The sequence below is a fragment of the Cygnus atratus genome, chromosome 11 (genome assembly GCF_013377495.2).
Source record: "Cygnus atratus isolate AKBS03 ecotype Queensland, Australia chromosome 11, CAtr_DNAZoo_HiC_assembly, whole genome shotgun sequence".
NCBI classification, from domain to species: Eukaryota; Metazoa; Chordata; class Aves; order Anseriformes; family Anatidae; genus Cygnus; species Cygnus atratus.
Genome location: NC_066372.1, coordinates 9,051,700 through 9,298,452, shown reverse-complemented (window position 1 = coordinate 9,298,452; position 246,753 = coordinate 9,051,700). Strand labels below are relative to the sequence as shown.

The window sequence follows — 246,753 nt, the reverse complement described above, 5'->3', positions numbered from 1 at the left end:
TAACCTCTGCTCCCCAGGACCAGAGAAGAAAGCATAAGGAAAAGCCAAAAGTCCCCCAGTCCCACTCTTAGGAAACAGCCCCCAAACCCACCCCCCACCTCCAAAAAAAAAACCAACCTAACCAAAAGAAAAAAAAGGAAAAAAAAAAAAAAGAACAGTCTGAATGAGTCAGAGTCTGGAGAATCCTCTCTGAGTGGAGACAATGAAATGCCTCAGAGGTGTGCGGCCAAAGAGCAGCTCTGCTTCCCCACTGAAAGCAAGCGGAGGTGGGACATCGTGGAGCAGAATCCATCCCAGGACATGCGCCTTCGCTGTCGCTCCCTCCCTCCCCGTGAAGATAACTCGAGCCGTGTGACATAAACTGGCATCCAGAGAGCGGGGGCCTCTCGCGAGCGGGAGCTCCTGCCTGTGGTCGTACAGCCTCGCCCAAGGGATGGGGCCATCCCTGCACCTGGGCTTCAAACAAGGAGAAAACCACAGATCGCTGCTGCGAGCTCGCTCCTGCTCCGCTCTGAGGACGGGCAGGCAGCCGACCGAGTGGTGCCGGGGGATTAAAAGGGACGAGACGAAGGTTGGGAATTGACGGGAAGGCAGCTGTCCCTCTGCGGAACACACCGGCGGGGGAGCAGCGCCACGGGGGCTGGAGGTGGGAGCGAAGGACCCTTCTCGGCTGGGCTCTGGCCGCGCAGCCTGGGCAGGAGCAGCCTGTGACTGCCTCGAGCGTGGGGAGCCGAGCGCCCCCGGCAGCCCTGCTCACCTGAAGAGCAGCGACCGGCCCCGCGCTCCTCCGTTCGCTCCGAGAGCAGGACAGCAGCGCAGCTGGCAGCCAGGGGTGCCTGCTGTCAGGCCTCTCGGGGAAGGATCGCCTGAAGGAACCGCCAGGAACTCACAGGCAGTAAAAGAGGAACCCAGGTCCATAAACAGGGACGTACTGCAGGCAGCCAGAGCTGTCCGTTTGCTGGGGGGCACGTGGTGCCTCACCAGTAACACTCCAGGAAACTGTTTTGGTTTTTTACAAGCTGAACCTCCGGAGTTTTAACCTGTTTTTCACTTCGATTGTAATGCAGCTACTGGCTTGGGTGCTTCCCACGCGGTTTGGTAACACCAGCAGCGATGTGCAGGTGGAAAACGAGAGGAACGAGTTATTTCGGTGCCTCTCACGACAGCTGAAGTGACGCAGCACCCACAGGGCTTAGTCTTGTAGCGAGGGCAGAATCAGCTGCGCTGTCTGCATCCAGCGAGCCCGGGAAAACATTCACAAAGCCACGGCCCGACCGAGCAGGCTGCATCCCTGCCACAAGACCAAGCTCTGCTTTGAGGAAGCACCTTCCTATGAGAGGCCGGGGAAATCCGTAGTGTTGGCAGGGCTGTCGCCTCCCAGCTGCGCTGCGCAGCTTTGCTACGGGCAAGGACAGATGACTGGGGATGGAGAAATCCAACAGGGCCTCTGGAGACAGCCTCCTGTCCAAGGTGAAGGACGGGTCCTCTAACTCAGCTGTCGCCCTTGCCCTCTGTTCCTACCTCTACCTGTCCTGTCGTGCGCATGTCCTGGGACAGTGGTGCTCAGCATGTCTCCTGGCTAGCCTAAAGGATGGGGAAGCCGCTGCTCCTTCGCTCAGCTTTGTTTTTTTTTTCTGTCTTTGGTGCTACAATTAAAAATAAAAAAAAAAAAATAAACACAACGTCAGCAAAACCACATATATATATATAAAAAATCAAGCGATAAGATATGCCAATACTTCCTGAAGAGGTTAAAAAAAAAAAAAACAACCCAAAACAAACAAACAAAAACCCCAACAACAAGTACATATCTGAGGTATTTCATCTGCTCAAAAAAACCTGACTCGGGCCCGGAGGATGGAAAGGACGTCACCAGGGCAGGAGGGATGGCGCTCGGATCTGACCTCCAGGCGGGGGAGGATGTGTGCGGGACGGCAGGAGGAGAGGGGACACAGCGAGGCCACGCGAGCAGGGGCTGAGCTCGCGGAGCCACCGGGTCTTGTGTCAAGGGGGGCAGAGGATCAAACCCAAGCGAAAACAAGTTCAGGCTGTCAGGGTAAATGTCAGCGGGATGAGTTCCCCAAGGGCAGAGAGACAAGGTCGAGGGCATTTACAACTTGGCTGAAAGCCTGAAAAAGGCAACGACAGTAGGGAACGGGCCAGCACCAGCCAGGAGAACGAAGCAGCTGAGCGAGCGGGGGTTTTCTGTGTCTGGGGGTCCTTCCCCTGCGGCCAAGACCTCCGAGAGGGGGGGAAGGAGGTTCACCAAGTCTCTCGGGACTCCACAAGCAAGGACCGTGGGCCCGAGGGGAGGACTGGAGCACGGCAGAGCCTGAAGAAAAGCGAGGAAGCTCGCCTGCTCGGCAGCTGCGAGCCCGGCAGGAGAGGGGCAAGGCAGCCTGCCGGCCGTTCGGATTGTCAACACACTGGGATGTTTTGTGGGAAGAGCCTGCGTGGCTGCTGCTTCGAGGAGAACCCCGCTTCCCTGCCCCGACCCCGGCTCCTTCCACCTGCCCTGGTGACGTCTCAGCCATCTCTCGACCCGCCGCTCCTAGAGACGATCCCTGATTGAAAAACGCCAGGGGTGCCCCCTCTCCATGTCCCGCCCCCCAGCGGGAACACGGCAAACCCCGGGGGGAGGAGGAGGAGGAGGAGGAGGAGGAGGAAGAAAACGGAAGAGAGAGGGAGGAAGAAAGGGGAGAAGGAAGGAAAAGGCTGGACAAACGGACGATGAAGAACAACTCGCTGGCGTGGAAAGGTTTCAGCATCATCATCTTGCCGTCGGCCAGCCGCAAAGCAGGTTCCTTGAGATGAGGTAACGTGTGCGACTCCTTCCCGGCTCGCTCCCCGCCGCGAGCAGAGAGGGAGAGCTGCCGGGGGCCAGTGTGAGACAGCGAGCGCGGCCGTCCGTCAGAGAGACCAGCTGGTGGAGGGCTCTGCGCCGGGCGTTCCCCGCGATGAGGTAGGGCTGGGAGAGCAGTGGGAGCTGCTGCTGCTGCTGCAGGAGCTCTGCGTGCTGGAGCCCGCGATGAGATGGACGACTGGCTTCTGGGCAAAGAGCACTCCTGCAAGGCACGGGGAGGGAAGAAGGGTTACGGGGTGACACAGCTCAGGAGGATATGGTAGAGAGCAACCCCAAAGGCTTCACCCTAACAGAAGGGGGCCCAGCGCAAGACCAGCAGGCTTCGAGGCAGATCAGAGCATCGGCGACGGCAAGGATATTAGCGGGGGTACTCTGGGACTTGCTCTGTCAGCCCCTGCCGTGGGATCTTTTGCTTACAGAAGACTGGAAGATCCCAAACGGCTTCAACACCTCTGGAGGGTGCAGCGCCAGGTCTCCCACTGGGGACTTTGTCACGTAAACGTGACCTGCACAAGTCAAATGGCTCGAGCTGAGTACAGGGACAGCAACAACTCTTGCTTCCCTACAGCATGTGAGGAGAAGCTGAGTTAAGCTCCTCCTGAATAGGAGAAGGGGCACAATGCTCCTTCCTGCTAGCACTTACTACAGAAGTTCCCTCTCAGGAGAAGCTGGATTTCTCACCAGGTTCCCTCTTCCCTGCCACAGCAAAATGCCACTTGTGGACTGCCAGCAAAATGCTTCCCCGGGGACAACTCAAGAGTAGAGATCACGGCAGAAACACGAATGCCATTACAGCAACAGCTCCTTGCACAAACAGAAAATCACCGAGAACCAGCATTCAGGAGCATCTGAGATTTAAAAAATAGTAACCACCACCACCTCCAAAAGGAAGGAGTATTCATCTTGACCAAAAAGAAAACAAATCAGCTCCTGCTGAGCTTTCTGAGCCGGGTGAGCTGTGTGCTGTGCTTCAGCAAACAGCCAGCCCCTGGCAGCATGCCACCCTCCGCACATCCCACTCAGCATCCCCACACGTCCCCGGAGAGCGGCTCCTCCTCACCAGCATAAATCGTGCCGTTAATCTCCACCGACATGTTGATGCTCCCAATGCCGTTAGGTGACAGATTCAGTGCTGCCGCCGCCGCCGAGTCCGGTTTATCTTCTGTCCAGAAAAGAAAAGACAAAGTTAGAGAGGAACTACACCATCTCTTGTGCTATCCAGAGCTGATCGGATACCTCCGCGGCCCTCCTTTTGGCTCTTCTCTGATGAGGAAAAAAACCACTGTCAGTCCTCTTACACAGGTGCCCAGGCGTGAACTGTATGTGGGCTGGGATCCCACTGAAGTCCCCGACTGGGGCCAAATGAACAACCCCTCCGCAGAAAAAGCCACCAGCACACGAGACATGTTTACATCGGCTGGATTGTGGCCGAGTTTGCAGCAGAGCTGGGGCGCAGGCAGAGCCTAGAGCCGCCCCCCGGGGTGGGGATTTCTCAGGGAGCTGCTGCCACTTGCGGTGTGCCGAGCTCAGGCTGCAGCAGCTCCAGCGGCCGCTGGAGGGGGACTGCCTGAAGCATGACAGGCTCAAACCCAGGACGAGCACGCTCGGCTGCCCCTAGTGCATGTGAAGTCTGTTTTCTCTGTCCCCTCCGCACGGACAGCCCTTTCTAAGGCATCCCGGGCAGTTGTGGAAGTGACAGTGCAGAGCAGGGATCCACTCTGCTCTGATGTCTAAGGGGAGCTGAACATCAAACCCTCCTGGATGCTTCTGAACCCTCCAACCGAAACAACCTGAGTGTGAGCCTGGGATTGCTCCTCCACGCTCATTAATTCGGCCTTAGTTTGCACAGTGCCACGGTTACCGGCCCCGCAGTGTTGGTTTCGGGGCATTGTGCTATTAAAACAGGGAGAGACGATGGAGACAGTCTGCCCAGGCTCTGGCACTGCACGCAAAGTGCGTGTTCGGAGCTCCCTTCCAGTCTGCTGGGACAGCGAGGCCACTGTCCCTGCGAAGAATGCAAAGGGCTTTGTTAACGTTTAACCCAAACGGTACTATCAAGCTAGAGCGAGCTCGTGCGGTGCTTTTCAACTGTGCCTCCCAAAGCGCTTTACAAAGCACAGCATTATTTTTATTTTGCAATTGGGAAAATTAGGGCCTGAAAGACAGCACAGACTTGCCCAGTCCCCTAAGGAAGGTGGGAATAGCATCACTGACTCCTGCTGAGGGCTCAGTCCTCTGCCTGTTACTGATCGTGGAGACTAAAACCGATCCTAGCCTTTTCATCTAGGAAGTTCAGCATGAAGAGGAAAAAAATGAAGTGAGACGAGGGAATGAACGTTACTTGATAAAACTTGTATTCCTCTTTACTCACTTTTTTTAACGTGAAAGTGAAGTTGACGTGGATGCGCAGCTGTCAGGACCTGCAATTTGAGGTCTTGATCCCATTTAACTGGGCAGCAAGAGCATATATATCTCTCGCAAAGTGTCTCCGGGAAGCATATCACTGCTAGCCTCAGAACAACTTTTCCCCTTCTTCTAAGCAGTGCCAAACCTGCCCAGCCTTGCGCCTACATGCAAATGGACGCTTAATAGGGCTCCGAGACCTTCAATTTGAATGGATCAAAAGGTTCAGAGGAAACAGCTGTTGGGACTGAACCTTCTGAGCCTTTGCCGTCCAGCAAAGCGCAGCCCCAGGACAGGCAGGGAGCCGTGGCGTTTATCAGCTTTTGAAGCCACTCCGCAACAGTATTGATTCTGACAACGTGACCTTTACGGGGTGACTCCCCTTGCACAAAGCATTTCAGGAGGGCATTTCCCTGGCCATGAATACTGCTTCCCCCTGACCTCCTAACCCAGCCCTGCCAGGAGTTCTCTGCCTGCAGGGCTGCAGCAGATGCTGGCAGGAACCACCTGACTCGCTAAAAGCTCTGGGATGTGTAGGGCCCCCTGCAGATACACAGGTCTTTGTAGCCTCCTCATCACACCTGCCAAGGGGATTCCTAAAAGCCGGGCATCTCTCTCCCCTAACTGCCACCTGTACAGAGAGAGCTGTCACCTCCAGGATCAATTAATAGGGTTCCCGACGAGAAAAGGACAGGAATTCACTCCCTGCAGCACAACCCTGGATGAGGGCAGGGCTGGGGAAAGTACGCTCTACTTGAGGGGCTGAGCACCTGGCACAGGACCAGGCTGCCCCTCCAAAAGTCATCTTAGTGACCGGATAAGCTTCCTGAACACGCTTAGGGTGGATCTGCTTCCAGGCTGGGCTATGCATCATCAAAAAAAGAATAAGAAGTGCAGCCGTAAACTCTAACAAAACATTTCTCTGCTTTAGCTCGGCAGTTCCCCTGCTCCGTTTTAGTAACTTTGTGACACTGACCTCCGCCCAGTGCCCAGAGATGACCAAGAGGTGTTTGACACCCTGGACTGGGAGCGGCAGCCTGCAAAGACCCTTCGTGTGCCTAGAGGCGCATCTTACCCTTGCCATTGATTTTGATTTTCATGGGGATCTGCCGCGCCATGCTGAAGAGGTTGCGCTGCAGAGCCTGCTGGACGAGCCGCTGCTCCTCCTCCGTCATCCGCGAGACCTTCTTCTCCGGCGGCTCCCCGGACTCCAGCCGCTCCCTCAGCTGCTCCAGGGTGGCTGTTCTCGCCGCCACCGTTGCCTGCTGGCTAGCCAAGGTCACCGGCACAGCGATGCGATTTGGCATAGACACAGTCAAGGGCACACCGTCACCTAGAGAAGGACAGAGTCACTTAGTCTCTCCCGCAGCCCTTCCTAAAGCAGGCACACAAAGGCTCGGCTGCAGGCAGAATATTCCGCGTATCCTCACCCACCCAAGCCCCGTTACTCTCAAATCCAACTTAGTCTGGGGGGGCAAAACGGCAACTAACTGAAATAATCGCGTTTCTCTGCCCGTAACGCAGCCACCCTCTGCGGCGGGCGCAAAGCCGACCTTTTCTGACAGCTGCTGCTGGAGACACGCGAGGATTGCTGGTCCCGCTGCCGGGCGCGACGCCGATGATCGGGAAGCGGATCTTTGGGGGAGACAGGAGGGAAGGAGGCCCCGTGGCGGTGGGCGAGTAGCTGAACAAGGAGGAGCTGTAGCTGGGCCGCCTGCCTTCCCGCCTGTTGCCGTCGATCGCAGCCTGAAGCTCGGCAGGAGAGCTGAGGGACTTCTTCTCGCATTCGTAGGCGTACAGGTACTTCATATACCTGGGAGAAGGGCGAGCACAGGGAGACTCAGGCAGGTTTCTCGACAGAGCATGAAATGACAGGCTGCAGCACCCACTGCGTCGTCCAGGCAGACTTTCAGACTGAGGTGCCCTGCAGATTTGGAGTCTTTGCATCTCACGACCGCTGCTGTGCTTGGTGTCATAAGTGTTATGGAGTTTGGGTGTGAGGCACAGCTCTCATGAAGAAAGCACATGGCTGCATACCACTGCAGCTAAAGTTTTAACAAATAAGATCTCGAACCGTAACACTTACCAGCAAGGAGGGTGATCTAGGAGTTACCTTGTCCAGTTTGTACCGGGCAGCACCAAACCTATCGCTTTTGCTGAATTCTGCCACACAAATTTGCAGCAAGCAGTCTGTTTGTACCAAAGGCTGGAGGAACAGCACGGAGCTTCCCTCCCTGGGACTCCACAGCTCTAAGAACTAAGAGCTAACAGCTCTTTAGAGAGTTACCAGCTCTAAGAACTGAGTTTCATTTTTACAGGGGTGCGCATTCCCAGAGTCCAGCCTCGCATGCTCTAGTCGCCGGACAAAAGCGCTGCTTTGCCTTGCTGCTTAAACTCTGCAGTAGGTTTAATTTACCAGCCTTCTCTGCTTATTCTGCTTTTTCTTCCTTTTGGCTTGCCTACTCAACGTGAGGTACTACAGGCCAGAAAAGCAATCCTCACGGCAGGCAGGCGCTAAATGCAGGTGTCCACAGCTTAGCAGTGACGACATGAAATGATCGAGTTTATACTTGGTGACTATATATCAGCAGCCCCCCTGCCCGCTCATGGTGCCAAGTGGGACAGAGCAAGAGACCCTCCTTGCCCCGAGGAGTTCAAGTCCCAGGGAACAAGGTGATGGTGTGTTAGTGCTGGGATTGTAGGGAGGGAAGGGGAGAACGTTCCGGAAGGATCGCTGCTCAGCAAAACAAGAGAAGGGATAGAAAGGGAAAACGGCAAGCTGTGGGCGAGAGAGGAGGGATAAATAAAGCAATTCATCAGCTCCTCCCTAGCCACAGAATAGGATTTAGTCTCATTTTTAACACCTCAGTCCCTATTTTGCACTCCCCAGTCCCTGCTCTGTTCCTATCCATGCTTTTAGGCTCTCCAGACTCACTGGGTTCGAAGCGTGAACGCGGCACTGGTGATGGAGGTGGGCAGATTAAGGCCTTTGGTGATCTCCCGCCAGATCTTCTTGTTGATGATTTCCACCAGCCCTCCTTTCTCGGTCACCAGTTTGTACAGCATGTAGAGGTCCAGGATCTGCTTTGCCATGATGGGGATCCGATTGATGGGAGTTCCTGCAGGGAAACAGCAGGGAAGGAAACATGGAGGGCGCGAGAAAATGAGGCCGAGAAGGCTGGCGGGTTGGGGCTATCGATCTTCTTTCTAATAGGAAAGTCAGGCAACTCTATTTGTAGCCTGACTTGAGGCCCCTCTACGGGCGAGTAAATGAGCCAGAGAAGTGTAGCTACATGGCACGTCCTTTTCACGAAAAATCCTTTCCTGTAGGCAAAAGCAATTATCAGACAAATAATAACCTGCAGCTAAGAGCAACTTCTCAAATAGGAGAGGGGAAGTGGGGACTATTCAATCCTAGGGGCGAGGGAGCAGCACAGAGGAATCATTTTTTATGAGCACCCAGGGCAATCTCAGATAAAATCTGGATTGCTTGTGCTCAGGAAGGGGCCGAGCAGCCTGGCAGCTCGAGCTGCTCATGCACTGGGACTCTGCTCCCTCGCTCCCCAGGATTTGCTCGGGAAGAGCAAACAAAAAGGGGATGTGACACTCGGCAGCATCTCCCTCCTCCACGCACATGTACCTCCATCGTCCCTCACAAGCAGGCGCTTAGCTCTGGATTCTGCTCTTACAAAGCATTTCCATCCTCCCATGAGCTCCCAAATGACGCCCCGCTGCGGGTACGTGTCCCTCGGTGGCAAACGCCACCTGGGAGCAGCAATTTGTTGCACGGTGGGGATGGTGCAGGTGAAAAACCGAAGGGTGTAACGGGGCATCGGCGACCGCAGGCACTGACTGCATCCCCCTCGTTTTTAACCCGACAGTGCCCTTTTGGCTGCACCTTTCAGCCCTTCAGGGTCTGAAAAGGTCAAACCGATGAGATTTAGGCAAGGAGAGGAAAGGGGAAAAAGATGCTGATGCAGCAACCCTTTCATTTTGCATAGGAAATACTGTCCTGGATCAAAGAGCGGTCCATCGGAGGTCAGTATCCTGTCGACCACAATGCCCAGCACCAGCCGTTACAGGAAAGCCGGCGAAACGCCGTAATGGACAATTATGGGATACCCAACCCACAGGGGAGGCTCCTGCCACTGCTCATCAGCCAGCGAGCCGGTTAATGCCCCGGAGCAGAGCAGTTTATGGCCCTTATAAATGGGTTTTATTCTGGTTAGTGAAAAGGAGCTCAGCGAGCTCTGCAGATGTCCTCATTATACATGTAAGTGTAATTTTTTTCCCCTTTCTTTTTGAAGCCTATTACGCATTAGCTCACAGCACCAATTCCCACAGGTTAACGAGATGCTGGATAAAAGCAGCAAACTTCTTCGGCTTTGAAAGGGTGGCCTTCAATTTCACCCAGTCACCAACCCTTAAACGTAAAGAGCAACCCGATCGGGCTCAGCCCACATGCCCCATTACTTTAGATCTTTCATATCCTTTTTTCCTTGCCTAAACAGCCCCTTCCCTGGCCACAAAGCTGCCATTCCCAAGCTGTCATCCACCAACTGCATCAGATCCTCTTCCTGCATTTCCCATGCGACAGCTCCCCGCGGGAGCAGAGGCGGTTCCCGATTGTTGGATGCCTTCTGGCTCCAGCCAGAGCCGGTCCCCTCCCGAAACGTCAGCCTGTGTGGACGCAACCCTCGCTTCGCTTCGCTTTCTCCCCCGGCACCATCTTGTCTTGGCGCGTCACGAGGAGGATGAGGAGCGCGGCAGTGGCGTCGTTTCGGGCTGGGAGCAATCATGTTACCAGCCCCAAGTTATCATCCATCAGCTGAGCTGCAGCAACCAGAGTCACACCCAGCCCGCTCCGAATGCAGAAGCATGGAAATGTTTGTCTCAAAGGACCCCAGAAAGAGCTAGGACTAGCTCTTCCCACCCCCACAACCTCCCTTCAGCAGCAGTTTGGCGTTTGTGCCCCAGCAGCGAGGGAAGGCAGAACATCCTAACAAGGGAAATCACCAAGAAAACGATTTGGGGCAAAGCCTGGGCGCTGCCAGGGCAGGGTTGAGACCCTTTCCTCCAGCAACCCCGCCACCACCCACTCGTCCCCAATCCCATTTAGAGAAGGGCATTAGCTGGTCCAGGAGGGACTTTCATCCGGAGACCAGATGGGGAGTGAAAGGGGTCACGTGTAAGGCTCCTCAAGCCGACAACATGGAAGCAAAATAAAATACCTACTTTTTAAAATACTCCATTTATCCTCATCAGTTTTAGCTTTTTCTAGACCTCCCCACCTCAGCGTCTGAAAATGTAAATTTATCCAAAAGCTCCCGTGATAAACGTTACCTACAGGGGTGGGAAATAAGGGCTTCCACCTATTTCCAGAGAGCCTGCTCACAGCTGGAGTGGGACCAGCACTCAGAGCTGACCTCTCGTCCTCACGTTACCACCCCTTTGACACCCACCCTTCCTGGAGTTTTCTTTTAAACAGGACCCACGGTCTGAAGCGCCCCAGAATTTAACCAGCAGCTTTTAAGCCAAGCTAAAACCTATCTATTTTTTTTCTTCTTTAGTTTCTTTGAGCAGGCTGAAGAATTTTACAGCAGGGACACGGCTTCCATCCTCTCATGCTCATGCACAGAGACGCACTCATTTTCCTTTTGAGCTTTCCCTTAGGTGGAGACCACTCCACGGAACACCCTCGGGCACGGGATGAGTGAGCCGAGCGCAATTTGCGTCCCGCACCCCGTGAATTCACTGTATTCCTCACCGCCTCGGCCCATTTTGTAGGAACTGCCTGCAAGTGGAGCTGGGAAACCAGGGCGAGCTGCTCGTGGAGCCCCCTCCTCCCCCAGCCCAGCTCCGAGGCGATAAAGTCTTTATTGGAAACCCCCAGCGCTCCAACAGGAAGGGCTGAAAAACGAGTGCCATGGGACGGCTGGATGCTGAAGGCAAGCGGATCCTTTCACAGGCGGCTGCGAGGCTTGTCAGGGGCCGTGATGGATTACTGTCATCTGGCAGCATCAGGATTAATGATCTGGAGGTCAGAGGGGAGAATTCCAGAGGGAAAGGTCAGCAGCCGGGGGCACAGCGTAAGACTTGTTGCCTTTTGATGGCAAACTCATTTTACTGTACTTTCAAGCTTGGGTTTTGCCGGCTCAGAAATGCTCTACGTACCACGCCTGCAAAGAGCCGGAAGCCTTGCTCAGCTCCAGAAGAGGCTGGGGAAGACGAGCGGCTCCTCTCCTCAGAGTTTTCCTGGTAAACAACTTGCTTTCCTTTAAGCAAAACCCCAGCGAAGCAAGCGTGGGCCATCCCTGCAAGGCAGCAGCCAGGGCGGGGGGACACGGAGTCTGCGCCCCCTGGAAAAAGGGGGTGTGTGGTTGATATGCATGGGAGACCTCAGGAAGAGAAGCTTTAGGACAAGCATAAATGTTCCCCCTTTCTGCTGTGTTAACCGCTGGGCTCCAAGCAGGGGACAGAGCAAAGAGCCAAGAGTGGGAACACAGCCCCAGGGCAAGAGGCTGCTGACTCCGGCCAACCTGCCTCCCCCTGTGCTTACCAAAGGGACTGTGAACAGGACAAAAAGCCCCAAAACAGCACTGGAAGGAAAAGGAATCAGCCCGCAGCCCATACCATAGTGGCTGGGTTTTCTGAAGGGAAAGACAGCTGCAGCTACAATTCAGATTTCTGGAATAAAGAGGTTCCCTGGAGGAAGCCTGACTGTAGCTATAAACATCTCTGTCCTTCAAGGGAAAACAGCAGCCCCTTCTGCCAAGCTGTTTCACCCCCTTCAAAAGCTGCTTCTGTTTCAGGCAGACACAACAGAAGCCTAAAGGGCTTATATGGAGAGGCTTGAATGTCCCCTATGTCGGAGAGGCTGACGGGGAAGCTGATGTTCGCTCTTTAAGAGGAGACGGAGGAAGATGTGAGCCCCAGATAATGTCTGAATGACTGTTCTGACATCTTTTGGCAACAAAACATTATCTGAGGAAGGGGTGCTGAGCACTCAGCACACGCAGGCTCTGCTCCCCTCTGACGACAGCCAGCACCCAGCGCTGGGGCTCAGCCTCCCCTTTTGTTCAACGGGACCCTATTTCGGACCAAAGTCTTCCTCACCCACCCAGGCACGCTGCCCAAGGTGGTTTTTTTCCGTGCTCTTCATCCTGACATAGCCAGGCTTCAGATTTATACCAAGATCTGAAGAGGCAGACTGATGTTAAACAAAGACAACTGCCCCCCTAAGACTGTAACAGGATCACGGAAGATGAGTTCCCTCCGGTTCGCAGGGATTTCCTCGGCTTTACGAGCCCTCCGTGACAGAGATCCCCTGCCAAGAGACTCACTCCTCTCCTCGGGCTGAGCAAAACCCACTGCAGGGAGTTCCCCATCATCAAGCAGCCTAAGCCACGACTTGTCCTGCATGCAAGAGACAAAGAGCAGTTAATTATACCCAGCCTGAAGCAGTGTTTTTTTCAATCGCCTCCCAGTGTTGTTTTTTTTTCCTACCCAATTTACTTTCAGAAGTGTCCATTTTTAGGTAAAGAACAAAGGAGGCACGACTCTCATACGCTTATCCCGCAGAACAACATTTGAAGTGTGATACAGCACATTTTGGAGTGAAGAAGTGCACGGGCAGAGAGGGGGCACATAGGTGTTACCCTGCACGGGTAGGGGAAGAGCTGCTCCTTCCCGTCTCCAGCAAGCACTCCGAAGGAACAAGAAACACCAGACGGCCAAAAGGAAGAGGCTTTCCTTTTAGTCTGCAGTGATTTACAATAATAGAATAGTTTTGAACCCAAGCTTGAAGAAATCTTCGTGTTTCTTCAGGAGACAGAATAATTACTTGGTGTAAAATCCATTTTGACAGAAACCCAGCCCCGCAGGGAGCATTCAGCCACCCCAGTTCCTCTCTCTGCCTGAAGGTTTTCGTTCTTGCTTTGAGCCCATCCTAACGGTGAAGTCAGCGTTAAAATAAAAGGAAAGGTACACACAGAAGGGAAACAAGCTCTCCTGCTTCCTCGCTGCCCGTGCCCCGGCTGATCTGATCTCTCCCCGCATTCATGGCATTTCCACAGCGGGCATTCGCGCCTCCCAATGGGAATGTCACCACCTGATCCGCGAGCCTGCAGACCATTAGACACTCCTCTCAAAGCGGGAGCCAGGCTCGAGGGCAATTAATCACCCTCTATTTGACAGGAGGCCCGCTTCTTATCGGCACCCCTCAAAACCCCATCAGTTTCGGCTTCCCTCGGCAGTAAGCGAGGCTGACAGCAGCCCCTTATCAGATTTCGGCTGCTGAACCGGAGGCAGCCTAACTGGCATCCAGCGACACTGGCCGAGGCTCCAGCCACGTTAACCTCGCCTCGCGGGGTGCTCCTCCGTCCCCCAAACCGAGACCCCACGGAGATGGGTGCTCTCGCGCCGAGCTCGACCCCGGCCCAGCTGTTCGGCTGCTCCTGGCCCAGCTGGGCCCAATATCCTCGCTGTAACAGATTTCTTCCCCAGATGTGGGACAGCCGTGGTGGTGGGGGGGTTCCAGGCGTACGACCTTTGAACTGAGCGGACAAACCTCTCTAGGCAAAGGTGAGTTCCAAATACAGGAGGAAATGCAGAGAAATGGGGGCAGCTGGGGAGAATAAAGGGGGGTCAGGCTGCACCAAGTTAAAAATCGGAGCATCTTCATGCCAAACAGTTCCACCTTCCATCCAGCTGGGTATCTGTGGGGTCATCTCTTCAGTGCTGAGCTACCTCCGCTGGTCAAGTGCTTGAGTTCATCAATCACTTGGAAAACACGCCGTCAAATTTAGGGGAGAGGCTAAAACACCCGTAACAAAGTACCCATGTACAGAAGAGCTCTGGGAGTCCAAGATTTGAGCCCCAGACACCAGTTTTTTGGGGAAATGTGTTACAGTTTGACATCTCAATCTTCAGGGGAAGGGAGGAACGACACCTTTGACTCCGTCACTCAACTCTGCATGCCCAGGAGTGCCTGGGACTCAGGGATCCCCAACCGGCAATCCCTACAGCAGCCTGGGATCAGATTAATAAGCTACAGAAAGATTCACGCAAAGCTAATCACATCAAATTATTTCTTCTATCCTGTCCAATACAGGATAAAACATTCAAGCTGCTCAGGCATTCATGCTGGCTAAACTTAAAACAAATCTGTAATCCACGTAAACTCCTGATGCTATTTCCCATTTACAACCGCATCTTCCACTAAGAGTTCTCCATGGAGCTAAAGCAACATTTAAATATTTCAGCTGCTAAAAACCCATGGATGTCCATCACTGGAAGTGAGAAATTACTTATGCTGGGTATTTTCCCAGAAAAGATTTTGTAGATCTTTCCAAAGGGAAACTTGGAGGCCTTTTCCCGAACAGGGAGAAAGCTCTCACGTCTCCACCTGTGGAATGATTGCTTAGTACATAAAAAAAAAGCAGAAGGAGGGGAAAATTTGCTGCTGATGGGAAAGAACCTGCTTTTTTACAACTTGGAAGTTATCCCAAATTTGGCCCAGGTAAACTCCCCCAAAATAACTTCCATGTCTGGTGGAGACGTTTAGTCACTTGCAAGGCATTCCCTGCAACAGTCTTCTGGATGCTACTGAGGAGTTTAAACGGGAACATCGGTTCTCCCTAGAACTCGAGGAAGTAAAGGCTTTTTAAGCAGGGTGAGGCAGGCAGAGACATAGCCGTGCACAAACTGGGGGGTGTAACGGGGACAGGAACTTCGCCTGGTTGCTTTGGACCATCCAGACCAGAGCTTTGCTGAGGACTGGCTCAGGCAGGAGATGCTGCAGCTGGGCTTGGTGCAGGGCCTCGAGTGAGAATTTTCCACTGCAGAACACCGGCTGCTATTTGGGGAAGCATTTGCTGCGGCTCAGCATTAGGCAGCCAGCACGAACAGAGGATGCTGAGAATTTATGTCTATTGATGTCTCATTTACAGAGCTGCACTGCTTAATTCAGATTCAGAATATCTCCAGAGGATGAAAAGAAGAAAGTGGCAAAATTGAATCACTGGGACGGAGAGTATTCCCTGGACAAACATTTCATAAACACCACTTGGCCTAAAGATAAAAGAACCCATCAGTAAATGCTTTTGTCAATACCCTGGATTTGTTGCATTTCCACATCTAAAATGTGCAGAGCATACAACAGCAGGAAAACATTAAAACCACGCGGTCAGGCTGACAAAGCCCCTTCTATGTATATACACATAAAAAACCAGAATGGTCAAGCCATCTGGGAAAACCAAGGTCACGCAGAAACCTTGAACAAAATTAGTAGAGCTGTACAATCGGAGACGTTTTATGAGCTCTTCACAAAGGCGGTACTTAAAATGAACAAAACAGCTTCCCTTGAAAGGGAGCCTTTCCTAATACGCCATAGCACGCAGTTAGATCTCTTCCCCATCAAACCTTTTCTCAAGAGGAGTTTCTTGCACGAACGCTGCTGATACCAGGGGATGGAAGTCCTGCTGCTCCAGCTCTGTCTTGGCCAGTGCCAGTGGAACGTGCTCAGCTCGGTTATAGCTTGGCTGCTACGAGGAAGAATCACACCACTGACAGTCCTTCACTGTTAGGGGACAGAACAGGCTAGCTGTGCTGCCCAGAACACACTACAGGGTTAATATCTATGTTTTTCTGCTATTTGTCTTACCTATGCCTTTTATCCCACAAAGACGGAGCCAAAATTTAGCTTCAGGGTATGGCCCCAGGGTAAGAAAGGTCTGAAAAGTGGAAGGTGCACGGAAGATGAAGTGCTCGTCTCGAGCACTGAGACCTGAGCACATCAACTCGCCCACCTGGCTGCTCGGTGTTTGTGTTATTGAACCCGCTGCAGCACAAACCATGAGCACGCCTCCTGGAGGGCTGCGATACGGAAGAAAGGACTTTCAGAGTCACCACAAACATTTACCGCGCCAAGGAATCCACACCCAAAGCATGAGAAGCTAATTTTGCACAGGTTCACGACACGTCCCTCACCACAGACGTTCCTGGAGTTAATGCCTGCGTTAATGTTTCAGCCTTGGCACTCAAAAACCCTCTTTCCCAGTTCATTTTGGATACACGAGTGCTGCAAAATGATCAGCGATGCAGGAGGAGGAACTCAGCGGGAGGAAAGAACCTTTGGTTTGAGCTGAGAAAGGGAGTGGGGATGCAGCAACCCAGCGTGGTCTCCGTGGAGCTGCAGCAGGTTGGCCGTGGTGCGGGACGGGTCCCGAGGGAGCCGTGCACCGAGCCCTGGTGTCCCCTCCTCGCCCCATCTGCCCCTTCAATCACCGCCAGGGTGGGGCCCATTCACCGAACCCCACACGGGGCATAAAAAGCCCAACAAAGGAAGAGTTACAGCCTCCCTCTCATCTCCCCCTTCCATCATTATTGCCACCGAAGGGCCATTTTATCGCTTGCAGCTGTGGTCGTTCAGTGACAACCTGCTGTGCTCAGAGGCAGATGAGACCTGCACATTTGATCTGCATTAAGCCTGTTTCATGGCTTCACATTTCTAGGTACATTCCAAACAGCAGCACCAACAGCCAAATCTTTTCATCCCTCCTCTTACTCAGGAGCTTCTGAAATCTGCATTTATCTTTCGCATCAGGCTTTTCCATTCAGCATCAGCTAGCAGCCTGTGCCTTCCACCAGCCCCAAGCAAGGGCCAGCACTCCAGATGCTCCCGGATGGCAGCAAAATCCCCATCTTTACACCAGCAGTGTTTATTAGCAGGGCTGCCTTCCATTCCCTTCAGACACAACGTGCAAATGAAGCAGCTCTTCACACCTAGAAGCTAAGAAACACAGCACTTGGCTCTCAGGTGCAATGAGGCCTCAGCTTTACCCAGCTTTGGAGGACCCTTTCAGAGCAAGGCAGCTGCTCAGCCTCGTTTGTTTGAGGTTGCTTTTTAGGGATGTAAAGTGAGAGGAGCAGAAGTTGAAGTCCGAATGGTACCCTGTGATAATTTTGCTGTAGAAGCCCCCAGATTTTGGGACACACCAGAATATGGCACGCGGTGGGCAAGTCCATCTGCTCGCTACAAAAACACAGTCCAGCTGCAGAGGGCAGTGGGGAGAGGAGTCGTGGCAAATAAATGCATAATACAGCCCCTGAGAGGGGGGCAAAAGATTTACTTCGCAGTAAGGCACAGCAGCTCCGATCAGAGCCAGAAGGTGCCTCTCACTTCAATGTATACCTCTCGATTTTCATATCAACCCAAAGAAACTCAACTCCTCCTTCCTGTTGCTTTTGGGGGTGGCCAGAACACAAAATAAGCCCAAAACTGCCTCGCTCCCTGTGATCTAGCCAGTTTCCCCAAGCAGGGCCAAATATTTCCAGACCCTCTGGTGGAAAGCTGGCAGCTCACTACGCCTCTCCCCCATGGGTGGTGGGGCTCTTCGATTTCATTTCCAGCCTTCTCGCGAGCGAGAAAACAAGGGAGCCTCCAGAAAACAAATACACTTGGAAATGCCCAGATGATTAAAAGCTAAACTCCTACAGCAGCCAGCTGGTGACCAGCTCAGCCCCTGCACCAGGAAGGTGTCAATTATAAATAATTAAAAGGTAATAGGAAGGAGACACTAAAGTATTAAGCAGATTTCTCCCTGGGTATCTGGAGGTTTCTATTGCTGCCAATCACACCCTTCAGATTGTCTTGGATGTCAGTCATCCCAGCCCTTGCATCAATATGCGAGCTCAGGTTAACATTTGCAAGTCAACTAATTAAGCCTGGTTACGCTTCCGCACATGAAAGCCAAAAATAACAGCAACACCCAGCTCCAGTTTTTAACTGACTTGGAAGTGAAACCTCAAGCTTCTGGATTAAAATTTACCAGGTCAGCTGTTAGCTCCAGCCACGCCAGGGAGAAAGACAGGGAGAGGAAGAGGACTTGAAATAATTGTGCCTGGATTTCCCATTTTGAATAGCCGAACGGGTCTAGTGGTCTAGTCACGCACAGAAGGGGACGCATCCCAGAGATTCAGGGCTCAAATACCAACTGGAAAGGAGACTCCAGCTCCAATCCTGCAACCAGGTAATCTTCAAACAGACGAGACTGATCCTGCGTCTTTACACCCTATGAGATTCTCAGGGCACAATACTGCTGGTGGTGCTGAGGCTGCCCCCCTCCAAACGCACACCAGCTGGCTTGTTTGGTCCAGCACGCTGCTGTGCCACAAGGGAGCAAAGGGCCCCTTTTATGTCTGCTCTTCACACTTACCTTCACAACTCAGCAGACTTTTTGGAAACAATCAAAAGGCCCATTGCACAATTTAGTGCTTTTTGTCAGAAGAAATCTCTGTTAGACAAGTCAGACTGGCCTGGCATGCTTGGAGAGGTAAAGGAAAAGAACACCACAAAGGATTTACCAGAAACACTCAGAGGCAGGTGACTAATCAGCTCTCTCCACGGACACGTCCACCAAGGTCAGCGCTAACAAAGCATCGTGTAGGAAGTCCCAGACGTGAAAGCCCCTAGCTGAACTCCTGGCAAGGCTCAGCGCCGTCCCTTCGCACTGGCAGTGCCACAGCCGTTCAGTGCCTTGACACACATACTCAGAGCCCCTGGGCGTTTCAACCAACAGAAGGTTCTGAACCATCAATAAAGTTTGAAATGAAACCATGACATGAAACAGTACCGTTGATTTCAGCTTCACGTCCTTTGTTTTACATGAAACCACACATTTGTACTTTTTATTTTATAATACTTTGTAACGAGGGAACTCAACTTTGATATCTAGGGGCTGGAAAGACTCAGGGTATCTCAGCTGAGCTGCTTCACACATGCAGCACCATGCCTGTAACCAGGAGAGACACAAGCTGCTGACACCGCAGGAAGGAATGTGAGAACTGTTTTGAACTGTTTGCTCCCGCACTGTTACACGGGGTTACTACGTGGAAAGCTGACATGTTGTGAATCTAAAGGAAAACCTGGCTTTATCTATTTTTCCAGGCCCCAGATTGTGAACTCTGTACAGCGTGTGACGGCATTCACACTTGGCTTCCACATGCCACCGAAGCAGAACACGAGACGTGTGATCGTGCCACCTGAGCAGCTTATTCTGAAGGGGAGACCAGAAAATCCCCAGCGGTACTCAGCCTCGTTTCAAAAATCCTCGGGGAACCAGGTCGCTCAGGCTCTTGATGCATGGACACTTTCAGTACTAGGTAGGAGCGAGGGAAGAGAAATACCGTCTGTGACATTAGGTTACAGGGCACAAGAGTTCTTTCCTGCTGGGCTCCTTATTTCCCAAGGTAAATATCTCGAGACTTACCCCTGCCCTTCCATCTGATCTGCAAGTTCAAGGGCTGGATTTGTTCTTTCAAATGCAGGAGGGAAGAATTCAGCCTGCCGGGGCAACCCCCCAGTCCCGTTTTCCCTTAACAAGTTCAAACAAAAGCTCACTCACCCCTCTTCTGCATGAAGATGAAGAGGTCATCCAGGAACTCTTTCCGTTCAGGGTCGCTATCCAGTTCATAAAGCTGGAAGGGGAAAATAAAAATAAAGGCACAGTCCACAAGGAAACAGATAAAGTAACAATATTAGCCTGCTCCAGCAGATCATCTGCGGTTTGTACTGGGGGAAAGAAAGGCAGCTGCAGGCAAGGAGGCAAAATGAGGATGGACTCCTGAGCTCTTCAGTGGACAGTGATAGTTTGAGGACCCTCTTTATGGCTTGTTGCCTTGCTGAGCCCCTCAGTAACCTGTCCAGGGGCAGTGCACACTGGCACCTGGAAGGGAACAGGATTCAACTCGGGTAGCGGAAGCACTGCTGCGAGCAGGGTTTGAAACCAGCTGAAAGCAAAGGGGAGAGAAAATATGAGAAGCTGGGAAGAGCTGAGACAACCAAAAGGAACGCAACAGTGGTTAGGGCAGATTAGCGGTCCGTACCTTTGGGGCACCGTGCGGGAATCTTCTCTGCAGCTTCTCCTAGCCTCACGATTCCCTTCTTTGGGGATTGTCACTTAAGTGACAAACCAAGTCCCTTGGAAGGGGGAGGTGAAAGGATAGAGCTTTCCTGTAACTAATGCCTGGCAGGACAGGCTGCTCTGAAATAAGCCCGAAAGCCTTGATAGGAACAATCAGCCTGGAAACTCTTTGTTGCTGAAATCATTTTACCAAAAGGCTTCAAAATCCAATCAGTTCCATAGGAAGCTTACTCCAAAGGAGAGGTACGGCACGCGGCTGTTAGCTGCTGATTTTCCAGAAGGGACAGGTGCAAGTATCGCCTCTTGCACAGAAAATCTAATTTTCACCTGTCAAGAACCCTGTGAGGCCACAACGTGACAGGGCTGCACTCAGTACCGCCGAGATAGGGGAGGGTATGGAACAAGACAGGAGACAACGCTGCATGTAAAGCAGATTTTAATTCCTTCTTGCTTGCATTGAGGAAGACTTGCATAACTCCATGCAACTTTTTGCTGGTTGTAGCTACTCTTGTGAAACAGATCGACAGAAAAGCAAAAGATTCACTGGGAGAAAAATGTCGTTCAGAGCCCCTATAGGTGCTGCTAGCTGCTCAGTACTCATCCAGCCCAAAAGAAGAGGGGCTTTGGGGTGCTCTTCCTGTGCAGCTCTGTGCTTGCTCACACACTGAGCCCTGGGAGGAAAACACGCCGCTGTATTTGCAGAGCAATTAGCTGCACCCTTTCAGAAAGGCAGCTCGGTTCAAAATGAATTCCTCTAGCTGATGTGACACGTTGCTGCCACTTCCAGATCTATTACCACAGTGTGAAAGGGGTTCCAGAAACAAAACACTCTTCTCCCAGCCAGAGAAAGTATTGCCTAAGCGTGAGAAGGCTGCTTACGAAGGCTCAGCTCCAGCTCCATTCCAGAGACCGCAGGCAAACTAGCCAAGTCTGCAGGCTGGTAGCCAGAGGGCTGCAGGACAGAGCAGTTTTCTCACAGGTTAACTACAAAACAGTGAGGGCTCAGTAGTCGTCTTCTGCCACAGCTCAGGGGAAGAAAACCCCAAAGTCAGTCCCTCCCCCCAGATCCCCGTGACCGCACTGACCTTGGCAAAGTCTCGTGAAATTTCTCTTCCTCGGCAGCCGTCGCCTTCATCGCTCCAGGTCACGTTGCCGTTCTAGGGGGAGAGGGAGGAACGAGAGGCTGAAATAGGTGCCAGGGAAAGGCTTTGGGGACAGCTCCAGAAAGCTTGCAAACGCGCATTTATGGGCACAATACCAAAGAAAGGCAGGTAATGGCTTAGAGCAAAGAAACTAGAAAAAGCTTTTGACCAGCGTACATGCTAAAAGCCCCCGGTGGAAGGTGGGGGTGCTACCCAGCCATCCCCCGCTCACACAGGGCTCTCCTTCCTGTCCTTTTAGCCAGAAGAAGGAACTGCTCCCTGCCACACCTGGAAATGCCCTTCTGGCCTCCCCTGGCTTGCCTGCAAAGCCAAAACCCGAGTATGCCAAAGAGAAAGAGGGAGATGATACAAGGGGAATGCTCCTCTCCACCCCAGCACCTCTACTTCTGAAAGTTGCCGAATCTGGCTGTTCCACAGAGAAACGGAAACCCAGCTTTGCTGGATAAAGATTCATTCTTCTTAGGCATTAAAAGGATTACTCTCGTTAGGCTTGTTGTGCTCGGTGACTCAGCATCATCCCGCAACCAGCACCAGGGCTGGAAACCAGCAGAGGCAGCCCCTGGCTGTACGGCAGGACTGAGAACAGCAGAACGATCCTGCAAGCTCTGAGCATCTTTAAACCACACACTTTACATAGGAAGCGCTCCAGAGCCCCTCGAGGATAGAGCCCAGCCAGCTCCACCTGGCAAAGCGCCTCAGCCCACCCTCTGCCCCCACAAACACGCAGCAGGCAGAAGAGAGCTGAAGAAAGCAAGAGGCCCCGACAGGAAAATGCGCGTGAATTAGAGCGGCGGTCCAATATCTGAAACCTCCGAGTCATCTGGTTGTGACACGTCCATTGAATTAGAAAGATGAATAGCTCTTGTCAAGGCCAGCCAAAGCCACATTTCCCCCTTTAAAAACCACTGCAGTGAGCTGCCCTAATGCCTGCTGATTTAGTTTGAGCCAGTAATTCCTGCTGGAAAGTCAATTATCCGGCGAGTCCCATCAACTGAGAGATATTTAATGGGGGATTATTGCCACTTCTGTTATGTCAGCTGTTTATTACAGCAGATCAATTCCCAGCCCTCGCTAGGAAGAGATCTGAAGACCGGTTTTGTTCGCAGGAGGATTCAGCTGGGTGTCTTTTGCTAGCAGAGATTAAAAACAGGGGTGTTTTGTTTTTTTTTCTTTGCCAATTATGATAACATCCAGCTGCTCCTAAAACCCCACTGACTTAACTCAGATCGACAAACCTGGGCGAATAGTCAGAGCAGGAAACAAGCAGCCTCTTCTGAGGGCAGCAGTTATTTTGCATCCCTGAATTTACCCAATCCAAGGCAAAATGGCTTTCAGAGGGTTGAGCTGCCTTCTTCCCAAGCTTGTGCTTGGCTATAAATCCACGGGGCAAACCTGCTCACGGTATTAGAGCCTAAAGCGGGTGCTCCAGAAGCCAAACACTCGTTTTCATCGGGAACTCAGGTCATGCTGAGAGCTTATCCCACTACATTTGAGGACGAGAGAAGAGAAGGGAGCTTCGAGAAGACACTTCTCCACCGCCAGCGGGTTTGAACTTGATAAAATTTTGGCACAACTTTCCATGGGATTACAGACTCTTCAGGAGCTATTTTGTTGTCTTCTTTGAAGAAAAGGTCGTTAGAATAAGGCACAAGGTGAAGGGTCGATGCACAAAGTAAGCAGAACGTATGCACCTCCATCGGGAGGTGCTTGGGAGCACAGATGTAGTTCTCCCCCCACCCTAGCTAGTGAAAAGGAGCTTAAAGCTGGCCGTGTTTTGCCATATGTCCAGAAAACTGGCTGTCACCTGGCATGACATGGAGCGATCCGAGGTGAGGGACTGCGGGTGGCATTAGCAGCTGAGGACGAGCATCTTCGGTCCTCCCACCTGCAGCACGTGTGACTGTGCCGGGCAAAACCCTGCAGCCAGCGGGTTAGAAGCACTTTACCTCGGGTCATACTGCTTTTATTACAGGCTGGAAATGGTTCCTGGCGGTGGTTGGAACAGCGACCTGAGCACAACTGGAGCAGGTCAACCCGTGAAAAGCTGCCTGAAGGTGCCGCGGGTGCTGCACTCGGAGCCTAAAATACATTTTGCACAGCCACAGAGCCCGGAGGAAGCGTGGGTATCAAACTTCCTCTCCGTTCCTCCTAGGAAAACAAAGTTGCCCTGTGCTGAGAAGCCTTCTGTACGAGCAGCAGGAACCTGAGAAATCAATATATCCTCACAAGTCATTAAAAGACCTTTGTATAAGTCAGGCAGTAGGAGCAGGAAGGAAAAAACACTGCGCGGAGAGGCAGCTTGCTCTCCGGGGAGAGCCCTGCCTCTCCCTCCACCGCGCGGCGTCGAGGGAATTTGTGGTGCTTGACAAACAGCCGTTCCCACTGCTCCCAGTCACCACGGGCACGGGTTTATCCCGAGTTCCTTGCAGAAAAAGGCAGGAGGAGCAGCCCGGCGCTGCTCGGGCAGGGAGCATCCCGTGCCCAGGCACACCTCGGGGGCCACCGGAGCGCTCCCCAAGAGGCTGCAGCCCTGCCTTCAGCAGCAATTATATCCGCAGCTATTTTAGGATTACTCCCCAACCACCTGGAATATCTTATTAGAGGGAAGCTCAGATGTCCAGAGCAATTTTGGTTTCCAATCCCGTGTTCAAAAGCCAGAGTTAACCCCTTCCTCCAACGCAAGCGTTACCCAGCAGACGGAGAGGAGAGCGACAAACACCCTCCTGCTTCGTCCCGTTCACCCTTTTGAGAACAAAAACCTAACAAAGAAGCAGCCTGAACCTGCCTGCAGGACATCCATCCCTCAGATGCTGCAACAAGACACCGTGCTCTGTAAAAGCAAAACATTAAGGGACAAAATCTTAAGGAAATACTAAGGGGCAGAGAAAAACAGCTCAGCTGGTCTACCAAGGTTTTACCACACTACAAAACTATTCAAAAGGTAAACTCTAACGTGCTGAACACGAGAAAGAAAAGAAAACCTCATGGCCTGAAATTCAGAAATCAATCTGCAGACCTGCAGCCTTGACGCAGATTTCAGGCCAGAAATCTGCCGAAATATCCACGCAGGGCCCCGGCAAAGTGTTGTGGTGGAAAAGCAAGCCCCTCCCTCACCCCCTGGGTTAACCGAAAGCAGCGAGTCAATGAAAAGGTACAGGGGCAGCAATTTCAGGATTATCAGGGAATCCACAGAAATTCCTTTTGTGGGTAGAGTTAAGCCTTAGGAAGTGAAACAGATGCTATTATAAAGCAAACTGTTGTAGTACTAAACACTGATAAGATCAGGACTACTGCCCTGAGCTGCAAGTTCTCAAGCACGGAGCACGGAGTTATAATTACTGCGGACACAGCCCGCCTGGTAAAGCCCTGCTGGAATTGGAATAAACCCTTCCCACTCCGCCTAATAACAGAGCTCAATTCAGGATCTCCAGCTTCAAAGCTCGTTGCTGAAAACATTTTAGAGATGTCAGGAATGGCGGGGAGGATGGGAAAGGAAAGGGAAGAAAGGACCCGAGTTAACAGATTAATTACCCGTTTTTATAAAGTTTCTTTTGTGCTCCCTCAACCTAGCGATTGCAGCCCCGACACAATTACTTGCAAAACAGGAATCTATTTCCTCACCCGAAAGGAAAAGTCGGACTCTTTGTGAATGGCTCCTATTCACAAACACTCGGAGGAGTTAACCGCAACCTAAGTGACAAGGAGGCTCGCTCGGCGTTAACACGGCTATGGGAAGAGAAATTCTCACTGCCACCCGGGAGGTTCTCAGATCCACCCTGAAGTGAGAAAACAGAAGCAGAAGAATGCAACACGTTCGAGCTTTTGCCACCTGCCATCTCCGCTGTCAGCTAAATATCTACAAATTGGCACCGAGGAAGACAAGCTGCGACCGTTCCTGAAGATAAATTTAGTGCCTGAATGAATCCTAAAATGAGCCGCATCTTCCCCAGGATACAAACGAGCTCCTTACCCCGTGGCTCTGCTGCCAGACACAGCCCAGCTGCTGCTACGTAGCGTAGCCCTGATGAATCCTGTGCACTTGTCCCATGAGATGAGGGTTTGGGGGAATGCCCTGGTTCCAGCCGTGTGTAGGCTGCAGCCTTGTCCCGGGCGGGCAGCAGCAGAGCGGGTACGGGATGCCCTCACCCGCCGATTTAGGCAACTCTGTACCTCTGCGAGCCTCTCCCCCTCGGGTGGCATCAGCAGCAGCTAACCGCGGGACTTCCAGCCAGGGAGAAGGCAGGCGGGCACGTGGGACTTCTTTTTCAAGGCTGGCTCCAGACAGACGCGTTCCCTGTTGATTCGCGCCCGCAGGTCCGCTTTCCTTTTGAGCACACTCACAGGCCTCGCGCTCTGCACTGCAGCACTGAAAGCCAGGGACATCTCCAGTCACTGGGAGCGTGCGCGCAACCACGCACACCGAGGGCTGGAAACCTGGCCCTTGTGGTCATTCTCACGAATGGTTTCTTGCTTCTCTCCCACGTGTTCTTTGGTTATTTTGGTGTCCTTTTTTAAACCGAGCTCCAGCCACTGACGTAGCACTTTGAGCTACGTACCCATACAAACCCCAGTTCAGTTGCTAAAGCAGAAGCAGGCTCTCCCAGGGACGAAGACTTTGCCAAAACAAACCCAAGCCACAAATTTCAGGAGAAGCAGCCATCGGCAACTTCAAACCCACAACCTGCTCCTGCAGAACAAAGCCGTCAATAAACGAGAAACCAGGTATCGGCCGTCACCTGTTCATGGGGAACCCTCCTTCCCCTACGACATTAAAAATGGTGACCCACGGGAATTAAAATCGAATCGGCCCTTGAATTGGGCCCTGGATCTCCAAAATAACCAGGAGACAAGAAACGAGCTGCCTGAGACGCTTTGTTCCTGGGACCTTCACCCCCTGCGGATTAATGAGTATCTCCTGAGCAATACCTGGATGCGCACAACACTCGAGGCACATACTTCAGGTTACGGAATCTCAGCCACTCGTTCCTAGAGCCTAGAGCAAAAGCCAAGTAATTATTTTAAGCTGACTTCTCTTAATAAACACCGTGACCTTTGTAAAAGTTTAGGTCAGGATTTTCAGGAGTGACTGGTGATTTCAGAGGCTCTAACGTGAGACAGCCCTAAAAAAAAACCAGACCAGGAGCTACGCTGAAATCAGATGCGTGCTTTGCCGAGAGTTACCTTGCTGCGTTTAGGAGGGCATGAAATATCAGCTGGTGCCTGGAAACCTTGCCTTTGTTTTTACATTCCACGAAGGAATGCACGAACTAACTGCCTGCTGTAGGAGCAGCCTTGCAAAAGGGCTCGTGCTGCACCAGCCCCGGGTGGAAAAAAGGAGCTTGGGCAGGCAGCAAAGAGACAGGAGCCGTGGTCCTGGCCCTCGTGCCCCGCTCTCCCCGGTAACCAAAACCGCTGCCAAGCAATGCGAGGGACCGCTGGACGAGAACCCACAGCTGCTAGGAGCAGCGTTTTCACCCGGGGAATTAAAAGCTGCTTTTTCTTCGGGGAGAGGCAGGCGTCCCCAGCGCCCCTCCGACGAGGGACGTGGGAGCGGCGACGGATTTGTGGGACGAGCTGAGCACACCCCCTGCTCCGCTGTCGGGCCCGCGGCTCCCCGACGAGCAAGTCCACTCCCTCGTCGTTTTGTGCTGACGGGATTCCCACCGGCCCTGGGTCAGAAGCTGAGCCAGCCCTTTCGTCCGCCGGCTTGTCGTACAGTTCTTTACTCGGCTGGCCGGCAGTGGACGGAGCCGGGCCTCACCTCACCGGGAGCCTCCCTCCACCTTTCTGCCACCTCCACGCCGCGTGCCTCCCGGGCAGCCTCAGCGTTCAAGAGGTGCTGTTCTGCAAGGACGTCGCTTTTGGGGCAACGACTCACACTCGAAGGAAGGAGCAGAAGTGACTTTCTGCCCTGCGCAAGCAGCAGCCATTACGCATACCACAAATACTCCCAGGCCAGACCTAGCTGGGAACAGCATAAGCTAACAGGTTACCAGCCTCCAGCCTCAACCGAGGCTTAAAAAAACAAGGGGAGGAATCGCTTGGAAAACCAGCCGCAGAACGCAGGCCCTTCTGCATCTCATCCAGATCTTCCTGCCGAAAATCAACCGTTTCAGACGAAGACAAAAGGAAAAGCCCGGCTCCTTTGAGGTACACACCTCAAATGAAGCACCTGAAGCGGGCTGCAGTTCAGAGCACACGATTACGGGGGCAGTTCGCAGCCGCAGGCACGTTTTTGTCCCCCTCTGCAGTCCCGGGAGCAAACCGCCCCCCTACCTGCGTACTCCCACCTCCTCGCAGCTCCCCGGCTCCGGTCCCGCAGTTAAATTTTTACTCCCTGGTATGCAGGCTCCGCTGGCGAATGCAAACAAGTTGATCTGCAATATTTACCCTACTCAAGGTGAATATACTTCACCTGCATCACGAATACGGTGAGCCTCGACGGGGCCTTTGGAGCGCGCCGCAGCACCCGAACAGCCCCGCTCACCTGCGGGACCGGGACGGGACGCCTTTTGGGGGCACGCCAGGCGCCCCTCCGGCCCAGCACTCCGCCTTCAGGGCCAGGAACAGATCGACTTGGGGGCAGCACGAGGGCCTGCCCGCTTCCTGCCATCCTCTCCCACCCCTCGAGCTGCCGCGGCGGGGCTGGTGCTCCTCCATAACCCATCACCCTGACGTCCACGAATTTCACCGACTCCTTTCTTTACCTGCTGTGCTGAAACGGATCCATTTGGCGCGGCAAAGATTAAGTTTTGCTTCCCAGAGCTCTGTGCACCTCGGCTTCCCCACCACACTGGCCTGGAATCAGGGTAGTTTAGGCGTCGCCCGGCACCCAAACGCTCGATTGCTGCAGAAGTGCCGCGGCACTGGGCCAAAGCAGCCGCGACAGCGCCGGTTCACGGTACGTCAGGCGGAAAACGCCTGGACGGCGCTGCTTTGCCACTCCGTGCCTGCTACGACCAGCTGCGGCACGCTTGGAGCTGCCTTCCCGAGCCGATTCGTTGCGATTCAGAGGCCTCTCACAAGACAGGCAAGAACTGCCACGAAGCACAGTGCCATCCTTGGTGGCACCCGCCACGCTAGGAGTGCCGACAGCTGAAGCCTCAGCCTATTTTTAAGGCTGAGCCCCTAAAACCAGAGTCCTGCGCAGCATTCTCCAGCCCGAAAGAGGAAGTTTTTGTCAGCCATTACAATCCAGCAAATTCTGAGGCAGATTCTGTAGCAGCTGTGCCCCGACTGACACAGCCACCCCCCACTTCCCTGCAGCAGCACAGATCAGCTCCGTGTCGGGGGCAGCTCTCCTGGGGAAGCCAGCACAGAGAAACCCCAGGGCAGGAGCCCGCAGCGGGCTCTGAGCGGGCTGGGAGAAGTAATAAGGCTTGTGGAGGTTGAACGGTTCCCCCTCAAACCACTGCCCATGAAAGTTTAAAGCAAATAATCTCGTGTGTGCGACCAGCAGCAAACTTTTCACCGTTTATCAGCCGCCGCCGAGCGGCTCGGGCCTTTTTACTCCATCGTGTTTGCAAGAGGGGAGGAGGGAAAGAAAACAGCTCTGGTTTTGTCTGTACAAGGTTTCTGAGCTCGGACAAAAAACGATCTGAAAACCTAACCCCGCTCGCACTCAGGCTAACACCTGTAGGACAGTTAAAGCCAACTCTTTATTTTATTCTTTTAATTCAAGCCACGCAGCCCTTCGGCCCCATTTCTAAACAGGTACAGACGCTGGAAACGTCCCCGAAAGGCCGTGCAGGCCAGCTCCGCACCAACACAGCCCACAGGCGCTGCACTGCCTGAAATCCCTGCTTGGAGCAAAAAGAATCACCGGTCCCCTGACATTTAGCGATGAAACCTGCACCCGCACAGCGAGCTGAGCTCCAGGTCTCTTTCTGAGAGACGAACCTGGAGGAGCGCCGCGGGGAAGCACAGCTCTGCTCGTGCCCAGCTCTCGCCCTCTTTCCAAAGCACCCCAGACAGCGGTGCTCGCAGCCGCGCTGCAGAACCCGGGCTGCCTGACCCGGCCCTGGGAGGGAGAAGGGACTGAGGGCAGCACTCACCTGCTTGAGCTGCTCGTCCAACCTCCAGCCCTGGCGCGCGGCCGGGGAGCCGCAGTAGGGCTGCTTAGTAGTGTCTTTACCCTGTTCTTCTCGGCCCTGCTGGCCCCGCTGGTGCCCCGCGGCCGGAGGAGGGTTGGAGGTAGAGGCCGCTCTTTGGTTGTGCTGCGCAGCTTTGGGAGCGTGGAAGTATTTCAGAGCGGAGCAGGACTCCTTTCCAGTCATATCGGCGCCATCCGCGAGATCTCCGCCTTCCTCCTCCTCCTCCTCCTCGTCTTCCTCCTCCTCCTCGTCCTCCTCCTCCTCTTCCGGCTCCGAATTCATGCTGCTCTCATCGAAAGCCCGCGCGGCCCCGGCCGGGCCTCTGCCCAGGGGACCCGCGGCGGAGCCGCCCGAAGCCCGGCCCGCGGTGGCTGCCAGCACGGCCTGCTGCACCGCCAGCTGCTGCGTGTAGAGCAGCTGGGCTTCCCGCAGCTGCCTCTGCTGCCGCTCCCTGGAATCCATCTGCAGAGGGCTTCGCTGCTTCTGCTGCTGCTTCTGCAGCTGCTCGACCACAGCCTCCAGCCTCATCCCGCACGGAGCATGGCTGGGAAAAGAGGGGGGCGGCTGGGGCTGCAGCGGGCAGGGTTCGAGGCCCGGCCTTGGGAGACGGGCGGGATCTGAAAGAGAGGCAAATATTTGGCCGTATGAATATAAAATGCTTTCATCTCTTCCCCAGGAAGAGGATAAATAGAGCGCAAAGCCAATACTCTTTCCTGTGCAGGAGACCGTGAAACAATCAGCTGCGTGTTTAACAGCCTCGGGCTCAAACTCGCGTTCGGTTTTCAGCCCGTTTAATTGTATTTGCAAGCCGAACACAGTTGCTATAACCTCGGCTCCGTGTGCCCCACGGACGGCAGCTGAAATGCCTTTGTCCGCTGGCCCAGGCGCTCGTTTTCGCCCGGAATCCTCCCGTGCCTGCTCAGCAATCGCTCCTGAAACACTGGGTTTAGCGTTTGGGGCTCGCTCCTTCCGAAAACACTGCCTTAAAAGGAGACGGCCGGGCCCTGATCCTCCCCATATTTCTATTAAGAAACGTGCAAGGCTTTATCGCGGGCCGCTCCTCTCTCGGGCCTTTAACGCTCTCGTTGTTTCGCTCCTTTCTTTACGCTTCGAACACCAAACACTATTTTCAGCCGCTGCTTTTTCCCCGACGCGAGGAAAGGCAGCCCGACACGCGCAGCAGGGCACGGGGCAGCTCCTGCCCTTCGGTTTTCCTGGGGCAAACGCCCTGGAAGCGTTACCACGTCCCCGTTCTGAGCCAGCAGCAGGCTCCTCTGGGGCAAAAACCCCCAGAAAAGACACGGAGCCGCGATCGCTGCGCCTCTGCTCGCCAACCTGCCTGCCCCGGACTTGGCGTCCCGCTGGCAGAGAGGGCCCCGCCAAGCTTTCCAACGCAAGGAGCCGCCGAGACAGGTCTCCCCCGCTGCCCTTCGGGGTGCGGCGGTAACAAAACGCTGCCTCTTGGGGGAAACAAAGGGCGGGCGAACCTCCGGCAAGCCGAGGCACCTCCCGGCCGCCTCCCACCCCGCTGTTTACCAGCGGGGCCGTGTGTCGGGCCCAGCAGAGCGCGGCGGCCCCGCAGCGGGCTGAGCTCCCAGGGCCCCGTTTGGGAACCGCCGCAGCCCGTCCTAAAGCAAACAGCCCGAGGGAGGCCGGCTGCCAGGGGCCCTCGAGGGAATCCGAGAGCTCTCGGAGGCTCGCGTGCGCTGGGATAAAGGTGGGAACGGGAACCGTAAAGGTGGGAACGGGAACCGTAAAGGAGGGAACGGGAAAATAAAGGAGGGAACGGGAAAATAAAGGAGGGAACGGGAAAATAAAGGAGGGAACGGGAAAATAAAGGAGGGAACGGGAAAATAAAGGAGGGAACGGGAAAATAAAGGAGGGAACAGGAAAATAAAGGAGGGAACGGGAAAATAAGTGGCCCGACGCCGGGGGCAGCTCACGGCGAGCTCCGCGCGGGGCCATGCGGGGTTTTGGGGAAACCCGGGCACGACGCTCGAGGGCCCCCCGAGGAGCCGGGCTCTGGGCGCCGAGCAGCAGCGGGAGAGGCGCCGTGGTCGGGCGCCGGCCTCGCGACATGTCGCGACAGCGGGAGGGAGGGCGGGCGGGCGGGCGACGGCAAGGGGGCCGGCGGGGCAGCGAGCCCGCTGCGGGCTTCAACGCCCGCTCTAGGGCCTGGCACGATCCCGGTGACCCCCCCGGTGACCGCCCCGGTTCCTCACGGCCCGTTCTGGGCGGATTTTGAGCGCTTTAACCCAAGGGGCCCTAGCGAAGCGTTCCTGCGCGGAACAAAGCTGGGCCTTCGGACAAGCCCAACACCCGGCCGGGCGGCGCCGGGCCCCCGGGGGCAGGGACGGGCTGCCCCGGCCGAGCTCCGAGACCACGGCGGGGGGGCTTCGGCCACAACCGACGCGCGGGGGGGGCTCAAACCCTCCCCCGGGGCTGCCTCAACCCCCCGGGGGCTGCCCCGACCCTCCCGGAGCCGCGGCCCCCCGGCTCCGGGCCTCCTCCCAGCCCCCGCTCGCCCCCTCCCCCGGTCCCCAGCCCCTCCCCGCCCGGTTCCCGGTGCCTCCCCCCCCGGTGCTGCCTCCCCCCGGCCCCCAGCCTCCCCCCGCCGTTTCCCCGGGCTCCCCGCGCGGCCACGCCGCCGTTACCTGCGCCTCGCCCCGGCCGTGCCGGCTCCGGGCCCGCCGCGCGCCGCCGCCGCCGCCGCCGCCTGGGCCCCGCCCGCCGCCGCCCCCCGAGCCCCGGGCCCGCCCCGCCTCAGCCCAACCGGAAACGGGCCGCGGGGAGGGGGCGGTGCCCGGCACCGGAAGCTCCCGCCTCGCTTCCGGGTGCGGCCCCGGCAACGGCGGCGCCCGGAAGGGGCGGGAGGGATGGCGAGGGAAAGGCGGGGCGGCCAATGGAACGGCGGGGAAGGAGCGGCTTCCGGTTCCGGGGCTATAAAAGGTGCGGCGCGGGGCGGGGCCGGGCAGTCGCAGGCGAGGAGGCGGCGGCGGCGCAGGCGGGGCGGTGGGCGCGGCGGTGGGCGCGGCGGTGCCGGCCTTTGTTCTGCGGTCCGAGGGGGCCCCTGGGATCCTGCGGGGGGCTGCGAGAGGGGGGAGCGCCGGGGGAGAAAGGGAGGAGGGGGCGGGCGCGGCCCCGAGGGGTTTGGGGGGAAAGGGGCGGCCCTGAGGGGTGTGCGGGGGGTGGGGAAGAGAAAGGCATCCCGGAGGGGTTTTGGGGGGAGGTGGGGGGGGGGCAGCCCTGAGGGGCTTTCCTTGGGGGGAGGGTTTGTCCCCCAGGGGTTTTTGGAGGGTAGGGGGAGAGGAGGACGTTCCTCGGGTCTTTGGGGAGGGGGAGGAGGGGCGTCCGGAGGGGTCTTTTTGGGGTGGGGTGGGGGGGGGGGGGGAGGGAGGGAGGGGTGCTTACTGAGGGGGTTCGGGGGGGAGGGAGAGGAGGGGGGTTCCCTGAGGGGTTTTCTGGGGGGGTGTCCATCAGGGGATTTGGAGTGGGGATGGGGAGAGAAATTTTCCTTGATTCTTTTTTTTTTTTTTTGAGGGAAAAGGGGGGGGGTGTCCCTGAGGCCCTTTTTTGGGAGGGGAAAGGAAAGGGGGAACACCCCTAAGGGGCTTTTGGGGTGGGGGAAGAAGAGGGTGTCCCTGGGGAGTTTTTTTTTGGGGGGGGGGGGGGGGGGGGGGCAGGGGGGTGTAGAGGTTGTGGGTGGCCTGACTCCTCAGGGTGTGCGTGCTGTGGGGGGTTAGGTCAGGGTTAGGTCACCCTGATGCCTTTTTGGCACCCCCAGGACACATCTTTGAGTCTCCTCAATGCCCCCTCTCATCTCCTGGCCCTTTCTAGTGCCCTGACCCCCTCTGGTCCCTCAGCACACGAGCGCAGGGCCCCACTGTCCCCCCACGAGGCGCTCTGTGACACCCCCCCCCCCCCCACTTGTCCCCCAGGCCCGGTCAGCATGGCAGACGAGGAGATCGCTGCCCTCGTGGTGGACAACGGCTCGGGCATGTGCAAGGCGGGCTTTGCGGGGGACGACGCTCCCCGGGCTGTGTTCCCCTCCATCGTGGGGCGCCCCCGGCACCAGGGCGTGATGGTGGGCATGGGGCAGAAGGACAGCTACGTGGGGGACGAGGCGCAGAGCAAGAGGGGCATCCTCACCCTGAAGTACCCCATCGAGCACGGCATCGTCACCAACTGGGACGACATGGAGAAGATCTGGCACCACACCTTCTACAACGAGCTGCGCGTGGCCCCGGAGGAGCACCCCGTGCTGCTCACCGAGGCGCCCCTCAACCCCAAGGCCAACCGGGAGAAGATGACGCAGATCATGTTTGAGACCTTCAACACCCCGGCCATGTACGTGGCCATCCAGGCCGTGCTGTCGCTGTACGCCTCCGGCCGTACCACCGGCATCGTGATGGACTCTGGGGACGGCGTCACCCACACGGTGCCCATCTACGAGGGCTACGCGCTGCCCCACGCCATCCTGCGCCTCGACCTGGCCGGCCGCGACCTCACGGACTACCTGATGAAGATCCTGACGGAGCGCGGCTACAGCTTCACCACCACGGCCGAGAGGGAGATCGTGCGGGACATCAAGGAGAAGCTGTGCTACGTCGCCCTGGACTTCGAGCAGGAGATGGCCACGGCCGCCTCGTCCTCCTCGCTGGAGAAGAGCTACGAGCTGCCCGACGGGCAGGTGATCACCATCGGCAACGAGCGGTTCCGCTGCCCCGAGGCCATCTTCCAGCCCTCCTTCCTGGGCATGGAGTCCTGCGGCATCCACGAGACCACCTTCAACTCCATCATGAAGTGCGACGTGGACATCCGCAAGGACCTGTACGCCAACACCGTGCTGTCGGGCGGCACCACCATGTACCCCGGCATCGCCGACAGGATGCAGAAGGAGATCACGGCCCTGGCGCCCAGCACCATGAAGATCAAGATCATCGCCCCGCCGGAGCGCAAGTACTCCGTCTGGATCGGCGGCTCCATCCTGGCCTCCCTGTCCACCTTCCAGCAGATGTGGATCAGCAAGCAGGAGTACGACGAGTCCGGCCCCTCCATCGTCCACCGCAAGTGCTTCTAGAGGGGCTGCTGGCAGCCACCCGGGGCGCCCCCAGCCCCTGCGGGAGGAGGCGTTGCGGGTCTTCGGGGGGCTCTCCCTTCGCTTCGGACCACTGTTGTTTGACTGTTCCTGTCCTAATCCGGTGAGGTACCGAGTAGTAACGAGCAGTACGCGTTTTAACCGCCCTGCCACGATTTGGCCAGTTTGTGACTAGAGGTTTTGTTTTGTTTTTAGCAGAGAAACAGCAGCAGCCCCTCAGGCTGAGGTTCTGGGGCTGGCGGCTCCTCCTCGTAGCTGCGCTGAGGCTCCGAAGGTAGAGGGAGGGTTGTTCACGTTTCCTGCGTAACGCTAATAGGATGACACTAAAGTAGGCTCGTCACCTTTAGGTTCGTCACAACCGACTTATTTGTAGGAAGACAAATAAACTTCTTAGTCTTAAAGCTGCGCAGCGGTATTTCTTGCCTGCTTTAGGGTGGGTCTGGGTCTCCTCGCTTCAGGCGCAGTGTAAGGCCGGGCTCTGCACTCAGACAACTCGGGGTGTGTGCCTCGGAGTCCGGACCTCCGGAAGCAGGATTTGGAGCGGTGCCGCGCGAAGCGCGCCGCGTCCCCGTGCGCGGCACCAGCCCTTTGAAGAACCCGTGGGAAGGCAAAGGTGGCTGGCGTGTGCGCGTGCGGCCGTTCTGCCCCGGCACGGTGCCTCGGCCCCTTTCGGAGCACGGGCGGCGCTTCCCGTCAGAAGAGCGGGGCGCGGAGGTGGAGCGCCGGAGGCTCCCGAAGCTCCTCGCCCGGGGAGGGCGGCTCCTGTCGCTCCGGGAGGGCCGAGCTGTCCCGCGGAGACGCCTCCCCCGGGGCGAGAGCCGGGCGCGGGGCGGCCCCGTTTACTTCGGCGCTGCTGAGGCGGGGGCGGCGCCTCCCCGTGGGCCCCCGGTCCCGCTGCCCTCCGGCCCTGCCGCCGGCCCCCCCCCAGCTCCGCGGGCGGCCGAGCCCCGCCGCTGAGCCCCCAGCCGGCCTCCCCTCCAGGCCGACCAATCAGCGCAGCCTCCCTCAGCGGACTACGCTTCCCAGGGCTCCCCGCGGCGGGGTGGTCGGGGCGTTTCCGCTTCCGGCGCGGTGTTGCCGGAAGAGAAGCGGCGGCGGCGGCGTGTGAGGGGAGCTCCGGGGTCCGCAGCGCCCGGCCGCGCCCCCCCCCCCCCCCCAGGCCCCCGGGGAGCTCCGGAGCGGTTCCGGCGCCGGTTGGCGGTCTCTTGGCGGTCTCGGCCCGCTGTTGCCGTCCCGCCGTCCCCCCCCCGCGGCGCCGGGCCCGCCCCATGGCGCTGCCCGAGTGGCACATCGCCGTGAAGCTGGCGGACCAGCCGCTGGCCCCCAAGTCCATCCTGCGCCTGCCCGAGACGGAGCTCGGCGAGTGCCCGCTGGGCGGCTGCAGCATCTCCTGCCTCAAGCAGCTCATCACCGGCAGGCTGCAGGAGTCCGTCCCCGACCCCGAGCTCATCGGTAGGTGCCGGGGGCCGGCGCTGGGCTGCAGCCTCCGCCGTGCCCCGGCGATGGGAGGGCCCGGGGCCGGAGGAGCCGGGCCGCTGGGCTTTGGCGTGACCGGGCGGGCGGCGCGGCGCTCCGAGGGCTTTCCGGAGCCTCTGCTGCGCGGCGGCTGCCCGAGCGCCCTGTGGTGGTGCCGGTGCGTTCGGCCTTTGCGGGGCTCGCAGCGCTCCTGCGGGGTCGGCGCGCTCCTTAGGGAGCCTTTTGGCAGAGCTTGCCAGTACCGGTGTGTCCGCAGGGGAGAGCTCGGCCCTTCTGAAGGAGGCAGCGAGGACACACCTGCGGATATCAGCTCCGAGTTGCTCTCGTTTTTCGTGTCGTGCTGAAGCAGCTCAGCGGGCAGGGCGATGTCCCCACCCACTTCTCGGTTCTTAAGGGCCCTGAGCCCTTTCCGAGCGTGTTGTAGGCGTTTGGCTTCCCGTGTTTTTCTCTCCCTCTAGATCTGATCTACTGCGGCCGTAAGCTGAGGGATGACCAGACGCTCGATTTTTACGGCATCCAGTCGGGCTCCACTGTTCACGTGCTGCGCAAGTCCTGGCCCGAGCCCGATCAGAAACCGGGTGAGGAGGAGGTGGTGTGTGAGGAACAGCTCGGCTCCTCTTGGGGATTTGCTTCTGGGAGGCTGGTGCAGGGTTTGGGGGCGGAACTGACCTGTTCGTGCGCTCCACCTCCCACAGCAGCAAATGGGGTAGAGTTAGGGGATGAATCATGTCACGGGCGAGCACCCCTTCCTTACGTGGCTGTGGCCAGATTTAGGGTGTTGCCAGAGAATGAGGAACGAAATGTCTCGTTACTCTAGGTCAAGGGAAAACAAGGCTCGCGTGTGCCTAACTGTAGAATAAATAGTGTTAGTTTAGGGCCGTTGCCTTAATACACTTCCTCCCGTGCATGTAGGAAGGTACATTTATATATTTTTGTGTGCCTGGAAGCTGCGAGTGCTATCTTTCCTCTCGCAGAGCCCGTGGATAAGGTGGCAGCGGTTCGGGAGTTCCGGGTCCTTCACACTGCCCTGCACAGCAGCCCTGCCTACAGAGATGCAGTGAGTGAGGCTGCACAGTTTGTCTGGGTGCCTTCTGTCTGCCTTCCTCGCTGAAGAAAGGCCCTGAGTGGAGCCTTGCCGCGTGCCGCTGCTGATCCCTTCTGATTGCTCTGGCAGGTCTTCAAAATGCTGGGGAACAAGGAGTCGCTGGATCAGATCATCGTAGCTACTCCTGGCCTCAGCAGCGACCCAGTTGCTTTGGGTGAGTCCAGATGTCAGCCAGAGGGTCTGAGGAGAGCCAGATAAAGATGGCTTCGGTATAAAACAAATGCTTTAAATTAAACACTAAAATAAGCTCTTAAGGGGTGGTTAACCCCTGACGTATGGGATGGGGTCGCAACTTCTCACAGCCAGCTGGGTGAGCTGGGTGCCAGGGTTGATCCTGCCGTAACGTATCGCTGTCTGCTGGAGCACAGCCTGTGGGTCTGCTGGGGAAGCCCCGTCCCGGGGGTGTGGCTGCGATTCAGCCTCTCTCTAGGAAGGCACAAAAGGTTTCGGAGAACAATAACAGAGCGTGTCAGAGGGTGTCTTTTTGTGACTCGCTTCCTGAAAACAATTCGTTTGTTTTCTTCCCATGATTTGACCGTCTCCTGCGGATTTTGTATCCTGTCTCGTACTGGTCACGCTTCCTGGTCCCTCCCAGGAGTGCTGCAGGACAAGGATCTCTTCTCAGTGTTTGCAGACCCCAACATGCTGGACACGTAAGCTGGCGCAGCGACTGGGCCGTGCCTTTGTTGTTTAGGCTGCTTCCCTCGGGGTGGGAGAGGGCGGTTCTGCTCCTGCCTGCCGGCACAGGAGCGCCAGGGCAGAGATTCGGGACAGGGCCCTTCACCCTCAGCAGCAGCAAAGAGGGAGCTGACGCTTCGATGTGCGCCTTCCTCCGCTGTTGATTTGAACTGCGGGGTGTTTAGTGGGAGCTGGGTCGTGCTCACCTCCGGACCCTGAGTTCGAATCCAGGTCTGGTTGCTCCCGGCAGAGCCGCTCCCAGGAGAGGGGTGTGTGCAGTGGGAGGGGCGCAGCGGGACCGAGAAGGCTTCTCCGGCTGTGGGGAGCGAGCCGGGGAGCATTTTGCTGCTGGGCAGCCGAAGTCGGCATCTGAGGTGGCGTTGGCTCAGCCGGCGGGGATGGCTCTGCCGCTCCCGCTTTAATTTCTTTGCTAGTTTCAAGCTGCTGCTTTCTTAGCTTCCTCGTGTACGTGATTCATTTTCCCACCCTCCCTGCAGGCTAATCCCAGCTCACCCTGCCCTGGTGAACGCCATCGTGCTGGTGCTGCACTCGGTGGCGGGCAGCACCCCGCTCCCGGCCCCGGAGACGTCCTCCCGGGGCATGTCCTCTGGCTCCTACCGCGACATGCCGGGTGCGTTCAGCCTGCGGCCACGCGCCTCCGCGGGCTTCATCTGCAGATAAATCCCTGCTGGGCTGACACGCAGCCTTCCCCGGGCTGGAGGCAAAAGAAGTTCGGGCTCCTGAGCGAGGAGCGGCGCGCGTTGTGGTTTGATAGGTTGTGTGGACAGGGGCACATCTCGTCCAGTGCGACCTCAGAGCCTCTCCTGGCCACACACGTATAGTCACTGTGGGTAGCAGAGTGCTGCGGGCTCTGTTTCGCACAAGTTAGGGGCTTAACCAGAGCCGCAGCTGGGGCTGAGCCTGGCTGTGTGGCCAAGGCCTCTGTGGGATTCTCAGGCGGTGCCCGGTTCCCGCCAGCACCTAGTGCTCTGCATCTGGTGGTTCTTCTTCCTGTTGCAGGTGGCTTTCTGTTTGAAGGTCTCTCTGATGACGAAGATGACTTTCACCAGGTAACTCGCAGGCCAGGTCAGGTGGGGCAGCTGTTTGGGGCGTGCTTTATGGATTTGACACGTAGCTCTTGAAGACTTTAGAGGTTTTCTCTCTTGTCTCGAGAACAGCATGAGTTCCTCTGCCTCACGGGGGCATTGTGAAGATAAATGTCTTGTTTTTAAGCTGATGGATGAAATATTAAAAGGCTTACAGCCAGCTTCAGCAGCTTTATAGTTGGGTTTGGAAAAAACCACGTCTGATTGCCAGGTGTGCTTCCTTTAAGAAGTTCCATGTTTGAATTTCGAATACGGTGGAGAAGAGATCCCTGGGAATAAGCACGCGAGCTAGGCCTTAGTGGGACACAGACACTGACGCCGGAGGCGCTTTTCTCTCCACACAGAGCACGAGATCGACGCCGTCCAGCAGCACTTCTGGTTCCCGCCCGGCTTCCCTCGGCTACTCCGGGGCTGCAGGGCCCCGGCCCATCACCCAGAGCGAGCTGGCGACCGCGCTGGCGCTGGCCAGCACGCCGGAGAGCAGCTCCCACACGCCTACCCCTGGCACCCAGGTACAGCAGCTGGGGGTGTCCTGCACCACAGAGCTGGCTCTCGTCTGAGAGCGAGCCCTGCTCGGGTCTGGGAGCCCTCTCGGTCTGGGGGAGCGCTCCCCTGACCCATGCACAACTCGTCTCCTCCTAGGGTCACTCCTCTGGGACCTCCCCGATGTCATCCAGCGTCCAGTCGGGGACACCCATCACCAACGACCTCTTCAGCCAGGCCTTGCAGCACGCCCTGCAGGCCTCGGGGCAGCCCAGCCTGCAGGTCGGTGTCTCAGCCCCCTCTTCTGGGGACCCGTGAAAGCTCCGCATGGCGTTGGGTGCTGCGGGGTGGAGGTGGTTCTTCCAGCTGCGTTCTGTGGCAGGACAGCGAGCTCGAGGGGGAGAAGAGCTTGGAGGAGGCGCAGCAGATCGATGTTAAAGGGCTGGGTGGAACGGGAGGGATGGGCTGGGGGATTTGGGGTGTGCTCAGCAAAATTTAGGACCTTCAAGACCTGTTTGCACGTTTAGCATTGCACTTGTGAGTCAGAGAGGTGGGAGAATCCAGCGTAGCAGAGGGGGCTGTGGTGAAGGCTGTCGTGTTACCGCTTGGACTCTCGCTCCTACCCTTAGCTTCTTTTGTTTCCTGTCCGTAGAGCCAGTGGCAACCCCAGCTGCAGCAGCTGCGAGACATGGGCATACACGACGATGAGCTAAGCCTCCGGGCCCTGCAGGCCACTGGAGGGGACATCCAGGCTGCCCTGGAGCTCATCTTTGCTGGCGGGGCTCCCTAGCTTTGGGCAGGAGAGGCTGGACCGGCGTGCGGCCCCGCGACGCTCCTCGCTCTGGGACGCGGCCCCACAGCTCTGCTCTGCGCCGGGGCTCGGAGCTGTTGGGGCGGCGGCTCCCGTCCTCGCCGGTGGGCTGTGCGACCCTGGCTGAGAGCACCGAGGCCGGTTCCTCCAGCTCCGCTGGTAACCTCTCTCCAGTCTCCCGCTTCTCCCCGTTCTGCCCACCAGAGGTGAGACCTCAGAGCCCTGCTCAGCGCGCGGAGGCAGCTCTCGTGTGCTGGGGACACGTGGCGCCTATGGTCCTGCGGTCTTAGTTCTGGCAACACATCCCCCTGCCTGCTGTTTGATTCCTGCCCGCCTGGCGCGCCTCGGTCGTGTCTTGTTCTGTCGTTGTGGTTCCCCTGCGCCTGACTGCATTAAAGGGACTGTATTCACCTGCCTCGTGTTTGGGTTGTGATCCGTCCCGGGGTGTGTTCCAGACCTGCCAGGCGGCGTGTGCTTGTTGCCTCGCGGGCGCTGGAGGATGGATCTGCCTGTTGTAGGACGGCTGTGTCAGCAGAGGGCACTCCTCCTGCAGAGCAGAATGCTACCTCTGGCCCTTCGTTATCAGGAGAACGTTGTGCTGGGCATGAAGCTTACCTGCCGGCCTTCCTCCTGTGAGTTAGGCCTCTAAAAACTAATTGTGCTACAGATGCTCTGAGAGAAGGTGCCACAAAGGGGCATCACGTCTCCTTTTCGGCACAAACCTAGCTGTTCTCAGCTCTCCGGTCATGGCTGGTACAGTCCTGCACGTTGGTGTGGTGCAGGAGTTCACGGCCACCGCCAGGTGACAGCAAGAACGTGACAAGCACGGAGGCAGAGGGTTGAGGCAGGTGCTGAAGAGTGCGCGGTGCTGCCTGGGAGAGACGCCTTGTTTCTGACAGCCCGGGTTACTCTGCTGGGCTGCAGCCGGTGTTTTCCAAAGTGGCTTCTAATCCTTGGTGCCCTGTTCGAGGTGCCCAGGACCTGCACTGCAAAGGCAATCAAACGATCTTGCCCGTAATTAGCTAATGGGAACGGAGAAGCTGGAGCCAGAGGCAGACCTGGCTTGGCCCTGGCTGTACCATCAAGGTTAATAAGGCATGAAAATGGGAGCTGGTCTGCCCCAAATGCTGCCATGTGGTGCTAGGGAGGCTGACGGCAGAAAACGATCCATTACCTTCCGGCCACCCGTGTGCCCCTCTGATTTCCAAGCGCTGTTATTGTTTGCTGATAGTGTCGGCTATCACCCGGCAATGCTGGATCATTCTCTCCAGGACAGCTTATCGACTGATAGATTTAATCCTGCCTAGGGGATTAAGCCTCCCAGGAGGGAGGGGCTGGCTTTGTTTTTCAGTATGCGGGAGATAAGATCTGATGGCTATCGTAGGGCCGGACCGGACGGCTTTCCTGACTCGATACACCCTTCCTGGATGCGGCTCTCACCACCTGCTTCGGGAACCCGCTCCAGATGACGGCCGTGACTCCACGTGTATGAGAACAGATTAATTGGTTCCCATCCCTGGTGCCTTCACGCTTTGCTTTGCTGGAATGGGTGGCATATGCCCAGCATCCTCCCTCCCTTTCCCGCTGTGAGATGAGCCCTGCTGTCAGCCCCGAATCCTCCGAGGCTAGCTGGGGATTAGCTGTATCGCAGATGTCGCGGCGGTGCTGGAGCTGGGTGTCCTGAACCCCCCAGACCCGTGCAGGACTTGCTCTGGGACCAGGGCTGGCTTGTTTGCTAGGCTGTGCCCTGTTAGTTCCCAGCTCAGACTGGGAACAGCTCGGGGCTGTTGGTGTCCCCACGTTTTTCCTTTATCTTCCCTTGCTATTATGATTTGATCTCTTGGACCGATGTTTTGTATAAAGTAGCTTTTTTCCGTTATATGGGCTGTTCCTGCTTTCCCCTGTGTTCCCAGGTAGCCGAGAATCGCCTGGAGGTTTTGCATAAAGAGGATTTCTTTCTATTTCTTTTGCAAATCATGTTACTTGGCTTGGAGTACCACATCAGACGCGTTCTCTGCCTGAAACGGCTATATAGCAGAGAACTTGGCACTGATGTCGTTCGCAACCCGACTGATGCGTGTGCTTCGCTTCCCTCATCTCGCCTGTCCCTGCCTAGAATAGAAATGTTCAGCAGCCAGGCAAATTTAGAGAGGCAGGGAGGGGAAGAGAGGCTCTGCCTGGGCCCTGCAGGGCTGCTGATGGAGGGGGAGGAAGGGAAACTTTGATGCGGGAGGCTCTTGGGAGAGGCGAGCGGGAGCTGCGAGTGCCTCATCGCCGACTCCCCGGCAGCCAGGTGAGCGCTGCCTCCCCGCCTGCTCCGATTGCCGAGCGCCTCCTGCCTCCCAGCCCCGAGATGAAAGCGGTGCTGCGTGCAGGGGAAGCTCAGCCTCGGCCCGGGGGGAGGCTGCAGGAGGCAGCTGGTTTGGATGCAGCGTGAGGTCTGTCTGAGCCTGTCCCGGCTCCTCCAGCTGCTGGAGCCCTACGCGGGGTATGAGGCAGAACTGGAAGCACCGGGAGATGCTGATACCTTGCTGAGAAAGCAGCTTTAGCGAGGCACCAACTTGCTGGAGCTCAACAGATTGTGCCCTTTGCGAGCGAGTTGCAACGAGCTGCCTCCCACCTGCCTGCTCCCTGCGGTCCTCCCTTGGTGTCCCTGCTCCTGCCCCAGCTCTCATCACAGCCTCAGCGCTCGGCTTAGCGGTGCAGCCGGTCCCGTCGGGGCTCAGCTTGTCCGTGTCCTGCCTGCCGCCTCCTCTCCCCGCACCCCGGCCGTCAGCCAGCGCCTGTGGCCTGAGCGTCTCAGCGGCTGTGCCGCGGGAGCAGATGGAAGGTGTTTGCTGAAAGCATTTGGCTGACCCTCCGGGAGGGGTGGAGGTCGGGCCGCAGTTCCCCGACGTAAGTGCTTTCATTAGGGACTTTCTGCTTCTGACATCAAAGAGAAATTTTTGGTTCGGTTCCCTCTCCACCTCGCAGTGGAACTGACGAGGGAAGCGGCAGCAGCGGGTGTTTTCAGCAGTGATGGCAGCAGCTGGTTGTACTCCTGTGTTTCGGTAATCTTGTTGTTTGTTGCGGTGTCTGGCCATCAATGCTGGCGTGTCACGGACACCTGCAGGGGCTGGCAGGTTGGCTGGGACGTAGACTCTTCACCAGATGAGCCCTTCTCTTCTGCTTTGGCCACCTTGATGGCTTTTTGCCCGTCGGCCTTGTTTCTTTTTGCCAAAGGCAGTCCTGGGCTGACCCTCTCCGTGAGGAACAAAGCGGTGTTGTGGGAGGGTGATTCTGCAGCAAGAAAGTAAAGCTGACGAAGCAGAATCTCCCAGGCTTCACATCCATGACGGCTTCTGCTGTACCGCAGCCTGTGACTGCCCACCTTCATCTTCCTGTGCTTTCACAATGACGCTGGAGCCTTCCCCTGTGTGAACTGAAAATAACCAGCAAGATCTCTACCAGGAGCAGACACTGACATTTAAGGTATTAAATGTTTGTGCAGTCTCTTAGGTGCGAGCATGCTTGGGTGGTTTGTTGGATCAGATCTTAAACCTCCAAAATTCCGAGCTCCTCATTTCGAGCTCCTCAGCCTTGGTTTCTGGCTTCATGTGACTGGGTTGAGAAAGATTTCCCCTCACCCTCCCATATGCCTCTGTGATATTTTGGAATGAATGTTTCTTCTGTGCTCCCCCAGCCAAACAGGCTCTGAGTGTCCCCTGCTTGCAGGACTCATACAGGGATATGCTGGTAAAGGAGCCCGATAACCAAACCCGTGCCTAGGGAAGGCAGCCAAGCACCTTAAAACAGCATCACCGCCTTGCCCAGCTTGGCCCACAAAAAAATGTGGGGTCGGATCTTGCCCAAACTGCTCCCAGAGCTCTTGTGTCCTTGGGAAACGCAGTGGTCTTAGGTTTGGGTTCACCGCTTGCCCCAGTCTCCTGACTTAGTGGTGCTGAGCCTTATTTAAATGCTGTGCTGGGAGGTGGAGGACTGACTGCCAGAATATCCCCGCTCGCCATGGGTGTCTGCTGAGCTGGGGAGCGCCATCCTCTGCTCCCCATATCCAGATGCAGTGTGGGGTGCACACCTTGGCCCCCCTGCTACACTGACGCGTCAACTGAGACCATCGCTGAAGGTGACATTCTCCAGCGCTGCTTTGCCCAGGATGCAGCATCTCGTGCAGGCTTTGCTAGGGAGGGAATAATCTTGGGCAGCCAGGCAGGAAACATCCACGTCGTGAACGGCAGCAGGAAACTTCTGTCAAAGCCCTTGCCTATGGGCTTGCTTTATTTGCAAAGGGCTTGGTGGTTTCCTGGCTGTTTTCAGCTTTGTTCTTGTGGGGAATGCTGAAGAATCGGGAAATACAGAGCTGTTTTTGGTTTCTCTTCTTGTTAGCTTTGTGCTGCTTGGTGAGCTCAACAGTCTCACCGAGGAGGTCAAGGCAAAGGGAAGAGGGGCGGCAGGAATTGCTGACTGCCATGAGCTATGGGACTTCCTTGGCAGTAACGAAATCTTGGTCTCGTTCTTCCTCAGGCAGGCTTTCCGGGAAAGAGATGATCGGAGTGCTGGTCAGGAGTCAGGTAAGAGTCAGGACGGGCGATATGGCCCAGCTGGCCCAGCAGCATGTGTCCTGTGAGTAGGTGGGACTCGGCCCCTTTCCTAGCACAAGACAACGTCCTCCTTCTTACGAATGGTAGGAGGGGACCTCTGTGGCTGTAATCATCCAAGCATCTTTTTAGGGAACTGTACTTGGTGCAGCTGAAGTCCCCGTGGTGCTTACTGGGAAACAGCACAGTAAAACATCTGAGTTTCAAAGGCCACTGGTTCTATTTTAGCTCGGTGGAAGCAGAAGTATGCTGAAAATGTCACACCATGAAATGTATTTCCTAATATTTACTTCTGTAATTATAAATATCCTAATTTATAGATCGAAAGGTTTACAAATAGCCTTCTCATGTCATGTGTGCAGTTCTAGTTCTGCTTTGGGAGGTCGCTCGTAATTAGATTACGGTAAACAACAAGTGAAGTTCAAAGGGAAGAAGATAAACATTCCCTGAGCCATCCTTTGAGGCCAAGGTGCTGACCGAGCTACTGGCTTTGAAATTGAAGCTTCCTGGCTCGTCTGTTTGAACTGAACCTGGAAACTTAAAAAACAAACAAAAACCTTAGTAGTAGTGATAATAATATAAAAAAGAATCCCTGTTAGGGGGAGCCCAGGGACTGGGGGGAGTGTTTCTGTCCACACGGTCTGTAGCTGACTTCTGGGTGTTCCAGGCTGTCAGCAAGCAGAACGGTTGTCCTGAAGTAATTTTGAGACATCTTTATCCCTTTCACTGAAACAAACATCCTCTTGATTTAAAAGCATGATCCGCTCGGTTCTGCAGGGCGCATTAGCTCAGGCATTGAGTTTGAGGGAGAAGCTGGAGAGCGATGGAATTCCTCTCCAGGGGTGATAAAAGCATCAAATGGGTTGTGCAGGAGCAGAGCCAGAATTCCCTGACTTCCTGCAATGCCAATAACACAAGTTGCAAAAAAAAACCACCCACTTGAGAGCAGATTGAGCAAAGAAAGGCCCACCTCTAGTAGATTTTCCAGCATTCACTGGTCCCAGGCTCAGAGGCTTTTAGAGCCAGAAATGGGGGTGTAAATAACTAACAGGCCCCGCTGAACTGTTCTTTTCTCTTTGAACGCAGAAGCTGGTAGCTCCCACGTCACCCTGCAGCAAGGAGTCCTGCAGTTTAGCCGCAGGTTGTGTGAAGATCTGACCCAAGAGGGCACTCAGCAAGTGGAAGGAGGAAATGAGGAGCAGCACAGGTAACTGCTTGCATGTCAGACTCAAGGTGGTGGTGCTGTGGCAGTGGTAAAGCTCTGAGGTTGGATTTTTGGGTGCCTGGAAACAACCTGGAATTGTTGTGGGCACTGAAGTGGCAACAGGTGTTAAGGGGAGCTGGGCACTTGAGAAGAAAATTGCCATTAAATCTGTAAAGGAGATACTGTTGCTAATGACAGCAGAGCTCTCTAATCCCTCAACAACGCTCAGCGTGCTACCTTGACATCCTGCAGAGCAGACTTCAAACCGTTTGCTTCTGTGTTAATTGGGTTGTTTGCCTACAGCCCAGTTCCAGGGAAGAGGAGGAGGCTGGCCGTCCTGTCCCCGGGGGATTCCTTATTGGGGTGCAGCTCCCTCTGATTAAATGTTTCAAAAATGCTTCCCAAAGGATCTTCGTTATGCATAATTTGATCATCCCGTGGATCCTGCCAGCTGGTGTCGGGCTGGGCAATCAGATGTCTGTTTATTCTTCCTCCACCTCATTTTCTTACTCTTCTCTTCCTTCCTTCCCAAAGGCTGTGACTTGGTCACTTAGGGCTTCCTCCAGTTGCTTTCCCAAATGAGCTGTGTGGGAACATTGTGGAGTTGTAACAGCCAGGAAGCAGGTGATGGGCACGCATCCTACGCAAGGCAGGGCAGATGGGAAGCAGGAAGGCAGGGGAGCTCTTCCCTTTGACAACCTTCGACAGGTCACAGGGAAAACAAGTCAAAAAGGTCGAGCTCACAGTGAGATCCTGAGCTGTTCCCACTCTCCTGCTGGAAGAGATGGTGGATCTGGAGAGAGAAACCAGAGCATCTGTGGTGCTGAGCCTTTGTGCGACCAGACAGGCTCTGAGTTTAGAGCCAAAGACAGTGCTGACTACCTTCTGCATCGTTTGGCCCAGGGTCCTCGAGCAGAGGCCAAGATAGGAAGGAGGATCGGGGGAGGTAGAACATCTCAGACATCTCTCAGTTCCTGGCAAGACAGAAATAAGTGCTTAAAAGTACTTGAACACCAGGTCCACTTAATATCCTTAAATTAGTTTTCTTTCCTGAGCAGCCTCCACATCCTGTGTGTCTGGCCAGCTTGTAAGAGACTCTCTTGGTGTTTTTTCCCCAGCAGTAGTTTGAAGTGACTTCTTGGGGGCCAGGTGATTTGCATTGATTCCCCAGAGAAAAACAGACTAAAACCCCAACCCATATTATGGCAGGGGCTGGGAGAGCAGATTGTGGAGCGGGAACCTTAACTTGTGGATAACTAAGAGGACTCTGGGGGTCTAATAGGGCTGATAAAGGGTTCTGCTAAGCTCGTGTATGGGGCGGTGGGTGCCAGACCCTTAGGACAGACCCTTTCAAAGCAGAAGTGGGAACTGGAATTGCTAAGGAGTCTGCTTGCCAAGTGCTGAAACACAGCCATTCCTGCAGGAGAGCACGACGCAATGCTGCCCTGAAATCCAGGCTCTTCCAGGAAGCAGAGGAGCGCAGTGTCCAAAAAAAAGAAATGCCAGGAGTTCCAGGTAAGCCAAACGGTCTGGCCTGCAGGGCCCTCGCAGGCAGACAGAGCTGGCATGCTGTGCAACGTTAATACATCAATATGCAGCTCTCGTGGTGGAATTGCAGCAGATCAATCTCACCAGACCAACTTGTTTGTTCTTTTTGTTTTAATTCCCTTCCAAATGGGAAGGACCGTGCACTGCGTCAAAACAGGCGATTCTCCCACTGTATTCGGCGTTGGTGCAGCCTCACCTTGAACATTGTGTGCAGTTCTGGGCTCCACGATAAAAAGGATGGAAGCATCCTTTTTAAAAGGACCGTCCTTCCAAGGTGGTCCTTGGAAGCATCCAGAGGAGGGCAACAGAACTGGTAAAAGGGCTGGGGTGTTGTCAGCCTTGGACAATGCCCTCACGAATCTGCTTCAACTTTTGGTTAGCCTGACATGTTCAGGCAGTTGGACCCGCTGCTCTCTGAAAGTCCCTTCCAGCTGAACTATTCGGAGTTCTATTAACTGTCTAAAACCACTTCTGAGGGGCATGCACGATCTTGGCAATCTGAGCAGGAGATGTGTATCTTGCTGTTTTGCTTGCTTTCCTGCTTCGTCAGCAGCTCGCTGAGCTGCTCGTCAACAGCACTGCTTGTTAAAGCGATGGGCATCGCGTTGGGACACATCTGCCAGACAAATGGCTGCCTTCTAGTGACAAGGCTGAGGTGTGCTTTGGGGTCATGTAGAGCTGAGTTACCTTGTGCCCGTTCCTGAGGCAGGACCTCTGCGTGCTGCTGGGTCAGTGAATAGTGTCGTGAAGCACTGGCCTGGGATGAGCCGCTGGGATTTCTTCAGCAAGGGGACCCGTGCTGCAGAAGGGAAAGCACCGAAGAAGGGACAAGCCGGCTAGGTTTGTGGCACTCTCCGAGGAGATAAGCATGAGACTGCTCCGCTGCAGGCTTCCCTTGGCAAGTCAAGGAGTAAATCTGTTAGAGAAAAGCTGCCCAGGGGCACATGGCTCCTCCTCTGGCTGATTTTAAAGCCCCGAGGGTGGCACGTGGGTTCTTCTCACCCCTTTGGTGACCCTTCCTAGGGCAGCAGATTACTGGGCTGTCATTCAGCATCATGGCAGAACGGAGAGCTGGGCGTATACCACCTGGTTCAGTCCAGCTTCAAGAGATGGAGGTGAGCTTGCATCAAAACAGTGTGCTGGAAAGGCCGAGGTGAGGGCTGCAGCTTTGGAAGGCGGTGGTTGAGGTTGTCCCACTGGTGACCACTGCGGCTGTCTGCAAGGAACGTGAGTTGGAGGGTGGTTTGTATGTTTTGAAATCAGAATGTGGCAGCTTATTGATAAATGATCCACTTTACTGCTTTTCCATCTCGATTTATGCAAGAAGTGCAAGTCCTGTAGGTCAGTGCCAAAAGAAACAGTGGAATTTCACTTTTTTCCTCTCAAATTCACTGCTTCTAAGTCTACTTGCTCCCAAAGGTGAAGTACAAGGGGTAAAACGTAGCAGCTCTGGTCTTCCAAGGCTCTGTAATGGTCATTTACACTTGTGTCCCGGCCTCATGGGGCATCAGCCCATCCTGCAGCAGGGTCTCTGTGCCAACACGTGCAGATTAGCAGTCCCAATCTCTTCCAGGGAGGGAGCGTGGAAACACATGCGTAAGCAGTGACCATCCCGGTGAATGTCCTCAGCCCTTTGTGCCACGTTCGGAAAGATGCTCCTCTGTTCTTTTCTGAAGCTGTCACAGCTGATGACAGCCAGAGATCGAGATACGCCTGTTAGCTTTCTGGAAGAGAAGGCACAGCAGAGAGAAGATCTCGCCTGAGTTTCATGGGGATAAGCAGGTCTACGAGCTTGGCTGCTCCTCCATCCAGCCTCAAGCATGCAGCGTTGCTCCGTGCTGCTTCGTACCTCTCTGCAGGGCAGCTCTGCCCTGGGGTGACTTATTGGTGGGTTATTTTCTCAACGCATGGCACAGCGTGAGGCTGCTCCCTTCAGCCTCCAGATCTCATCTGTATGCTGTAACGTCCTGTGCAGCGACTGGGTGTTTGTGCGTGTGAGTCAGGCTCACCCCAGCTGATCACAATCGTGCTGCTGCACCGGGGGTGCTTGCAGGGAGGAGGAGGAGGGATCCTAAAGAGAGCTGTAGCTCCTGGGGGGAGCAATAAATCATTGGGGTGAACGCTCGGTTTTAATGAGGCCTGTTGATTTAAAGAGAGATGTAATCAGCGTTTTGGGTGGGATGCTTGTGTGTGCTTACGTGTTCCACCACGTTTTCTTTCCTTTGCTGCGGGCTCCTTTGCTGGCGAGCTGACCCACAGAGATGGCTCGGCAGCTTTGTGTTTAACCACGTGTGATCTCCTGCAGCCCAGGGGCTGAGGACAAGCACCCGACTGTGCTGACTGCTGGGGCTGTCTGCTGTGTGTTGGAACTGGCCTGGCCTACCCCAAGACCTTTTTCCTGGGGATTTGTCAGCCTTCCCCTATCTCCGGGCGTGAAGCCCTGATAGTTAAGATCCAGCACAGTGATCCCACGTAACAGGAGCGTGCAGCAAGCTGTCTGCCGAGTTTCCTGCTCGGCGTGGGTGCTGCAGCATCAGCCTGAATCCAGGACCACAGCGTGGTCGTGCTCATGGGGTGGCTCAGCCGGTGGCACAGGAGATGGGGTGAACGTTTCCGAACTCGTGGGGGAGTTGGAAGCTGGATTTTATACACAGGAGCATTGTCTTTAGCTGTAGGTGGGGGGAAAAAACCCCTATAAGCTAGCCATGCAGGGTACCAAGCTTTGTTAGTCAGAGGCAAGGCAAAGGGCAAAGCAAAGGATTTACAGCTCTAATAAGGCAGAAACTCGCCCAGTTCATCTCTGATCAGAACCCCTCTGTGTCACCACGTGGTGACTTTGTTGAGAGTGGGAGTTGAACGCCAGTCTCTCGGCCCACCAACTGTGTCGGGCCGTGAAAGACAAAGCAGATAATGTATGCAACTTTAATAGGGTAGCCTAAATTTGGGGTAGGTACAACATGCCAACTCTCTGAGTTTATTAAGGAGCCAGCATGGGTTGTACGGCTTCGGCTGTTGGTTTATGAATGGTGCCCTGATGTTTCTTTTTCACTCCTGACTGTGCGAAAGAGCCTTAATGGATTACACATTTTTCAGCAAGCCTTCTCTGACCTTTACCGCAAGAAGGCAAGTGCGAAGGGGGGTTAGCACCTCTGGGGGCACCGGGGTGGGTAAAGAAATACCCGCTTCTGGGGCAGAGTGGGCAGTTGCTTCGATGCGAGCAGCAGTCAGAATGGTTCAAGGCTGGGAATCACCATGTCCAAAAGTGAAAAACGAGAGATGATCTGTGTGTTATCACGCTGTAATTACCCAAGCAGATATTTGGTTAAAGAAAGAGCTGAAACCCCATGCTTAGGCTTGGAGGGAAATTCCTGTGGGTCCTTAAAATTCACAAGCAGCTGGCTCGTTAATTTTTTTTGCTTCCTTCAAAATGCCCCCTCGCACTGCCACTGTTCATCTCCGTCAGGTGCAGAGCGGCCCTGGGTCTAGCTTCAATACGGACTTTGAAGAGCACAGCTGCATCTCTCAGCCCTGCGAGTTCCCCACGGGGCTCTCCTATTCTGGTCACGTCCGACCTTGCTTTCCTTGTGCGTAATTCCCTGCGCTTCTCATTAACAAACCTCGCAGCGCTCCACAAAGGCTGTCAGCCCTTGCTGGCCTCCTGATGGCGAGAGGAGGTCTGGCAGAGCAGAGTGACTTCCCAAAGGCCGCGCCTCAGCCCTGCGGCAGGCTCGTCCCACAAGGTGTGCTTGGCATCTCCTCCCTTCAGAGAAGGGGAGCGGAGCAGAAGTCAGGGCAGGGTCTTAGGGGAGGGAATATGTACTCACCACGGCTCGTAAGAGGATTTCATCCTCTCAGTCACTCCCACGCTCTCACCCATACACGCGTAAGCTCTGGGATGTGAGTTTGACTGGTTTAGCAAGGATCGCTGACACCAAGGGACACTGTCGTCGTGTCTCTGGTATTTGTGTCAGGAAGAATACCAGACTCGTGATGACAAATCTTAGGGTCATCTCGCGTGTTGTTAGGACTGATCCTTTGTTATTATCTTCTCATAGCGCTAGCAGCAAAAAGGCTGATGCGTGAGATCCGCTGCAGCCTTGCTGCATCCTCCCGCGGGTCGAGCAGGGCGCTCTGTCCGTGAGCTGTTCCTGCTGCGATGTCAGAGCGCGGCTGTCCGGGCTCCACGCGTCCCCTAAGTACGGGAGCAGCACCCTTTGTTAGCAGTGTTTGCACCCTCGGGGTCTGCTGTTGCTTCTTGTGCTTTCTCATACATGTATTTTCATTCTTACTTCGTTTATATCAACTTCAACGTTCCTGCTGTTAATGTTCCTGGTATGAGCCTCTTCGCTTTCTGAGTTTACTGCAGGCTGTGGGCCAGCTGCAGCTTTTTCAAGAGGGCGGTCGAAACCATCAGACTCCCACCTTTCCCTCCCAGAAGTGGGGCTGAAAGAAAGGAGGACCAAAAACTCCAGAAAAGCCTGAAGGTACCAGGGGCTGAGGATCCAGCACCAGCAAAGAGTCACTTAAAAAAAGAAATTGAAAGGGCTTGCTCAGTCCTATAGACCCCGCCTCCGCTGCCACTCATTGGTTCTTCTCTTCACTACCCACTCTATTGTATAAGGCAACCGATGCGGCTGTCAGCTTCACAAGCTCACGATCTCAGCTCGCCGAATCGCTAAAAATGGGCAGCAGGTCCCTGGTCGCCCTCCTCGTGGCCCTGTGTGCCTGCCGGCTGGGGGTGCGGGCGGCGGGGCGCTCCAAGGTGAACCCCAGGATCATCACAGCTCCCCAAGGTGAGTCCTGCCCGAGACGCAGCACCGGCGTGCGCAGCTGCCAGCTGCTCCCCGCACCGGCTTTTCCCCTCTTTGGAGGGCAGTCGGGCTTTTCTGAATTGCTTTTGTCTCTTCGGGGAGACTTCGGGCTCTCACTGAAACGCCTGTGATCTCTGGAGGGGCTTCTGGTGTCCTTGATAGCTTTTGGTGAATTTTTACAGCTGCCTTCCTGCCAGATCCTTTCCTTTTTGTATTCTAAAAGCGTTTTCCTACAAGCTGGATACGTTAAAGGCTGTCAAAAAGCCCACATCCTGAAAAGGGCAGAGTAAGCGTTTCCTCTAACTCACGGGGAGAAATGGAGAAGTGTATTTGTATGAAAGTTAAATTTCTAATTAATCCGACATGCTTACCCTGGTAGCTAGCCACACGTGAGTTCTGTAACTAAATATTTACAGAGGGTATCTATTCTCGGGGCAAATATGTCCAACAGCAGTGACACAGGAGGACGGGGCTATAATCTTACCAGAACTGAACAAAGAGCTGCTCTCAAGGAGGAGGCTTACGCGGAGAGCGCAGCCCGAGATCCATGCGTTGAAAAGAGCAGGCTAACGCTTGCTGGTTTTATCGTGTGTCTTCCCGGCTCCTTGAGGAATACCCTCCAGGGAGGCTTTAACAAAAGACCCCGTCTTGTCCCCGGCGGTTATGGTGTTTGTCTAACCCTGGGGCTGAGCTGAGCTGCAGATCTCGTGCTGCTCTGCAGTACAACAGCTCCTCTGTGCGCAGAGAACTTCAGAGGACGTGGATTTTCTGTGGTTTCTTCTGGACCATCTGTTATTCTTCTGCCGGGAGCTGCTTGGGCTCGTTTCTGCCTGGGATGAGGGGCCAGGAGCAGAGGGAAGGGCCGGGGGTGTGCGAGCAGAGGTGGCATCTAGCTGTCAAACCTCATGCTGGAAGGGAGAGTGGCTAAAGGTTGCCATTAGTAACGCCTCATTAATTTCATCCCCGGGTAAATGAAGCGGGTACAAAGAAATTGGTATGGTGGTGGGAGAGGAGCCGGAGGATGGGGTCACGCGTTTCTCGGTAGGAACTTCCCCTGCCCCGCTTAAGGGAAAGGAAAAGTTGCGTCGCTGTTGGGTGCTGGGGTTGGAAACGCCTGTCCTGGGGTAAAAGTGGGCTGGGGGGGGGGAGCGGGCTCGAGGGGTTGCCTTTCCACCTGTTCTGTGTGCCGCTCTTGGCGTGCACACGCGATACACTCATTTGGCCTTTCCGAGCATCTGTGTCAGATGGTGGCTTTCCTGACATTAAACGCAGCGAGGAGCTGGCGCCGAGGAACACCAAAGCCAATTAGCGCTGGGATGCTTCCCTCAAAAGGGATCAGCTTGTGCTTTTCTCTGTTTTTTTTTTTTTTTTTTTTTCTTTTTGTGAAAAAGCTAAACTGGGACACGATTTCAATTAGGGAGCTAGCAGGGGCAGCTGCGCGGCACGCTTGCTGAGAGTCACTCGTGGGTCTCGTGTAACGGATCGGGTTGTGCTCGGCGTCACCTCTGCCCTTTGGGTAGCGGGTCTGCCCGGGGTGAGGCTGGAACGTGGCCCGGGGCGGGAGGAGAAGTGGGACAGAGGGACGGCGGGGGTGTGATGGAGCCCTCTTCAACTTCCCTAGTGCTCCAAACCCAGTGAAAGGCAAGCGCAGCGCCGTTACGGTGAATAACCTGCAGGTCAGCACGCTGGCGGTGGGGCTGGTGCCGTTGTAGGGTTTGGTTTCCAGGTCGAGCCCCGGGACCAGGTGGAGCAGGGCAGCAGTCGGGCTCCTCGGGGCTCGCCCTGGCTGTTCGTGCTGGGGCTGGTGTGCTCCGAGCAGTGCAGTGCTGGCCTCAGCCCTGGGCTCTGCAGCAGCTGGCAGCTCTTTACGTAATTAAATTTCTTACACGCCACAGCCCAGCGCTAGCACCAGGTATGGCAGCTCCAAAGACACCCAGAGATGTCACAGCCCTGCAGGAGGATGGAGAAATTCCCTCCTGGCACTGGCCTGAGCCCAGCCCTCTCCAGGAGGGGAGGGTAAGTGTGCAGCATCCCTCCCCGGGCTGCTGCTCTGGGGGAGAGAAGGGAAGTGGCACTGGGAGAAGCTGCAGCTGCCCTTTCCTCTCTCAGCCCCTGCCCTGCCCCCCTTGTCGCCACCCTGCCAGGTTTGGGGAGACCCCTGGCCCTGCTTCAGGCAGCCAAAACCACTCTGCTGTTTCACCCCACGGTCCTTCGTTGTCTGAATGCCGTGGAGGAACTAGGTGAGGTGACATTGTGTGCTGTCAGCAGAAAAAAAAAGCTGCTGGCTTAGGTGGTACAACCCAGAGCTCCGCTCTGAAGACAAAGAAACGGAGTTGGCCTGCCTCGGTGTCGGGAACGGCTCGGCCTTAAGTGATTCTGCAGTCCTGGGGACTTGGACTTGCACCACTGGGTCGTGGCTGGAACAAAGTGTTCTACAGGTCTGCCTTTATCTCTCCTGGAGTGCACTGCACATAAACCCAGCCCCGAGGCTCAGACAGGGCGCCTGCTCTGCCTTTATTTTTCGCTCCTGACTCCGTAACGCAGTGCAGGATGGGGCGAGGAAGGGGCGTGTTTTCCCAAACAGCAGCATTTAGCCCCGAAGGCGGTGGGGAAGGAGCTCTGGAGCTCTGGCAGCAGCCCGCACAGGTGGCTGGCTCCCATGTAACGCTGGTTAAGCAGTTCTTTGAAAGCACTGAAAGTCTGGCTCTGCAGGATTTCTTCCTCTTAGGGAGAAGGCAGAGGAAAGGGCTGAGGTCAGCTCCCGACCAGGGGTCATGTCTAAAGTACTTAAGATCCCTTTTTCTGCTGGGGAGTTTGTCGCCTTCCCCTTCGCAGCTGACCCGGCACGCCTGGGCTGGGGTCTCTGGTGCCAAGTTCCCGATCCGCTGAGATCTGTGGGGTGGGAGCGAGTGGGGCCTTAGCAGCCTGGGCTGCTACAGAGGCAGGCGTATCGGGCGAGAACACGGTGCGCAAGGTTGTATTTCCTTCTGTTTGTCCGCCCTGTTTCCCTAACTAAACACCGGCCAGCTGGGCTTTGTTTGGAGAGGTGCACGCAGCTCCCACGCCGAGCTTCTGCGCGCCAGCCCCGATAGCGCTGCTATCCCGATCCCTCTGCAGAGACGCGGGCTGGGCAGAGCTCTCCGGGTGACAAAGCCTGAACGGAGCAGGGAGGTGGCACCCCAGGCTGGCTGGCTGCTGACCGGAAAGTCACCGAGCATTGGGAGAGCCGAGGAGCGCAGCGAGGAGCCCGAGGGCAGGGGCAGCCAGCTCCTCTCACCAGGGGGGTTTGCAGCACGGGAATCATTTTCAGCCACCGCCGCTCTTCAGACTGCCGTGTCCTGGCTTACCCCTGCGTGCGTAGACCTGAGACAAACTCGCAGCCCTTTCCTGGCTCCCTGCTGCAGTCACACCTTGGGGTAGGATGGAGGCTGACGGTTTGATTTTCCCCCGGTGATTGACAGACGAGGCTAACGGGGGTTTCAGGGCTGGAGGGGACCGGTTTAGAGCTGTTCTGTAGCTCGCAGGAGACAAACGGGTTTTGCAGGGCAAGGGGAAGACCGTACTCTTGACCCTTGGCTGCCTCATCCAAGTTGAGCAGGCTGGAGCCGGTTCAGGGGGAGTCAAATTAGAGTTCCTGGAAAAACCCCGCGCTGCCCCTAGTCCGGAGGCTTTGCCAAGCCTCAGCTCAGTGGGCTGGGAGGAACGCTGCCAGCAGCGAGTGCCCCTGCCTCCAGGAGCTCTTCCAAGAGCTCTTCATGCCTCCTTGTGCCTGGTGCTGCCTTCAGCTAGCGAAGGAAGGTAAGAGCTGATAGGGGACGGAGGTAAGAGGAGAGATGGCAGTGCCACCACCAGCTTCTGCTCCGTGGTGGCGCCGTTTTTGCAGGTGCCACGGTCCCAAGAGTGTGAAACATCTTGTGGGGTATTTCTACGCGAAGCTCTCGCAGCATCAACATTTCCAGGAGAAAGCTTCTCACTTTCCCAGCAGTGCTATTTTCTGCAGCCGGCTCGTTTTCACAGGGTGGGTGATGCTGGTATCATAAAATGTTGGTTGAAAATATTTTTTGCTCTGCGCAGATTGAAAAAAGACAAACAAACCAAACAAACTGAGCGAGTGAATCACAGCCACCTCCTGTTACAAGAGCGTGACACAAAAACAGCAGACATGGGCAAACTAATAAAAAAAACGACAAAAAAAGTTGTGGCTGCCTCGCTGCAATGCTCGGGGCTGGGCCAGAGCCAGATCCGCAGCGCTGTGCCAGCCCTCGGGCACGGCCCTGGGCAGAGCTGGGGAAAATGGGGCTGGGAACACTTTGTAGGTGATGTAGTCCAGCTCGGTGCCCTAAGGCAGGCCAAACTAAATATGAACTTCAATACACAATGCTTTTTAAAGAAGCAGAAGGGCTGGGATTGGAGCTGGAAGGAGGAAATTGTGCATTGTGCAGCTCTGTCCTGCTGAGCTGCAGCCTCTGGAGCGGAGCTATTCCTGGGTGCCCCAAAAATAGGACTTGTTCCTCCTGTTCCTCATCCTCCCGTTCTGCCTTGCCGTGCCAGCTCCACCCGGCGTGCCTGTGTCCGGTGTGTGCTGGGAGGCAGGAGGAATGCTGTAAGGCTTACAAACACCTCCTGCAATCTCCGTGAGTTTCAGAGCAGCTCCGGTGCGGAGCAAGGGGCTCCGTGCCCCTAATAAACCTCGTTCAACCCGTAGCAGAGCTCAGGTTCTCTACTGCTGTACCTACCCAGCCCCAAACCTGAACCCAGTTGTCTTGGCAGCCCCCAGCAGCTCTGACTCTGCTTAGTCTGGAGGGAATTGTTTGCCTGCGTTGGCTGCGGAGAGGAGCAGGTGCCACGGGCTCGAGGAGCCGTGGGAGTTTCCGTGGTGAACGCGGGGATGTTCGCAGGCAGACACAACAGCCGGGGGGTTGCTCACACTGGGAAAGGGTTGGAAGGGTTGGGAAGTCTGACCGGGGTTCGGATGCCTGGGCAGCTTTTGCAAGCTAGCAGTGGCTTGCTTTCCAAATCTGACTCATGCAGCCAAAGATGGGCAGGGAAGAGGGGATGTGGTGTGTGCTGGGGACAGCAGGAAGGGGATGCTTGAAGGTCTGCGTAGCCTTCCCTGCCCGAAGCCAGAAGGGAGGTAGGAAGCCTGCAGCAGGGATGCAGAGAGCACGGCAGGGCCCTTCTCTGCTGGCTCAAGTCCCTTTGCTACGTGTGTTACCTCATCTGCTTCGCGTAGGGAACTGGAACTTCGTCCTTGCTTCGGAGCCGCGCATCTCTCCCCGCTCCGTGAAGCTGGTGCCCCGCAGAGGCTGGGCAGGAGCAGCCCGTGCCCACCTCCTGGCCCCGGGGAAGGGGCTGGCAGCGGAGGGCTCGCAGCCCGAAGGATGCTCGGCTGCTGCAGGCTGTGCTGCCGTCGGCTGGGAGATGGCTGCCAGTTGGGGTAATAGGGAAAGCGGGGCTTGTGCACAGAGGTGCTCGCGGCAGTTTTGATCCTGGAAGGCTTTTTATGAGAAGCCACCCTCTGGAAGTTGATTTGCTTGCTAGGAGGGGCAGCCGCACTCTGCAGATAGCTCTCCTGCTAAAAACATCCTTTTGTCCTGGGTTTTCCAGGGGCCGTACGACGAAGCACCGTAATCACAGGCTGAGGCTCCCCCGGCTTCCAGCGGAACACGGCGCAGCTCGGGCCTGTTATTACGGAGAGCAGCTTTTGGAAGGGAACAAAACCTGGCTCTAAATTTAGCACCCCCAGTCGGTGGGGTGCAGCCTGCGGCTCGCTCGGGGCTGGCAGGGAAAACGTACCTGCGAGATGACAGCCCTGGCTACGAGCTGCCTCCTGGGGCACCTGGGAAATCAGATCTGCTCTGGACTCATCTTGCAGAGGCACGGTGCTGCATAATTTTGGGAGGGGGGACATGCAGAAGGGGCCAGGGCATGTTGGTAACGTGTTAGCGTGCCTCCTTCCTGCTGCCTGAGCGTAGAAAGCCCCGCAGTGCCTGTCATACAGTCATTTTGCGTTTAATTAGGAGAAACCTGCCTTTCCTGGAGTGCCAAACACTGGCTCGAGGCTTCAGAGGGCTGTGCGGTGCTGCCTGCGCTCGCAAAATCCCGGCTGATGGCAGGAGCTTTGAATTCAAGGCTCGTTTCTTCTGGCCGCAGGTTAGGGGGCTTTTCTTCTTTGTTGCTCGCTGAGGGGGCGTTCGGGACCGACGTCTGCTCCGGCTGCAGCTTGGCAGCCCCTTGCAGAGGAAATAAAGGCTGTGCAGCTCACAGAAAGGCTTTGGAGCAGGCGTGCCCGTGCCCAGCAGCTGCATTACCAAGCGGTGAGGTTTTTCTCTTTCTTCCTGCCCTGGCTCACCCCTGTGCTGAATAGCACTGCCAGGGCGCTCCAGAGCTTACCAGAAAGAGTGGAAATCATTAATCTGCCAGAACGCTTCGTGTCTTTGATGCCATTTTAAGAAAGCACGTTTGTCTGGCTTGGCTGTGCTCTCTGAGCTCGAGCCTTTCCCCCGCGTTAGCACAGCCCTTCCGGGCACGTCGGGCCGTGCAGGGGCTGAGAGCTTGAGCAGGAACAAAGCCCTCGATGACATATCCCCGATAACGCCAGCTGAATTGTTTCCTCTGCTCTGGAGCGTTTTGCTCTTGATGGCACGAACATCCCGCGATTGCAGGGGCTTCAGGAGCGGCCAGGGAGGAAGCCAAAGAGAAGGCAAGCAGCGGGGTTTGGTGGCAGCAGGGACCGTGGCTTGGCTCGGGGTGGCAAAGACCCTCTGCAGAGAGGCGGAAAGACGGCGGAGGTTTCTTGGCAGGTGATTAAACGGGGCTCGCCTCCAGGCTGTCTTGGGGGCGAGACAGCCTGAGAAATAGCAAGCAGCTGAACTCTGCCGCTCGCTTGCTGCAGACTTAAAAGAAGAAAGAGGAGCGAAACGCGTAAGGTGGGCAGGTGTGGTTTTGAGTACCGTGGGCTTCCCAGCTACACGTCTCCCCCCTGTGCTTTCACACCTCCTGTGGTGGCAACAGCAGCTTTCTGCAAGCGCCGTGACCCCTTTGTGCGTCCCCTCGATGCTCTTCTGCCTGCAGCAGGCTGCTTCTGCTGCCCGGTGCTGGGCTCGGTGCTTTTCCACATGAAGGGATGGTCACAGATGGAAAATAAAGAGAGCAGCCCCAGCACTCGCTCTCAGCTTGGGAGAGCTTTCAGTCCAGCTTTCAGGAACCAAACCACAGCAGTTCCTGCAGGATGGAGGGCACGGGAATGTTACCGTCAGGGCTTTTACAGCCCAGGCTGATGAGAAAGCACGTTGCTTCCATGGGGAAACCATTTACGCTGTCCTTTTGGACACACCCTTGTTTTTTAGGATGCAGGAAGTGCATCCCTGGGAATGCGGCTGCTGCAAGGCAGCGTGCTGACCCCACCTGGCCAGGACCCTTCCCTGGCCCACAAAGGCGCTGTCGTGCGGTCACGAAATGCTTCGGAGGTGACTGATGCCCCCAGAGGGGTTTGTCTGACCTGCTTTCCTGGTCCCTGCCCTTCCCAGAGCAGCCGGCCACAACCTCTTGGACTCCAGCTGTACTAGAATGTTTGTGTTGGTGTTTTTTCCTGCCCAGGGACGGGAGAGATGGAGGCAGGCTGGCCGCAGCCCTGCTGCGTAAGGCTCTCGTGGTGGGCAGGCGGGCAGCAGCTGCCAGGCGTGGGGCACGAGCGGGGCTCCCCCCATCACGGGGAGCTGCGTGGTCGCCGAGAGGGCTTGGAGGAGCAGGAAACACGTGCGTCTGCGTCTGTATCTTCAGCACAAGACATTTTTAGCGCACCGGCTGCCTTGTTTCCGCTGCTGCTGCCCCACGGCTCTGGAGTGGTTTGGCCCGTGCCGTGGGGGATTTGGGGGATGAGGCCGGGAGTGTCAGCATCCTAAAAACACCTCTGGGGAGAGGAGAGAGACCGGGAGGGGAAAGCAGGCAGCACAAAGCCCTTCCGAGATGCTCTGGAGGGAGGTGAGCTTGGAGGGGTCAGGGATAGGAGCCTCGAGGGCTGGCTCAGTTCTGCTCCTTTCAGTCTGGTCCCTTTGAGAAGTGACTGCTGTCACCTCCAGCCAGGGGGGAGCAGGGGATGCCAGGCCAGGTTTTACCCGAGCAGTGTGAAGGAAGTGGTTTTACCTCTTTCTCAGAAACCCCCCAGGCAAAAGCGTATCTCTTTGGCACCTCGAGATGGCTGGGGGCGCGTTGGAGACCTTGTGATTCACAGCCCTCCAATTCCTCTGGGGCAGGTCAGAACAAAACCCCCAGGGTGCCCCTCCTGGGTCATCTCATCTAGAGAAAAAGCATTTCTCTAAAACCAGTACTTTTTGCGGAAAAGTCCCAGAAAGGGCGATCCCAAGGGGAGGGCGAGACAGCTCTTGAAGCACCTCCCCGGCCCAGCCGGCTGTGATGACAGAGACTGGTTTCCTTGTGTCACGATCCCATGTGATTTCACGGAGCAAGGGAAACCTCATGGTGAAACTGGAAGCGTGGAGTGGTGTCGGGGCTGGGTGAGTAAGGCAGTGAGGCTGGGTTCTTCTCCCTGCCTTTAAAGGACAGCTGCCGACAGCCTGTGCCGTGCTGCCTATCGTGCATCCGGTGGCATTGAGCCTGGGTGGCCCCCATACTCCCCAGAGAGAGGCGATGAGCAGGACCTCACAACGCATTCCTGGATTTGCTCAGCCCTGACTCACGGCCGGGCTCCCGGCACAGGTGTAAGTGCTGGGCCCCTCTCTGCATTGCCCGGCCGTGAGTCAGCACCGAGAGGAGGCTTTTCGTCCTGTCTCTGAGCCAAGCTCAGCCCGCGCAGCGAAGATGGATCACTGCAGAGACGGTGACGTGCCACGGCAAAGGTCATAACCCCTTCCGTCAGCTCAGGAAGGAACACACAAAGCCGGGGGAACAAGGGGGAAAGGAAGGAGCCAGGAAAGGATCGGCGCTGTGATTCAGGCAGGACCTACAGGCAGCAGGGCAGGTGGCGGTGTCACCGGCGCCATGCCGGCAGTGTTGGGTGCGTGACGGTGTTGTCACAAGCCCTAGCGCTGCTTAGCAAAGGGGTTTGAAAACCCCTGTGTGCCCCTAAAGGGCTCAAATCCTCCTGTGGCTGCCTGGTTGGGAGCTTTTCCAGCCGGGGCTGCACAGATGCTCCCTGGTCCCCGTGGTGCAGAGCAAGGGCAGTCCCAGGGAGCAGGTGAATTCCCTGCTCTGCCTGATTTCCCCTCTTCGTTTATCCAGGCAGGGTCCCCAGCTGACAAGAGTTTTATCAGCAGTGAAGGATTTCTCTGGGACGTTGCTCTCGGCTGCATCAGCGCTGTGCCCGAGAGGCAGAAGGTCCCCATCTCTTTCTCTTTCTTTTTTTTTTCCTAATCTTTTTTTCAGTTCTTCATTTTAAAACGCTGGCGTCAGAGCGGATCCGAACAACCCCGTCCATTTTAGGGCAGCACCAGGGAATCGTTGCCCTACAAGGACTCGCCTGCTGCCCGTGACCCAGCCGAGCATCGGGGGGCCGTGGTGGGGCTGGCAGCGTTTCCCCTTCAGCCAGGAGGACAGCGGAGCTTGCAGCTGACTCAGCCCCCAAGCTGGGAATGGAGCTGCTCTGATGAATTTGTCTGTAACAAGCCCGCACTCCCACGCTGTTTCTCTGGCTGGAGCATCTGCAGACAACTGCTCTGGGGAGGGGGCTGCGAGCAGGCTTCTCCTGCGTCCAGAGCGCTGCCCAGGCTCTTGGCTCCTGGATCCGCAGCAAACCAGAGCCCTTTGGCTCGTCGTTAAAGCACTGATCCCCCAAGCCATGCCTGAGGAGGTCAGCCTGTGCCGTCCTGCGCCCCGTTAGAAGCAGAATTTATCTGTGTCACTCTGTTTAGGGTGGGCCTCCCTGCCCTTGTCTGCAGCATCTCTTGTCCTTCATCTCCTCCATTACCTCACCCTCCAGGCATCCTCCGAGATGCACTAGGCTCCCTCCCTCTCCCTCGTTTAATATTATTATTATTCTTCAATCTGCTGTGGCATTCCTCATCTCGCGGCAAAGCACAAAGCTGCTCTTTCTCCTATTCATCCCTCCGGCCCCGGGTTAGCATTTCAATTGACAATTGTGCCATTGATTTGTGTGCTGACAGTGGGGTTTGCATTAAATGCCAGGCGGAGAGACTCGACCGGGTTAGCAGGGCCCTGGAAATCTGCCCGCCCCATGTTTTCCGAAGCTTGGGGTCGTCCCCTTCTCTGGGGACATAGCCTGGGCACTGCGCCGTGCCCTCAGCCTTCAGATGCCCTCATCATCATCCCCGGCTCTCGGAGCTTTTTCTACCCCAAAACCATGGCACGGGACAGCAGGGCTGCTCCCACGGACCTGCTGGATGTGAAAGGGATCGAACCTCTTGCCAAAGCCCGGCTGTTGAAGGCAGAGCAGGGGCTGAAGGCCAGCTTCACAGGCCAGCCAGCACCCTGACCCGGAGGCAGGGGGACCCAGCACCCGCTCACGGAAACACCTTTAGAAGTCTCCCTTCCAGATCAGGGCAAATCAGAGCTGCAAACGCCCCTGGGCCCTGGCTAGCGGCGCTGTTTATTCTCAGCTCGGTGATTCAATGCAGTCCCCGGGGAGCAGCAGGATAAATAATGTGCTGGCGCCGACCAAATTATTGTTTTGGGCTTGTTTGTTTCTGGCTGCTTGAAGAGAAGTGTGTCCTTGCTAGGAAGCAGGTTGGCACAGCTCTTGGAGCCGACCGAACGGGGCTTGTGAAAGAGGAGCTGTTAGGAAAAAGCCCCAAAACGAAACCAAGGGTAGCACGATCGCAGTGCCAGGTGCGTGCAGGAGGGCGAGGTGGAGGGAGAAAAGTGGGGAATGGCCACAGATCGAGGGCTGGAGGCTTGAAAACAAGAGCAAAAGTGTGCTGAAGTCCAGCCAAACCTGCCCGTGGCGTGTTGGCCGTGGGTTGTGCTGGCTGGGGAAGCTTTCCTGCAAACGTCCCATGCGTTAGCCAAGAGCCGCAACCCGGAGGATGTCCCAGCCAGCCACCCCGAGGAGCTCCCCCACACCACTCGTGTACTGAATCGGGGGGAAAAGCCCTGAATAATCAGGCATTCAGGAGGCTGAGAGACCTCTAATACTGCTTTTTTTTTTTTTTTTAATTTTGGGCTCTGCGGGGTGTTGGCAGGACCCCCGCGCAGCGTGCTCCGGGCAGGGAGGAAGCATTGGGCTGTGCGGTGATCGTCCTCTGCCCCTGCCAAGTGGCCCTATAAATAGAGAGGGACACGTGCCACTGATTAATTGCCTGTCTGTGCAGCCAGCCAGCTCCCGAGGCAGACGCAATCTTTGTCTGTCTGCTGGGAACAGCAGTGCTTGGCAGGAGAGGCCCTCTTCTTGGGAAAAAGGGAGAAGAGGCAGATGTGGAAAGGGAGCGCCAGCGAGGTCAGTCCCGATCCGAGGTTTTTCCCCTTGGAGGAGCTGGATTCCACTCCCTCTTGGTGACTGCTGCAAACTGCAGCTAGGGACAGGGCAGCCTCCAGCTTGCAGCACGTGCTGCCGTGGTGCTGAGCCCTGCCTGCCTGCTGCAAGCTTCAGTTGTGGCAGCACCATCCCGGAGGGGCTGCAGGACCTCTGCCTCCGACCGGGAGAGAGCGAAGAGCCCGGGGGAGGATGCTGGAGGCTGTGCTGGCTGACCCTGCGCCGCTGCAGCCTCCCACACCTGAGCTGGCGATGCAGAGGGGAGAGGAGGACGATGCGGGGAACGGGAGCTGGAAAGGCTAGAAGGTGAAAGAGGAAGGAGAGCTGGGGAGGACGAGCAGCCCTTCCTCCCAGCTGGGCTCGGGACGCTTCCCGTTTGCAGCAACCGGTTGTGACACGGGGGCCTGGCTCTTGCAGCTCACCTCCGGGGCGTGCAGCCCTGCTCGTTGCAGCTGCTTACCTGCTTCCTTCCCCTGCAGCATCGGGGCTTCGGCCCCGGGGGCTGGTGGCTCCAAACCCCGTCCGTCCCACCTCAGCCTCCAGGGGAGGAGGCTGGCAGTGCAGGTGGAGGCTGGTGAGGAGAGGTGTGATGCTGGAGTGCAGATCTCCTGCCCTGGGCATTGCTCAGCCCAGAAGGAGCCTCTCTGCTCCTGGCGAGCCTCCTCCACCCCTAACCCATCACCTGGACGTGGTGCTCGCTTTTCAGCGGCTGGAGGAGCCGGGACAGGCTCAGACAGACCTCACGCTGCATCCAAACCAGCTGCCTCCTGCAGCCTCCCCCCGGGCCGAGGCTGAGCTTCCCCTGCACGCAGCACCGCCTTCATCTCGGGGCTGGGAGGCAGGAGGCGCTCGGCAATCGGAGCAGGCAGGGAGGCAGCGCTCACCTGGCTGCCGGGGAGTCGGCGATGAGGCACTCGCAGCTCCCGCTCGCCTCTCCCAAGAGCCTCCCGCATCAAAGTTTCCCTTCCTCCCCCTCCATCAGCAGCCCTGCAGGGCCCAGGCAGAGCCTCGCCGTTGCGGAGCTCTGCTATCCTTGGGGCCGGCAGGATGAGGGCACAGCTCCGAGCCTGAGAGCTGCCTGGCGCTGGCCCAGCCGTCCCGCAGAGCCCCGTGTCCTTGTTTTTCTCCTCGCTCGCCCCAAGGACGCGGGAGGGGAGCCCATCAGCCTGAGCTGGCTGCGGCTGCTCTCCGCAGCGGGCCGCGCTTGCACTGATGAGTATCTTCTCTCTGCTGCTCCTAGGCGCGAGGGAGTATGCCTTTCCGAGGAGCGAGAAGTACCCCGTCTTTTATCACAAGGAAAACACCTCGGCCATCTACGTCGGGGGGGAGGGGAGGCTTTACTACCACGACTTCGCGACCTACAAGAACTACACGGTAAGGGTGCTCTGCCTGCAAGTCTGACCCCAGAGCTCTGTCACGAAGCGTTCGGCATCCATCTCGCAGCCCAGGTGCTGTCACCCTGCTCGGTGCCTTTGCAGGCAGCAAAATCAGGACTGGAAGGGTCCGGTCTGTGTCCGGCCTGCCCCATCTGCCCACACCATCGGTGCGTTCAGTGCCTGCAGCAGAGGGGAAGAGTCCTGTGCTAATCGTGGGTGGGTTCTTCCCAGGCTGTGGTCCTCCTAAGGTCTTTGCTGCTAGGATTTCTCAGGTGGGGCACCCTTTCTTTAGCATGGAAAGGAATGCTCAGACTCGTGGCACTGGGGAGGAGCTGGGTTTCCCACCCCTTCCACTGTCACTGCCCAGGCTGCTTTTTCTCAAAAGCAGCAAGTTCTGGATCAGCTGGGCACCAAGTTAAAACAGCAGGAAAGCCCCAGGGGCAGTTAGCTTTCACACGACCCATTCTTTTCCTTCTCAAACAACCCAATCGCTGCAGTTTGTGCCCAGAAACTTCCCTTCTTGTGCCCAGGAACAGCGGGGGTTCGTGTGTCCCAACCCTTGGACACCCCGAGCTGCAGGGTTTGATGGCCTTCTCACTGACATGCTCGCTTTGCTTCGTGCTAAAAGAGCAACGAGCGTATGAGACGCAGCCCCTGTTAGCTGTCTTGGAGAGGGAAGCAATTAAAGCTTCTTTCTTTCTCTTTTATTCCAGGAAGACTTCCCCGTGGAAAATGGAGGGCAGTGCTTGAAACCTGGGAGTCCGGTAGGTCCTACCTGCGGGGGAACAGCGTGTGAGGCTTGGAGGGCTTGGGCTGCTGGGGAAGGGACTCTGTAAGCTCCTCACGTGCTTCCTCTGGGTGAAGACCTCCAGTGGAGGTCGGGTGGGATGATAGCGGTATCCTCCTCTGGGTTTAACACCTATGGAAAAAATAGGAAGCCATATAGCAGGGTGCTTGGTAGTGCTGCAGGCTCGGAGCTGCAGGGCTGTGCTTTGCCATCAGCAGCTGCTCACGGGCCTCTTCTTTCTCCTGCAGGAGGACAATAAAAATTTCATCACCTTAGTGGCGAAGCACGGAGATGGGATGTTGGTGTGCGGGACCGGCGCCTGCGCTCCCACCTGCTGGAACTTGGTACGCTGGAGTTCCCTCAGCACGGGGCTCACTGATGGGGGCACTGGAGCTGAGCTGCCCCACTCCTCCTGGTGTCTTTTCCACCGGACAGCAGGGGCTCTGGGGAATGCAGCACAGTTTGGGAGCGGGCCCAAAGGCAAAACAAGAGCTCAGGAGTCCTTGATGCCCGTGTAGCTTAAACTCCCTTGAGGAGCTTCTCATGACGGCATGAGCAGAGCCAGAGGTTACCCCAGCTCGCTTGGCTGGGGGAGAGTGCAGGCACCTGGCTCTCCTGCCCTGTCCTGAACTGATTGTTCTTCTTATCTTACCTTATCTCACCTTATCTAAGGCCCTTTCTGTCCTTCCCCAGACGCAGAGGCAGAAGAGCTCTCCGCAGGACGGCAGAGGTCTTGCTCCTTTCACCCCTGACGCAAATTCCCTTGTCGTCGTTGACTGTAAGTCTGACTGCTCGCGTGTTTTGGGCAGCAGTGCCATGCAATTAGGGTGGGCTCTCCGTAGCGAAAAGGGGCACCTGGGAACCCTGAGGCTGCCCCAAGGGCTGTGTCCCCCTGCTTTAGCTGGCAGTCTTGCTTTTGCCTCATCGAGATGCTCGTCCTTCTAGGCCAGAGCATGGCACGAGGTTGTTTATTCCTTTACTGGAGAGGGGGCTGAGGCTGTGCAGGAGGGCAGAGTGCAATGGGAAGGGTGGGGAGGGAGGGTCCTGCAGTAACTCCACTGCTGTGGACATGGTAGAGAGGGAGAAGGGGCTCCCTTTCAGAGGCAGAGCAAGAATTTGTCACTGCTGCTCTGTAAGAGGCTCCAGAGTGTTCCCTGGGAGTCCTGCTCAGCCCCAGGCAGTGAGGACTGGGTTTCCTGACCTGTACCCACCATTTCTGTGAGCCCCCTCAGCCTGTCTGTGTGCCCACGTGCTTCTTGGCTCTTTGCTTTCCTTTCCCAAACTCTCCTGCCCCCGCTGGAAAACAGCCTGCTGCAAACGAGCCTTCTTCTCCCACAGATCCTGACATCTACTCCACCATCAAGAAGAGCCAGCAGAACGGCAAGATACCCCGTTTCCGGCGAGTGAGGGGGGGTGGAGAGCTCTACACAAGCGACACGGTGATGCAGAGTGAGTACAGGAGCGTGGGATCCACTGCTTTGCCCTTCCCAGCAGATAATTTGGGCTGATCTGGTCCTTTCCGGTGAGGAGGAGCCCAGTGGTTCCCCCTAGCTCTGTTGCTGCCAGCTGGGGGAACTTCACCTCCTTGCTTCTGGGCCAAACCAACTGGCACACGAGTTCCTCTTGCTCGGTGCGAGGAGATGGGGAAATGGAGAGAAATGGGTGGCGAGTCCCGTGGCAGAGGCTGGTTGTGTAAAGGTGCCCATCAGCTGCTGGTGGAAAGAGGAAGAACAGCTTCCACTCGGGGCGGTGACTCTTTCCAAATCCCCAGCCGGGCACGACTGCGCGGCAGGAGCCTGTTGGTCTGCACGTGGGGCGGGTGGGAACGGAGGGAAGGGACCCTCCTCCATTTCCACGGCCTTGCTGCTTCCCCCAAGCATCCCTGGGGAATGGGAGATTGTTGAACCCGTGGCCAGACAGAAATCAAACCCAAACAACACCGGGGCAAAACAGGATTTGGGCATGCAGAGCATTGGCAGGGCAACCCAGGCAGCAGCAAACAAACCCGCTGGACCCAGAGCCACGGGGCTGATCCCACAGTGACAGAGAACTCCCTGCCATGGGGCTTCTGACTAACGATGCCTGGAGGGACCCTGCTGCTGCTGGGGATGCCCTTTGTGGCAGCAGCGGATTAATAGGAAAAGCATCACTAGGTTTTCCACACCGAACACAAACAACGGGGCAGCTCTCTCCACCGAGGGAGTCTTCCTGCGTGCTTATAGCTCTGCTGTGCAAAAGGGAGAACGGGTTTCCTTTGCTGCTAAGCAGCCGAGGCTTCACTGGGCTCTGGGGACTTGGCCTTCAAGGAAATGGGTGCATGGGGGAGGGAGAGGAAGGAGAACCCGCTGGGAAGGTGGTGCATGAAGTGGTGGGAAGGTGGTGCGTGGTCTTTCATGTGCTGTGACCGGTTGTGTAGAGAAAAAGGGACTGGGCATGTCCTTTACCCATCGGAGGCTTTCGGATGAGTTTGCGTTCCTTTAGTGTGCGTGCTCAGGCCAAGGTTTTCTGACGGCTCGCTTCCCTTTTCAGACCCTCAGTTTGTCAAAGCCACCACATTAAAGCACGATGAGAGTCACCAGGACAAGATTTACTACTTCTTCCGTGAAGACAACCCAGACAAGAGTCTCGAGGCACCCAGGAACATCTCCCGAGTGGCCCAGCTGTGTAAGGTACCATGGGAGCAGCGTATGGTGGGGAGGCAAGAGTGTCACAGGGGTGGTAAACGACCCTGCCAGCTCATGTTACCAGCATGTGAGTTGGCCCCACTGGCTCCCTGCACCTATGTCCTTTGGCCTCCCATCGTGCCTGTAGGGGAGACAAAACCCTGCCCTGTCTCGCTGGGATGTTAGAGAGGTACACAAGCGTTGCAGTGCCCAGTGTCAAACATATCTGTGGGGCATCCCCCAGTTATCCACCCAAGATGCTGGACGGAGAGGGCTTTGTGTTGTTCTCTGCCAATCCCTGACTCCCTGCTTTTTCTCCCCCACAGGAAGATAAAGGGGGAACCAGTTCGCTCTCTGCTTCCAAGTGGACCACCTTCCTGAAGGCCAGCCTGGTTTGTGTCGACCCCGCCACCAAGGGCAACTTCAACTGGCTGCAAGATGTCTTCTTCGTCCCGGCGAGTAACTGGAGGGACTCCAAAGTCTACGGGCTCTTCACAAACACCTGGTGAGGGTCTTTGCAGGACGGGGGGATGCTGGAAGTCCTTGCTTTCAGCCCTGTGCTCTCTCTGGCAGGCACGTGGCTAGAAAATGGCCAGAATGGACACGGGGCAGCAAAGTTTTGACACGTGCAGCCATGCCCCAGGTGATGGCCAGTGCCTCCCTGACCCTCTCTGCCTTGTTGCCCCCAGGGGAAGCTCTGCTGTTTGTGTCTACTCCTTCGGGGACATTGACGACGTGTTTCGGACCTCCAAACTCAAAGGCTACAACGGTCCCAACCCAGAGATCAAGCCTGGGCAGGTGAGTGGGAGATGAAAGATGCCCACGTAACGAGGAGAGCTGCTCCCTGCTCTGCCACTGCTGCTGCCAGAGTAGCTGGGGCAGGTGAGGGTCCCAGCCAGCCGGGCGCCAGGTTTGGACGGGTTTGTAGGCACTGTGGGAAGGATCTGAGCTTTGTTGCTGGAAACATGAGGAGGCTGGATAGGGTCCAACGCCTTTGTAGAAAGAAAAGGGAGAGAGGCTCTTATGTGCCGTGGCAAACAGGTCTGAGTGCTTCTGCGTGAAGCTGGAGGACAATGTCCTGCATTGTGTTCGCCAACACAAGGCATTTGTCCACCCCGATCTAGCCCAGCCCTTAATTTTTTGATGCACAGCTGACCTGGCAGGAAATAGCAGCATGGGGAGAGGCTGCTCTAGGCTGCCGGGGGATGGCAGGATCTGAATCTCACAAGCTGCAGCTTTTGCAGCAGGGGAAAGGCTATGGGACCGCCAGGTTTGTGGCTAAGGTGTTTGCCCTGTGTTTTGCCACCTGCTTTGTGATCCTGTGCAGCAGACAGGGCAGGCAGCGGGCTCTGTGCTGGGGTGGGAGGCCCTGTGCCCTGTCCTTGCCCTTCTGCACCCCGGTGTCATCCCCAGGGATCTGCCTGCCTCTGACGGTGCCTTGTGTTCTCTCCTGGCGCAGTGCGTTTCCTCTGGACAGCACACCCCGAGCGAGACCTTCAAGATAGCTGACAGCCACCCGGAGGTGGAGGACCGGGTGGAGCCCCTTGCCCCCACCAGGAGCCCCCTGTTCCACAACAAGCACCGCTACCAGAAGATCGGGGTGCACAAGGTCTCTGTGAGGGAAGGACACCAATACACCGTGCTCTATCTGGCAACAGGTACTGGGAACGTTTGGGATCCCCTGGCTGCTTTCCCCTTGGGGCAGGGAGCCAAGGGAGCTTGAAAGCAGAATCCCAGCACCTGGGATTTACCCCGTTGGGTGGCATATAGGTCTCAGGCTGAGTGTTTTTAGGGCAGACGAGGGGTAGCAAGGCCCTCCCCAGGTGCAGTTTTACAGTTTTATGCTGCCAAGCAGAGATCCTTTGACAAAGGGACCCGTGCTGTCACCTCCTGTCCCTGCTCGCTCTAGTGCAGCAGCGCAGAGTTCCTGTGGCTCTGGCTGGAGGCATGGCCAGCTGATCACAGCCGCCGGGGTCCCCACGGTGCTGGGCCAAGCCCGAGGTTCCTCTGCAGGCAAACAGGATGGCAGAGCAAAAGCTCTGTCCTCTGTGCAAAGCTGGAGAGCTCAGTCAGGGCTGCCTGGCTTCTCAAGTAGTGTAAAAAGGTGTTTGAAAGGTCCCTAGCGCAGTGCTCCCCTCTCTTGCCTGTCTTGCTGCCCAGGCTGGCACCCTAGAGCTTTGCTCATCCCTTTTCTGCATCGGCATTCTGTTCCTTGGCGTTTCTGAGAGGACTTTCTCGAGCTTTTGTTTCCCAGTCTGTGATTGAAAAATGCAGACAAGTCTCCGTAGGTGGCCTGGGTTGGGTTAGGGCCCACCCATGCTCATATTGTTATCATGCTACAAGCGTTAGCTAAGTGCATCTAATGCCTTCCAGATCCCTACAAGGGAGCTCGTTCCATGCTGCAGGGCTTGGCAGGCAGCTTCCCACCCACGCTGGGGTGGGTGTGAAGGCAAGGGCCAGCACCTGGGGCGAGGGGGCGTCCTAATCCCTGCCTGGCCCCTCCTGGGGTCACCTCTTTCACCTCCTGGTTGGTGGTGGGGAAGGGGTCAGCTATTTGGGAAGAGAAAACCAGGCAACAACTAAAAGAGGGTAAACGGCGAGAATTCCTGAGCCCTGTTCTGCCAGGGTCAGTCTTCCTGTACCTCTACCAAACTGACCGACTTTCTTAAATCACCAGTTTCTGAAGTCATTTAACCGGGGAGAGAAGTTGCTTTACTTAAAATCCAGAAAGGCAGAAGTCCAGGTTTCAGCCTCAGGCAAGTGGTGAGCCAGAGCAAGCCAGTGATCAGATCAGAGATAAGTTAGGGAGCAGTTGTTTTTCCTTGCTCTGAGGCCATTAGAGTGCGGCTGAACGCAGCCAGCATGGCCAAGTCCCAGAGGGTGACAGGGGAAATTGGTTCCTCGTGGCTTTCGGCTGGGAGGATGGCAAGGCTCTGCCATGGGAAGCACTATTGTTTGCAGGATGATTTCCCAGCAGCAGAAAAAAGCCCCTTCTGAGAAAGGTTCCAGGCTCCTCTGGGGGGCTGGCTTCAGGAATACAGCCTCGTCTGGCTCTGCAGAACGGGTGTTGTCTGCCACAATGAGGGCTGAGGTCCCAGAGCCGGTTCTCTGCCCGCTTTCCCCACCTGTGGCTGCAGTCCCCCCGCCTCGCCTTTCTGCTCAGCCTGCTTCACCGGGGTTCTCCCATCTTTCTTTGCAGACAAGGGATCCATCCACAAGGTGGTGGAGCTGCCGGAAGGGGTGCAGAACATCATGGAGATCCAGGTCTTCTCAAGGAAGGAGCCCATCCAGTCCATGATTCTGGACCACGAGAGGGTGGGTCTCTGCCTGGCCAGGCTCCAGTGTTAAACGCAGCAGTGGAGGCAGGGAGAGACAGGTTGATGCCAGCCCCGAGACCTGGAAGTAGCCTCTGGCTGGGTTTGTGGGGGGATCCTAGCAGCCAGGCTGACATTCCCAGGGCTGGATAACTGTTCAGACCCGTGGGCAGAGGAGCTGTTCAGACACCACCTCTTCTGGAGGCGAGGGGAGGCTGTTTGCTGCCTGGGTCAAATCCCAGCCCGCTGTTCGGCTGTCCCCGCAGTTCCCCTCTCGTTTTCTGGCCCTGCTGGCAGCTGAGCTGTCAGACAGCGCTGCTGCTCCGTCCCGGAGGCGACAACCGATGGAGCAAACTTATTTATACCTCGGGCTGGTGGGGGAAGGATGGCTGCTTGCCCTCCCACGACAGAGAGCAAGCTCCGTATGACTGCGCTGCCTGGAGAGCGACCAGCCCTGCTGGTGGGATCCAAGCCGGTGCCACGGCGACTGAAGCTGTGGGAGCATTTCCGCCGAGAGGTGCTAGACGCTCGTACGGCGGCGCTGGGGCAGGGTGCCGCGACGCTCAGCCCCTCTGCTTCCCTCCCGCAGGCGATGCTGTACGTGGGCTCAGCGAGCAGAGTGGTGGAGGTGCCCATGGCCATGTGCGGGCTGTACCGCAACAACTGCGAGAGCTGCCTGCTGGCGAGGGACCCGTACTGCGGCTGGGCCGGCGGGCGCTGCCAATCCGTTTATCAGAACAGGTACGTGGCGCCCACAGCTCGCTGCTTCTCTGATTCACCTGGCTCCTTTAGCTCGAGAAGCGCCCGGCCCTTTCCCCTTCCTGGCCGGGGTTGCGGGTGGTTTTGGGGCCATCTTCCCATCAGAGGCAGGTCCCGTCGTGTCCAGGCGGTACCAGCACACACCTCTGTGCAGCCTCTGCAGGGATCCGGCCCTCCCGCACCACCCCTGCTCAGTGGGAGGAGAAGACAGTGGGTTTCCTACAACCTGAGCACCCAGCTCTTCTGCTGCTGCTAGAAATGCACGTGGCTCCATCGCAGCAGAGGTTCTGCTCCGTTACGCTTACCCTCAGAGATGAAAATTAAGGTCTGCTGATTGTGGTGCTGCTCAAAGTGGTGGTCGGTGGTGGTGAGGTGAGCTGGTGGGTCTCACATTCGTCATCCACCAACCTCCTGAGCATGGGGGTGGAGTTTTTCCCCACCCAGCTAGGTGTTTAAACTTTCTGACCCACCACGTCCCTTAAGGGCCATCCCTTCCGTAGCCCCGGAGCGCAGCGTCCCTGCCATTAGTGCATTGTTAACGCTTATTCCTGTCTGCTAGGGAGGTGCATCAGAACCTGGACCTGAACCCGTGGCAAGGAAAGTGCCAGAAGGGTGAAGTTACGGAAGGTATGTAAGGGGTTTGTCCATGGTGTGTCTGAGACAGGGTGACTGGTTCTCAAATGTTTGTACGGGTTGGGCGGGCTGTTACAGCCCACTGCTGGTGAGCTCATTATGACCGCACCGCAGCCGGGACACCGAGCGTGTCTCAGTTTTGAGCTAACCACTGGATGATGTGTTTGTTAGCTAAAGATCAAACAATGTAAGTCAGGCTTTCAGGATTCAATCCCACGAGCTTGATGCCACATTGCTGCCTCTGGTGGCCAAACTTAGGCCCGTAGGCTGAGGCTGAGACAGTCAGGCATGACCTAAATGACCCTACCCAGCCTGCAACTGCACGGAGCAGCAGACGTGATGAAACACTTCACCTCCTACCATAAAGCAAGCAGTCTGGCTGCTATGCAAACACACCAAGCTCACACAAACAGCCCTTCGTGTCCAAGGAGCTGTCAGCACATCTGGAAACATCTACACTGCCATAAACCATCTTGCTTGGCCTCATTTCTCCTCTGCGGCAAGGCTTAGCGCTGCGGTGGGGTGAGGTCTTGTGAGCTGGGCGGGAGGGCTCACACTCTGGGGCTGCTGATGCCCAGGGAGAAGAGTCCCGTGGACTTCACCAGGTGTGGTTCATGCCCTGCTATTATCATTAAATGGCCATGTAACGTGTCCCCATCGACCCACGTGTTCTTCCCGCCGGACTTGTGTGGTTCCCGGAGGCGCCAGTCTCATCAAATCCTTCTCAATCTCTTCCATTAGACACCTACCAGAACATCACGGTCGTCCCTTTCTCTCGCTACTACCTCAACTGTCCCATCGAGTCCCACTATGCCACCTACAACTGGTACCACAACAACACCCTCATCAAGACCTGCAACAACACCCACCCCCAGCTGGACTGCTTCTACTTCATCCAGAACGTGAGCCACACTCACTACGGCCACTACCTCTGCGTCTCGGAGGAGGACGGCTTCAAGCAGGCGCTGGTGAAGGAGCGCCTGGTGAACCAGCTCCGCTTCATGTCGCAGAAGGGCCGGGCCACCACGACGCTTGGCTCCTGGCTGCAGCTGCTCCTAGTGGTGCTGTTGGTGGAGCTCTTCCACTGAACGGGACAGGACCGTGTTCCCACCTTCCCTGCTGCTGCTGCTCTTCCTGCACTTACCGTCCTGCCCCGAGGCGAGGTCCCGTTCTCGTAGGCGCTCCTTGGACACGAATCTTTGTCTCCAGGGGGGTCCTGCCGCTGTGGGCAGCAGCCCCTCCATCTTTGGCCTTGATGGAAGAGAGAGTGGGAGGAAGAGGCAGCTACACGGCCAGACGGAGCAGGGGATGGGGGCGGGGAGGGAAGGGGCACCCAGTCGCACGGGGGACACTTGCTGTGCCAGAAGCGTAAACGGAGTGGCTTCAGCCTGCCCCCGAGCACATCCTGAGTGTGTACTGGGCGCAGACTTTGTTCAGGGGACTATGCAGATGTGCATGCACTGATCCGATCCTCAGGGCACGATGGCTCCTCTCTTTGGGAACGTGCATGTGATGAAGAGGAGGAGTCAGCCCTTGGCCTTTTGGACTGTTTGATCTGTGCTTCTCTCCAAGTGGGGACTAATGCCTCCAAGTTTTTTGTGGCTAACGCCTGCCCGAGCTGGCAAGCAGCTGGATTTGCTCCCAGTGACACTCGCGAGTCCCCTCCTGCGCCAGAAGGGTTTTGTCCTTTCTCTGGCAGGCGGCTGTGCCCTGGGGGGGCATTGGGGCTCGCGCTAGGAACCTGCACAGAAGGGCAGGCACAGAGTTAGCGTTTTGCATGGAAAAGGCTTGGAGGATGACTAGCTTTGGGGTGTGGGGAAGGGACAGACCAAAGGGTCCTCACTTTCCCGGAGCCTGAAAGGAGAGGTGGAAGCGGAGCCCCAGCCAAACCCGGGGGGCCCTGGGAAGACGTTTAAACGCACAACTCTGCCACAGGCAGCTAAGGGCATTGAGCTAAGCAGCAGGCAGCCCTGCTCCCAGAGCTCCCTCCTCGTCAGGGACTCGGCTTCCTCAGGGAAAGAGGAGCCAGGCTGCAGATCTCAGGGCGCTGCAGGCAGGCAGGGGGGCTGCAGCCACTTCCACCCGCCGGGAGCTGCATGAGGAGCCAGGGGAGGGTGGGAGATCCCTTCCCTTGGGCTCTGAGGCCTCCGAGCAAGACTAAACTGTGAAAAACGGGATGCTCTCCCTGCGCCCACGCGCACGGGGCGATCCCGCACCTTGTCCGAGCCTTCCCCAGCCCTCTTGACTTCTAAAAACCCCCGGCCTCGGGCTGTGCAAGGCAGGGCCATCGTGTCCAATGCTTCTGCTGCCTCCTGCCCCCTCGGAGACTCTGGGTGGGAAGAGCACTGGGTGGGCTGTGCCCAGCCGAGCCCTGGGGTTTTTTGGCAAGGGGGAGAGATGCCATGAGCATCTTGTGACTATGGACAACAGGCCAGAGCTTCCTACTGCACTACATTTCCACGAAACCTCCCCGAGTCTAGTATAGAGCTTCTTACATCTCTTCTCAAAGCACTTTAACTTTGTGAACTAACAAATATCTATTTATTATCGATGACTCATTGCCATACTTCTATAATTTTGTAATAGAGAAAGTGGGTTCGAGTTAGAGAAAAGAGGAAGAAAAAAAAGAACAGCTACCAAAAAAACCCTTCAGACCTGTTGACCAAAGTGAGAATGAGATCAGTGAAATAAAGAGTGGAAAAAAGCGTGTAGGTGCCGTGCTTCTTGCTGGGAACCGAGGGGTGCTCGGTGCTGGGGTCCCCCTGTCCCCACACTGCTTCCCACTGGGGGTTCATGTGGAGAGCATCCTCTCAAAGGCACTTTGAACCCTCCAGATTTCCTGTTGATATTTTGTGTGCTGCTCTTTGCGGCCCTTCCTGTTCCTATGGGTCAGACCTTGTGTTTTGCAGCCGCTGCCCTTCCCTCCCCTCCGGCAGGGTGTTCGCTCCCCCTGTGAACGCTCCGCTCCTCTCCAGCTTTCGCATTTGCACGGGGGAATCGCAGGCACGAGAAGGAAGCGGGCGCTGAGCTCTCCCCGCGGGGGCTGCAAGGATAAAAATACCGGGTGCTCGTGGGCGCCGAGCTGTGCCGCTGCCTTCAGCTGGCGGCTGGGGCGGGAGCGCCTCGCTTTGACTTGGAAATGTTACTTTTCCTGGTCAAAGAGCCGCAGCCCTCTTCTTTCGGGGCTTCCAAGGGTCACAGAATTATTTTAGAGCCGTGCCTGGCCGCGTTCCCTCATGCTACTCTTGGTGCTCAGCCCCGAGCCACTTCCTGCAGGTGGCAGTGGAAAACATTTGGGAATTATCTGGGTTTGCGGGAGCTCCTCTTGTGCCTCTCTCCCTGGCTGCTTTGAGTTGTAAATCAGGGGGAGATTCAGCTGCTGAGACCCAGCTGGGTTTGGCAGCTGAACGTGAAAGACTCCCCTGCCCTATTTCTTCCTGAGCGTGGGGTTTGGCAGCAAACTTGGCGGCAGCACCATATGTGGCGCCTTGACGTAGAGACGGAGGAAGGAGCCCGAGAGGCGGCGTTTTCAGCCGGAGCTAAAACGAGAAGTGTGAAGGCAGAAGGAGATGGCCGAGAACGGGGACGCGGGGCTGTGATAACGCAGCTCGGGCTCTCTGGGCTCCACCATCCTGTCCCTTCCCCATGTTAATGGGACAAAAGAGAGCCACGTTTGTTATTTTTACTTAGAATATAGCGTTGAGTGTTTTTATTCTTAGCCGTTTCCCCCCCCAACCGCCGGCTGTTTCCGATGGGTACAATGAGCTGAAAAACCACGGGGCTGCTGAGAAAACACACGTGCGTGGTCACAGCGGCCTTCGGGGCTGCTGGAGGGAAAAGGCAGGCATGGAAAGGGGAAAAACCAAGACCTCGGCACCTCGCCCCGACAATGGCCCCATTGTTCCAGCAGCTATTTTTGGGGAGGCTTCTTTGAATGCGGGTGGGTGTGCGCAGGAAGGCCAGGTACGGCGCGGGCTCTGCGGCTCCCCACCGGCTTCCTCTCGGGCTGGAAAAGGAGGGGATGAATTCAACGAGTGTGTGCTGTGAGCCTGGAACAAAAGGGTTGTAGGGTTTTGTCTTGCCTGGGCTGTGTGGGACTGCAGGAGGGAGCCGGCGCCTGCTGCGGCGTCGGCATCCAGAGGCTGCAGGGATTATTTGTGCTGCCGACCTTGCGTGCAGCCTTGGAGGCTGCTCTGCACGGAGGGCTTGCTGGAGAGGACAATAGACCCAGGAAATCCTGCAGACGCAAGGATTTGGGAGAAACCCTCCCGTTTCTGCCCCTGACCGCTCACCTTGTGCGTGCGTGCGGCTGGGAGCGCATGGTGACCCGCGGGGTCTGCACCTGGAGCGTCCCCTTCGCAGCCCAAAGCTTTCTCTTTCTAAACAAAGTGGGCTGAAAATCACCTCCTCCAGCCCCAAATTGAAGCGCTGGGGTTTTCTGGGCAGGAGTTTTGCTGGTAAAACTTTCCCAACCGCTAAGCAAAGCTGAAATGAATGGATTTGTCACAGTCTCTGCTCGGGGGAAGACCGCACAGAGAAATTACTGTGGGAAGCAAAAAACCCCTGGAAAACACATGAGAAATGCGGTCCCCATCCCCACATGTGGATGTGGGCTGTGAGTTTGGTGTAGGGAAGCAATTTAGCTGGCCATACACCTTTCCTGTGATAAATCATGGCATTCCCAGCACTGGGCACTCTGGACTTACAGGTAGTGTTGGGGATTTTCCAGGCAGGCCAGGCTTCCTGGGCTGTGTGGGGGCGAGGGAGGTTTTTGCCCCCCTAAACCCAAAACCCAGGGGGTTTTTCAGCACCTCCTGCTGCTCAACGTGTGATTTCGGGCAGTGGGCGCAAAGGGCTGGCTGTCACCTAGCTTGGGAGGGGATGGGGCGAGGAAAGCCCCACAGGAGGAAAAGTGACAGTGTGACACCCACGCTGGGCTGAACGCAGCCCCCGGGGGTGGCATGAGGACAAAACCCCACCGGAGGCACCCTCCTTGCCGTGGGGGGAGGCACCAAAGAGCGGAGCCCCATGACGCTCAGCAGCCCCATGAGCAAACGTGGTCACAGCCACGTCCCCGCTTTTTCCGAGCACCTCTCCGAACCCATTTCCTGCCCCCCATTTGGTTGGGGACCCCCAACCGCAGCAGTTCCTGCACCCGGAAACCCCAACCATTTGTATATATATATATATATTTTTTATTATTATTTTTTTTTTCCAGGAGTGTCATCTCCAGCACTTGGGGATGAACTCCCTGAAAGAGGTGCCCCGAAATTTTGGAGACGTGCCGGAGAAGGGGAGAAGGGCGGGACCCCACTGGGGAATGTGACCCCTTGGGGACATGGGGACCACCTTGGAGTTCCTGCCAGGGGTCCTCCAGCACAACAGAGCCAAATTGACCAAATTCTCCCAAATGGCCTTTTTTTGGAGGACGAGGAGCGGGGACACGCGGGTTGGTGGCAGTAGATGGGGCAGGCGCGCCCCCAGGTGCCCGTCGCGGGGCTCGCAGCCGGCTCAGCCTCGGATGCTCCCTGGGAAAGTCAGCTTTGCTCCCCGAATAATACAAAAAGGGTTGCTCCTCGAAGAAAAAAAGTATTAAAATTAAACTAAAGGCTTGCTACTAAAAATAAAGGGGTTTTTCTCCCACGGTGCCCGGGGAACCCCCACTCTGGGGTTCCCCGGGGGGCTGCGGCACTGTTAAATCCGGCTCGGAGGGGCTGGAGCTCATGCCGTGGGCAGCTTTGGTTGAAACCTCGGGAACTTTCTAACGTCAGGAACTTCTGTAATTGCACACGGCTTTAGGGCTTGGCCATGCCCTCAGTGTGAATCCTGGACTCCCGAGGGGGCCGTGGAGCAGTGCTGCTGCCCATGCGAGCAGCTGAAGGCTGCTGGAGGCTTTCCCTCGTGCTGCCCACAAGCTGCCTGCCTGCTCCCAGCCCTGGTCACCTCCAGCACCCCAAGGACCCCCATCAGGGTCCCCCCTTTGAGCTTCCCCCAGGAAGCTTCCTTCCACCTCAAGGGGATGCCCCTGATTGTGCCCTCCAAGCTCCAGCAGCACCTACAGCAATTTTATCCTTTATTTTGCAGGGGAAACCAAACCAAACCAAACCAACCAACACTTTGATGCTGGGGGAGCTCGCTTTAATTTTGGAATAGCTTGCAGTAGGGTTGCACAGGCCACCAGCCAGCATTCCCCGCGTCGCTCTCGGGAGCTCTGCAGCTCCTCCAGTGAAGGGAATGAGGACACGGACTCCACGATAGTTGAGGAATGGAGACCCTTTATTGTTCCAATACCAGATATTATATAGCTTTTCTGAGCCCGCTACACACGCTGCATGCGGCTGGCAAACATAGTTACAGACTTCTGATTGGCGCATTGCTTTTGATCACGCAGCCCTCTATATGCCCACCCGAGCCTAGCAACTTCTTCTTAACCCTTAGTGCACCGCCGTATCAATCAGCTCCAGTTTATCACCGAACGGGTCACCCAAACTCCAGTGGCTCTTGGGGCAGGACTGTGCTCCCCAGGTGCTGCCCCCAAAGCAAGCCCCCACCGTCCCAGCCCTTTTGGGGCATCTCGCCAGCACCCGGCCCCATGACGCAGCAGGAGGCGTCTCCTCGCCTTGAGCCTCGGCTGGGTGGGATAAGAGCGAGGTCACCCTCGCTGCCCGCTCGCCCGCTCCCATGCTCGCCCGGGCTGCGCCTAAACCGGGCGGCTTGCGGCCCCGCAGCCATGCCGGGGGCTGCCGCCGGGCTGGGGGGGTCCCTGTCCCTGGGGGGGTCCCCATCCCATCGCACGGCCCCCCAGCCCCGGCCCTGGCGGCTCGTCCCTTCGAGCAGGTGCCGGGTGAGCGGCGGGGCGGCTGGGTCAACCTCTACCGCTTCTGGCAGGAGGGCGGCTTGCACAACGTGCACAACATCATGGCCCGCAAGTTCCAGCGCTTCGGGCCCATCTACAGGTGAGGATCCCGCCCCGATCCCGCTGCTTTGGGCCGGGACAGGAGGGTGCTAACGGGGCATGTTCGCCCCGACGCCACGGGGATGGGCAGGAGCAGGGCGTTCACCCGGGGAAGGGCTTTGGGTGGTTTTAGGGCGAAACCCCATTGTCTCCTTACCCCCCCCTGTGGTGGCAGGGAGAAGCTGGGTGTCTACGAGAGCATCAACATCATCAGCCCCCGGGACGCGGCCACGCTCTTCAGGTCGGAGGGGATGTTGCCTGAGCGCTTCAGCGTGCCCCCCTGGGTGGCTTACCGCGACTACCGCAACAAGCCCTACGGCGTACTCCTCAAGTGAGTCCCCAAAAAACATGCCCTGTGGCCCCACTGCCCCCCGAGCCATCCCTGGAGCTCGGGGCAGTGGGGAGCTGCCGCAGCAGGAGGGTGCTGGGGTTGTCGGATGGGGGCTCCCCCCCCGCCCTGTGCCGCTTGTGACCCCACCGCCGTGTCCCGCAGGAAGGGGGAGGCTTGGCGCTCGGACCGCCTGACCCTGAACAAGGAGGTGCTGTCGCCGCAGGTGGTGGAGGGCTTCGTGCCCCTGCTGAGCGAGGTGGGCGAAGACTTCATCCGGCGGGCACGGGCACAGGTCCAGAAGAGCGGCCGGGAGCGCTGGACGGCCGACTTCAGCCACGAGCTCTTCCGCTTCGCTCTGGAGTGTGAGCCCCCCCACATCTCTCCCAAACGCACGTGGGACGGGTGGTACAACGTGTCCTGCCCAGCTGCATCCTCAGAGCACTTCTTCCCCAAAGACGTACATTTTTAGGGCTGTCCTCTCTCCCACTTGGCAGCAAACCACCCGGCAGCTGCTGGCAAAGCAGCGTTTTATCAGCACCCACACTGCCAGGAGGCCGGGCCGGGCCCCATAGCCACGGAGAGGCTGCGTTTGGCCACGGTGGAGGGTGGAGGGGCTGCGTTTGGGTCCCCCCCCCCCCCCCCCCCCCCCGTTCTGGGTGGGCTCACGGGTGCCGTGCTTGCAGCTGTGTGCCATGTGCTGTACGGGGAGCGGCTGGGGCTGCTGCAGGACTTTGTGGACCCCGAGGCGCAGCGCTTCATCGACGCCGTGACGCTGATGTTCCACACCACCTCACCCATGCTCTACCTGCCGCCCGCCCTGCTCCGCGGCCTCAACGCCAGGACGTGGCGGGACCACGTCCACGCCTGGGATGCCATCTTCACCCAGGGTGAGCTCTCCTCCTCCCCGGCGGCTCCCAAAGCCACCAGCACGGGGCAGTGATGTCCTCAGGTGCCACCTCTGATGCCCTGGTGGTGGCACCGGCACCACTCCGCACCACCCAGCACCATGCCCCTATTTGCCCCAGCTGACAAATGCATCCAAAACGTCTACCGGGACCTGCGGCTGCAGCGCAAGAGCAGCAGGGAGTACGCGGGCATCCTCTCCAGCCTCCTGCTGCAGGACAAGCTGCCCCTGGATGACATCAAGGCCAGCGTCACCGAGATGATGGCGGGCGGCGTGGACACGGTCAGGGGCAGGGCGCGGGGTGGCGGGGACGGGGCGGCGATGGCGCTGAGCCCTGCTGTGCCCCGCTGCAGACCTCGGTGACGCTGCAGTGGGCCATGTTCGAGCTGGCGCGGTCCCCGGGCACCCAGGAGCAGCTGCGGGCGGAGGTGCTGGCCGCCAAGCACAAGGTGGCGGGGGACAGGGTGAAGATGCTGAAGACCACCCCGCTGCTCAAGGCGGCCATCAAGGAGACGCTCAGGTAGCCAGGGGGCAGCCGCTGCCTCTCCAAGCGCCGCGGGGCACGGGGATGCAGCCAGCCCCTTCTCCTCCCCAAATCTCGGGGGGAAGCCGATGTCATGCTGGCAGCCCCCTGGGGTGCTATGCACAGAGGAGGAAGGAAGCTGTCCCCAAAAGCAGGTTTTCCCCCCCTTTTCCTGTCCCGCAGGCTGCACCCCGTGGCGGTGACGCTGCAGCGGTACACGGTGCAGGAGGTTGTCCTGCAGGACTACCGCATCCCCCCCAAGGTGAGCCCCAGGCCACAGGGTGGGAAGGGGAACGGGACCGAAATGGGGCTTTCCTCCCCCCCATCTGCTTGTCCCCGAGCTCTGAGCACAGCTGGGAGCCCGCTGTGGGGTGCAGAAGGGGGACAGGGTTGGGTTTAGCGTGGGCAGCTCCCCATGGGGCTGATCCTTCCCCCAGACACTGGTGCAGGTCGGTCTCTACGCCATGGGCCGGGACCCCGAGGTCTTCCCCAAGCCGGAGCAGTTCAGCCCCGAGCGCTGGCTGCTGCCGGGCTCCAAGCACTTCAAGGGGCTGAGCTTCGGGTTCGGGCCGCGGCAGTGCCTGGGGCGCCGCATCGCTGAGCTGGAGATGCAGCTCTTCCTCATGCACGTGAGCCTCGGGGCTTGGGGTGGTTTCGGAGGGTGTAGAATCATAAAATCTATGTTGGGAAAAACCTTTCCACCTAGGCTGGAAAAATCTTTCCATCTAGGTTGGAAAAGGCCTTCAAGATGCCCCAAAAATCACCAAGTCCAACCATTAACATGACCTAATAAGTCCCATCACTAAACCTTGTCCCTTAGTGCCACAACCCCATCCCTTAGTGCCACAACCCCATCCCTTAGTGCCCCAACCCCATCCCTTAGTGCCCCAACCCCATCCCTTAGTGCCAAACCCCGTCCCTTAGTGCCCCAACCCTGCCCCTTAGTGCCCCAACCCTGCCCCTTAGTTTTTCCCTGTAAGGGGCCGGGGAGGATGCTCTGGGCATTCCCATCCCCGTCGCCTCCCTCCTTCTCTTCCTTCCTCCCACCCCAGATCCTGGAGAACTTCAAGATCGAGACCAAGCGGGCGGTGGAAGTTGGGACCAAGTTTGACCTCATCCTCCTCCCCGACAAACCCATCTACCTGACGCTCCGGCCCCTGCAGCACCCAGCGTGAGCGGGACACCTGGTGGCCCCCCTCCAGTCCCAGCCTGGGGACACCTCCAGCACCTCCAGCCCTGGCTCCAGCCCCACGGGACAAGGGGGGAAAGCTGCCCCCCTCCCCATTTTGCTTCGCCTCTGTTTTGCTCTAATTTCTAAAAGCAGCAGATCTTTGCCGTGAGCATGAATTTTGCATCTCGGAGTGTCTCCGGCATCCTGCCCCCTGAAGACCCCCTAGGGCAGGGGGTCCAGGATCCGGGGTCTCCTCGGGGAGAAGGTGGAGCCTGGGGGTTGTTTCTGGTGGGAGATGCGAACACGTCTCAGGGGTCTGCCACCCCCGTGGGGTGCTTTAGGGAGAGGTGGGCAGCCTTGACGGGAAGGGCAGTGATACGGGGGTGCCAGTGACCCTTGGGGGCCACTCTCCCACCTCCCTCCTGCCCCCAGTCCTGCAGGGAAACTGAGACATCCCCCCTTGGTGTGGGGCTGGGCGGTGAGCCCCATGGGTGCCCCCATGTCCCCAGGGTGCTCACCGAGGTGGGGACGGGGGGAGAGTGTGGGGCCAAGCCCCCGAAGCCGTGCTCCCGCTCCAGCAGCCGTGTGCCCAGCTCCTGCTTCTCCCGTCCCCACCTCCTCGCCGCCTCCTCCAGCTGCAATGGACCGAAATTAGGCTGCTGCCCGCTTATCCCCTCCAAATCAGGGGGTGCTGGGGTGATGCCCACCTGCCTCTCCATCACACGCCCGCGGGCTTGTGCCTCCTCCAGCCTGGCCAGCAGCGACAGCTTCTCCGCGCCACCGAAGATGTCCCGCGTGCCATGGGAGGCACGTGGGGCAATGGGGGGCGATGGGGGGCGCAGGGGCCTCGCCAGCTCCTCCCGCAGCCTGTGGTTCTCGGCCAGCAGCAGGGCGTGCAGGTCCCCTGTGTGGGGACAGAGGGTGAGGGGGACCCCCTGGGACATGCCCTCCATCCCCCGTACAAGAGGATGGGCGCCAGAGGGCTCTGGCCCCGTGGTTCCTATGGGGTGGAAGCAGCAGCAGGGGGTGGCCACCCCAACCCCGCTCACACCTACCTGTTGGTTTCTCAGTGCTCATGGAGAGCCTGTCCTGCAGCACCCGCTCCATCACCTCGATCACCTGCGGGAGCAGCACGGATGTCCCCACGTCCCCAGGGCAGGGGACAGCTCGTGGTGGGGTGGTGGTGGCCCTCACATCCCCTCTGTTGCCATCAGTTTGGCACCAAGTGGCTCTGAAGAGCCAAGAGGAGCTGGGCCCGCCTGTCCTTGCCCCCCAGCCCACCCCGACTCACCTTCTCCTGCTGCCTCACCATCTCCTCCAGGCCCTTCGTCCTGGCCACCTGCTCCTGGCACCTCCTGAGGGCGGCTTGCTGCTGCCGGTGCACTCGCTGGAGCAGCACCAGCTCCTTCTCCCGGTCATTCTTCTGGGGGGGAAGGAAGGGAAAAAAACCCCGAGGGCCTCCGCGCCATGCTCGGGGTGGTGGGGACCAATGCCCCCACCCCATCGCCATCCCGCCCGTGCCCACGAGTGCCGGTACCCGGATCAGCTCGTTCTGCAGCCGCTGCACGCGGTCCTTCAGCCGCCGCATCTCCATCGTGCCCGACACCAGCTCGCCCTTCAGGGTGGCTGCCAGAGCCCCACGCCACATCCTCAGCTTGCGGGACGCGGCTGGGGGACAGCGGGGTCCCCCGCAGAGGGGTGTCCCCTTTTCCGCCCTCCCTGACCACGCACCCAGGCGGTCCAGGACCTCCTCCCTGGTCATCACGTCCATGTCCACGTCGGCGAGCAGAGCGCCGCCCGGCTCCTCGCGCCCGGCCAGCCTGCGCCGCAGGTGCCCGTTCTCCACCTCCAGGCTGGTGACGTGCCGGCGCAGGGACAGGAGGTCGCCCGCCATCCGCTTCAGCGCCAGGCGGTACCTGCTCACCTCCTGCCAGCCCGGAGCAGAGCCGGTGGCACCCCAGCACCAGCGGCACCCCACCACCGGCACGGGCTTCCCCTGGCACCCAGCCCCACGGAGCTGAGCTGAGGAGGTTTGTCCTGAGGGCCAGAGCCACCTCGGAGGGGCTCAGAAACATCTGGTCTTTCCCCTCTTGTAACCAACCATCCATCTAGCCATCCTTCTCTTCACCCATCCATCCATCCATCCATTCATCCCTCCATCCCTCCCTTCTCCCTCCCTCCCTCCCTCCCTCCCTCCTCCCACCCTTTCCTTCCCCATCTCTCCACCTCTCCCTTCTCCACACTTCCCTTCCCCAACTCCCCCCCCCCCAGCCCCCTGCAGGCCCTCCTGCAGCCCCCACCTCGTCTCCCCTCCTCCTCCTGCCACCCCCAGGGGGGAAAGCGACTCCCCGACACCCCTGGGGTGTGGCAGTGCCAGAGCTGGGCTTAACCTCCGGGGGGGACACGGCCCCATCCGTGGGGGACACACTACCACCAGGGTTTATTTTAATGGACGGAGGTGCCTCGGTTTCCCCACGGAGAGGGGGAACTGGATCCAGAGCAGGGTTTTCCCCTTCCCCCTCCCTGGCTTCTTCCCGCGAGGACAAGGACGAGGACGAGGACGATGCGGCCGCGGCGGTGGGGGCAAGGGCACCCGCACAGCCCTGTTGCGGGGGGGGACCCTCCCAAGGTCGGTGCTGCCTCTGGATGGACAGACAGCCGGGCACGGCTTCGGCCGGCTGGCCCAGAGCTGCTGAGCACCCTGAGCATTTCAGTCCTCCCAGCCTCAGCCCTGCCCGGTGTTTGCACACCCTTGAAACAGGGGGAGGAACGGGGGGAGGAATATTTGATAGGGGTGGATGCGAAGGTTTTTGGTGTGTTTGTTTTTTTTTTTTTTTTTGGGGGGGGGGGGGGGGCGGGACATATGGCCATGTGATGCTGGTGGGTGCCGAAAGGGAGATAATTCGTGGAGGGTTTGTATCTCTGGAGGCAGAGAGGGCAGCTGAGCCTCCTGAATCCCTGCCAGAGCCCAGCCTTGGGACCGGCCTTCGGGGAGGTCCAGCAGCACCGCGTGGCCTTGGGGGGGGACGGATGCTGCCGGGGGGAGGAGGAGGAGGGAGAGGAGCGGCTCCACGCTTTGCTTGCAGCAGATCTGGGGGGAACCCCCCCCCCCCCCAAGGTTCGTGTCCCCTCGGGGCCACCGCTGCCCACAGCGCACGCACCTGCTGCTGGAGGTCCCTGGGGATGTCCTGGGACCTGCGGGGCAGAGAGCAGAGGGACCCCCTTGGGTGGCGTGGGGAGAAAGGGAGCAAGGAGGAGACCGCCCCAGGGGACACCTGTGGAAACGGGGGTGTCCCCGAGCCCCCCGTACCTCTGCGGCATCCCGGGCAGGACGCTGTCAGCCGGCGGCAGGGCCACGGCGTCCCGGCGGGGCTGTGAGGGGACACCAGAGCCAGAGGTCGACGGCTGCACCGCAGAGGAGCCACGCACGTGTGGCAACAAAGGCAGGGGTGGCGGCGACCCTGGCCGGGTGCTGTCCTCATCCTGGGGACCTGGGGGTGCCCCCGAGGGGCTCGAAGCAGCCGGAGCGGAGCCCTGCAGCATCCTCTGCTGTCACCACAACACAAGCCTGCTCTTAGCAACCCGGGCTGGGCTCCCTCCCACTGCTGGGCAGCAGAAATCAAGGTTTTTGTCCTCAAAACCTCTGGCTCTGCTGCTGCCCGAGCAGGGCAGAGCTGCTCCGTTCCCCTGACAGCCCCCCCCAAAGCCACCAAAGTCCTTGTCCCCAGCCCGCCCCTGCCTTATCTCCCGCTCCCAGGCAGTCTGGTGGCAGGTCCCGCAGCAGCTCCTCTCTGGTGGCACCTCATTTCCATGCCTTGGATCTCGGCTCGTGGCTTTCAAACACTCCATTAACTTCTGAGCCCCCGCGGCCGCTCAGATCCGCAGGCTGGGGGACGCCAGCTCGGAGCTGGTGCGGAGCAGAGGTGCCCAAAGCCTCTGGGAAATGCCCTGCTCCCACCCCGCTTTCATCCCCAGGGAGGGTGTGAAGCCGTGCTCCCCACCTCACCCCCTCTTTTGGGGTCCCCACACATCGTCCCCAGCTATGGGGACATCCAGCGAGGGGCTCGAGCACCCCACCCACTGCGTCTCCCGCGCCCACGTCCCCCCCGGTCGCTGTTAGGGAACAAAGAGCCCGGTGTCGGTCGATGGAGACCCCCAGCTCTCATCCCGGGATATGAATTTTTCATCACGGAACCGGTAGGAAGCACGCAATTATCCTCTCCATCAATAATGCACGGGGACCCAGCCCCAGCCTCCTGCCTTGTAGCACCTCCCCGCCCTGCCAACACCCATTTGCCCCTGTTTTTGCCCCAAAAGCCTCTGCTTGTCCCAGCACCACCCCAGCGACGGGGACGGGGGTGCAGGAGGGAAGGGGCTGCCCAAAATGCTCCCCAAAATGAAGCTGGGACCTCTGGGAAGGGCAGAGTTAAGGGTATTCGCACTCCCCTTCCCCTAAACCTGCTTTCGAACATCTCTACATACATCCCTCCTTCCTGCAGGGCTCCGGGATGAAAGGCTGCGCATCCACATCTGAAACCGCAGCAGCTTTGAAACTCCTGCTGATTTTTATTTTATTTTTTTTTTATTTTTTTATTTTTTTCCCCGTCATTTACAATCCTCTGAAGCTTTCCCTGCCTGGCGAGCCGTTCCACACACGGCTCCGCAGCCTTTCATCCGCCCCGACGAGACGCCCCCCCTCCTTCCCCTATTTGCTTAGGCCAAGTTTTGTGATTTTTTTCTTTTTTTTTCTCTCCCTTTTTTTTATTTACTTAACAAATTGCTAGGAGACACTTTGATGTCTCTCATCTGCTGGCATCGATTCAGCCGATCGCATCCGTCGCTCCTTCTCCCCCGTGCCCGGGGGGGGCTGCAGGCTGAGGATGCTCTGACTCGTGCCGTTGTGAGCACCGAGGTGTTTGAGGCCCTGGCAGCAGCCTCCCACCCCCCCACCCCAATAAATACATCCCTGGACAAGTGCTAAGCCCCATTCCGTCATTGTCCCGACGATGGGATAAGCGCAGATTTGCTTATCAGAGCAAAATTGCTGCTGCGGCTTAGGAAGATCAGAGGGGGAAAAATCCCCCATTTCCCTTCTTTTTGGTGTCGGAAGCTCCTGAAGCCTCCAGGAGGGGGTCACTGCCTGCCCCTGCGCTCGGAGCCCTGCCTCAGTTTCCCCACTGCGAGGGACAGGTCGCTCTGGGATGTGTGTGGGTGACTTTTTGTGGCTGCATCTGATTAAACCCGGGCTGACCTCCCTTCCCACGCACCGGGCTGGGGGGGGCGGAATCGGGCAGAGCATCGCTATTCAATTTGGGAGTTAATTGGATTGTATCGGAGGGCATTTAATCTGAGCTGAGCCCCATTTAACAGAGATGTCGGCTCCACGCTCCCGCCTGCTCCGGCCAGATAAGGCTGGGGGGAGCAGCGAGCCCCCCCCCTCCTGCCCATGAGCGGCAGTGCTTCCATCCCCCCCCCAAAATAAAGAAATCCCCGGCCAGGAGGAGCGCGGAGGCTCCCCCAGCAGCTGGGGGTGGAAGGAGGCGCACACTTGGCAAGTGCCTCCAAAGCTTTTGTGCCCCCCGGGCTTCCCAAAGCCGGTGCCTGAGGGACAAACCCCAAACCCCAAACTCAAACCCCAACCCCAAAGCCGAGGCTCCCCCTCCCTTTCGGCCGGGCGTTGCAGGGCCCTGCCCTCAGCCTCGCTGCAGCCATTTGTTTCAACGTTTGCTCGCCCATCGACTGCATTTGCCGACAGAACTCAGCAGGGAGCATCAATCCATCAACACCCCCAGCCCGGAGCCGTTCTGTTGTTTATTTATTTATTTATTTATTTTTATTATTATTATTTTCCCCGGTTCTCTGCCGTTTACAGAGAGGCCGCTGGGTGGCACTCGGGGTGCGGCTGCACAAGGAGGAGCTGGGGGGGCCAGGGCAGCATCCTCAAGTCCTCCCCCCTTGCAGCATCCTCACCCCTTGCAGCATCCTCCTTCTTTTTAGCATCCTCCCCCCTTGCAGCATCCTCACCCCTCGCAGCATCCTTTCACCTTGCAGCATCCTCACCCCTTGCAGCACCCTTCTCCCCTGCAGCACCCTTTCCTCTTGCAGCACCCTGAGCCCTCTCAGCACCCTGACCCCTCTCAGCACCCTCTCCCCTCTCAGCACCCGCCCCTTTGTGGGCACCAGCCCCCCAGAGGGGCCGCAGAAAGGTCTGCAGAAATCGCGGAGCTACGGGGGGCAGGAGGGCAGAAAGCAAGCCTGGCCAACTAAGCAAATGTTGGTAGAGGTTGGAGAAAACTCCCCCTAATCGTTAAGTGCTGCCCGTAAATTATTCATCGACTGGGAAGAGAGGCACAAATCTATTCAGCAAGAGGGCAGAAGGCTAGGAAAACATTGCCCTGCTTCGTAAACCCCGAGCCGTGCATGGGGCTCTGCTGCCTGCACGGGACCGTGGTCCTCTCCGGGACACGCCTCGCTTTGCTTTCCTCTCCCCTGCTTTTAATTAAGGCATTAACACAAAAACCCAGAGAGAGCCCCAAAAGCAGGCTGTGCTGCTCGGGTTTGATCACCGGCAGCCGAGGCAGGGAAGTGACAGTGCTGTGATCAGCGGGGCCGCGCCGTCGGGGCTGTCATGTCCCTGCCACCCACGGCACGCACGCACCATTAGCAGGGTGTCAGCCCCCATCGGCGGCGCTGTCAGGAGATGGGTGCAAGCCCCGCGGCGCTTTGGAGCGTCCAATTTCCCCCCCCATACTCCTCACCCCGTTTATGTTGGGTTTGCTCGAGCCTCCGCATGCTGCCTGGGCTTTATTGCAGCTCCCCATTAGGCTGGGCGCGAAGCAGCCGTCGCAGGCACGGGAAGGGAAGCAATAAAGCTCAGTGGGTCGGAGGAAAAAAATAAATAGCTTTGCTTTCTTTTTATCTTATATTTCTTCTTTATTGCTAATTTTTCGTCCTGCTGCTCAACCTCAATCGCAGCATCCCCATCCCCTACAACACCCCCACCCCCTGCAGCACCCCCATCCCTTGCAGCACCCTCGCCCCTTGCAGAAAGCGAAGGCGAGAGGATGGTGTCGACCCCAGGCCAGGAGTTTTGGCTGCCACCAGCTACCACAACATTAACAAGTGGGGTACCCGCACCCTGATTTGCCCCGAGCATCACCCCCTGGCCCCAGCACCTTTGCTCTGCGCCCAGCCATCGTGCGCCCCGTACCTTCCCCTCCCCGCTATTTAATAAGCAGAGTCAAGGTTTAACGACCTGTTATTTTTAAAGCCAGCTGGCTGGAGTACAGGAAGATATTAGCACCGTGAGGGCTGGTTTTGCATTCGCCCCACCGCTCCATTTATCAATACAAAGGGCTTGGAGGAGGAGAGCAGCTGCTTTTTTTTTTTTTCCCTCCGCAGCCGAAAAGTACGAGACAGAGGTGCCTGGGGTCTAAAACCTAATGCAGCGGTAATAGGGGAGAATTTGCTAAATGGATTCGGGATGGAGCGATTAGATCGGATCTGGGGCGTGCATGCAGCTGCCACGGGGCTCATCCTGCGAGAGGAGGGAGCTGGGCTGAGCCCCCCCTTTGCATGCCCCCTGTCCCCTCTCCAAGGGCCGGGGAGGTGCTGTGCTCCTGGGGCTTTGCAAGGAGAGCTTTGGGCTGAGCAGAGGAGGATGCCTGCTGCATGCTGTGCACTGACCCCCTATAGAAAACCCCGGGAGGGGTGGAAATCACCGGGTCCTGCTGGCACAGAGGGATGGTAAAAGTCACTCTGCTCCCATCTCTGGTGGAGCCTGGGGCAGCAGAGCATCTCCGAGCCAGACGCTGCCAGCAGCCCTAATGTGATTTCCCTGCCCTCATTTCCCGCGCCCTGCTCCCGCCAGCCTGGCTTTTATGGACTGGCCTCTAATCTGGTTAGGGGGGAAGTCGCAGCTAATGGAAGAAGCGATGGAGCCCACGCTGCCCCCACCAGGGCGGGTTTGGGGACGGGGTCACTGCTGTGTCCCCCAGCAAGGAGCAGGTTGGGGTGGCTGGGAGCTGGCATCTGGTGGCATCTTGGTGACCGTGACCCCCCCAAATTGCTCTTTCCACCTTGATGCTGTCTCTGAGATGAGCAATCAGGCTCCGAATGGATGCACGGCGCGAGCAGCGGCGCAGCACCCCTCTCCCCATCCTTCTCCACGCCTGCCCCCGGCCCCACAAAAGCTCCATCCAGCATCAAAAGCACGGAGCACCAAAGACGCCCCAAAAGAGACGGGATCATGCAAAATGCAACAGTTTATGCTCTGCCTGCAATTACCGGAGCCGGCATCCAGCTGCTGCCCAGCCCTCGCCCGCCGGAGCCGGAGCGGGAGCGCACGTGCTCCTAATTCAATTAGCGCTGCCCTGAACGCTCCCTGGGGGCCGGCGGGCGGAAAGCAACCAATTCCCCTTAACGAAGACATTTGCTGCCTCCGCGTGCCTTTCCCCATCCCGCTCATTAGGGCGCAAGAAGGGGAGAGAGTGGGCGCAGGTGACTGACGGCTGTCGCTCAAAGCCCTGCCGGCGATCACGCCTGCAGAAGTCAAGGGAAGCTGTTGGCGGCTCAGAAATGCAACTCCCCCCCAAATTATGAATAAATATATAGATTTTTTTAGGGTCTGGTGGCTGGGCTGGCGCAGGAACAATTTACACCACGGCGCCGTGACAATTTACACCAGGCACCGATCTGCTTCTGTTTTTAAATGGCAGCAATTACATAAATTAAGGCTGGTTAAGCAGCGGCACATCCAGCCTGTTGATTTTGCTTCGCCTGGAAAAAAACAGCGCTAGCTTTTCCTTTTTCCTTCCTTTTTTTTTTTTCTTCCCCCTGACATTTGTAGCATTGTGTAGGACCAGTCCATGCCCCAAGGGTCCCGAGTGCAGAATTAACGCCCCGAGCAAGGTGAGGCTGTGCCGAAAGGCAGCACAAGCCATCGCTGATTCATGAGCAGCTAATAAGCAGGGGTGGTTAATAAATAGAGGTGATTAATAAATAGGGGTGATTAATAAATAGGGGTTAATAATAAGCAGGGTTCATTGACAAACATGGGTGATTAATTAATCCGCTAGGGATGAGGAGATCTCCGACGCGCATCCTCCAATCCTTGGCGGACGCTGTGCATTGCTGGGGACCCGCTGCACACACGAGGGCTGAATCCTGCTCATGTTTGTCACCGCTCTGTGTTGGCTCCTGTGTGGTCAAGCTCGTCTGTGCTGGGCACGGCAACAAATTTGGGATGGAAAAAGAAAAAAGGCAGGGAAAACAAGAGCCAGGCATTGCGCCACAAGCCGTACGGAGCCAGCTTCATTTTCCACTGCGAGAGTTTTCTACCAACAGACATTAATTTGCGAAAACGCGAGCGTTTTGCTGAAGCCTTTGATTTCTTTGTCTCTGATCAAAGTCTTTTGTTCTCATTTGCGCTCCAAAGAGGGAGCGGGGAGAAGGCAGCGGTGCCGGGCGCGCATCTCGCCGCCTCATCCCTCTGGTGGGTGCGAGCATCCAAAACCCAGCTCAGGGCGGCCCCGGGAGCATCCCCGGGACGTGCGCCGGGATGTGCAGATGGCCCAGGGTTTATTTAGCTCCTACTTGGTATAAAAAGCCCAGGCAATCTGGATTTCAGCTCTCCGAGCCCACGGCTCTCCTGCTTTTTGTTTCCTCTCCCGGCTCTTACATGTATTAAGGAAGGTTTGGGTGGGGGGAGGGGGGGCAGAAGGGAGAGGATGGGGAAGAGGAGGGGAAAAAAAAAATTACAGCTCCCAGATCAAAACAATAATCAGCTAAATGAATTCCGCAGCATTTTCCCGCATGACTGCGAGTGATAATTTAGTGCAGCAGCCAGCTGGAAGCAAAAGGATTAATTCTGCACTTAGTGACACCCATGTGAATAATTCATCAGACGCAGACCCCTTTCTGCTGACCCCCCCGGGCAATCGCTCCGAAGCCCCCCCCGGCCCGCAGCATCGCTCCCCGGGGAGGGGGCAATGAAATCACCAGAGCTGTCCCAAATTAACTTTATGGATATTATTATTTTTTTTTGCGAAGGGGAGGGTTTGGGGCTGGCTGCTGCAATTCGATTGATCAGTTGGGGCCGAGGACAAGTGGGGTTTCCCCCCCTCCCCAGCCAAAGATGAAAAGCTGCCAAATTCCCTCCCTGCTGTGACATCCCCGGGGACCACAAATGGTGAAGGATGAGGCCAGCAGGAAATCCGTCACCGCCTCGAACCAGCCCGTCCCTTCTCCACCCGCTGCGGGCAACACTTGTGATGAACACAGGGAGCTTTGGGAGGGCTGGAAACAGCATCAGTCCATCACCGCCCGCTCCTTCGTCCTCGCAGAGCCGTGCCAAGGGGTTCCCCAAATCCTCTCCACGGGGCTGGGTCCATGCGTGGCACCGGGATGCTCTGGGATAGCTGCAGGCACGGTGCCAGGGCGTCAGAGCCGATGCACTGATGTGTGCAGACGGCTTGTCACAGCCTCCGCCCCTGCCAGGGGCTGGCTGCACAGGTGGTGAGGATGAGGAGCAAGGAGCCTTCGTCCTCCCTGGCAAGGCCTTCAAAGGATTGGCATGAGCAGAGGTGGTTGAGGAGGGTGGACAAATCTTTGCGGCTCAGCTAACACATGGCTGGCGGCTGGCCGGGCAGGGAAGGGTTAACCAAATGGGGGTGCTCCCCCCTTGGCTTCTGCCGACCCCCCCTAAATACAGAGGTGTCAGGCTGCTGAAGGTGAACTCATTGTCTGCAGACGCTGATGGGAAGGGACAGGCGCGGTGACACGCTGGGCAGCCGGGAGTGCCGAGCGCCATTAGCTTGAGCGGGGAAACCATTAACCTCCGGGGCTCTCGAGCCCGGATCCGGCCTGGGATGAAGATCCCATCCCACATTGGTGTGGGGAGGAGGAGGAAGAGGAGGGAGAAGCCTGATGGCTGGGTTTAATCGCCCCGCGCTAGCAGAGCCAGCGCTTGGCACCTGCTCGCCCCGCTGCTGGCACCTTCGAGCCCCCCAAACCCCATCTCTGTCCCCAAATCCCACACGGGAACGAGCCAGGCGGGGCAACAACACAACAATTATTGTAATGAATGAAGCGCACGAGTGGGTTTTATGGGAATCTGCAGCCTCGCGGGCATCTTGGCACTGGGCCGGCCTCCCCTAAGTGATATTTTATTTATGGGCTCGCTGGACGTGTTGATGCCGCACGTTTCGCTCCAGACGCAGACAAAACACAACGTACGGGCTGCAGAGAGAGAGGCAGAAAAGCCCGTGTGCATCGTGGACGTTCCCAAACACCCAGGACCAGCTCCATCCATCGCTCCCCGGTTGCCCTGGCAACTGCTTTTTGGGAGATGTGCGTGGCCGGCTCGCCCCGTGGTACCCAGCCTGGTGTGCGGCGGGGAGCAGAGAGTCCCCGCCTTGGCCCATCAAGTGCAAACTGATAATTAAAGCTCACCGTCCCCCCGAGCCTTCGCAGGGAAGATCAATATAACAAAGCCGCCTGCTTCGGCAGTTAAATATTTCATCGCCCCCCAGCTCTGGGGAGGAAGGGGGGAAGGAGGGAATTCATTTCTGCTGGGCAGGGCAAGGCAGAGGCTGGGTTTTGGGAAGCTTTGAGGGACTTTGCTGGGTCTCAGCTCTGCCAGAAAAGTCCGTGGGAAGTGCTGGGGCTCTCGAAGAGCCCCCAGAACCATGGCAAGGAAGAATCTGGCCCCGGGAACACCGCCCTGCCCCATGGCCCCGAGGCTCCGGCACATCTCCAGCCCTTGGCTGGAAGCAAGGAGGCAGCCAACTGCTCTGCCCCCACCGCTCGCTCCACAAGTTGACAAGCACGAGAGGAGCCTTTTATCAAAAAAAAGGAGCTGATGGAAGGCAAAACCGCCCTCTCTTTATGCTGCCATCAAGGCCTTCCCTTCCCCCAGCTTAATGCGAGGCACAAGCCTTAACTCCTGCTTGGCCAACCCGGGGATGCTGCGGGGCATGCGCAAAGCCCCGTCCCCAAATCCAAGCCGTAGCCACAGGCAGTGGCTTACCTTCATCGATGGAAGAGCTGGTCCAGGAGCCACAGCACTGGTCCCAACATCTGGGAACATCTGGGGGGAGCCCAGGGTCTCCCTGTTGTCCCCACATCCCTGCTGGTGAAGAAGGATGGTGGGATTTGGGATGCTCAGCCCTGATGCTATCCCGTGGGATGCCACTGAGGACCTACGGGCACGAGGATGTGCAGGTGGCCTCCAGCTCACCCCTGGACTGGTCTTACTGGGAGGGAAGGGGAGGTGAAGCAGGCTGGTGGGTGGGAAGGAAAAGGAGCTGTGCATCAGGGCGCCCACCCCAAATCCCACCTGGCAGGCTCCTTTGGGAGGAATGAGCACCGACCCCTGGCAATGTTCGAGCGGGGGCACGAGACGTGGGCAGCCCGATCCCGCCGAGCCCCCCGTGCTCTGGTTTGCTTTGTAAGCAGCCCCTTTTATCCAAAAGGCTATTCCAGACTCCAGAGGCTAATTATCCAACAGTATTGATGAAGGGACAGGGAGGAGGCTGCTGGGAAAGGAGAGGGGAGATTGAATGTTAACGACCGCTGTCATTAAAGCCAGCACATAACGAGTCTGAGCAATAATTACAGCAGCATTGGGGGCTGCAGCCCTGGGTCATTTTCATTTGTGCTGCTTATGGCCTACGTGCCATGAGGGCACGTCTTGCCCATCAAGGCTGCTCTGGGGCAATTCCTCATGCTTTTAGCACTGGCACAGCTTTTAGGGGGCTTCGATGCTGCCCTGGGAGCCCCAAGACCCAAGTCCTGCTGCCTGGTGACACTTGGTGCCCTCAAACCCTCTCCACGCAGCAGCAGCAGGCTGTGGCACGGTGTCAGAGAAGGTGACACAAAAGCCCTGCTGATGGGACACAATGATGAAAAGGTGTCTGGCGGTGGCTCCTCTGGGCAGGTGTCCTCAAGGGAAGGGAGGCCACGTGGCTCTCGGGAGAGGTCAGCTTTGGAAGCATGGGAACGCCCCAAGATCCTCAGTCATCTCCATCACAACCCTTGCACCTCTTCTCTCCCCCATCTAGAAGCAGCTTAGCTTGAAGATCCCAAGGGATATGATGAAGCAGGGCATGGTCCCACCACCCCCAAAGCCACCAGAGCACAGGGAAGCCCCAAGCAGCCCCAAGCCTGCGCCCCTGGGAGCTGGAGCCCCTGGATTTGGTGTTAAGGACATGGCAGAGGTTCTTCAGGGAGTGTAAGCAGGATGGGAGGATGTTCCGTGCTCACAAGACCTCCGTCCCCTCATGTTGCTGGAGACATGGGTTTGGTGGCCCCTCACCTGCCCCACGGCTGCAAGGGACATGTTCCATGTCCCCTGTGCTTCTGGTGCTGTCCCCTTCCCTTCTGGGGTGGGTGAAGCCCACCCATGGGATGTGGAGCTGAGCTGGGCACCTCGGGCAGGTGGGATGAGCACCGGGCTGGAGGAAAAGTGGCTCTCCAGTAACGAGCTCTGTGGGGGATTGCTCGGCCCGCAACGTGCTTGGGGTCCCAATGAATCCAGACCCGGACTGGCGATGGGAGGAGGAAGAGGAGGAGGAGGAGGGTGAGAACCACCCGCTCCAGGCCCCCTTCATTACAGACTTGCCTAAGGATGAGAGCATTGAAGAGCTGTGAAGTGGAGGGGGAGAAAAAGAAAAAAAAAACAGCACGGCAGTGTGCAGCACGCGGGGATGTGCTTCGGAACGGAAAGAATGGGCTGGGGGCAGCGGGCAGGCTGCAGAGCGGGAGCTTTGGTGGCTGCTCCCCGCCCCAGCGCCAGGCTGGGCGCATTCAGCGGCGACCTTGAGGCTCTTCTCCCCCCGCCAAGCACAGAACGAAGCAGCACGAGGGCTTTTCACCCCACAGCCTGCCTTGATGGGAAGGAGAAGCCTTCCCAAGCTTTGTGCTGCTAATTGCACACGCACCTGCCTCCAGCAAACCAAGGTCATCCGGCATTACTGCGGGCCGGCAGCGATTTATTCGCGTGCGCACGTGGGCAGGACAGACTCAGAGCATCCCTGCAAGTGGGGAGCACCCCAGGGATGAGCCAAACCCATCGGGATGCTGCCCACCGAGGGCTGGTGTCAGAGGGATCGCTCCCACCCTGCTCCTGAATACTGGGGGGTGATGCTGGGGGGTCCGGGCGGGCTCGGGGTGGTCCCCACCTCCCAGCAGCTCCCCGCCTGCTCCTTCCCGTCCGGAAAAACCCACCTCTGAGCGGCGGCACGCTACTCTCCTTGGAAAGCAGGCACCCTGCAAAACAATAACCGATTCCCTTCTGCCTTGCGTCCCTCACTATGGTTACTAAAAGGCCCCTCATGTGTCCTGCATCCCGAATGCCCCCTCCCCTCCATCACTCCCCCGTTTCCATGGCGATGCGGTGATGGAGCGGCACCAGAACATGCAGGGAGATGCAGCCACCGCGCGCCACCCTCGCGCTGCCGTTTAGGATATTGATGTTTAAAGCTCCCGAGATTATCTGGGGGTAATTGGTTTATGGAAATGGAGACAACTCCTGCCGCGGAGTTCCTCGGGGCGGGTGGAGGGGGGAGATGGGGCGCCAGAGGGGCTGCGCTGCTCACGGTCTCTACCTTGGAAGACACCCGGCAAGCAACAGTTTGCTTGGGGAGCTCTGAGAGCTCTCTCCAGACTTTTGCAGCCCTGGCTGCTGCTTTCCCCACGTGGACAAGCCCGGGTCCCAGCACTGCGTCCCCACTGGGTGCTTGCAGGGGCATTGCCATGGGGAGGTGCCACAGAAAAACACAGTTCTGCCTGCAGCTGCCTCCTGCCCCTCGCCCTTTTCTACTCCTGCAAGGGCGCCTCCTGCCCTGGCACGAGTGGGGCCGCCTCTTCCCCACCCAACCAAAGCCCGGCCGGCTAATTGAGTCCCCTGGCACATGCATAATGCAGTACTGCTTGCCCGGGCATCTTGTTTTATTTATTAAAACACTCTTTTATTTATTATGATATCATCCCGAAGCCCACGCGGCACTGCCCGATGGCTGCTTTGACATCATTTCAGACTTTCGGCGTTCTGCACGCTGCTTCCTAGTGCCCCGTGCGTTGTTTTATGCGTCAGCAAGAGGCCCTGCACCGAGCATCCCTCGGAGGGGCCGCGCTTCACTACAGAGTTTTCCCTTGGAAAACACAGCGTCCCCCCATGGGGTGCCCCCTTCCTTGCATTACCCCACTGCACAGGGGGAGAAGTGATCCCGGAGGGTGATGAAGGCGATCGCTACCCACGTCTCAGCCCTCCTGCCAGTTCCCCAGCCCCTTTTTTTCCACTTTTGGGGGACTGGATCTGTGCATACGGTCTGCTAAACTGCAGGCACGTCCCTGTTGCCGCTCCTGGTCCCCAGGACATCTGCCCACCGCAGCACCCCACCCTGTCCCCAGGGCCCCCACCTCCCCAGATTGCATGTCACCATTTCTAGGGACGCGGCAGGAATTGGGATTCCAGCCCAATCCACGGCAAAGGGGAGAAGCCAGGCGCTCGCCCCCCCTTCCCCATCTCATTAATTCGCACCAGCTGATGTGATAAGGCGCAGAGGGGCCGCAAGCTGCTCCTCGTGGCGGGGGGACCGTCCCTGCACCCATCACACCCTGTGCATGTGAGAGACGGTGCCGGCCCCCCCGTGTCCCCCCCCCCCACCATCCATTGCTTGTAAGGCACTCGAACGTTCACCTCTGCCCCGCGGGCTGCTCACAGCCTCTGCGTGCAAATCCCCACCGACGTGCGGCTGTGCCTCCCGAGTCCTTAATGAGGGGCTGCCTCCTCCTAAGCCTTCCCCGTGTCCCCCCCCCCCCCCACTGCGACCACCCCGCTGCAGGGGCTCGGGGCTGGTGACGGTGGCACGGGATGGATGGGTTCTGTCCAGAGCAAAGGAGGGGAGCAACCTCCTGGGGACTCCGGGGGGCTGCAGAGCTCATTGCTGGGGTAGAAATAACCTTTTTTTCCCTACAAATTTGCTCTTTTTGCTCATCAAATCTGCTGGGACACGGGGCTGTGCTCATCACTGCCCCAGACCTCCGCAGCCTGACTCCTTCCCAAGGCGTTTCCTAAAAGCACCACTTGAGAGGAAGGAATGGGGGGTGTAGAGGTGCATAAACGTCATTGTAAAGGAAAAGAGTGATTTTTTTTCCCATCCCAAGGATGGCTAAATGGCAGGAGAGAGCTGGGGAGCATGGTGGCAGGGTGAGGCAGCAGTGAGGATGAAGGCTGGCGGCACGTTTCCAGCCCAGTATCTCCCACTGAGAGCATCGAAGCCTCTCCTGGGAACAGGGCACTATTGCTGGATAACCCCAAATACCCCCCCAGACCCAAGCTGGAGCGATGGGAAACGACCTCCTGGCTTTGCCTTTAACTGCCCAGCGCCCTCCCAGTACCCTGGATGCGGGAGAGCATCAGCCCCCGCGGCTGCGGGGCCAAAATCAGAGAAAATGAGCGGGAAAATTGGGACCTGACCTCCTTCTTGTGCCCTAATCTTCTTCTTGTGCCCTAATTCACATCAGCCATGACGTGAATTAGGCAAGGCTTGGTGTCCCACAGCACACAGCTCCAGGTCAGTGTTTTCTGGGCCATGTTCCTAGGTTTTCCCATTCCCTTTCCCCTCCCAGACAGCAGCAGCAGGTTTCGTGGTGCACATCTCTGCCGCCGCCGCTTGTGTTTACATTTCCCTGAACAAAACGAGTAGATTTTACCGCTAGCAACGGCCGCGGGGTGATAATTAGCAGTGGGTTTTAATAGTAAATTCACAAATGGCAAAGCTAAGGAAAACCCAGCACGAGAACAAAACGTTTTAAAAATAGCAGGCGTGAACCATGCCAGGCTTCGCAAACAGCTTGCAGGCAAAACCCCAAAACCCTTGGCAGAGCTGTGATTATCCACCCCAAAAACCCACTGCCACCGCTCCCAGGCGGGAGGAACTCAGCATCCCAGGGTGTCTTGCTTCTTTTTCAGCTCTCCTGACGGGGGGCAAAATTTGTCCCAGCCATCCAAGCGCGCCCGTGCTGCGGTTTGCAACCTGTGGCTCCTGGAACCGGAGAATAAAAGTCCCCGCGTCCCCAAGGGGCTTGGAAAGAGGATTAAGGGGCTGATGCATTACACAGGAGGCTGCAGATTGGAGGAGAAGGAGCGTGTGCCTGCGATGTGACGCTCCTGCGGGGTCCCAGCCTTGTTCCCCTGTTAAATGGCGGCCGGGTCTGGCCGGGAGCACCGCCGGCGATTTACGAGTGGCTGTTGGGAAGGCGGCAGCTTTATCCGCCTCCGGAGACTCCATAAAATGATAGTGGGCTCCGCTGGTGAAGATGGACTGGGGCTGGTGTGAGTTTTCCTCCCTGATGGCTCCCTAGGCTCCGTTCAAGCCTCTGCGTGCCAGCAAGCTGGGAGGTAAAGCGCCGTTTGCTTTACCCCAGCAGCGCGGGTAGTTTAACTGGGTTTGGGCTCTGCAATTGGGGTCTGAGCTGCAGGGCCGCGGCACCACGAAGCCACCGCAACCTTTGTCCCCCATCCCCTTGGCCCGGAGGGACGCGGAGAAGCACATTTGGGCTCGGTGACCGTGGTGCCACCCGTCCCTGGGAGAGCCTCTGCCCTTCCTCGCTTCCTGCAGCCCCCTGCGCTGCAGCTAATCACGTTTGGGGCTGGGAAATCTCATTTGAGGCTCTATTAATGCAGCGCTGGCATGGCACAGGCCCCGGCCTGTCTCCGCTGAGCAAAGCGAGGAAAGCAATCCAGCCAGGGAAAGGCAGCTCCCGGAATGAGCTCGGGGGAGCTGGACAAATGCAATTACCCCCGGGAGGAAGATGAAAAAGGCATCTTCTTCCTCCCCCCCACAGGAGGGCATCCCCAGCCCCACAGAAGTGCCGGCAGAGGAAGGAAAGCTGAGCCAAAGGAAGCCAGCGCTGTTTTATTCATGGCTTGGTGCCGCTTTCCAGGCGAGGTGTCGCCTCCAGGGGACCCTGAGGGTGCTCATTAGAGATCACACGGCGGGTTTGGGGCACCCCTGTCCTCCCACGAACAGCCCTTTCCGAGGACAATTCCTGCCCCAGGCTGGGCATCCCTTGGGGTGAAAATGTGCCGAATTCATTTCGGTTCCATTTATGCAGTAAAACTCCCAATTCACCTGTCAAATAATTAAATGGGCCGGCAGCCCAGCTCTCCCGTCGTCTGCTCCATTAAGGGAGTTTTACACTTTCTATATTTGTCAGCGGCACGCGTGCAATTTCCTTCCCCCCGCCTCTTAAAATGGAGCAATTTTCTCTTTTTAACCCCATTTGCTTTTCTCATAAAGGCAGCTATCTGACGCTTAAAGGGACATGATTACTGAAATTGCAGGAATTAAAGCTTGCTCCTGTGAGTCAATCCGAGGCGCTTCCTCCAAGCACCCGAAGAGTTCGCTCTTTGAGACAAGCAAATCAAGAACCCGTCTTCTCCACCTGAGCCCCCGCCTTCAATTTCTTTGCTCCATTTTAGCTAAGAAACCATGAATTGCTGCTCTTCACCGGCCCATTTCTATCAGATGCCAGACCTTATCCCATCCCCATGAGTGTGAGCAGGATGCTTAAACCAAGAACTGCGTCCCAACAGCCTCAGCACCCCGATGGGTCCATTTCTTATCATTTAGGAAAGTGTTTGCATCAGTGAAAAAAGACCTCTGCCATGCTCTGAGGTCCATTTTGGGTAGGGGTGCCAGTCCCCAGCACCCTGCATGGCTCTCAGAGCAGGAGATGCTGCCCCAACCCCAAGCCCTGCAGCACCCCAAGCTTGGGGAAAACAATTTATTTGCCTTCACCAGGAGAAACCATCACATGGGTGGGACTAAAACACCGCCTGCCATTTGCAGAGGGTGAAGGTGAGGCGAGGAGGGTGGCTCGATGCGGTGTCACCCCGGCCTCGTGTCCCCTCCCAGCCCCCCCTGCCAGGAGCAGGATGCCGAGCTGCCGGAGGAGCCCTGCGAAGCCCCCGAGGAACCCGTCACGGGCTGACAGCCTCTCAAAGGCCAACAAATTGCTCACCGGCGCAGTGTTATTCATCACCCTGCCGGCAAAGTTTGTTTTTTCAGCCTCATTGGCTTTCCAGTGAATGGAGGCAGCTCGCGGCTCTTTTCCCCCCGGCCCGGTGCGGGGACGACCCTCGATGTCACCACGATGAGTGGCAGGAGGTGGCCAGGGCACAGACAGGAGACGCACGCCATCCATCACCCGCTAACAGAGAGCTCAGCCCCAGCAAGGCGACGACACCAGCTTTTATCCGGCAGGAAAGCTCTTATATCCATCGCTCACCCAGCAAGACCGGGCACGTGGCCTGTGCCTCTGAAACGCGGCAATTGTAGCCCAAAAGCAGCTCCCAGCCCATCCCCAGGGTTGTTGCACAGCCAGAGGACTCAGCCAGGCTCATGGACATGTCTGTGCCTAACACCCGTGTTTTTGTCCCATTTTGCAGACCCCTTGAAGCTCCGTGAGCTGCCCTTGCATGGGGCGGATGCGGTGCGCTCACTCTGGGAAGCATCACACCTTCACGCGCTGCGTCCTGCCCAGACGTTGCAGCCCCTGGTCAACAGGAGCGGCAAAGCTGGAGCGCGAGCCGTGCAGAAAGCCCTTTGTTTGGGGGAGAAAAGTTCCCCGTGCCCTGACAGCAACAGACTGCTGCAGCCTGGCTGCCAGCTGCTCCGGGGAGGCTGGAAACAAACCACCAGCCACGGGCTTGCACCCAGCTCCGGCTGCCAAGGAGACCTCCGAAAGCTGGCTGCCCCCCTCAGCGTGCACATGGACCTGCGGGGAGGGAGGCAGGATGGTTCCCCCAGCACGGGACCAGCTCCTGCTCCCCCCGGGGTCTGCTGCAAAGCCCTGGGGAGCCTGGCCCCATCCCGGCCGGCTGGGGACGGCATCTCTGGGGATGGTGCTGTGGGGGTCATCCTCGCCCACCCGGGATGCTGAGAGCTCGCCCGTGGCACATTATCGGCTTGCTGGGTGCCGTGCTCAAGCCCGGGGACAATTAGGGAGCCATCTGACCCTGCGACGTGCTCGAGGTGTTTGAACAGGCAGCAGAGCCTCCTGCTTCATGCCGGGGAATACATTAGCCGCAGGTTGCGGTGAGATGAGCAAATCGTTATCCCTGTGCCGTGGCCTTTCGAGGGGAGCTCAGCACCCATCCATCACCCCAGCATCCCGCAGATGAGATGCTCGGCACGGTGTGGAGGAGCAGATCTCCCACCGGGGCGAGCCCACGTGTCCTTGCCATTTAGGAAAGCGAACGGGATCGAGGTGACAGCCCAGCGCCCAGCTCGCACCCTCTGCCCTCGATCCGGCCTCCGGAGGTGTTGCCAGCTGCCCGAGCATCACCCACAAACCCTATATCCATCACGGCCACCAGCCTGGTCCCACCTGTGTTAAACCCTCTGAGACCCCCCATATGGAGCAGGACTTTTGGGGACTCTGGGTCCAGCAGCAGCCCTGGAATGGGGTCCCTGCACCCCAAGACCTGCAGGTTCCTCTCCATGACAAGGACCCCAGCAATGCCCCCTCCTTGCACCCCCTGACTCCCTTCTGCCCAAACCACTCAGCCCTATCCATGGGTTTCTCCTCAGCTAGGGCACCTGGGGGCAGGCAGGGCACTAAAGATGCTCTCAAGGGGAAACTGAGGCACGAGACGAGGTCGCTGCCCCACCTCTGGAACAAGCAGAGGACTGCGGGATCCCCTCCGTCCCCTGCCGGGAGTTAACACACTCCTGCCTCCCAGCTTTCAATTTTTAAATAAACCCCATCCCTGCAAATACTTCCAGGCTGACATCAGCAGCAGGTGATTTATCACCGCTGGAGCTCAGAGCTCGCTGCATTCCCCCTGGGGGCCCAGGAGCCAGGGGCGAAATTGCCTTTGCTGATGCTTCGCGCCCCTGCCCTGCCCCAGCCCACTCCCACCCCTATCGATCTCTGCTGCCTTTTCACCACTCAGCAGAATTTCCGTCCAGATATTTGCTGAGCAAAGTCAATTGAGCCTCACTAATTATCATTTCTGGTACGTTTTTGGTTAATTGGGGCCTCGAAAATTCAAGGAGCCAAGGTGCCAAGCCCCAAGGCGGTGCAGGGCAAGGGGCTGTAACGCACGGAGAGGTGTCCCTGGGGCAGCCTCAGGATGGGGAGCAGGGGACTGGAAAGCGAACAGAGCCCCGAGGATCAGAGGAACAGAGCCCCGTCTGTGGTCCTGAGCCTTCCCAATAAATGTTTTCACAGGTGTGAGACACCTTTGAGAGCGGGCGAGGCAGCGGCCTCACCACCGGGGTGGTGCGGAAACGGAGCCCCTCGGGGAGGGCTTGTCTTTTCTCCTTTATTTGCACAGCTTTGGACACGGTGACGCAGGGCGAGGTGCAGCCTCTGGGTTTGTTAATCCTGACAGTTCGCCCTGCAGCTTTGGGTTTGAGCTGGAAGACGAAGTAGCTAAGATTTATCAGCCCCAGGTGCCAGCAGCTGGTAGTTTGAAGGGCTTCGGTGCCCGGGTGACACCATGCCCGGGTGACACCAGCCCACGGGGCTGCATTTTCTTGCTAAAAATGTCAAGTTCGGTGCCCCGTTCTCCCATCCCCATGCTGAGGCTGGGGTCCTTGTGCCCACGAGTGCAGCTGGGAACAGGACACCCGGGGTGGCCACGTCCCATCGGCAGCTCCAGCTGCATGAGCGCGCAAAGCTCTGCTAGAAAGCTCTCGGTGACCATAAGGTGTCAAAAGAGCACCCGCAGCCCCAGCACCCCACCCCACCAGGTCACCGCAGGCACCAGGACGGCATCTCCTCCGGCTCCTGCACTAACCTGCGATGCCCACGGGGTCGGATCCAGGCTGGATCCTGGCGAGGAGAGGCGGAAACTGCCGCAGCTCAGCGGTGGCACCGAGGAAGAGGAGGAGGAAGAGGAGGAGGAGGGATGCTCGCCTGCTGAGTCACCTGGGAGCTCTGGGGAGGAGCTGAGCGCAGGGTCAGCCTGCGGCATCTGCGGATGAGGAGTGGGACTTGGGAGGGGAGCAGCACACCCCCCCTTGTGTCCCCCCATCTAACCCGTGGGCTCAGGACCTCACCCTTCAGGAGCAAAGCTTTTGCTAGACATTAAAAAGCTCTAGGAACAGCCACGGTCACCCCAGAGCCAACACTTTTACATTAGCAGATTATCCCCATGCCTCCCCGTGGCCCAAACTACCTTATAAAAATAATAATGATAAAAAAAAGAGCTTTGTGCAATAAATTCCTCCTATTCACGAGTTTTCCTGGAGCCCCCAGCTGCGTCTAATGGGGACCAGGTGCTCGCAGCCCTTACAAAGAGTGGGGCAGGGCAGGGCTGGGTGCTGCTGGTGGGTGCTGCTTCCATGGGGATTGCTTGGGGGCTGCCCAGGCAGGTGAGGAGGATTTAGGGTGGGTTATGGGGTTGTTCTGGAGGGCCTGATCAAGCAGGTGAGGAGGGTTTGGGGTGGGTTATGGGGCTGTGCTGGAGGTGAGAGCCCTGCTGTAGGTTTTGTGCTGGACGGTAGATGCTCAGCACCGTGCCAGGTGGGAAATAGGGTGCTGTGGGCTGAGCTGGGCAGTATCCCCTAAAGAGCCTGCTCCTGTACGTCTGGGCACTGCCTGGCTGCAGGACTGGGGGATTGGCTTTTGGGGGGCTGCCACCAACCCCCCCACCCATGTGGGACCCCCCTGGACCCCAAATTGCCCCCAGCTCCCCTACCTCAGTGGGCAGCGAGTGGTAAGCGGACTCAGGTGTGCAGAGGGGGACTTCAGGGGACAGCACTGCTGGGGACGTGGGTGCTGAGGCTGGGTCCCCCTCTTGCTGTCCCCTCTCCTGGCTGGGAGGTGACAGCAGTGGGGACCTTGCTGTGAGAGGCCGGTGCTCGTGCAGGGAGGCGACGAAGGCCAGGCGGCCGCAGTGCATGGCCGGCTGCTCGCTGCCCACCCGCAGCAGAGCCGCCACCGCACTGCAGTGGTACCAGTCCTCATCCCGCCCGGCTGGGGGCTTCATGCGAGGCTGGGGGGGCCGGGGGTAGATGGCGAAGAAGGCTTCGCCCACCCTCTTCTTCCTAGCTGGGCTCTCAGGTGAGCGCAGGGCTTCGATGCGCAGCCGCACGTCGTGGTTCTTGTCGTTCTTGCAGAAACCTGCAGGGTCAAACCTCGCTTAGCAGGGGGACACCTCCGCCATCAGCCCATCCCCGTGGCACCCAGCCATCACCTCTGGGCAGCGTGAAGGTGAATTTCCTCCGCTGGAAGGAGCACACCTCGTCCAGGTGGCTCTGCTCCACCGTGTCGGTGGTGCCGGTGCTGGTGGGGACGGTGTCGCCTCCGCCGATGCGCAGCAGGACGCCGGCCGTGGGGCCACGCAGCAGCGGGTTCTCCACGCTGAGCCGCAGGGCATAGCGGCCCCGACGGTTGAACTGAGCCCCCAGCACCTCAAACTCAAAGTCCAGGGTCTTCTCCTCGGCCTTCAGCCCCGAGCGCTGCAGGCTGGGGGGGATGCGGGGCTCCCCGGCCATGGGGGGACCTCCCGACAGCGGGGACCTGGAGCGAGCCCTGGGGCTTGTTTGAGAGCCGAGCGGGCTCTGCTGGCACTTCTCACCTCTTTCCAGCTGGAAAATACCTGGTGGGGCTCCGGATACATGTAGGCTTCACATCTCTGCCAGCAGCTTTCAAAGGCAGGAAAAAAGGGAAGAAATCCCTGAGCTTGGAGCTGAGCCTCAGTGCTGCAGGGAGGTGCTGGGAGCTCCCCTCTCCTGTCCCATGTCGGGACAGAGGGCTCTGAACTCGGTTTGTTTGCAGGGAAACCAGGTAACTGCAGGAGGAGCCGTGGCTGCCTTCCAGCAAGCAGCCCAGGATATCCAGGGAGGTGCTGAGGACACAACAGAGCTGCGTACACATGGCCTTGGGGACCCGCCACCTGCAGGAGATGCTGGTGCTGAGGCCATCACGAGACCCCCAACTCCCACATCTTGCTGGCCCCCATGGTACTGTCCTGTTCCTCCTGCTGGACCCCATCCTGGTGTGGCCAAACCTGCAGCTGTTTCCCAGCTCACTTACAGGACAAGACTTTAGCTGGGGGCGCTCCTGGATGTGGCTCCCCATGGGATTGGGCGAGCCAAGGGGATGGGATGAGTATGGGGGATGCTTGGGGTCACAGCTGGGCTGCAGAAGGCCCCTTGGGGCTGGAAGATGCCCCCAGATGGGATGGGACCTGCGTGCAAGTGGAGCTGAGCCCCCTGCCTGCTCAACCCACCGTGGGGCCAGCTGAGCATCCAGGGGTCGGAGGCACTGGGGACATTTTGGGGCTGAGTTTAAAGGGGAGGGTGGGCAGGGGGCTGGAACGGCTCTGTCTGATTCAACCTGGGAGCCCCCTGCCCTGTCACATCGCATTCCCCAGTCGCTGTTGAAAATAGCACGTTCCCACAGCTTTTGGGATGTTTCCAGTGAAACACAAGCCGGGGTTGGGCTAGCAGATGGCCCTTCTCCGAGACAGCTCTGTACAAAAAGCTGCATTCCAGCCCCTTCATGCTGGTGTGAGCCTGAAACAACAAGGTTATCCTCGGGGGCAGAGGGATAAAGCACATCTGAGGCCCTGGGGTATGGGATTTTGCTATTTTCTGGTACGGGAGAGCAGCCCAGGCACCTGCAGGGCAGGTGGGTGCTCCTTGTTTGGGTCCCTAAAATGGAGCCAGGGCCTGTACCAGCACCACCACCTCTGTGAGTCCCTTTGGAGGTCCCTCCACCGTCTCTATTTCTGGGTTTTTCCTCATTTAGGGGGAAAAATAAATCAGGTTGGAGCCTAGGCTTGGGGTGCTGACCCCTAATACAACCTCACCTCCTTTTGACGTCCTGCTGCAGGGAGCATCCTGGGGAGCTCAGGGCGAGGACAGGGAAATGGGGCAGAACTTGGGGTTTTCAGGCACTGAGTTGGGATTAAACAGAGGAAAAAGGGTGCTGTGAAGGGTGCCCCTGCCTGTCAGGAAGGCGGTACTGGTGTCCTGGGGGTGCTCAGGGCTGCTGGATGGCTTCTGTGCCGGGAGCATCACTGCTTTTAATGGCGTTGGAGGACTTGGTGGCTGAAACTATGTGAGCAAAAATTGCATTTATCCCTTTCTGGGGTTTCTGGGCTGGCGTGCTTTTCTTTGGGGGTCCCACGCATCCTTCCATCTCCCTGTCCCTTCTCTTGGGCTCCTTTGAAATGGAAGAAAATTGGAAGAAACTGGTGATTTGGCTGTTCTCGGGTGGCTCCCACCCAAGCCAGCGTGGGCTGGTGAGAGCGAGGTGGTGCCACCCAGGGACACCCCGGTTTGGGTGCCGTGGGATGCTGCTCTCAGCTGCTTCCCCCACAAACCTGCATCCCCCTGGGCTGCTGATCTGCAGTGACACAGCCGTTTTCACCTGTGCACCCCTTTGGGGCAGGGACACAGCTTTCCTTTGCCTTGCTTTAAACCCTGCCAGGCTCTGGTGCATGGAAATGAGACATTTCTGCCTGCTTCGCTTCCCTCCCACCCTTGTGCAAACACATTAGAGCCACCTCTAACGATGGGCTCATCAAAGAGCAATTTTCATGTAATTTAACCCAAGGCACAGTTTATTCAGGCAGCAGCTCCCAGCTGTGCCAGAGGTGCACGTGCAGCCTCCACCGTGCTAAAGCAGCACTGCAAAATGACAAACCATGGCTCTGTTTTAGGATAAGTTTCCAGCATCATGTCCCATTCCTTGGTGCCCCAAAACTAAATATGAGATCCCGCAGATCTCCTGGGAAGGAGGTTGCTTCACGGACACCTTTCCCTTTGGCTGCAGCTCCTCTAAGAACAACCCCAGGGAGGAAGGGGGGGACCTGTGGGTCTCTGTTCAGCCTTGCCACAAGGTTTTGGCTAAAAATTAAGCTAAATCTTCCATGCTGATTAATTTTCCCTTTGCTCGCTGTCACGTGTGGAGCGTGGGGGTGTGTGCAGGGATTATCGAGGTGTTGTAACTTGCCGTCTCGTGGGCTCAGGGCCCCTGGTGCAGGTGGGAGGTACAGCTCGGACAGGAGGAGAGAAAGGGAATTTCCCCAAATCCTGCTCTTTCCCTCCCCAGTGAGGAGGGACAGGGTCCCTGCTTTGCAGTGCTAGGGTGGGGAAGGATGCAGCAGAAGCCCCTTTTCAGCAGGAGTTCTGGGATGGTCACCCCATGCTGGTGGCACCTGGGGGGGCTTTATGTCCCCAGGCTGCCTCTGCCTTCCCCTTTCCACCCCGGCTGCTTTAAAACCTCCCCCAGCGAAGGGTTACGTGGCCAGGATCTGGCCCTTGGGTGTACCCAGGAGGAAGCCTGGAGCCAGCCGAGATGTTTGCAGCATCTTGGGTGGGCCAGCACGGCGCGGGGGCCACCCAGCCCCGCTCCGGTCCCCGTCCCCCCCCCCCAGCTGTCAGCACGGGGGCGGAGGGAGCAGCTCGGAGACCGGGCCGAGGAGTGGGGGAACAGACAGGGGCTGGCTCCAGCTGCCTCCCACCCTGGGCAATCAAAGGGGAGAGCGCAGCACGGGGTTGGTTGCTTTTCATTTCCTAAACCCCAGGGTGGCCCCGAGCCAAGGCCTCCTCGCCATGGAGGGGATAAAGTTCCCGGCGCCTCCGCCGCCAGCCTCCGCCGCCGCCAGCCTCCGCCGGTGCGCTGAACTTTGCCTGGCGGCGCGCATGGCCGCGTCCACACCGGGCTGATGCTCTGAGCTTTTCCTCCAGCCCTCTGGGAGAAGGTAACTTTTTATTTTTTGGATGCATTTTTCTTCTTCTTGCAAAGTTTGCGTGGCAGTGGCGGGGGGAAGCTGGGCTCCCTGAGGGGGTATTGGTCGTGTGTGTGAGCTTCCAGCACGCTTGCTGGAGAGGGTGCAGGAGCCCCCAGGCACCCTACGGGGAATATTTCCCCCTCCTCATCAGCAGGGTTTGCAGCACGGGGGGTGCTTTGTGGGCAGTTTTTAGCCCAGCCCTGCAAACTTGTGGCTTCTCTCCTCCACTGGCTCCTTGCTCGCAGCACACCTGCTGCACTGCGAGGCTTTGGAAGCAAAGAGGGGTGGCAGCCTAAAACAACTCCCCCACGCCTCCCCAAGCCCGGTTTGCTTCGTTTTTTAAGCTGCTACAGCTTCTAAAAATGCAAAAGGTGCTTCTGGCTCAGTTGGCTTGATGTCCCTGAGGGCAGAAGGGGCTGCTCGGAGCTGGGGGGCTCACTGCGCTGGTAGAGGCCAGCGGGCTGGGGTCTGGGAGGTGGAGGCTCTGCTGGAGCTCTGTGCCGAGGGTTGGGATGGAAAAACCTCCTCCGTGCCCCCCCCCCCCCCCCCGTGCTGATTCACCCCCTCCGACCTCTCCCTGCCCCAGACGGGGGCTTTCCTGTGAGGCTGAGGACGTGGGTTGAGGTGCGGCGAGGTCACCGCATCCCCGCAAGCTTCCCGCACGGGGTCACAGCACCGGGGCCTGGTGTCCTCATTGCCTCCGGGGGTGCCCCGAGCCCACCACTTCTCAGATGGAGAGAGTGAGTGGGGGCTTCCCGGAGGCTCCAGCCTCCATCCGGATGGTCTGGGGGAGGCCAGGGCCCCCCCGGCGCCGAGGTTTGGGCAAGCGGGGAGATGTTTGCGCTGGGGAAAGCGCCGCTTTTCCAGAAAGAGGATTAAAGTCTTCGAGCAGCTCTGGGCGGGCTGAGCAGCACGGGCAGCTGCTAAATCCCCCTCCGGGACCGAGCGAGGCCAGTCCCCATCCCGTGTCCTCCGTAGCCACCGCTCCGCGGGGACGCGCGGCTCCCCGCTGCCAGCGTGGCTCCCAACGGGCAATTGAATTAGAGGAGATCTCGCTTAAACAGCTCTCCCCCAGCCCAAGCACTCCCTGAACAATTGTGAAACGAGATCTTTATCATTTTTATTAAAAGCTGTACACAAGGCATCACCATTATCCCGGATAGGAGGAGGGGACGGGGGGGGGGAATTCCCTTATGGCTCCCCCCAAGTCTAATTCATAGTGGTGGGATGCAAAAGCTCCCCAGAGGGTGATGGATGGTGGGAAATGAGGAATATGAAGGAGCTTTATTGGAGCCATCAATCTCGGGCGACGCCACGGCGATCAAAGGCCCAGCCTGTTCCAGCAGGGGTTAGGCAGAGGAGCAAAGGGATCAGGTTTCGGGGAAACGTGGGGCACCGAGGGGCTGCAGGGCTGGTGGGCACCCGGGGGGCTTGGGCACACCTGCGTCTCCTTGGGGACATCTGCCTCTCCCGGGGGACACTGCTGGCTGGTGGGCAGCGAGGGGGGGCTTCCCCTCGCTGCAGGAGAGCATGCCGTGAAGATGGAGCAGCTCTCAGAGGGATAACTGGGATGCCTGCTCTTGACCCACCTGGGTCTTGGTGAGGATTTGCTGGCATACGGGGCCGACACAACACCCAGAAAGCTTTTCAGCTCGGCTTTGTGATTTATTTTTACTGCCCTGCATGGATTCAGGCTGTGGCTTGCCCAGCGGGTGCTGTGTGTCTTCCCTTCCTGCTCCTCTTGGTCGCTACCGATGCGACCTCAGGCAGCCAAAACTTGGGGCAGGGGACACCAGTGAGGTGGTGTCTGCTGGATGGGGTGGAGGTGGGTCCTGTGGGGTGATGCCACCAGGCTGGGGAGATCTCACATCTCTGAGCCCCCCCGGTCACCCTGCTCCAGGTGACCCTGTAGGCAGGTGAGAGGGTCACGGACAGTCCCTTGGTGGCTGTGGGATAACATCTGAAGGCTGCAGGACCGCTGCCCTGACCCTGCAGGAGGGAAAAGGGGCTTTCAGGTCTCGTAAGAGGCGTGTGTGTGCTTTACGGGCTCCTTCTACTTTACGGAGTGCTACATTCCTGGGAGGTGAGGTCAGAGCCGCTTCCCTGCGCAGACAAAACCAGGGGATGGCCGGGGAGCTGCTGGCCGAGGGGGGGTCTGGGGTCCTGAGCCCTCAGCAGGGAGCAGGATGCTCGTCCAGGGCTGGTCCTACACCTGCTGGGCCCAGAGCTGGTGGGGAGCATGGAGGGGACGTCACCCGTAGAGCACCAGCCCACCAGGCGTCTGGAGATGGGGCCGCCTGCATTTCCCCGATTTTTAGGACCCCTTTGAAGCTGATGAGCCACATCCAGCATAGTCCTTAGCGAGCACCAGCTGTATAAACAGCAGCCCCGAGCAAAGCTCCTGGCGGGGTCATCCACCTCCTCCCCACCCCCTTGGAGACACCAGACAGGGGTTGGGGAGTCCCCGTGGTCCCATGGGGGTTTGGGGATGTCCCCGAGGTGGCCCTGGGCTGGTGCATGGGGGCAGCGCTGCTGAATGTTGTGTTTGGGGATGAAGGGAAGGCTTCTCAGGAGGGTTTCACTTGGTCCCACTGATGCTTTGCAGATGGGGATGTCCCTCATCTCCTTCAGGGAGCTCTCCTGCCCCAGCAATGGGGTCAGGGTGACTCCTGCAGCCGCTGGATGTGCCTCGGTGTCCCCACTGCCAGCCGGGGACGGGGGAAAGGCTCAGTCCGTGATGGGGGTGAGGGATGAGGCAAAACAGAAAAACAGAGCTGTGGGACATCAAGGGAGGGTGTGGGGATACCCGGGCCAAAGTAATCAAAAAAAAAAAAAAAAAGAAAATACCAAAGGGAAGGAGGAAGAAAAGCTTGTTGGAACTGGCACCGGGACAAGCCGTCCCTTTTATTGCTGTGGGGATGATTGGCCCCGTTCCGGTGAGGGGAAAGTGCTGAGGCTCCCTCCTGGGGCAGCACCCCCGAACCTGGTGGCAGGGAGGGACGCTGGGGACACGGCCGCTCGCCCAGCTCCCTCCTGCTTTGCCCGTGCCTCCAAATCCTGACCCTTGTGCTGGTTTCGCAGCCCTTCGCGTAAACGTTGTAAAACAACCCAAACAAAGGCTCCCATTCTATCAGCGGGGAGGCAGCGGCCGCCCAAGGTGGGGATGGGGTGGGAGTGACCCGAGAAGATAAATCTCTTGGCTCCTTGCCTCCAGCCCTGCATTTCCAAGGGGACTTTCCCCCCCCCACCACCCCAAAAAAAAAAACCTCTTCCCTCCGCCTCCCCCTTCTCTGTGCAGCAGGAGGACATCGATGGCAGCCAACGGCTCCGGGGGGGCGCGTGGCTCGCCGCTGGATGATGGCTTTGGGGACGACCTGGTTTCTGACTGGTACATCTACGAGACCGCGGAGCCGGCCGTGCCGCAGGACAAGTAAGCACCCGGTGGCAGTGCCACGCATCCCCTCAACCCCGCGTGGGTGCCAGCAGCCGGCTCTGGCAAGCCCTGGACCTGCTGCTGGGGCCCCTCTTGTCCCAGCTGATGGACACAACTCATTGCACGGGTGGTTCTGCCATCCCGGAGCACGGGGTGGGGTTGGTAAGTGGTGTAAATCTGCAGTGGTGGTGGTTTTATGAAGCCTGCTCCCCATCTGTCCCACTCCACTCTTCAGCTGGGCATCCTCCCAAGAGCAGCGGAGGCACAATTTACCTGAGGAGAGTCCCAAAGCAGGTGGCAGGACCCCATCCTGGGTGTCCTGAGGCCATCTCTCAGCACCTATTGTCCCTCTGTTGACTGAGCGAGGCTTTTACACTGCTCAGCTGGCCGATATCTGATCCTGAGGACACCCCGGCGGGGACCAGCCCAGCCGTATCCAAAGGGTTGCTCTAGGTCCTTAATCTCCTGCTTTGTGAAACGCCCTTGGAAATTGCCTCGCCCTTGGAAATTGCCTCACCCAGCCCCGGCTTGCCCAGCTGAAGCCCTGGGGGTAGAACTGGATGGAAGGAACCCCCCCCAGAACCCTTCAGGGTGTTTGCTCTTTCCTTCTGGTGTCCTCTTCCAGCTGTGGTGGTGAGGGGAGGGGAGGGAGGCAGCACCAGTGGTTCTCCATCTGATGGCTGCGCGTCCCATCCACACCCCAAATGCTCAGGATTTAATTCTGAAGCCCTGGCGAAACCAAAACTGTTCTGGAGCTGGAGCTTCCTCCCCTCCTTAATGTTGTGGGTGGGTGCCCTGGGCCTCGGGAGCTGGGATATTTTGGGACAGCAGGAACTGTCTGGTCTACCCAAGGACAGCTGTTAGAGCAAAAAGGCAGAAGGCACGGAGCTCTGCTGGCGGCAGCCTGTCCTCAGGAACCTCCCCTGGCAGCCTGGTGATAATGCTGGGCTGAAAAAATCCTGCACAGAGCTTCGTCCCTCCTTGCTGATCCCCGTTTGGCCCCGACATCTGCACGGGGTCCTGGAGCTCACCCAGCCCTGCAGGAGCAGCTCGGGCTGCTCCTGGCTGCCATCTCTTGAGCTCAGTCCTAAAATCCTAAATCCACCTCCCCAGGGTGACTTCAGCCCCAGCTATGAGGGGTTCCATGGCCCTGCTCTTTGGAGCTTTGCGTCTCCTAAATATCACACCCAAATTGCTGCTGCCATCCCCGCGTGCGTAGAGCATCACCCCAACACCTTAACTTTTTACCCTTTCAGGACAAAATACAACCCCAGATCATTTTTTAAAAATTTGTTTTCCCCTCTCTAGCACGTTTCCCAGCGCAATCCCAGACTGCGACCCCACCATCTCCCCCAGGCTGTACCACGCCTGCATGGCGCCCGTCTCCGTAAGTACCCCTGAAGCCCGTCACGTTTGCTGTCCCCAGCTCCATCCATGTGCACCTTCCCCCAAAGGGCCCTCCTGCTTAGCTAAAAAACCCCACTCCCCTTCTCCTGGCAGCTGGCTGTGCTGCTGGGCTTGTCCTTGCTGGTGAAACGCCGGCGTCTCCGCCGGGGCTGCTGGAACGGCGTCCCTGGGCTGCTCAGGTACGGTGTCCCCGCATCCCCATCACCCTGCCCGGCTGGCACGGGACAAACCAGCCCTAGGGTGGTGGGGACGGGGTGCTGCAGTGTGGAGCAAGGGGGTGCCAGGCTCATTTTTTGCCCCCCCGGCCCCGCAGCCCGGCCAACTTTCTGGAGGAGGAGGGCAACCGCGGGCTGGTGGCCGCGGTGTTTGGCATCCTCTTCTCGTCCCTGTGCGTGCTGGTGCTGGACCGCGACCCTCTGCCGCTTGTCCCCAACTCGTCCCAGCGCAGCCGGGGTAAGGCCAGGACCGCCCTGCCCTGCAGCACCGCGGGGGAACCCCCGTGCGGGCTGTTCACTCTGGTCCCTACTGAGCGCGCGCGTCACCTTTGCTCTCCCCCCGGTCTAGAGTACTGGAAGATCCTGGCTTTGCTCTACTACCCCGCCTTCTACTGCCCCTTGGCTGCCTGCGCCACGGTGGGGCACAGGGCCAGCTACCTCGTGGGCTGCCTGCTGTCCTGGTGCCACTGCGTGGTGCACATCTGGCAAAAGGTGGACTGTCCCCAGTCGCCGAAGGTACGCGTCCCACCACAGGGCAGGCTGCCGGGGCCTGAGGTGGCCGTCCCGGCACCCTGGAGAAGTGGCACTGAGGTGTCCCTGGGCCGGTGTGTGACAGCGCTGCGTGTCCCCAGATATACAGGTACTACTCCACGCTCTCCTACGTCCCCATCATCCTCTGCCTCGTGGTCTTAAGCCTCTGGTACCCAGCCCTGCTGATCAGGAGCTTCATGGGTCACGACGAGACCTTGGATAAGGAGGTAACAAAGATGCACTGGGTGACCAGGGGTGGTGGGAGACCGGGGGAACCCCTCGATGGCCCTGCATGGTTTTGAGGCTGCTTCGTGGCTCCCCTGCCCCGCAGCCCAGCTCTGAGCATCAGGGTGCTCCCAGTGCTCCCAGTTTGGCTCCCAGCAGCCTGGCGGCCCTCTGACGGCAACGGGGCACACACGGGTTGCGGCTCTGTTTATCTTGCTGGATTTGAAGAGGGGAAAATCCATCTTTGGAGTAAACTCCTTAGTACAAGAGGCTTACGGCATCAATGTGTCCCATTCAGGCTGGACTGGGGTCGCCTTGTTTTCCTGGCAGGCAGCAATAATCCCCAGCCCTTTTGGAAACGTCAGGCTTTGTTGGATGAAGGAGAGAAAACCTTCAGAACTGAGCCGCTGGCCCCAGCGTGGACTGAAATAACCCTGGGAGCTCGCTTTGGGCTGCCTGGTGGGAACTGGTCAGCTTTTACAGCTGCTTTCCTTCAGGTTTCAGGGCGAGGCTACTACAAGAAGTACCTACGGGCTGTCCTGTCCAAGCGGCCAAGGAAGGGGAGGTAAGGGCATCAGCTTCTACCTGGGAGCCTGGGGACGGCACAGCCTCCTGGCCCTGGTTAAAAAAAGAAAAGAGAAACCACATACATCATGCTCCTGCAGCTCTGCATGACCAGAGCGCAGCCCTGCCCACAGTTTGGGAACAGCCAAGCCACGTTTGTCACCTTCTCCTTCCTCCTCCAGCCCCAGCAAGCTAGAAGAGAGCCTCCTGCGCCGGGTCCAGGCGTATCTGTGCTCCTACATCTACGCTCCCGAGGAAGGTAGGATGCGCTCTTTGCTGTAGCAGCAGCTCTGCAAACAGTCTGCCTCCCCCGGGGGACAGCAAATGCCTTCCTTGGCTCTGTCCCCAAAGCATCTGCGCCGTGGCAGCTGCCGCCCGGCGCCTCGGCTCGCACAAACTGTTGCAGGCTCGGGGTGGGGAGGAGGAGCTGGGAACCCCCGTGGGGCACGGGTGGGCTGGGCAGGGACGGAGCGGGGTGCCTGGGGCTCCTTGCTGCAGATGCATGAGGGTTTATGGGCCTGCAGGAAGCCACGGGAAGGAACCCCGTCCTCTAACGCCCTGCAGGCATGGGAAGCAGCCTGGGGGAAATCCCCACCAGAAGGGGGCTTGGGCTGGGCTGGGTGGCCCCCTTTTGCCCCTCCACTTCTGCCTCGCAGGTTTCCAGCTCCCGCTGAAGCTCATCCTGTCCCTAACCACCTCCGTCGTCGCTGTCTACCAGGTGACCGGGGTGGCCCAGCAGCACGCGGCGCCCCATGGCCACGTCCTCATAGGGCAAGGGACATGTTACCATGCTCCCTCGGGGCACTGTGGCTTTGGGGCTGGTATTAGCATGCCTCGAGGTATTACTCGAGCTGAGCCTCGCTAACCGGCTGTGTGCTCGCAGGGCTCAGCCTGCCGTGAGGCTTTAAGCTAACCTGGTGGCTCACGTGGCACCGCTCCCCCGCAGGTGGCCCTGCTGCTCCTGGTGGCCTTCGTTCCCACCATCCAGATCGTGCGGGCGGGGATGACGAAGGATGTGGTGGTGCTGCTGGTCCAGTTCGGGCTGGTGCCCTCAGAGAACCCGGGCATGCCGGGTGACATGGAGAAGGAGCTCAGCACCGTCAAGCACTACCTGTGGTCGCTGGAAGGTGTGTGGCCATGCCCATAGGGGATTTGGGGAGGAGTTCCGAGTCTAGGGGGTCTCTAACCCAAGCTGCCCATGGAAGCAGGTGGTGATGGAGCAGGTTATTGTGTTGAAGGAGCATGGGGACCATGAAGGAGGGGACACAGCCCAGCTGCCCCTGCCCCAGCCTGGGCTGTGCAGACGTGGAAGGCGGGTGCACGGACCTGGTGCCGTGCCAGGGCTCCCCGAGCAGCTGCTGCCTGCCAAAACCGCCGCGCTGCAGATGCTGCTCCTCGGGCAGGCTTTGATATGTGCTGGAATCGAGCAGATGGCCCCTCGTCCCCCTGCTGCCAAGCGGGCACCCGATAATTGAAAGCCCTGGGCAGGGGGCAGGGGGCTGGCAGGGTGCCTCCACCAGGGCTTTTCTGTGGCTTTCCGGAGTCACCCACCTTTGCTTTCCTGACCTCCCCATCTCTTCTGGCAGATCCCCTGCTCCCATCTTGCTTTCCCCTTGCATCCCAGCTTCTGAGCATCCTGCCAGGCTCAGCGCCCTTTGCACGGCTTGCCCAGTCACTTCCCCAGCACCGAGCTAGCCTGGCCCTCTGCCTTCCCCGTTCCCTTTCGCATGGGCAATATTGCCCTCCAAGGAGATGGAGCAGGGTGTCCTTGTATCGCAAAGAGGCCGAGGAGGGAAACTGAGGCATGGTGCCCTGCTTGGGGGACGCAGCACCATAACCCGACCCCGCCTGATGCCCCCTGGGTGGTGCCTGAGACCCCTCCTGGGGTAACACCGGCCCCCCGGCCGCCTCCCCGCAGTGTGCTACGTGTGCTCGCTGGTGCTCTGCTGCCTGCTGACCATGGCCATGCTGCTGAGGACGCTGGTGATGCACAGGTAGGGCACCACGCTGCCCAAATCGCCCTCTTTGTGTCCTTGTCCTCGTCCCCGCCGCCCAGCCTCGCTGCTCTCTGCCCTCCAGGAGCAACCTGAAGGCGCTGTACCAAGGGGCCGTGCTCGATGTCTTCTACAAAGCCCACATCCTCCGCCCGTCCCGACAAGCCATCGTCTGCTGGATGAGCTTCGCCAGCTTCCAGACGGCTTTTGCCTGCCTGGGTAAATGTTCTGGGGGGGCTATGGGGCAGGAGGAGGTGGTGGAGCCCCATTTCCCACAGGTTACCCCACATTTAAGCAGCCCCAACCCCCCCCCTTTTTTTTTTTTTGCCCCATTTTGCAAAGCTGTAGGGCTTTTGTTCGTGGTTCCCCCAACGCAATCTGTCCTTCTGCTGGGAGGGCCAGGCTGAGCACCAAATGGTGGGGAGGAAAAGGGGGGGCTTGGGGGGGGGGAGGGAGGGAGAGCCGTTCTGGCTCACACCCAAATATTTTGATCCGCGAAGCTGTCACAGCATCTCGTGCAAGGGGCTGTCTGTCTCCTCCGGTCCCAGGTGCCGCGTCCCGACGTCTGATAGATGGGTGGGCATGGGATGTGAAACGGGGCAGAAACCCCATCCCTCCTCACCCCAGCGTGGTTTGGGCACACCCCAAAACCTCTTTGGGGCTTGGGTGCACCCCAAACCCCCCAGGAGCATCCCTGGCTGAGCTGCCTGCATCCTGCTGCGGTGCCACGAACACGACTTGAGCTCAAAACCCGATTTCCAGGGCATGAAATCCCAGCGCTCAGGGTGGAGCGCAGCCCCCTTTCCTGCTCGGCACCGCCGCTGCTCCCGGCATGATTTCTGATTAGAAATCGCAGCTCGGGCTGATTTTGTGATGAGGCATCGCGGCCACAGCCCCCGGAGGCGGCTCCTCTTGGCGGGGGTGAAGCGGGGTGCGATGAGGAAGGCTGAACCTGTCATTAGATGCCGCGCAGAGCATTGTGCGGGGAGCGGGGGAGGCAGGCGAGGAGCCTGCTTATTATGGGATTAAAATGACAGGCGTGCTCAGAATCGAGCACGGGGCTGGAACCAGGAACAAGGAGCACTTCTCCTTCCTCCCTCCCCCGTGACACCTTCTTTCCCCGTGTCTCCCTCCAAGGGCTCCTCATCCAGCAAGTGATTTTCTTCATCTGCTCGGCTGCTTTCACCTTCCTCGTCGTCATCCCGCTCCAATCGGGCACAAACACGCACCTCTTCAGGCTCGTGCAGAACATGTGGTGAGCGCCCGGGGGTGCAGGGGTGACCCTGCTGGGTGCTGTGATGAGTTTTGGGGTGCTTGGATAAAGGGTTATCCTTTTTTTTTTTTTTTTTTGCTGCACATTGGGCTCCTCCTGCTCTGCTGGAGGTTTCGGGAGCCTCGTCTCCTGGCCTCCAAGCTCCCCGTTCTCTCCTGGCCAGGCCCTTCTGGCTGACCCTGGTCGGCGCCGTCCTCGCGCAGAACCTGGCAGCTCACTCCCAGTTCCTGGAGCACCATCCCCTGCGCAAAGAGCTGACCAACAGGTAGGGGGACTGGGGTCTCCTGGTGTCCAGGGCAGCTTCTCTTGGGTTTGCACGCACCCCTTATGGGGTTAGTTCAACTTCTGCAAGGCTCCTGTAGGGTCTTTAAGCAGCTTTGTGCTCACGGAAGGGGTTCTTTGGAGGCTATTGCTAGGGGCCGTGGCCAGCTTGCAGCCCTGATGTTAGCCTGTGGGGCTGGGGCCCTGTTCCACCCCCACGGGAGCTGTGTCCTCCGCCCCGAGCCCCCAGCCTCGTGCTGTGACTGGTACTGAAGCCTCCGAGGGGAAGCAGAGACCCTGTGTGTGCTGGAGGCCAGCCTCCACATCCCAAGCACGCACCAGGAGGGCGTTCACACCTCTCCACGGGATGGAGACATCTCAGGCGGGGACAGGGCCTGCCAGGGAGGGAGGGAAGGCTGGGAGGCTTATTTTGGCAGGTTTCTCTGTTAGGGAAGGGCCGTGTTTCCTGTCCCGGGGCATTCTGCTCCTTATTTTTCTCCCTTTCCACCCGCAGGCGAGCTCTCTACATCATCACCTACCTGCTCTTCCCCGTCAACGTCCTGGTGGGGGTCCTGGCGGGGGTGTGGAGGATGCTCATCTCCGCGCTCTACAACGCCGTGCACTTCTGCCAGCTGGACATCAGCCTGCTGAACCGCGGCGTGGAGACCTTCGACCCAGGTCCAGCACCCGCATGGGGATGCTTCTCCCACCTCCAGGGAGCACAGCAGGGTCTCCTCCATCACCCAGAGCCGCTGGGACCAGGGCTGGCTTCGTGTCCTTGTGCCCAGAAATGTGCTGGGACAACGGGAGCGAGCAGCTCCTCCTGCTGCCCGCCTGGTCCTGCTGGGCTCTTGTGGGGGGTCCTATGGGGTTCGCTGGTGGTAGTGAGCGGAGCCCGTGCTGGGGGCAGCAGGGAGGAGAGCTCAGCCCTTCCTTTGGTTTTTCTGCCGGGATTTCAGGAGCAGAGCACAGCCCTAGGGCTGGAGATGGATGCTCTGGCATGGCAGGGATGGAGCCTGAGATTTTACCTCCCTGATACTCAAGGGAAAGAAGCTGGGTGGGGGGGGGGGACACGGCGCTGGGCAGTGCTGGCCCCTGATCCCTATTTCCTTTGGGCTGCATCCCCCAGGCTACCACGCGTACTGCCACTACCTGAAAACGGAGGTGAGCCAGTCGCACCCGGTGATGCGAGCCTTCTGCCTGCTGCTCCTCCAGCCGCCCAGGCCACGGGGGACCCCAGAGCCCCGACCGGGGGACGTGGAGGAAGGTGGGTCCCCCGGTGCCCCCTGGCCAGCCCCATCCCTTGGGGGGCTGCCTGCGCGGCCCCCCCAATCCGCCTTCTCCTTCCAGGCATCCAGCTGATGCAGAGCACGAAGGCGCCGTCGGGCAGAGGCCGACTGAGGCAGAGCCGGGCGCGCTGGTGGCTGGCTTACACCCTCCTCAACAACCCCTCGCTGCTGGCCTGCCGGAAAAACGCCCTCTGCGATCCCACGGCCAACGGTGCCCAGCTCAGCCCCCAGAAACCCTGACACCACCCCCCCCCCCCCCAGAGAAGCCCCCTGCCTCCTCCGTCCCTCCCGTCCCCTCCTCGCCTCCCCGTGCCTCTCCTCCTGGGCTGGGAGGAGCTGGGCCCCCCCCATCCCCCCCCAGCAGTGACAGCACTGCTTTTTAGCTCTAGGTCCGTGCCAAGCCACCTGCGGGGTCCGTAGGCGATGAGACAGCCAGGGCACGTGGGGCACTTCCCAGCCTGACGTGGGAGCAGAGGGGTTGATGATCCAAGCTGAACCCTTCGGGCATCTCCAAAGCCCCTTAGGGGTCACTTCTGAGCCGAACCCACACGTCCTTCTCCCCATCTCATGGTACAGAGTGACCACGAGGAGCCACCCCCATCTCAGCGCCCTCTGCAGAAGGTCCCCACCACCACCCCCAGATTCTCCAGTCCAGCTCTGAGCCTCTCTTCCCCTGTTTTGTGAAGGCTGAAACCCCTTTCTGCTCCATTTGGGGCTGAAAGGTTGCAGAGCTTCTTGTTTGGGGCTCCCCATAGCTCTCATCGCCCGGCGTGCTCTCAACAGGCTGTTTCCCCCTCCTCTACCCTTCCCCCTCCTGCTCCAACGCAGCATTCCCCTGGGGGGGCAGCTGTCCCCCCCAGCTGGGACCGAGCCCCCGAAGCAGTCTGACACCCCTCTCAGCCTTGCCGAGCTGGGGAAGGAGAATAAATCGTGTACCTCCTCGCTGCGCTCGCCGTCTGCTGGCTCTCTGGGTCCTTCCCAAGGGTGAGGGGAGGGCAGAGCTGGGGACACGTGGCCAGGAGGGCCACCAGGGCTGTCCCTGCTGTGTTGGCTGGGGTTACACGGAGCTGAGGCTTCATGGTAGGTTTTGGGTGGGGTCAGCGGGACCAAATCTCTGCGCCCCTCTGTCTTAGAAAAACCCAAAGCAGAGCAAGAGGCTTGCTCCTCAAAATAGCTGCTGGCCCCTGCGGCACAACCAAGGAGGGACGTGGGGACAGGGATGGCATGGCCGGGAGCTGTGCATCCCTGGAGCAGCCTCCGGGCTGCCAGGGCTTTGAGGAAGGCTTTGGTAATCCCTGAAATCTTCTGCAGCTCCAGGCCAGGGGTGGAGCAGGGTTTCTGTGCGTGTTTACGCAGCCTGCAGCTTCCCGGAGCTGTCTTGGCAGGGACGGATGTGAGAGATGACAGGAGGTGGCCTCATTCTTCTTTGTTTGTTTTCTTTTCCCTCCTTTGGCATAATCGGGGTGCCCTGGGGGTGAGCTGAGCTCTTTGTGGTGGTTTCTTGCCTCTGTGAGCTCCCAGCCTCGCACGCAGCCTCGGTACAGCTATGGGTGCTGGGGTCTGGCTGTGTTCCCACGCATCCCCAGGGCCACCATCCTCTCTAGATGTCACCTGCCTGAGCCCCTGTGAGGTGGGTCAGTGAGCTGGGCTGGCTGAAAAAAAGTGAAATTTACCTTTATAAACATGAGGGACAGCAGTGGCACACGGCCACGGGCCTGCAGGGGAGCAGAGAGGGGTGGTGGCACCCCAGGCTGGCACTGTTTGGTGGCCTCCATTCTTTGGCCACCTCGGGGATGTGGAGAGGGCCCGATTGGAGAAGTTGAGTCCTATGAAACGAAACCGAAACTCCCCGCTGAGACCTTATCCTCCCAGCGCTGGGGTTGGAGCAGTGCTGCTATTTTTTTTTTTTATTGTTTGTAATGGGAAAAATCTGCGGCTGCTCATTAGCATCAAAAGCCGGCAGCCGGGGGCTGCTCCCGGGCTGTGCTCCCTGTTCCAGCCGCCATAAAAGAACCCAACTCTGGGGCTGCAGAGCCTGCGCAGAGGCCTCGGGCTCCGGCACAGCTGCTTTTCAGCTGCTCAGTGTCCCTGCCTTCCCCTCCCTGCCCTGGCGGGCGATTTGGGGCACCCCGTGAACCCGTGCTCCCTCCCAGGGCCACGGGGCTGGGTGGGCGCAGAGGCAGCAGGCATGGGTTGGCTTATAAAAGGTATTTATTGTGCTTGGTACTCGGCTGGCCATACAGCTTTGGTTATAGGGCTGCAGGAGGCTGCACAGCTCCCGCAGGTGAGCGCTTAGCAGAAGGCACGAGGAAGGACAGCCGTGCCATGGGGTGGGGAGAGGGAGGTGCTCAGCGGGTCCCCAGCACCCTGGGGTGGTGGGCATGGTGTGTACGTCCCAATGGGGCTGCTGAAGCACTTTCAGGGGAATTTTCTTTTTCCTTTGGGTCTCTTTGGTCTCGGTTTCCCCCCTGCTTTCGAAGCCTTGGAGCCGGAGCAGCGCAGCCCGGTGGGTCCAGCCCAGCCGAGCGGTTTGGACCGTGGGCTTCAGTGGTGAAAGGGAGGGGGGAAAGCATTTGCGTCCCACCTGGGGGAGGCACGGAGGGGGCAGGGCCTGATCCTGTGATGCAAGGAGGGCACAGGCACCTCGGGTGCTCCCTTCCCCAGCCAGTTTCCCGCAGGGGTGAAGGCAGTGGATGGAAATGCTTCTCCCCAAATGGCCTGATTCACATCCTTGACCTGGCACAACGTGCCCCACACCTCTCCTACCATATTTATCCCGCTCAGAAGCGCCTCACTACTTCTGCCCCTAAAGCCACATGCCCTGTAGACCCCATACTAGGGCTCCCTGCTTGCTCAGCCCGGACCTACAGCCCCTGGTGCTCCACGGGAGGCTGGTGGTAGGAAGAGTGCTCCTGGCTGACACCCAGCACCTGGACGGGGTGGGGACGTGGCCTTTGTGCCCCCTGCCCACCCCTGGGGCTGCAGGTGGAGGAGGGCTGGTGGGGGGGGCTCTGAGACTGGGGGGGTTGCCCCATAGTGGGTGGGCTTCACCCCTGCAGCCCGGTTTTGGTCTCAGAGGGGAGCTGGTGGCAGACGTGGGTGCCTGGAAAGTGGCAGCATGGTGCTGAGCTGCTCCATGTCACGTTTCACCCAAGCCTATTTGAAGCTCTCAAGCCCCCATCGAGGAGGGGATGTGCTGCCAGCCCCGGGCTTGGCTCCAGGCCCCCTGGGACTCCCAACCGCCCGCAGTTCCCAGAAGCTCAGCAAACGCGTGGCACTACGTGAAGATAAATGATACAGAAAGAGGGGGGAGCCCCCCGGGCACCGTTTCCTTCTCCCCCTTTACCAGCTCAGCGCGATGCCCAAAGCCAGCAGGAGGGTCCCCAGCCGGACCCGGGGCACGGCTCCTGCAGCCTTGCTCTTCGACTCCCTCGGCACGTGGTAAACGATCACCAGCTTTTCCCCGGCCCCGGATGGATCCATTTCGTCACCCTTGTAGCAGCTCTGGCCCCCGAGATGGCTGGCCTGGGGGTCATCCTGCAGCAGGTCTTCGGCCGGATTCTCCGACCCAGCCAAAGCCACGTTGACCGAGACCTCCCGCATGCCCACGTCGTTGACGGCAAGGCAGGTGTAGATGCCTTCATCCTCCTTGCTGAACTTGGGGATGGCCATGGTGCCGTTCTTGAAAACCAGGAAGCGCTCCTGGCTCTGCTTGGTGCGCCCAGAGAGGGAAGCATTCCCATCCCGCGCCACAGTGGGCCCGTTGATCTCGACGCCGCGGGTGGAGGTCTGGATCTTCCAGCGGATCTCTGGCGGGGGGCTGCCCGCCACGCTGCAGTGCAGCGTCAGGGTGAGGCCATCGTACGTGACAGAGTTGTCCAGGTTGGAGAGGTAGGTGAGCTGCACGGATGGGGCGACGCAGTGGTGCTCGGGGATGTCCGTCACCGCCCTGCCCTTCAGCCTGCCCGGAGCCACGCACAGCGTAGCTCCCCCCTTGGTGATGGAGACGGAGGTGCTCTCGGTCCACCTCTTCAGCCAGAAGACCTTGCAGGAGCAGTTGAAGGGGTTGTTGAAGATCTGCAGCTGGGACAGGGAGGGCAGCTTGTCGAAGGTGCCCTCGGCCAGCGTGGTGAGCTGGTTGTCGTTCAGCCACAGCGAGCGCAGGTCCTTCAGGGCGTGGAAGGCATCCTGGGGCAGCCCGGCTAGCCGGTTGTTGTTCATCTTCAGGATCTGCAAGCCGCTGAGGTTGCGGAGGTCCTGCCAGGGGAAATCCATAATCTTGTTGTGGCTCAGGTCCAGGTTCTTCAGCTGCGCCAGGAGCGCAAAAGCCCCCGGCTCCACGGTGCCGATCTGGTTGTAGCCCAGCCACAGCGACTGCACCTCGGGGACCTCGGCGAAGGCGCCCCGCCGCAGCCAGCCGATCCTGTTGGCTGACAGGGTGAGGATGGAGACATTGGGGGACAGCCCCAGGGGCACCTCCAGCAGCTCCTTGTAGGCGCACTCGGCCAGCAGCCGCCCGTTCTTCTTGGCAGAGCAGGAGCAGGCGCTGGGGCAGGCCAGGCTGTGCCCCAGCAGCGCAGCGATGCCCAGGCAGCACAGCAGCGGCCTCATCCTTCCTCCTGGGGACAGAGACAGGGGGCGTGAAGGGGGGCCGGTTCACTGGAGCCAGCCGGTCTGGGGCTCTGCTGCTCCTCGCCAAGCACTAACAGGAAACAGCCCCGCGCTGCTCCGCGGCGGCTCGGCCGGTGCAGTAGCGAGGAATTGGTGAAATATTCCCAAATCCGAGCAAGGCACGGCCGTGCCGAGAGCTTTCGGCTACCTCCGTGATCCCAAAATGCTTCCTCCCCACACCAGCTCCTTACCAAAATGTCCCCCCCGCCCTGGGACGCCGCTTCCTTATTCTGGGAATGCTGCATCCCTCCTGGGCTTGGACGCGCAGTACAAGCTCCGGGTTCAGAGTTCACTCCATCTCTCCCTCTCCGGAGCACTTCAGCCCTTTTCCCCCCAGCCTCAGCCCTTCTCCCTCCAAAGCACCAAACTTTCGGTCTTCTCGGCACGCGTTCAGCCCTCAAACCAACCCCCGGCCTCCACGTTTTTTTCCATGGAGAAAAGAAAAACGGCTTCCTGACTGCTTTTTCTCAGCAGAGAGCGGGGTCCTGAGCTGCTGGAAGGTTTTACAACGCTTTCGGCTGCCAAGGGCAGAGCTAACTCCTCGCTTGCCTCGCCGGGGGCTGCGTATGGGCTGGGCCCCCCCTCGGGAAAGGTTAAAGCCCGGCTCTGCGGGGAGCTGGCAGCGGGACCCCCTTTGTTTCCCCAGCCCTGGCACTTCCAGCGGGAGGGGAAAGGGGTTGGCGGCACCAAAACCCTGCGCAACAGCCCGGGGGGGGGGAGCGACTTGCAAAAACCGGGCTGGGGTGGCTGCAGCGGGGGGGTGTGGGAAGCGTCCGAGGGTTGGGGCTGGATCCTGGATCCCTTTGGGGCGCTCCCAGCCCCCCCCACGTCCCTCCCCTACACCCGATGCTACGGGGCTGGCGCATACCAGAGCCGTGCACAACGTCCCCCCGCCCCCGTGCCTCCCCGGTTCCCCCGAGCCCGCGGTCCCCCAAACCCTCCCGGTCCCCCAAACCCCCCCGGCCCCATCACCAGCCCCGTGGGCTTCCCGGGGACGGGGTCGCCCCTCGCTCTCCCGCCGCGGCTCCGGTGCTGGCGGCTGCGGCTCCCTCGCCCCCCCCCCCCCCCCCCCCCCGGCTTCTCTTCCCCCTCCCGGTCCCCCGGGCCCTTTTGTTTTCCATGGCACCGACCCGCTCCAGCTCTCGCCTTCCCGAGGATCGCAGGGAAAAAAAAAAAAAAAAAAAAAAAAAAAAAAAACCGCAACCAGCCGGCCCCTCCTCCCCCCCGCAGCCCGGGCCTGTGTCCGTCCCCCCCTGCCCCATGCCGGCGGGGCTGTCCCGCAGCCCCCGGCCCCAGAGGGCTGAGGGTGCAGAGCATCCCCCTCCGGGGTTAAAAATTAGAGGGAATGTGGTGCAAGATACCAGGGGGTTGGGGGCGTCCCGGGACTTTTCCCTCCGCCCCTGCCCCAAAAAGATGTCGGGATGAGCACAGGGAGACTCGGAACTGCTGCTCCCGGCTCTTTCCCCCTTTTGTTGTGCTGTGGGATAAGAGATCCCCTCATCCTACTGTTGTGGGGCCAACGGCACAGTGCTACCAGTGTCCCCTATCCGTCCACCCCCGTGGGCTGCGACAATGGGACGAGGAAAGCGCCTGGTCGCGGTCACTCGTGGGCACGTCCTGCTCCACGCAGGGCCCGCGGCAGAAGGGTTAATGCTTTAGGAGGGGCCGAGCCACCCTGCTGTGCCCCCTTAACCCTTTCTGCCCAGCTCCAGCCTGGAGAAACGACCCCGGGACTGGGGGGGGCAGGATGCTGAGCCCCCTCCCCGCGCCCTAATTGTGCCCGTGGGCACCTGGCGCTAATTAGCGCCCTCCCGAAAAGGAGCAGAGGGGGGAGCAATCCGGCACCGGGAGGTGCTCATCACCGCCGGATCCCCTGCAGACACGCCGGGCGGGGACATCTATTACCCTCTAATTAAAGGGAGGCAGCAATGATTGTTCTTTTTTATTCCTTGCGTGTTCCTGGGCATGAAACTCAATTAAAGTGTATCCGCAGAAGGGGATTTGTCTGCGGTGAGGGGGGGGGAAGTGTTTTCGCACGTGTTTTTCAAAGCTGCAGCAAACACCTGGGCTGCCGTGGCGGAGCCCCGAGCCGGCAGGATTTGGGGGATTCGGGGGGGCACCCCTCCGCCCGCCCCCCTCCTTGCTTTGTCCGCCTTCTCCCCGCTCCCTCCCCGTGCCGTAGGAGAAAGATGCGGAGCCAGGACCTGAAATAGAAAGCCGTGCTCCGGAGGATGGAGAGCGGAGAGGCTGGGGGCGGCGGGATGGGCTGCGGATGGTGCTGGAGGGGTGGGCGCTCCGCCGGCATCGGGGCTGCGGGGTTATGGGGTCGCCCCCCTAGCCCCCCCTCCATGTGCATCTCCCTGGTCTTTTTCGTATGGGCGAGGCTGGCTGCAAGCGGAGCTCCAGATAAGAAAAGCAATCAAAGGTGGCCTTAAATCTTCGCCCTGTAAGTGTGGGCTTAAATCACCCGTGGGGCGAGAGTCCCCCCATAAATCCGGGAGCGCTGGGTGCCGGGCTGCGCTCCTGTACCCGATGCTGTGCCTTCCCCTGTGTGCGGGGGGAAAAACACGGGCTCTGTGGGCATCTGTGGATTTGCACATTTGTTGAGCATGTGTGCTGTGTGTGCCGAAATATATAATGCTTGTAAAAATAACAGGAGAACGTCCTGCGTGGTTTTGTTACCTATTTGTATGGAGGATGCGTGTAAATGTGTGCACACGCCGTGCGGAAACGTTGTCTTTGCATTTCGATGTGTTGTGTGTATAGGGAGAGGTTTGTAATATTTTTATGCACATGATGCATTTGGGTACATTTATATGGTGTGCGCAGACTGACTACACCCGGCGTGCATGTGGGGGTAAGGTTATTTGTGGGGGTGCACGGCACGGATGGATAAAGGAGCGTACGCGGCGAGGATGCGTATATATATAGCAGGTGGATCTGCACGTAGGGCGCCTGTGAATTGTAGCTACGTGCATGCAGGAATCTGTTCGTGCAGATACATTTTCACCCCTCCCCGGCTCCCCTCGGCCGAGTGGGGGGCACTGGGGGGGGTCCCGGCTGTAGCCCCCCACCCCCTGACCAAGCTCGGACACATTTCCACTTTCAATCCCTTTTATTGACTCTTTCACAGACAGAAGGGCGCAGAAAGGCGCCCGCGGATCTCGCCAGCCCCGGGGGCTCCCTGGGAGGGGAGTCAGCGGCCCCTCGCCCCCCCCGGAGGGGGGGGGGACAGACCCCACGAAGCGGCCCCCCGCCGGCAGCACGGGCGCGCCTACGGCACAGACACTTGCTACAACGCTACTCTACCCAACACATATCGAGGGGCACCGGGGAGGGGGGACCGGGGGGCGTCGGGGGGCGGGGGTGTCCCCCTCGCAGTCCCTAGGCCGGGGGGGGGGGCTCGGAGCTGTCCGGAGCCGCCGGGTGCTGAACGGAGCCGCCCCGGGCATGCGGCGGGGTCGGCACCGGGGAGCCCCCGGAGGGAAGCGGGAGGAAACGGGGGTACAGGAGGGCTCCGGGGGGCTCTGGGGGGGACCGAAGGGGACCAGGGAGAGGGGCGGGGAGCAGCGGGGACCCGCCGGGGCTGAGCCAACGCACGGCGGAGCCGCTCCTCTCCGCGGAACGGTTTTGGGGGTTATCGGGCGTTTGCTTTCAGCCGTTTTTTTTTTTTTTTTTTTTTTTTTTTTTTTTCCCTTGTTCGCTTGTTTTTCGTTCTTTTCCTTCGAGGGGACACAAAATAAGGGGATGGGGGGAGGCAGAGGCGGGAGGGGGCCGAGGAATCGTTGCGCTGCGGCGGCGGGGAGTGCCGAGCTGCAGCCAAACGAAATCGGGGGAGCGGCGTCCTGCCCGCGGCCGGAGCCCCCGGAACCGAGCCCCTGCCCCAGGGAGCCACCACCCGGCGGAGGAGAAAGAGGAGGAGGAAGGACACGCCACCAGCACCCAGGGTTTTCCCCTCTCTCCTCGCTTCTTCCTCGGAGGAGAAGCAGCGGGGCCGGGAGGGGCTGGGGAGGGGGAGGCTGGGGACGATGGGGACCCGGGGGGGGGGATCGGGGGAACTCAGCGGGGGCGCTGCCGGTAATTCCCATTGATCTCCTGGGAGATGGTGACGGCCTCGGCGCCCAGCGGCAGCTTGTCGCTGTACTCGGAGCGCACCTCGAACTCCTCGCCATTGACTTTGGATTGCGACTCCGCCATGGAGCTGGCGGCCACGCTCTCCTCCCGCTCCAGCTCCACGGCCCCTTCAGCCTCTCTCCTCCTTCTCCGCCTGCCTCCTTCATCATCATCGTCCTCCTCTTCATCCTCCTCCTCTGCGTCGCCTTCGCCCACCTCGCTGGGGTTGTAGTTCTTCTCGGACTCCAGGTAGGAGGCGCGGGGGTCGAAGTCGGCAGCCATGTGCTTCTCCATCTGGTCCGGGTTCTGGGCTTTCATGATCAGCTTGTAGGTCTTCCCGTGGTACTTGGAGAGCAGGTGGCACCAGGTGGCCCCCATGAGCGGTAGGGTGGCCAGCACCAGCAAGAAGATGCTCACGACCACGATGATGATGAGCGAGGGGATCTCCTTCTTGGTGGTGAAGACCACTTGGACTTGGCAGTCCTCGCCCAGGTAGGTGAGGCACACGGAGTAGTTGGTGCCGGGGTTCAAGCCCTGGAACCAGTACGAGTTCACCCCTTCCTCAATCTTGGACCACTGCACCAAGGCGTGGCCCTGGCTCCTCTCCTGGCACAGGTAGAGCATCCTGAGGTGGACCTTCTCAGGCTGCAGGTAGGTGGGTGTCAGCTGCACCCGGGCATCACGCTCCGACACGTCCAAGGCGATGACGCCCAGGTCGAAAGTGTGCTGCTTGAAGTCGCCGCTCTGGTTGAAAGCATGGTTGGAAATGTATCTGCTGGTCTGCATGGAGCCACACTTCTTCTCAAAGGGAGGATGCTGGAAAGGGACTTGCCCATCTCCTGTGGGCTCCATTCCAGCCGCCAAGGACGGTTGGCTCTGCCGGGTGGGGCTGAGGGGTTTGCTCCTCTCGTCTGGTGTAAGCACACTGTTCTTTGCTCCCTTGGCCCCTGGCTTCTTGTCACCCAGCTGTGCTTTGCCCCCCGCCGGGTCCCTCCCGGGCTGCAGCGGGTACTTCTGGGTGCCAGCCACGGCCACGTTGACCGAGGTCTGGTTGCTCCCCATCTCGTTGGCAGCCAGGCAGGTGTAGGTGCCTTCTTCCCTCTTGCTCAGGTGAGGGATCACCAACGTGCCGTTCTTGAAGACCAAGAAGCGCTCGGGGTCCTGCCTGGGGAGATCCTTCCCCGCGCTCTCCTTTGGGTTCCCGCTGAGCTCCAGCATCTGGCTGGAGGTGCGGATCTTCCAGCTCACTTCGGGTGGTGGGGTGCCCGTCACGGCACAGTGCAGCGTCAGGGTGAAGCCGTCGAAGAGCTCCGTGGTGTCCAGGTTGGGGTAATAGGTGAGCTGCACGGACGGCGGGGTGCACTGCACGTCCGGGATCTTCCCCACCGGCATCCCTCGGAGCTGCTCCGGGAGGTTGCAAGTGATGGAGTCCTTCTCCGGGATGGAGATGAGCGTGCTGTCCATCCACTTCTTCAGCCACTGGAGCCTGCAGGAGCAGTCGAAGGGGTTGTTATAGATCTGCAGGTGGGAGAGGGAGCTGAGCGAGTCGAAGATGCCCTCGGCGAGGGCGCTGAACTTGTTGTTGTTGATGCGCAGGGAGCGGAGGTCCTTGAGGGTGTGGAAAGCCCCCCGGGGCACCACGGCCATGTGGTTATTGTTCATCTTGAGCAGCTGGAGGGCGCTGAGGTTGTAGAGGTCCTGCCAGGGGAAGTCCACGATCTGGTTGTGGCTGATGTCGAGGTTTTTCAGCTGCACCAGGATGGCGAAGGTACCGGGCTCGATGGCGCGGATCTCGTTGTGCGCCAGCCAGAGGGATGTCACCTGGGTCACCTCCACGAAGGAGCGCCGCTGCAGCGAGCTGATCTTGTTGGCCGACAGGCTGAGGGTGGTCACGTTGGAGGGCAGCCCGGTGGGCACCACCTGCAGCTCCTTGTAGGCGCAGTCGGCGAACTGGTGGGCGTACTTATCCACACAGGCGCAGGGCTCCGGGCACGCCTGGGCCATGCCCAGCAGGGCCACCAGCCACAGCGCCGGGGCCATCTCGCCCTGCCGAGGGACACAGGGGCTCGGTGGGCGCCCACCCTGCTCCCCGCTGCCACCGCCCTGGCCCCTGCCCCATTGTCTGTGCCCAGCCCCCCCGCAGCCTCCCCCCTCGCTCCTTCTCCTCCCAGCTTTCTGCTCGTTCCTCCCGCAAACCTCATTTCCTTCCCCCTCTCTTTCTTCTTTTCTTTCCTTTTTTTTTTTTTTTGTAATTTCTGCCTTTTCTGTTATTGCTTTCTATTTTTTCTCTCCTTTCCCCCACCCTCCTCCTCTTCACTTTTCTCCCTCTCTTCTCCCTCTCCCCCTACTTTTCCCCCTCCCAATTCTCCCTCCTCCCCGCGTCCCCCTCCACCCCCCAGGCCCCCCGCCGGCTTCTCCCCGTCCCCCCCCGCCCCAGACCCCGCACCTTACCCGCTCCTAAGTGCCGGTGAGCAAGGCGCAGCGCTTCTCCCCTCGGCTGCCGCTCCTCAGCATCCTCCTCCCCAGCCCCGGCCCCGTGGCACGGAGGCGCCCAGAGGCGGCGGTGAGGGGCGCGGCGGAGATTTTGGGGGGGGTGGCTTACGGGACGGGGACAGGGGGCATCTTGGGGGGGGTGGGACACACAACGCCCGCACCCCTGCACCTCGCCGGGCTTGAGCTGCGCACCGGAGCGGGGCCGGGCGGGCACTGGGGCTGCGGAGCCGAGAGAGGAGGGAGGAATTAGCATTTCTGCCAGCCTCCCCCTCCGCACGGCCGCCCCCTCCCTCCTCGCCACCCCTTTCCCATCCCACCACCCACCCACCGCCGCCTCGCCAGCCCCCAGAGCCCCTTCCCCGGGGGCGGCGAGCGGCACCCCCCGAAAATCCCGCAAAGAAACGCGGAGAAACGCCCTCCCCGCCGAGCAGCGAGCCGAGCCGAGCCTCCCCCCGCACACGGAGGCAGCCGGGATGCGGACCCCCACCCCCGGCTCCCCCCTTTGCCGTCGGGGCCCACCCCTCAGCCCCCCCCGTAGGGACACGGCACGGAGCGGGGGCACCTCGGCCCTTCGGGGACCGTTTCTGCACGGGCTCCGGTGCTGGGGGGCCGGGAAGGATTCTCCCAGCCCGGCAGCCCCCCAAGGGGCTGCCAGCCCCCCCAGCCCCTCCCATGGCGGGCAGTTCCCTCCTGCAGCCGGTCGAGTGGATGGGGAGAGCGTTAAACCTGCAGGTGGGCAGCTCCCCCGCGACGTGGGGGTCTCTTCTCCTGGCCCTGCCCCTCCGTGAGAAACATGATAAATAATTGATTTTGTTAGTGGGATCGATTCCTGCCTCCCTCCATCCCTCTTTCCAATCCTCCGTCCGTCCGTCCGTCCCTCCATCCCTCCGTCCCTCCCTCCCTCCCTCCCTCCCTCCTCTCTCCATCCCTCCCTCCATCCTCCATCCCTCCCTCTCCGCCTCTCCAGGAGCTCTGCTGGGGTTTCCTGGTCCCAGATGACTCAGTCCAGTCCTCCCAGTGCCCCCTGGTTCTAGGGGTCCAGGCTGCCCCTCTGTAGGGTCTTGCCCCCCCCCCCCCAACCTGCTCACAAGCAGAGCAAAATCCTGGTCCTCTCTCCCTTGGGCTCAGCACCGCGGGTCCGCATCTGTGCCCCAAGGCCATGGGGATGGGCATGTTCCCTTGGGGGGTGCAGAGGCGGTGGATGGAGGGGCAGAGAGGGACCAAGCCTGACCCTCAGGCACCACTGCCCTCGCAGGGGTTCCAGACCCCAAAGTGCCCAGCCCCGTGTGTCCCATCACGGCAGTCTTGGCCCAGTCCCATTGACAAACCCACCTCTCTTCGCTGGAAGAGATGCTCCCCGCCACTCATTTTCCTTACTGCTACCCACGAGGACCCAAAAATTTGCTTTCAGAAACAGAAATGCGGCTTGTGCTATACGCACGGCGGCTCCTGGGGCTGATGGTGGGGTTGGTGTCACCGCAGCCAGCCGGATTTGGGGGCAGCGGGGGAGCCGAGCTGCTGGCCGAGGGGAAGGGCTGGGTTTGAGCGGCAGTGAGCTCAACATCTTCAGCATCTGTGAGCTCAACTTCTTCAGCATCTTGGGCTGTGGCGGGGCCGAGACGTGACTCACCGCCTTCCCATCCCCGCCGCTGGCTGTTAGCCCAAGCATGCCCTCACCCTCACCGTGACACTCTCCCCAGCACTAGCAAGCTGCAGCTCGGGGAATTACGGCATCGCAGGGTTTTACAGGCATTTTTTCCCGTTCTGCTCACTTGCTCAACGCCCACGGGCTGTCAGCTGCTCCCGAGCCCCGTGGAGGGGAATCCTGCAGCCGGTGGGGCAGCACCTCGGGGGGCTCAGCACCTCCAGACGGGACGGATGCAAACCCACGCCCCATCCCATGCTGTGGGGCCGTGGGACGGATCCTCAATGGGTAGGGATTCAGGGCTGCAAGGCTGGAACGATGCTTTCATGAGCATGAAAGTAGGTTAAAATGCCACAAGGACACGGCCAACACAAAGACGATGCTTGCTTTCTGGCTTGGCTGCTCTCTGTTGTGCTTTGCTTAGCTCTCCCCGAGATGTCTTCATTCATCATGCACGAGGAAGAAACCCAGGTGTCCTAGATCTGGTGGCAGTGCTTCTCCCGGCCACCTTTCGGGAGCATCGGAGGCTGTGCGTTGTGCTAGAAATGGGTCAGAGGACAAGCTGCGTCTGATGGGATGGATGGTGCAGCCCTCCTCCCGCTCCCGTGGACCAAACCTTCACCAGGACCCTGCGGAGGGCATCACAGCGTAGAGCACGTGGCGTGGGTTTCACCCTCACCAGGCACAGGGTGTGGGCTTTGTGTGGCCGGTTGTGCCTCAGTTTCCCATGGGCAGAGTGGCGGGAGTAAGAGCAGTGCTTTGTGGCAGCCTCTTGGGACCCTCAAGGGAAAGGTCCAAGAGAGGACAGCAGAGAATGGAGACGGGGATGGGTGCATGGATGGGTCCATGGATGGATGGAGGAGTGCAAGGATGGGTCTGTGGGTGGATGGAGAAGTGCACGGATGGGTCTGTGGGTGGATGGATGGATGGATGGACGGATGGACAGACAGATGGATGGATGACAGAGCAGGCTGCAGAGCCATCAGCCTGCCCACACCACATCTCAGCCCCAGGTACCCTAACCTTCCGCGTGCCCCTAAACATGCAGAAGCTCAGCTGAGGGCCAGATCCTCAGCTGGTGCTGGCCAAGGCAGCTCTGCTGGTGCTGCTGGGGGCAGCCCCCCGCTGGAGGACTCCCTGAGGTCAGTGGGGACTTGCTGGTTTCCACCCCTGGATGCGCACCTGCAGCCTGGAAGCACCTGGGGGAGCAGCCCTCCTCACCATGTTGGGTAGGGGGCTTGGATCTTTAAGAAGAAGAAAAGCAAGCCTCCAGGTCGGGTCTCCTGGGTTCTCCAGCTTCATCCCATCTCCTCCAAGACCAGGTGAGTGCATCAGGTCGTGGCGCTGGGAGCATCCTGGGGACAGGGCCTGGCTGGAGGCGGTGGGGTTTCTCCCTCAGCTTTCCCCCAAATATTTAAGAGTCCTGGCTGCCCAATCCTTGCTCTCAACCCTGGGATCCAAACCTGCTTGGATGTTAGCAAATAGATATTATTAGGAATGTAACCCAGATAACCTTGCTCAGGCTCACCGGGGCACATCCTCCCCTGCCTTGGATCTCCCCCCACCCTGGCCATACAACCTGAGCGATCCTGCAGGCTGTAATCAAATGCAGAGCAACTGGCCCTTTGGCTCTAATTAGTTTTGCATGAGTGTTGGGGGAAGAAATCCATTTTCATAAACAGGAAGGATTTATGCTGCTCCTTCTTGCCTTTTTTTTTTTCCTGCCAGTCCCAAAGCACTTTGCTAAGGGCTAGCAGGGAGTCATTTTATGAATGGTTTAGATTGAGCAATGCATTATTAATAACAGCCAATCAGGCAAGCAGCGTATTATATATCATTTCAGGAGATTCGCTTAATTCAGGGGAGTTATTTATTGCTCTTAAGGAAAAAAAAATAAAAAATCTTTCTTCTTACTACTTTGGCCTTGAAGGGCGATTTGGGTGGGAGGCCCAAGAGGGGTCTGGGATCTCCACGCAGGGATGTTTCTACCCCTGCAGGAAGGGTTTTTGCTGTCGTCTCTTCACCCTTGGTCTGCCAGTGCCTGAAGTCCATCTCTTCTGGGTGCCAGCTTGTAAAGAAAGCACTTCTGCAAAAAAAAGGCTAAGTTGGGGGAATGGCTCGGAAATTTGGGAGCGCATCATGGGGAGCTTATCCCCACACCCAGCTGGGGTCTCTGCGGTCCCCAGGGCTGCCATGGGGAGGCTGCTGTTGCTGTTCGTGACTCTCCCAGCCTGCGCAAGCCTGGCCGTGCACAGAAAGCCCTTACCCCTCCCTACTGGGGTACCCCAGCTGCAGCCCCTTCCTCCAGGGCTGGGCTTGCCGCAACCAATGCCACCAGAGCCCTTTCCTCGCCACCTGGATGGGGTTTATGGCAGCTCAGGGCAACTAGACGGCTAATCTGGCTCCCGCAGACCGCTGACTTTGCTATTGTTTTACAAGACTTTGATGAGGCCAAGTGACAGCAAACAGATGGGGCCAGCGCTCTGGGGGCTGCGCCCCTTGTAGCCAAGTGCCTGCTAAGGCTGCTCCCTGCGCACAACCCTGGATTAGACGCCGGAGAATCCCCGGGGCACGAGAGATGCCAGTTCCCCAGCTGCAGCAGGAGCCTGCAGGGCCTGACCGGCGGGCAGGGGCTCCGGGAGGGATGCCAAGGGGTGGCCGGGCAGGGAGGTGAGATGGTGCACGCGTGGGTGCCTGCACACGCTTGTGCAAAAATGAGAAGTAAGCAGGGTGTGCGAGTGTGGCTGTCCAAAGGGGACACCTGGCGGTGGCTGTGGCGCACTGCGTGTCGCGCCCGGGCTGGTGACAGCGCTGGAAAGCCCTGCGTGTCCCCAGTTCCCCCGGGGGAAAGGGAGAAGGAGGAGCAGAGACACCTCGCTGCCCGGCATCCTTTAATTTACGAGGATTTTAATTGCTCTGATGGGGTGGCTCGTCCCCCGTGGGGCTGCCCCAGAACCCTGAGTGCTTTTGTGGTGGGAGCAGAGAGGGGTCAGGACCTGCAGGAGCAGCTGAGCACACGAGATGTTGGAGATGGTGGCACCAAGGTGCTGGAGCAGCTCGGTGCGGGGGCTGCAGGAGGTCCTCATCGCCCCCAGGTGCCCGCACCCAGGGCGGCTGAGCTCCCCCCCCGGTGTCCTCACGCCTCCTCCAGCTCCCAGCACCTTGGTCTTCACGCTGAGGAAGACCAGGGTGCTGAGCTCCGAGCTGTCGTCCCAGGGGCCGTGGTGTGGGGAGGTGCTGCTCCTGGACCGTGCGGGGCTGGAGGGCTCCACGCTGTCCTTAGGCTTGCAGCAGGCCTGCAAGAGAGGGGAGAAGGTGGCCAAGTCCCACCTACCTGCCTGGGCTTGGGAATGGGTGAGGAGCACCCTTGGGTGCAGCGTCGGCCGTGGGATAGGGACCTGCTGGTGTGCAGGGCCGTTGGAACCGTGGGGGCTGATGCTCTGACACCACCAGGGATGGTGTGGGGGGACCCACATCGAGAGCCCAAAACCAGGGGGCAAGTGAGAAAGAGCAGAGCCCCAACTGCTGCTGGTCCTGAGCGTGGGGGGGATCCAGGCGATGGCCAGAGGGACACGCTGTGCACGGCCGGGGGCTTGTCCCTGCCTGCGTGCCTCTTGTGGGTGCAGCTGGTGCCTAAATTTGGGGTGTCAATGTGGCTGAGCAACTTCGCGGTACCAAAGGATCAAAAGGTCTGCTTGGCCTCTGGGGGAAAAGGGGACTGAATGGGCCCAGGAGGAGGCTGAGTGTCTCCAGGCTCAAATCCCATCCCTGCACAAGGTGGACATCCCTGGTGCCAGTTTCCCCACGGGAAGGGCGATGCACTCAGGAGGTTCCAACCTTGATTTTGCTCCCTTTTTCCCCAGGGACAATCCTGCACCACACACGTGGCTCCCCACACACTGCCTCTCTGCTCCTTCACTGGGGTAATTTCCAAAACATCCCCCGCCCGGAGTGCTGGAGACGTGGCCAGGAGAACATGTACGAGCATGGGAGCAAATCCAAGTGCTCCCAGAGGGGGGAGATGGGTCTCCGAGCAGCAGGGTGTGCAGATGGGATCCAGGGAGGGATTTTTTGCCCGACTTTTTTTCCCCTGTTAGAGGTGAATCGGAAAAGCAAGGAAAAAAGCAAAGGCAAATGAATCAGGAAGTCAGCAGCGGGCTAGGATTTGGTCTGGAAAAAGCTTTATTGAAGAATAATAAGAGTTTCTGCATGATTAACTTATACAAAAGAAAAAAAAGAAGGCTGGTAACCCCTCATTCAGCCAGCTCTGCAAACCCACCCCTGGCCCCAAATCCATTTCCAAAGGGACCCCCTGCAAATGCTGGTGGTGTGGAGATCCTGGCAGGGATCCCATGGCCCATCCCATCTAACGACCCCTGCATGGGGGGTGGGGGGGGATGAGCACAGGTGCTACATTCAACTTAAAAACATGATTTTCGTATAAAAATGGGTATTGAGCTGTGGATAACCTTCCCAGGGAAGCCTGCGCTAATCCCCTTGGCGCGGGGTGGCGAAGGGGCTATGGCACAAATCTCCTAGGGAAAGCAGCACTACAGGAGTGGGGCTTTGAGCAGCTCTCCCTGCAGAGGGGTGAGGGTTGTGTTATCTGAAGCTTAGGGGAAAAAATAAAAAAGGAATTGGTAACCTCCATCCCCATCCTCCATCCCCATCCTCCATCCCCATATCTGCCCCCTCTTGGGGACTCAGTGACCCCTGGCGAAGAACTGCTGGGGGTGATATCAAGGATGGTTTCAGGCTCCTAAATCCTTTAATCCTTTAATTCTTTCCTGGGGAAGAGTCCGAGCCAGACAGCTGTCCCTCTGCCCAGAGCTGGGACTCTTCGGGAAGGAAGAGGCCGTCGGGATGCCCCTTGAGGTCAATTTGGGGATGCTGCCACGTGGGACCCCACCTCCGAGCAAAATCCAAGCGGGCTTTGCTGCCTCCCAGAGCGGGGAGGTGACCCTGGCTGCTTCAGAGGGGGCGAGGAGAGGCAGCCCGGTCCTTAGCGTGGGCAGGACGCGGGGACGGTGGCAGCGGCTGCCCACTGCCTCTTCCGCGTGCGGCGTGGCGGCTCAGCAGGGAGGCAGGTCTGGTGTCACACTCACCACCGTGTCCTCCTCACTGTCCTCCGAGCTGCAGATGATGATGCTGGTGTCTTCTGCAGGAGGAACGGGACGGGGCTGAAGCTTTGGGGGATGAAGCCAGGCAGCCAGAGCTCCTAATTACTCCAATTAGCCGCCCATGCCGTGCCCCAGGCTTGGTTTTTGGATGTTGAAGGCAGGACATGGGGCTGCACCCATCCCCACCCCATGGGATTCCTCTTCCCCTTCTCTGCCCCAGCGGGGTTTGACCAAGGCCCTGAGTACACCGGGGTGCCCAGAGGCTGAGAAAAAATGGGGAAACCCCCATAAATTTGGGGTGGGGGTCCCCATCCCCTCTCCCCACCTGCATCATCAGTGCGGCTCCTGCCAGCCTTGGGGACGCTGCTGCGGTTGTGGCTGGTTGTGGAGGTGCTGGGCTCCCCTCTGCCGTCCTTCTGGGTTGAACTGGGCTCACTGGAGGCCGCCGTGGTGTTGTGCTCTAGCTTCAGCACCTTGGGTGACACCTGGCTGCCCCTTTCCACCTGGGGCCACCACCGCTTGGACCGCACGGTGGCAGGGGGGAGCTGCAGGGGACAGAGCACGGGGGATGTAAGGTGCCGGGGTGGCCCCTCCGGGTCCCCAGAGGCTCCTGTCCCGCCGGGGTGCTCCTTACCGTGCTCACCCGCATGTCCCCGAGGCTGATGGTGAAGGTGGGCACGATGCCTGGGCTCCCACGCTGGGTGGGCTCCTCTTGCTGCAAAGAGAGCGAGGAGCGATGGTTAAGGGGTCCTGGGAGCCACACACCTCTCTGCGGGACCAGGGTGGCCCTGAGCAGTGGGCAGAGCCGTGGGGGATGGGGGGAGGGGAAACTGAGGCACGGCAGGGCCAAGGCTTTTGCTGGAGCTGCTTGTTAGCAGGGTTAGGGACAGGCGCTGCTGGCTGGGGACAGGGAGGTGACTGTGACAGCGACAAGCAGCTTCATGGGGGAAAAATCCCTGTTTTTTTTCTTGTTGGCTAAGAAATGGGTGATATAGGATGGGGAAGGCTTGCAAAGATGGGGGTGGCAAGCTTCGGCTGATGCAGGAGCCCTCCCCAGGTGGCACCGGGATGTACCATGCCTGTCTCACCTGGTCATTCTCCAGGGCCACCTCGACCACGGGGACAGCCTGGGAAGAGGTACCTGCAACACAGAGAGCAGCACTGTGGCACGGCCCCTGCAGCGCCTTCCCAGAGGCTGCTGCTCTGCTCCCCAACCTTCCCTTTGGGATGGCCGAGCGCCCTACGAGACTGCCTTTGGGCAGAGAGGCGGACGACGACCACCTGCTTCCATCCCTGGCACAAAATCCTCACCTGCGCGCCCCTCGACGCACTCGGCCAGCGCCTGCAGCCTGGCGCGGCACTCGGCGAAGTCCACGTGCTGCGCTTGGCCCCCGGCCGCCGCCGGCCGCAGCCGCTGCAGCTCCCGCAGCGCCTCCTTGACGAAGGGCTGCATGTCCATCACCTCCTGCTCCGTGGCGTACAGCCTCATCTTCTCCACCAGCCGCTCGCCCGCCTCCATCCGCCGCAGCACGCCCTCCACGCGCCGCAGCTCCCCCGCCAGCTCCCGCCGGCCCTGCTCCTGCCGCCGCTCCACCAGCCCCAGCAGCTCGTCCTCCTCGCGCCGCACCAGCCGCACCAGCTGCTCCACGCGCTGCCGGATCAGCTCCCGCGTCTCGCCGCTCGCCGCCTCCAGCCGGGCGGCCTCCTCCTGCAGCGCCGCGCGCGACGCCTCGAAGCCGCCCCGCCGGCGCGCCAGCTCCCGGCCGGCGGCCGCCAGCTCCTCCTGCCGCCGCTGGATCTCGGCGCGGATGTCGCAGTAGAAAGGCGAGTGCTGGGTGTCCAGCAGGGCGCATGAGCAGCACAGCGGCTTCTCACATTTCTTGCAGTAGATGCTGCGAGGGGAAGGAGCGAGTTTCAGCCGGGGGTGTTCAGCGGTGTTTTAGCAAGAGGGGAAACTGAGGCACGAGCTGGGGGGCTGCTTTGGTGCCTCCTCCTGGGGACCCGCGCCCCACACCGCACCCTGCTGCAGCTCTGGGATGTTACAACGGGCCCAAAGGGTCTCCAAAAGTTGCCCACGGAAGCTGTGGATGCCCCATCCCTGGAAAATCAGATGGGGCTTTGGGCGGCCTGCTCCAGGAGGTGGCCCACCGGGGTGAGCCTTAGGGTCCCTCCCAAGCCCCCAAGCGTGGTCCCAGCCCTGCAGCCTGGCGCAGCCCCGAGTCCCCAGCTTGGGGACAGCCCCGGGGACGCATCCCCACGCTGACCTGGTGATGTGGCCCTGCTCGGTGTGGCCGGGACTGGAGCAGAAGAGGGTGCAGGACTTCTTGGTGCCCTCCAGGAAGCGATGCGCCGACTCGGCCCGCAGCTCCTCCACCTTCCTGGCCTCGTGGCTCCTCTTCTTGAAGAACCACTGGTGGTCCTCAAAGCAGCCCGGGCACAGGAACTCCTCGCACTCGGAGCACCAGACGGCCGCCGGCTCCCTCCGGCAGCGGCTGCAGCTCAGCACCCCGCCGACGATCCTGCGGTAGACGCGGAGCCTGGCCTGCAGGCTGGCGAAGAGCACGTTGTCCACGTCGGGGATGCCGTTGGCCTGCGGGATGGCCGCCTGGCACACGGGGCACTGCCCCACGGGCTTGTTCTCGCTCAGGCAGCCCAGGCACAGGGTGTGCAGGCAGGTGAGGAGCTTGAGGCTGGGCGATTCCTGCCGGCAGCCCTCGCAGAGGACGAACTGGAAATCCTCCTCCTCCGGCGGCTGGGGGGGTGCCGGCTCCATGGGGGCAGGCGGCTCTGTGGGGGCAGCGGGGCCGGCTGTGGGCGCAGAGGAACAGGGCGGATCAGGCAGGGATTTGGGGATGGGAAGATCCGATCATGTGCTCAAAGCCATTTTTCTTTCACTTTTGCTTTTCCAGCTTTTGGAAGTCGGAGGGGAATTGGTGGCGGGGGGGGGGTTGAACCCCTTTGTGCCAACCAGCCCTGTCCCCAAAAGTCCCCCACAGCCCTCCCCAGCCCACCAGCGAGTCCCATAATAAAGCAGGGTGCCCCCCCTTATTTCTCCCCCCCCTTTACCCCTTTACCCACCCCACGCAGCAGTTTAGCACCCCGGCTGTGCCCCCCTCTCCCTCCACCCCACCTGCTGCTACCTTTGCGTGGGGGGTCCCCGCTGTGCCCCCCCCAGCCCTTCTGCCCCCCCTGCAAAGCGGCGAGGACCCTCCCCAGACACCCACTTACCGTCGGGGGTCCCGGAGGGCCGGGGGGCTTCGGGGCTGCCGGGCATGAGGGTGGCGGGGGGGGGGCCTGGCCGAGGGCTCCCACTTTCGTTTCTCCGGGCAGCCGGGGGAGGAGGAGGAGGAGGAGGAGGAGCTGGGGGAGGAAGGAGGGATGGCGGGAGGAGGGCGCGGTGCCAAGGGGCGGGCTGCAGGGGGAGGGAATGGGGTCACGCGTGGGGTCCCCCCTATCCCACCCGCGCGTGGCCCCCCGCCCCTGCCAACCCCCCAGCCCCGCGCTGCACTTTGGGGTGCTGGTTTTGGGGGAAATATCGGGTGTAGGGGGGGGTGTTGTTATGGGGGGGTGCTGGTTTGGGGGATGCTGGTACCCAGGGGGTGCTGTTATGGGGGGATGCTGGTACCTGGGGGATGCTGGCAGTATGGGATCGGAGGGCTCAGCTGCTTTGTAGGATCCCTGTGACTGTCTGGCTGCCGCTGCCTTTAGGCCTGTGCCCCCGGCCCCCGCTTCAGCCAGGGGGGCTTAAAAGTGACCCCGCTGCTCTCAGTGCTGCTCCTCGCAGGGTCCCCACCTCCCTTTGCCGGCTGCCGAGCTGGAGGAGCGGCGTTTCGGCGGCAGGGGAAGGCCGCGCTGGAGCAGGAGCTGCTGGGAAAAATCCCTCTGCTTGGTTTTTATGGGGTCAGGGCACCCTGTGGGGCCGGGGACCCTCTGGAGCCCCCCGAGGCGTGAGCTCGGTGGAGGACCCGCTCCTTCCCGCGGCTGCCGGAGCAGTTCCTGAGCAGGGCCCCCCGGAAAAGCTCACCCAGCCAAGAGCCTTTCGGTGCGGTGCCGTCAGCAGCCACATGACGTGCGGACCAGGAAGCGCCGGGAGCTCCCTCCTTCCTCGCCGCCGCAGCATCCTCATCCTCGCCGCAGCCTGGGGGTCACCAGGAGGATGGCAAGTCCCTGGCCCCCAGCCCGGCTGGGGCCCCGGCTAGGAAAACACAGCAAAAATTGCTTTATTTGAGCAGCCGCCCTCCGGTGCAGCAGCAGGGCTGTTTGGGGGTTTTGTTTTGTTTTCTTTTTTTCTCGCTGCCTCTCTGGCCGCGCGGCGGGGCGGCGCGATGTTCAGCCGCTCGGGGTACCAGGCTCTGCCCCTGGGGGATTTCGACCGCTTCCAGCAGTCCAGCATCGGGCTCTACGGTGCCCAGAAGGGCTTCTTCTCCTTTGGGGCCAAGCAGGACCCCCTGGGACCTGCTGGGAATGGTGCAGGTGAGCCCAGAGCTTAGAGGGGAGGTGCTGCCTTCCTGTATATTGGGGTTTCTCTGTAGGGTGTCGCTCTGGCTGTCTGGCTGCCCTCACGCTGCTGCCTCCCCTGGGGTGTAGGGAGAGGCACGGCTGGGGTGTGCTGGTGGGGAAGGGGGTGTCGGAGCGGGTGCACATCCCCTGCTGCCCCCCTCAGAGTCCTCCCAGGGCTGGCTGTCCTGGATCTGCCACGGCATCATCACCTCCCTGGTCTTCCTGCTGATGGTCATCACCTTCCCCATCTCGGGCTGGTTCGCCTTGAAGGTAAGGAGCGGGGTGGTGACCCGTCCTCTGCAGGGTGCACAACTAGTTCCTGGCACGGCCTGGGTTTGTCCTTCTGCCCTGGTCCACATTTTCCCTTCCCAGATCGTGCCCGCCTACGAGCGAATGATCATTTTCCGCCTGGGCCGCATCCGGGCACCGCAGGGACCCGGCGTGGTCCTGCTGCTGCCCTTCATTGATCATTGGCAGCGTGTGGACCTGAGGACCAGGGCCTTCAACGTGCCCCCCTGCAAGGTGAGCTGCCCTCGAGACATCCCCAAAACACCCGGAGAGGCTGGGTTTTCACGTTGTGCTGCCCACAGCGTTCATTTTCTCCACCCTCGTGAGGGGAATCATGGGGATCCCCACCCAGGATCCCTACCCTGCCTGGGGCTGGAAAGCTCCCTTTGACCTTGCACACCTTGTTCAACGCATGTTGAACATCTCAAAGACATCAACCCCTATCCAGATGTCTCCTAATAACAGCTGGAAGCTGGCTTTGATATTCGGATTAGCCCAAACATCACCATTTGGGTTGGGTTTGTCCCTTATCACCCTCTTATTAAAGGGATCTAGAGCCGGTTCCTGGCTCTCGGGCTCTTGGGCTGGGCTATGGGGTGGGGAAGGGGAGAGATCCTGAGTCCCTGTGCCCAGCTGATCTCCAAGGACGGCGCGGTGATCTCCATGGGTGCCGACGTCCAGTTCCGCGTGTGGGACCCGGTGCTGTCCGTGCTGGTGGTGAAGGACCTCGTGGCGGCCACCCGCATGACGGCGCAGAACGCCATGACCAAGGCGCTGGGGAAGAAGAGCCTGCGGGAGATCCACGCCGAGAGGCTGCGCATCGGGGAGCAGCTGCTGGTGAGGAGAGCCCTGGCCCGGCTCGGCCCTGAGCGCGTGGGGTGGGAATGATGCGGAGAAGCCGGCGTGTCCAATTCCACCATGAAGATGTCTGGGGGAGGGCTGCAAGTGGGAAAGGATTTTGGGGAGGGAAGCAGGGTGGAAGGGCAGTGTCTGCTTCCCACCGTGGGCCAGGGCAAGACCTTTTGGGTTAAACATCTACAAAATAGGATCTAAAAGGGAGTTGGAGTGATATGGTGGTATCTCGGGGGTCTCTGGGGAGAGATGTGCTGCCTGGTGGACCACTGTGGACACAGGTCAGGCCAAGAGCTTGTGGGTTAAACATCTACAAAGGATCTAAAAGAGGGTTGGAGTGATATGGTGGCATCTTTGGGGTCTCTGGGGTGGTCTGGTGGAGCCCTGTGCCAGCCCGTGGGGACCAGGGGAGCAGACTGGGAGGGAGCCATGGAAAGAGAACCCACCAGAGCCGCCCTCGTCCCAGCTCCTCGGGCCCAGGAGAGCCCCTGGAGGAGCAGGGCTGCGTGTGAGAGCGGCCAGATTGGAGGAGGTGGCCTGGTGAGCCTGGCCCACCACCCTGAGCCCAAAACCAGGGGTAGCAGAAGCACAAAGGAGCCATGAGACGCTGCGGTAGGTGGTCTCCCCGCTCCCTTCCCTTCTTCCTGGCTCTGCAGCTGGACATCAATGACATGACCAAGTCCTGGGGCCTGGAGGTGGACCGCGTGGAGCTGACCATGGAGGCCGTGCTGCAGCCCCCCCGCGAGACCCCTGCTGGACCTCCGGCCGCCGCACCCCCGGTGCCCGGGCTGGAGGGCACCGCACAGCAGCTGGCTGCCCACTTCTTCGGCAGCACCCTGGCGCTGGCCGGCAGTGTGCCTGGCACCCCGGAGGCAGGTGAGGAGACTGGGAGCACCTCTTCTTTTCCCTGGGGTTGTACCCGCTGCATGCCCCGTTTTAATGAGAAGGGGCTGGGGAGAGGAGGAGAGGATCTGCGGGAGCTTGGGTTTGGTGCAGGGAGCTTGGAAGGAACAGAGGGCAAGCTGGGGAAGTGACGGGGAGATTTTTTCTCCGTGTGCTTTGAGTCATGGGGTGAAGACAGGCAGGAGGTATGAGGACAGACATGTCTCTTCAGGCCCCTTCTTATTCCTAATACTGAAAAAATGTGCCCCACAGTTGCTGTTCAACTATCTGTTCCGTTTCTTTGGGTATTTAGGCTCCAGGAGGAGCAGCATGAGTAGGGAAACGAGAACCGACGGGGGTGGGAGGAGGAAGAGGCATGCTGACCCATTTTTCGGAAACCCAACGCCAATCTGTGCCCTGGGAAAGGCCTTTTGGGAACCTTTCCCAGCCGCTTGATAACAGGGATTGAGCCACCCATTGCAGACAGAGGAGCGGGCAGTAGGAATGGGCAAAAGGCTGTTTTCCTCCTCCTGCTTAGCTGGAAAACCACTGGATAAATGGGTTTCTCTGCTCTGTGGGGACCAGCAAAGCTCGCCACCCAGAGGTGTCCCCTCTTGTGCCCCTCTGTCCCCAGCAGACAGCGTGGAGACAGTGAGTGAGGTGGAGCCTGCCGGCGCTCCCCACCTTGCCGCCGGCGCCCGGAGGACGCCGAGTGCAGACGAGCTGCTGGCGGCGGTGGAGCCCGTCCTCTGCGAGGGCCTGGTGGGCCAGGTGGGAGCATCCTTCCAGGTGGACATCGCCCTGCCCAGCGGCGCCCGCAGCTCCTACTTCATCGATCTCTCCTCAGGTCACTGCTCCTCGGGGTCGTGCGGTGCATTTGGGAGGGTTTCTGGTGCCCCCGCAACCCCACTGAGCTCAGGGCGAGGGGGTTCGTGCTCCTTGGAAGTGCAAAGTGTCCTCTGGTTTGGGTTAAACATGCTGGTTTTCCTTCAGAAAGAGACCACCGGTAGAAAACCGGCAGCCAGGTCTCCTGGTGGCTGGCGAAGTGGGATGGATCAGGGGCTGGTGGCCCTTGTCTGCCACCAGCCCTGAGGAGGACACGTGTGGGCAGCACCACAGCCACGCTGGCTTTGGCACCTCATCCATCCCCCACGGGCACCACCGGTGGTTTTTCTGGTGGCCACGGCCAAAGCAGGACAGGGCTGGGAGGCAGACCGCTGGAACAGGACATCAGTGGAGCAGTGCAGGAGACATTTGTCTTCAGCAAGGACTGCTGCCTCCAAATTCCCCCTGCCAGCCCCTTGTCTGCCACGTGGCCAGACTCAATCCCTGTGGAATGATGGGGAAAATGCCAGCAGGCAAGGCTGGATCCCAAATCTCCCCGCTTCTCCCCCCCTGCAGGCAGCGGGCGGGCTGGCCGCGGCGTCCCCCAGGGCAGCCCCGATGTCGTTCTGGAGCTGGCGGAGAAGGACCTGCAGGACCTGGTCCTGGGCGAGCTGCGCCCCCTGAGCGCCTACATGAGCGGGCGGCTGCAGGTGAGGGGCGACCTGCACCTTGCCCTGAAGCTGGAGGAGCTCTTCAAGGCAATGAAGCAACGCAGATAGAGCGTGGCGGCGTGCATGTGTCTTGGTCGGGGCGGAACGCAGGACCCCAACGTTTTGGGGGAGCGCCCTGGAGCCCCTGCTGCCTTCCCCAGGGAGCTGGCAGGAGGCAGGAGAAGACCCGAGCAGGGAAACTGAGGCAGCAAAAGCTTCACCTCCTCAGCTGAGCTCCGCTGCCAGCCCTTATCCATGTTTTCACCCCACGTTACTGGGCAGGAACCAGTTGGTGCCCCAGCTCGGGGACGCTGCGGCCGAGTTTTGGGCTGAGTTTGGGGGTGTTTTGGGGAACGCCCAGCCCGGAGGTGGCCGGGCCCTGTGCTAAGTGACCGCGCTAACTTGTGCTTCAACGTGCTTTTGCATGCGTGCCGTGAGGTCTGTCCGGGGGGGGGGGGGGGGGGGGGGGTGCACTGTATATAGGCGTACACAGATATCTATTTATTTTGTAAGCTTCCTTTCTATCACCTCCAGATGGACAATAAAGCTGGTCTGGAGGCAGCGATGGGCTGATGAATTCTGCGGGCAGGATTTGGGCCAGTTGTGCTCCTCTGCCCGCCCTGCTGTAACCCGTTGTGCCTCAGTTTCCCCAGGGGAGCTGATGCCAGTGGGGGATGCTGCATGGGAGGTGTCATGGGCTCCATCTCACCATGCAAACACCCAAAGTCCTACCAAGAGTCTCTCTGGGGATGCTCAGCTCCCCTCCAGCACCCAACATTTCGGACTCCGGGCAGCCTCAGCCAGCCCCGGAGCGTTTTGCAGGACCAGCAGGATGAGGCTGACCGGTGGCATTGAAAACCGAGACATTTCACACCAAATCACCTGCTAAATCTCTTCCTCAAAGTTTGGGGCTGTGTGGCACCAAGCAGACTGGGGGGCTCCCCGCCTAGCCAAAGGCTCGATTGGCCTCGTTCTTCCTTCCTTGGGCTAAATTTTGGGGACTGGCAGGAAAATATCCCCTCTCTGGGGGTCATCCCCTCTTTGGAGGTCGTTCCCTGTTGGTGGTGGTCCCCTCTTTGGTGGTGTCCCCCCCCTTGGTGGCAGTCCCATAGCTGCCAGCGGCTGCTCCCGGCGCATCGCTGGAAGTTTGGTGGGATGGATGGGAAGCAGGGCGCAGCCCCCCCCAGGACAAAGAGGGCCATGGCGATGCTCTGCAGAGCTTCACGTCCCCTCCAGGCTCGCTCTCCCCCAGGAAAAGCCCCTTTGGTGCCGGAGCCCTTCCCGCCAGCCATCAGCAGAGGGCTCTGCGCTGCTGGCCTGCCCACCCCGAAGGTGGAGCCTGGTTCCAGCGCAGGAGAAATCGAAAGTGGGCAGCAGCAGAAGGAGCAGAAGCAACAGAAACCAAAGGGAGGCTCGGTGGCGAGCTGGGGGTTCCTCACCCCACCATGGCCAGCCCCGACCAGGTGAGCCCCCAGGCAGCGTCAGGCTGCTGCAAGGGATGGGGAGGAAGGGAGGATGCTGGAGACCACGGGGTGGAGAGGCTGTTGAGGAGAGGGAGGATGTCAGCCTCGGCTGGGAGGCCAGGATGGAGGACAGCCGGGCTGGGAAGGGGGCAAGAGGGGAGCTGGGATGGGGGGGAAAGAGGCTGGGGGTGCTGGGAAGTGCTGTGTCCCGGCAGGCTCCGGAATGTTTCATTGCGTGCCTCCACGGACTTGGTTTGGAGGCTGGAGGCTGGGTTTGGGGGCTGGAGGCTGGGTTTCCCGCTCCCCACCCCATCTCTCCTCCGCCCCGTGGGGTGCCGGGGTCCCCCTGTGCAAAAAATTGTGGCATGGCCAGAGGGAAGCGGGAAGCACCACGCTCCTCCTTCCTCGAGCTGCGGTTTGTGAAGTTGGCAGAGTGCTCAGCGGCCTCGCCTCTTCCCTCTTCCTCCCTCCCCAAGCAACAGCAGCAGCAGCAGGAGGAGGAGGAGGATTTCCAGTTCGTCCTCTGCGAGGGCTGCCGGCAGGAATCGCCCAGCCTCAAGCTCCTCACCTGCCTGCACACCCTGTGCCTGGGCTGCCTGAGCGAGAACAAGCCCGTGGGGCAGTGCCCCGTGTGCCAGGCGGCCATCCCGCAGGCCAACGGCATCCCCGACGTGGACAATGTGCTCTTCGCCAGCCTGCAGGCCAGGCTCCGCGTCTACCGCAGGATCGTCGGCGGGGCCGAGCTGCTCTGTGACAACTGCAAGAAGGAGGGCGAGTACTGGTGCTCCGAGTGTGAGGAGTTCCTGTGCACCACCTGCTTCGAGGCCCACCAGCGCTACCTGAAGCGGGAGAGCCACGAGGCCAAGAGGGTGAAGGACATCAGGGCGGGGGCGCTGAAGGATTTCCTCGAGGGCGCCAAGAGGACCGGCAGCTTGTCCTGCTCCAACCCCACCCACAAGAACCAGACCCTAAGGTAGGTCTCCCAACACGCTTGGTTTCATGTCACCAAGCTCTTTGGTGGCCCTCTGCTGTCGCCATTGGCACCGGCTCCCCGAGATGGGAGGGAGGGTGAGCTCTGGGGAATGGGGGGAAGGTTTGATGGGGAAGGTGGTGATGGGACGGGGGAGGGCAGGGGACGAGGCTGCTGTGGAGCCCAGGAGGAAGGCGGCTTGTTTGGGCAGGAGGAAAGGGTCTGGCTGGTGGTGCTGGACCAGCCTGGGTGGGGGTTAGGGGTAAGGAGTCCCCCATACGGCTACGGGCACGATGCAGGACAAGGTTCAAACGCCCCCACGGAAAAGTTCTCGAAAAGTTCTTTCTTCGTCCCGGGCCACGCTCTAACCACTCGCTCCACCTGCGCTTGGCCCACAGCATCTACTGCAAGAAGTGTGAGAAGCCGGTGTGCTGCATCTGCGCCCTGCTGGACACGCAGCACGCCGGGCAGCACTGCGACATCGGCGCCGAGATCCAGCGGCGGCAGGAGGAGCTGGCGGCCGCCGGCCGGGAGCTGGCGCGCCGGCGGGGCGGCTTCGAGGCGTCGCGCGCGGCGCTGCAGGAGGAGGCCGCCCGGCTGGAGGCGGCGAGCGGCGAGACGCGGGAGCTGATCCGGCAGCGCGTGGAGCAGCTGGTGCGGCTGGTGCGGCGCGAGGAGGACGAGCTGCTGGGGCTGGTGGAGCGGCGGCAGGAGCAGGGCCGGCGGGAGCTGGCGGGGGAGCTGCGGCGCGTGGAGGGCGTGCTGCGGCGGATGGAGGCGGGCGAGCGGCTGGTGGAGAAGATGAGGCTGTACGCCACGGAGCAGGAGGTGATGGACATGCAGCCCTTCGTCAAGGAGGCGCTGCAGGAGCTGCAGCAGCTGCAGCCAGCGGCGGCCGGGGGCCGAGCGCAGCACGGGGACTTCGCCGAGTGCCGCGCCAGGCTGCAGGCGCTGGCCGAGCGCGTCGAGGGGCACGCAGGTGAGGACGTGCGGAGGCTGGGGGGAGGCTGGAAGCGGGGCTGAAGGTCAAAACCCTGCAGGAGCCAGAGTTTTCCCTGGGTTTCAAGTCTCCTTCTGTGACCTGACGGACACTTGCTCTTGGGGCGTGCTGCCGTCCCCTGGATGCAATTGTAACGGGAGGGCTGGGACCGAGCCGTGCCGTGGGCTAAGGGAGGTTTGTGGCACCCGGACGCGTGGCACACGGAGCAGAGGCTGACAGGGAGGCTGGCGTGGGCAGAGGGGAGGTGGGCAGGACTGGGTCACCTCGGCACCCTCTCAGAGCTGTGCCTGCATGTGCAGGTGTCACGTCTGTCCCCGGGTCCTGCCCACCTCCATCCTGCTTGGCCTTGCTCAACGTGGGCTGCTCAGGGCAATCCGGGGCAGTGATTCCCCCTCTGTTTGCTGCCTTGGGACGGCACATCCGACCGGGAGGGTGAAAGGCTTCCAGTGACACCTGGGCTGGCCACCGGTGGGTTTTCCCAGGTGTTCCCCGAGCTTTCCAGGCAGGATGTGGTGCTTTGGGAACGGCAGAGGCCGTTGCATCCATGGTGTGTGCAGAGATGGAGCCAGGCGCGGTCAGGAGGTGTCAGCATCCCTCCTGCAAATGGGGGGAGAACAAGGGACGTTTGTGGGGTTTTCCACTCCATCCCCTTGCTGCTGTCAGGGCCGATGCCATTCAGACCTGGGCTGTGTCCTCTTTGGCTAGCCGTGGGCTTCCACAACTGAGCTCCCTAGGGCTGGAGCTTGTGGTTTCCTGGGGATAAGCTGCCTCCCACCCTGCTCCTTGCGTCTCCCCCCATGGTAGGCAGCACCCCTCCACCTCCCCTCACCAGAGCAGCCTGGCAGCACCGCCTGACGCCCCTCTCCTGCTCCCTTCAGCCCCCGTCCCCATGGCAGGTACCTCTGCTCCCCGTTGGGACGCCCCATCTGAAGATGACAGCACCCCAAGCCTCAGCCTCCTGCCTCAGCCTCCTGGGGACATGTGTCCCGGCCAGGGAGGGGACACGTCCCTCGAGCAGAGGGATGAAGAAGCGGAGGAAGGCTTGGCGTCACCTCGTGGGACCCGTGGGGACACCGCGCCTCTCCCCAGGACCCTCCAGGCCTCCCCACAGGAAGATTTCGGCTCCTGGGCCAGGTCACACGCGCAGCAGGCCACCGAGCTCCTGCGGGTCACCTCCTGCTTGCTGCGGGCTCACTGCAGGTCCAACAAGCACCTGGCGGCCCTGTCCCGGGGCGTGAGGTCCATGTCCCGCTCCCTGGGTGCCCTCGCCTCCACCGTGGGGACAATGCTGCAGCCGTGCTGCAGCCCCCCGGCCGTGCCCACCCCGCCGCAGGACCCCCAAAACCTGGACTGGCCGATGCTCCCTTCTGACCTGCTGGAGCTGTTCCCCTCCAGCGCCCTGCAGGGGGATGAGACCACCCCAGGTCCCGCAGCATCTCCCCCTGCCTCTGAGCCCCCTGCCAGCCCCCCGAGGTCTGCGTCCCCCAAGGAACGCCCCCTTAGGGGCAAGCGTGGCTGGAAGCCCACCAGCAGCCCCAGGAAGAGGAGGAAGAAGTGACAAGAAGTGACATGCCCGTTGTGGCACCGTCATGATGCTCAGCACCGGCACTCCGAGCAAGGAGGGGTGCAAGGAGCCTCGTTTGCAAGAGGGAGATGCTCGGTTTGCAAACCACAACGCTTGCGCCAGGCTGCGGCTGCTCGGAAGCCCCACTACGTGTCCCCCCAGGGACCAAGCTCTCCGTCTCGCTTTGCTGTGCCAATAAAGTCCTCCTGGGCTGAACTTTTGTCTCTTGCTGGTGTCGCAGCCTGGAGGGGCCCTCCTGAGACCGGGGGCCTGGGGCTACCCAAACCACGCCCCGCTTCTCCACCAGGGGTTTGAACAGGACCACGGCAGCCTTCTGCCAAAGCCACAGGAGCCCTGGGAACACCAGGCTGGGGTTGGCAGGGTGGCATGCCCCAAGCTGCCAAATCGTGTTAACTTCTCACTGCATGATGCTACTAACAGTCTTTTTCCCTTCCCAGCATGTGCAGGCACCTCCACAAGCTGCAAACCCAGAGGGGAAAGGGTTTAATGCCAGGGTGGGCAGCAGGGCGAGCAGGCAATGCTCCAACCCAGCCTGCAGCCTCGCTGCTTGAACTTGGCCTCTGTAGCATCTCCTGGTGGGGCTTGGGGTTACCCACAGCTCCAGCGTCCCCGTGGCCACCTGCACCTTCTGCACCTCCAGCCCTGCTCGCTCTCAACATGCTGTTTTTGTTCTTTCAGAAGCTGCCCCTGCTCCAGCCACAGAAAACTCCCACCAGGTGAGGCTTTCTGCTCGTGTTGTGCCAGGATTTCATCTGGGGCTACCTTTGCTTGAGCATTTGCCTGCTGCTTTCCCACTGTCCCCACCTGTCTTGCTTTGAAAGGAGAGCTGGGCTGCAGAGCCACCCTGGTGCGAGCTCTCTGCTGGTTTCCAGTCCCACCCCCGGACTGGGACTGGTCTAGCATCACCACGCACAGCCCAGAGGAGTCCTGCCCTGGGGATTTGGGGTGGGACTTGGGCAGGGGAGCGTGGTGCCAGTATCGGGACGTGGTGCTGGGCACAGGGCAGCAGAACCTGTCTGGGCAAGATGAATGTTTGCTTTGGGCAGGGACACATGGGGCTGGGAACCAGCTGGAGGATGGCACCATCAGCCATAAATTGCCTCTGAGGCACCAACGGCCATGAATTACACTTCCAGGAAGAAGTTCCTTCCCTGTGCCATGCTAGCTCTCCAGCTCATGCCCCTTGCCACCACTGCATGCTCTCCATATTCCCAAAATAGGAATCCTCTGCTCTGCCTCATCTCGCCCCCTCCGCAAGCCCTTCCAAAGCCCAGGACCTCCCTCCCCATACACACAAATCTCCAAGCACCAATCTGCCACCCTCCCACATCCTACTCATTGCTCCCACCTCTGTCCCTTGCCCCGTGTCCTCTTTTGGTCCCCACGTGGAGCCATCACAGTCCCAGGCTGGTATAATGGGCAGATGTTTGCTCACCCAAGCAAGGTGCGTGGTGGGACCTGCACTCACACAACATCTCACCTGCCTTGGGGTCATTACCTTGAGGTCATTACCTTGGGTTCAAACGAGTGGCCAGAGGTGGCAAGGCTTGAGGATCTTCAGTCCTTCCCTCAGACCTCTGCATTGGCCAAGGACCAAAATGTCCATCCTGAGCATGTAGGGATGATCACCGGGCTCTGCTTTGCCTACGTAGGCCCCCTCTACCTCCACCCCTGCCAAGAGGAAGAAGGACAAGAACACCAACACGCTGCCGTCACCAGTGAAGGTGATGAAGGTTGAAGAGGACGACAATGAATGGAACGTGCTGGTGGGGCCGCAGAGGCCAAGCTGTGAGGAGCAGCCTGGGACCAGCTTTTTGGCACCCGCCATGGACGACGGCCTGCTGGAAGGCGTGCTGGATAGCAACAATGGGCTCTGCAACATGGGTAAGCGGTGTGCCTGAGGCTCTTCGTGTCCTGAGCAATGAAGCCACAGGTGGAATTTTCCACCGTGGTGTATTTTTTATCTGTGGCTTGAGGGGGTGTCTGTTCGAACTCATGGGCACGTCTTTCCTACCCCGGCAGATAGCAATAATCACAGCTTGGAGAGTGCTGAAGAGGACAGCGTGGATGAGGAGTCCAAGGTGAGTGCAGCTTTCCGTGCTCAGCCATGCGTTGCTCACTAAGCCATGGAGACTGCACCACTTGGTGCTTCCAGACCCCCAGGGCCATCCCAAAATCCCCTGGCAAGGAACTCTTCACTCCCGAGCACCAAAATACCTCTGTCAAAACCCTTCAGCTCTTTGGTAGCCCCAACTTTTCTGCCACCTTTGAGCAGAAAGCCAGTTAGGAAGAGTTCAGGCGGGCCACCCCCTATGGACACATCATGTTGGTCTGGGGTGCTGGAGGAGGCAAGTCTTCATGACCAGCTGGAGGGGCTTCTTACACCCCGAGGGCTCCAGCAGGCAGTTTGAATACATTTCTGGGCTTTGGTAACCTCCAGGACAAGTCAGCACCCAGAGCTGCAACCCCAGTTCTCCTTGAGACATTTGGTAAGAGCTAATTTTTGCTCCTCCAGGACTCCAGCCTACTGGATGGTCTCAGTAACATGCTCGATGACAGCACCAGCGAAGAGTACCTGGGCTTCCCCATCCGCCTCCAGAACACAATGGACACGAGACAAGGGTCCCTGGTCTTCTTTGACGTTAAGATTTTGAGTAAGATCCTAACTGGGGACGCCTTCTGCAGCGAGTGTGCCATGTCGAAGATGGTTTCAATCCCAGCTGCTGGCAGTATCTCTGTGGTTTTTTTTGGGTGGGGGGAAGTTTAGGCATTTCCACCCTGGCCTTTGGGGTTACCCACAGGTTACCATAGGAGAGAGGACAATCTCTCGAGCCCCTAACAGGCCTTGCTGTTGTGTTTTGAGACAGTTGGAGGGCTGGGAGAAGCACGAAACCCATAGGGCCATGGGGAGACTCCTCTGAGATGGCTAAGCCCTGTGCTGTTGCATCTTCCACTTGAAAATGTGGGTCCCCTGCTTCTTCCCATGGGCCAGTCTCTTTTGGGCAAGGTGGATTTTACTTCCCAAGCCCCTCTCCTTAGTCCACCCTCCAAGACCTGTAGGAGCCCTCACGTTCGTGGTGTGAGGCTGATCCAGAAGCTGAGGGTGGAGGTGGACAAAAGGATGGATCACTCATCCTCCCGCTGCTGTCGAGGCTGTTAGAGCAACTCAATCTGTTTTATTTCCCTACCGAGTAAGACTAATTCTGCTTTTCCTTCATTTCTCCTCACTCTCTTCCCTCGGGTCTTCTCCAGAAAATGAGATCATCCAGATGGCAGTGGTCGACAGGGAGCAGATATTGCCAGTCCTCATCCAGCCAGTGAAATGTTTGCCCAGCCTGATGGCCAAAAACAGCGTCTGCGAGGTCGGCATGAGGAATCTACTTAGCCACCTCCACGCCATCCACAGGCCCATCCTGGGTGGGTTCGGGCTCTGCTCGCTGCCGCTTCCCACCCTCCTGGAGGCTCTGACGGTTCTGGGCAAGAGCGAGGAGTTCAGCTCTGCCGTGTACGGCTTCCTGGACATCCTGCCCCTGATAAAGGAGGAGGTCCCCGAGAGGGACAACTACAGGCTGAAGAACTTGGCCAGCAGTTACCTGTGGCGGGACCTCAGTGACCACAGCGCCATGGAGAACGCCAGGGCTGTGAAGGACCTGTGCGAGGTGCTGGATGTCGACCTGGTGAAGAAACCCAGGCTGATCCTCAGCCATGCCAGCCTGGGGTGCTTGGCCTCCCTCCAGCCCCTGCTGGAGCAGAAGCTCCTCACCAAGGCGTCAGCCCAAAGGTTGGCCACGTGCAACGTCGGCCTCTGCGAGCTGTGGTCCTGCCACCGGCGCGACCCCGGGAAGGGTCTCCAGAAGCTGCGTGGTCTGGTCAACGCTCACCGGCACGGCTCCGAAAAGAAAGTCTGCAACCTGAGCAAGGTCAAGGTCTACTTCCAGCGCCAGCAGGATGAAAGCCGTGAGACCCCGGCGGGCAGCGATGTGCCGAAAGATGTAAAAAACAAGGAAAACTACTGAAAGTTGGCGGTGCCCTGCGGTCCGACAACCCGGCTCATGCGCAGCGAGCCCTGCAGGCTCATGTCCCTGGTTTTACCTCCGATGTTTCCTTGCCTGGTGGCTCTGGTCCTGGCCCTGATCCTGACATCTTGCCGTGCCCTCGCGTCCCCTCTGGGTTCACCAGACTGTCGGGGGAGCTTTCCAAACGCTTTCTTGGGGACAGGTGCTGCTGCCCAGAGCATCCGGCTGCAGATGAAATAAATCATTTCTCTATTTTGAAGTGTGTCACAAATACCTTGCCTCCGCTCCCCGATCCCTCAACGCCCCCCGGCGAGCACCGAGGGTCCCCTGGGGCCAGGAGCAAAGCCCCGAGCTGCCCCCAGCGCCCTGCTGCGCAGAGCCACCCTCGTTCTCCTCCTCGATTTATGGCCTCCAGCACGAGGACCTGGCCTCCTCCCTCTCAGGGACGCCTCATTTCTAATAAAAGCGTTATGATTCCTAATAATGATTATTCTACTCGGTGTTTTGGTACCGCTCATCCCAGCACCGGTCCTGCCCGGGAAGTGGGATGGGTCTGTTCAGGGAGGGGTTAAACAAACATTTTCATCCCTTTTGCTAAAATCCCGGAGGGTATGCGGCTTGGAGGGAGGATGCCACCGTGTGGAGGCTCGTCCTGCAGCAGCACGGACGTGGTTTCGGCTGGGAGGTGGGCTATGGGCTTCACGATCCCCCCGGATCCTGGAGGCTGTCCAATGCCCCAGGACTCCCAGAGCTTTTTGGGACATGCCCCTCCCCAGGAAATGCAGGAGTTTTTTCTTTTCCTTTTATTATTCCACCTGATTCGAGATAAAATGTCCTCTTCTCCTTCCTGGCCCCAAATCACCTTTTCTTGGGTAAAGAGCCAGCCGTGAATCCCTCGTGCCCTGGAGACCCCCAATTGCCCTTGACACGAGCAGCTCCACAAGGATCATTGCAGGGCTGAAGGAGCTGGGACAGGGACAAGTTTGGGGACCTGAAGAGAGGGCAGATGACACCTCCTTCCCACCCCAGAGTCCCCCACAGCACAAGGACCCCATTCTCTGGAGGTGGGACTCATCTCTTGGTAGGGCTGGTTATCACCAGACAAGGCATACAAACCTCCAGCTGGCCAAGATCCAACACCTCTTCTTTGGCAAGGGACCCAGCAGCTCGTTAGCTAATTAGCACCCACCGGGATGGGCTCCCCAGGGATCCAGCTGCTCTCACCTGCTGCCAATCGCCCTTGACAGGAGACGAGGGCCACAAAAGCCCCCGTGGCAGCTGATGCTTCTTGTGCTGGGTTCTGGTGGGCAGGATGAGGCCTGGGAGCAGCTTGGGGTTTGCTCTTTTATGCTGGCTGCTGGGGGAGGCAGCTGCTTACAACCCCTGGGGCTTCCTGAGAGGGGAGGCAGAGCTATGGGGGGCTCCTGCTGTGGGACAGCCCCCTAACTTCTCCCCATGGGCATGGGTGGACATCTCCCAGCTCCAGGCTGCTGCCCCCCTGCACCCCGTGGCTGTGCAGTGCCAGGAGGCACAGGTGGTGCTCACAGTGCACCGGGACCTCTTCGGCACTGGGCGCCTGGTCCGGGCTGGGGACCTGACCCTGGGCACGGCCAGCTGCCCAGCCACGGCCCAAAATGCTGCTGAGAACGTGGTGACCTTCGTGGCTGGGCTGCACGAGTGTGGCAGCACCCTCAGGGTAAGGATGGGGACTGGATCTTCTATCAGGGTGCTGCGTGCAGGGCAGGGATGCTGAGCGTTTGGGTATCCCCCTAAGGGCTTCAGGCTGGCTTTTCTCCTCCATCTCACAGCATTGAAGCCAGCCCTAGAAAGGCAGCAGCTGTCAGCCCTGTAAGTGCCTGCTGATAAAACCTGGTGGTTTTGTTAGCTAAGGGCAGGCTCCCTGCTGCTGCGATGCTCCGCTGCTTGCCAGTGGGCTAGAGCTGATGTAATGCTTGGTGAAGCCTGTCCTGCTTTGGCAGAGTGGTGTGGTTGGGCTTTAAAAGCTTAAAAGCCTTTCCCAGGAGCTGGAAATCTCATTCTGGTTTTAGGTGTGGCAGAAGCCATGCTGTCTGGGCTTGGGGGCCAGCTGTGGTGGTGCCTCAGCAGGGAAGGGCACAGACCAGGCAGAGGTTGGGTTTCTCCTGACAGATCTCCAAATCCTCCTGTGCGTGCTGTGGTCACCTCCTCCAGGGTGGTGGCAACATAGCCCAGGAGCCTCAGCAGCTGGTGCTGAGCTTAGGAGACCTCTGTGTGCTGCCAGCTGGTGCTAGAGCGTGGCATGATGCTGCCCCAAAGGAAATTATCTTTGGTCTCTCTCCTCTGGAGAGGCTTGGGGCCACCGGGGTGAGAAGCCAGCAGATACCTTCACTAAATCCACTTGAGCAAAGCCCCCTGGGGGACAGACCCTCCTTCTGGGAACATGGAAATGAGGGGGGGAAAAAAAAAATACCTTAAGCACATCTACATCCAGCTGTGCTGCTGGCCAGATGGTGCTGGGACAGGCGGGAGGATCCCTGCGGCAGCACAGGTGCTGCACAGCTGCTGGCGGCCGGAGGAAACCTCTCAGCACTGAGGAGCCAGGCTTCAATGTGCTGCTCCACTCAAGTAGCTGAAGGAAAAGGGCTCTTAATGGTGGATAATGCATCTCGTCTTTCCCCAGGTGACCCCTGATGCTCTAATCTACAGCACAACCTTAAATTACAGCCCAGTCCATGCAGGCAACCCCGTCATCATCCGCACCAGCCCTGCTGTGGTTCCCATCGAGTGCCACTACCCCAGGTGAGTTGATGTGGATGAATACCTCCCAAACCCTGCTGCCACGGAGCCTTCTAACCAGGGCATCCCTCTCCCCAGGAGAGCCAACGTGAGCAGCAGTGCCATCAAGCCCACCTGGGCACCTTTCCGCTCCACCGTGGCCTCAGAGCAGAAGCTGCTCTTCTCCCTGCGCCTGATGAGCGGTGGGTTTGCGGCCAGGGTCTCCTCGGGCAGGGTCCTTTGGAGTGGCCGGGCTTCCACTAGGTGGCACAGTTGGTGCTGGTTTTGCCCCGGGGCATGCTGGTGGCACATGGATGTTGTGCTTTTGGGGCCACCAGGCTTTGGCGCGATGAGGGTGGCCACCAGGGCTCCCTTGGGTGGGAGAGGAGAAGCACCAGGAGCCCCCCAGCTCCCCATTCACAAGAGCCTGCTCTGCTTCCAGATGACTGGAGTGTCGAGAGAGTCTCGGCCGTGTTTCAGCTGGGAGAGGTCCTGCACTTCCAAGCTGGGGTCGATGCAGAGAACCACGCGCCCCTGCGGCTTTTTGTGGACAGCTGTGTGGCTGCCCCGGCCCCGGAGAGGGGCTCCTCTCCCCAGTACGCCTTCATCGACTTCAGCGGGTATGAGCTGGCTGTGCATTGGGTAGGGACGCCTTTCCTCTTGGATTTCAGCAAGGAGAAACCCGCTGGCCTTGCCTTTTTGCCTAGGTGCCTGGTGGATGGGCAGCTGGATGATGCCACCTCAGGTTTCATATCCCCGAGGCCGCGGCCGGACGTGCTCCAGTTCGCAGTGGATGCGTTCAAGTTTGCAGCAGACTCCAGCAGCCTGGTAAATCCTCCCCGAAGGGAACCCCCCCCATCTGGCAGGGCACAGCTTGGCCCAAAACCACTTTCCCGAGGCAAATACCTCTCAGCGGGGTCACCCCGTGTTGCCACTTCTGGATTGTGGCCCAGGGCTCCCCTGGGGTGGTGGTGCTCTTTTTGGGGACTCCTCTAACAGTGCTGACCCCTTTTGCTCTGCTTTCCGCCCCAGATCTACATCACCTGTCACCTGAAGGCCTCCCTGGCCAACCGTGCTCCCGATGCCCTGAACAAGGCTTGCTCCTTTGACAAAGCCAGCAGCCTGTGAGTACCTGGGGGGCTCGGGGCCTCTCCTTGGGACCCCAAAGCGTGTGAGGTGTCCCTGATAAAGGGCGGGCTGGTCACCAGGCTCTCTTGTAGCTGGACGCCCGTGGAAGGCCCCCGGGATGTGTGCTCCTGCTGTGAGGGCCGGCGCTGCCCCTTGGGGGGGCTCTCCAGGAGGCTCCAGGCTCCCTCCCGCTGGCAAGGAGGACGCTCCCGGAGGGACCTCTCCTCCCAGCCCGGTAGGTTTATGGGGTTTTGCATCCCTCCTGGGCTCTGGCACTGCTGGGAGGGCTCGCTCTGAGCTGGGTGGCTGGAGCTTGGGGGAGCTAAACATCCAGAGGAGCTCACCGGAGCCCTGGTGTCCTCCCTTCCAGATCCCGTGGTGGAAGAAGAGGATGTCATGCTTGGCCCCCTGCTCATCCACAGCTGGCAGCATCCCAGCAGGGGCAGGATGCCCTCAGGAGGTAGGGTGAGGGCAGGGATGTAGGGCAGGCCATGGCAGGTCCCAGCTCTGCCCCTATAACGCCTCCCTGCTTCTCCTCCCCAGCTGCAGGAGGTCACCTGGGGCTGGTCCTGGGGCTGGCTGCGGTTTTTGGCTTGGTCGTCCTGATCCTGGCTGCTCTGGGAGCTCTGACTGCCTGCTGCCAGCCCAGCAATCCTGTCTGAGATGTTGTCAGCTTTTATGGCCTGTCTAATAAAGAGAAGTAAACCTGAAAGGCTGGGGTACTTCCTGGGATGGGGGCAGAGAAGAACACTGGAGCCTGAGCTAAGCAAATCCCCGTGTTCACCCGTAAAATCCCTGTTTCAACCCATTAGCTGGGCTGCTTTGCCTCTCTCAGCCCATCTGGGTTTTGTTTTCCTGCCCTCAGCAGGGCTTTGTGGAGCCTTAGGGATTTAGGGACCCTCCAGAGCACCCAGCAGGGAACTGGTGAGAGAACTCATCGTGCACACTGCCCTTCTTCATAGAAGTTCATAGAAGCAGGGGGTTTTAGCCTTAAAAATGCTCCTGTGGCACACTGGTAATTCCTCACTCATACTGAAATTAAGCTAAAGCCAGGCAGAGCTGAGGGCTCAGTAAAATTTGGAGTGTGTGTGGGAGATGAGTTAAGAAACCTGGGGGGTTTGGGTGATTTTCTTTGTGTCCTGTGCTAAAACTGAAGTGCCCTGTGCGCAAGCTGGCCTCCTGGAAAAAGCAAATCTAGAAAAGCAAACCCGGCAGGGAGGAGGTAACGACCACGAGCCTGAGCTTGGGAAGCAGGCTGGGTTCTTCCAGCCCCGCTCCTGCTGCAGGTGAGGAGAAAGGGCTCTGAGGATCCCTAAACTGAAGGCTCTTCTGGCACAAGGAGCTCCAGCGGGGCCAAGGGCAGCTCTCCTCCTGCCTGGAGCTGCTGCCTGGGGAGAACTCGAGCCTTGCTGGGCAAGGAAGGGAGCCCAGCACCAGGGCGGGTGGGGTCAGGCTCTTCCCGGGATGGGGGGAGGCAGGAATTCCAGTCCCTGCCCCAAGGACTGTTTGCACACACAAATATGTAACAAGCCTTGGGGGAAAAGTGTAAACAGTCCTTGGGGCAGGGATTGGAATCTCTGCCCCTGCTCGCCCCCAGAAAGGGGCTTTGGGGCGGGCTGCAGCCACATTGGCTTGGAATGCGGTCCTCCCTCTGCTGCCCTGCATGGGCAGGATGCTCTAGAAGGTTTTTTTTTTTTTTTTTTTTCCCCAAATACCTTTTCAATATACTAGCTTAGTGGCACCAAGTCCCATAGAGATGTTTGCCAGAGCAAAGCAGGGGGCACAGAGATGTGGCAGGAGCTGGGGCTTGCTCACAGCATGGCATTTAGGGGGCTCCGAAGGCTGGCAGCATCCATCTGCCTCCAACAAGGAAGAAAAACTTTGGCCAAATCAGCTCTATAAAGAGATCTGGGATGGGGAAATGCTCTCTGGCTTGCACCCATGAGCAGTTGTCCCCCTTAACAGCTCCTGTCCCCTCCTGAGCCCCCTCCCCAGCTGCCTTTTGACTTAAAGCCCCGTGCTATAAGTAAAAATGAGATGTGCTTGCAAGTTTCCTTTGTACAATGGGGGAAAAACGCTGCTGTGGGGTTGCCCTGGGACTTTCTGGTCTCTGCCTCCCCCAGCTCTGTGCTCGCCCCCTTTCCTGGCCGTGGGGGTACGTGGCCAGCATCATCTTCTGCTTGGAACAGATGGGAGAGAGGGGCACGGGGACAAGTGGTGAGGGCTCAGCTGGGAGCAGAAATTCCCTTTTCCAGAGCCAAACACCTCCTGTCTCAGAGCCTTTTCACCCTGGATAGCTGCAGCTGTGCAGGCAGCACTCCACCCCACCCCCACCCCCCCCAAGGGGCTGTTCCCCAGGGGGATCCAGCCCTGGGATCGAGCCCTGGCACCCCCAGACCCCCGACCTCCCCAGCCAAGGACCTGGCTGTGCTGCTGCCCTCGTGCTGAGGCTCCCTCGGCAGGGCCGCCCGCTTATTTACTGATTCAGCATCGCCCGCTGCCCTTATCTTTCATCAGCGCGAGCGCATTTGCCAAATATTCTGCCAGAGACAGAGGCTCCCTGCTGGAATCCCTGGCATTTCTACGCAAGCAGCAGTCTCAAGGTATTTTAAACACAGAGGAGAAGCCCTGGCTGGCTTCATGGGGAAAGGAGCCAGCAGGAAAGGCAGAAGGTTTAGGACTTTGGCAGGATGATGTGGGTGCATCATGCAGCTTTTGGGGAACGTTGCAGCAGGTACAAGCCATCCCCAGCTCCAAAATCAGTGGGGTTTCTAATAGGAGCGTGCTGGCTGACACCTGGCCCAAAACCTTGTTTCCATTTCCTTTAAATTTCCCAGCAAATGGTCAAGCTGCTCCCGTTCAGACATCCGCATCGTCCTGCTGCCCCTTGCGTGAGGCTGGCTGGGGACATCCTGAAAGGTGCGGAAGGGTTTGGGGTGTGGAACAGAACATCCTGCTGTGCCCTGGCAGGACTGGGGTAAAGGAGATAGGGACGCTCAAAAGAAGGGGCTGAAGGTGTGTGGGGTTTAGTTTTAATCAGCCATCCCTCTCCCTGAGAGCTGTCGAGTGCCAGCCCCGGGTATTTCCCTGCTCCAGAGCGGGGCGCTGGGAAGGGAGCGAGGGGTGGAGCGCCTCGCCTTGCTCCGTGCATACCCGTCCTGTTTCCTTGCTGGCAGCAAAACAAACACGGCCCGAGGAGAGGCGATAACACGGGGCCGCATCTCACGGCCCGGCCCTGCCCTAACCTCGTGGCCGGCAGCACCGAGGCCGGAACGGGGATTAACGGGTGCTGGCTGAGCACTGCCACGCTCATGCCGCTGGTGAGGGAGCTCCAGCAGCTGCTGCTTGAGCATCCCGTGGGGGGGCTGCGAAAAGCCCCTGCGTGGGCTGGGGGCTCTGGGAGCAGCAGCGTCCGAGCGGGAAGAGCAGCATCCCAGGGGGCTGGCGGCGCCGGGCAGGGCTGCTCCTCCAGGAGGGGGCGGCGAGAAGCTGCCGGGTCTGGCCCCCCCCCAGCTCCCCCTGCTCCTGTCACCTCCCCGGGGGCCTTGAAAAGCCCCTTATCGCCCGGCGCGTAACCTAAACAAGCCACTTTGTACCCGTCTCCCCGTCTCCGGCTTCTGCTGAGTTTTCTAAACAATTCCCCCAAAGAGGCTGACGAGGATGTTTTCTCTCGCCTTGGGCAGCCCGGGACGGGGGGCCCGGCACCCCGGAAATGACTCTGCCTCCCCGTCCCCCCCGGACAGATGGCTCCGGGGGCTTGGGGATATAAAGCATCGCGGCACAGCCCTGGTTCCCTGAGCTGGGCGTGCTGGAAGCAGGCGGGATGCAACGCGGCGGCAGCTTGGCGCTGGGGCTCCTCTGCTGGCTGGTGGCCGAGGTGGCCTCCTACACACCCTGGGACTTCTCCTGGGGGGCGCGGGGGGACCCCTCCGCCTGGTCCTGGGGGGCCGAGTCCCACTCGCGGGCCGTGCCCGGCTCGCAGCCCGTGATGGTGCAGTGCCAGGAGGCGCAGTTGGTGGTGACGGTGCACAGGGACCTCTTCGGCACCGGGCGCCTCATCAACGTGGCTGACCTGACGCTGGGCCCGGCAGCATGCAAGCACTCCTCGCTCAACGCCGCCCACAACACCGTCACCTTCGCCGCCGGCCTCCACGAGTGCGGCAGCGTCGTGCAGGTGAGACTCGCTCCCACCCCCTGCCCTGGATGAGTGGCAAGGGCGAGGGGGTGTCGCTCCCAAAAAGGAGTTCTTTTCACCCAAAGCCGCTTTGTGCTTCCATCTGGACAACCCCCGATGGCGCAAAGTCCCCAGCTCAGCATTTTACCCTTTTATTTTTGTTTTCTGGTGGGAAAAGGATGGTTCTGGGGCACGTGGGGGGTGGTGGGGAGGTCTTGGGGGTCTCGCTGCCAGCTTTGCAGCCTTTCCCTGCCCAGGTGACGCCGGACGCCCTCATCTACCGCACACTCATCAACTACGACCCCAGCCCCGCCAGCAACCCCGTCATCATCCGCACCAACCCCGCCGTCATCCCCATCGAGTGCCACTACCCCAGGTAAAGGCTCCGTGTCCTCGCCGCCCCCCTGAGTCCCCCCGGTCTGTGGCTGTGTCCTGACACCGTCCCTTGCCAGGAGGGAGAACGTGAGCAGCAATGCCATCCGGCCCACCTGGGCTCCCTTCAGCTCCACCTTGTCGGCCGAGGAGAGGCTGGTGTTCTCCCTGCGCCTCATGAACGGTAGGTAGGATGTGCCAGAGGGTATTCACCACCCAGTACAGCAAAGCCCTGGTCCTAGTTGCCCAACTGGGGCAGCCAACATGCCCAAATCCAGCACAGGTGCTGCTGCTCCCTGGGGCGTCACCTCCGCAGTCCCATCTCTTGCCCCCTGGGGACACCCTGATTGTCACCGCTCTGCCTTGCAGAGGACTGGAGCGCAGAGAGACCCTTCACCGGCTTCCAGCTGGGTGACATCCTCAACATCCAGGCGGAGGTCAGCACCGAGAGCCACGTGCCCCTGCGGCTCTTCGTGGACAGCTGCGTGGCCGCCCTGAGCCCCGACGGCGACTCCTCGCCCCACTACACCATCATCGACTTCAACGGGTGAGCCCCGGGTGAGCGCTGTGCTTCGGGGTCCCTTTGGGACGCTGACACCCCCCGTCCTGTGTCTAGGTGCCTGGTGGACGGGAGGCTGGATGACACCAGCTCTGCCTTCATAACCCCCCGGCCGCAGGAGGACATGCTGCGGTTCAGGATCGATGTGTTCAGGTTCGCGGGGGACACCAGGAACCTGGTAAGGCTGCGTGCGTCTGTCCCCAAAGCCTGGCCTGAGCCTGGCTGTGTCCTCGTGGGCACTGTGGCCCCAGAGAGAGGTGCCCAGCTCTTCCCCTGCCTCCCCCTAGATCTACATCACCTGCCACCTGAAGGTGACGCCGGCAGACCAAGCCCCAGACCCCCAGAATAAGGCTTGCTCCTTCAATAAAGCCAGAAACACGTGAGTAGCTGTGGCACAGACCCCAGGGCGTTTTTATGGACCCAAACGGGGTGAGCATCCAAGCACAGGACACCAATCCTCTGTGGGTTTGGGTGGGATGGATGAGGAGGCACCAGGTGCTAGGACATCAAACCCAAGCTCCACCACTGTGGTGGCCCTGGGTTTGGGAATGCTCCAGGGGTTCCTCTGGGCACAAAACCTCCAGAGAGGGGTGGGTGCTGGGGGTCCCCACCTGCCAGTAACAGTGCTCCTGCCCTGCTCCAGCTGGGTGCCGGTGGAAGGCACCCTGGACATCTGCAGCTGCTGTGAGACGGGCAATTGTGAGCCCCCCGCACTCTCCCGGAGGCTCAACCCCCTGGAGCGATGGCCCGGCCGCCGCTTCCGTCGGGATGCACCTGAGGGTAAGGTCCTGGTGCGGGTGGGGACGTGTGGGACGGGGTGAGCCCAGCTCATGGTTCCATCCTGCCCAGGGAAAGAGATTGAAGCTGACGTGGTCATCGGCCCCGTGCTGCTCTCGGCGGACCCAGGAGCCATTGGAGAGCAGCGGGAGGGAGGGGACGGTAAGCGCCAGCCAGCCAGGGCCGTCCCACAGTTCTGCCCCGGTGCCGTGCTCTGACGACTTGCTTGCATTTTGCAGGTGCAGCGGTGACGGCGCCCGGCGCAGGGACGGGGCTGGTGTGCGTGGCCGTGGCCGTGGCCGTGGCGCTGGCTGCGGTCGCCGTGGCCGTGGGCATCGCGCGGAGGGGCTGTGCCCGCGGTTCTGCCGGGGCGTGAGCGCGGGGCGAGCCCTCAATAAAGCCTGCAAAGGACGAGCTGTGCCCCTGCTGCTGCCTGCGCCGCCGCTCCGGGGCTGCCTCCATCCTCGGGGCTGGGAGCGGCACCGGGAGCGCTGGCCCCGGCCGGGTCCCGGGGGGCGCCGCAGCTGCGCGGGGCGCGGGGGGCTCCGGCCGGTGGGGGCGGGGCTGGGCCTTGGCCCCGCCCCTCGGCTCCCGCCCTTCCCTCGCCGCGTTCCCGCCGCGCCCGACCTCCCGCCCTCAGTCCCCACTCAGGTCCGACCCTCGTTCCTTCCCCCTCCCCTTCCCCCGCAGCCCCGTGGGCGGGGCAGAACGGGGAGCGCTGCGCCGGGATTGGGCGCGCCTCGGGACTCCCAGGGTCGCGATTGGCTGCGGCGCGGAGCCGGGCGGGGCCAGAGGCTTAAGAGCGCGCGGGGGCGGTGGTGCTGCCCGGGCTCGGAGCCCGGCTCGGGGCTGTGAGCCGGGTACGGAGCCCTTCGGGCCCTGGCGGCGCCCTCTCGGGGCTCGGAAGGGGAGGCTGAGCGCGGCGGTGTCGGGGGCTGAAAGCCGGCTGGGGGCTGCTGCATCTCAGGAAAAGCCCAAGTGCTGCTTTTGTCAGAGCTTGACAGCAGAGGCTGAGTCCCTTGATTCTGAGACCCCCAAAAGGGCTGACTGCTGTTGTTTGGGGCTGGGAAACTGACCAAGGTGGCTGGGGGTGTGGGGGGGAGAGCAGGGCCCACAGGCCCTCACCGGAGGCAGGGATCCAGTCACACGTGTCCTGGAAGTGCAGGAGGACAGTGTGCACCAGGCTGAAGTTGACGTATGAGATAGTGGAAGAAGAAAGCTGAACAGAAAAGGAAAAACCGCTTTCTGCCCATAGACTCTCTACTCAATGCTGGTACACAGCCATGAGGTCACACCTCGAGTACTGTTTAGCTTGGGGCCCCTCACTACAGGAAGGACATCGAGGCCCTGGAGCGTGTCCAGAGCAGGGCTACGAAGCTGGTGAAGGGCCTGGAACACAAGTCCTGTGAGAGGTGGCTGAGAGAACTGGGGGTGTTTGGTCTGGAGAAGAGGAGGTTCAGGGGAGACCTCATGGCTTTCTGCAAAGTGCTTGAAGGGAAGTTGTGAGGAGTTGGGGGTCAGCTTCTTCTCACAGGTAACTAGTGATAGGGCCGGAGAGAATGGCCTCAAGTTGTGCCAGGGGAGGTTCAGGTTGGAAATGAGGAGACATTTCTTCTCAGATAAAGCAGTCAGGCATTGGGGCGGGTTCCCAGGGAGGTGGTGGAGTCACCGTCCCTGGGGGTGTTCAAGGAGAGGTTGGACGTGGTGCTCATGGACATGGTTCAGCGGGTGATGCTGGTGGTAGGGGGATGGTTGGACCAGATGATCCTGGAGATTATTTCCAACCTTTAGTATTCTATGATTCTAATTAATTAAGTAACCGGTCAATAACCGCAGTGTACAATATGACAGTTAATATTGATATCCAAGTTCTGACAGTGATTGATTTATGGCCTTGTCAAATCCAGCTGACGTCAGCCAGCGCTGAAAGGACAGCCCGGCGGCGGCCCGAGGGGTGCGGGGCAGGGGCCGAGGGAGGGCGGTCCGAGCTAACCGGCCGTGCCCGACTTCCTGCCCTCAGTCTTCACTCAGGTCCGCTTCCACGGGGCCCTGCCGCCGTGCTGGGGACACGCGGACCCGGGGACAGCCGACCCCGGGCACAGCTGCTGCTGCTGCCGGTCCCTGCGGCTGCGTCGCGGCCCCCGGCTGCTGCCCCAGCCCTGCCCCTCTCCCCGGGGTGACAGCTTCAGCCCCGTCCCCACGCCGCAGCCCTGCGCTGCAGAGGAGGGCTGCTCCAGATATTCCCAGCGCTGGCTGACGGCCGCGTTTTCATCCTCGAATCCACGTTTTCAACTCTTGCCGCGTGTTTAATCCCGGGTCTGTATTTTCAGCTCGTACGCCGCGGTTCGTTTTGAGCTCTGTCTCAGCTCGGCACGTTCCATGCACACGCCGCTCCTCCGGCTTCTCGCAGCTCAGGCTCGTTACAGCTCGTGCCCTGCCCCCGGCCCTCCCGACCGCCTGCCGCGGGTCCCGCTTCCGTCACCCGACACCGCCCCCGCGGCGGCCCCGCTGCGGAGCCGCGGCCTCGGGGGAGCCCCGGGACCGGGGCTGGGGGCGCGCGGGAGGCTTTGGAGCGGCCCCGCCCCTCTCGCCGCGCCCGCTCTCAGTCCTCACTCAGGTCCGACCGTCACCGCTCCCCCGCAGCCCCGTGGGCGGGGCGGAACGGGGAGCGCTGCGCCGGGATTGGGCGCACCCCGAGACGCCCAGGGTCATGATTGGCTGGGGGGCCGCGCGGGGCGTGGCCAGCGGCTTAAGAGCGCGCGGGGGCGGCGGCGCAGCCGGGGCTCGGAGCTCGGTTTAGGGCTGAACGGCGGTGGCGGCGCCCTCTCGGGGCTCGGAAGGGGAGGCTGAGCGCGGCGGTGTTGGGGGCTGAAAGCCGGCTGGGGGCTGCTGCATCTCAGAAAAAGTGGCAGCTGCTGCTTTTGTCAGAGCTTGACAGCAGAGGCTGAGTCCCTTGATTCTGAGACCCCCAAAAGGGCTGAGTATGCAATACTGGTACATAGCTTGGAACAGTTCCCAATTAATTAATTAACCAATCAATACTTACACGAAGTACAACTATGACAGTTAATAGCGATACTCAAGTTACGACAGCGATTGATTTATAGCCTTGTCAAAACCAGCTGAAATCTGCCAGAGCTAACAGGAGCTGGTTGAAGGCTGAGCATCTCTGCCCCTGAGTGGCCAGCAGCTGGTGCTGAGATGGAGAGCTGGGACTGAAAAGAGCTGGAGTGTCGATCAGCTGGAGCTGAAACACAGGACACAAACTGAAAATAAAGATCTGGGGAGCGAAGGAAGAAACACAGGGCACAGGCTTATATATTTATAAAATAGCACAAGCTGAAATCACAGATCGCAAAATGAGAATAACGATCTAAGGTGGAAATATCAGGCACAAACTAAAAACAGAGGATGTGAACCAAAGACAGCACGCTGGTGGTGAAACCCAGTGCATGAGGGACAAAACCGCAATTAAACAAGTATCAGCCAATATTTATACAATGGCATAAGATGAAAATACAGGTCACACACTGAGAACAGAGATCCAGGGGTGAAACCCAGTGCTCAAGCTGAAATGGTTGTGTTGGCGGTGAAACCCAGTGCATGGGCAGGGGAACCTATCTCTTAATAACTCACTCCATTTATAGAGTGGTATGACGCAGAAAGAGAGGGTACAAACTCAGAATAAGGATCTAGGGAGAAAAAGTGTAGCATAATCCAAACACCGCGAGAGGAAAAAAAAAAAACTAAAAAAACCCTGAAATCAGCTTCTGTTGTGAAGCTCCGACAAAAGCAGCACTTAGGCTTTGTAGGACACAGCAGCCCCTGCTCCCGAGCCCCCCCAGCCAGTTTTCAACCCCCGAGACCGCCGCGCTCAGCCTCCCCTTCGCAGCCCCAAGAGGGAACCGCCCCCAGCACACAGCTCCAAGCCGCAGCGGCGCCGCCACCCCCGCGCGCTCTAAAGCCTCTGGCCCCGCCCGGCTCCGCGCCGCAGCCAATCGTGACGCTCGGTGGCTCGAGGTGCGCCCAATCCCGGAGCAGCACGCCCCGTCCTGCCCCGCCCACGAAACGGGGGGGGGGGGGGGGAAGAGTAGTGAGGGTCGGACCTGAGTGAGGACTGAGGGCGGGAGGGCGGGCGCGGCGGGAACGCGGCGAGGGAGGGGCGGGGCCGGGAGCAGAGGGGCGGGGTCAAGCCATAGCCCCGCCCCCGCCGGCCGGGGTCTCCCGCGCGGCTGCGGCGCCCCCCGGGGAACCGGGACCCGGCCGGGGCCACCCCGGGGCCACCCGGCCACGGCCCCAGCGCCGCCCCCAGGAGCCCCAGGGCGGGCACCGAGCCCCGGGGGCTGCAGCCCGGGCCGGGGCCCCACTGCTGGCGGCGGGGGGGGGGCTCCGCTCCCGGTGCCGCCCCCAGGCCCGAGGCAGGTCGGGACTCGCCGTCCCCTGCCTCCCGCTGCCCTCCCCCGGTTCCTTCCGCCGAGCGCAGCGGGGGCCGGAGCGGTTCCGGGTCGCGGAGGCGGAGCCGGAGGGAGGTGTTCGGCGGCGACATGGTGGGGCCAGGACCGGGGCCGGGCGGCGGGGCGGGCGGGCCGGGAGCCGCGCTTCCCCCGGGGGGGCTCGGGGCAGCGGCGGGGCTCTCACCGCCCCTTTCCTCCGCAGCGGTTCCGGTTCTGCGGGGACCTGGACTGCCCCGACTGGGTGCTGGCCGAGATCAGCGTCCTGGCCAAAATCGTTGAGTGTCCGCGCCCCACCCCCCTCCGCCCCCCCGTCCCGGAGCTGGGCTCGGCTGCCGGGGGGGGGCGGCGCTGACCCGTCCTTGTCCCCCCCAGTCCTCCGTGAAGCTGAAGCTGATCTGCGCCCAGGTGCTGCGGGAGCTGCTGGGAGAGGCCATCGACGTGAGTGCTCAGCTGCCGGGGGGGGTGTGATGATCCACTGCGACCCCAGCTGGGGACCACAGAAGCTCTGCAAGCCTCTGCCTTAGTTATAATTTTACAGCGTAGCACAGAGTTATAGCGCTAATGGAATTAAAGCATCGCTTTATCGTGTAATTAGTGCGTGCTCTCGTCTCCCACAGTATGAGAAGATCCTGAAGCTGACGTCGGATGCCAAGTTGGGTGAGCCTGCTCCTCTGCTGCTGCCAAGGGCCCCGCTCTCCCCACCTGGAGCCCTGCAGGAGGTGGCATCTCCCAGAGGGGGTCTGGCTGCCGTCGGGCTGAATCCTCTCCTCCCCCGCAGAGTCTGGCGATGTGAAGGCCACGATCGCCGTCCTCGACTTCATCTTTTCCAGCGCAGCCAAGCACAACGTGGATGGCGAGTCCCTGTCCAGCGAGCTGCAGCAGCTGGGGCTGCCCAAAGGTGGGCATCAGTGGCGGCCCCGCAGCTGAGCCGGCGAGCGCACCGGGTGCTGCCTCCGCTGTGCTCAGGGTCCCCCAGCGAGCAGTGCAGGATGGGGCCGTCCTCGCCTCTCGTCCTTTACGTGCCACATCCGTTCCAACCGGAGGCTGTCTGCCCCCGTGGTCTTCTCGCAGATGTTTGGGTGCCATTTCCTGTTGCCGCACGCCTGGCGTTGGCTGCCTGCAGCAGGGCTGGAGGCTGGACATCAGTGGGTGCTTTTTGTGTGTGTTGTCTTTTTTTTAAACTTGGGCAGAACACGACCACGGGGTTGTAGCCCGCGTCCTAACGAGGAGAAGCAAGAGCTCCTGCAGGAGAGCCTTAGGCGGCTTGAAGCCTGCGATGTGAGTGCAGCTTTTTTGGGGTCCCCAGTACATCTGCCCCGCGATTTTAGGGCAGGGGAGAGGAGGCTGTTCAGGGTCTCTTCCTCTTGAGGTTAGCTTTGGGTTACTTTTTGGTGTTTGGGTTATTCTGGGGGAGGCACTGCAGGGCGTGGGGAGGGAGCTCTCTGACGTGACCTGCCCTTCCATTGAAGTGAGCAAAGCTGGACTCGTCTCTCCTGGCGGTGGACTACACGCTGAGCTCCAGCGAGCTGGCGGGGGACGTGGGCGCAGCCCCTCGTGCACCTGGCTGCTCCGTCGTGCGGGGCCGCGGGCGGTGCGGCGTGGCGGCCGTCCCCATGGCTGTGGTCCGCGCGACAAGTTCCGGGTGCTGCTGGCAGGTAGCCGGGGGGGCGCGGGAGGGGTGCCGCGCGGGCAGCAGCCCCTGCCTTCTCGCTGGCAGCCCCGCCGCCCGCTCCTTCTCCCCGCAGAGCTGAAATCAGGCCCAGGCCGCTGATGAAGACCCTCCTGTGGTAGCCCGGGGGAGGATTCGCCGCTGCCCTTCCCCCCTGCCGAGCCCCGGGCCTCCTCGCGCTGGCAGGTGCCGGGGGCAGCCCCCAATAAAGGCGCCGGAGCCGAGCCCGAGCTGTGCCCCGCCCCTTGTGCCCGCGGGAGGCCGCGCGGGGCCTGCGGGCACCTCTGTGCCTTTCCAGGCCTCGCAGTCGCGCCGTCGCCGTGGCAACGCGAGGGCAAGGGGACTACTGACTCCCGGCGTGCCGCGGGTGCGGCGCGCAAGCAATGGGGGGGCGAGCGGCGCGCGTCGCTAGGCAACGGGGTGGCGGGAGGGTGGGAAGCCCCGCCCTCGCGCGACGTGCAGCCAACGGGGGGCGTGTCGGCCGTAGGGCGACGGGGAGGGGAGCCCCGCCCATTCGGGGGGCGTGTCGCTAGGCGACGGGGCAGGGAGCACCGCCCTTCGGGGGCCGTGTCGCTAGGAACAACGGGGAGGGGAGCCCCGCCCTTCGGGGGGTCGTGGTCCCCGCTAGGCGACGGGGAGGGGAGCCCTGCCCTTCGGGGCGTGTCGCTAGGCGACGGGAGGGAGCCCCGCCCTTCGGGGGGGCGTGTCGCTAGGGCCGACGGGGAGGGGAGCCCCGCCCTTCGGGGGCGTGTCGCTAGCAACGGGGAGGGAGCCCCCGCCCTTCGGGGGGCGTGTCGCTAGGCGTACGGGGAGGGGAGCCCGCCCTTCGGGGGGCGTGTCGCTAGGCGACGGGGAGATGGGAGCCCCCGCCCTTCGGGGGGCGTGTCGCTAGGCGACGGGGTAGGGGAGCCCCGCCCCTTCGGGGGGCGTGTCGCTAGGCGACGGGGAGGGGGAGCCCCGCCCTTCGGGGGGCGTGTCGCTAGGCGACGGGGAGGGGAGGGGAGCCCCGCCCTTCGGGGGGGGCGTGTCGCTAGGCGACGGGGAGGGAGCCCCGCCCTTCGGGGGCGTGTCGCTAGGCGACGGGGAGGGGAGCCCCGCCCTTCGGGGGGCGTGTCGCTAGGCGACCGGGGAGGGGAGCCCCGCCCCCCTTCGGGGCGTGTCGCTAGGCACGGGGAGGGGAGCCCCGCCCTTCGGGGCGTGTCGCTAGGCGACGGGGAGGGGAGCCCCGCCCTTCGGGGGCGTGTCGCTAGGCAACGGGGAGGGGAGCCCCGCCCTTCGGGGGCGTGTCGCTAGGCGACGGGTCAGGAGAGAGGCCGCGTCGCGGGCCGGTCGCGGCCCTGTCGCCGGGTCGCGATGCCCGAGGGCCCGGAGCTGGCCCTGGCCGGGCGCTACATCAACGAGGCGTGCGGCGGGCTGGTGTTCTGCGGCGGGGCCGAGCGCTCGGCCGTGGGCCGCGGCCCGGAGGTGCCGTTCCGCAGCGAGGCGTACCGCCTGGGCGCCGCCGCCCGCGGCAAGGAGCTGCGGCTGCGCCTGGAGCCGCTGGGCCCCGGCCGCCCGCAGGCCCTCGTCTTCCGCTTCGGCATGTCCGGGGGCTTCGGCCTGCGCCCCGCCGCCGCGCCGCCCCGCCACGCGCACCTGCGCTTCCTCACCCGCGAGAGCCCCCCGCGCGCCCTCTGCTTCGTCGACGCCCGCCGCTTCAGGCTCGTGGCGCCTGGGCGACGCCTGGCAGCCCGGCCGCGGGCCCTGCGTGCTCTCCGATTACCGGGCCTTCAGGTGGGGGCTCGGCGCCGCGCGGTGGGCGGGAGCGGGCCGCGGGGCTCGGGGGGCGGCGTCCTGAGGCGCTGCCGTGGCTGTGCGGCGCCCGCCGCTTCCCCGCCTGAGCCGGCGGCGGCGGGGAGCCCTTCCCGCGCCTTCTCCCCGCGCCTGCCGGCGGCCCCCGTGGCTCTGCTCGCGGCCTCGGTCCCCGGCTCTGAAGCCCCGGGCCGGAGGAGCGGCGGCGCGCGGGGTTGGGCCGAATTCGCTGCCTGCCCCAGCGCTTCCCGTGTGCGTGGGGATACGGGGCGCCTGTGCCGGGGTCGTCTTCCCTGCGCTCACAAGAGCGGTCAGGCCTTGGGACGGGTTGCCCGGGGAGGTGGTGGAGGCGCCGTCCCTGGGGGTGTTCAAGGAGAGGTTGGACGTGGTGCTCGGGGACGTGGGTTAGGGGGTGACGCTGGTGGTAGGGGGGTGGTTGGACCAGGTGAGCTTGGAGGGCTTTTCCGACCTTAACGCTTCTGGGATCCTTCGCTTTGCTGCTTTGCCCCTTGCTCGAGGACAGTTTGGGCTGCTTTGTGGAGGCCGCGTGCGGGGCTTCTGCCCTTGGTGGCAGTAGCATGGCTGTGTCCAAGTGCACCAGCCTGATACTCGTGCTCCGTCGCAGGGAGAACGTGCTGAAGAACCTGGACGATAAGGCTTTTGACAAGCCCATCTGTGAGGCCCTCTTGAACCAGAAGTACTTCAATGGGATCGGCAACTACCTCCGTGCTGAGATCCTGTACAGGTGAGGTGCATTTCGTAATAAGGCTTTTCACTGAGCTGAAACCACACCGTATCCAGCCTCTTCCAAGGCCAAACTTGAGTGCCTTTGCCTACCGTGCTAAGCCGTGTCAGAAACGAGAGGTCAGGCTTGCGTGTGACGGGTGGACTCTCTCAGGTTGAAGATCCTCCCTTTGAAAAGGCTCGGACGGTGCTGGAAGCCCTGAAGCATCAGGAGCAGGCGAGGAGGAAAAAGGTGGGGAATAGATGGGAACACACGGTGCTTTCACAGCTCAGCATCGCCCCACTCGGCCGGGCTCAGTCCTGGGAGCCTCTTGCCTTCTGTGCAGGGAGCCAGACTGAGCTGAGAAACATCACTGAGTGGGGTTTGGGCTCAGCAGTGAGGCCGAAAAGGGGGCTCAGGTTGCTTCTAGACCCTGGCTCAGCTGGGTGTGAAACTCTGGTCCTGCTTTGTGCTCAGCTGGGCGCAAAGCTCTGCTTCAGCTCTGCTGTCATGGCTCAGGGTTCAGGCCAGTTTCAGTTCATGTTTGGCTCCCCGCTCTGATGGGGCAGAACCCCTGCAGCGTTCACACAGCCCGTCCCCTCTGCCCGCACCGCTGGCAGGAGGTGTTGCTTTCTGGGGACAGCGTGGACAGGTTTGGGGGTGTACTCAATGTAGTCATCGAACCCTGTCTGCTGCCTGACAACCCCTGAGCCCTTTCCCATCCTGGCAGCTGGCGTTTTCCCTTCACAACTATAATTCTTGCTGCATGGGAGCTCTCCCAGCCAGCTTGTTGTTGTCTCCTGCCACAACCCCCGCATCTGAGCACGCCTGCCCCTCCAGCGGCAAATGTGTGCAGCCCTTCCGTAACCTCCCGTGGCCGTGCCGCCGAGCTGACACAGCTCCCTGGCCACGTGCCTCCGTGCTGCGCTCGCACTCAGCTGCGCCCGTGCCTTCAGGGAGTCTCTTGTGTATTATTTGGTTGAGAGAGGGTAAAGAGGAAGGGGCAAGGGAAACAAACACAAGCTTAAAACCTCGGGGGAAGGCTGCAGTAGAGCCCTTGCTGTGTGGCTACTCCAATCTCCAAGAAAGCCTGAAAAAAAAAAAACCCACAAAAAAAACCCACCATGACCTGAGGGTTGTTTTTCACAAACTGCTGGTGCTCCTGTGTGCTGCCCCAATTCCCTGTCCTCAGGGGGAGTTTGGCAGCTCCTCCTCAGGGGGGCGAGGGGAGATGGGTATTTGGGGGGTGAAGAGACACCACCCCCCCCCCCCAGGGAGGCTGAGGTAGCTGGCAGGTGACTTCCCTTCTCCACCCCTGCAGAATTCTTCCCTGACGCTGAGTAAGAAGCTGAAGCTGAAGCGGGATAACCCGGACCTCCTGGAGCTGTGCCACACGGTGCCCATGGAGGTCGTGGCGGCGGGTGAGGCTGCGAGGCTGGGAGCTGGGGGACGGGGACAGCTGGCAGGGCCTGGGCTGGGCTCTGGCAGGACAGCGCGCCCTCCCCAGCTCTGTTTCTCCGCCCCTTTTCCTCTCCCCCTTCCCAGAGAAAAACCTCCTTGACCCAGACCACGCGGACAACCACACCGCCTTCAAGAACTGGCTGCAGTGCTACGGGGTGCCTGGCATGAGCTCCCTGCGCGACCACAACGGCAGGACCATATGGTTCCAGGTGGGTTGGGGGGGTCTCTGCCTGGGGCTGGGCGCCCTTACCACTCCCCCAGGGGGACACCGGCTCGGGTGCCGCTTCTTGCGCCCCCAAGCGTGGTGCTGCGTCACCGGGAAGCTCCCTTTCCAGCAGCCCGCTGTGCTGGTGGTGCCTGGGCAGTGATGGCGCACCGGTCACCGCTCTGTCCCCTTCCTTGCAGGGCGAGCCCGGCCCCATGGCTCCCAGAGGTGAGTGCCCTCTGCTCCCCGCGGGACCTGCTCCTGCTCTGGGAGGGCTGGAGCACGGGGAGGAGGAAGGGACCCGCTCCCAGGCCCTGCTGGGGAGGCAACTGCTGCCGTGGTTGGGGCGCTCAGGCCTGTGGCACCGGGGGATGCAGCCTGCCGTGTCCCTGGCTTCCTCCCAGCACCTGCAGGGTGCTTTTCCAGGCCTGCAGCCACGTCCCGTCCTCACCTGAGGGTGGTGAGAGGGGAGAGGGAGCCCCCCGAGTCCTTCCTACAGCCCCCATCGCCTGAGCGGTCACCGCCTCCTCCCCCCAGCCCCAACCCCGTGCTCTCCCGCAGGTCAGACGTCCCGCAAGAAGCGCGCTGGCCCAAAGGCAGACCCTGACGCGCCGACTGCTGAGGTGGGAGGCAGAGCTTGGGGGACCAGAGCTTGTCCTGCTTCCTCAGGCTGCTCCCACAGGCACCGCGGGGCTCGTCCCGGGAGTTCCTAGCCTCCTGGAACAGGAAGCCTCCTGTTCCTCTACCACGTGCACGTTGCTGCTGCTAAGCCCTGGCTCTGTCCGCCCAGGTCACCACACGCGCCTCCAAACGGCGCTCCAGGCGTGCGGAGAACCCCGCAACGTTGGCCGTGAAGAAGGAGGAAGAGGAGGAGGACGAAGCAGTGCCTGAGCGGCCAAGGAAGGGCCGTGCCCGTGCGAGGAGGGCAGCAGCTGCCGCTCCGGCCTCCTCTGAGCCCGAGGCTCCCGTCAAAGTGACAAGACGCCGGGCGTCTGCACGCAAGGGCGCAGGTGAGGCGGCGCTTCCGTGAGTTTTGGGCTAGCCCAAGCGTGGGAGCAGCGCGTCACGGTGACCGAGGGCAGGAGAGGAGCCAGCAGGGCCCTGCGGCACCAACCCTTCCCTTCCCGTTTCCCTCCCCACCTTCCAGGCGCAGCCCCCGCAGTGTGAGCGCCGCAAGCTGCCTTCCTCCCACCTCCTCCTCCTCCGGCGTGGCGCTGGCTGGGCCCCGGGGCCGCCTTCAGGCACGGCCCTCCCGTGCTGGGGGCAGGCTGCGTGCCTCCCCTTACGGTTTTTAATCGTGTTCTCCAAAACCTCACTGGTCCGGCTTGGGTGGCGGGAGCAGTTCTTCAGGACCACAGACTGAGGTCTTCGGGTGCCGTGTCGCTCTGACTCTTCCCTCTGCCTAACAGTGCATTTCCTCAGCCTTTTCTGACTGCTCCCTGGGTCCCCGAGACAGCCGTTTTTAGCTGCTTAATAAAAGTATTTTGTGTACAAGTCACCGTGCCTGCCTTTTTGTGCTGGTACCAGCCTCTCCCTGCAATGGGCTGGAGCAGGCTCTCCCCGCCCCTCTACCCCCAACCCCCAAAATTAAGGTAAGTGCTGCCTCCCCCTCCCAGGAGTGAGATCCCACGGCGGGAGACACTACAAGAGAAGCGAAGGCATCTGGAAATAAGGTAAGAGGCTGAAACATGTTTTTACGTAATTCCCTTATTTGTGGAGAAGAAGAACTGTAGTGTTTTTACGCTTGCTCCCACCTTGCAGCTGGGTGCTGCTTTGGTCTGGAAAGGACAAAGGCTGTGACACGGGGTCAGCACAGAAAGCTGCTGCTCCCCAACCCCCGGGTCAGGCAGGGGGCAGCTTTACTCCTCCTTTCCTGAGGAAACGGAGCTGTTCTCAACTCTTTTCCTGAGCTGGGTGGGGGCAGCAAGGGGGGAAGACTGCTCTTCCCTGGAACCGCTCTTGGGAAACGTCACTGGCCTGGGGGCAGTGAAAACGCCCGCTCCTCGTTCCTCCCCAGCCCAGGGAGAGGGCACGGGGGGGGGGCAGGCTCAGTTCCAGGAGAAGGAGCACTCCCAGCAGCCTTGGGCCGTGAGTCGAGCTCCCAGCGTTGGTCCAGCTTGCTGTGGCACAAGATGTGACCGAGGGCCTCACTGCCTCAGAACCAGGAGGATGGAGAGCACCTGGAAGGGCCTGAAGGAAAGCCTCACGCCCTGCTGCTCCAGCGCCAGGTGGTCCTTGGCAAGCGGCTGCTCCAGGAGGTCACAGCTGGGGAAGAAGGCAGCTGGTGAAGCTAAAGCCAACGATCCGCCCGCGCCCAGCCCTCGAGCAGGACTTACAGCATTGCCTCCTTCACGGGGAGGGAGCTCCGCAGCCAGGTGCCAGCCGTGCTGCCGTGCGCCTCGTACAGCCGCACCACCACCGCGTCGGGCCTGTCCTCGGCCTTCGGGGACACAGCGCAGAAAGGAACTCAGCCCCAGGGGACAGAACCTCGGGGGACAGCCAGACACAGGCGGTCACGGCTGAGCTGCTCTGACACGCAGATGAGGGGGATTGCGATGCAGGGAGAGGGCAGACCATGCTGAACAACCGCAGCTTAAGCAGTTTGGGTAAAGAAGTGTCCCCTCCGCCTCCCCGCTCCGTCCCAGGGGCCTTGCCTGCTTGACAGTCTCCAGAACAACGGCAGGTGAGCTCACGGAAAAGGCACTCCAGGCTGGGCACTGGGCACAGCTGGCTGGGACCGCGTGGAGGGGGAAATTCAGGTTGTAAGCGCACCGGATCACACCCGCATCCTGGAAGGAACCTGCAGCACCCAAACCTCGGGTCAGCCTCTCCGCACGCACAGCCAGGACAGCCTGCGCTCACCCGGAGGCTCGCTGGGACACCCTCCGCCACCACTCACCCTGGTGAGGCAGCACGGCGTACGTGAAGTGGTGCTGCGTGATATCGGCGGTGGCATCGGGGGACTTGGGTGCTCTCAGCCTGAGGGAAGAGGCGGGTGAGACGGGCATGGCTGCAGCACCCTCTGTGAACCCAGGCCTGTTCCTCTGCCACACAGCCCGGAGCACCGCACCAAGACAGCTGCCTCCCTCCTCTCCGCACTACTCTGAGACCAGGCCCAGAGGTGGAAGCTGATTTCTGCTGATTTCTGGCAACGGACTCTGGACAAGGTGTCCCAGGAACTAAAACCAAGCTCTGAAGGGTTGGTTTCCCATGGTTTTCATGGTTTCCCATGAAACTTGCAGCTCGAACCGAAACACAGAGCTTCTCTGAGCTTTGCACACATATGTAACATCGCCGTTCCTTCCCCCTCCTTTAAGCCTCCCTTCCTGGGGCGTGTTTTGGCCAGCAACAGAAAAATTACTTGCTGCAAACCTGATCTGATCTCTACGAAATTATCTGTGAGCACAAGGAATTTCGTTCTCTTAGTCAATTTGAATTAAGTCAGCCAAAAGGTTTTAGAAGACAGCCACTTTGGCTAATCCCAAACTATTTCTTTGCTTACTATGATCATTCAGGACCAGGCGCTGCCTTGACTTGAAACGGACACCTCAGAAGTCAAAGTGACCGCTGCAGCTCTGCCACCACCCCAGCCCCACTCACAGCGAGAGGCTGAGGACGTTCCCGCGTGCCGACGCCCCGTACTTGCTGTCATTCAGCACTGCCACCCCGAAGCCGTGCTCGGAGAGATCCATCCACTTGTGAGCCCACACCTGCAGGAGGCACCAAGGGACGTATCTGCCGCACGAAGCTACTGCCTGGGAGGAAGAGCAGCCCCCCGCGGGAGGCGCAGCCCGACCCTCGCACCAGATAAACCTCTCCTCTCACCTCGAATCGGGCCCAGTCCCACGACGTGTTCCAGTGCGTTGGCCGCTGCACGTGCCCAAACTGGATCTCGTAGGTGGCGTTCGTGCTCCGGACCTGCACAGGGAACTCCACCTTCAGGAACTTGTGGGATTCCTTCCACTCGACCTAAATGCAATAGCAGGAGGGCATCGTCGGAGGGCTCTGGCAGGCACAGACCACGCTCATCTGTCCCCAACGCACGGCAGCCAGCTCCTACCCGGGCTGGCCCACGACCAGGAACCGTACAACAACCCTGAAGCCTGAAAATGGGTGAAGTGGAATCTGAAAATGGATAAAGCGATGCTCTCTATTCCATTCCATCCCTCGGGGGACCTAGGCAAGGGGAGGACGGGCAACAGGAGGTTCCAGAGGAGGAAACGAGGGGAAACGTAATTCTGAAGCATGGTTCAGCTTCCCAGGGCCCTGCCTGCACACCACGCGTCCCTAACGCAGCAGCTGCTGGCCGCACCTGGGTCAGGAAGCGGATGTACGGGCACGTGGCATCCAGGACAATCTCCTGGGTTAAGGTGCTGCTCTTCCCAACCCGCAGAGAGAAGCTTGCACTTCCCCGCAGGCCCCCTGCCAGGGTGATTTCCAGAGGCTTCAGCAGCGTTGTCACCGGCTTCCTAGAGAAAGGGGTAAAGGCCGAGCTGGTCCCCGCATGGAAGATCCAGGATCCCAAATCAGGCACTCGCTTCTCCAGAGTGAATGCCCAGAAACAGGAGAGCTGTTGAGGTTTTGTTACAGCTAAGACTGATGGGGAGGCAAGAAACTCAAAGCAAAGTCAGACTCCGAGTGCTGCATGCCCTGCTCCTCCACCTGGTTTCCAGGTGGTAATCCATCACGTCCCAGGCATCCCAGTACAGGGGAACGTCATCAAAGAGAGCAAACTGGTTGGCACAGCAGCCATCTGCAACTGCCTCCCTGGAACAGAGAAACAGCAACTTCAAATCTGGCAGTTGTGAAGGGTCTACACAGAGAAAAAGGCCCAAGGAAAGTTTTAGGAGCCTGGTTCCAGGCACCAGACCTCTCAGAGTGTGCCAGACGAAGAGAAGTCAGGCGGCCCATCGCATCCAGACAGACCGCAATCAGCCCGTTCTCCATGGTAACGGAGCCATCCTCCTGGGGGGAAAGGACAAAGAGAGCCACGACTCCATGGGGCGAGCTGGACACCAAGTCCCCAGCTGTAAGTCTAACACGCCAGCTTTCTGCACGCTGGATTCCCCAGATTTCTCCCCAGTCGGCCTCTGACGCAGGTACGCCACCCTGAGGAACAGCGGAGCTGTGCTCACCTGCTTCACCACTGTCACAGGCTGCGGGGGTGGCGACGGCTCCCTCAGTATCGTGTACCCCATGCTGGGGGCTGTCACCAGAGCTGGGAAGGAAAGAGGCTCTGCTTCAACATCCTCAGACCCACGCCCTTTTACGAGGTTCTGCTACAAAAGCTCCCCCTCGGTTAGACAAACCTAAAACCTCTGCTCCAGCTGGCCCGGCCCTGGAGATCACCTCGGTCCGTTCCCAGGGCAAAGTGTTCAGCACGAGGGTGCCCTCAGCACGCCCGGACTCGGGCTGCAGCAGGTCCCCACATAAGGACTGCACAGCCTCCTCCTGCAGCCGAGCACCAGCCCTGCGGATCTCTGAGGGAAAAAGAGGAAAAAAATAAAAAAAATAATTTAAAAAAAAGGCTTGAATTCAGCCCAGGCAGGTAGCTTCTCCTATCTGGTGCTCCTGTGCAATGTACGCATACTTTGGCTACTTCCAAGCTACAATTACTAATTGTTCTTAATATTAATTACTATTATCTATTAAGCAATTAAAGTTATAATTATTAACTTTGTTTTTACAAGGCTACAAGGAGCTATGCCAGTTCAGCTGGAAAATCGCTGAGCTGTAATAAAGGAAGCTGTTGTAACTGCCCGTGGGCAGGGAGGAGCCGATTTCAGCTCCCACCTTTGCTGGGGTCTCTCCTGGCGTGCAAACAGCGTGCAAAAACTCAGGAACTCGGCACGTTTTGGTAATTCCCCAGCCCAATTAGCACAATTACTGACACATGACTGTCCTGCACAGGTTCAACCTACAGTGCCAGGCAGTCCGAGACTGAAACCTCTGCACCAGACGACAGGCAGTGTGCTCCAGGAGGTTTAAGTGTCCTCCTAGCCCAAACCCCTGCTCACCGGCGTAGTATTGCAGGGCATCCTCAACCACGAGCTGGATACAGCTGCCTGGCAGCACATCGTGGAACTGGTTGAGCAGCAGTAACCTAAAACAGAAGAGAGGAACGATGTGAAAAGGCTCTGTGGAGAGCAGCAGACTTGCTGGAGCTTACCAAGCCCTGCTTGCAAGACGGACAAACCTAATAACCGTTCTCCTGTGCCCCCACTAGCAAGTAATTGGGAGAACAAGATTTTTTGCATAGCACCCTTTAAACCCCTTTATGTTAGGACTTGTCAGCTGTCATCTTAGCAAACCACAGCCATGGGGAGTAGGAGCTATTTTTTTCAATGCCCTGGGGCTACCAGATATATTGTTGCACAAGCTCAGACGAGCCATAACTGGCCAAGGATAAGCCTAGGTTGGAAATGAAGTTTCCAGCCAGGAGAGCAGGAAGAGTTTGGAGCTCCCGGTGGCTTTGGAGCGAGGGTCTGAGGATTCCAGCGGGAGAAGCAAGGCGCTGTGACGCCTTCCAGGTGGAGCCCCGATCAGTGTCTGAAGGAGCAGTGTGGGTGCAGCGGTCGGTGCTCGTGTGTGCCCCCACCTCCAGAGCCGCTGCAGCTGGCTGGCAGGGTACTGGAACGAGCTGTCCTGCGCCAGAGCCAAGGCGCTGAGAACTTCCACGTCGTGGAGTATTCGCTCGCACTCCCGATTCCCCTTCTTTATCTAGTGCCAACCAAGAAGAGAAGGAAGATCCTTAGGAAGTCTGGAGCTCCGAGTGGATCACTAACAGCAGCAGCAAAAAGCGCAGCTCCGTGCAAGAAGGCCGGTTACTTGGAGGTGTCCTGAGCTGCCAGCACCAGTGGGATTTTTTTCCACAGGTCACCCTGGCTTTCAGCCCTACAACTCCCAGCACAGGGCGCAGCTTAACGCCAGGCCAGGCTCCTCCTGTCTGTTCCCTCCCTACTCCTCTTCACCCCACCTCTGCAATTATCAGGACCCCGCTGAAGTGCGGCACAAGGCAGTTATTGACCAAGGGGGCCCTGGCTTCCTTCTCCCTCCTGGAAAAAAAGCCTGCTTAAAGACTAACGGTCAGATTTGTCTTGCGGAGTCCTGGCTACAACGTGGCTCCCACAGTCAAGACCGAAAGGGAACCCTGGAACTGCCTGCAGAGGGGCAAAGAGAACTGCGAACAGCCTCCGTCCCTGGGGGAAGCCTGCTGCCCCGTCCCGCAGTCACCTGGGCCTGGGTGGTGTACGTGCCGTTGTGCAGCTCGAGGAAGAGCTCGCCCACCCACGTGCACAGCTGCGCCGACTCCTTCTCCAGGACAGAGAAAAGCCGGTCGGGAGTGGACATCTGAACCCTGGGGGAGGGATGTACGAACAGCGACGGGTCAGGAGGGAAGTGCACGAGCAGCAAGTGGCGTCTCCTCACCAGGAAAGGTGACAGGCCCAGAAGTGAGGCTTCAGAAACCCCAACGGATCTCAAAGGGATGGCTCGTGGCTGGCTGAAGACAGAGATGGCACCACCACAGCACGGTGGAAGCAAAGGAAACCTTCAGCTCAGAAATCCCCCAGAAATGCGAACTGCAGGCAGGGCCAGCGGAGTGGTGAGGGGTTCTGCTGGGGGGCAGCAGCTGGCTGACACCCTGCCTTGCTGCCAGATGAGTTTTCCCCAAATCAGGCTCGGCAGAACTTTGAGCCACGTTTTGTGGACACAGCTGCTTTGGTAGAAGCAGTGGGAGCCTCTGGAAGCTGTGACAAGAGCTCTGTGCCTGCACAAGAAGAGGGGAAAGGGAGCTCTCTTCTTACCTCGGCAGCCCGTCTGTATCACGCATCCTCTTCATCCTGTCCAGCATCTTCTGCGTGGGGCCCCCTCCTCCGTCTCCGAAGCCGAAGAGCACAGCGCTGTGGTTCACGCGTCCTTTGTCCTTGTTGTTCTTCACCGTTTTCAGCATCTAGAAGGAATTCTGCACAGCTACACTCCCCTGGTACCCAGCCCCAGCTCCCATGGCTCCACACAAGAGAGCTGGGCCAGCCTTCGGGGTGCAAAGTCCGGCCTTAGCCCTCCTCCCCACCCCAAACCACAGGAATCAGGCACGGACACATCTCAGAGGCAGGCAGCTGCTGCCAGGCACCCTAAAATCCTTTGTCCAGCAATCCTACTCCTTTCCCAGGCAGTGCCCTCCCCCACGAGCCTCAGACCTGGTCCCATGAGGCTGGCACTGCACTTCACATGCAGGTTTGGCAACCCCGCTCACCTCCCCCACTCGCCCAAGCATCCCATAGGAGTCACCAGGGGGGAAATGGGTCAGGACTCGGGAACCATCGATGCCTTCCCAGAAAAAGGTGTGATGCTGCAGGGGAAACAAAGAAAAGCACGGTGTTTCTAACAGCCTCCCTGTACCACAACGTGAAAACACAACCCATCATCCCCAGGAGTTCCCAAAAAGAAATCTGTGTTCGTGCCAGCAAGCCATTAACTAGCCCCTCGCTCAGCGTCTCGAGGCTCCCAAACCGATCTCCCCCACAAACGTGTGTACACAGAGCATGTTTCAACCCCGTCAACGCAGAACTCGCGCGCTAGAAGCCCGCGCAGACAGGTCACAGCTTCCTGTCCGGGGGCTTGTTAGGAGCAAAACGACACCTGGAGGCAGCAGTTACTGGCAGCCAAGCTGGGATCACTGTGTCCCCCCCTCCCCCAAAGCCCGGCAGGACACTGCTACCATCATAAACTGGTCACAGCTTTGAGCTTTTGGGAGAAAAGCCTGCATCAGCTGAGCTAATGACTAATGGTGGAAGAAAGGGGTCAAGCCTGCAGACGGACTCCGGCACAGCTCACCGGGAAGGCGTTCACCAGGTTCCAGCTGAGCTTCTGCGTGAGGAACCGCCCGATCCCACAGCCACGCATCAGCTGGGGCAGCTGGGCCGAGTACCCAAACGTGTCCGGGAGCCAGAACTGGGAGCAGAGGGAAAGAAACACGTGAGTCACACGCACCGCAGCCTGAGCTCGGTCGGGGTGTCCTGGCAGTAAGGCCCCAAGCCCTTCTCGCACAAGGGACGCCGAGTCCTAACCCTGTGCTACCTGGCAGGACACGCTGGGGACTGGATATTCACTCATCGCAACTTTAGCTGCCAAAACCAGACCTATGTGAGGCACCCAAGGGTGCTCTCGGGAAGGCAAACCGTAGAGAAACCCCCGAGCACAGCAAGAGGTGGAAGGAGACAGCGTGCGAGGAAGGCGTGCAGGAGAAGAGCAAGTACCTCCGAGCAGATCCGGCCAAACTGCTCCCGGAAGAACCGCTGGCCCTGGAGGAACTGCCGCACCATGGCCTCCCCGCTGGGCAGGTTCCCGTCCTGGGGGCAAAGCACATCGCGTGTACCGCGTGCCGAGCCAGGCTCGGGGCGAGGGCTCCTGGGTGCGCCCCCATTCCCACCCGCTGTCACCCTGCCCGGGGAGGATCCGGACACGCTCGGCGCTGCAAAAGGGAAACAACCCGAGGCAGTGCAAAGCGGGGGCCGCGCAGCGGCCCTGAGGGCTTCTGGGTGGAGCAAGGCTCTGCTACATCCCCCTCTGCCTGCGCAGCGAGGGGACGTGCCCTCTGAGCGGCTCAGAGAGCGGTTACACGGAGCTTTGACATCTTGAGGATGGTGAAGGGAAGAACGGAGCTCGGCCAGCACATACCAAGGCTCCTTTCTCAGGTAACGAAGCGATTCAGGAGAGGGACGGTGTTTTTACACGGCTAGACACCACGCACAGTGGCTCACGACCGACCAGACAGGGGCGGCAAAGGCCCTGCTGCGCCCCGTCCCAGCGCCAGGCCCCAGAGGGATGGCGCGGGAAGGGGGCAGTGAGCCAGGCTCCCCACGCTTCTCACCATTTCCACCCAGGTGCCGCCGACAGGAATGAACCGCCCCTTTGCCACGTAGTCCTGGATCTGGGCGTAGAGCCCCGGGTACCAGCTCCGCACCCACTCGAACTGCTGCGCCTGCCGGAGCACAGAGGACGGTCTCGGCTCCCACCACGCCCCCGCACGGGATGCTGCCGGTCACCCCTCCTCTTGCCTGGAGTCACGCCGCAGAAGCAGCACGCCGCAAGCAGAAGAAAAGCTCCTCAGAGAGCTCAGCAACAACCCCGACGCTGCCCAGAGCAAACCCCCTTCCTGACCCAAACATTTCGGAGGGAGAGGACTCACCTGGGAGCACACGAAGGTGAGCTCGGGGTCGCTCTCCATCAGGCGGATGACCGTGACCCAGCTCCGAGCACATTTGCGGATGGTCTCCTCGTATGGCCACAGCCAGGCTGTGGGGACAGAGACACGGCCCCAGCGCGGTCATCGCTCGGCACAAATACCCACCTGCCGGGGGGAGGCAGGCTCCACTGGGAACAGGGCCGTGCTGCCCTTCAAGGATCAGGCGGGGAAAATGCTGAGACCGAAGCCCCCTCCAGGGACTGAAAACTGAAGGCTGAAGTCTGACAGGGAGAAGAGCGTGGTCTGTACGCCATCCCTCAGCAGCAGGGGGCACAGCAAGCCAGCCACGTGCCCAATCTGACCGGCTGCGTGGCAGCGCAGAGCCCCTTCCCTCCCCTTCCCTTCCCTTCGCCCAGGGTTTGCTGCCTGGAGCTCGGGGGCAGCCAGCAGAGAGGGCACGCCGTGCTGCTCTCACCGGAGTCGATGTGGCAGTGCCCCATGGCGTGGATGGTGTGCTGGCTCTCGCCGTTCCTCTGGCCGAAGACGGCCGCCGCCAGGTCGCGGGCAGCAGGGAAGGTGGCGGGGTCGGTAACGTCGCACACGTTCACCATCTGGTTGGCAGCGTACAGCGCCTGGAAGCTCCGCTGGTTTTCCTCCCCGAGGAGCTGGGGTTGGGAGGAGGACAGCTTGACCCTGAGCTCGGGACAGCTTTCTGCACCCACGCTCGCCCCGGGGAGAACCTCCTGCCTCCTTCCAGCACCTGAGGCTGCCAGTGGTGCCAGGCAAACACCACGGCCCTGCTTCACAGACACAGCCTGATGTCTGTGCACGTGTCCTTCTAAACCCAGGTAACACGTGCACCAATTACAGACTGCTCTGGTCAAACAGATCCCGTTTTGGAACAGGAGATGGACGAAACAACCACCTGTGGCTTCTCCCCATTTGGTTTTCTCCTGCTCTAGACAATGTCAATTATGCTAAAGCAGCAGGAGCAAATACTTGTTCCTTCCTCCAGAGCCTCCTGGTGGGAGGACAAGTCTTGGAACAGCAGCAGCAGGGGATAAAATGAAGGAGTTGTAGAAGGAGGTGGGAAGGATGACAGAACGGGTGCACAGACCTGGGCCATGTCCAGCAGTATTTCCAGATCCACCAGCAGCTCATAGACATCCCTGTTGAAGACGACGAGCTCAGCCTTGCTCACAGTGAACCTCCTGTCGGGGTCCGGGGCGGCGATCATGGTGCCCTTGCCAGCCCCGAAGAGGCCGTTGCAGGCCAGCTCCACGTACAGCGTCACGCTGCGGAGACGGGGACAAAGCCATCAGGGCGCAGACCACGAGCACGCAGCTGGGGAAGCCCGTTCCCACCCCACAGCAGGACCAGCCCAACCCCAACTCCTGGCTGACCCCCTGGACGCCCCGACGCAGGTCTGGGGGTCTCGTGGCTTCAAGGAAGTCCGAGATCCCCCAGCAGATGGGGGTTCGGCCAGGCTGACCGCTCACCTGTGGGGTTCCGACTCCTTCAGGCAGCTTGTCAGGATGTAGCTGGTCTTCTCACCTTCCTTAGTCAAGCCCTGCAGGGAAAGGCAGCACGCTTAACCCCCAAGTCCACGACAGCGGGCCTGACAGAGCAGCTGGACGGACGGGGTCTGGTCCCGTGTTCTGCAGGGCCCTGCTTCCCAACAGAACAACCGGCATGGGAACTGCAGGGCCAAAGCTGACCTGTGCTAGTCCTGACAAGAGTCTGACCTGTTATTCTTGTTGGCACTGGAGATGTACATCTCAGGCCCGGAGCTTGCCTACCTGTCTTGCAAGACATCTGATAATGCCTAAACAAGGGATTTCCAGCTGGGACTACTTTGCAGACCAGAATTTTAACTCCTGTCGAGGAGTCAACCCCCGGGAAACACTCAAACACACCAGCAGCAGGCTTGACTTTTGGGACTGAACTTCAGAAACAGCTCCCAGACCCTTTGTGGCCCACCACAAAGCACAGCAGGTAAACCACGAGCGTCACCCTCTCTCCCACGCCCCGTACTAGCCCCTACGCAAACACTGCCCCTCTCTGCACGGCAGCTTCTCACCTATTTGCTATTTACCTATTTTACAGAGCTTACCTCTTGAGGCTGAACAACCCTACAACTCCACATCCCCTTTATGTTTTTCCTCACGATCACACTGTCCAGGCCTCCAATTGTTCTTGTCTACGTGTTATTTCCCTGCCACAACACCTGCAGGCATTACTCCATAACAAACAGGAGGGGGTTTCTGCTATCCTGTTAGAGAGGCGTGAGGGAGGTAACTGCTCTGCACGCCCCTGATCTGCACCTCCTTACCTGTACAGGCTGCCCATCTCGCCACACCATGCCTTCCCCATCGCTCTCCCAAACAAAGTGCACTTCCCGCCCTGCCCACGCCGGGGGGATGCTCAGCTCCACCTTAAACCAGCAGGTCTCCCACCTGGAAGAGAGCACGCAGCAACCTCACCGCGCTGCTGGGACCTTCCCCGAGGGAAGCCGCTTGTCCTCAGAGCCTCTGTGGAAGAAGCACAGCGGGACACCGCACCAGTCTGGCGTGCCAGCGTAACGATGCCGCCCGGCCCCACGTTTAACCACCTTCGGTTTAAGCAGCACACGGCACCTGCACGGTCCTGTGCCATTTCGCCGCACTTCCCCTTCCCAGCGAGCTGCCAGCCCGACCAAGTGTAACCAAGCAAAGCTTCTACCTCGCGGCGCTCGCCGTCAGGCTCCGCTAAGGGCTGGACATCTAGCCGCCTGCTAAGCGCCGCGCCGCGCGGGGGGAAGCTCTCGTCCCAGCTGGCAGACGCAACCGCGGGGCTTCCCAGCGCTGCCGCCCTCCCTCCTGCACGGCCCTCGGAAAGGCAGTAAGACCAGAGGGTGCCGGGACTTGCGCAACGCCTGAGCCAGGACGGTTCATCGATACGCTTGGACCTGCGGCCCTCCTCATCGCGACTCCGAGTTCCTCTGGCAGGCCGCGGCCCGCCGTTACAAACAGGGGCGCCCCTACGGCAGGGGCACCGCCGCCCGCCACCCCGCCAGCCCCTGCCGAGGCTCCCAGGCAGCCCTGAAGCACGCGGCAGGCAGGGGCACGGCCCCTCGGGGCTCCGGTACTCACGTGGGCCCGAAGGAGTCCCCGACGGCGGCCGGCCCGAACCGCCGCCCCACAGCCTCGCCGTAGGGGACGCGCAGCGGGCTCTGGAAGCAGGAGAGCGCCGCGGGCGGGCAGCTGGCGCCGTACAGCCTGCGGGGGGCACGGACAGGGCACGGCTGCGGGGACGGCCCGGCGGGGGCCGGCCGAGCACCCCGCGCCCCGCACCGCCCCCAGCCGCCCGCCCGCCTCCCCCTCAGCCCCCCTCAGCCCGGGGCCGCCCCAGCTCCCCTCAGGCGCCTGAGGGGGAACGTGAGGGGAAGGGGGGGGGGAGGGGGCGCAGAGCAGGCCGCGGCCTCTCCCCTCAGCCCCCCGCGGGGCCCAGCGCGGCGGCGGCGGCCCGGGGAGCCCTGCCCGGCGCCCACCTGCCCCGCAGGTTGCAGTCGGTGAAGTACGCGGCGGACACGAACTTCTCCACGCGCTCCAGCGCCGTCCGCCGGTGCTTCAACATGGCGCCCGCCGCCATGCCGGGGGCCGCGCCGCCACTGCGCATGCGCCCGCCGCGCAGCCCCCTCCTTCTCCCCCCCCCGGCCTGTGTAATTAAGCAATTAACCGGCTGTAATTAACCGGGAGGGGGCGGCGAGGCCCCGAGCCTCGCCTCCAGGCCCCTCGGGGTCCCCGTTGAAGGAAGAAGGGGCCGTAGGCATGGCTGAGCCCTGATGTTTTAATGGGCACGCCACACCGCAGTCACGCTCACAGTAGTTGTAGGGGAATCACACAAACAGTAACGCTAAATAAAAAGTAACGCTAAATAAAAAGAAAACCTTTTTTTTTTTTTTCAGTTATGGTACAGGCTGGGGGCCTTCCCACCAGTGCTGAAACCGTGCAGGAGCAGGCTGCTGGGGCACCCCCAGCGCTGCACCCATTTTACAGCTGGGGAAGGAAAAGGCCTCCAGCACCCCCATGCTCGCCTCCAGACCACCTGGAGCACACACGGGGGGGGGGGCGGAAGGGGGGGGGATTAAGTGTGTAGGATGCAAAACCAAATACTTTAGAAGGGAACAAGGCAGGTAATTTATTGCTAGCAAACGCTGCGTGGTCCTCCTGGCCTCTTCCCCACTGAGCTCCTCCCTCCTGGGCTCTTCCCTCTCTTTTTCCCCCTTTTTCCCTCTCCGCAGGAGGCTCCTGCTCGCCCCCACAGCCAGATCTGCCTTCTGCACAGTGCCTGCACATGAGTTCAACCCCTCAGGGCCCTGCACAAACCCCTCTGCTCTGCTGCCATGAAGGGTCCCCCCAGGCCTGCCCCCCTCTCGGCACGCAGCCGCTGCCCCAGCTCTGCCCGTCACCTCCAAAACCCCGCTCCAAAACACCAGGGACAAATTTGGTGTGCTTAGAGCCTAGTTCGTGCAAGGAAAACTGCCTCCTATGAGGTGGATAGATAGTGCACTTGTCTGGTGTGGCTTACAAAGCCCATGCCAACTTCATTTTAAAAGGAGAATCTTTCCCTGTGTTTAAGTATCTGCTTCTATATTAAAAAAAAAATACATATCCCACATGTGGATTTCACTAGTGAAATGCACCGACATCCATTCCACCCCTCTACCTTCTCTTGCACGCGCACACAAACGCGCACACAGAGCAGCTCTGTCAAATACTGGTTTGGTACTTAAGATGTTTTCTTCAATACTGAGAGGGAAAAATACATGAGCACAATCAACCCCAGCTAAGTAGCTCAGCAACACTTCCCAAAATCAAAGGTCCTTGGAGCTGGAAGACTAAGTGGATAAAAATTATCCACCAGGAGAAAAAAAATAAATAAAAAAACTAAAAGTTATATAATATATATTTATATATCTCAACAGACTGCTCATACCTTGGTTGTATTAACCGCAAAACACACGCGCTGCTTCTGCTTCTTCCTCTCGGATTGTGGAGCCGATCGCAAAACGGTTGGACGTGCCCCCTCTTCCCCACCCCAACAAGCGCACGCTGCAGGGTGCCTTACAGACCAGGGACAGGGCTGTGGGTGAGCGAGCGTCTTCCTCCAGTAAGAACAAAGACATCGTTTTTATTTACAAAAAAAGGAGAAAAAAGTTTCCACACAAAAGCACTACAATGATAACTCCCTTTGGTAAAAAGTGTAATAAATGTCTTCGTAGGTCTGTCTGTCGGTACTAATTCTCAAGCCACCTGGTACTATGGTACACAAGAAGCTAGTACAGTTATGCTAGCACATCAAGCATACTTCCTTTAATAAAAAAAAAAAAAGAAAAAAAACAAAAATTGACAATTTGTACATTTATTTACAAAAAAGGAGGGGAACATGTTAAAATTGTGTTGTTCTCTGTTGTGTGTGTGTACGTACATGTGTGTGAAAAGCTGGTGCATGGCACTAGGAGAGACTAGTAAACAAGCAGGTACAAAAAACAGTTCCACTGGCACTAGAAAGGACAGACCGATCTGCACTGGTTGAGTCCAGCATGGGAGGGAGGAGAGCCAAGTGAGAGGGATCGAGGGGCTGCTCTGTGAGGCCGGAGTGCCCGGGACCCCCCGCAGGAGCCCAGGCTGCTTGCCGCAGCGTGGCAGAGGAGAATCCAGTCCGCGACAGGCACCTCTGGGCTTCGGGACACATCCAGGCAAGGAAATCTGAAGACCACTGAGGCATCGGGGTGGTGGAGAGCCTCCTCCAGTTCTCTTCCCTCGCCGCTCAGGCCGCCGGGGAGTCAAGCCCCAACACTGCTGGTGCGTACGAGCTCGTTGTGTCTCTCTGGGACCGCTCAGCTCAGAGGAGGGTCCGTCCCTCCGGGGCGCATGCTGAAGTCAAGGGGCCGGCGGCCAGGGGTCCCAGCAGGCGCTGGTGGAGAGCCACGTTCCTACAGAGAAATCCCGCTGGTGACAGCTTGTACCAGCCACGCACTAGTCAAGTGGCCATGTTACGGAGATACACAGTGAGGGGAGAAAGGCATCTTCCTCGTTTCCTTGATGCGCACGCACACACACACATCTCCTGGGAGCTTCCCTGGCCCAGGGCGTTTACGGTGTCTTGAATATCGTGCCGTATTTGACACGGTACTTGTTAATGCTCACAAAGTGCAGGGTCTCTGTGTCACAGGAGGTGGTGCAGGGCACCAAGCCCTCCAACCCTTCGCCCATGAGCCACTTGCTTGTCTCGGCTGCCATCTCGCGGGTGACGTGCTCCTTGGTCCATTTGTCCACCCAGGCCTGGAACCGCTGGTGCAGCCGCTTGCTCACTCGTTCGTGGGACTGCAGAAACAGAAGAGGTGTTACGAGGAGGTGGCTCCGGCCCTCGAGCTGCGGCGCGACGCAGCTCTCGGCAGAGGAACCAGGCTGCGAGTCAACACAACCGCGGGGCGCAGCGCCTGAGGGAGTCGGGAACGCAGACGCTGACCCTTGCTAATGGCAGGGGAAGATGAAGATGCTGCCCCTGTCGCCCCCCCAGCAGCGAGCACACAAGCAGAGGCTGGGATAAGCAGAGCCCTGCACGCACGGGGCCAGCTCAACAGGCATCGTACGTGCTGGCAACACGATTGCTAGGGAAAATGAAGAACGGTTGAGAAGCGCTGGCTTAACAAAAGCAGCACGATAGGAAGAAGTGCGCGTGTTCTTGAGTCAGAGCATCTGTTTAGGGAATGTCAAATCAAGGACAGATGGCTTAAAACCATGGCTTAAAAACCGTGACTACAATCGTTACTTAAACCAGTAAATATAATTAAACCCTCAAGATTAAAACTGATGTATTTTATTATTTTCCTTCTCCTCCCAAAGGACTGCCCCTCTCTGAGTGTTAACCATTACCAACAAGTTTGTAGCTAACATGTAGCTTCTACGGCTCCTGCAGCAGTCTTCTGGGAGGCTTTGCTTCATGTCATATTCTTAAAAGTTCATTAATCTGACTCATGTTGGGATTCTCTGTGATGGCACGTAGCATCTTGTTTGAGAGAGAACTTTTCAAACTTTGGGCAAATTGAATTGGATAGATAAAAATTCTCAATAGTGGTATTTCAAAGACTCACTACTGAAACAGAACTCTTATCTGATGTGGATCCAAGTTTACCAAAATTACAACTAATTAAATAAAACCATTACTTGTATTACATCAGCAAGAAGTGGGTGAGAGTAGCTATTTTTTAAGTCTAAAGAAATGACAAACTGAGCTGTGGAGGGATGATTTACCGGGCAGGAAGCAGTGCACACCTCTCCCACTCCCTCATCTCCTAGTGAATTTTCTCAGTGGTCAGTAGTTTGCTCAGAAAAACAAATTAGTAAACTGAAAACAAACCTCTGCGGCTACAGAAGAGACTACTGCTGACAGAGCCTCTCAGGTACCTCTGCTTCTGACTGCTTAAGCCAGCAACTTTTGCCGGGATCTGGCATTTTTCGCTTTCTTTGACATTCTAAGCAATGGGATTCTGCTTAACATTTTGTTTTTCATAGATTATAATGAAATTAGAGTGAAGTACTTTAAACTCCAAGACTAAATAGCCGTACTGGAACTGGAGCTTGCTGCTAAAGCTCCCCATTTTTCTCCTTTGGGCAGGAATATTCCCACAGGACGAGAAAAGTGTCAGGGAATTCTGAGCACCAAATCACTTTTCTCCACCCAAATCATTCCTTGGGACCAGGACTCCGAAGTCCTGGAAGGGCACCCCTGGGGATTTCCTGCAGCCGGGACCTCCCTGCGCCCATCCTTGCCACAACAGCAGCGTCGTGGAGCTGCTGCCGCGTGTTTGCGGGGCTCTGCCGTGCGGAGCGACCTGAGGACTCCCGCTCCCAGTGACTGTGGGGACAGGAAACGCCGAGGGATGGTGCCCAGGGGGACACACTGGGGCAGAAAGCATTTGATGCTCTGCACCCTGATCGATTCCTCCCTGGGGAAGCCCTGGAAGAGCATGCGCTCTAGGAAGTCACCACGATAGCATGCAGAGGATGGGTCTTCCCTAAAGCAGGGGGACTGCTGCCCAGGGGAAACACCTCCTGGAAGAAATTTGAGAGCTAACAGTCGAAACCACTGCCCTACCGTAACAAAACTCTCTGGAGAAAAGGGAGGAGAGGTGGGAGGATGGTGAGAGCAAAAGGCAGAAGAAAAGATTACATCTTAGGAACGTTCAGAAGATCTTTAGTGTCTCGGGAGAACGCAATAGCACACCGTCCTCCCGGCAGCACAAAGATCGCTGAATGTTTCTGACTGGGACCCCGAGGACATTTCATCTGACTCTCCCCACCTGACTTTGGGAGCAAGGGGTACTGGGAAACACCAGCTGCCCGCCCCAGTTCTGCTCCCTCCTACCTGCTGAGCTCGCAGCAGAGCGGTCCTCCTGTACATGTAATCCTCCGATTTGATCACGTACACCATCTTATAGGAGTTCAGTTTGAATTTACACTCCAGCTTGTCCAAGCTCTCCACGTTCTCCATGGACTTCTTACTGTTTCCCTCCTTCCCTTCCTTCTCCTGCTGCTCCCGACCACGCTGACACTTACGGATCCGCCTCAGATTCCTGCAAACCAGAGAACCCCTCTTGGAATTAGTGCTCACCCTCCAGTGCTGCTAAGGCCGGAGGGAGCTGGTGGATCTGTGCTGGCCCCTCAAGAACCTGAGCTCGGATTAAGTTCCTTCAGGCTCAGACCCCTACGACAGGTCACTGGGTTTCTCTCTTGCTGAAACCACGGCTACGGCGCACTCAGCTCCCTGCTCACAAAAAGCCCTGATGTGGCACCCGCTGGTTTTAGCTGGAGGGTTCCCGTGAGCCGAGGCAGAACTGCCAACAAGCAGGCTGGCGAGTCCCCAGCCCTCTCTGCCGCCCGTGGCCCATGCTATCTCTCAGTCACTGGAGAGCAGGAGCCTGGGGTGGACCCACAGGCTTTTAGGATGAGCAGCAGCACGGTACCTCTGTGCCGCGCTGCCAGGGTCACGGCTGCTGTAGGGGCATTAAAGCAGAGGCGAGACCGAACAGCCAGCACCGCGAGAGCACAACGCTCTGCTTCTCATGGCCAGCCACGCAGCAGGCAGGGCTCCCGGCCACTCACCTCGGCAGGAAGACGGGTTTCTGGGCCAGGTGCTCCCGGAGCTCGGGGGAGGTAGAATCGGAGTTGACGTACCGCTCAACGTAGTCCGACCAGCGCTGGAAGCGAGCACACAACAATGTCAGCCACGGCTTGCCCACCAGACAACGTCGGGTGGGGTTAAGGAGGGTAAGCTGGAAGCTACACGGACAAACATTTTGGAAGGTTCCTTGTATGTCAATCCCCCAAAGGCAGGAACAACACTTCTCTCTATGGTTTTAAGGCTCCTCGAATACAAAACAAACCAAGAGGGATTTGCCTGCTCACACCAGTGAAAGCTTTACAGTGTTTCGTTGACATCTCTATCTTCTGCTAGCAGACCACAACAAGTCAGCTGGACTCCCTTGTCCGGCACACCTCTGACTGCCACAACCAGCTCTCTGGGCAAGCTGCTCTTACCTCTGCTTCTACTGGGTCATCCGAGTTCTCCTCTTCTGTGTCCAGCAGCTCAATGGTTAACTGAACTTGGCCTCTGCTCTGAATGAACATCAGCTACAAAGCAAAAGGCAGAAGGGATTCAGTAGGAGGTTTCAAACAGGAAAACAAATCCTCCACTTCTCACTGGGGCAAAGGAAGAATTAAGCAAGTTTGCATATTGTAAGGCAAAAAGTTGCGCTTCCTGCATTGCCGACAGCAAAGGGAAAACACTGGCAAATTGCACAGCCTTTGAGGAACATAACTAAAGCTTTGTGAAAAATCTTTTGGGGTTGATTTTGGAGTGGTATAGGTCCTTCTTGAGCCCCCAGCTTAATTCTGATGGCAAGGGAAGAGAGATTATACACACAGGCTTTTCTCCCAAGTACTTTACTAGCTCAAAAAGGGCCTGAACACTTCCTGCATTTTGGGCGAAGGCAGGATGGATTTGATTAGCACCATGCACCAGCTTTATTCAGCAACGCACAGAGTCAGCAATGATTTAATGCCCAGTCAGTCTTAGCAGATCTTTCCGCAGTCTGCAAAGGTTGAGACAAGACAAATGGGAAGGTCTGAGATAACAAATTAAAATTGGTGACAGCAAATCAGCCAGCACGATACAATCTAAAAATGCTCTGAAGCACACGGAGTATTCACTGCTGGTCCCAGAAACGTGTTCCTTCTCAAAGGCCCATTTCTGAGGGGCCCTCGCCAAAGCATTAACACCCCTGTGTGCCATTCCACTCTGCCTGCCTGGACTGGTACAGGTTCTGCCACAGACCAGCAGGAAAATCAGCTGTAAGCATGCTGGAAATGTCAGCAAAGAGCTGCTTCTGGGCACCAAAAGCTTGGGAACACACCACCAAAACGTTCATTTCAAGTTGCAGAGCTACAGAAAGCCTAGGAGACTTCAGCGCTTAGACAATGCTCTGTTTTCAAAGGACCAGCACCTTCTTACAGAGCATCCCCTTCACTGCTTGCTGCTTTTACGCCGAGGTTCGCAGCCCAGCCTTACCTTGAAGCAGTTCTCCTCCGACATGAGCTGCTCAGCTTTGCGCTGGTAGGTGGCCTCCAGAAGGGTACGAGAGGACTGCGAGGCGAGAAGGCCTCCCGTGGCTCCGTTGCTGTTCTCTGACAGGTAGAGGTCCGTGACCTGCACGCAGATCTCGTCGCTCACTATGTGCTGGAGCTGAGAAAAGGAAGAACACGGGGAAGGTGTTTGTGAGCGAAAAAAGCCAAAAAAGAAGAAATAGCCTTTGTGGTTGGGGCCTCCTTTTGCAAAAGGTATTTCTCTTCGCCTAAGGCACTCGGGAGAACTTGCTGTAACACGCAGAACCTGCATGACCTATCAAAACCCTGAGCACAGAAGCCAGCCGGAAGAGTGAGAAAGCCTCTGAAACCCCCTGGTGTAAGTGGCACCCAGCAGATTTTGACTTTAACGAAAAGCAGCATGCACAGCTGAGCGTACATCTTTATTTGCCTGCGTTATGGGTTTTAAAAATAAAAGCTACCGTGGATAAGGAGGTACTTGCTCACTGGAGTCTGCTGCATGCCCATCAGCATAGAATAGAAAGAAACTAAGACATAACCATGTGCTTCTGCCCTTGAATTAAAAAAATAGGGGAAAAAAAGGCTGAAAGTGCATGAGTTTAAGGCTACATTTTAGTAACTTCTTCCAGTTGCAGACGATCTCTGTGGCAACGTAAAAACACCACCACTATCTTTAAAAAACAAACAAAAAAAAAACCAACACACGTGGCTGGCAAATTGAAACTGCTCAGAGGAAAAAGCTACGGGCAGGGAACACCAATCAGCAAAAGGGTGGAAAGGACTGGTGCACCGTGGGGCTGTCCACAGCAAGGGTTTGCTTCTGCCTCTGAGGAGAGGGGTGGGAGATTTAAGATGGGATCCTTGCTTTGTACGAGTTTAAAATATGAAGTCGCTCAACTGTCTTTTCAATTCAGTGAATCTCTGCGCTGAAATAAAGAACTTCTGAAAAGCTGCTCTATTCTCCTGGAAGAGTAAAGGCCTCTCCAGCAATTCCATGTCCAGCCTCTTGCATCTGGTTTTGTTCTTTCCACTACAAAAAGGCACACCAAGAATTTTTCCCTTGGTCGCACATTCTTCCTATATGCCCAACAAAAGGACTGGAGTTTATTCGCCAGACTGAGCTACTCAAACAGCCAGATAAAAGAGACAAAGCTTTTTAGAAAAGGCATGCACTGCTCCTACAACACTGAAAAAAATTAATTATTTAAATGCTATTTAATTCTTTTTCAAAGTTGAAGCACGATTAGCTCAGGAAACACTTTGAAGTTGAATACTGATATCCCTAAAGCTCCTGGAAAACAAAGGGAGAACTCCACATGCACACAAAAGCTAGTCTCGATGATTTAAATACACCAGGAATTACCTTTCATCACCTCTCCTTACATCAGCCTTTGAGCTGGGTTAAAAAATCTCCACAGTTCTGCTGCTTACTCGTGACCTGCTGGTTTTAGGCAAGCGACACCACACACACACACGCTTCAGGAAGCCCCCAGCCTCTTTTCCCCAGCCGCCTCCCAGCCTTCGCGGGCAGTCACCTGTCGAACGATGCTCTGAATCAGCTTGTCCATGGTGAAGGCGATGTAGGCGTGAATGGTGAACATCTCGCGCAGGGAGTCCTCGTACTGCGACGAGTCCATGTTCCCGTCCAGCAGATTGCGCACCATGTCCAGGAAGGCCGGGTAGTAATCCTCCACGTCGATGTCCACTGCACCGAGAGAGAGCAGGAGATGAACACACAGCCCCCAGGAAGGGTCCTTCCCACGAACAGCCCTGCTTCTAGGAGCAAACGGGCCGAGGGTTTTGGTCCTCAGACCGCTCTACCCACTTCAGCTGGAGAGTTGTGGGAATTTCCCTTTACAGACAGCTTTTAATCAGAGAACTCAAGGGTGTTTAAGATACACCGGTGTAAAATGAAAGCTGGTATGAAACAGCTGCTGCATATTACTGTTCTGCTACGAATCCCACCTGCCCCACACCTTCCCTTCTCCCTCTACTCCCTGCTGCCCCGCGATAGCAGAAATGAGATGTCTTCAAGCATCACCGCTGCCCGAAGACACCAAGCAAGCGCTGCCAACAGGCTACAAAGAGAAGCCAACCCCAACCTCACACCCCAGGTCACTCACTGGGCTCCTTCAGCCGCAGCTGGATGGCAGGGCTCTCGCTCTTGTCTCGCTTTATGCCCAGCACTTCCCTCTCCCACTCCCTTTCCCGTGTCTCCTCTTCGATCTGCCGCTCGGCCTGGGTGCAGATCCTCAGCAGCCGCAAGCACAGGATCTGATGCAGCCGCATGAAAATGTACCAGTTGCTGTTCACATAGAAGAGGTTGTAGACCTCATCCATGCCCCGCAGCTTCTGGGCCGTTGTGTTGTTGAACATCAGCTTGGTTTTGGGAGGGCTGCCCCCAACACCATTGTGCTTTTTCGCAGCTCCAGTAGCTTCGTCCACGTCCATTTCTTCCTCTTCCTCCTCTTCCACGTCAGAGAGTTCACCTCGCTGAGCAAACAGCAGGTCTGGAATGAAGTGGTACATAATCTGCTTGATTTTGTACTTGTCCTCTTTCTGGATTCCTGTCTGCCGCTTCACGTGGTGGATGATGAGCGAGGCGGCATCTTCCAGGATCTGCTTGTCTTCGTAGGCTAACGATAGGTGTGGGCCTGTGGGTACGCCGGCGTTGTCTTCCGAAGCCTGCTCTTGCCTCTACGAACGAGAAACACAGGGCACAGTTAGTCCCACGAACACCTCCCCCTGCCCACAAACCTCTCAGAAAGCTCTCCCAGCACTGCTGCGCCCCCTTGGAAGAGAGGAAGCGACCAGACCTGCCGCCCACTGGGAGCAGGAGGTTCTTTGCAACAGATGCCACAAGTTCGCAAACACTTCTCCTGTTTACGCACATTTTCCATCCCATTTCTGTCCAGAACCAGTCCACCTGCTGCCAACAGCATAACAACCCCCCCCCCCCCCCAAACACAAACATCTCCACGTATCCAAACACAGAGAGCGCAGCCCCTTTCCAGGTGAGCATCCTGCTTCTCCAACCTCCCCAGCATCGAGTGCTGGGGAAAGGAACTGAAACCACACACAAAGACCATATGAGCTTAAGGGAAGGAAACTATTGGTGACATTCTTACCTCATCATAGATGCTTTCAATCTCATTGAGGAGACTCTTTGACCTCAGGACCTTGGTATCGTTCTGCTTGAAGTTGATGCCCTGGTGGTCCAAGGATTTCAGGTAATATTTCTCATTCTGCTCCCGCCACACTTTATTAAACCCTCGCTGGGCTTCTCGCCACTCTTCCTCTTTCATCTTTAACCTTGAATCAAGAAAACAAGAGTGAGATAAGAGACATAAAGGTCCCACTCTGAGCACGCAGAGGAAACCTAAGCCCTAGGAAATGTGCATAAATGTAAAACTCCTTTCTGTAGGATGGTTTTCAGGAGGAGTACACTACACATGCTCTTCTGAATAAACCCCTTTGCACACCTGAGCTTCCTGGGAACAGACTCCAATACCTCCACTCAGTATCTCAAGCAGAGCACCCGATGCAGCCAGCTGTCCTACACAGCCATGGCGGCTCGAGACCTGTCCCCGAGAAGAATGTCCTCGCAACAGGGTAGGCAAACTGTGACCTTGCAGGCACCAGCAGCAAGGCAGCTTCCCTCAACCGTCAGAGCCCTGAGACACAGCAGCCAGTCCCCAAGAGACGGTAAGCATCTGGGGAAGATGATCTCCTTCTAACTGGTTTTACAGTTGCTGTGTTCTCAGGGAGCACTTTGCTGTTTACACGCCAAGAGGGCAAGCAGAACATGTTACTTTATTAGACATGTACACAGCCATCTGCTTACACACTTCCTCGCACGTCCCCAAGGAGCTGCAGCATCCACTCCCTTTTCGTGACCAGGGGGTTGACAACAGAAAACCAACAGGGAATCTGAGCACAGTACAGGCACCGCAATCTGAGCCCAGGGTCACGTACAGCAGCGGGATTTGGAAAGGGATAGGATTTAGCTGTGAACAATACACATGGCACAGCGAGCTTCCTCACCTTACCCGTGGCGCTGATGCTGCTGTGCACAGGTTGAGGAGGAAACAAGGTTTAAGGGGAGACGAGAAAAGCTGAGCTGGTGACATTTGTGTTTCAGGAGGTTAATTCCCTGCTTCTGGGTGATAGTTATGACATACAGCAACCGATCAGCACATAAAATGCATTTCTCAAGTCCCATTGTTGTGCAGGTTAAACCCGTTAGGGGCAGAAATTAGCTACATTTAGCTCTGGATCACCTATCGTGCGTTAAATACCCTGCGGTAATTACCCCCCCGAAGGGCTGTGTCAGAGCAGTACCTTTTCAGCACGATGGGAACAGCAACAGAGGGGTTCTTCCGAAGCCCATCGATGATGTCGGCTGCTTTGTCAGCATATATCCTCTGGAGAGCCTTGCGGTGGATCACCTCCGAGGTGCCGCCCAGGGTGTTGTCCAGTCGGAATTTGGCCTGCTCCTCGGCAGACAAGCGTGAGAGTTTCTTCTGGATTGCCTCAAGGACGCGGATTGTTGCCAGGTTGGTCTCCAAGACAACATCCAGCTGAAGGGAGCGGTGCGTTAGGCAGAGGTGAACAGATAAAACGTGACACTTTACAGAGAGCAACGGTGAAGGGACACGAAACAAGAAGCCACGCGTGTTTAACGAGGTGTACTCAGGCTGTGGTGTCCACATTTGGCTGTGCTAAAATAATCCAAATGTATTTTATCTGCTACCTCGATAATACTGCATCAGAATTTAAAGGCTACCAGAACGATACTGTTAGGGAATTACATTTTCCATAAGGGAACAGAACACAATTGACAGTTCCTCTACAAAAGGACGTGACAAATGTGAGCACATCCAGGTAATTGCCAAGCTAACTCTCATTTCGAGGCAGGATGTCAATCACTTAACATCCTGAACGGATCGCTTTTCAGATTATTACAGGGGAAAGCATCCTCTTGTGCTTTACGTGGGCAGTAAGGACAAAAAAAAAGATGCATTGATTATACACTAGCCATTGAACAATTTCATCTGGAGCAATAGGAACAGAGCTCGGTGCAAAGAGTGAGGGGCAGGGACAGCTTGGAGTGAGATGTGGGTACTCAGCTGCTGCCTCTTGCTTTAAGAGAACACGAGCTTTTATGCAGAAAATGGGTGACAAAATAAAAACAGACCGTACCAGGCAGTATTGAGGATGTAAATGTATCAAGATCATTCACAGAGCCCCGCGGTTTCCAAGGCAGCGATGAGGGAAAACCCCCTTACCTCAAAGCGCTCATCCTCACACCTGTAGATGTGCTCTTCGTATTGTGTCTTCTTGGAGCTCACAAACGTGGAGTCTTCAGACCAGGAAGGGAAGGAGACCCAGGTGTCGTTCAAAACCTTTGAGTAAGAGAGGGAAAGACAAACGTCACAGGCAGGCTTCTGAGTGGGGTGGCACAGGACTGCAAGATATTCAGCTGCTGATGGAGATCTAAAATTGTCTCCCTTCCACAGCCCAGTGTTCACAGGGCAACCCCAAACAGCCAGGGCTGAAACATCGCTGCCGTCTGGAAAATTCATCAGGTGGAGCTGCGAGAAAAAACTTGCAAGGGAGGAAAAAAAGTGAGGCGAAAGGAGCTTTCCCGTTACTTCGGGTGAGCCAGCTGGCTGCGGCTCACTTGTCACACATCTGATTCATCACCGACAACACTGGGTGGTCATCACATTAAGCATGACTGTTAGGACACGGTTTCTACCTCCAACTAAGGCTAATTAGGAATATAAATCCATACCCCAGCAACGCTTTTCCCGACAAAGATGCTGAGCACCTGCAGTTTTCACCGCCTCCGAAGCAGGAACAGAGCATTTAAAAGAAGCCTCCGAGAGGCCAAAGGCAACGAAAGGAGGATTTTGGCAGGCAACCTTCAAAGTCAAGCCCAATTTTCATAAACCTGAAGCCTGAAGAACTGAGTCATTAGATTCCCACAGAAAGAAAAGTTTGTAACTGCATCACACACAAGACACTTTTGGGAGACAAGTCAGGACTTAGATTAAAACCTCGCAATTATTTCTTACCCGGGTTGTGTTCACCAACCATCCTGCCACCATTTCAGCTAACCACGTATCACTGCTGAGTGCTCGATTTGGTCACCTGCACTCGCTCGCTCACCCCAAAACACTGCCTTTGACACCAGTGAAGGACCAGGATCAGCCAGTACCACTCCCACTTCGACCACAAGCTCATCCCAACACCTGAAAGGGCTCCACGAGTCCATCTGATGCTGCAGCACTGCGTCGGGAGGCCAGCTTTGCCTCTTGACCACCAACGCTACCTGCAGGGAGCAGATTTCCTGCAGCAGCACCCCTTTTCTCAACACAGGTCCTCTGAGCATTTCAGGGGGAAAGAAAGAGGCACGTGAGGGATACGCAGGAGAACCTGTCTGCAGAAAGCGTGACTTTCTTTTAAGCTTGGACTAGAGACAACTCTGAAAGCAGGCGAAACGGGAATTTGGTTAGAAGGGCAGCGGTATTCTTAATTTACATACTCCTTTGTAAAAGATGCCTGAGATCACATTAAGACAATACAGAAAACTTGTTCTGACATTTCCCTTCCTAAGTTTGTAATCTGAACGTTCTTCTCACACGCATACTACGTAAAACATTGTACACATCTAATGCCCCTGTATTTTATTTCAGTATTTAAACCCCACAAACTTTTTTTTCCAGCTGCTCCCCGGTGCTTCGTGCAACTCTGTCACAAGCACAGCTGGAGAAGAGCAGAGGGCATCAGAGCCACGTGGGCATCGCAGCTCCCTGCCAGCTGCGGGCACAGCCCATTCCTAGACTGAAGCCTCACCTTGTGAAATCGCTTCTGGATACAATCCACACGTTTGCAAGAAAGCAGAGTGCTCCCTCGCCACCAGGAGCACCTCAGGGTGCACTCACCTCGGGCCCCAACACGTTTTGCAGAGAGCCCGAGCCAGGATGGTGTGCCCGTGCACGTGCGAGAGGCAGCCAGCACGATGCACGGATGTGCCCTGAAATCCCCCAAACCCTCCCAAGTGCCAGGATACAAAGTAAATTCCCCCCATCCTGACCTTCAGGTCCCCTCAGCCTCTCTCCATCCCTCCGAGGAGGCTGGGAATAGCCTTCCTCTGCCCCGTGTTCCCCGTCTTAGCACACCTTACCTCTTTACACAGCGGCGTCCGCCCCGTGCACTTGGGTTGCTGGTAGCTCTTGGGCAAGGCGCGGTAGCTGGAGCCCAGTCTTTTGCAGGAGGCATAGTCTATCTCCATGGCAATCCCCTCAGTGGCCCGTTCCTTCGGATACGTCTCCATGTGAACAGACTCTTTATACCCCAAAAAGTTTTTAAACCAAGTGAACAACTCTGGGAATTTCCTAAAAATAAAATGAATGAAGTGAAAAAGTAGCAGAGTAGAGATCAGGCAGTGCTGAGCTGTGATACTGAGGTTACAACTGCTTGCTATGGACACGCAGCGCCCAAGACGCCCCTCTGATTTATCAGCCTGCTGCGAGAGGACCCTCTCCCTTCCATCGCACTCCCACGGAGCCCGACAAAATGGGAACCGAGTACCTGTCTGCTGATCGGGTTGTGGACTGCACCTGGGCCAACCAAAATACCTCAGCAGCAAACCCAAGCCCAGGTCCCTAGGTGTCTGCCAGCGTTCCTAACCTTAAAACAGAGCTTTACTTCCCAAGTTGGAAAGCAGCAAGAAAAAAAAAGAGGTGTTTTCTGAACTTATTAGCCTAAAATAGTGCACCTGTTCAGCTCCGCTTATCTCGCACAGAGCTCCAGCAATAGGAGAAGTTGAACCTGTTACTGAAGCTAATTGAATCACCGCTCATTTACTGCTTCTTCGTTACGTGACAGCTGCTAATGTCCGACTCTGGAAGAAGAGAATTGCATTACTCCATTCCCAGCGCAGACATTCATCCCTACAGCTGGGAGCACAGATGGTGGATGGGAGAGATGCAGATTTTTTTGGTTGGATACTTCACCTTTCCTAGCCAGAACCAGCATCCCCCTGATACCTAATTCCAGGAGGAGTGCAAGCTCCTCGGGGCCACTTCTTTGCGCAGCAGCCAGTGTAACGGGGTCCCAAACCCCATGTACATTGCTATTGCCTTCTCCTGCAGAACTGGGAGCTCAATTCACAGAAAAAAGGAGCATTTATCTTGCTGCCTGAAGTTGACGAGAGGATAATTATTACAGGGGTTTTAGGTGATTAATACAGAGTTGTTCTGTGCAGCACGGGCACTTGCGGAAGTTATAATTTCTATTTAAACTGTAGTATTGATTATCAGTTTTGGCTTCAGGACAGAACTCAGCTGCCTTTTGCTTTTTTGTAATTTTAATGGGTTTGTATGAGCACTTCTTTTAGGGGGCATTTCCTATGTAATTAGGCCGTCGATTTTTTTCTCGAGTGAAATAATCCATGATTCTAGAGCAAGACACCGCAGCAACATGCTGCTGAGTAATTCTGTTCGCTCTTCTGAAAAAGGAAAAGACAAAAAGCAGAACCAGCTCTGCTCCTGAACACTGCTTGCCATTGCTGGAAATCTCCAAAAAACTCTCCCACCTCTTCTTGGATAAGGAAGGAAAGAGGGAGCGTGAAGTCAGAAGGAAAACCAAAGCAGGGCGCTAATTGTTCTGCTCCAATGAAGGAAAAGTCTGAAAATGTAAAGCATGCGGCACCTGCACAGAATGAACCATCGAGGGGCTTCCAGGAGCTACCAGCATCTTCCTGCCCCCCACAGCAGCGCGTGCAGCACCTGAGAGTGGACATTCCCGGCGCTCAGGCTGGGCTGGAGGAAACAGGAGACCTTGGCTGCACAGCAGCAACTCATGCAGTCGCTCCGTGGGCAGGCAATTTAAAAGGTGGCAGGCTACACAGATAAAAGTCGAGCCAACCAATGGCGGAGGAAGTGGGCAGCGTGGGGGGCTTCACCTTGGACAGCTCAAAAAACCGCTGCCTGGCTCCCCCTGTGCCACATGACCACAGAGGTCAGCATTTCTTTCCTGGCTCTGCAACAGGAACAGACTGATGGGATCGAACTTCTCCCCTCAAGGAAGAAGCAGGCTCCACTTACCCCAGAAAGGGAGACACGAGCTGCACAAGCTCTGCCCGGGAGATCACCTCCTGGTTGAAAATCACCAGGCAGCGGAGGAAGTTTTCGTATGCTTCTGTGCTGCGCAGAGCTTTGCGGACCTGGGGGAAAGAGAAGAGGAAAATTGGTTGCTCTCAAGGCGAGATCGAGTTGTCTAGCACTGTCCGGGAGACCTGGATTCAACGCTGCGCTGTCCACCTCTGCACAGGGTTTGCACACACGACGAGAATGCAAAACTCTTGGGAGGGAGCTTGCCTAGCTCCATGGAGCCAGAGGAGCAAAGCAAGCCGTCTCCTTGCTGGGTATGGCTTGCAACACCAGCACCCTACACGCAGGAGTATTACCTTGAAGAAGGGAGTTGTAAGCGAAGAACGAAACCCCAACAGCTGGATTATCACAGGTTATCACAGCTAAGCCAGGTTCTGTAACCCTTAGCTCCTCAGCTTGAGAAAACCCAGTGATTAATTCCGACACCATTACCTTTCCCACGAGAACAGTTAGCATCCACGCATCAAACAGATCTATCATCATTAAGGGATTCGTCATTACAGCTACAACTCTACAGCAGGGATTTCTGCATTTACTCATGTTAACACCTACACATCCTCCGAGCAACAGAGTGGTTCCCAGTCACCATTAGCTGGTCTACAGCGTGCTGCAAAACATAGCACGCCATCAGGGAGCAAGCAAGGCTTTCGTCGACACATGAAGATTACTCAAAAAGCTTGTTTGCTTTCACTACACGCTCCCTTCTGAGCCATAAAGAAATGTATGGACATCTTAGGGAAAACACCAAGGTACCACTCAGAAACATCCCACACGTTCTTCTTCTGTCGTGCGTGGTAAACCAGCAACAGGTAACAATGGTGCAATGCATTAGATGCATCTCTCAGGGGAAAAAAAAAAGGGGGAAAAAGTAACATTGACATGAATCAGCTGCGTTGTAAACTGAGCTCCCACCCTGCAGGCATCTGGCTGTGGAGGGGCATGGCAAACAGTGCTACCAGAGCAGGATACACAAGGCACATCATCGGCTGCGTGGGGATTTCAGAAAGGCAAAAACATTTTATAAGGTGCGTTACAGAAAGGATTCACATCCCTGCAAATTTCCAGGAGCACTGGCAGGCGTAGCCCCCAGCCAGGCCTTCCTCCCAAAGAGCATCAGCAGCAGGCAAAGAGCTGGAGAATGACCTTTGGGGAAAAAGACACTGATATTTGTGTAGGGAATCAGCATGGTTTGGGTTGGAAGGGACCTTAAAGATCACCTAATTCCAGCCCCCCTGCAGGTCTGACTTAGCTCAGGTCATCTGAGGTCAAGCTGACCGATGTTATCATTGTGGTGTGTAGATCACAAACTTCACTGTGATAAAACTCAGGATGTATACACACAAGGAACATAAATCAGTGACATGAGATTGCTTTCTCCGAATCTCACCTTCTCAAAGAACAGAGATTCTGTCCCGACGCCATGCTTGCTGGCTTCTGCCAAAGACTGGTCTTTTAAACCAAGCAGCTTCGGCTTCTTCTGTTAAAAAAAAAAAAAAAAAAAAAAAAAAAAAAAAAAAAAAAAAAGCTGTTCAGCACAGGAAATTGCCATATTTTGACCATGCATCACACAAGGAGTTTCAGCCTCCTGAGCACGCCGCTTGCTCACAAATAAAAAAGACTGCTTTTCCAGAAGAAAACTTGTCTGCAAGTGAGCCCCATATGTAAATATATTAATCTTTAATCAGTATCATACAATTCCCAATATTTTTAATACGAGGTTGCATCCTTTTCTCTAATGGGCTGCTATAACCAGTGATTGTTTCAATTTTCTAACTAGTTTGCAGAATTACCAAAACAGACCTGTCTGGTCTTGGTTTGGGGTTTTTTAAACCATTACTCGTTCAGTTCTTGTTATACCTCCCTAAAATCAATGTATTTCTCTTGCATTCCACTGCAAGATCCTTTGTTTTCTCCATTGCGACACCACACTCCACATCCTCAGAAAGGCTGAAAGCTGCCTCCAAAACACGTTCTATTTTGCTGCATTTTATTTGAAGAAGAGGAGAAAGGCTGGAAGGGGAAGTAAACCACTGGATTTAAATGATACAGCTACACGGGCTAATGCTTTTCTTCACCAAGCAAGATCCACCACCTTCAAATAAAGCATTGTCCCCAGTGCAGAGCCACGAAACCACCCCGCCATCACACCGTTCCTCTTACACTGCAAAGCCCTGCTCTCTCAAAATGTGAGTAACGTGAAAAGGGCAACCTCAGCTACGAAAATAATCACTCACCTCCGTGTTACAAGGTTTATTACAAGACAGACAAACATGATTCTGCTCTAAGTTCTGCTCTGACGAAGCTCCAGGCACACCTCTGTCCTTCCCTCAGCTGATCTTCCCAGCCGCTTTAGGACCAGCGCCACAAATTCACAGAGCATGTGCTATTACCTTCACCGGAGGGGTTGTTCCAGTTCCTGAGTGCCGTCGGATCTGACAGCCGTTCTGGTTGGGTCTTTGCTGCTTGTTGTTGAGCTGGGGCTTCTTCACGGTGCCACCGTGATCGTTTCTCACCGATTCCACTTTCTCTGCAGTTGTCTTACTTAACAGCTTAGTTAGAAACAAAACCCACGAGAGAATTAGAGCTGAGTTCCACCTAACTAGGCAAAAAAAGTACGCCTGCTCCTCCTAGCTCTAGATGACCCACGTATTTTACTGCAGTTACGGCAGTCTTGGGACAACTCTTTTAGGCAAAAGAATTGCATTTATTGACCGAAAACACACGGTCAATCACCCTGAACCCACTCCCACGACTCAGTAAAAGACCCCTCCAAAAAAACTTCCTAGAAACAAACAACGAAAGCACGTTTTTCTGAACACTGGCTGTACGAAGAAAGTTTTCCACTAGGTCTTCCAGCTCGTCTCCGGGCAGACTCACCACAGAGCTGTTGGCATCAGGCAGGAACTGCCCGAACTCTGAGAGCAGATCCTCCTGGTTTTTGAAGAGGCGAGCCACCTGCGCGTACACCTCCTGCTCCGTCAGAGCAGGCGTGTAGTTGCCTCCTGCCTCCTTGGCGTTCCGCTGCTCCTTCTGTCGGAGGAAAGAGAAGTGTCAGAGGGAAGGACGTCTCAACTATGTAAGTAGCAAAGAGAAAAAGCCCTCAGCGATGCAAAGAATGAAACAGCAAGGGTCTCAGCTCCTTAAGCAAAGAGTTGTATTAAATGCTGGGCCACGGACTAGCAGGACACTGATGAAGGATGTCATTTCTTTACTTTTAACAGAATCTGAACTCATTTAGCTTGCAAAAATTCCTTAAGATCAAGCCCAGCAGAAGACCACAATGTACATCCCAGGCAGAGTCGGCTCCCCACAGCAAAGAAAGAGAAATAACCTTCCTTATACTCCAACAGGGATTGCCAAAACTCACCTGGTAGGTGTGGAGGATCTCCAGGAAGGCTTTGTAGATGTCCGGTTGTCCCTGGAACCGATTCTTGATCTTGTTGACATAGTTGATGGCGTGATTAAACTCAACAGGCTGATTGTTCTGCAGGGATGGTGTGGTTCCCAGAGAGATTGTCACAGGGGTATGAGGTTGGACCGGCGGCGAGCGTGGCGATGCATATGGTGGAATCGGGGGAGTCTGCTGGCTGGCAGGGGTATGCGCCTGCAGTTGGGATGGCTAAGAGGAAAAGGAGCCATTTCAGACAGGACCAGATTCTTCACACTTTGAATAAAGGAACTTTTCTTCCATTTATGTGCCGTATCCAGGGGAAGCAACCAGCATATAAGCGTACCTGATGCCAACAGGGATTCTGAGCCACAGCATCACGGAAGACAGCAGCGGTACAGAATTCCCTGCTACTACATCCAGTCAGTCTCTACCCATATACTGGCCCTGGAGGACTTTTGCTGCACTTCCTTTAAAGATTGTTTTTGACTTTGCCTCACCGCAAACACCTAGGTACGGCTCGCTGCGGCACTACAAGTTATTTCACCTCTAGTTAAGAATGCTGAGATGTATAAAGTAAGGCGACAGCAAGGGAAAACTGCATTTTTTCCACTATTGACACAAAGAGCACACAGGTCAGACTCTCAGAGTAATCACCTTGCATACCCTAACCGACACCTAACCACCCTGTTTACCTACAACAGTACCTGCCTGCTAAGGAAACCTCATCGAGATCCAACACCTCCCTCAGGTTCATTTTAAAGTTCCACCAACATCAGCTCAACATTTTCTAGGATAACGACCCAGGGAGAAAACCACGGAGCCCACAGCGATGAGAAAAAGACTGCTAGCTCTCACTGAGCCCAGGTGTTACCTGCATTCTTTGGAGAAAGGCCTTGAAAGCTGGCTCAGGTAAGCTAATTCTGGCATGTCTCGGCTTTTAAGTTGTCAGCTTTGCAAGTCTTTCGGCATGTTTTTGTTGGCCATTTCTAAACAGGAGGTTGCAAGTCCCACCGACGTTCGCCTAGAGATTATCTTCTTGCCATACTGTAAATCCTGCTGCTTGCTAACTACATTTTCCTTCCCCCACACTCCCCATCCCTTCTCTTCTCTTTTCCAGCTATTCGTTAGCTAATTGTACAGTTTAGAGATCAACCACTGGAACTTTGGGGATTCTTTCCCTCCCTAGGGCACTCAAATCTTTGCACATTTTGAGGCTGAAATAGGAGATTTTATCTAGACTAAGCTCCTTCAATGCCTCTTACATTATTCTATTTTGTTTTCAGTCACATAAAATACATCTGTTGGACAGCAGCATCTGGAATGCATCTACAGCACAGCGTCAGATTCCCTTTGTTATTGAAAGGTCTCAGTTTCAGGCACATAAACCGATAATTAAAGACAACATCATGGTCATCTTGCCTGAACCCTTGCACTTCAGCTTTGCCAACAAATCCTGCACCCATACAAACGATGGCTGAGCTAGAATGCCCTTTCTGTTTGTTTTTGTTTTACAACAGATGTCCAGTCTGAAAACAAGACTTCACGCAATGCAGAATCTACCGCATCGCTCAGCAAGCTCTCCTAAAAACTTTATTACCCCCAACATTTGAAACCACACACAAGCTTTCACACCAAGAGCAATGTCATTATCACGGCCTCGGCTTTACGAGGGATTTCTTGGGATTTCAGTTATTCTGAGACAATATACACAAAAGCAGGCAGTTCACCACGTGCCCAGAGCTTTAATTAAGAAGCCCTTCCTGCAAACTCAACTGCATTCTTGGGGCCTTCTTCCCAGGGCTGCTGGATCACTCCTTAGGTACTGCCCATGCATTTTACCAGATGTTCTGAGCAACTCTGCGTTCCCATTGAAAGTCACGAGGCTTTTCCAAACCTTCAAGCTGGCTTATCTGCATTATTGCCATATCAGCTAGTACACATCTCAAAGTTTGAACAGGTGAAGCTAATCCACCAACAGAAGGACAGCACAAGCAGGGCTCAGGAATACTAGGAAAAAGCAGCATTACATCTCCTTTTCCGTTCCCCAGCTCCACACCAGCGTCAGCTGGAGGCAGCAGGTTCCCCACACATGAACACAGGCCGTATGAAGTCTCTCTCTCACCTTACTGATTTTGGCAGGCGGTGGCTGCGGCGCGGGCTGTGCTGGTGTTGGGGTTGATTGCGCTGAAGGCTGTGACTGATGCTGCGGCTGGGGCTGCGGCTGGGGCTGCAAGCCGTGAGTGGGGATCTGGTGAACCTGCCCTGGTGTCGTCACGTTCACCATATCATTTGTCTGCACCTCGATCTTGTAACCGGGTGGCAAGAAGGTGTTGAAGCCCATGATCAAGTCTGGGTGGCCCTTGAAGAGCTGTGATACACGGCTGATCACTCCCGGAGTGTCAATGCTGAAAAAGGAGTGAGAACAAAATGTCACAATCCCCTAATTCCCTTTTGGTGGTAAAGCAAACCCTCTGCATGATAATTCTCCATTAGAATTTCTATCTTATCATCTCTAAGCTATGGAACAAAGCAAATCTCATTCCTATAAATGTATTACCGAGCTTAAGAATGACATAAGAATTGTTTTATTAGCCCAGACAGCATTTTGTATGAATGAGGTCTAGTCCCAAGCCTGGCCATTACAAACGGGCAGACCACCAGGCAGCCAGATGAGTCAGCTACGAAGGTCAAACATGGGAACTGCCGCTCTAAGCCAAGATTTTTTAGTACAAATGAAGAAATGACTCTCACTTTCAGAAGAGAAAGTTTTATACTATTAGGGAGATGTGTTACTCTGCAAACGAAAGGACGAGGTTAGCTCCTGCTGCGTGTTCCCGTGCCCACACACACACTTTCCAACCTGGGCGGCAAAGCAGAATGTGGAGTGTTACCTTTGAGATTTGAATTCCTTCATAATATCCAAGAAGTCATTGTAGACCTGTGGCTGGGTACCAAACTGCAGCTTCACCTGGTCAAGGTAAGACAATGCATCCTCCACCTGGAGACAGAACAGACAGGTTACACTAGCAGAGATTTTATTTCACCTCCGTTGTTCTGGAAAACACGTACTTGAAGATACAGCTGTCAACCCTGAGCCCGGGCAGGGAATTAAGGAGCAAAAGACCACCAGCCTGGCTGGTGTATTACCAGCCCCATTTGAACAGGAGATGCTCACTCCCTGTTCCCGGCACACAAGACAAAACTGTACCAAAAAGAAAGGAGAAAAAGAAAAAAAAAAAAAGAAACAAAGATCATCAGAATTAGTCAGAAAAAACATACTCCAAATGTACCATCTCACCCTAACTGAAGAAACTGCTAGGATAAACAGAACTAGACTGAGTATTTTTCCTACATTCAGATGTGGAAATTATTATGGAAGCCTAAGAATAAGCAGAAAGTCAAAATGACATACTCAGCGTAGTAGATGTCTGCCAGGTACACGCTTGTACTTTTTCCAGACATTTCAGTTCGACACAGGATTTTGAAAATGGCAACTGTGGGCGGTAAATTGTTTTACACCTCCAACAGCAAGAAGTTTATGAAGCGTTCACGTACCAACATCCAATTTTCAGACACAGCCCCAGCCTGAAGTGAGAGCCCTGGGTACCCAGCAGCTCCAGCAACCAGGCCACGTGCTCATCAGCTGCGAGAGCTACGCACAGACCCTCCCTTCAGTCTGAAATTAAATACAGCAAGGGAAAAAAGGCTGTCACGTATGGTCCCACTCTTGCCTCAGTGGAGGATCTGCCGTCAGTTTCACTGGGAGGGAGAACCCCAGGCTATAAAACCTCTTTCAGAGGTCTCTAGGAACAAAGCCTCCTGTTCAGGGAAAGGAAAGGGCTTCTCGCCCAACAAAGCGGCGGTTTCCAGCAAACCTGCAAGAGGCTACTTGGAAGAGATGAAGAAATAGGCATCACTTCATACACGTGCCTATTGCTAGAGCTGAATCAAATGGAACTACTTAAATGGGTTATTTCTGGTGGAGCTTTCTCCATTTTTCGAGGATTTTACAGCACGTAATCCACCACCAGAGCCTGCCTTCCTTCCCCATTACTCCCACAGGAGCCACACGGTCAGAAAAGCGCCGAACAAACATTTTGGCAACGTCACCCACATCTTCTCCTAACAGAGGAGCAACGCTCGGCCTCACCTTGAGCCTCTGGAACTGCTGCTGCCCCTGCACGGGCACGGCCGGCGGCGTCGGGTGAGTGTGGCTTTGCACCACCTGGCTGCCGTGCGGCTGCACCGGCGTGCTGTGGTGGTGCCCGCTGTGCACCGCCGCGATGGCCGGCCCGTGGCTGCCCGAGCTCTGCGGCACGGCCGACACCTGGGGAGACAAAAATTACGTCAGGGGAAGCACCGCCATCAGTCTTCCCAGGCGGAGATGGAAAAGTTGAGTTTAACTCCATGCCACGGACGTGTTAGCGGTGTCTTACCAGCCTGGAACGCTCCCTGTTTGTCTCATGGCTAGCACTAACGTAAGAAAACTGCAAAAGGAGTGGGAAATGGGGTTTTCAGACAGTCAAGGTTCTGTCTTTTCCCTAAGAAAAGAATTGCCGTCCCATGCAGGGATTGGAATGAACGAATCTCTAAGAGCTGCCACGCTCCTGCCGTTCGGTTTGGGCGCTGGGAGGCAAGCTGAGGCTCTCTGGTCCCAGCAGACTTGAGCCAGTTTCAGGCCTCCTTTGAACATGAAACCAGAATTTCGAGAAACGCTAAAAAACCCTTTAAGGTAATAAAAAAGAGCAAATACTGTTCGTTTTGCACAAACAGACTTTGTTTTCTATACAAGCATCTTTCGGATGGGCTGTACTTTTTTGTTTTAACCCTTCTCATTAAACGATTTGCTTGCTGGTCCATTCGAGTCCTGTTTAGAAGGACTGCCAGCAATAAACTCATCCTCTCTCCAGGCCCTGCAAGCATCTGCCTGCAGGCTCTTCAGCTTTGCGGCTGCTACTTTCTGCACGAATATCCCCTCTGCAGTAATAAGGAAGAAACTATGCGTAAAATTAGGCACTAGGCAGGGAGCACGGCCAACCAGCAGCATGAGCATGGAAGATGCAACGTGCCAAAACGAGCCAGAGATGAGCAAGTCTACCCCAGTCTGTCACTGAGAGGCACCTCCAGTGCATCCTTGAAGGATTTTCTCTTCCAGACGATATTCCCTTGCTAAGGGGGCAGCAGACAGCTTCTCAGAGGGAAGGGAGCCACCTGATGATCCCAGGTTTCCTTTAACAGGTCAATTTTCCTGAAAATCTGCGATCTAAACGGCTGCCTGTTAGGGTTAAGATCATCCAAGACATCAAAAGCCTGGGACAGAGCAACAAGAGGTTTGTTAAGAACAAACCATCTCCTTGCGAATGAAAAATGGAGCGAAAGTCCGGCGCAGACTTGCCTCTAGGATTCAGAGATCGTGATCTGAATCACTGAAGAACAAAAAAAAGCCAAATCCCACCACATTTCAGGTTCGGAGCCACCCGAACAACCAAGCTGACGGTCTTAATGTCTTAAATTTAAGTTAGAGCTTAAGACGAGAGCTTTGAGAAGCATATCTGTCCTTCTCTAGGAAGCGGCGACTAAACCAGAACCTTGTCTCAAACCCGGAATTCTGCCGTGCAAAACCAACGCGCTGGGCGGTCCGAGAGCAGGATCGCAAGCAGGCTGCCGAGACGCAGCTGAGCGCTGGGCACACGCACCTGGTAGCTGGGGGTTACCGAGTACTGGATCCCCGTGGCAGACTGCATGGTCTCCGAAACAGCCTCATACACCGGCGGGGCCGGGGCGAGCACGCGGTGCTGGTGCTGGAAAGCCTCGGTGCTGCTGGCGATACGTCTCTGCTGCGACGCATACACGGGTGACTCCTGCTCATCCAATCGCCGCTTCATTCTGAACTCATGCTCGGGAAGCGCTACAAAACCTGGGGAAAGCAGAGTAATTAGCAAAGGGCATCGATTAATCACGCCCTGCCAGCACCGGGAACACCAAGTTCACCAAGAGCAGGACAAGTTTGGGTCTGGTCGTTTATGGCGCTGAGATCTCGGGACAGGAAAATGGAATTAAGAATTATCTTCCTGCACCGAGCATGCAATTACGTTTATCACAAAAACACAGCCTTCCTGATAGAAATGCAGCGCCGCTTTCAAGTTAACAACTTCTGGCTCACGTAAAGGACATGGCTGGGTGAGAGTCAGGTGTGAGAGATGCTATAAAACCACGGGAAGAAGGGAAAAGGAGGCGGTGAAACGCAGGAAGCCTGCTAAGGCTTTGAAACCACTTCCAGAGCCCCAGTGCCAAGCGTTTGCTGCTGGACACGCACACGAGAGGCGCGTAGCCCCCGCCGAAGCCTGCCGCCCCTCCGACAGGGGGGCTTAGGATCCCGCGTGCCACGCAGCCCAGACACGAGGCGCACAAAGCGGAGCCGTGCCGACACACAACAGCCCGAGTGAGATCCGCCCTCTTCGGTCTCTAATTCCGTGGGACTCCTCCGAAGCCCCTCTCCAGCCCCGGCAGTCGCAGCGCAGTTACCCACAGGCTGCTGTCACGGATAGGATGGACTTCCCCGAGCCAGGGTGAGTCTCCCCTGCCCAAATCCATCGCTAACCAAAGGCACCGAGGCACCAGGGGAGGGGTTATGCCAAAAATATATATGGCATCTAGCAATGCAGAGGTTCGGGATGGATACACGTGCTGGAGAACGCAGGCTCTGCGCAGTAAAGCCCTTCTTCCCCTTTGTGTCCCTCTCCCCTCCTCGCCAGGCTCTTCTTCCACTCGGAGGGGTAGGACAAGAAGGAAGATTGCTTCACTGCTTTTTCAGGTTGCTCTGCAAGTTCAACCTCTCAGAATACAGCCCCGCGCCCGGTCCCCAGAGCTCCGGGGGGCAGACGAGTGCCTGCAGAGGCAGAGGACTGCCGTCCTCCTGTGAAACTAACTGGCTCCGACCTACCAGCCTCCAAAACGCCCCCATACCTGACCTCCAGCACAAAGCCAGGCTGCAGGGAGCACACTCCCGCCGTTTATTCTGGTAACTTAGGCTTTTTTCTCAGCTGGCCTCCGCAGAGAAGTTACCAGCCACGCAGGTCCACTCGGAGCTGCTCTCCTTGCGCAGCCTGTGCTCAGACTGGGAAAAACCTCACGGTGGTGTGATAACCGGGCTGGGAGCGAGCTGAGCACGGCTGGCCCCGCACACAGCACCATCCTGCTGGCAGGGCGAGCCAGGATTCTGCATGACAATGCCCGACTGCAGGAGTAAAGTCTGGGCAAGGTTCGGCGGCACCTGCTTGTAACCCATTTGTAACGTGCTCACCGGGAGGATCGGCTCCGGAATTAGCGCAGTTACCCCGGCCGGGCCTTCCGGCCGCTTTCCTCCTGCGAGCACAGCACCTTTCCTCCCGCACGGCGGCCCCGAAGCACGGCCAGAGGCACGTGGGCTCTGCCGAGAAGAAGCGGAGCAGCTCCACAGGCCGCGATAAGGCGTGCGTGTGTGTGCAGACGCCCCCCCGAAATAAAGCTGTCCTCCACGGCGTCCCCCCCCAGCGTCTCACTTCCACGTCTCGGCGCCCCGCAGGGACCCAGCGACCTTTCGGCTGAGCTGAGCTGCCCAGAGGCCGCGCGAGGACAGGGAGGGCTGGCGGACGCGCGCACCCCCCGCGAGTTCCGAGGCTTAGGACGCCACCTGAGGCTGGAAAAGAAACGCTTTTTCTCCGGAGCCAGCGAACAGGAGGCCCGTGGCCACGGGATCCGGGCGACTCGGCGCACCAGCGACTAGCCACACGAAGGAAAATCTCATGCGCTGCACCCGGGTCAGGATAACCCGACGCGTGCTGCGAGTTTTCCCGGGCTTTGCGTGGCAGGAGAGCCACCGGTGAGCCCTTCTGGGCCACAGCTTGCTGAACTCCTGCTCTGGGGCTGCATCCCCTCTGCCAGCGCGGCTCACAACAGCCCATCATTTAAAGGTTGCCCATTCACAGCGCTTTTAACCCTAGCGGAGGTACCTCAAACCTCTGCCTTCTCTAGACTGGGGGTGCCAAGCGGGCACCCACACCGCTGCAACGCTACGGAGAGGGAAAAGCAATAAAAGGGCGCAAAGCGCCAACACAAACCTGCCTCCGACCACGGCACGAGCCCGGCAGCGCTCGGGTGACGCTCTGAAACGTGCCCGAGGTGCGAGGCTCGTGCTCTGAGCACCTAACTGGTGGCTGCAGCAGAGACCTGCGTCGGGGGCCGCACGGGGGATTCGGAGCAGCAAGCGGTCTGCACCTCGCAGGAGGAGACGTGGTGTCAAGCGCTCCAAAAACGGGTTGGTTTTGTTACTGAGGTCCTGCTCGTCTGGGTCCTGCATCTCCCAGGGAGCTCCCCCAGGAGAGGAGCGGCCAGATGTGTGGCGCAGCAAGTCCTACCCCTTCTACAGCGTGCTCCACAGCCGAGAGAGAGAGAAAAACTGACCGTAACCGACCTAGCCGCGGCCCAGCGGATGCAGAAGGGTATCGTGAGGATAAAGAGACAACTGCAGAGCTCTTCAGGACGTGCAAGGAGGCAGACGTGAGGTTACAGAGCACCGCGTTACTTTACGCTGCCTCCTCGGGAGCGCACCGCGCACCTCGGCGGGCATCCGGCCCCCCGCGGACTTTGGCTCCAAGCTTTAGAAAGCCCCGACCCGAATTGCATCATCCGTAAAATCTTCGTTTGGGAAAAAAGGAGCAAAAAGGCAGCGGGGACTGCCCACGGCTGAAAGCAGGTGGCCAACTTTCGGCGCTTTCCTACGCTCAAAGCAGCGGCGCGAGGCACCCTGGGGAGCTCAGCGACGGCCCCACAGACCCTTTGGAAGTCCCCGGGGTGACCGCGTCCCCTCCTTCCCCAGCTCCCTGCGGAGAGGGGAAGGAGCCGAGGCTTGGAAGCAGCACGTTTAAGGCTCAGGACGAGGTGCTCAGCACCACCTCTGAGATACTCGCACGGGGCCCAGCCGCTCGCTCTCGGGCCTCAGCCTCCTCACCTGCGAAATGGGCGCAGCCCCGCGGAGGGGGCGCGCAGCGAGAGGCGAGGTGTGCGGGGCAGAAAGGGGCTGCGACACGTCGCGGGGAGCTCCCGGCACAGCCACGGGGCTCCGCACCGGGCACAAAACCTACGAGTTCAGGAGCGTTTTGCCCCATTTCCTGCACCCGTTTCCCCAGGACAGTTGTACCTGGGTGTTTCCTGGGGGCGAAACCCCAAAGGAGCTGGAATAAAGCACTCACCCCCTGCCCCCGGATACGGGGCAGCCGCAGGGGACAGGACCGCGCCTGCTGTCCCAGCCTGAACACCCTAAAACCTTCCCGACGCCCATCCCAGGGACGCGGGGCTTCAGTCCCACGTACACCTCCTATTTAACCATCCCCTGGGTTTTTTACCCCAAACCAAGCGCGCGGCGCCCAGCGGAGCCGCACCTTCGCGGGGCGGGGGGCACAGGGAGAGGATTTTGGGGTGGGCGACCGCAGCCCCGCGGGGAGGAGGAGAGCCCACAGCTCGGGCTCCCGTTCCCAGCAGCCTTTATGGGACGAGGGAATTTTCCAGGTGGCTTTGAAGGCATCGATCTAACGGCACGGCGCTTCAAAACTCCTGAAACGGGGTTAAAAACTACCCAGGTAGGGCCGGCAGCCTGGCACAGCGGGTCCTGATCCCTCCCTGCTCAAAATCGTCGCTTATCGGGCAGTTTGGGGTCGTTTTAGTGGCCCAAACGTCCGCTTTTCTTCGGGGAAGGACGAGGGACGTCCTTTTTCCACAATTACACCCATTACGCATTATTTTCCCAACCTACAAAACCCCTTTGCGAACCCGGGCCCCAAAAGCCCCCCCTGGGCTCAGCAGCCCCTTTTTAGACCTCTACCAACCCCACAGCCTTGGGAGACCCCAAAAAACGAGAAAGCGGGGTCAAAACCACAGCACGAGCCCAGCAAGCTTTGGGATAACGCCACGCAGCGCTGCCCCGTAAGAAGGGATGCCGGCTGGCTACTAAAAACGTTAAAAAACTGGTATTAAGAGCAGGCTTTAGGGGATTCCTACAAAGAGCTGCAGGAATGGGGACCGAATGGGGCAGCGGGGTCCCGGTGTGGGGCTGGGGGATCGGGGGATGTGGGGGGGGACCCATAAGGGGAGGGGGGAATCCTGGGGGGGTTGGGAAGGATTTAGGGGGGAATGCAGTGGGGGGGTTTTAGCGGGGAGAGGTTGAGAGGGTATAGGGGAAGGGGAGGATTTAGGGGGTTTTAGGGTGGGCAGGTTGGTGGAGAGGGTTTACGGAGGGGAGTTGTGGGGAAGGATTTGGGGGGGGTTAGAGTGAGGGGCTGAAGAAGGGTCTTGGGGTGGGGGGGTTGGAGGGGGATTTGGGGGAGGAGAGTGGGAGGGGTTGGGGGGGCTGGAGGAGAGGGGTTTAGGGAGGGGGGTCTTGGGGGGGGATTTGCGGGGGGGTTATGGTGGGGGGGTGTAGGAGAGGGGTCTCGGGGTGGGGGGGTTGGGGAAGGATTTGGGGGGGTGAGGTGGGAGGGTTTAGGGTGGGGAGTTAACGAAAGGGGGCCTCGGGGAAGGGGTGAGGAGGGTAGGGGGGGGATTTGGGGGATGGTTATGGGGGGCGTTAGGGTGGGGGGGCCAGAGGAGGGTCTTGGGGTGAGGGGTTTTGGGGAAGGGGTGGGGAGGGTTCGAGGTGGGGGGGTTGTAGGAGGGGGGTTTAGGCTGGGGGGGGGGTCAGGAGAGGGGTTTGGAGAAGGGGGGTTTAGGGTGGGGGGGCTGTACGGGGAATGGGGGGGCAGGGAAGGGGTTTAGGGAGGGGATCTTTGGGGTGGGGGGGTCGGAGGGGGGTGGAGGAGGGGTTGGGGGGAGGGTTTTGGGTTGGGACGGGGCTGGGGGGGAGGGGTTTGCGGGGAGGGGTTTTAGGGTGCGGGGGGGGCTGGCGGGGGCGGGGCTTGGGGGCGGGGGGCGGGGTTCGGGTGGGGGAGGGGCTGCTGGGGAGGGGTTTGGGGCTGGGGGGCTGGGGGCGGGGCGGGGCGGGGCTGGGTGCCGGGGGGTTCCGGGGCGGCTGTTTTCGGAGGGGGGGGGGGAGGGCTGCGGGGGGGGGGGGGGCCGCGTTTCGGGCGGGCGGCCCGGCGGGGGGCGGGCACCTCCCGGCCGGCCCAGCGGCCTCCGCACGCCCCGCCCGCCGCCGCCGCCGCCATGCCGCCATGCCCCCCCTCGCCGCCCCCCCCCCGGGCAAACCCCGCCCCCTACGGATCCCCGCAGGGCCCGGCCCCCCCCGGCCCCCCGGCCCCCCCCTCCGCTCCCCGCCTCACCTCAAAGCGGGGCCCGGCGGGGGCGGGGGGCGGCCGGGGGGGGCCCTGAGCCGGCCGGGGGGCGGCCCCCGCGGCGCTGCGGCGGCGGGGGGGGGGAAGATGGAGGCAGCGCCTGGCGGCCGCGGGAGCGCTGCCCGCTCCTCTGTTCCCCGGGAAATCCCGCCCCCCCCGCCCCGCGCGCGGGGAGGAGGGGTTAAGGGGAGGGAGGGGAGCGGCCCGCCGATAGGCGGAGCGCGCCGCCCGTCAAGGCGGCGGCCAATCGCCGCGCGCCGCCCGCCCCCTCCGCCCGCCCCCATTGGCCGCGCGGCCGCCAGGAAGGGGCTGCGGGGAGGGGGGGGAGGGGGGGGAGCGAGAAGACGTCCGGCTAGGCCGCGCGCCACGCCCCCTCCCGCCCCCGCTGCCCGCCATTGGCCCAGCCCGGGAGGCGCCGACCAATCGGCGGGGGAGCCCGGCGCGGGCGTCACGGCGCGAGGGCCCCGCCCCCCGCTCCCCCCGCAGGCCCCGCCCCCCGCTCCCCGGGGAGCCCTTTTGTGGAATGTTTACATCGGCCGCCCCGCGCGCGGCGCTCCCGCCCGCCGCGCGCACGTGCTGCCCCCCCTCCCCACCGGGGCCGCGCGCGTGAGGGGAGGGGGGGGGGGGCGCAGCCGCCGACCAATAGCAGCGCGGGGGGGGCGTGGCCGGCGCGCGGCGCGCGCTCCCGCCCCCCCCCCCCCCCACTGCGCTCGCGCGCGCGCAGCGGCCGTTGGCGGGGCGGGGAGGCCGCGCTCCCCCCTCCCCTCCCCGCGCTCCCCCCCCTCCCCTCAGCCCAACGGCCGCTCCCGCGGGCCGCCGGCTGTTACGTACGCGGGGCGCGCGGGCGAGGCGTCCTCAATGGGCGGGGGGAACTCCCCCCGGCGCTGATTGGCCCCGCGCCGCCGCTCGTCACGGACGCGCCGCCCGCCAAGGGGCCGCCCACAAGGGGGCGGCCCGGCCGTGACGAGCGGCGGCGCGGGGAGGGGCCGGAGGGAGGGGGGCGTGGTCTGGGGCGGGCGTGGCCTGCGCCGAGGGCGTGGCCTCGAGCTCTCGGCTCCGCCCCCCCGCCGCGCCTGCAGGGCGGCCAGGTCAACCCGTGCGTTTTCCGGGCTGCCCTTCCCGACCCCGCAGCGGCCCGCTAAAGGCAGCGGGGGGCGGGCGCGGAGCCCCCTCACGCTCATCGCCCCCTCCACGAGGTCCCTGCGCTCGGGCCAAGCTCCTTCCTGCCCTCTCGTGCCCCTAAAGGCCCCCGCGGTGCGGTGAATCTTCACCAAAATCCGCATTTCTGCAGCAAAACGTGACGGGGACACACAGCGGAGCGGGGGAAACCCTCAGCGTGTGCTCCCGGCCCCACAGAGCACCCCCCCCCCCAGCTCCAGCCCTCCATCTCGTGCTGCCCCGGCCTGGCGAAGGCTTAAACCCCCCAAACTCAGAGCCCAGAGCCCCCCAGGGCTGGTTTTGTCCCCAAAATAAGACTCGGAAAGGGAACCCTCTTAGGAGCCGTCGGAAAAGTTTAAAAAACTCCAAGCGAAGCCCGAGCGAAGCAGCAGCACCTCTTTATTCACCACCCTCAGCACCGTGCGGCCTGGCGGTGCTGGCCCCTAGGCCCCAGGGCTCGCCGGGCCCCTTTGCAGCAGTGGTTTTGACAGAAACCATGGGAAAACGCCCCAGATTCTCCAAGCACTGCCAGAGACATGACACGAGCAAGTGCCCAGCTCCATTCCTTAAGTCTCTGCTACCATCACACGAGTGTTGCATGGGGCAGTAATAGGACCGAGCGCGTCCCATGGCCTAGGACCGAGCACACCCCATTACCGTCCCTCCTGCTGTTACCCCACGCCCAGGAGAGCTGCCCGCAGCCCCGTTAGCTCCTGGACCCTCACCCCCTTGGGCATCGCCACCTTCAATCCCCCACAGCCACCCAGGATCCCCCCCGTCTCGCTCACCTGGGCACCCCACGTGAGGCACACCCTGGGAATGGGGCCCTGCGAGGCACCAGCCCCCCTGTTATCGGGGTGGGGAGGAAGGCTCCACTCTCATCATCACACCCGAGGCGCCCTCAGCTCCCTCCCACTCCTCTCCTGCCCCCCAGCACCTCCACCCAGAGAGCCGAGAGGACGGGATGCTCGTGGTGTATTTCGGTGTTGGTACAAATCAGAACAAACCAACAAAAAAAAAAAAAAAAAGAACAAAACCCCCCAAAATAACGACAAAAAAAACCTTTCTCCGAATGAGAGCAAAATAGGAACATTTACAAATCCTTCTGGCTCCTGCTTGGATCAAGTTAATGTTAAATACAAAAAAAAAAAAGGAAAAAAAATCCTCCTCTTCCCCCCGAGATTATAAAAAAATAAGAATATACACATTCCGAGAGCTTATTACAGTATAAAGTTACGGGTGCCCGCCGAGGGCTGAGCGTCCTCCTGGGGTGATCCTCCCCTGAGTCACCACGGGGCTGGGCCGTGCCAGTGACATCCCAACCGGGCAAGCCGGTTGTCCCCACGTCCCCAAATCCTCGTACCTAGCGTCTGTGCCCCGAGGGATGGGGCACGGCTGTGGGATCCCCCCCGGGGGCTCCGGTGGCGTCCTGGGGCTGCAGGAGGGGAAGCACAGGGGGATGCTGCTGAGCCCCCCGAGGGGCAACGAGGGGCAGGAGGGGAAAGCAGGGCCGGGGGGGCTCACTGCTCCGGGGAGAGGGCACCGGGACCCCCGAGGGGCTGTGCACGTACGTAGATATCTGTGAAACATCTGAGACGGGGCGCAGGGGGGTGTATTATACACACATGGACAGACGGACACACGGACAGGTGGGGCTGAAGGAGGCCCCGCTCCCTAAGCCCCCCCGCTGGAAACACCCCCTCCAGGGCTTCCCCACAGAGCCCCTCTCGATACGTTTCTGGTGGTCCCACCGAAAAATTAAAAAAAAAAAAAAAAAAAAGGAAAAAAAAAAAGGAAAAAAAGCACCTCCCCAAACCCCTTCCCACCTCGTCTCGCCCCGGTTTGGTGGCGGTAAGGCACAGTCCGAGCGCGGGGCCGCGGGGGTCCTGCTGCCCGGGGGGGGCTCAGCGTCCCGGCGAGCCCTTGTCGGGCAGCAGCCCCTGGCGCCGGGCGTGCTCCAGGACGGCGGTGTAGCAGAAGTAATACTGCTCGGGCGTCTGGATGCTGAAGGCTCGCTGCGTCCGCATGCGCAGCACCGTCTGCTGGATGTCCAGCGTGCCCACGTCCTGCAGCTGGGACAGGCAGATGTCCAGCGCGCAGAAGGTACCTGGGGACAGCACCGATGTCACCTCCTCGGCCACCACGCCGTGCCTCCGTGTCCCCTGCCCTCGGCCCCCTTACCTGTCCGGCCGATGCCGGCGCTGCAGTGCACCACGAGCGGGGGGCCCCCGGGGTGCCCCTTGAAGCGCGGCCCCAAGGCGCTCACGGCCACCCTCTGCTGCTGCTTCACCGCCCCCAAAAAGTTGATGAGGGTGGCGGCCGAGGAGGGGACGCCGTAATCCGGCCAGCTCAGGTACTGGAAGTGGGAGAGCAGCCGCCGCTCCTTGCCCTGGGGGCGAGCGGGGGGTTAGTGCCTGGCCCCTCCCGGGGGGGTCTCGGCGGGCGGTGGGCACGCACCTCAGAGCTGTGGATCTCCAGGATGGTTTTCTTGTAGTGGCCGAGGTTCTCCACGCCCAGGTTGGTGACGGTCAGGGCCCCGAAGGACATGTGGGAGTCCTTCTCCAGGGGCCAGTACTGGCCGCACTTCCTCCTGCCGCCCTCCTCCAGCCTGGGGAGGGGAGAGGTGACAGTGGTCACAGTGGGACAGACGTCCCCCTGGCCCTGTTCTGGGGACCCCCAGGGGGCCAAAAGGTCCCTGCCCAGTGCTCCCTGGTGGGGACGGTCCCAAAACCAAACCCAGGGCTGCCCGGGGAAGGGCAGGCACATTGGGATGTCGCTGGCTCTTCCCCACGCAGTGACATTTTGGGGGTGTCCCCTCCACCTGGGGTACAAAGCGCTGCCCCCCAGGCGCGACGGCAGCTGGTCCCGCACCAAACCCGCTCGTTTTGCCAGGAAAACCGGGGCTGTGCCACTCACCGGGTCGTCATCACAATGACCAGGACGTTCTGCTCCCACACCATACGCCAGAAGTCCCCGTAGGTGTTCTCCAGGGGCCCTGCGGGGACGGCCCCGCGCATCAGGACGGGGGGCTCGGGTAACCCCACACCCCCAGGGACGGCCGTGGGTGCCCACCAGAGGAAGACGGAGCCCGTGGACAAGCCCAGACCCCAAATAACCCCGTGGCACCCCCTCACCCTGCGTCCCGATGTAGGTGTTGCGCTGCTTGTAGCCGTCCATGAAGCTGGCGTTGATGTAGTCGGTCAGCTGCGGGGAGAAACACCCAAGGTGGGGCGGACGAAGCCTCTCCAACCCCATAAAAACACCCGCCGGTGCAGGGGGGAGACACGGGTTTGGGAAGAGGGGCACGGGGTCGGGGCCGCTGGGTGTTTGGGGAGGCAGTGATGGGATGGGATGGGGATGGGGACTGGGACGGGACCCTGATGCTGGCTCACCTCCGGGCGGCTGTAGGGCTTGGCCAGCTTGACGCGGGTCTGGTCCAGGCAGGGCACGTCCCCGTAGCGGTTCTTCTCCTGGTTGTAGGGTGCCCTGTGGGGCAGGGGAGAGCCCAGAGGGCAGCGAGGGAACGGCAGCGGCCCCGCCGGCACCCGGCGCCCACAGCCGGGGCTCTGCTGCCATCGCCTGGCCGGAGCCTCGGGAAGCGTTGTCCCCAGCGCGTCCCCATCCCTGCCGTGCCCCCGCAGCCCCCCGGGGACCCCGACCCTGCCCGCCCGACTCACAAGGAGCAGGAGAAGGTCCCGACGGGGCTCCTGCGCCGGATCTCCTCGTACTCCTCGTAGATGCCGCGCTTCTGCTTGCGGCCGACGTGCTCCAGCAGCTCGGGCAGGGTGACCGACCTGGGGCCGGGGACGTGCACGGAGCCGTTGTCCTTGGGGGCCACCAGCGGCACCAGGATGAGCTCGTCCAGGGGGTCGGGGTGGCCGTTCTGCTGCGGCAGGAACCGGCAGTTCCAGCTCAGGGGGTCCAGCTTGAGGCAGCCGCCCAGGGTCTCGGGCAGGCATTCGCGGGGCAGGTGCTCCTTCAGCTCCGACATCTTCACCATCTGCACCTGCGGGACGGGCAGGGCTGGCCGGCGGCCTCGCAAACAGCCCGGCCACGGAGCCAGCGGGGTTTCCTCCCTCCCCAGTTCCCAATCTTTGAGATTGCTCCTCCCAAAAGCAGGGGGGCAAAGCCCAGCCGCGGGGGCGCGGGGCTGGGATCGGCGGCAGCGTCGATGCTCGGGGGGTTTTGGGGTACGAGCACGCTTCGGGAGAGGGAATTTAAGCTCCCCTTTTCCTCCCGCGGGCTCAGAAGACATTTTCTCTCCCTTTCGGCATTTCCGTCTCCACCTGCTGCTGGCAGCATCGCTGCAGAGGCCGGAGCTGCAGGTGATTTCAGGAGGGGAGCAGGGGTAGGAAATGGGCTAAGAAGCCAGCAGCGGGCTGCAGGAGCCTGGATGTCCCCGAATCACACCCAGCAGGACGGGGCCGGCGGCCACACAACCCCATCCCCTTTGGGAACAGCCTCGAAACGCGCGGGGCGCGCAGCCACCGGGAGGAAAACGGGAGGAAAACGGGCACAGACGGGGCTCGGGACCCCCGTGAAGGCAGGGGGCTGGGCTGCAGAGCCCCCGGGACACGCTCACCCTCTCGCGCAGCTTCTCCTTGAGCAGCAGGCTGATGATGGAGTAGGGCACGCGGAACCACATGGGCGCTCCCACGATGAAAACCTTCTTCAGCCGCGCCGGGAAGGCTCCCTGCGGGCGGTAAAAACGCACCGGGACGGGGTCAGGTCCATGGCGTGGCACCAAACGCCCCCACCCGCAGCATGTCCCCACCGAGGGGACAACCAGCGGGCCCCCGAAGCAGCCCGCAGCTCCCTGCAGCAGGGATTTGGGCGCTGCTGCTTGCTGGTGGCTCCTTTTTTTTTTTTTCTATTTTTCCGGGGAAGGGAGGAGGCACGAAATGCCAGCGCGATTAAAAAAATAATTTGCATCTGTTTCCGTGCAAGCGTTGCCAGCAGCTGCACGAGGAATCCGGCGCGTGGGGACAGCTGATCCCCTCCTGCCCTCCAGCCCCGGCCGCCTGCACCCCAAATATTCCCCTGGGGGGCGCAGGCGGGGCTGGGACGGGGCCAGTGACCGCGTGGGGTGGGGAAATTGGCACGGAAAGCGCCCGGCGTCCCACGCGGAGCCGCTACCTTGAGCAGGTTGAGGATCTTCTTGCTGAGGTCCAGCTCGAAGTTGGTGTACTGCGAGCCGGCCATGTCATAGATGAACACCAGCCCGTTCCTCTGCGTCTCGAAACTGGGCAGGGGGGGAAAAGAGCAGCATCAGCCACGCCACCCTCACCGCTCACCAGCTCCGGGATGATGCCCCCGCAGCCACCGCCTGCCCAAAGCCCCCTTTACGCCTGCTCCCACTTCCCCACCTCCATCGGGATGACTCAAACTGGAGGAGAAAGGGAATTCCACGCAGCCACCCCTCGTCTCCTCGAGATGGGGACGGGAAGCCCGGAGCCAGCCGCCTCGGCTGCAGCATCGCGCTCCCTCGGGAAGCGGCACGGGGCTCTCGGAGCCGGGGCTTTCCGAGGGCTGGAGATCCCCAGCGCACACACACACACACACAGCGGGCTTTGAGAACTCCACCAGTCTTTGCCACACCAGGACAGCTTTTAAACACCTCGAAACAGGCTGTCAGCGCAAACCCGGGTGTATTTTATAGCCCAGAGGAGGCGCTTTAACCGCATTAAGCCACCATAAAAGACGAGGCGGAGAAGCTGATGGAAACCAGCCGAGCAGCAGCATCCCCCCCCCCCCCCCAAAAAAAAGCAAAAAGCGGTTGAGGCTGGTGCATGTGGAACAGAGCCTGCCTGGTGCCGTCGCCCCTCACCCACCCTCTCCGCTGCACGCAGTGGCCCTGGCACCCCCCACTCACCTCTCTACCGCTCTGTCCAGCAGGTAGAAGAGTGCCTGGAGCACCACGTGCTGCACGCTCCTGCTGGGGTGGTGCAGCTTGGCGGTGAAGAGGGCGATGGAAGCCCCCGAGGGGTCCCGCACGCTCTGCCGGGGAGAGAAAGTGGGGTCGGGGGGTGCTGGCGGGCAGCTCGGGGCAGGGGGGGGTCCAGGCAGCGCCCACCCACCAGGATGGTGAACTTGCCGCTGAGCAGCTCCGAGCGTAGCGGCTCCTCGTGGGGCTTCAGCTTCACGATGCCCTCCTTCAGCCGCGTCTCCTGCGGGGGAGATTTCATTTCATTTTATTTTTTATCAGCAAGGGAATGGCTGTGAAGGTAAAGCAGGAAGCAGCTGGGCATGTCTTCAAGGGAAACCCCGATGCGGGGAGGAGCAGTGCCCTAAAAACGAGGCGGGAAAGGTCCCCATGGAGACGTCCTGCGGTCCCCGTGCGTGCACATGGAGACGTCCTGCAGAGCCCACGCGGGGGCTGCCCACCCTCCCACCACCCCCCGACGTCAGGAGGAGACGCAGGACCACCAAACACAGCCCCTCGGGGACTTTGCACGGCTGACAAGGATTTTCCAGGCGGATAACAGTGTCGCGGGGGGCACAGGACCCGCTGGCAGGGGCGGCCCCGGCCCCGCGCGTACCCGGTAGGAGTGGAAGAGCTCGATGGCCCGCAGGACGTCGAACTTGCGGGCCATGAGGAACTTGACGGCCACGTTCCAGGAGAGCGGGGACACATTGTACTGGCCCGTCCACTTGTTGATCTCCTCCAGGAACTGCTTGGTGGCCTGCGGGAGACAGGGGAGGCGTGCAGGGAGGGCTGCCCGGCCACGTCCCAGTCCGTGGCGAGGTGCTGAGCGCCCCTCGGGGGGAAGGTGGCCGCGAGCGGGTCCGGGCACGGGCTGGTCCCCCTGCCCGGAGCATCCCGGGAGAAAACCCCAAATCGTTGTGCTGAAAGAGCACCGGGCTTTGCGACACAGGGAGCAAGCGAGACCGGGATGAAGGGCTGATTTACGATGTGCCAGCACCAGATGCGCCCCAAAATGCGATACACTCAGAAAGCTGCTGCTCCCCGTCCCCTTGGGAAAAATCAAGCAGGAAAAGGTCTGATGGAAAAAAAAACCCTAAACGCTGCTCTGCGACACGACCGTGGCCCCAAAGACCCCGGGGCATCACCCCTCACCCCATGTGTGTGTACACCCCGAGGGGACACAAAGGACGGGGAAGGTCCCCAAAACGTCCCCAAAACCAGCACGGCTCGGCCTTTAAAGTGGGAAGGTGCCCGCGGGAGGACGCGAAGCGCTGCGGCTCCATGGAGAACGGCACGGGGAGAGCGAGCGGCGACATCCTCCCGCAGTGACGCAGGGCCGGCAGAGGAAGCCGGGACGTCACGGGAGGCCCGGGGCGTGGGAAGCGCCGGAGGAGCGTGGGGGGCACCGGGGGTCCGTGGGGAGCGGGGGCACGGCTCCCCCAGCTCATCCCGGTGGTGGCGGGGCTGGGCTTGGGAAAGGGTTTGAGGTGGGGGAAATGGTGGGAGGGGAGGGTTTGGGGAGGGTTTTGGGGTGGGGGGGGACAGGGGGGTGTGGGGAGGCAGGGGGCTGGAGGCAGGATGGGGGGCCGGGGGGACGTAGATGGGGGGGCTGGGGGGAAGTGGGGATGGGGGGGTGGAGATGGGGGTCCTGGGAGACGTGGGGCTGGGGGGATGCAGATGGGGGTCCTGGGGGATGCGGGGACGCAGCTGGGGAGTTGAGGGGATGGGAGGGTGGAGACTGGGGTCCTGGGGGATGTGGGGGATGCAGATGGGGAGTTAAGGGGATGGGGGGGTGAAGCTGGGGAGTTAAGGGGATGGGGGGACGCAGATGGGGGTCCCGGGGGATGTGGGGATGCAGCTGGAGAGCTGAGGGGACGGGGGGGTATGGGGCCGGGTGAATGGAAGGCACAGAGACGGGGGGCACAAGGGGTGTGAGGATGGGGGGCTGCGCGGATTTGGGGCGCAGGGGGCTGGGCGTTTGGGGGCGTGCAGAAGGGGGGCAGGGGGACGTCCGGATGGGGGGGAGCGTGCGGATAGGGGGGTTCAGGGGGCGTAGGGATGCGGAGCGGGGCGCAAGCCCACGGGAAGCCAGCCCTGCGGCCGGGGGGACCCCAAAGAAAACGGAGAAAAGGGGGGGGGCAGCGCGGCGGGGACCTACCTGCTCCTCCTCGGCGCTCAGCTCCGCGGCCATGCTGCGCGGCCGGGCCGGGCCGGGCCGAGCCGAGCCGGGCAGAGCCGGGCAGAGCCGGGCTAAGCGGCGGGGCGGCCGCCGGAGCCCATCCCCGGGGAGCCGGCGGGGCTGCGGGCACCCCCCCGGCCCCTCCCGGCCTCCGGGCGAGGCCGCACGCTCGGCGAGGGAGGCAGGGGAGGCTCCGCCCCGGGGTGGCCGCGGAGGACGGGAGGGAGGGAAGAGGAGGGGGAAAAAAGAAAATCGGGGGGAAAAAAGGGAAAAAAAGGGAATGGGGAGAAGGGGGGAGATAGGGAGGGAATGGGAAAGAAAAATGGAAACGAAAAAGAAAGAGGAAAAATGAAGATGAAAGGTGAAAAAGATGGAAAAACAAGAAACCAAAAAATAAGGAATGAAAAAATAAGGAATGAGAAATAAATAAAAATATAAAAATAGAGAGAGATCTTTTAAAAAAAGGGTAAAAAAAAACCCACGAAGAAACCCGCCCAAGCCCCGGGAAGTTTCGCTCGCCCCGGGGAAGCTGGGCCGGGCTCCGCTCCCCGCCCCGCTCTGCCCCGGCGGGGGCGGCAGCAGGAAGCGGCCCCAGCCCCCTCCCCGCCGGCCCCGGCCCCGCGGAGGGCGGGGGGAGGCCGGGGGGGGCCGGGGGGAGGCCGGCGGCGGGCAGGAAGCCCCCCCCCGGGGCGGAGGGCGGCCGTGCCGGGGCCGTGCCGCTCCGAGGCTGCGGGAGCGAGCGGGGCAGGAGCCCCCCGTGTCCTCTGGGAGCTCGCAGGGACCCCGACCACGACCCCCGCGGGGTCGGGTCTTTTCCCCGCCTCGCCTTCCCGCAGCGCCCGAAGCCTCCCTACAGGGGCGGGCGTCCTCCGCTGGGCCTCCCCGGCAGCGGCATCCTCCGCCTGGCCGGCTCCCCGAGCCTTCCCCGCGGGCGGGAGGATTTCCAGCCCTGCCTTCGCTCTCCTCCCTCCTCTGCCCCCCGAGGCATCCTCCTCACCCTCCCCGTCCCGCTGCCTCCCCGAGGCTCGCGGCCCCGGCGGCCGGGCCAGGGGGACATTTTGTTGGGCGGCGGAGCGCGGCGCTGGCGCCCTGCCCGCAGCCCGAGAGCCTGCACCTCGCTCGCAGAAAATGGAAGAAAGGGCAGAGGGAAGCAGCCGGGCCCGCAGCTGGAGCCCCCAGAGCCCCGGGAGGCTCCGGGTCGAGCCGCTCGCTCAGCCCGGCCGCCCCAACCCGAAATTTGGACCCCGGCTCGGTGACCGCCGATGCCACCTCCTGCTCCGGTCGGGAGCAGGGCAGGGAACAGCTGGGAGCGGGATCGCACCCAGCAAACAGAAGAGTCACAGCGACAAACTGCGCTGGCCCCGGCAGCTTCCGTTTAACACCCTCTCTCCAAACACAGGCTTTCGTTTCCAGCGGGAGTCGCAAGGCAAATATTTATCCCTCCAGCTCAGCTCATGCTTTTAAAAGGGAAACTATGCGGCATCAGCTGGAGCGGGCGGAAAGCGCCGGCTGCTTCCCTCCAGCTCTCCGCCATCGATCAGAGCGGGCGGCTGGAGGCAGCAGCCCCTTTCAGCCGTGTTTCATCTCCGGCCCCCTCCCTTTCCCTTCGCTGGAGGACCTTGAGAGCTTGCTGAAGGACAGCACGGAGCCTGAAACCCGAGCTGCGGCTCTTCCAGCTCCTTCCTCCCCGAGGGATGCGCAGATCGAGCATCCAGGTGCCCAGCTCGGGAGGAGAACCGGGCTGGATGCACCCAGACCCCGCTGCCCTCCCGGCGAGGCTCGCCCACTCCCGGGGCCTCTCTCCGCACTGCTTTGGGGACCAGGCGGCCCAGGTGCTTGTCCTATTCCCCCTGGAGCAGTCGCTTTGCAGGCTAAAAATACAACCCGATGCTCGAAAAGGGCCGTGGCCACGTCTGAGCGACAAGAAACGGGTCCCAGAGCCAGGGGGACGTTTCCTCCCCTCCCGTGGAGGGGGATCAGAGGGCAGCCCTCTCCCCCCGCCGCACTGACAGCTCCTGCGGCTGTAATCGATAGCGGTGGCACGGTCAGATGATCGCGAGCGGCCCACGTGCTTGGCACAGAAACGCGCATTTTCTGGGAAAAATGGGGGGGTGAGGGCAGAAGGCGAATGCCCCCGCTATCTGTGTGCAGCATCCCTGCTGGCGCTATCTCCTCCTGGGCATGGGCCCTCCTCGGGGGCCACAGGGAGGCATTCGCACGAGGATACCCCAATCCCATGGGTTTTGCCCCTTTTCCTCTCCCCCTCCACATTTAGAGTGGTCCTGCTCTGGCTTTTTTCATCTCCCCTTCAAAAACAACCTGGGGACAGCGAGCGTGATGGTGAACCAGCCCCAGGGACACGCAGGAGAGGGGGCTTGGGCAGGTGGGGGCCAGAGCAGCTCGCTGCGCTGAGAATTAAAACCCTTTAATTCATTCAGTGCTGCAACCAGCTTTTTAATCCCCCTTTGGGAGGCACAGCGTGTCTCCTCCCTGAGGTAGCAGGGAGACGCTGAAGAATTCGTATTTCTGAGAAGCCTTTTATTTGGCACAATCAGCTTTGAGAGCGAAATCATTCCTTCCTCCCTCTGCCGAGAAAAGCCCGGAGCACAGGCTCGGGCTCACGCAGCACGGAGCTGTGCTGAGAGGCAGGGCCAGCTGTGATGCAAGGAGAGCGAGTTTCTCAGTAACACGTGGGCGTGGAAAGCCCTGCCTGCAGACCTACAGCAGCCCGCTGCAGACTTCTGTTACTAGAAGCAGGCTGACCACAAAACTTTCATTGAGAAGGCCTCGGCAAACAGCTGGAGCAGAAGGCTGCAGCGCCCCGTGACTTCCTGCGCCCCGCAGGCAGGGCTGCCAGCACGATCCGCGCCCCACGAGCAGGAGCCATGCGGCAGGATCCGCAGCCCACGGCTCCGAGCGCTGGTCCTGGCCTGGAGGCTTGCCAGAGCCTCAGACAGAAGCAGGGGCTGGGGCTGAGCTGGGAGCCCTGCAGCTCGGGACAGGTTATTTTATTTCACAGCACGTGACTGCCTGAGCAGAACCGGACGATCCTGCTGAGGCCCTCGCTTCTGCGAGGCCAAAAAGTGGCTCTCAGAGCACTTCCGTGCCCTTTACACAAAGCCATCCTATAACGATTACCTTTGCTGCCCTCAAAGGCAGCGAGAAACCTTCTCCTTCCTCCTCACCCAAGCAGGCTGCCACAGCAGCCTAATTCTCCATCCTGCTCGCTGCTTCCTCCCGGCCCTCCGGAGAGTCTGCTGGCTGGGGGGTAGACAAGTGTTCCAACTCGTACTGCCCGTCCCCAGCAGCCCTCGGCTGCCCCGCTGCCAGCTTTTTACTCTTCTTGCTCTCGATGATCTGCTGGAGCTGACGCCCAGCGTAGTCTGGCTTGGCTGTGAGCGACGTGGCGGGCACGGCGAGCCCCAGGATTTCGGGCACCATGTAAGGCCGGAGCCAGCCCACCAGCGGCGTGCTGCCGGGCGTGTAGTGGGTTTGCTTGTGGTAGAAGAGAAGTCCGTCGACCTGCAGAAAGGAGAGAGAGCGGATGAAAAGCCCGAGCTGGAGGCTTTTACAGGTCAATGAGAGCGCCAGACGGCGGCACCGCTCCTCACTCACCGGCCAAAGCCACCAGCTGGATCGTTTTTCCTCAATAAATAGCGGAAGGGAAAGGGGAAACCCGCAGAGCTCCTGCCCTGGAAGATCAGCGCAGGTCCAGCGCGCGCTGGAAGGCTTTAAGGCATCGAAGGCAAACACTTTGAGGCCGACGGCGGCACGGACCAGTGCTTTTCCCCTGGTTGCTATGATCCCACTCCACAGAAAAGCCACCCAGTTTCCGAATGAGGCAGCGCACAAAAAGGCCATTTTACTGGATGAGGCTTATTTTAAATAATACATTGGGAGAGTAATTAGTGGGAGCGCGTGACGCCAAGGAGCCCCGCTTCGTAGTTACACTGCTACAGCTCTTCCAGCTTGCTTATGCAAAATAAATTCTTAATGCTTCCCGAGAGAGAACTTCTCCAGCGATCAATGACAGCTAAGGGCACTCAGGACTCCGAAGGCTGAGGCCCGAACTCTCGTGGCTGGCGTTTTCCCCGCGCCCCCTCCACGCCCAAGCCTCCTCACCCCCACTTTCCCTGGGCTTCCCAGGGGTGCACTCTGCGAGGTTCGATCCTGCTGCAAGACCAGCTGGCCTGGGAGGTGGTGCTCCTTTTAGCTCAGCCTCGTGAGCTCTTAGAGGCCATTTCCCTACGAGTAAGAGTGGCTGAGTGGGCAGGAGTGGGTGAGGAAAAGAGCCCACCACTTTAAGCTGTCAGGCCCCAAACGCTCCCTGGCCCCTCCTGGAGCCCGCAGCCCCCAGCAAAGAGGCACCTGTACCGGCAGCGAGCCGAGGCACGGATGGACCGTGCGGAGCGAGGTGAGTTTGGCGCCTGTGAGCCTGGCCAAGCGAAGCGCAGGCACGTGTCCACCTCTGCTCCTGGGCGCCGGCTTCCAGCAGAGCGGGTGTTGCTCACCACGTCCCTAAGGCTGTAATTTTTGGTCACCGTTAAGAGCTTGCAAAATGATCTCAGAGAAGGGGGGGGATTCCCGTGCTAGGAAAACATGAAAGCAGAACAGTAAACGGCTTGTGTAACCCCCCGGATATCTAAGTGCAGAGCTTCTCTCTCCCCCCTCTCCCTGCTTCCTGGGAAGACAAGAGCAGAGGAGCCAGATTGTGTGGCACCACACCACCACGCTCTCCTGGGCCCGCACACCCAGCACATTCCAGCGGACGCACGGCTCTCCGTGAGCAGCGGGGACTCTCCAGCACCCGCAGGAATCTTTTAGCAACATCAGAGCCTGGAAACGCTTCTGCCTTCCAGACCGCTCCACGGAGCTTCCCCAAACTGAGGAATTCAGAGCCTGGTAGAGGGTTAGGTCACGTTCCTCCTCCCCGTGATTTCTGCTCAGTTACTGTAACTCCCATATTCATTTCAGTTTATTTGTTGGCTGCGTCCCTATCCTGAGTCACTACTCTGACACCAGCCACATCAAGATAAGGGCTGAGAGTGCCTCCATACGACCGAACCTTTTGAGAAACTGGCCGGGAAGGATTTCATGTTTCAAAGCCATGCTTTCCAGATTTTAGGTGCTCGACAGTATGCCTCCTCCTCCACATCGGGTTTTCTGAGAGACTTTGGCTCCCCCTGCCTTCCTAGAAACTCGCATGCTGTTTTACTCAGATCCGTGGGCAGCTCCTGAAATCCCCTCCAAAAAACTCTCAGAACTCATTGCCAGCCGACTGATCCAAAGTCCACCGAATTCAATGGAAAAAGAAAAAAAAAAAAACTTCTGCTCTGAAAATAGCAAACAAGGAGCCAGGTCCTAACTCTGAGGTTACAGATTAACTCTGAGGACCCAAATTTGAAAGCACAGTCCACGTCTGTCGCCACCACACACATAATATCCTGTTAATAGGCTGAATAACTACGGCCACTCCATGCCCAATAGGCAGCGAAAAGCCTCCCCTGCTTTCACAAACCTATTTAGCATGATTCATCACAGGATGCTGGGCCCAGGCGTACGGAGGTATCTATTACACTGCCCAGTCTATAGCAAGGCTGCATTTTTGCCTTCTGCAAAGACAGCAGGAGAAAGGGGAATGCCTATTTCTGCTGAGGCAGTCAGTTGAGCACGTCGAGAAGTTTTTCTTCAGGTTTTCTTCAGCTCCCACTCCCCTGTCTGTGTTCGGAGCGGGCGCTGGCAGTTTCTGACTTCCTCTGACGACCGTCCTGGCTTTAACGAGCAGAAGGCAAAGTCAGCCCTCACAGCCAAACGAGCGTCCCCCAAGTTTAAACCTGCACTTATGTTAATCACTAACTTGGGCCGCACGAGCGCAAGAGACGCAGTCTCAGTGTGGCTTTTGGCTTCGTAGGACAAGCGACCCCCGTAGAGACTGCTCCTGACCTAGGAGCAAGGCTGGGCGCTCTGCAGGAGCTGCTGCAGCAACTGGAAGAGCTCCTGGCTCCCAGATGTTTGTCACGGCCACTGCATCCCCCATCCTTCTCTGCTTTGGTGCCAGGTCAGCCACCAAAAGCTTCGAGACATTTACGCTGGGGACTGCCAACTCGCCACCAGGCAGCTGAGCCGCTCGGCATGCCACTGCCTGCCCTGCCCTTCCTCGCGGGGCAGCAGAGGGGCTGAGCAGCACTGCCAGCCGCTCTTACAGGGGAACGACCGCCTCTGAGAGCCGGCCAGGAACAGCAGGAGCCAAAGGCAGGAAGCTGCTGGTTCTGGACAGAAGCAAGAAGCAGATCTCACGCTACTCCCTCTGCCAGATCCGGTGGCAGCAGCGGGACAGACAGACCCCCGCGGACACATCCCAGCCATTTGCCCCCAGAAGGGCTCAGGTGCTCGACAACACGAAGCCCTCAGAAGCTGCCGTGAGCTCAAACACACCGCTCCTGCCTCCCCTCGAGGCAGCACAGCTGGGTGTCCTGCACCCGGACAGACGGAAGCAGCTCGACTGAGGCAACACAGAGTCTGCGGCAGATGTCAGACACCAGCCTGCCTACCTCGCGGGCCTCCTGAGGGCTGCCGTCACGCAGCATGGCACACTGCACAGATCCTCGTGCCTGTGCCCATGCAGCCCCACCTGGGGCAGCATATGGAACCGGCTCTGGCCCTGAGAAGTTCAGCTCTCTGTCCTATTTCCACGTGAACGTGAGTTATGCTACTTCTGGAGGCAATCTCCACCAACTCTACCCTCCCCGGGGACAGTAAGGATGGTCCAAAGGCAGGGAACACTGCGGTTTAACTCTCCCTAACCAGCTCGGCTGGACGCAGCCCGTGCCTGGTGACAGCCACCCATGCAAAAAGCCTTCCCCAGGCATGTCAGCAGCACGGCAGCTCAGCACGCTTCCCGCAGGCCCGGGGAGAGCTCCCAGGAGGATGGGATGCACTCTCCCCGGGCTCTGGCAGGCACACAGCCAGGGCGTCCCCCTGCGTGTTCTCACCTCGAACGGGAAGTCCGTGGCCAGCACCGTACACAGGCTCTCTGCGGTGCAGGGATAATTCTGCAGGCCCACAAATTTGTACTGAAAGAGTAAAAGAGAGGGTTAGAGGAGAGCAAGCTGCACAGCCTAAAACGATTCAATGAATCGAGCACTGGCATGGGGGTGGCTGAGGAGGAAGCGTCTCCCCTGGTTCGAGATCTAACAGGAGCGACAGGACGAAGGAACCAGACAGGTCTCAGGCATCACGAAACTGCCCGCCTTCCTGTTGCGGGCTCTCGGGGTCCCAAAGCACAGAGGGGCTCCAAAGAGAATCTGACCGACCCCAGCCTCCGTCGGGACAGGCAGAGGTCTGACGTGAATCAGAGCAGTAATTCCCAGGGCCTGGAGACCAAAACGAGACGACCAAGTCGCTCAGTGGTGCCACGTCCCACTGAAGGAACAGGAAGCGCTCGCAGGAAAACCTCCACGAGTCAGCCTGGTGGGAACGGCCTGCTGCTTTCCCAGCCTCGTTCCAGCAACAGCAAGCGACCTCTGCGAGACAACCCGGGGATCGTCACGACCCCCGGCGTGCCCAGAGTGATCTATTTCAGGTATCTTGCATTTATCATCCCTGCTCCAAACACCCCCTCTGGCATTCTGTTAGGGGGGCAGATGGCAGAGGCTCAGCACACGGCTCCCGCGTGCCCCTGCTACCTTTCCCCGAGCATCTGAGGCGGCAGGAAGGGCTTTTCAGGGGAGCCGACCCCGAGATGCTCTCTTAACCAAAATAGAAAGTGATGACCTCTGGGCAGGATGCAAAGCAGACAGATGTCTACGCCCGGCTGCTGGCTCAGCCAAGCGAACCTTTCCACCCAGGAAATGAAAGCCGAAACGACCCCCCCTTCGTCAGGGAGCTGTCTTCTGGATATTCTTGTTGGAGTCAGAACAGGATGTTCTGCGAACGCAGATACCTCTGAGCTGGCACAGGAGCATGTCTCCCCATTAATGAAGGATCTGCTCCACCCAGAGGCTGCTCTGCTCGGCTCTGCCAGCCTTTGCGAACCACTCTGCTAGCCAGGCTGCCAAATCCCCTCGTGTCTGTCCCCAAAAATCACTTTCCACGCCGCTGCGGGTGCCAGGGCTGGCCTCCACACACACACAAGTCTTCAGGGACTCCAGGCGGCAACGCAACACCCACCCCTACAACTTCAGTGACTGGCTTGAGCTCCTGCTAAAGCTTTGTGATCCTTTATCCCTGCCTCGTAAGCCCAGACTATCAGAGAATAGTTATTCTAAATAAAATTGTAGCCAGGCTGCAGACCGACACCATCCCTCTGGAAACCATACTGGTTTTCCGTTCCACTGCAAGCGAAAGCTGAAAAAGGCGTGGAAGTTAGCCGATATCCTGCAGCCTGATCTCCCTCGGCACTTTGGCTGGAAAGAAAAACCCACATTCATTTACAACGCTCCGTGGCTCTATTTACATCCCGAACATGTCAGCCCATCTCGTCAGAAGTACGCTTTGAAGCCTGATCTGGAAGGGGAAAAAAAAAAAAAAAAAAGGCTTTTGCCTGCAAACAAAAGTGCTGAAGCCTGCTGAACAGGAGAGCTTACCCCCCAGCCTCCTCCTCCTGCCAGTACAAAAGAACTTACTGGATTAATCCTGCTTTTCTCTCCCAGCCCTTCCTCCTCTTGGATCTTTGAGAAGAGCCAGAAGAATCTGAAGTCAGTCTGAGAAAAGAAACGGCCTTAATTACTATCCGCCACACATCCGCACCTGCAGAGCCGCAGCTCTCACAGCCCTGGGCCTGCGTTCACACAGATTTATAACGAGCACCCTGACCTTCCACACTTCCCTCAAAACACCCCCAAAATTTGCCCCGTCATTCCGGCAGCCACCAGCCCGCGAGCTGTAGAGGTGCTGCTGGTTAGCTCCAACACTCTCCACGCTGCGCGGTGAGCTCTGGCTGAAATCCAGCTCAGGGAATTGGGAGCAGAAGTGAGAAATTCGGTACCTGGCAGTCGTACACGGGGTGTCCCCTCCAGCACATCACGTCGAGGATGTAGTACGTCTGCTGCGCCTCGCTGTAGATGCAGTCCAAGATGCAGTACACTGCGCACAGACACAAGGAGCTCCAGGCGCTGCCCAAGGCACCACGCAAGCGCCAGATCAGACCTCTCCTGCACTAAGCCCCAGCGCAGACCAGGAGGTGCAGAGGGAACCCCTTCTCGTACACGCGGCCACAGGAAGCTTTTAGCTCAAAGGATCTACAAAGGTACCGCGCAGCGGCACAGCAAGCGAAGGCATCTGTCAGGGAAAGGCGCTTTATCCATCCCTAACCCCACCCCAGTCCAAGCCAAGCCACGGCACAAGGTACTAATAAGAGCAGGCTGTAAGCAGCTCTGCTGCTTAACACAAAGAAAGCGCTGAGGTTTAAGTGCCAATTAACCAGGCAGCTAATTAAAAGAAACGGTCTTATCTAGCATAAAGGCATCAGAGATCGTCCACGTCTAGGTATCTCCAGAAAAACACGGACAGCCTGAAGCTAACTAACCCCTGGCACCAGAAACGGGAGCAATTTGGGGGCCCCGGGGAGCAGCACTGAGCCACCACGCCTGTGGGTACGTGCACACGCACGGAGAAGATGGTGGCTGTCCTCTACCTGCCTCAAAACCCTCCTCAGATCGCTCGTTACCTTTCTCACTCATTGAATTGTGCCGGTTTCCCCCCGGGAGCAGGGAGGGGAACCTGTTGACACAGAAGCCGCTCTTGGTGTAAGCTGCTGTGGAGCCCTAAGAGGAAAAGGGAGACAAAACAACGTCACAGCTGGGCTCAGCACCCTCCTGCCGCAGCTGGAACACCCCCAGGGTGCTGGAACACAGGTTACCCCCAGCCCACCTGCCCGAGGAGGGGTCCCGGGTGCTCAGCACGGATCCCAGAGCCCAAATGTCCACAGTTCTCAGGGGGTTCACGCCCTGGGGAGCTTGACACATGGGGCAGCCTTAGGTTGGCTGGCAGAGGAGGGACGTAGGACGGGACACCTCTCACTGTTACTGCATGGCGAGGTGTCACCGCTGCTGCCACGTACCCTGGAGGCCACGACTAGCGCCCGCTTCCCGACAGGACACACCACTGCAACCCACTCCTGCTCCAGGTCCAGGGGGACGTCGATCAGCCACTCGGACAGCATCAGCTGTGGGGAAACACGGAAAAGCAGCTGGTAACAATGCCCCTGCAGTCATGGAAAACACACGGCTCAAGGACAAAGCAGGAAGGTTTTGGCTCTGTTCTACAGCTCCTCCAGGCGCTTCACGGACAACTTGTGTTGCTCACCAGGCCAAATTACAGCACCCAGCTCCCTCTGACTAATCTGTGCAGCAGGCTCTTCCCCTAAGTCTTTCTCCTGACTAAGCTTCGGAGCACAGCGTGGGGCTCGCAGCCCTCACCTGGGCATCCCGGTCCCTGTGCCAGCCTCGTTTCAGCCCTTCGTTTCATTTATTTATTTTTAAATAGGTGGCAGACCTTAAGGATGCGTAATATTAGGGACAAAGAGAACAGCTGAGCTGACCTCTCCAGGCCCCTCAGCATGTTTGATGACACCGTCCCAAAGCCTGGGTGTCTTAGAGGAAACGTGACACTGAGGCTGAGGAGCCCCCTCTGCCAAGGTTTCCCTTCCTTCCTGGTGCCCTAAGGGTGACGAGAGGCAGAGATCTTTAACGGAGCGCTGCGCAGTGGGGTATAAATGCCTTTAGCAGGGCTAAAAGCCCCCAGAGCACGCAAGCAGCCCAGCTCAGCCCTTCCTCTGCACGTGTAAGCGGCAGGAAGGCCGAGCCACAGCTCCCACCCCGTGCCCACACCCAGAGCCCGATTCAGGCGGCCCCGCACCTGGTTGGCGTAGCGCTTGGGCAGCTTCCTCTCCACCTCCATCTCCTCCTCCTCCTCCTCCTCCTCCTCCTCCTCGCTCTCCACCCCAACCCAGTCGTTCTCTGCCAGCCTCCTGGCATGGTTCACGTAGTCCAGCCGCCTCCTGGAGGGGGAAGAAGAAGAAATAAAGGAACAGAGCGACGCATCTACAACCCCCCGCCCCGAGCCGCCGCCGCCGCCACCCCCCCCCCCCCCCCCGGGGGCCGCCACCCCCCCCCCCCCGGGGGCCGCCACCCCCAGCACGGCCCCACAGCCCGCGAGCCCCCCTCCCTCCCGCCTCCCTCCCTCGCTCCCCGCGGCCCCCCCCCCCGTGCTCACTCTCTCTGGAGGCGGAGGAGGCGCTGCCGGCGCTCGGCCTGCCCCAGCCCCCCCCCGGAGCGGCCCTTGTAGGCGCCGAGCCGCGGGTGCGGCGCCGCGGGCTCCGCCAAGGCCTGCAAGGCCGCGCTCAGCTCCTCCATAGCAACGCCCGCGCGCACTTCCGCCCACCGAGACGGCGGGGCTAGAGCGGCGCCGCCTCCTGCACAGCGCCCCCTGCCCGCCTGGAGGACTCCACCCCCGCCGGTCCCCCGGAGCGGGGAGGCGGTGGAAGGGGGGGGGGGGGGCGGACTTGGGGGTCCCGTGCGGCGGCGGGGGGGGGTTACCGGGGAGGGGGGGGTGCAGGGAGGGAGGGGGGAGGACGGCCCGGTGCCCCCCCGCCCCGGGGCGGGTGCTGCCTGCAGAGGGCGGCGGAGGGCGGCGCGGGGAGCCCGGCGGGGCCGTGCGTCACCGGGGGGGGGCGGCGGGGCCAGCCCGGCACCGGCACCGGGGAGCGGCACCGGCACCGGGACCCGCACCGGGACCCGCACCCGCACCGGGACCCGCCGCCCGCTCCGTCCCGCTGCAGGTTTGCGGGAACGGAGAGACGAGGGTGGGGGGGGAGGCTGGGAAAGGGGGGGCAAGCAAAAAAAAAAAAAAAAGGCAAGGAAAAAAACCCAAACTGAGCAAAACAAGGCGAAACAACCCAAAAAAAGGCCGCTGCCGGCTGGCGGAAAGCCCCCCCGGGCTGCCTGCGGCAGGGGAGGCAGCTGGGGGGGTGGGGGGGAGAAGAGGGGCTGAGCGGTGCCGAGTGGTCCTGAGCCGTGCCGAGTGGTCCTGCGCCGTGCCGAGTGGTGCTGAGCCGTGCCTGGCCGTGCCGAGCCCCCCCGGTGGATGCTAAGCCCGGCGGCCGCCCCCCCGGGGGATGGTGCCCAGCAGCGGGGCGCCGTGCCGCCAGCGGGGCGTCGAGCCCTGAAGCGGCTCCCGCTCGCTTTTCGCCACCTTTCCCCCCAAAACCGGCCTCGGCTCTTCGGCCGCGGGGACTCCGCTTGAGGCCGTCCTCCACCTTCCCCCCCTCTGCCGGCCCCGGCCATGGCGCTGAGAGCCCGAGCGCTCTACAACTTCCAGAGCGAGAACAGGGAGGAGATCAGCATCCAGGAGAACGAGGAGCTCGTCATCTTCAGCGAGGACTCGCTGGACGGCTGGCTGCAGGGCACCAACAGCCGTGGCGAGACCGGCCTCTTCCCGGCCTCCTACGTGGAAATCCTCCGCTCCCGAGCGGGCTCCGGCTACACCGAGAGCCCCGGCAGCCCCGCCGGCTCCCCTGGGCACGGCTCGGCCTTCTACGCCTCGCCGCCGGGCGTCTCCTACCAGGGCAGCTTTGAGGACGATGATGACGACGACTGGGACGACTGGGACGATGCCTGCACGGTGGTGGAGGAGCCCCGCGGCCCGCCGGGTGCCAATGGGCACCCCTCGCCTGGCCTGCAGCCCCCGGCGCCGCCTTATGGCCACCAGCCCGCCGGCTACCGGGCCAAGCCGGCGCTGGAGAGGCAGGACAGCTTGAGCTCCTCCAAGAGGGGCAGCGTGGTGGGGAGGAACCTCAACCGCTTCTCCTGCTTTGTCCGCTCGGGGGTGGAAGCCTTCATCCTGGGCGACGTGCCCCTCATGTCCAAGATCGCCGAGGTGTACAGCATCGAGATGGGGTCGCGGGGCCCCCAGTGGAGGGCCAACCCCCACCCCTTCATCTGCTCTGTGGAGGACCCCACCAAGCAGACCAAGTTCAAGGGCATCAAGAGCTACATCTCCTACAAGCTGACCCCCAGCAACATCAACTCGCCCGTCTACCGGCGCTACAAGCACTTCGACTGGCTCTACAACCGCCTGCTGCACAAGTTCACCGTCATCTCGGTGCCCCACCTGCCCGAGAAGCAGGCCACCGGGCGCTTCGAGGAGGACTTCATCGAGAAGCGCAAGCGGCGCCTGATCCTCTGGATGGACCATATGACCAGCCACCCCGTCCTCTCGCAGTACGAGGGCTTCCAGCACTTCCTCTGCTGCCGCGACGAGAAGCAGTGGAAGCTGGGCAAGCGGCGGGCGGAGAAGGACGAGATGGTGGGCGCCAGCTTCCTCCTCACCATCCAGATCCCCACGGAGCACCAGGACCTGCAGGACGTGGAGGACCGCGTGGACGCCTTCAAGGCCTTCAGCAAGAAGATGGACGACAGCGTCCTGCAGCTCACCAACGTGGCCTCGGAGCTGGTGCGCAAGCACGTGGGGGGCTTCAGGAAGGAGTTCCAGAAGTTGGGCAATGCATTCCAAGCCATCAGCCACTCCTTCCACATGGACCCCCCCTACAGCTCCGATGCCCTCAACAACGCCATCTCCCACACGGGCAAGACGTACGAGACCGTGGGGGAGATGTTCGCCGAGCAGCCCAAGAACGACCTGTTCCTCATGCTGGACACTCTCTCTTTGTACCAGGGGCTCCTCTCCAACTTCCCGGACATCATCCACCTCCAGAAAGGTACGGGGGCTCTCCCGGGGGTGGCTTCTTCTCCCTTAGGGCTGGGGATGTCCTGCATGATGGCCCCACGCGTGGAGTGGGACCGGGGTGCAGCCCTCTGCTGTGCGGGAATGGAAATGGGGCTGGGGTTGGGGCTGGGGACGATGATGAAGATGGGATGAGGATGCATGGGGATGGAGACAGGAGTGGGGCTGGGGTTGGGGTTGGGGATGGCGATGAGGATGGGGATGGCGATGAGGATGGGGATGACAGTGAAGATAAGCGTGACGATGAAGATAAGGATGACAATGAGGATGGGGATGATGGTGAGGATGGGGATGACGCTGAGGATGGGGATGACAATGACAATGATGATTAGGATGGGGATGATGATGAGGACGGCCATCGGGACCATCACACGTGGCAGCACTTCCCAACCCCTGGAGGTGCTGCTGGGTCCAGGCTCAGTTTTTGGACCTTCTGGGGACAACCAGGGTCAAAGTCTTTGCGACTACATCCCCGCACGTCAGAGAAGAGGACAGCTGGGTCCAGCACCCGGCTGCCCAGGGTGCTCAGCACCCCATGCAGGGTGGCTGGGGAGGGCAGGGGATAAATCCCAGCCGGCGGTGTCCCCGTGCCCTGGCCGGGTGTGACGCACACCCGGGCTGGGTGTGGGAGCGGGGCCGAAGTCCACGCACCCCTCCCAGGACACGGCAGGGAGGGGACATCCGTGCTGGCCGGTGGCTTTGGGGACAGGGGCTTTTCCCTGGAGCCCCCGCGTGGCTCCATGTCCCCGGGGGATGGTGCGGAGGAGCAGCCCTGGCCGCTTCCTTGCGCTCCTCTCCTCACTTTGTTTACCACCGCGGGCTGGATCCCGTCCGGAAGCGAGGCCGCGTGGGCAGAGCGGAAGGCAGGATTTGGCCTCCAACCTTTGCTTCCTCTGGGCTCCTCCTCCTCCTCCTCCTCCTCCTCCTCCTCCTCCTCCTCCTCTGGGGGCAGCAGCAGCTCCCCGACCCCAGGTCCCTGCTGTCGGCAGGGAGAGGGAACGAATTCCCAGCCACCGCTGGAGGCCAGATCCTGTTTGCAGGCAAACAGCCTCTGTGCTAAGGAGGGGGAGGAATGCAGGGCCAGAGCCAGGCGGGATTCTTTCGAAACCGAGCTATAAAAATAAAAGGAAGGAGGGGGAAATCTGGTGTCGGAGCATCGGCCGTGGCTCGGGCACTCTCCGTCCCCGGGATGCTGCAGTCAGCAATGTCCTGCCTGGCTCTCCAGCTCCCACCAGGGCTGCTCCATGCAGCTATCAGCCCAAACTACGCTTTGTAGCAAAGTTTCTTTCAGGAGCTCGCCCCAGCTGCCAGCTCCGAGGCAGGGCTGTTATCAGCTGGCAGCGGCACCGGTGCAAGGGTTGCGTGCGCTGATGAACCACCCAAGCACACCGCTCGCCCCATGGAGAGCTGCTCCTGGTGGGAAGCAGCTCAGGGCTCTCGGGAGCTGGGGCTGGAGGGGCCGGGGGACCCCAAACGCATCCCTGATCCCTTTAGGGGATGCCGCAGGTCCCCACCAGCTCTCACTCTGCCCTGCCTCGCCAGGCGCCTTTGCGAAGGTGAAGGAGAGCCAGCGGATGAGCGATGAGGGCCGGATGGACCAGGAGGAGGCGGACGGGATCCGCAAGCGCTGCCGCGTGGTGGGCTTCGCCCTGCAGGCCGAGATGAACCACTTCCACGAGCGGCGCGTGGCCGACTTCAAGAGGATGATGCAGTCCTACCTGAAGCAGCAGATCATCTTCTACCAGCGCGTCAGCCAGCAGCTGGAGAAGACGTTGCGCATGTATGACAACCTCTAACGCACCCCCGACGTGCCTGCTTGCTGCCCCTCCGAAACCACGCAGTTTTCTCTCCGCGGCCTTGCAGAGCTTCTCTGTTTAGGGGGGCTGAGGACGAGTGGGAACTCATGACGCTAGTGACCAAATACTTTTGGGGTTTCCCCCAGGCGGGCTGCGGTGCCGTGCCACCGTGCAGCAGGTCCAGGGGGGATGCGGGTGTTTCCCATGAGACACACGGACAGCAACTTGGTGGTGCTGGTAGCTCTGCCCAGCCGTTTTTAGCTTTTCCAAAAAAAAACACCCGTCCTCCTGGAGCAGAGAGGTGGGCGCATCCCAGCTCGCTGGGAGGAGAAATCAAAGCGGTTGACATTTTGCACACTGAGAGTTTTTCTGAGGGGAAAGGTCTTTATTTGGAAGAGAAATTTTTGTTTTGTTTTGTTTTGGGGTCATGAGATATTTTCAATATTTTCCATTTTTCGCAACCGTTTCTGCAGCATTTTTACCGATTTTTAAATAGACACAGAAGCGAACGGAAATCTCTTTTCTCAAGCACTGCTGTTGACTCGAAAAAGGGATATATATAAAAAAAAAAAAAACACACAAAAAAAAACCAAACCAGCCCACAGCGTTTTCAATAAAACCGTCGGTAGAAACCTTCCCCCGATCCCTGGGAGGTTTTGGGGGAAGCGGAGCCGCTCCAGGAAGGGCTCCGTGGAGGGGGCACGGCGCTGAGCATCCCTCCCGAGTGTCCCCCCCAGAGCGGGGCTGGCAGGAGGAAGGGAAGTGGCTGGGATAAATCACGCCGAGGGAAGTCGGGGCCGGCCTGGCCCCGCTCCAGGGTTAAAATTAGCCCCAGCGCGCAGGCTGGCGGGGCAGCGTGT

The 246,753-nt window shown here is 59.1% G+C and overlaps 20 protein-coding genes across 31 annotated transcripts; 12 read left to right on the top strand and 8 right to left on the bottom strand.

The window, feature by feature from the left end:
• Positions 1–757: 757 nt before the first annotated feature.
• Positions 758–32,173, bottom strand: ARID3B (AT-rich interaction domain 3B). The gene is made up of 9 exons (XM_035566788.2): positions 32,101–32,173; positions 29,408–30,063; positions 21,276–21,347; positions 19,672–19,744; positions 8,202–8,385; positions 6,820–7,079; positions 6,342–6,599; positions 3,924–4,025; positions 758–3,065 (listed from the first exon to the last, which is right to left on the bottom strand). The coding sequence occupies exons 2-9, from the start codon at positions 29,972–29,974 to the stop codon at positions 2,911–2,913; spliced, it is 1,671 nt and encodes a 556-aa protein (XP_035422681.1). The 5' UTR covers positions 29,975–30,063; positions 32,101–32,173; the 3' UTR covers positions 758–2,910.
• Positions 32,174–32,411: 238 nt separating this feature from the next.
• LOC118258163 (actin, cytoplasmic type 5) lies at positions 32,412–34,945 on the top strand. 3 transcript variants are annotated; one of them, XM_035566789.2, is made up of 2 exons: positions 32,412–32,502; positions 33,385–34,945. In XM_035566789.2, exon 2 carries the CDS (start codon positions 33,396–33,398, stop codon positions 34,524–34,526), a length of 1,131 nt encoding a protein of 376 aa, XP_035422682.1. In that variant the 5' UTR covers positions 32,412–32,502; positions 33,385–33,395; the 3' UTR covers positions 34,527–34,945. The 3 variants fall into 3 exon arrangements, with proteins under 3 accessions (XP_035422682.1, XP_035422684.1, XP_035422685.1); XM_035566791.2 differs by having other exon boundaries at positions 32,424–32,470; XM_035566792.2 differs by having other exon boundaries at positions 32,425–32,458.
• A 673-nt stretch (positions 34,946–35,618) lies between these two features.
• Positions 35,619–40,618, top strand: UBL7 (ubiquitin like 7). The gene is made up of 10 exons (XM_035566787.1): positions 35,619–35,996; positions 36,479–36,598; positions 36,995–37,077; positions 37,195–37,279; positions 37,721–37,778; positions 38,301–38,434; positions 38,824–38,873; positions 39,254–39,421; positions 39,552–39,674; positions 40,045–40,618. The coding sequence occupies exons 1-10, from the start codon at positions 35,813–35,815 to the stop codon at positions 40,180–40,182; spliced, it is 1,143 nt and encodes a 380-aa protein (XP_035422680.1). The 5' UTR covers positions 35,619–35,812; the 3' UTR covers positions 40,183–40,618.
• An 11,077-nt stretch (positions 40,619–51,695) lies between these two features.
• SEMA7A (semaphorin 7A (John Milton Hagen blood group)) lies at positions 51,696–76,037 on the top strand. Of its 2 annotated transcripts, none has more exons than XM_035566785.1 (14): positions 51,696–52,343; positions 65,048–65,181; positions 65,897–65,947; positions 66,219–66,314; positions 66,664–66,748; positions 67,309–67,419; positions 68,500–68,639; positions 68,960–69,138; positions 69,323–69,431; positions 70,093–70,291; positions 71,833–71,948; positions 72,537–72,688; positions 73,266–73,333; positions 74,081–76,037. In XM_035566785.1, exons 1-14 carry the CDS (start codon positions 52,232–52,234, stop codon positions 74,425–74,427), a joined length of 1,899 nt encoding a protein of 632 aa, XP_035422678.1. In that variant the 5' UTR covers positions 51,696–52,231; the 3' UTR covers positions 74,428–76,037. The 2 variants fall into 2 exon arrangements, with proteins under 2 accessions (XP_035422678.1, XP_035422679.1); XM_035566786.2 differs by lacking the exon at positions 51,696–52,343 and adding an exon at positions 64,037–64,113 and having other exon boundaries at positions 74,081–75,983.
• A 4,205-nt stretch (positions 76,038–80,242) lies between these two features.
• On the top strand, positions 80,243–83,227 carry LOC118258137 (cholesterol side-chain cleavage enzyme, mitochondrial). The gene is made up of 9 exons (XM_035566739.2): positions 80,243–80,295; positions 80,470–80,625; positions 80,788–80,987; positions 81,309–81,512; positions 81,651–81,811; positions 81,883–82,049; positions 82,236–82,314; positions 82,490–82,681; positions 83,105–83,227. Exons 1-9 carry the CDS (start codon positions 80,258–80,260, stop codon positions 83,225–83,227), a joined length of 1,320 nt encoding a protein of 439 aa, XP_035422632.1. The 5' UTR covers positions 80,243–80,257.
• Positions 83,228–113,298: 30,071 nt separating this feature from the next.
• Positions 113,299–121,419, top strand: STRA6 (signaling receptor and transporter of retinol STRA6). The gene is made up of 17 exons (XM_035566731.1): positions 113,299–113,417; positions 114,729–114,807; positions 114,921–115,006; positions 115,141–115,280; positions 115,392–115,558; positions 115,675–115,800; positions 116,296–116,363; positions 116,545–116,621; positions 117,019–117,080; positions 117,309–117,489; positions 118,281–118,356; positions 118,442–118,575; positions 119,494–119,611; positions 119,793–119,894; positions 120,405–120,568; positions 121,020–121,157; positions 121,241–121,419. The coding sequence occupies exons 1-17, from the start codon at positions 113,299–113,301 to the stop codon at positions 121,417–121,419; spliced, it is 2,016 nt and encodes a 671-aa protein (XP_035422624.1).
• Positions 121,420–123,372: 1,953 nt separating this feature from the next.
• Positions 123,373–127,039, bottom strand: ISLR (immunoglobulin superfamily containing leucine rich repeat). 3 transcript variants are annotated; one of them, XM_050712951.1, is made up of 2 exons: positions 126,981–127,039; positions 123,373–125,798 (listed from the first exon to the last, which is right to left on the bottom strand). In XM_050712951.1, exon 2 carries the CDS (start codon positions 125,788–125,790, stop codon positions 124,522–124,524), a length of 1,269 nt encoding a protein of 422 aa, XP_050568908.1. In that variant the 5' UTR covers positions 125,791–125,798; positions 126,981–127,039; the 3' UTR covers positions 123,373–124,521. The 3 variants fall into 3 exon arrangements, with proteins under 3 accessions (XP_050568908.1, XP_050568909.1, XP_035422590.1); XM_050712952.1 differs by lacking the exon at positions 126,981–127,039 and adding an exon at positions 126,823–126,906; XM_035566697.2 differs by lacking the exon at positions 126,981–127,039 and adding an exon at positions 126,042–126,225.
• Positions 127,040–129,909: 2,870 nt separating this feature from the next.
• ISLR2 (immunoglobulin superfamily containing leucine rich repeat 2) lies at positions 129,910–132,003 on the bottom strand. Its single transcript, XM_035566781.1, has one exon. The coding sequence runs from the start codon at positions 132,001–132,003 to the stop codon at positions 129,910–129,912; it is 2,094 nt and encodes a 697-aa protein (XP_035422674.1).
• Positions 132,004–138,281: 6,278 nt separating this feature from the next.
• Positions 138,282–143,256, bottom strand: PML (PML nuclear body scaffold). 2 transcript variants are annotated; one of them, XM_035566695.2, is made up of 8 exons: positions 142,847–143,256; positions 142,450–142,581; positions 141,486–142,029; positions 140,533–141,113; positions 140,310–140,362; positions 139,856–139,936; positions 139,547–139,766; positions 138,282–139,259 (listed from the first exon to the last, which is right to left on the bottom strand). In XM_035566695.2, exons 2-8 carry the CDS (start codon positions 142,493–142,495, stop codon positions 139,174–139,176), a joined length of 1,611 nt encoding a protein of 536 aa, XP_035422588.1. In that variant the 5' UTR covers positions 142,496–142,581; positions 142,847–143,256; the 3' UTR covers positions 138,282–139,173. The 2 variants fall into 2 exon arrangements, with proteins under 2 accessions (XP_035422588.1, XP_035422589.1); XM_035566696.2 differs by lacking the exon at positions 142,450–142,581 and having other exon boundaries at positions 142,847–143,255.
• A 50-nt stretch (positions 143,257–143,306) lies between these two features.
• STOML1 (stomatin like 1) lies at positions 143,307–147,838 on the top strand. Of its 2 annotated transcripts, none has more exons than XM_035566714.2 (7): positions 143,307–143,694; positions 143,885–143,991; positions 144,094–144,243; positions 144,643–144,846; positions 145,518–145,737; positions 146,381–146,590; positions 147,145–147,838. In XM_035566714.2, the coding sequence occupies exons 1-7, from the start codon at positions 143,547–143,549 to the stop codon at positions 147,345–147,347; spliced, it is 1,242 nt and encodes a 413-aa protein (XP_035422607.1). In that variant the 5' UTR covers positions 143,307–143,546; the 3' UTR covers positions 147,348–147,838. The 2 variants fall into 2 exon arrangements, with proteins under 2 accessions (XP_035422607.1, XP_035422606.1); XM_035566713.2 differs by having other exon boundaries at positions 146,378–146,590.
• A 780-nt stretch (positions 147,839–148,618) lies between these two features.
• On the top strand, positions 148,619–156,571 carry LOC118258158 (protein PML-like). 2 transcript variants are annotated; one of them, XM_035566783.2, is made up of 8 exons: positions 148,619–148,741; positions 149,224–149,714; positions 150,110–150,690; positions 152,975–153,012; positions 153,949–154,180; positions 154,319–154,377; positions 154,812–154,950; positions 155,549–156,571. In XM_035566783.2, the coding sequence occupies exons 1-8, from the start codon at positions 148,724–148,726 to the stop codon at positions 156,310–156,312; spliced, it is 2,322 nt and encodes a 773-aa protein (XP_035422676.1). In that variant the 5' UTR covers positions 148,619–148,723; the 3' UTR covers positions 156,313–156,571. The 2 variants fall into 2 exon arrangements, with proteins under 2 accessions (XP_035422676.1, XP_035422675.1); XM_035566782.2 differs by having other exon boundaries at positions 149,218–149,714.
• Positions 156,572–157,819: 1,248 nt separating this feature from the next.
• LOC118258166 (zona pellucida sperm-binding protein 3-like) lies at positions 157,820–160,856 on the top strand (the record flags this gene model as incomplete). Its single annotated transcript, XM_035566799.2, has 9 exons — positions 157,820–158,008; positions 158,972–159,090; positions 159,166–159,269; positions 159,509–159,686; positions 159,774–159,894; positions 160,099–160,190; positions 160,287–160,429; positions 160,565–160,654; positions 160,738–160,856. Coding segments are annotated over 9 exons (1,155 nt in total), but the record flags the coding sequence as incomplete, so codon positions are not given.
• A 3,143-nt stretch (positions 160,857–163,999) lies between these two features.
• Positions 164,000–166,452, top strand: LOC118258125 (zona pellucida sperm-binding protein 3). The gene is made up of 9 exons (XM_035566724.1): positions 164,000–164,368; positions 164,626–164,744; positions 164,821–164,924; positions 165,110–165,287; positions 165,357–165,477; positions 165,587–165,678; positions 165,943–166,079; positions 166,149–166,238; positions 166,316–166,452. Exons 1-9 carry the CDS (start codon positions 164,018–164,020, stop codon positions 166,450–166,452), a joined length of 1,329 nt encoding a protein of 442 aa, XP_035422617.1. The 5' UTR covers positions 164,000–164,017.
• A 3,999-nt stretch (positions 166,453–170,451) lies between these two features.
• On the top strand, positions 170,452–171,482 carry COMMD4 (COMM domain containing 4). The gene is made up of 5 exons (XM_035566727.2): positions 170,452–170,623; positions 170,733–170,804; positions 170,903–170,968; positions 171,148–171,187; positions 171,309–171,482. The coding sequence occupies exons 1-5, from the start codon at positions 170,621–170,623 to the stop codon at positions 171,455–171,457; spliced, it is 330 nt and encodes a 109-aa protein (XP_035422620.2). The 5' UTR covers positions 170,452–170,620; the 3' UTR covers positions 171,458–171,482.
• Positions 171,483–173,475: 1,993 nt separating this feature from the next.
• NEIL1 (nei like DNA glycosylase 1) lies at positions 173,476–177,878 on the top strand. The gene is given in 10 exon segments (XM_050712909.1): positions 173,476–173,897; positions 173,899–173,972; positions 174,616–174,749; positions 174,896–174,951; positions 176,036–176,135; positions 176,260–176,384; positions 176,581–176,608; positions 176,942–177,003; positions 177,171–177,390; positions 177,528–177,878. Coding segments are annotated over 10 exon segments (1,164 nt in total). The 5' UTR covers positions 173,476–173,552; the 3' UTR covers positions 177,548–177,878.
• A 174-nt stretch (positions 177,879–178,052) lies between these two features.
• On the bottom strand, positions 178,053–190,217 carry MAN2C1 (mannosidase alpha class 2C member 1). 3 transcript variants are annotated; one of them, XM_035553813.2, is made up of 26 exons: positions 190,096–190,217; positions 189,698–189,823; positions 188,899–189,022; positions 188,066–188,136; positions 187,684–187,861; positions 187,042–187,231; positions 186,570–186,676; positions 186,252–186,362; positions 185,638–185,730; positions 185,216–185,332; positions 184,635–184,730; positions 184,186–184,331; positions 183,614–183,737; positions 182,979–183,100; positions 182,398–182,483; positions 181,690–181,860; positions 181,516–181,598; positions 181,251–181,345; positions 181,043–181,147; positions 180,693–180,849; positions 180,206–180,349; positions 179,981–180,090; positions 179,280–179,359; positions 179,035–179,180; positions 178,717–178,820; positions 178,053–178,645 (listed from the first exon to the last, which is right to left on the bottom strand). In XM_035553813.2, exons 1-26 carry the CDS (start codon positions 190,194–190,196, stop codon positions 178,528–178,530), a joined length of 3,105 nt encoding a protein of 1,034 aa, XP_035409706.1. In that variant the 5' UTR covers positions 190,197–190,217; the 3' UTR covers positions 178,053–178,527. The 3 variants fall into 3 exon arrangements, with proteins under 3 accessions (XP_035409706.1, XP_035409712.1, XP_035409709.1); XM_035553819.2 differs by lacking the exons at positions 188,899–189,022; positions 190,096–190,217 and adding an exon at positions 189,023–189,097 and having other exon boundaries at positions 189,698–189,723; XM_035553816.2 differs by lacking the exons at positions 182,979–183,100; positions 183,614–183,737.
• Positions 190,218–191,692: 1,475 nt separating this feature from the next.
• SIN3A (SIN3 transcription regulator family member A) lies at positions 191,693–221,975 on the bottom strand. Of its 2 annotated transcripts, XM_035554088.2 has the most exons (21): positions 221,923–221,949; positions 215,485–215,705; positions 213,939–214,115; positions 212,680–212,786; positions 211,911–212,193; positions 209,765–210,016; positions 209,275–209,427; positions 208,788–208,946; positions 207,785–207,874; positions 206,332–206,450; positions 204,408–204,618; positions 202,504–202,620; positions 201,557–201,795; positions 200,344–200,527; positions 199,339–199,912; positions 198,751–198,920; positions 197,181–197,354; positions 196,151–196,243; positions 195,716–195,810; positions 194,979–195,186; positions 191,693–192,934 (listed from the first exon to the last, which is right to left on the bottom strand). In XM_035554088.2, exons 2-21 carry the CDS (start codon positions 215,671–215,673, stop codon positions 192,704–192,706), a joined length of 3,825 nt encoding a protein of 1,274 aa, XP_035409981.1. In that variant the 5' UTR covers positions 215,674–215,705; positions 221,923–221,949; the 3' UTR covers positions 191,693–192,703. The 2 variants fall into 2 exon arrangements, with proteins under 2 accessions (XP_035409981.1, XP_050568968.1); XM_050713011.1 differs by lacking the exon at positions 194,979–195,186 and having other exon boundaries at positions 191,719–192,934; positions 221,923–221,975.
• Positions 221,976–223,207: 1,232 nt separating this feature from the next.
• On the bottom strand, positions 223,208–230,866 carry PTPN9 (protein tyrosine phosphatase non-receptor type 9). The gene is made up of 13 exons (XM_035553798.2): positions 230,334–230,866; positions 228,789–228,932; positions 228,327–228,416; positions 228,122–228,246; positions 227,386–227,491; positions 226,832–226,942; positions 225,927–226,255; positions 225,642–225,735; positions 225,384–225,453; positions 225,166–225,244; positions 224,707–224,857; positions 224,431–224,638; positions 223,208–224,356 (listed from the first exon to the last, which is right to left on the bottom strand). The coding sequence occupies exons 1-13, from the start codon at positions 230,364–230,366 to the stop codon at positions 224,154–224,156; spliced, it is 1,743 nt and encodes a 580-aa protein (XP_035409691.1). The 5' UTR covers positions 230,367–230,866; the 3' UTR covers positions 223,208–224,153.
• A 2,011-nt stretch (positions 230,867–232,877) lies between these two features.
• Positions 232,878–241,736, bottom strand: SNUPN (snurportin 1). The gene is made up of 8 exons (XM_035553797.1): positions 241,569–241,736; positions 241,212–241,353; positions 240,415–240,519; positions 240,022–240,118; positions 239,341–239,438; positions 238,979–239,056; positions 237,347–237,427; positions 232,878–233,876 (listed from the first exon to the last, which is right to left on the bottom strand). Exons 1-8 carry the CDS (start codon positions 241,706–241,708, stop codon positions 233,562–233,564), a joined length of 1,056 nt encoding a protein of 351 aa, XP_035409690.1. The 5' UTR covers positions 241,709–241,736; the 3' UTR covers positions 232,878–233,561.
• Positions 241,737–242,030: 294 nt separating this feature from the next.
• On the top strand, positions 242,031–246,454 carry SNX33 (sorting nexin 33). Its single transcript, XM_035553796.2, has 2 exons — positions 242,031–244,071; positions 245,640–246,454. The coding sequence occupies exons 1-2, from the start codon at positions 242,637–242,639 to the stop codon at positions 245,891–245,893; spliced, it is 1,689 nt and encodes a 562-aa protein (XP_035409689.1). The 5' UTR covers positions 242,031–242,636; the 3' UTR covers positions 245,894–246,454.
• Positions 246,455–246,753: the final 299 nt, after the last annotated feature.

Coding starts and splice junctions, on each gene's coding strand:
- ISLR2 (XM_035566781.1), bottom strand. CDS start 132,003: ATGGCCCCGGCGCTGTGGCTGGTGGCCCTGCTGGGCATGGCCCAGGCG.
- MAN2C1 (XM_035553813.2), bottom strand. CDS start 190,196: ATGGCGGCGGGCGCCATGTTGAAGCACCGGCGGACGGCGCTGGAGCGC. Junction 185,333..185,637: donor TTGGCCGGATCTGCTCGGAG/GTACTTGCTCTT, acceptor CTCTGCTCCCAG/TTCTGGCTCCCGGACACGTT. Junction 184,332..184,634: donor TGCTTGGGCGAGTGGGGGAG/GTGAGCGGGGTT, acceptor AATTCCTTCTAG/ATGCTGAAAACGGTGAAGAA.
- SNX33 (XM_035553796.2), top strand. CDS start 242,637: ATGGCGCTGAGAGCCCGAGCGCTCTACAACTTCCAGAGCGAGAACAGG. Junction 244,072..245,639: donor CATCATCCACCTCCAGAAAG/GTACGGGGGCTC, acceptor CTGCCTCGCCAG/GCGCCTTTGCGAAGGTGAAG.
- LOC118258158 (XM_035566782.2), top strand. Junction 154,378..154,811: donor GCGTGGATGAGGAGTCCAAG/GTGAGTGCAGCT, acceptor TTGCTCCTCCAG/GACTCCAGCCTACTGGATGG. Junction 154,951..155,548: donor CTTTGACGTTAAGATTTTGA/GTAAGATCCTAA, acceptor GGTCTTCTCCAG/AAAATGAGATCATCCAGATG.
- SIN3A (XM_035554088.2), bottom strand. CDS start 215,673: ATGAAGCGGCGATTGGATGAGCAGGAGTCACCCGTGTATGCGTCGCAG. Junction 209,428..209,764: donor AGATCCTCCACACCTACCAG/GTGAGTTTTGGC, acceptor TTCCTCCGACAG/AAGGAGCAGCGGAACGCCAA. Junction 204,619..206,331: donor CTCGTGTCTCCCTTTCTGGG/GTAAGTGGAGCC, acceptor TTTTATTTTTAG/GAAATTCCCAGAGTTGTTCA.
- PTPN9 (XM_035553798.2), bottom strand. CDS start 230,366: ATGGCCGCGGAGCTGAGCGCCGAGGAGGAGCAG. Junction 226,943..227,385: donor AGATCCTCAACCTGCTCAAG/GTAGCGGCTCCG, acceptor TACCGCCCGCAG/GGAGCCTTCCCGGCGCGGCT. Junction 226,256..226,831: donor AGGAGAAGCTGCGCGAGAGG/GTGAGCGTGTCC, acceptor CCCGTCCCGCAG/GTGCAGATGGTGAAGATGTC.
- STRA6 (XM_035566731.1), top strand. CDS start 113,299: ATGGCAGCCAACGGCTCCGGGGGGGCGCGTGGCTCGCCGCTGGATGAT. Junction 116,364..116,544: donor AAGCGGCCAAGGAAGGGGAG/GTAAGGGCATCA, acceptor TTCCTCCTCCAG/CCCCAGCAAGCTAGAAGAGA. Junction 117,490..118,280: donor CTACCTGTGGTCGCTGGAAG/GTGTGTGGCCAT, acceptor GCCTCCCCGCAG/TGTGCTACGTGTGCTCGCTG.
- SNUPN (XM_035553797.1), bottom strand. CDS start 241,708: ATGGAGGAGCTGAGCGCGGCCTTGCAGGCCTTGGCGGAGCCCGCGGCG. Junction 240,119..240,414: donor CGCTAGTCGTGGCCTCCAGG/GTACGTGGCAGC, acceptor TTTTCCTCTTAG/GGCTCCACAGCAGCTTACAC. Junction 233,877..237,346: donor CCACGGACTTCCCGTTCGAG/GTGAGAACACGC, acceptor TCCTTTCTGCAG/GTCGACGGACTTCTCTTCTA.
- LOC118258137 (XM_035566739.2), top strand. CDS start 80,258: ATGGCCCGCAAGTTCCAGCGCTTCGGGCCCATCTACAG. Junction 82,050..82,235: donor GCCATCAAGGAGACGCTCAG/GTAGCCAGGGGG, acceptor CCTGTCCCGCAG/GCTGCACCCCGTGGCGGTGA. Junction 82,682..83,104: donor TGCAGCTCTTCCTCATGCAC/GTGAGCCTCGGG, acceptor CTCCCACCCCAG/ATCCTGGAGAACTTCAAGAT.
- ISLR (XM_050712951.1), bottom strand. CDS start 125,790: ATGAGGCCGCTGCTGTGCTGCCTGGGCATCGCTGCGCTGCTGGGGCAC.
- ARID3B (XM_035566788.2), bottom strand. CDS start 29,974: ATGAGGCTGGAGGCTGTGGTCGAGCAGCTGCAGAAGCAGCAGCAGAAG. Junction 19,745..21,275: donor TTTCACGAGACTTTGCCAAG/GTCAGTGCGGTC, acceptor TTCCCCTTCCAG/CTTTATGAACTGGATAGCGA. Junction 4,026..6,341: donor AATCAAAATCAATGGCAAGG/GTAAGATGCGCC, acceptor TTTTCTGGACAG/AAGATAAACCGGACTCGGCG.
- STOML1 (XM_035566713.2), top strand. CDS start 143,547: ATGTTCAGCCGCTCGGGGTACCAGGCTCTGCCCCTGGGGGATTTCGAC. Junction 144,847..145,517: donor GCATCGGGGAGCAGCTGCTG/GTGAGGAGAGCC, acceptor CTGGCTCTGCAG/CTGGACATCAATGACATGAC. Junction 146,591..147,144: donor CTTCATCGATCTCTCCTCAG/GTCACTGCTCCT, acceptor CCCCCCCTGCAG/GCAGCGGGCGGGCTGGCCGC.
- PML (XM_035566695.2), bottom strand. CDS start 142,495: ATGCCCGGCAGCCCCGAAGCCCCCCGGCCCTCCGGGACCCCCGACG. Junction 141,114..141,485: donor GAGCAGGGCCACATCACCAG/GTCAGCGTGGGG, acceptor TTCCCCTCGCAG/CATCTACTGCAAGAAATGTG. Junction 139,260..139,546: donor GAGCCGCACTGATGATGCAG/GTGGGGAGAGGG, acceptor TTCCTCCTGCAG/AAGACACCAGCATCATCATC.
- SEMA7A (XM_035566785.1), top strand. CDS start 52,232: ATGGGCAGCAGGTCCCTGGTCGCCCTCCTCGTGGCCCTGTGTGCCTGC. Junction 69,139..69,322: donor GGGCTCTTCACAAACACCTG/GTGAGGGTCTTT, acceptor TGTTGCCCCCAG/GGGAAGCTCTGCTGTTTGTG. Junction 73,334..74,080: donor GAAGGGTGAAGTTACGGAAG/GTATGTAAGGGG, acceptor CTCTTCCATTAG/ACACCTACCAGAACATCACG.
- COMMD4 (XM_035566727.2), top strand. Junction 170,805..170,902: donor TCAGCGTCCTGGCCAAAATC/GTTGAGTGTCCG, acceptor TGTCCCCCCCAG/TCCTCCGTGAAGCTGAAGCT. Junction 171,188..171,308: donor GACGTCGGATGCCAAGTTGG/GTGAGCCTGCTC, acceptor CCTCCCCCGCAG/AGTCTGGCGATGTGAAGGCC.
- LOC118258163 (XM_035566789.2), top strand. CDS start 33,396: ATGGCAGACGAGGAGATCGCTGCCCTCGTGGTGGACAACGGCTCGGGC.
- LOC118258125 (XM_035566724.1), top strand. CDS start 164,018: ATGCAACGCGGCGGCAGCTTGGCGCTGGGGCTCCTCTGCTGGCTGGTG. Junction 164,369..164,625: donor AGTGCGGCAGCGTCGTGCAG/GTGAGACTCGCT, acceptor TTCCCTGCCCAG/GTGACGCCGGACGCCCTCAT. Junction 164,925..165,109: donor CTCCCTGCGCCTCATGAACG/GTAGGTAGGATG, acceptor TCTGCCTTGCAG/AGGACTGGAGCGCAGAGAGA.
- UBL7 (XM_035566787.1), top strand. CDS start 35,813: ATGGCGCTGCCCGAGTGGCACATCGCCGTGAAGCTGGCGGACCAGCCG. Junction 37,779..38,300: donor GACCCCAACATGCTGGACAC/GTAAGCTGGCGC, acceptor CCCTCCCTGCAG/GCTAATCCCAGCTCACCCTG. Junction 38,435..38,823: donor CTCCTACCGCGACATGCCGG/GTGCGTTCAGCC, acceptor TTCCTGTTGCAG/GTGGCTTTCTGTTTGAAGGT.